The 248692-nt window shown below is 34.2% G+C and overlaps 27 protein-coding genes, 1 long non-coding RNA gene and 1 other non-coding gene across 44 annotated transcripts; 16 read left to right on the top strand and 13 right to left on the bottom strand.

The window, feature by feature from the left end:
* The first annotated feature begins 7734 nt into the window (after positions 1 to 7734).
* Positions 7735 to 11448, top strand: LOC123888642 (FT-interacting protein 3-like). Of its 3 annotated transcripts, XM_045937747.1 has the most exons (4): positions 7766 to 7982; positions 8322 to 8417; positions 8508 to 8576; positions 8773 to 11448. In XM_045937747.1, the coding sequence occupies exon 4, from the start codon at positions 8883 to 8885 to the stop codon at positions 11211 to 11213; it is 2331 nt and encodes a 776-aa protein (XP_045793703.1). In that variant the 5' UTR covers positions 7766 to 7982; positions 8322 to 8417; positions 8508 to 8576; positions 8773 to 8882; the 3' UTR covers positions 11214 to 11448. The 3 variants fall into 3 exon arrangements, with proteins under 3 accessions (XP_045793702.1, XP_045793703.1, XP_045793704.1); XM_045937746.1 differs by lacking the exon at positions 8322 to 8417 and having other exon boundaries at positions 7735 to 7982; XM_045937748.1 differs by lacking the exons at positions 8322 to 8417; positions 8508 to 8576.
* Positions 11449 to 30266: 18818 nt separating this feature from the next.
* Positions 30267 to 37920, top strand: LOC123892998 (bZIP transcription factor TGA10-like). 2 transcript variants are annotated; one of them, XM_045942910.1, is made up of 11 exons: positions 30267 to 30965; positions 31048 to 31154; positions 31664 to 31755; positions 31853 to 31978; positions 32166 to 32243; positions 32367 to 32426; positions 32538 to 32615; positions 32698 to 32773; positions 32877 to 33148; positions 34194 to 34433; positions 37527 to 37920. In XM_045942910.1, the coding sequence occupies exons 1-11, from the start codon at positions 30769 to 30771 to the stop codon at positions 37674 to 37676; spliced, it is 1476 nt and encodes a 491-aa protein (XP_045798866.1). In that variant the 5' UTR covers positions 30267 to 30768; the 3' UTR covers positions 37677 to 37920. The 2 variants fall into 2 exon arrangements, with proteins under 2 accessions (XP_045798866.1, XP_045798867.1); XM_045942911.1 differs by having other exon boundaries at positions 30269 to 30965; positions 31051 to 31154.
* A 3469-nt stretch (positions 37921 to 41389) lies between these two features.
* Positions 41390 to 42385, top strand: LOC123891831 (polygalacturonase inhibitor-like). The gene has a single exon (XM_045941714.1). The coding sequence runs from the start codon at positions 41393 to 41395 to the stop codon at positions 42383 to 42385; it is 993 nt and encodes a 330-aa protein (XP_045797670.1). The 5' UTR covers positions 41390 to 41392.
* Positions 42386 to 43118: 733 nt separating this feature from the next.
* Positions 43119 to 45018, bottom strand: LOC123891830. Its single transcript, XM_045941713.1, has 3 exons — positions 44439 to 45018; positions 43327 to 43964; positions 43119 to 43127 (listed from the first exon to the last, which is right to left on the bottom strand). Exons 1-3 carry the CDS (start codon positions 45016 to 45018, stop codon positions 43119 to 43121), a joined length of 1227 nt encoding a protein of 408 aa, XP_045797669.1.
* Positions 45019 to 57537: 12519 nt separating this feature from the next.
* LOC123892729 (polygalacturonase inhibitor-like) lies at positions 57538 to 58675 on the top strand. Its single transcript, XM_045942584.1, has one exon. It carries the CDS (start codon positions 57571 to 57573, stop codon positions 58555 to 58557), a length of 987 nt encoding a protein of 328 aa, XP_045798540.1. The 5' UTR covers positions 57538 to 57570; the 3' UTR covers positions 58558 to 58675.
* Positions 58676 to 60843: 2168 nt separating this feature from the next.
* Positions 60844 to 62082, top strand: LOC123890247 (polygalacturonase inhibitor-like; the record flags this gene model as incomplete). The annotated part of the gene is made up of 1 exon (XM_045939811.1): positions 60844 to 62082. A coding segment is annotated over one exon (1095 nt), but the record flags the coding sequence as incomplete, so codon positions are not given.
* A 4379-nt stretch (positions 62083 to 66461) lies between these two features.
* On the top strand, positions 66462 to 67884 carry LOC123891195 (polygalacturonase inhibitor-like). The gene has a single exon (XM_045941038.1). It carries the CDS (start codon positions 66519 to 66521, stop codon positions 67599 to 67601), a length of 1083 nt encoding a protein of 360 aa, XP_045796994.1. The 5' UTR covers positions 66462 to 66518; the 3' UTR covers positions 67602 to 67884.
* Positions 67885 to 71416: 3532 nt separating this feature from the next.
* Positions 71417 to 72659, top strand: LOC123893007 (polygalacturonase inhibitor-like). The gene has a single exon (XM_045942924.1). It carries the CDS (start codon positions 71494 to 71496, stop codon positions 72523 to 72525), a length of 1032 nt encoding a protein of 343 aa, XP_045798880.1. The 5' UTR covers positions 71417 to 71493; the 3' UTR covers positions 72526 to 72659.
* A 1783-nt stretch (positions 72660 to 74442) lies between these two features.
* On the top strand, positions 74443 to 81695 carry LOC123892457. The gene is made up of 3 exons (XR_006803198.1): positions 74443 to 74664; positions 76683 to 76736; positions 81347 to 81695. It is a non-coding gene; the product is annotated as an uncharacterized LOC123892457 (long non-coding RNA).
* On the bottom strand, positions 77375 to 78403 carry LOC123892456. The gene is made up of 4 exons (XM_045942237.1): positions 78263 to 78403; positions 78042 to 78166; positions 77898 to 77967; positions 77375 to 77818 (listed from the first exon to the last, which is right to left on the bottom strand). The coding sequence occupies exons 1-4, from the start codon at positions 78362 to 78364 to the stop codon at positions 77681 to 77683; spliced, it is 435 nt and encodes a 144-aa protein (XP_045798193.1). The 5' UTR covers positions 78365 to 78403; the 3' UTR covers positions 77375 to 77680.
* A 22060-nt stretch (positions 81696 to 103755) lies between the features above and the next one.
* LOC123890522 (polygalacturonase inhibitor-like) lies at positions 103756 to 105150 on the top strand. The gene has a single exon (XM_045940147.1). The coding sequence runs from the start codon at positions 103805 to 103807 to the stop codon at positions 104819 to 104821; it is 1017 nt and encodes a 338-aa protein (XP_045796103.1). The 5' UTR covers positions 103756 to 103804; the 3' UTR covers positions 104822 to 105150.
* Positions 105151 to 109576: 4426 nt separating this feature from the next.
* LOC123893074 (40S ribosomal protein S20-2-like) lies at positions 109577 to 111412 on the bottom strand. Its single transcript, XM_045942995.1, has 3 exons — positions 111230 to 111412; positions 111026 to 111139; positions 109577 to 109937 (listed from the first exon to the last, which is right to left on the bottom strand). Exons 1-3 carry the CDS (start codon positions 111333 to 111335, stop codon positions 109795 to 109797), a joined length of 363 nt encoding a protein of 120 aa, XP_045798951.1. The 5' UTR covers positions 111336 to 111412; the 3' UTR covers positions 109577 to 109794.
* A 1067-nt stretch (positions 111413 to 112479) lies between these two features.
* LOC123888397 lies at positions 112480 to 115070 on the top strand. Its single transcript, XM_045937451.1, has 5 exons — positions 112480 to 112596; positions 112714 to 112794; positions 112875 to 112931; positions 113037 to 113252; positions 114184 to 115070. The coding sequence occupies exons 1-5, from the start codon at positions 112522 to 112524 to the stop codon at positions 114805 to 114807; spliced, it is 1053 nt and encodes a 350-aa protein (XP_045793407.1). The 5' UTR covers positions 112480 to 112521; the 3' UTR covers positions 114808 to 115070.
* A 414-nt stretch (positions 115071 to 115484) lies between these two features.
* On the bottom strand, positions 115485 to 116628 carry LOC123888396 (PRA1 family protein F1-like). Its single transcript, XM_045937449.1, has 2 exons — positions 115918 to 116628; positions 115485 to 115854 (listed from the first exon to the last, which is right to left on the bottom strand). Exon 1 carries the CDS (start codon positions 116549 to 116551, stop codon positions 115949 to 115951), a length of 603 nt encoding a protein of 200 aa, XP_045793405.1. The 5' UTR covers positions 116552 to 116628; the 3' UTR covers positions 115485 to 115854; positions 115918 to 115948.
* Positions 116629 to 120302: 3674 nt separating this feature from the next.
* On the bottom strand, positions 120303 to 121401 carry LOC123888395. Its single transcript, XM_045937448.1, has one exon. The coding sequence runs from the start codon at positions 121040 to 121042 to the stop codon at positions 120440 to 120442; it is 603 nt and encodes a 200-aa protein (XP_045793404.1). The 5' UTR covers positions 121043 to 121401; the 3' UTR covers positions 120303 to 120439.
* Positions 121402 to 122078: 677 nt separating this feature from the next.
* On the bottom strand, positions 122079 to 125669 carry LOC123888394 (protein ABHD18). Its single transcript, XM_045937447.1, has 5 exons — positions 124916 to 125669; positions 123387 to 123471; positions 123116 to 123285; positions 122641 to 122915; positions 122079 to 122486 (listed from the first exon to the last, which is right to left on the bottom strand). The coding sequence occupies exons 1-5, from the start codon at positions 125289 to 125291 to the stop codon at positions 122310 to 122312; spliced, it is 1083 nt and encodes a 360-aa protein (XP_045793403.1). The 5' UTR covers positions 125292 to 125669; the 3' UTR covers positions 122079 to 122309.
* A 3662-nt stretch (positions 125670 to 129331) lies between these two features.
* On the bottom strand, positions 129332 to 131749 carry LOC123888392 (cytochrome P450 93A3-like). The gene is made up of 2 exons (XM_045937446.1): positions 130730 to 131749; positions 129332 to 130076 (listed from the first exon to the last, which is right to left on the bottom strand). The coding sequence occupies exons 1-2, from the start codon at positions 131639 to 131641 to the stop codon at positions 129462 to 129464; spliced, it is 1527 nt and encodes a 508-aa protein (XP_045793402.1). The 5' UTR covers positions 131642 to 131749; the 3' UTR covers positions 129332 to 129461.
* A 3502-nt stretch (positions 131750 to 135251) lies between these two features.
* On the bottom strand, positions 135252 to 138280 carry LOC123888391 (cytochrome P450 93A3-like). The gene is made up of 2 exons (XM_045937445.1): positions 137316 to 138280; positions 135252 to 136014 (listed from the first exon to the last, which is right to left on the bottom strand). Exons 1-2 carry the CDS (start codon positions 138210 to 138212, stop codon positions 135355 to 135357), a joined length of 1557 nt encoding a protein of 518 aa, XP_045793401.1. The 5' UTR covers positions 138213 to 138280; the 3' UTR covers positions 135252 to 135354.
* Positions 138281 to 152136: 13856 nt separating this feature from the next.
* On the bottom strand, positions 152137 to 154402 carry LOC123891829. The gene is made up of 2 exons (XM_045941712.1): positions 153466 to 154402; positions 152137 to 153362 (listed from the first exon to the last, which is right to left on the bottom strand). Exons 1-2 carry the CDS (start codon positions 154400 to 154402, stop codon positions 152320 to 152322), a joined length of 1980 nt encoding a protein of 659 aa, XP_045797668.1. The 3' UTR covers positions 152137 to 152319.
* Positions 154403 to 162275: 7873 nt separating this feature from the next.
* LOC123888390 (protein POLYCHOME-like) lies at positions 162276 to 164869 on the bottom strand. The gene is made up of 2 exons (XM_045937444.1): positions 164356 to 164869; positions 162276 to 163102 (listed from the first exon to the last, which is right to left on the bottom strand). The coding sequence occupies exons 1-2, from the start codon at positions 164656 to 164658 to the stop codon at positions 162716 to 162718; spliced, it is 690 nt and encodes a 229-aa protein (XP_045793400.1). The 5' UTR covers positions 164659 to 164869; the 3' UTR covers positions 162276 to 162715.
* Positions 164870 to 171567: 6698 nt separating this feature from the next.
* On the top strand, positions 171568 to 174230 carry LOC123888388 (pentatricopeptide repeat-containing protein At3g04760, chloroplastic). The gene has a single exon (XM_045937442.1). The coding sequence runs from the start codon at positions 171763 to 171765 to the stop codon at positions 174169 to 174171; it is 2409 nt and encodes an 802-aa protein (XP_045793398.1). The 5' UTR covers positions 171568 to 171762; the 3' UTR covers positions 174172 to 174230.
* A 2362-nt stretch (positions 174231 to 176592) lies between these two features.
* On the bottom strand, positions 176593 to 179270 carry LOC123888389 (transcription factor bHLH130-like). The gene is made up of 5 exons (XM_045937443.1): positions 178548 to 179270; positions 177513 to 177769; positions 177184 to 177420; positions 177022 to 177090; positions 176593 to 176908 (listed from the first exon to the last, which is right to left on the bottom strand). The coding sequence occupies exons 1-5, from the start codon at positions 178924 to 178926 to the stop codon at positions 176861 to 176863; spliced, it is 990 nt and encodes a 329-aa protein (XP_045793399.1). The 5' UTR covers positions 178927 to 179270; the 3' UTR covers positions 176593 to 176860.
* A 9902-nt stretch (positions 179271 to 189172) lies between these two features.
* LOC123888387 (protein cornichon homolog 1-like) lies at positions 189173 to 195805 on the top strand. Its single transcript, XM_045937441.1, has 5 exons — positions 189173 to 189444; positions 189567 to 189748; positions 191201 to 191323; positions 194994 to 195089; positions 195434 to 195805. The coding sequence occupies exons 1-4, from the start codon at positions 189367 to 189369 to the stop codon at positions 195037 to 195039; spliced, it is 429 nt and encodes a 142-aa protein (XP_045793397.1). The 5' UTR covers positions 189173 to 189366; the 3' UTR covers positions 195040 to 195089; positions 195434 to 195805.
* TRNAQ-UUG lies at positions 193482 to 193553 on the bottom strand. Its single transcript has one exon. It is a non-coding gene; the product is annotated as a tRNA-Gln (tRNA).
* A 12808-nt stretch (positions 195806 to 208613) lies between the features above and the next one.
* LOC123888386 (transcription factor bHLH48-like) lies at positions 208614 to 214601 on the top strand. Of its 2 annotated transcripts, XM_045937439.1 has the most exons (7): positions 208614 to 209416; positions 209513 to 209641; positions 209743 to 209808; positions 212082 to 212150; positions 212882 to 212953; positions 213591 to 213798; positions 214153 to 214601. In XM_045937439.1, the coding sequence occupies exons 1-7, from the start codon at positions 208916 to 208918 to the stop codon at positions 214188 to 214190; spliced, it is 1083 nt and encodes a 360-aa protein (XP_045793395.1). In that variant the 5' UTR covers positions 208614 to 208915; the 3' UTR covers positions 214191 to 214601. The 2 variants fall into 2 exon arrangements, with proteins under 2 accessions (XP_045793395.1, XP_045793396.1); XM_045937440.1 differs by lacking the exon at positions 212882 to 212953 and having other exon boundaries at positions 208693 to 209416.
* An 8775-nt stretch (positions 214602 to 223376) lies between these two features.
* On the top strand, positions 223377 to 225536 carry LOC123888385 (tRNA-splicing endonuclease subunit Sen2-1-like). Of its 2 annotated transcripts, none has more exons than XM_045937437.1 (2): positions 223377 to 223598; positions 224669 to 225536. In XM_045937437.1, exon 2 carries the CDS (start codon positions 224674 to 224676, stop codon positions 225406 to 225408), a length of 735 nt encoding a protein of 244 aa, XP_045793393.1. In that variant the 5' UTR covers positions 223377 to 223598; positions 224669 to 224673; the 3' UTR covers positions 225409 to 225536. The 2 variants fall into 2 exon arrangements, with proteins under 2 accessions (XP_045793393.1, XP_045793394.1); XM_045937438.1 differs by having other exon boundaries at positions 223845 to 225536.
* Positions 225537 to 228279: 2743 nt separating this feature from the next.
* Positions 228280 to 232803, top strand: LOC123888384 (exo-poly-alpha-D-galacturonosidase). Its single transcript, XM_045937436.1, has 4 exons — positions 228280 to 228319; positions 228734 to 229427; positions 231029 to 231360; positions 232108 to 232803. The coding sequence occupies exons 2-4, from the start codon at positions 228853 to 228855 to the stop codon at positions 232608 to 232610; spliced, it is 1410 nt and encodes a 469-aa protein (XP_045793392.1). The 5' UTR covers positions 228280 to 228319; positions 228734 to 228852; the 3' UTR covers positions 232611 to 232803.
* A 5097-nt stretch (positions 232804 to 237900) lies between these two features.
* On the top strand, positions 237901 to 243745 carry LOC123888382. 10 transcript variants are annotated; one of them, XM_045937434.1, is made up of 9 exons: positions 237901 to 238261; positions 239861 to 240001; positions 240274 to 241107; positions 241204 to 241495; positions 241687 to 241896; positions 241999 to 242172; positions 242474 to 242674; positions 242768 to 242881; positions 243153 to 243745. In XM_045937434.1, exons 3-9 carry the CDS (start codon positions 240296 to 240298, stop codon positions 243477 to 243479), a joined length of 2130 nt encoding a protein of 709 aa, XP_045793390.1. In that variant the 5' UTR covers positions 237901 to 238261; positions 239861 to 240001; positions 240274 to 240295; the 3' UTR covers positions 243480 to 243745. The 10 variants fall into 10 exon arrangements, with proteins under 10 accessions (XP_045793390.1, XP_045793386.1, XP_045793382.1 ...); XM_045937430.1 differs by having other exon boundaries at positions 238036 to 238536; XM_045937428.1 differs by lacking the exon at positions 237901 to 238261 and adding an exon at positions 238902 to 239114.
* Positions 243746 to 245058: 1313 nt separating this feature from the next.
* Positions 245059 to 248385, bottom strand: LOC123888381 (DNA-directed RNA polymerases II, IV and V subunit 6A-like). Of its 2 annotated transcripts, XM_045937425.1 has the most exons (6): positions 248186 to 248385; positions 248018 to 248051; positions 247761 to 247933; positions 246632 to 246683; positions 245538 to 245605; positions 245059 to 245446 (listed from the first exon to the last, which is right to left on the bottom strand). In XM_045937425.1, the coding sequence occupies exons 1-6, from the start codon at positions 248218 to 248220 to the stop codon at positions 245377 to 245379; spliced, it is 432 nt and encodes a 143-aa protein (XP_045793381.1). In that variant the 5' UTR covers positions 248221 to 248385; the 3' UTR covers positions 245059 to 245376. The 2 variants fall into 2 exon arrangements, with proteins under 2 accessions (XP_045793381.1, XP_045793380.1); XM_045937424.1 differs by having other exon boundaries at positions 247761 to 248051; positions 248186 to 248344.
* Between the last annotated feature and the right edge of the window lie 307 nt (positions 248386 to 248692).

The following is a 248692-nucleotide window of genomic DNA, read 5'->3' as shown; positions in this document are numbered from 1 at the left end:
ATTATTATTATTATTACCATTGTTAATTCATTTTAATTTTTTTTTCATTTTATTATTTTGTGTATTTAGTGTTTTTTGTTCAAAATAGTTAATGCTTTTGTTAATAATCTTTTGTCCAATCTTTGTGTATATAAAGAGTTGGTCAATTGTCACAACTATTTCCTAATGTTAGTAAAAAAAATTAGATGAAAAAAAAAAATACTAATGGTTGGTATGCCCTGCCTGATTTTTATCATATTCGATTTTGAGTTTGGGTTAAGTTGGATTATATTTGTTCCAATAAGTTTCAAATTAATACAAATGATAAATTCGATAATGAAGTAGTTTATCCCACTCAAAATCCTCCAATGAGATATATAATATAAAAAAACTTATGTTTCAACATCAATTGTTTTTCATGGTCCATTATATATATATGTTTTCATTTCCAAAGTTATTTTAAAAAATGTGTTAAAGATATTGCTAATCAATGTTAACGAAGAAGATACCAAATTAACTTCAAATGTGATGTATAAATAATTTTTTTAAATGTATAAACACATATTTAACATTTATATCACATTTAGATAACTTCTATTGTTACAATTATTTTGATAATACCTATTGTTTCAATTTTAAATTTACTACTTATACAAATAATTTTTTGACATTATAGTATAAAATAACGCATATGACCCGTGCATCGCACGGGTGTGGGACTAGTAAATGTCAAATCCTAGATAGTTGTGGAATTGTCTATCTAAACCCTAATCCACAAACCAATGAAAACTTTTCATTTAGCCATATCATCCACTTACATTCATTTAATGTGGGGTACTAATTATAATTATTATTATTATTATTATTATTATTATTATTATTATTATTATTATTATTTTGGGTTATTATTCATTTACATTTGTTTGTTCATTTTATTATTTTTTGTATTTTATTGTTTTTTTTTCAAAAAGGTTAATGTTTTTGCTAATAATCTTTTGTCCAATCTTTGTAAATATAAGGAGTTGGTCAATTGTCAGGACTACTTTCTAATGTTAGTAAAAAAAATAGATAAAATAAAGTTTACTAATGGTTGTTATGTCCTGTATGATTTTTATCATATTCGATATTTGAGTATGAGTTAAGTTAGTTTATTTTTGCTCCAATAAGTTTCAAATTAATATAAATGTCAAATTCGATAATACAGTAGTTTTTTTGTAAGAGATAATAAAGTAGTTTATCCAACTCAGAATCCTCCAATGAGATTTATAATATAAATAAAAACTTATGTTTCAACATCGATTGTTTTCCATGGTCAATTATATGTTGTCATTTCCATAGTTATTTTGAAGAATGAGTTAAAGATATTGCTAATCAATGTTAATGAAGAAGATACCAAAGTAACTTCAAATCTGATGTATAAATAAGTTTTTTAAATGTATAAGCATCGATATATATATAATTCCTAGATAGTTGTGCAACCACTAATCTAACCACAGTGTATGAGTATGACCATAAACCGTTTTCATAGTGACATGACAATTTATGGATTACCAACTTATTTTGGTAGATGCAATAGGATCCATTGTAATCTTTTCGAAATGTATAAACACATCTTTAATATTTATCTTATATTTACATCACTTTTTTAAGGAACATCACTTTATTATTATTATTATTATTATTATTATTATTATTATTATTATTATTATTATTATTATTTTGTTTTTATTGATGTTATTATTATAATTTTCATAATACTTATTGTTTCAATTTATACGAATGATTTTTCAACATTATAATATAAAATACCGCATAACACCCGTGCATCGCACGGGTGTGGGACTAGTATAGTTGAACAAGAATTACTTAAAAAGCTTATAAACTATACCAAATTTGTTGCACTTATTTGTTTCCACAAGTTTTGCACAAAGATTGGGAAGTCCTTTTAACTTTGCAAAATTTGAGTCAGATCGAACATCTCTTACTTTAAGGCCAAAGTTGATGTCGCACCACCACTTCCGGCACATCTACAAAATCATTTGGATAAAGCTCAACCATCCTCAATAATTTTTTGACATCAAAAGCTGCAAATGACGATAAGCGACTCAAACATGAAACACACTGTAAAAGCTTAGTATTCTCTTCATCAAATCTAACATTGAGCTCATACAACTGCAAATCTAAAACACAAAACAAACAATCATGCTTATAATGATGCAAATTAGAAACACTAGGAGTTGTGGATCGTTTAGTTTTCTTCTGCCGCACAAACGGTGCATCCATTATCAGGCACATCAATATCATGTTTATCGTAAATTTTCATAACCTTTGATATAATTTCTTCTCATCCCTCATTCCTCATTTCTTGTTATTCTTATTTAGTAGCATTGACAAGTGACAAAACATTAATAAGATATTGATCACGTTTTTGTAGTGCTACACTCAAATCATTCGTAAATCCTAAAATTTCAACCAACATACATAACATGAAAATAAAATCAAAGGAATGAAACAAATAATTATATTTTTATTTAAAAAAAAATTATTAAAAAAAAAAAAAAAAAACAATGTGGCCAAGGCCACACAAGGCCTTAACATATGCCCGCCCCTGCGGACACTCCTCAAAATACAAAGTGTAACCTTGCAAAGAAAAACTCATTGTTGCTAATTCATCTATATACTAATTTGTATATAAACGTGACACTTTAATCTCCCAATTTAAATTCACCAAACGCCGAATTTGCTTAACTAAAGAAAAATCCAAAGCACTATGCAGGGACGGATCAGGAGCTTAGTACATCGGGGGTCGAAAAATAGTAAAATAATAAAAATTAATATAGATATTTTTGTTATACTGTCCATGTAATTTTTTTTTATGTTATTGTATTATTTTTACGAAGTTCTTGTTTAATAGTGACTAATGACTAAATGTCTCCAGGGAATATGTGGGGCACAAAAAGTGAGTTCTTCCCCCTCAATCGAATTTTGTTCATGTGCAAGAGCTAAATATCAATCTTTTGATCACTTACTTAATAGACCCAAAATTCTTACCAATTGAAACAACTATTTTTTTAATTAAAATGCTATAATTTTAATAATTCAACACCTATAATTATTCGACAATATAAATATTTTTACACCATAAATACATATCAATTAAATTCTTATTTATATAATCTAAATGATAAATAATAGATATACTTACAAATTATAATATATTAATTGTATATGATATATTATGTATATTATGTATATGTATGTAGGTAATTAAGGGGGAGGGGGGCCTTAGCACTGCTTGCCCCCTCCAAATCCGTCCTGGCACTATGTGTCTCTCTTTCATTTAGCACCTGAACAACTTTCCGATCAATTTTTTCATAGATAAAAGCTAAAATTCTAACATGTGATTACTTATTTAAGATATCCCTTTTGATCACTTGTTTAAGATGGTGTAAATCCCTTACTAACCTAACCTCATGTTGATGATCTATAATACATAATATAATGGTCAGTATCAAATGACACAAACTAGCTTGACACCAAATGTTACACCTTTTAATAACGTTTTCACCGATATGAATTTTATAAAATCCACCGCTGGATTGAAAATTTATATCATATAGATCATTTATGTAAAACTTTCGGACAAATACAAAATCATTTGATATGCTATTGCGACACATAAAGATTAACGACATATAAAAAAAGACACAATCCGTTAATTTTGATGTATCTCAATAACATATCAAATGATTTTGGATTTGTCTGAAATTTTACATAAATAATCTATACGATATAAACTTTCAATATAATGGTGGATTTTATAAAATTCATATCGGTTAAAACATTATTACGAGATGTAACATTTAATGTCAAACTAGTTTGTGTGATTTCATTCTGAGTATAGTATAATAGTACTAATTAAAGTTGATTTCAATTTGACCACTTTGCTGAATCAGGTACACTTTCTACTTTGCACCATGTTTTATTTTAAATAATCAAAACCAATAACAAATCTGGAAAGAATGCATTTAAAATGTATGAGCAAACTACCCTTCTCATTTGAGTTTAATTGCAATTGCTTTCTATTATTAATTCAAAAGAAGTATAATTAGTGGGTCACACAAGTTGCCATGTTAGCTTTACTTAGTCAATATAAAAGATGAGAGCCCTTCCAAATTTGCCAGCAGATCAATAAATAATAGTCCAAAAAAGTGTGACGCTGAAATTCCATATTTGTCCTTACCAAAACTGCTTTGCAATTTCAGAGATGGTCTAGACTTTGCCATTTTCATCTTTATCTATTTACTTTTTCTTCAACAAATAATAGAGTTTTCTTTTAGATAATTAGATTCATAAAATATTCGTAGACATCTTTATCTCTTTTTTTAGTGTAATTAGACAATTTTATGTAAAATTGTAGAGATTGATTTCTCAAATTAAATATTAGTGTAATAAATGGTAAAAAAAAATTCTCACAAGTTTTTTTTTGTTGTGATAATTCTCACAAGTTTTAACATTATATTCTATGGTTAAACCGTTAACCTTAACCTCGATATATATTAAATGGAAAGAGATTTGAACTATTAATCTATTTTTTTTATAATGGAGTCAGATAGGATCGAATCTAGGACCTCATGCATACTACTAAAACCTCTTTCCACTAGACCAAACTTAGACCATCTCCAATGGTGTAGTACTTATTAGGTACTTATGGTACTTATTAGGTATTACCATTGGAGTACCACTCATTTGAGTACCTATTAGGTACTACTTCTAAAATAAAAATCATCTCTCTCCTCTTGGACCCACCTTATTTTTTATTAAAATATTATTTTCATGAGCCGACTTTATTTTATATATTCAATTTGAATTAATGGTACAAAAACACAATTTTTTTTTGTACATCACAAAAGCACAATTTTTGAATTGGCATGCCTCTAAAAAAGTTTAATGTCAACCATATAGACGTTGGTGCAATATTCGGTAAATAGAACCCAATATAATATGAGGTATTATTTAGCCGATGATATTTATCCACAATGGGCTACACTTGTCAAGACAATTCTAATGCCACAAGGAGATAAAAGAAAATTGTTTGCCCAACATCAAGAAGCAGCAAGAAAGAACGCGAAGCATGCATTTGGAGTGCTTCAATCTCGATTCGCAATTGTATGTAGCCCGGTGCGTAATTGCCATATGGATACAATTACATATATTATATGCATGCATTATATTGCATAGCATGATTGTGGAAGACGAACGACACATGTATGCTGGTCATTTTAATTATTCTTATGATCAGCCCCCCAACAATGATGTTTCAACAAGTGACATACATAATGGTCCTCATCCAAATCTCGCACCATACCTTCAAAGAAGAGCACAAATTCAAGATAGGCGAGCTCATCTTCAACTTTAACATGATCTTGTCGAGCATATTTGGCAACGTTTTGAGCATGATGATCAACCAAATTAATTGTTTTTAAAATTATGTAATGTTATTTTAAATTATTTTTTAATTATGTAATTCTTAAAATTTGGCAATATTATTTTAAATTAAATCTTAAATTTTAATTATCTTTCGAATTATAAAAAAAATAGTACATACTAATTTTGTAATTTTATCATTCAATCAATTTATATTATAAAATATATAATTAAATAATAAGTTATTGTAATGATGTGAAATTATTGATGAGACCCATTTTAAAACTTTTTAAGAAGTGCTCCATTGGAGGGGTTGAGTATCTATCAGGTACTATTATTAAAAATAATAATTAGTGATGTGTCCATGTGGGACCCATTTAAGTACTAAAAGTTGGAGTGATCTATTGTGGATGCTCTTAGTGGCTTACTATTAATCTATTATTATTGGCTAATCAATTTTATCCCATAAGTCCTAACTCAACTGACAAAAATTTCGAAATTGTTAGGTCGGACGTTGTAACCCGGATTCGAACTCGAGATTTCATAATTATGTGAGTTTATTTTTAGTGGATTATCACTTCATCTAAGAAAAAAAAATACTAAATTATTTCACTACAAAAAAGAAAGAAAAAAAAATGCCTCATTTGTTTAAATTGGTGTAATGCATAGTCAACAACACAAATTCAACGTGTTAAAGCTGAAAAGAATGAATTTATTTCTTAGGATTAACCATATAGTTCTCGTATAAAGAGAATCCAATGACTAAAAATTTAGCCGCGAGAGAAAGTAAAATTTTAAAAAAAAATTGTATTTATCAAAAATTAAATTCAGATTCTTTAAAACAATTTATTTTAGAAGAAGCTTATTAATCATTTGAGTTAAATTATTTAGAAACAAACTAACATTACCCACTCCGCTAGTGTTTTTGGATAAAAGTAAACGTAAATACCTTTATAAATATTCTTTGAAGACTTAAACTGTGACATTATAATTTTTTTTAACATTATCCATATTATAATACTCACTCCGTCCCATATTGTAAAAAAAAAATCACTTTTTCTTGTCCCAAATTATAAGCAAAAACAACTCACTTTTATCATTTTCAAGATTTACTTTTACTTATTCTCATGAAATTTAATGCAAATTAAATTTAATTCACTCTCTCTTCTTTTTCCCATAATCAATAATTAATAAATAAAAATTTACATCTTCCGTGAAACTTATTTTAAGGAAAAAACAAAAAAGTGATACTCAATTTATCATATTTTACTTTTTTTAATAAATGTGATTTATTTTTTTTTATATTTCTAATATGGAACGAAGGGAGTATAAAACATGAAAACATTCATTTATAATATTAACATTCAAGTCATCCATTGAATAAATAATAAATCAAAATTTATTTAACCATTCAAATCAAATGAATACCATAACAAAATAAAAAATAAACAACGAAGCACAAAGACAATACAAAAACGTCGAAAAAAACGTTATCACATAAAAGAAAAACTAAATCTATGTGAAAATGAGTTTAGGGTCCGTTTGTTTGAGTAGAAAGAAAAATGGAAAAAATAAAATTACGGAAATCAATGAATTCAACTACAAGAACTCTGAATCATTCTCTTGAAGCCAATCCTCTTCATCATAAATGATCTCTTATGGAATTTAAAGGTATCAAATACAAAATGATATTGTGAATCATAGACCAAGTATGGAAAGGTGTCTATACTTTCCCTCCATGACCGACCTTTTCATTATCATTTCTTTTTTTTTCTTCTTCATTTTACATTACCGAATCTCAATTTTTCATATAGGAATGTAACTAAAATATCTTCTTGAAAAAGTATCTCTCTATAATTGCCGTGAATGATTGCTCTTGGAGTCGCCAAATAAGGGCATTAATTTACCCACTAAAATATCGTCTGTTTCTAATTTTTTATTCAAAAATTAAATTATATAACATTTTTAAAGATCAGATAAGTCTTACAAGTTGGCAATTCCACCTAAAAGATAATGAGTTACTCCTCCTACAACACATCTCAACTCTGCTTTATTTGCCGGAATTAATCACTTCAATAGTCTTCAATGATTTTATAGGATTTATTAATTTCCATAATTTTCTTTTCTGCATTTTTTTTTTCCAACTCAACCAAACGGTCCATAAGTTTAATTTTGTTTTAAGAAATTTTACTTTACCTCCAACAAATCATGTAACAACAACAACATAGGGGCAAGGATATACTTAGAATAGGATAATGCAAAGACAGAAATCACACGTGTAAATACCGACCGATATATTTCACACGAGTAAAGTGGGGTCCACAGCCATTCCCCCATCCACACCACCCTGTACAGCAACAGAGGTCCAGTCCAGCCAGTAGCACTATTGCAAAAAAGCAAAATCATAAAGAGAGCTTCTTTTGTATATTTTCTACAGATTCATCAGATCCTAATCACCATCTCAAAAGCAAAATCACACTTTTCCTTTTTACACCCCCCCTTCCATCTCAATCCTCACCCCTCCATTGCTACTACTTCTTTTTCTTCTAACAAAACCACTCATCATTCTCTCTAAGGTACTACTTCTTCACATTTTAGTTTTTCTATCATAAAAATTCTTCCTTTATTTACTTTTTCTACCTACTTTTCATTTTCATGATTTGGGTTGTGATTACAATTTCCTAATTTCTATTTTTTTTTTAATTTTATAATTTATTTAAAGTACCCATTTGGTACAAAAAGATTTTTTTTATTTTTTTTTAGGTATAAAATGAGAAAAATATAAAATTTGTTACTAATTAGAGTTTGATTAAGCTTTGAAGAGAAAAAAATTTATGTGGGTGGGTTTTGTTTCATAGAAAGTGCTGAATCTCAAGTTTAAGGAAAGTACACTAAAAAGTAAATCAAACTTTAAGGTTTTAGAATGCAGAAAGAATGAAACTTGGAAGTGACACTATTCATCTCATGCTGCATTCTGTCGGCAACAACAACACTCAAACATTCTTTTCTAGGTTCAGATTATTGTTCTGTCCCTTTTATTAATGTTTTATGTTTTATTATTTTTTAATTTTGTTTTTTGATTTTCTGGTCTTATATTATAGAGTGAAAATCGGATCTAAAGTCATGGAGTAAAGAAAGCACTTGGATTATTAATTTATTAATTAATTAAGGTTAGTCTTGAATCTCCACATTCTCGATATTATGAGAGATCTATGTGTAAATCCAATATTTATGCATTAATTACAACTTTTGAGTTTCCTTATCTTCTTAGTTTGTGTATTTTAAAGTTATTTTTTTTCCGAATATTTAGGTGACTCGATTTGCTACACTGTAACGGCTATTTGACTGTGTTTTCCTCTTTTTTAGGCTCCTTGGAACCGTTGGTTTTATAATTCAAAACCATTTTTCAAGTTCCTTGTGTGAACAAACATTCAATATTTGAAATTCTTCTGCATCAGATTCTTTGAATTGCAAAGATGCAGAGGCCTCCACCAGAAGATTTTCTGTTGAAAGAAACCAAACCCCACCTTGGTGGTGGTAAGATTTCTGGAGACAAGCTTACTAGTACCTATGACCTCGTTGAGCAAATGCAGTATCTTTATGTGAGGGTTGTGAAGGCTAAGGAATTGCCTTCTAAAGATGTTACTGGAAGTTGTGACCCTTATGTTGAAGTCAAGCTTGGTAACTACAAAGGTACTACTAGGCATTTTGAGAAGAAGACTAATCCGGAGTGGAGTCAGGTTTTCGCTTTCTCGAAAGACCGGATTCAGGCTTCGATCCTTGAGGTTACTGTGAAAGATAAGGATGTTGTGAAGGATGATTTTATTGGGCGTGTTTGGTTTGATCTCAATGAGATCCCGAAGAGGGTTCCTCCGGATAGTCCTTTGGCGCCTCAGTGGTATAGGTTGGAGGACAGAAAGGGTGATAAGGCTAAGGGGGAGCTGATGCTTGCTGTTTGGATGGGTACGCAGGCTGATGAAGCGTTTCCTGAGGCATGGCACTCGGATGCGGCGACTGTTAGTGGGACTGATGCTCTTGCAAACATTAGGTCTAAGGTGTATTTATCTCCTAAGCTTTGGTATTTGAGGGTTAATGTGATAGAGGCACAAGACTTGCAGCCGTCTGACAAGGGAAGATTTCCGGAGGTTTACGTCAAGGCTATTCTTGGAAATCAGACATTGAGGACGAGAATCTCTCAGAGCAGGAGTATCAATCCGATGTGGAACGAGGATTTGATGTTTGTGGCTGCAGAACCGTTTGAGGAGCCGCTGATTTTGAGTGTGGAAGACAGGGTTGCGCCTAACAAAGAGGAACTGCTAGGGAAGTGTGTTATTCCTTTACATCTTATGGACAGAAGACTCGATCACAAACCTGTGAATACTAGGTGGTTCAATATTGAAAAGCATGTTGTTATAATGGAAGGGGACAAGAAGAAGGAAATCAAGTTTGCAAGCAGGATTCATATGAGGGTCTGTCTAGAAGGCGGTTATCATGTTTTGGATGAATCAACTCACTACAGTAGTGATCTTCGCCCAACGGCAAAACAACTTTGGAAGTCAAGTATTGGAGTTCTTGAAGTAGGTATATTGAATGCTTCAGGTTTGATGCCGATGAAAACAAGTAACGGGAGGGGGACAACAGATGCTTATTGTGTAGCTAAGTATGGTCAGAAGTGGGTGCGGACAAGAACCATCATCGATAGCTTTGCACCCCGGTGGAATGAGCAGTATACTTGGGAGGTGTTTGATCCATGCACTGTCATTACAATTGGTGTATTCGATAACTGTCATTTGCATGGTGGTGGTGATAAGCCTGGAGGACAAAGAGATTCGAAAATCGGCAAGGTACGAATCCGTCTTTCCACACTTGAGACTGATCGAGTCTATACTCATTCCTATCCACTTCTAGTTCTTCATCCAACCGGGGTGAAGAAAATGGGAGAAATTCAACTTGCCGTAAGGTTTACTTGCTCTTCTTTGCTTAACATGATGCACATGTATTCAAATCCATTGTTACCTAAGATGCATTACATTCATCCATTAACTGTAAGCCAGCTAGACAGTCTGAGGCATCAAGCCACTCAGATTGTCTCGATGAGACTGAGCCGTGCTGAGCCGCCGTTGAGAAAGGAGGTAGTGGAATATATGCTGGATGTTGGTTCCCACATGTGGAGCATGAGAAGAAGCAAAGCCAACTTTTTCAGAATCATGGGAGTTTTGAGTGGATTAATAGCTGTTGGAAAATGGTTTGACCAAATCTGCAATTGGAAAAACCCTATCACAACAGTTCTGATTCATATCTTATTTATAATACTTGTCATGTACCCTGAACTTATCTTACCAACAATTTTCCTTTACCTCTTTTTGATTGGAATTTGGTACTATAGATGGAGGCCGAGACACCCTCCTCACATGGACACACGTCTCTCACATGCAGATTCCGCACACCCTGACGAACTTGATGAAGAGTTCGACACATTTCCAACCACAAGACCTTCTGACATTGTGAGGATGCGATACGATCGTCTTAGAAGTATCGCCGGGAGAATACAAACTGTTGTCGGCGATTTGGCTACTCAAGGTGAGAGACTGCAGTCTTTACTGAGCTGGAGAGATCCAAGAGCTACTGCACTTTTCGTCATTTTCTGTTTGATTGCTGCTATTGTTCTTTATGTGACTCCATTTCAAGTTGTGGCTCTTCTCAGTGGAATTTACGTGTTGAGACATCCGAGGTTTCGTCACAAGCTTCCTTCGGTGCCGCTCAATTTCTTCAGGAGGTTGCCCGCAAGAACTGATTGTATGCTTTGAGTAAGACTTTTAATTAAGGCTTGGATTTGAATGTGCAGAAAAACACAAATGGTGCTTTTGGTTGTTTTGATTTCATTGTTCATCCACCAGATTTTGTGGATTTGTAGTTTCAATTATGTAATAGAATTTTATGTTTTGGAACTTATGGTACTATGGTAGTTCTTGTTAAAATTTGTAATTTTGTAGGGTGAGTTGAAATTAATTTATCTTTAATCAACTTGTTTAATTAGACGCAGTTAAGAACTTCTTTTATTCATTATAAAATCATTGTTCTTAGTATTTATATTCTCACCAAATACATCACTTTTTCAATGAATTAAAAAAGTTATTTTTGCTTACATATGAGGTCAAGAGGGAGTAAGCTTTTTTGAGATGCTATGTCTTTTGAAACCAGTGACAAGCCTATCACTACCTAGTTTTGTTTGCTTTTTGTTGTTGCTTTGCTTTGTTCTTGTGTTCTCTGCAAAAAAATTATATATATATATATATATATTTATGTACTTATCTGTAATATTTTGACAATATACTTATATATTGCAATCTCGTAATGTATCTAATATATCTTGTGTTCTTTTTTTCTATGATCTGACTGTGACTAGTTGCAATAAGTTAGCATAGCCATGGTCCAGTTAATCTACCGGATTTATTTAAGTTGTATAGTTTTATAGATGAATTTTTTATATATCCATGATAATAGTTGAATACTCTTATTCATAATGCAAATTGTGGAAACACTTAGGCTCTGTTTGGTAAAAAATAGTGGATGACTGATAACATAGCTTATAAAACTAATTCCAACTGAACAAATATGATATTTAGTATTGAGTTTATTTCCACTTACTTTGAATAAAATGAAGTGTTTAGTAACAATATTCATATTAAATTTTCTGAAAATTATGGGGATTGTTAGAAGAAATTGATTTGATTTAAAATAAAATTTATAAGAACTAATCAAATAATTTAACAAGTTGTAGCTTTATTCTTTGACAATTTTAAAAATTCCTTGTGCATTAACCCAACACACACAAAGAAAAAAGAAGAAGAGGAATTATGAAACCTGTTGGATTCGTTTCGGGAGACTATTCTTAGTCCACTGCCCACAATAATTTTTGGCTGCTAGCACCCAATTTAAGGGCTGTGATTGCTAGGTAAAAAACAATTAGGGTCGGTTTGAGAATTTTGTGTAGTTCATTTTTGTTGGGTTTTTGTATGATTGGCTACATTTTGCAAAAACATATTTTAGCCAAGTGTTGAGACAAGTGTGCTGACCCCAAGTGTTGTGACAAATGTTGTGACACTTTGGAACAACACCTGACTCTGTTCTGCGCGCGCCAGCTGGATGTTATTATTTTCTACTCAATCTTTTGAAGATCTGTTTGAAGAATTATGTCAAGGTTTCTTACAGAAGAAGGCGCACGTGTTTAATGTGTTTCATGAGGCAGCTAAACCCTAGTTTTATTTTCCAAAAGAATTATATTTTTGGAAAATATATTTTTGCGGTTTCAAAAATATAACTATTGTTTTCAAAAATATATCACTGCTGCCGCAATTCTAGAAGCCCTAATTTTGTCTTGAAGCCCAAGTCGTTCTACTACTATAAATACGAAGGCAAGCATATGGTTTCAAGCATCTAAAATCGTGTATTACAAAGCGTGTGTTTTTAGGGATTTTAGAGTGTTAATTGTGAGCCTTTCTTGTGTCTCATTGATGCAAGCTTAGGACCTGAGTGTTATTGAGTTGTAAGTGTGAACTTCTCCTAAGCTTTGAAGTACGGAGATTGTTCCATTGTGTTGTGTGGTTTACTCGCAAGCTTTTAAGCAAGAGTGAATCATAGTTTCTTAGGAGTGTGTCTCCACCTGTTGTGTTTGTGGAATTGAATAGCAGCGCTGTCTGTGTTGCTAAGGTAGGAATTGGGACGGGGTCTCATATCTAGGAGTTCCTAGGTAGAAGGATCATTGGGTAGTGATTAAGTGAGAAGTTGTAAACGGGTGAGTTTAGCTTCGAAGTAATACTGCTGATAGTGGACTTCATTCCTGGATTGGTATCCCCCAGAGTAGGCTTTAGGCTGAACTGGGTTAACAACTCTCGTGTGTTATTTACTTTACTGCTTGTGTTGTTTTATGTTATTTACTCTGTTTATAGACAAGTGTTGGCGCACCAGTGACAACATCTGTCTACAACAGACAAGTGTTGCTACACCTTGAGCAACACCTGTCCACTGTGTGCCAGGAATTTCAATTGGCATCAGAGCAGGCACCCTGTTCTGAATTTTAGGGTGAGCTCCAGGGAAATCGTTTCTGGCAAGGATGGACAAAGAAGGAGGTTTTGTTACCAGACCACCTCTCTTGGTTGGCGCTTCAAACTATGACTATTGGAAGTCCCGCATGATGGCCTTCCTAAAACAAATTGATAGCAAGACATGGAAGGCAATTCTGAGAGGATGGACTCCACCTGTGAAGATGGACAAAGATGGTAAACCAACTCTTGAGTTGAAATCTGCTGAAGAATGGTCCAAAGAAGAAGATGAGCTTGCTCTTGCAAACTCAAAAGCTTTATATGCGCTATATAATGGTGTTGACAAGCACATATTCAGACTCATCAAAAAGTGTGTTTGTGCTAAGGAAGCTTGGACAATTCTTGAGACTGTTCATGAAGGTACCTCTAAAGTGAAGCTATCTAAGCTACAACTCCTAACAACTAAGTTTGAGAATCTAAGAATGAATGATGATGAAACCATTCAAGATTTTCACATGACCATACTTGATTTTGACAATCAATTTGATGCCTTGGGTGAAAAGATACCTGAAGAAAAGCTGGTAAGAAAAATGCTCAGGTCTCTACCTAAGAAGTTTGACATGAAAGTCACAGCTATAGAAGAAGCAAAGGATATCACAGATATGAAGCTAGATGAACTGGTTGGTTCACTACAAACCTATGAGGTAGCCACAAATGAAAAGATGGATAAGAAAAACAAAAGTATTGCTTTTGTTTCAAATGCTGAAGAAGAAGATCAATTGAGTGACACAGAATCTGAACAAAGCATCTCTGATGCAATGGTTCTTTTGGGAAAACAATTCAATAAGGTGCTAAAGAGAATGGACAAACGCTCTAAGACAGGTGCAGCTGACATTGGTCGCAACACTTACAGGAATTTCAGAAAACCTGTGACAGATGAGAAATCAGCTCCAAATAAAGGTGTTCAATGCCATGAATGTGAGGGGTTTGGTCACATTAGAAGTGAATGTGGAACCTTTCTGAAGAAACAAAAGAAGGGGTTAACTGTAACTTGGTCAGATGAAGATTCTGAAGGAGAAGCCGATACTGCAAAAGCTATACATGTATTGACAAGTGTTTGCACATCTGACACTGAATCATGTGAAGAAGAACTAACTTTTGATGAACTTGCTGAATCATATAAAAAGCTGTGTCTGAAGAGTGCAGAAGTCTGCAAAGTCTCTGAAGAGCAAAAAGAAACAATCACTAAGTTGCAAACTGAGAGAGCTGCTAACTTGTCTAGAATCTCTGAATTTAGTACTAAATGGGAAGATAGTTTAAAGATCATTGAGGAACAGAAGGCAACTATCATCAACTTGGAAGCTGACAAGATCAAACAACTAACTGAGATAGCTCATCTGAATAAAGAGGTAACTGAATTAAACTCTCATCTTGAGAATTTAAAGAAGCATGTTCTTAGGCTATTCAAAGGTAGTGATCTAGATGAAATCCTGGAAACTTTGCCTGCTCCTAGTAGATCCAAAACAGGCATTGGGTATGAATACAAAAATGTTAATAGGATTATGGATTACAACAAAGAAGGGAAATACATACCTGAGATAAGTAAACAACCTTCTCCAAAAATGCATGACAGGATGTCGCCACACCTGGCTCCTAGACAGCAGAGACAAGTGTCACCACATGTGGCACCACATCAGCAAAGATGGCAGAGACCTAGATTTATACCTAGACCTAGAAGCAGGTATCACTCATGGAGATGTCACCACTGTGGAAGAAAGGGACACATAAGGCCTTACTGCTACAAATTGTATGGTTATCCAAGTGAAGTTCCTCAAGAGTCTGATCCATCCATTACTAAAACAAGGATGGAATGGAAGCAAAAAGATGATGCAATCAATACCAAGGAGTATACAGCTGAAAGCAGTGGGAAAGGTTTGATTGCCCATACGTCTCTCAGAGCCTCATCAAAAGAAGATTGGTACTTTGATAGTGGTTGTTCTAGACACATGACTGGTGTTGAAAAATATTTAAAGGAAGTAAAATCCTATGCCACAAGTTTTGTGACATTTGGAGATGGAGCAAAGGGGGAAATCAAAGGTATTGGAAGACTGATTGACCATGGTCTACCAAAACTTGAAAATGTTCTCCTTGTAAAAGGACTAACTGCCAATCTAATCAGTATAAGCCAACTATGTGATCAAGGCATGAAAGTCAACTTTACAAAAAATGAATGTCTGGTCAGCAATAATGAAGGAGACATCCTTATGAGGGGTGTTAGATCAAAAGACAACTGCTACTTGTGGATCCCTCTTGAAGAAGGTAATGTATCTACATGTCTCTTAACTAAAAATGAAGAGGTTAAGCTGTGGCATCAAAAATTAGGACACCTTAACCTAAAGAGTATGAAGAGAGTCATATCAGAAGAAGCTGTCAGAGGACTACCAATCTTACAGATACAGGAAGGCAATATCTGTGGTGAATGTCAGATTGGGAAGCAAACCAAAGTGTCGCACCAAAAGTTGCAACACTTGTCCACCTCTAGAGTTCTTGAGTTACTACATATGGATCTGATGGGGCCCATACAGGTTGAGAGTCTTGGAGGTAAGAAATATGTTCTTGTTATTGTTGATGACTTCTCTAGGTATACTTGGGTGAATTTCATTAGGGAAAAATCTGAGACTTTTGAAGAATTCAAAAACCTTTGTGTACAACTTCAAAAAGAGAAAGACTGTGGTATTGTAAGAATCAGAAGTGACCATGGTAAGGAATTTGAAAACTCTAAATTTGCTGATTTTTGTGCTGCTGAAGGAATAATTCATGAATTCTCTTCACCAATTACACCTCAACAAAATGGTGTGGTTGAAAGAAAGAATAGAACCTTACAGGAATCTGCTAGAGTAATGTTGCATGCCAAAAATGTTCCTTACAAGTTCTGGGCTGAAGCCATGAATACAGCATGTTACATTCACAATAGAGTAACATTAAGGAAAGGTACTGCTACAACATTGTATGAACTATGGAAGAATAGGAAGCCTACTGTGAAGTACTTCCATGTGTTTGAGTCAAAATGTTATATTTTAGCAGATAGAGAACCTAGGAGAAAATTGGATCCCAAAAGTGATGAGGGGATATTTTTAGGTTACTCAACCAACAGCAGAGCGTACAGGGTTTTTAACTCCAGAACAAGAACTATGATGGAATCAATTAATGTTGTTGTTGATGACAGTGATACAACAAGTGCAGATCCAGCTGAAGAGACAGATGTCATAACACCTGTCCCAACACCTGATGATGATCAAACTGAACCTGAACCTGATCAACATTCTGAGTCTACTACAGAGGTTCCTAGACCAAACAAGGGACCATCTACTAGAACACAGAAGAATCATCCTCTGGAACTTGTCATTGGAAATCCAAATCAAGGAATTGCAACAAGAAGATCAAAAGAAGCAATTTCCAATTCATGTTTCATATCAAAGATTGAACCAAAGAATGTTAAAGAAGCTTTGAGTGATGAATACTGGATCAATGCTATGCAGGAGGAACTAACTCAGTTCAAAAGAAGTGAGGTATGGGATCTAGTACCTAGACCAGATGGTATAAATGTTATTGGTACAAAGTGGGTGTACAAGAACAAAACTGATGAAAATGGTGATATTACTAGAAATAAAGCCAGACTTGTAGCACAAGGATACACCCAGATAGAAGGAGTAGATTTTGATGAGACTTTTGCTCCAGTTGCTCGCTTGGAGTCCATAAGATTACTTTTGGCTGTGGCATGCATTTTAAAATTCAAGCTATATCAAATGGATGTAAAAAGTGCATTCCTAAATGGCTACCTAAATGAAGAGGTATATGTTGAGCAACCAAAAGGGTTTGTAGATCCAAGCTTTCCTAACCATGTTTACAAACTAAAGAAAGCACTTTATGGATTGAAACAAGCCCCTAGAGCATGGTATGAAAGATTGACTGAATTTCTTGTCAGCCATGGATACAAGAAGGGTGGAAATGATAAAACCTTGTTTGTAAGAGAAGAGAAAGGGAAGCTAATGATAGCTCAGATATATGTGGATGATATTGTATTTGGTGGAATGTCGCGACAAATGGTGGAACACTTTGTGCATCAAATGCAATCTGAATTTGAAATAAGTCTTGTAGGTGAGCTAACTTATTTTTTAGGTCTTCAGGTCAAACAAATGGAAGACACCATATTTATCTCTCAAGAAAAATATGCAAGAAACATTGTAAAGAAATTTGGAATGGAAGGTGGTAGTCACAAAAGGACACCTGCACCTACACACTTGAAGCTTACCAAAGATGAGAAAGGGGTTGATGTGGATCAAAGTCTCTATAGAAGTATGATTGGGAGCTTACTATATCTCACAGCTAGCAGGCCTGATATCATGTTTGCAGTCGGAGTTTGTGCTAGATACCAATCAGAACCCAAGATGAGTCATCTGACTCAAGTAAAGAGGATCTTCAAATATGTCAATGGGACATGTGGCTATGGAATTCTATACTCTCATGGTAATGATTCTACCTTAATTGGATATTGTGATGCAGATTGGGCTGGAAGTGCTGATGATAGAAAGAGCACCTCTGGTGCATGTTTCTTCTTAGGAAACAATCTAGTATCTTGGTTTAGTAAGAAGCAAAATAGTGTGTCTCTATCAACAGCTGAGGCAGAATATATAGCAGCTGGAAGTAGTTGCTCACAATTGTTATGGATGAGACAAATGTTGAAAGAGTATAGTGTGGAGCAAGGTGTCATGACACTCTACTGTGACAATCTTAGTGCTATAAACATTTCTAAGAATCCTATTCAACATAGTAGGACTAAGCACATTGACATACGTCATCATTTTATAAGAGAGCTTGTAGAAGAAAAAATTGTTACACTTGAGCACATTGCATCGGAAGAACAATTAGCAGACATTTTTACTAAAGCGTTGGATGCAAGTCAATTTGAAAATTTAAGAGGCAAACTTGGAATTTGCCTTTTTGAAGACAAATAGCAGTTACAGCATGCAATGCGTGTAACCACCTCTCACCACTTTAAGTTACACGCTAATCAAGGTAGTTCTCATTCAACTTCCCACAACCTCCATCAACCACAATCATTACGTTTCATCTATTCTCTCTCTCACGCTCAAAGAAAACTCTCTATCTTCCTCATCAACATTTCTCAGACTTCTCCTCTTCTCAGAAAACTTCAATTCCAAATCATGTCTAACTCCGCCAAATCTTCACCAACAAAGTCAGATGCTACTCCATCACTACAAAAGATGGTAATCGATGCTGTTCCTCTCACCACCATACCTTCCATAAGTCCAACTATGAGGAGAAAATCAGTTGCGAAGAAGGAAAAATCATCACGAACGAGCATAAATCCTTCATCTCCCTCCTCTTCAATTAAGAAAACGAAGAAGAAGAGCAAGAAATCGCGAACTGAATCGAGAAGGTCTTTTACAATGTCTGAACTGCATGTTGATCCTCTGCCATCAAAAGATGTTCCTACTCCTGTCGTTGATACTACAGAGGACGATGTTGACACATCTGGTAAGAACTCACTTAATCAAAACTCTGATGTTCCAAATTCTGTTGAAAACCTAGGTTTAGAGAAACCTACTGTGTCTAGAAATTTGGGGAAAAATGTTCCTAACTCCCCTGTTGCTGTTGATGATAACATTGGTGCTTCTACTGAGACCAATAATGATGTTGCTGATGAGTCCACTAAGAAAACTGCTCCTGAGACTAATGTTGCACCAAGTGTTGCAACACATGGCGCTACGCCAAATGTGGTGCCAGATGTTACCACATCTTTGGCACAAGAAAACCTTGTGGACTATTCTGAGTCTGATGAGAGTCCCCCACCTAAGGATACTGATAAAGAAGCTGTTTCTGATAAAGTTGTTAAAACTCCTGAGGTTATCATTGTTAATGAAAATGAAACTACTGTTAGTGATAAGGCTATTCCTGCACATTCTGAAGCTAGTGTGGCTAGGAGGACTAGAAGTAGGGTTAATAAAGGTGTAGAGACTGCTAGTACACCTGTCCAAACACCCAAACCCTCTAAGGCTGGAAAGGCTACTGGTAAAAAGCCTGTGTATGGACCTCCAAAACCTGTCAGTAAAGTGGTCCCTAGGTCAGAGACCAAGAAAAGAAAAGCTCCTCCAACTAGTGATTCTGATTTTGAACCAGAGACAGATGTTGCTGCATCTGGCAGCACATCTAGGAAGAGTATAGGAAGGAAGAAGGTTCCTCAAACTGTTCCCTATGCTCCTTTAGATAATGTCTCATTCCATCTGGAGAATGGGTCTGCAAGGTGGAAGTTTGTGTATCATAGAAGGTTAGCTCTGGAAAGAAATTTGAAAGCTGATATTCTTGAATGTCCTAGTATTGTAGAAGCTCTCGAGTATGCAGGTCTGATGAAAACTGTGGTTGGTTTGGACAAGTGCTATGACAGGCTTGTCAAGGAATTTTTGATCAATGTGGCTGCAGACTGTAATGACCCAGCAAGTCCTGAATACAGGCAAGTGTTTGTTCGTGGAAAGTGTGTGAAATTCTCACCTATTGTGATAAACCAATATCTCCAAAGAAGTTCTGATGAAGTGGCTCCTCTAAAAGCCACAGATAATGAAATCTGCAAGGTCCTCACTGGTGGAAAAATTAAAGTGTGGCCAAGCAAGGCAAAGCTGTCTGCAACTTCCCTCTCACCATTCTATGCTGTTTTAAATAGGATTGCTGCCCATAATTGGGTACCAACTACTCACTCAGGTGATATTGCAAGAGGATTGGGCAAGTTCATTTATGCTGTGGGTACCAAGGCCAATTTTGACTATGGAGCTTATGTCTTTCAAGAAACTTTGAGTCATGCTTTAACATATGCTGTTGAGAAACCAGTTGCGTTTCCCACTCTGCTATGCAATATTATACTTGAACAACACCCAGATATTTTGAGAAGTTCTGATGTTCCTTGTAAAAGGAAAGGGGTGTTGATGATTGAGCAGAGGCTGCTGGATGGGACAAATGCTGCAGCAGGTGTTGGCACATCTGTCCAGGCTGGTGTATTCTCTAGGAAGCAGATGATTGCAGACTTGACTGAGACCAGCAGAGCTCTTGAGGCCAGGAAGCTGAAAATAGATCGTGTGATTGATGCACTCAAGGCTGAGGAAGCTGCTGATATGGCTGAGGGTGAGCTAGATGGACAAGAAGGAAAAGAGGCTAGTGAGTCTGAGGATGGTTCTGAGGATGTGATGGAGGACTCTGATGAAAGTTCTTCAATATAATTTCTGATGTTTTCCTTATATTTGTTTCTGATGTACTTTTGTTGTTCCTTTTTGGGCAAGGCCCTGAATTTCTAGCACCTGTGTGTGCTCTATGGTCTGTAATAACTGCACACTGATATTCTCTATGCTCTGGTACACTATGATTTCCTAGTCATGATGTTTGTCTAAATTGTGGCTAAAAAGGGGGAGTAGTGTGTGTAGTGTGTGTGTGTGTGACAAGTGTGTGGTCAGATGTTCTCACATCTGGTGACTGTTGACCGTTTTTGCATGTTTTGTTCGTATGCTCGTAATGAGGGGGAGTGTGAGTAATATGCATGTACTGAGGGGGAGTAGTGAATATTCTTTCTCTATCTGGTGTGTGTATGCATGAATTCAGGGGGAGTGTGAGTGATATTATCTCTTGATCGCCTGAATGTATTTGATGACAAATGTTGTGACAAATGATCGCCTGAATGTATGATTGGCTACATTTTGCAAAAACATATTTTAGCCAAGTGTTGAGACAAGTGTGCTGACCCCAAGTGTTGTGACAAATGTTGTGACACTTTGGAACAACACCTGACTCTGTTCTGCGCGCGCCAGCTGGATGTTATTATTTTCTACTCAATCTTTTGAAGATCTGTTTGAAGAATTATGTCAAGGTTTCTTACAGAAGAAGGCGCACGTGTTTAATGTGTTTCATGAGGCAGCTAAACCCTAGTTTTATTTTCCAAAAGAATTATATTTTTGGAAAATATATTTTTGCGGTTTCAAAAATATAACTATTGTTTTCAAAAATATATCACTGCTGCCGCAATTCTAGAAGCCCTAATTTTGTCTTGAAGCCCAAGTCGTTCTACTACTATAAATACGAAGGCAAGCATATGGTTTCAAGCATCTAAAATCGTGTATTACAAAGCGTGTGTTTTTAGGGATTTTAGAGTGTTAATTGTGAGCCTTTCTTGTGTCTCATTGATGCAAGCTTAGGACCTGAGTGTTATTGAGTTGTAAGTGTGAACTTCTCCTAAGCTTTGAAGTACGGAGATTGTTCCATTGTGTTGTGTGGTTTACTCGCAAGCTTTTAAGCAAGAGTGAATCCTAGTTTCTTAGGAGTGTGTCTCCACCTGTTGTGTTTGTGGAATTGAATAGCAGCGCTGTCTGTGTTGCTAAGGTAGGAATTGGGACGGGGTCTCATATCTAGGAGTTCCTAGGTAGAAGGATCATTGGGTAGTGATTAAGTGAGAAGTTGTAAACGGGTGAGTTTAGCTTCGAAGTAATACTGCTGATAGTGGACTTCATTCCTGGATTGGTATCCCCCAGAGTAGGCTTTAGGCTGAACTGGGTTAACAACTCTCGTGTGTTATTTACTTTACTGCTTGTGTTGTTTTATGTTATTTACTCTGTTTATAGACAAGTGTTGGCGCACCAGTGACAACATCTGTCTACAACAGACAAGTGTTGCTACACCTTGAGCAACACCTGTCCACTGTGTGCCAGGAATTTCAATTTTTTCTTTATGATATAAGAATTTTGTGTAGTTTATTAATGATGACTAATCTTCATCGGAGAACAATACAATAAATGAGTTCTCCTCACCCATTTGAATTTTAAAGACCCGTGCATTCGCATGAGTCCATTGACTTTTATTCGATATTTAAGTTAAATATCATTTGCTTATGGTGATCGAGTTCTTTCTAAGTTGGACCAACCATGCATTGGTACACAACTTGGAGAGAGGTTGGGGGTGCGTAGAGTAAGGGAGTATAATTTATCTCTACTTGGAAAGTGTTGTTGGAGGCTTTTGCAGGAATCTAAGGGTTTGTGGTATGCTGCCAGTAAAATATGGGATTAGGGACGGTCATCTGGATAGTGGGGGCAGTAGAGCCTCTAGTTGACAGAAAGATATTAATAACATTAGGAGTGAGAATGAAAGGGGGATCATGTAGTAGTTTGGTGATAATATTGTGAGAAGGAATACTTTATTTTGGAAGGATATTTGAGTGGATGAGATTATAGTTGAAGCTTAGTTTGGTAGATTGTTTGATTTGTGTTTAGATCAGGTAGGCTAGGTTGAGGTTTTAGAGGAAATGGGTGACGGTGGCATATGGGCTTGTTTGCGAGGGAGAAAGAGCCGTGGGGAGAGTGACGTTCACTGTAATCTCGTTTGAAATAAGTTTGTCCCATTGAATTTACAAAATAAATAGTCTTTCATCTCCATAACACCCGGGCACCAATCACAATTAGACGATTGTCCCATGCTCAAAATCCCCTTTTAAAGAGATTAAGATGAGCGGGAAGTTGAAGGAGGAATAATTTTCATGAGAAAACAATAAAGTTAGCTGAAATAACCGACAAGTCTCTTCGAATCGTGACATTCAAATTCTAGGGACCCTTTTAAAGAGATTAAGATGAGCGGGAAGTCGAAGGAGGAGTAATTTTCATGAGAAAACAATAAAGTTAGCTGAAATAACCGACAAGTCTCTTCGAATCGTGACATTCAAATTCTAGGGAGGAAGTAAGTTTCCACTTAAAACCAAATAGAAGGATAATTGAGAATTCATCTGACCGACCCCCACTTCCGGGTGATCTCTCCCAACTTGAACGGATGCATCACAAATAAGACTCCACAACTCCAAGAAAATATTCACTTCCCTAGATAAAATAATTAGTAGTAATAAAAGTAAATTGATTTTTGTACAAATTCACAAATCTTAAACTAAGATGTTTTAGATTTTAAATGCATCTAAGTGTAGGTTTAGACATATTCTAATGTTAAAAAAGGAGGAAGTTGTGATTACAATGGGGATTTAAAATTTGGCATTAAGGTATACTAGTATAAGGGATCATTGACCTTTGTATTGAAATAATCATCATATATTTTACGGCATGGAAAATTATGCAGACCATGCCTCTTTGGTTGACATTGTAATTTTGTATAATGATCAAATTTTATTGTAATTATATAAGAAGTCGTTAGTATTAAGTTATTGAATCCTATAGAGTCACTATTTTATAAACAATGGAAAATTTTTATTGAAAGTAGAGTGGAAGCCTTGCTCTAATTTTGTAATCTACTACCCAATTGCAAGCATACATTAAATTTTCCAGATAACACTATTAAAAAGTGTTAAAAAATGGATAGAGAAATTATGATAAGTGTTAAAAAGTTGATCTTCTTGCTACATCTCTATTACCTCACCATTTAGCCTGGTAGTGTTGTTTGGACTCATGTCTATCGAGAAGCTAATCAAGCTGTAGAAGACTTAACGATTTGAATTTGAATGCTAATCTCAAAATTTAAGAATTTTATCCTTCTTTTATTTCAAAAAAATGTCATGTTGACAAATGCTACTTTTCTTTTTTTTTTATAAAACAACAAGTTCATAGCATTTCATTAATCAATAAGTGTTCAATACAATTTGGTATTTCAACCAATATTTGGGGACTAGCTACACATGTGGCCGCCTTAGATAAACTATGAGCAACCTCATTTGTTTGTCTTCTAATAAACTCAACACTAGAGTTAACATAAAAAGAGTTGTAAAGTCTTTTACAATGTGAGATGATTTCTCCAAACTCGTTAACATCATGATTATTTGAATGGAAACCATCTATCACCAACTTCGAGTCAAGTTCAAAATCCACCGGTCCTAAATTTAATTCATGAACCCAAGATAGTGCTGACAAGAAGCCTAGAGCTTCGCCGACACGAACATCACAAATTGGTGAAAATTGATCAAGCTTCGCTACCACAAAAGCGCATTTCTCATCTCGAATACAAACACCTATCCCAACTCTATTGTTAAGCGATGAAAAAGATGCATCAATATTGCATTTCACACGCCCATTAGCCGACTTCTTCCATTTAATCTCAGTAGTCATACTCTGCCTCATCACACCAGGTCTAGCCTGCTGCACAGCACACCAATCATTAATCAAGGCAACAACTCGTGAAAAGAAAAAATTTTGTGCGTCAATCACATTGTTCCAAATACGGTTATTTCTTTGCTTCCAAATACTCCAAATAACACAAGCCACGAGTGAAGCATCCTCATTAGAGAGTTGTTGCAGCAAATCAAAGATCAAATCTAACACTGCATGATTATTATGCAATATTGCTATAATGTTATTTCCGAAACTGCACATGCTCCAAACATTTCTGCTACTCGGACAGTCAAAGAAAATATGGCGGTTGTCTTCATCATGATCATTGCAAAGAGAACATACAGTTGTGCAATTCACCCCTCTACTCCGAAGGTTTACATGAGTTGGAACACATCGACGACAAATACGCCATAACAGATTTCTAACTCGCGGTGGAGCTTTATCTTCCAGATCAAATTCCAAGTGCCATCCATCCTAAGATGAGATGTATCTAACAGTTCTTGCACACACAAATGATATGCACTTATATTTCCATTTTTAGGAGATTTTAATTTTTCTTTTGTTGGGGAATATAGCCCCTTTTGTTCATTACAACTATCCTGAGATTTCATATACACACTACCTGGACATGTTGACAAGTCCTGCAACTAGGGTTGGGAATATGTCAAACGGTCTACAAGTGCCTTTGGCTTGACCTGTTTAAGCCTGGTCTGGCCTGTTTATTAAAAATGCTAGGCTCGGGCTTTGAAAAGAGCCTATTTACATAAATAGGTCAGACTCAGGCTTTTAAAAAAGCCTACAAAGCATGATAGGCCGGCCTATTTATATTTAATAATAATTATTTATATAATATTATTATTTATATAATAATCGTATTATGACATACTTAATAGACTTTGTCGTAATCGTATTTATTATTTTATTAGCTTTTAATTCTTGTGTTAATCATTTTATTAGCTTTTTTTTAATATTGTAGAAATTATAAAAATTTAAATGTGAAATAGGTTTTAAGGTCTATTTACCTATTTAAAAAGACTATATAGAAACATTTATGTAACACAGACTTTTAAACAGACTGCAAGGCCAAGCCAGACAAAAAAAAATTGCATTTGATAGGCCATAGGCCAGACTTAAACTTAAAGAAAAATCGTAGGTCAAACTTATGTCTGTCAAAGTCTGATCTGGACTATTCCCAACCCTATCTGCCACATACACATACTAGTGTTCAACATATGGCTTACACAACATGGTTTTATAGTGTTTGGAATAAACAAGTCCGGTGGCATCACAATTTCAAGAGCCATTGACTTTGGTGAGGTAAGTTTAATTTTTAAAATCAATCTCAACAAATTAAATATAAATTAATTTTAACAAATCAAAACTAAATAAAAATATCAAATAATAAGATTTAATTATTTAAAACTTAAAGTTTATTTTTTTAATTACGGAGATCGACTATGATTTTCATTAGAGAAAAACTGACAGACATGTCAGTATATATTCAAATGTACATGTACATCTTTATGCTGGTACTAAAAAATTAATACTATTCTTTTTAAGCAAAATTTAGTATTATTTATGTAAAAAAAATGCTTAATTATCTCTGAAATATGCCAATAACCAAACTTGATGATATATCTTTCGCAACAAATGATTGCTAAAGTCAATGATTGCTCTCAATTTTCAATAGGATTTCAATTTAAAAAGTATAATTACCTGTCCTATTCTTTTAATTAATTAATATAAAAAATATTGACTTATAAAAATAATCAAGAGAGAGGATGATAATATTATTAAGAGAATAAATTTTTAGTATATGTCATCTTTCAACTAGAAAATTATGCTACATGGGTGATTTATCTTATCTTTTTTTCAGGGTGATTTATCTTATCATATACTAGTATCTACATTGTTTCTCATCAATCTTTGAAAAGTACTAAATTAACTACCATTTTTTTTGTTTGTTATGAGTTAATAATGTTAATATAACTACTGTATAAATAAATGAGTTTATAAATTTGACTATAGCTAGACGCCATCTTAATTTGAGTGTGAAGATATAGCTAGAAACTTGATTCCCTAAAATATTGTGTAAAGAGAATTGTCTATCTTATCAATAGTTATAGTTAGTTGATTTAGTGATGCTTAATGTTGAACTTGGTAAGGAGAAGATCACGATTTGATTTTCCGCAATTGCGTTCGAAATGAGACTAAAATTATTTAATACCAAAACTGATTACCGAACCAGATTAAATTGGTGGTGAAAAAAAAATTGTCAATATTTAGGGATTTTAAAGTCACAATTTTCCTTCCTATATTTATTCTCTTTCCAAAGTCAAATTGAACATGTTGAGAGTAACTCGAATACTAGTCTAGATTTTGTACTCATGTGTTTCCACCATCTACGTTAGAGATATATATCTAGTGTTGAAAGCATGCTTGACTATAGTTATTAAAATTATTCAAAAGATAGATTATTCAGTCTTGAAAATGATTTATGCGATTAAACCTTCAATAAATTCATTTTCAAATTTAAGGAATAAAATAGTCTAAGTCACGTGTACCAAACCCATTCGACCATAACAATAATTTATTAATATTTTGAGTACAACCACTTGTTTTTTATATTAATATAACTAATTTGATTTCCTCAACAAAAAAAATTAATAGAATTTTATATATAGGGTGATTATTTTTATTTTTTTGGTACAATATTGGGTGATTATTATATCTCGAAGATTGCACAAGTGGTTTTAGACATATATATTTTTTCAGATCATAATTGCATTGTCCTAATAATCATTTTTTGGTTATATTGTCCTATTAATTTGAAATTTGGCTTACATATAAAAAATAATTGAAAGAGATAGGACAGCGATGTAAATACAAAACCTTTATTTTGAATAGAAAAGAAGAAGAAATTTTAAGGATTAGTTAAGTGGTAAAAACATAAGTTTTGGATTTAAAAAGTTTGTAATGTCAAAATTTTGTGTATTAGGGACGAAAAACAAAACAACTTTTTTTTAGGAATAAAAATATGTGATTTTTTTTTATAGGAACGCAACTAAAAATTTGCTAATTTTAATTTATAGGACAAAAAAATTGTTTATAACCCAAAAATATACAAGATTTGGGCCGTGAGAGGGAAGTCTTACTAGATTGAATCAACACGTTGGACATTAAGCAACTATGGGTGCGTTTGATCCGCTAAAAAAATAAGGGATTAGACAGGACAATTTTTGTTGTACCATGTTTGATTTGAAACTGGTTATGGGACTGGACAAATTAGGCAGCAAGTGACAAGACAAAAACAAGATTTTTTGTCCTCACAGAACCATAAGACAACTTTTTGTCCATAGTTCAACTATAAAAAACACGAAAATACCCATTTTATTTTCGAATATAAAAATATTATCGCTTTATATCTCTCCGGTACAGTTTTGTCTTGTCATGTATTATCTTGTTCTGTCCTATACTGTTCTGTCCAGTTCTTGCTGTTTTACGAATCAAACGCACCCTATACAAGTGATTTTGACACACACCATACTTTCACCCAAAATCTTATGGCATTGAGGTTTTGAGTCCTCTCACTTATATGTTGTTCAATCCAAACTCTTCCGACCAATATGAGATTTTAACTCACACTTGATACATCTCATCATCTCATCTCAAGTGAGAGTCTCTCCGTGTCCACAATCCATCAACACTCACTTATTGCTCCCCAACAGGGCTCCGATACCTCTGTTGGACCGTGAGGGGGGAACCTCACTAGATTGGATCAACATATTGGATATTAAACAACCATACTTTCACTCAAAACCTTAATGCATTGAGTTTATGGGTCCTCTCATATGTTGCTCAATCTCAACTCTTCCACTAATGTGAGACTTAACTCACATTTGATACATCTCAACATTTACAACAAAAAAATTTTCTTCACAAAATTCGCATGACGCAAAACATAAACTCGCACACCAGTGAAAATCAAATGTTAAGCGGAATACATGGGTGGTAGGCGAAAAACACGGGTCAACGAATAATTACACAATAAAAGCATGTTGCGTGTATCGTCATGGATTCGTAAGCCTTTAATTGATGATAAATAGTGTTTTCGGTTATTAAATGAAAAGCATCGAGTTTGACTTTGTAAAGAAAATGCATCGTTGAATTAATTAATTGTTTGCGATGAAGTTTGAACTGGTTTTAGAACAAAAAATCATATGAGCTAAAAGTAAAAATACGAGTTTTTTGTTCGGTTTAGATGACTTGTTTAAAAAATTCAATCCAATTTGATCGAATTATACTGATATCAAAATTATAATTTTGTAAAAAAACTATTAATATATAAAAATATATGAAATAAAATACTAAAATCAACAATTAGAAATGTGACAATGATCGATTATATTTGAAACATATGAACTAATAAAAAAAATAGACTAAATTTAATAATATGTATCATTAAAAAAACAAATAATATATTAATGCAATACATCATACTAATGAAAAAATATTAATACATATGTATGAAATTTGGTTCGTTTTGAAAATAAAATATAAAATTCAATCAGATCCGATCCAGTGCTTTCCACTAAAGCACATTAAAAAACATTAAAAAAAAATAGGTTTTATGAGGTCTTCGATTTTTTTTTTATTGGTTTGATGTTTTATTTTAGATGAATTTAAATTATAGACCCTATAATTAATCTATCTATGTGTAATTTTGCATGAAATGAAATGCCAATAGGAGTTGAAATTAAGGATGGCATTTCGGTCAATACATTAGAAAAATACTCTGAGAAGGTTACACAAGCAAGTCTTTTTTTTTTTTACTATGATATATTGCTACGAAATTTTTATTATTACACTGATGATTAATTTTCATCAAGAAAATATGTGGGAATACTATGATACTTCACCTGTATTAAAATGTAAGTAATAAAATGTCAACAAAAATTAATGTATTTGGTGTAAAATTTAGATCAAATATATTAATTTTTTTAACTCATTTTTGTTTATATTTTAGAACACATAGGTGTGTTTGATTTGTTAAAGGGTAAGTACTGGACAGAACAATACAAGACAGAACAGCACAACACATGACAGAACAGCACAGAACAAACTTTTGGGATATTGAATATTTTTTTGTCTTATATGATATTTTGTTAATAAAATGGTATTTTGGCATTTTAGACAACTTGTACTGCGACAAAAAGTTGTGCTGTGGTTTAGTGAGGTACAAAAAATTCTGTTTTTGTCCTGTCCATTGCTTCCCAGTTTGTCCAGTTCCTGAAACAGTTTTACAATCAAACACAGTACAACTACAGTTGTCCTGTCCAGTCCCTTATTTTTAGCGAATCAAACGGACTCATAGAGTATATAATTACGAAGTTTTTTATTGTTGTTATTGACTTTAAGACCTGAAAGTGTGCTTCTTCTTTAAGATTTTAAGTTCGATTCTCTTTGATGTCAATTTGGATGAACTAATATAACTTCTTAAAAAAAAACTAATTTTTTTATATGTAAAAATCAATAATTGAATATCTAACCACGTACTTAAACCGTCAAAGGCTACTATTATTTACACCAATTTATTATTGGTAAGGAAGCTTTAATTATTAGGTGATTATTCAATCCTACAATTCAAACTAGTCTATATTTCTCCTTAAATAAAAAACACAACAAAGACATCTTCTTCTCTTCTTCTTCATCTATGATTTTTCCTGTTAAAGAGAAGATTTGAAGAGAAGAGAACCGCTTTATCATAAGAAAAAAAATTAAATTTTCACGTTTGCAGAAAATCACTTATATAATTTTAAGTGCCATATATATGAGAGAGAGAAAAATAAAAAAAGCAGAAGAGTAATAACAGGAAAAGAAATCTTGTCTTTTGCTTAGTTGCATTGAATTCATTCAACCCTCTTTCTATCTCTATCTCTTCTCTTTGTATCTATATAACCGACTCTCTCTCTTTCTAACTCTCTCTGCTTTTTCCATACAAAAAGGAAAATGATTTTAAGGCGGTTTCATAATCCATGAAACTTACGAAAGAGTAAACAAAAAACAATACTATTTCAAAAGAAAAAAAGAACAAGAACAAGAGACAAATATTTTAGGTTCTTTTTTTCTTTTCTTTTGTTATATATATATATATATATATATATAATATGGCTGCTTCAAGTGTTAAAAATCTCAACCAAACCACTACTCAATTAGAACCACTCCCACCACAACATCATCAAAATCATCACTTTCATCATCAACAACATCAACAACAACAACAACAACATCATCAAAATAATCAAATTTCTTTTGGAATGATGCAATCTTCTTCATCACTCTCTGTCCCAGGAAGCAGCTACATGTGAGTTCATTATAGTTAAATTATGTGCATAAGATGAAGCTTAATTGTGTAAAAGATTAATTTTTTATTTTGTTTATGTCAGCAGAAATAATAAAGATTCAGGAGCTTATGATTTGGGTGAATTGGATCAAGCACTTTTTTTGTATCTTAATGGACAAACTGACCCAACTAGTGTTCATGAACAAAAACGTAAGCTTTTTTTTAATCACATGAAAATTATGAAAAAAAATCTTTTTTTTTTTTGTTCTAAATTCAATCCCAAAAAAAGGGTCTCTTTTTTTTTGCACTTTTAGTTTGTTATGGAGAATCTTTTTTGGGTCACACCAAAACCATGTTCTGCAGAATCATATCTGCAGCAGAGTACTATTCCTTTGACCATATCCTTGCTGCAGAAAAGTAAAACAAACCAAAAGGGTGGAAGAAAATATCTCTCTCTCTCTCTCTCTCTCTCTCATTTTGAAAATACCATATATACTGAAAATTAAGATATAAAGGAGAGTATTGTATGAGGTAAAAATGCATCATAAATTTGTTACACCTATGTTGTGTTATTTTCATTTGTATTCTCTAGTAATAATTTTGTCCCTTAAAAAATAGACTTTTTTTTTATTGCTTATATTATTTCTCTTTGGATTATATTTATATATGTTACATATATTTAATGCTACTGAATTTGGTAAATGTTTGATTCTTTGCAGAGAATTCATCATCATCAGGAATGAGGCCTCCAACTCTTAACATTTTTCCTTCTCAACCTATGTACGTAGAGCCATCATCATCAAATTCTAAGGTATGATTAATTAATTATGATCTTAATGTCATCAATTTTGTAACACTTTTATTTTGTTACACTTAATATTAAACCGGTTTTCGACGTTTATTTATAGGCTAGCATGGAGTTAATTTCTTCGGAAACAAGTGGATCGAAGAGAGGATCAGAGGCGCCGTCTATGGAGTTAACCAATTCAAGAAAAGAAATTGCTTCTGGCTCTCAGCAACCCAAACCTGTTAAGGCACGTACACAAAATCATATATTAAACAAATATGTTAAGTTATAATCAGAGTTTGGTAGCATCTTTGAAGCATATAAGTTTCCGAGCTAATTAATTAAGCTACTCAATTATTGATATATATTAGTATTATTTTCTTAATCTAATTAATTAACATTTAACACCTACCTATGATTTTACTATACTATAGCAACGAGAGAGGAATAATCATGGCAAGGGTCCAACTTCAAGTTCTGAACATGAAGGACCTAAAACACCAGATCCTAAGGTTAAACTCTTTTAACATTTTTATTTTTACCAATTTTTATTACTTTTATTTATTTTTCTTTTAATTTTTAATTCTAGTAATTAACATTGTTATTTTAATTTTGATATAAAATGGTATGCACAGACACTGAGAAGACTTGCTCAGAATAGAGAAGCAGCTAGAAAAAGCAGGCTAAGAAAAAAGGTAAATAAATTCACAAGAAAATCATAAATTCCATATTTGTGTTATTTTTTTTACACTTCATGTCAATGGCTTCTACTATTTATGTAAAATTCAATTTGTCCTCTTTCTTAGGCATATATTCAACAACTAGAGTCAAGCAGAATCAAACTTAATCAGATGGAACAAGAGCTTCAGCGTGCTAGAAATCAAGTAAGAAAAGGAAAAAAAAATAGAATAAAATAAATCATTTTTTGGATATGTCATGATTAATTTAATACATGATTTATTTTAGGGCATGTTCTTTGGTGGAGGTGCAATTTTGGGTGGTGAACAAGGTCTTCCTATTTCAATGAATGGCATTAGCTCAGGTTAATTAACTTAATTTAATCTCTTAACTAATAGAAAATATAATTTTTAAGTGTGTCACATTATATAAATTTTTTAATTTTATATGAATATTGTACATTTCAGAGGCTGCAATGTTTGATGTGGAATATGCAAGGTGGTTAGAGGAGCACCACCGTTTAGTGTGTGAACTAAGAGCTGCAATTCAAGAGCACATTCATGAGAATGATCTAAGAATTTTTGTGGACAAATTCTTGCAACAAATTGATCAAGTATTGCATCTAAAAAGCTTAGTTGCAAAATCAGACATATTTCATCTTGTTTCTGGTATGTGGGTTACCCCAGCTGAACGTTGCTTCATGTGGATTGGTGGATTCAAACCTTCTGAACTCATTAAGGTAACATATAATATAACATTATATAATTCTAATTAACCAATGGTTTAATTTAGTCATGTCAATGTGTCATGACTCAACATTATGCAACAACTAGATGACAAAAAACTAGTAATTTTTTTATTGCAATATATTATATAGTTTAATATAATTTTGGTGAATTTTATGATGATTTTGATGCGGAGAACGGGGAGAGAAAATTTGTGTAACGTTATACACGCATTAATTCAAATGATGAATTTTATGTTGATTTTGATGCGGAGAATAGGGAGAGAAAATTTGTGTAACGTTATACGCATTCAAAAGTAGAAGTTGATGATGTTATAAATTCATGAATTTCATATTGTCGGTGTGACTATATACCAAAGAAATTAAAATCAAGAGTTTACTATGAATTTAATGTCATCAATGAAATGACGAAAGAAAACCATAATGTGCGGTAGAGTTAGACTTCACTCGTTTTCTTGCGTGGAAATGAAGAAGATCGAGTTAAGAAATTTAGTAAAGAAAAAGAAAGTGGCACAAAACAAGTCTTTTTACTCATTTTTTTCAAATTAAATTTGATCTTGTAGTTAATGAGATTATGGGAATATAGTCTTTGTTTCCATACTTATGTCTCTTTTGTAATGTAGTTAATCTTGATAAACAAACCCTCTCAAGTCACAAAGCATATAATTCTACGATTTGACAACCATACTTGCATGCCCCTTTAGTATATATTAGCATGTTGATATCAAATAACTTTATGATATGCCCATAATGTAAGGTTAAAACTATATTTAGTGTAAATAATTTTTTAGAAATATTATTTGATTTTATCTTTAAAATTGATTTTGACTTAATCAAGTTATGATCGTTTTTTTTTAAAATGGTAAATATCTTTATGATCGTACTTTCTACCTGCAAGTTATGCCCATGTATATTTCTTTTATGTTTTCGGACTCGTCTTGTGATGGCTTTTAGGTTTTTATATTATTAGCCGTTTAAAAAAAAAAAAAAACTTGAAATGTGATTTTTATGTCTTGATTTTATTTGATGTGTATTTTAGATTATTGTGAGTCAAATTGAGCCTGTGACTGAGCAACAAATAATGGGCATATATGGATTACAACAATCTACACAACAAGGAGAAGATGCTCTCTCTCAAGGACTTGAAGCTCTTAATCAATCTCTTTCAGAAACTATAACATCAGAATCATTGAGTTACCCTCCCAACATGAATAATTACATGGATCAAATGTCTAGGGCCATGAACAAACTCTCCACCCTTGAAAGTTTCGTAAGAGAGGTAACATACATATTATTCAATTACTTTGACTAAATTAACATGCTTGAAATTTTCTAAATACTTATATTTTTGTGGAGGCTACTTTTATTAACTAAGACTAAAAAAACATATTAAATAATAGTTTTTCTTTTGTCATTTTAAAAAAATAATATAACATGAAAACGATGTAGTATCTATTAATTAGGTATGTGAATTTCATATTCATATAGCTAGGTAATAATATTAAATTGTCAAATAGATAATAATATTAAATTGTTAATCATGAAAGTTGAATTTGGTTATTATATATTTTTATATAATTAGTACTAATAATATATTTGGGATGGCTATATCTTGGTTGATTAGTTTTGTGGTCCCCTATAATATAAGGGTCATGATGATGACTTGACAATTTTCATAACGAATATGTTGCTTGCTCCCCGGGTAGGGAAACCTGCCACAACTCCATATGAATTATGAACTACTCCTTCCATTCATTTCTCTCTTGAGTTAGTTAGATGGAATCTAAAATTAAACACATTAAAAATATTTGCAATTTATATGTTGTGTGGGTCAATGTTTATATATTGAAAATGACTTTAGTTCCTTTCGGGTTTGTTTGGTACATTTACTTGGATACATTCTAAATAAAAAGATATGTATCTCAATAGGGAAAATTACATGGACCATTTTGAAGGGGTGTGTGTAGTAAAGCTTAAAAAAGGTAGCAAAATTATTTCATGGTAATTGTACTTGCTACTATTTTCAAAACAAAAAAATAATGTAATTAATTAATAGTTATATTTGTTTTTTTGTGTGTGTATATATACTAGTACTAGTATATTTTTAAAAATGATTAGATAGAGTTTAGTACACATAGGAATAAAAAGCATTGCAAAGGTACCATAACAAGGTTTATTTATGAGGATGTTATTATAAATACAATGAACATTATATTGACATTGAATTCACAAGGTTAATTTCTACTAGTGTACTTGCTAGCTAGTGTGTATACTATTGATAGTATACATGTGATAAGTTAATTTTTGAGTGGTCCTACACCGATATACAATCCTAATTCAAAGATATTTTCTAGCCCCATATCTATGTGATGTCATGGTCATAACCGTTTGACTTGAAGACAGCACTTATAGACCCTTCCCCATAACATTTCCTTTTGAATTTTGACTACTAAAAGTACAAACAAACGAATAGTATTTGCTTGAGACTAATATTGTTTTTGGTGTTTACTTAGTGAACATTTGAGTATGACTAATGCAAGAACTTTTGAATGATGATCATATGTTTTCTTTTTTCTTGATAACAATATGAATTGATTTTGGAATTTTATTAGTTGAAGCTAGAATTGAAGTAAGTTGATAGGAATGGAAAAATGAATTAAATTTTTGGTGAAATTTATGTGTGCATGTGTTTGTTGTATTCATCTCACCAAAGTTGGTTCACCAACTTTTATCAATTTGTATAGATAAATTTAGGCGGTTTTGATTAAAAGTCATCTAATAATACATTTTTGTTTGAGTATGTTATAAGCAACCGATAAGAACAATGGGAAGCAAAAACTAGAGGAATATTTAGGTAGGCTATACTAATCATAATGATTAATGAACAATTAGCACAAGTAATTAACATTTCCCTTATTCATCATCTATATACCCATGCATCTAGTCTTAGTTTGACCAATTTGTAGTATTTGTTCTAGTTGGACTTTTTCAGTCACACTATATATATTGAACAATAATATAGTCACACACTATTTGAAAACAATACATATATGTTGAATAATAGTAGTCTTATTATAGTCTATATACTATTAGCAAGGTGTTTAATTTATGGTCCTTTGAAAACTCTTCTATATAGTAAGGAAACTTCTTTTGACGTCCTATGAGTTCCTTATGATATTATTCCCTACTTAAATAATGGATGATGTTTTTTAAACAAATTTCTCATTTTATAGCATCCACTACTTAATCAGCGGGATGAGTACAAATAGAGCGCGCGAGAAACTCACCAAAAGAACCTTTCCTACTCTAATACTATTATAGATGCCCCAAATTTTGGTTAACGTTTCAAATTTGACTATAGAAACCCAGTGGTTAAAGGTTCCAATTCTTGTTCTTGTTTCAAAGATAGATAGAGAAAATAAGGGCCCATTATTGTAGTTTCCTCTCCGACCTCTTTTTGTCTTTGTGTGAGAATTTGCAATTTCATTATTTATTTTCAGTTGAATCTACAAGCAAAAAGTTGGAATTTCCAAACACATCCATCCACACACACACATACATATAACATATACATTGTCAAAATACTTAAATTTAATATGAGTTTAATTTTCATGCATGTGTAAAAAGTTTTTGCACGGTCAACACATATTAGAATCAATTACAATCATCTATAGGTCATTTTATGTTTGGTTTTTTTTAAGTGTCTCGGTTACTTTTAACCACGATTTTTTATTAACATATTCAAAACAAATGTTAGCATATATATAAGATATTTTTCAATTTGTCTTGACGAATATTTTTAAAATATAAACTTTTTATAATTTTTATAATAAATAATTAAAATTGTACATTTACATGTGTGTAGTAGTCAAAAGTGACACTTAAAAAGACACGGATGAGTAGTTACAATAATAGTCAAATGACTTTTATATATAATTTGACGAATTGTGATTGATCGATGGTGTAAAAACTTTTTATTTTAAAAGTGCATATGAATTAAATTCATAAAGTATGACTTATCCTCTAGGATTTCCATCCCCTCAAGTCAAATTGCAGGATTTGGATTAATCTAATAGTCAAGAGTGTGAAATTCTAATGTGATAGGTGGGATTGTGCAGCAATAGAGGATATAGCCGCAAAAAATAGAGTTTATCAATATTATTTTATTTCACTCTAATTTTGACTATTCATTTAATATTTTAGAAGAATGTTCAAATATATATATGCATAATTAGAGGCTTTAGAGTTAGCTTAATCAGTGATTATAGTTAGAGAGTTAAAGCCAAGTGATAAAGAGATAGAAGATTCAATCATCACTATCAACATAACACTCTCAATGCTAACATGTTTAAGATTTGAATTGAACTTACAGGCGGATAATCTACGACACCAAACCATTCACCGTTTGAATCAGATCCTAACAACTCGTCAAGCAGCGAGGTGTTTTCTTGCCATGGCCGAGTACTTCCATCGCTTGCGAACCTTGAGTTCTCTGTGGTTGGCACGCCCTCGTCAAGAATAGCTAGCATGCAGTGGCACCCTCTAGCTCCCCCAACCTAAAAAGCTAACTATAGCTATATAAATATATGCATGGTCCTTATATTATAATTTGTAGCTTCTTAGTTTCTCTTTAAGATTATAAATTAAATTTAATGTTCTCTTCTCTCCCTTTGGTACCACCCTCCCCCCCTTTTAATCCTAAGCTCTGTACAAATAACTATATATAATATATATAGTAGAATTGAAATGAAATGAGATTTTAACAATCTTGGTTTCTTTTTCTTCATTTTGCAATTTTTTAAAATTGTTTGGAAATTAAATCACTTTTATTATAGTGGAAAAAAGAGGGAAGCTTGTATTGAACTCAATAGTCCATTTGGCCTTGAAAGGTTGCATGCATAGGCTGTTGAGTTACTGCACTTGATATGAACCATATACACGTTGGTTTGGATTTTAGTTTAGATTCTTAAATTTTAAATGATATTTATATATCTTACATTTCACACTATCCTACCTTATTTTAATTTTATGAATGTGAATGAGTAAATTAGGTGGTCCATTCTTACAAGGTTAGTTGTAACAGTCTATTTCACATGTCAGGAGGAAAAATCAATTCCAAGGAGGAATTTTAATACGAACGGCTATTTATTTAGTGTTCCTATATATACATATAACATATTGACCATGAAATGTATAAAAAAAATTCAAATGAGGCTTTTTTTTTTTACTTGAAAAATTAGAACAGACTTATCGAAAATGCAATGTATTGGGTTTTTGTATGTTGGCTTCATTTTGCAAAAATAATTTCTAGCCACATGTTGGACAACATGTTGTAGCATGTTTGTACAACATCATGTCTGCTGAAGTGCGTGTTAATTTTATATCATATATTTGAAGATTTATTTCATAAATAGGCTTGTGCCTATCCACGTATACCAGTCACGCCCTGTTCAACATGTTACTAAAGGCGGTCTTGCTCTGTTTGTTTCCTAAAACTAAGATGCTATATTTTAGGAACATATTATTTGTTTGAAGAATATATTTGAAGAATATGTTTTGAAGATTTGATTTAAGTATAAGCTTATGCCTATTCATCAAGCAAAGTCGCGCTTTGTTCCCTAAGTTTCTAAAGGCGGTTTGTGTATTTTATTTAATCCAAAAATATAACTTAATATATTTTTGAAGTGAATCAAATCTTTTATTTATTTGAAGAAAATCTTTGGGCTGACTGCATTTTTCCAGCTGTGTGTCTGAAGACCTAACTTGCGCAACAAGGCCATCTCAGGCTATAAATACATGAAGACTCAGACCTATTTTGAGCACCGAAACCGAATCATAAACGGATATCAAAGATGTAGTCTTTTAGGGTTTCGTGTCTTTGAGCCACTCTCTAGGAGAGTTGGTGTAAGTGAACCACTCGGGTTGTGAGATGGTCACTATGTCCTCACTCAGAAACCTGTAGGTAATGAGTTGAGTATTGTACTTGGAGGAAGCTTGTAAGTAACTCCAAATTGTGAACTTAGTCAAGGGTGTATTTTGTCATTGAAGTGTGTTTTCATCGTTGTCTAGTAGAGTGTCTCCATTCTGTTGTTATTGAAATCCTTACTGGTCGTAAGGTTGAGGAGAAGTGAGCAGATGTTCTCATATCTAGGAGTTCCTAGGTAGAAATTAGCACGGGTAGTAATTAGGCGCGAAGTCGTAAACCGGGGTGTTTGCTGAGGGCTTCAAACTAATATTATCATAGTGGATTTCCTTCCTGGATTGGTATCACCCAGATTATGTGACGTTGCACCGAACTGGGTTAACAAATAACCTGTGTTATTTATCTTCCTACACTTATCTATTGTGTTATGTACTGGTACGAGATGTTGTAGCATTTTTCGCAGCATCTTTCAACCAGCCTGCCAGAATTTCACCATGTATGCGACGAAACTGACAACAGTGGAGAGTGATTGCAGGTGTATAAGACATGCAAGGTCGGCCTTGTGTATGCGCCACAACATATAGTCAAAAAAATGGGGACTAAAAAAAGTGGATTGTATGTTAGTAAACGCGGGATACAATACATAAAAAATCCACAAAATTGATAATTATATTAATTAGAATTTGTATTTTATGTTAGTTATAAGGATTGCTAATTTTTATGTTATTGATATTATTTACAATTTAACTAGAAGATAATTCTTTCTAAAATTTGTGTGTTTTTTATTAGGGTCTAATTCTTATAATTCAATATGGCCTCCAATGTGATCCATGAAGACATAGATAATGAGCGACTCCTAAAAAAATTTAAGTTAAAAATGATACATGAATGAACCGAATTTTAAGTTAAAAAGTGTACTTAAGTAGTGCATGGATAAAAATTTCTTAATTTTTGGCCCGATTTAGATTTCACGCTCCCAAAAGCTCTGTGTGAAATTTTCATTTTTTTTTTCATCTATTACTTCGGTAGCGGACAACCATTTGACCGAAAAAACATCAAAATAATAATATTATAACAGACAAAAAATATTATATATAACATAAATATTATTACATTGCAATTCATTACATTCAATTAAACAATGAATATTATAACATAAATTAAAGAAAAATCGATTAGTCATAAAGATCAGTCTTGTTGAGATTGTTAACAGAGTTGGGTTTTAGGGATTGTTAACGGAGTTAGGTTTCACATAGGAGAAAAATGTTTTGTACAGTGATAGTCATAGTGCAATACATTTGGCAAAGAATTCATCATTTCATTCAATAAAAAACACATTGGCATTCGTTATCATTTCATCATATCTCTCCTTAAGGATGAATTGTTAACATTGAGCAAGATTCAAGGAAGTGATTGTTAACAATAGAGATATTCAAATACGAAAAGAGAAAGAGACGGTTATGTTAAAATATCATAACCTATTATTTTACTATCTAACACATACTCTCAGACTGTGAGAACCCATTAGACATGTTAACAAATGTGGTGACGGTTGCCAAATTGAAGTGTTGCTCAACTTCAGTTGACCTGTTAGAATAACAGGATGAGACTGATAAATAATGTTATTTGACCAAGGTGTGAAGAACGATTGAAATCAGTCTTCAAATGGGAGATGGTTGTTCAAAATAAAAAAGAGAGAAAGGGAGAGAAACAAGGAGAACAAAGGACAAAAATAGTAAAATGAAATAAGAAAGGTTGCTAGAATCTTAAGTAACGTTTAACCATTTATTTTTTCTTTCATTTGCTATAAAAACATGTTTCTCTCAACTCTTATAAGAGTGTCATAAACACTTTGTGAGAGAATAGTTGTCATAAACACTTTATACATTTCACTTTATATTAATTTTAGTGTGCTTCCGTGTTATTTTTCTCTTCCACAAATCTGACCGAAATTTTTTGGGTAGTTTACGAACAATTTAGACTTCATGTACAAACCTACTAGTACAATTAGATAAAATTGCATTCCCAGATAGATCCTACACAACAGCTATTGAATTAATTAGAAACCGTGACCAAATCATCCATGTATTTCTAATAAACAAAAACAATATTATAGGTAGTATGTGTTAATAATCTCAGTTATCCTTAAAATATCTTTTTCATGTTTTGACTTTTGATGCAAGCTACTAAAGTCCGCATCCAATATCATGCAAGAAAAATTGTTAAACAAATTGTAAAACTCTGATTTTGTGTCAAGCATGATGCAAGTTGGATCGTGATTATATATTTTTTTAGTGTGTAATCTTATTCAAAAAATGGCAACCACTATGCTACGGTTATCATTGCTTCTAATATTGCTTTCCAGTGTTGTATCAGATAAATGCAACCCCCAAGATAAGAAGGCGTTACTCCAAATCAAGAAAGACCTTAACAACCCTTACCTTCTAGCTTCATGGGATCCAAACACAGATTGTTGCGACTGGTACACGGTCAAGTGCGACCATGAAACACACCGTATTATCTCCCTTGCTATTATCGATTCCGGACCTTCAAATTTCTCGGCCCAAATACCTCCTTCCATGGGCGAGCTCCCATACCTTGAGACACTCGAGTTCCACAAACTTCCAAAACTCACGGGCCCACTACAGCCCGCTATTGCTAAACTAACCAACCTCAAGTACCTCCGTATTAGTAACACCAACTTGTCAGGCTCGGTTCCATCCTTTCTAGCGCAACTCACAAACCTCACAAATTTGGATCTCTCTTTCAATAATCTTACCGGTTCAATTCCCGATTCACTCTCTCAACTTTCAAACCTCGGCTCCCTCCGCTTGGACCATAACAACTTAACCGGTTCAATCCCTTCCTCGTTTGGTTCATTTAAATCCAATCCAGATATCATTCTCTCTCATAACAACCTGACCGGAACCATCCCACCCGCAATTGGAAACCTTAATTTCACCCATATCGATTTGTCACGGAACAAGCTCGAGGGAGATGCATCTTCAATTTTTGGCCCAAATAAAATGGTCCAAATTGTGGACCTATCAAGGAATAATCTAACGTTCAATCTATCAAATGTCGAATTTCCCACGAGCTTGACATCGTTGGTTATTAATCACAATAAGGTGTACGGTAACCTTCCCCAAGGGTTGACTGCTTTGAAGTTTCAATTCTTGAATGTGAGTTACAACAGGCTGTGCGGTCAGATTCCGGTTGGTGGAACATTGCAAAGTTTTGACATATATGAATATTTTCATAATAAGTGTTTGTGTGGTTCTCCTCTTCCGAAGTGTACCTCCAACTAGTTGCTGGCTTACTAGCTTCTATTGTAGCTCATGCTTATATATATGATCAATAATGTCCATAACAACGTTTCAGAAATGTAGCAAATAAAGAATTATGTGATGATTTTTCATAGTGTATATTTGCATAGTACCTTATATGCTTGTCGATCAACTTTATGTTTTATGCCTAAAAAGTATTTTCTATATGCCATATTTTTTAAGGCTTAATTAGTAAAATGTCCCTTAAAGACATTTTTTTTTTTTAGATTGGTCCCTTAAAAAAATCCGAATAGGTCCTTTAAAGAAAAAAAAAGTCTGAGTAGGTCCCTTAAAACATCTCCGTTAATCAGTTTGGTCCCTAAAAAAAGGTCTGAATATGACCAAACTGATTAACGGATGTGTCTTTAAGGGACCTATTTGGATTTTTTTTTCTTTAAGGGACCAATGTAAAACCAAAAATATCTTTAAAAAACCATTATACGTACTAATTAAGCCTATTTTTTAATATACCAATTTGATTTGACATGCACACAAAATAGTAGCGAAGTCGCAGCTAAAGTTTGGCTTTGGCCGTAACAATATAAAGGGTGTGGATAGAAGATATGTCTCATATTTGGAAGTTTTGTACTTGAGGGCTTTGTTGGGCCTTATTTATTTCTTTCTATATTGTTTAATAATGAAATATTTAGAAATGTTTTTTTAATTTACAAGATAATTTTTTTTGAACAAGCCAAAATAAGATATATTAACCAAATCAGTCTCCCTGGCACAAGACGTACCATGACAGACTACAAAAAGTTTACAAGAATAGTCAAAACAATCAAAAAAAACAAATACAACAATCATACAAAGCCCAAACAAGATCGAGGACTAGACCACCAGCTATGGTAGTTTAAAGCTAACGTAATATTCGTCGACTTCAACCACCTAAATGAAAATAGCTTGATCTTGTCCAACAAAACCTGTGGTAAATCTACTAATCCTCTAAACAGACGATGATTTCTCTCCGTCCATACGACCCAAACGCAAGCAAGCCAGATGAGCTGAAGGAAAGAACGGCGCGCTCGAGATCCACCTGCTGATGATGTGAACTGAATAAAGTGATCGCGCAGAGAAACAAAATCCACCAAAGGAATGTCAATCCATGACCGCACTAAATCCCAAAGAGAGCCGACATAATCACAAGATATGAATAAATGATGAGCCGACTCAGCCTCACCACACCCAAAAACACACGTATGAGCTGTAGGAGATAAAACCCGACGAGTAACCAGATTCACTCTCGTAGGCAATCTGTCACGCAATAAACGCCACGCAAGAATGGAAACCTTCAAAGGAACCTGAGGGTGCCAAATGAGATTATCCGCAGCATCCATAGTAACCAAATCATGAGATATCAGGAGCTGATAAGCCCCCCTAACAGTATAGCCTGTGTCAGGATCAGGCTGCCACTGCCACCTGTCCAAAGAAATAGCCTGCAAGGAAATGTTAGAAAGTAAAGTCTGACACTCCCCCAACATCTCATCCTCCCACGCCCTCAACTGCCTCCGCCACACCCACGCTCCACCATCTGCGCCCCACCCTAAAGCACCCATCTCAGCTACCGTACAATATTTGTTTGCCGTTAAGACAAACAGACACTCAAAACGCTCACACAGCGGAGTACCATCCACCCAGGGATCGGTCCAAAAATAAGTCTCTGACCCGTCCCCCACCCTCCTCACCACATGCTCCCCAAACCACCTACCACCTGGCTCACCGCCTCCCTCCCTAATGCGTACTATCTCCCTCCACCACAGGGACCCCCTCCGACCTCCATCCCGAATTCTGCCTCCCTCAACCCCATACCTAGCTGCCAACACTCTAAACCACAGTCCCCCGCTGTCTACCAACATCCTCCAACACCACTTGCCCAAAAGGGCCTGATTAAACTCCCGCAACCTCCTAACCCCCAAACCTCCACTCTCCTTAGGCAAGCTAACAGAGTTCCAACTCACCCAAGAAATTTTCCTAGAATCCTCACACCCCCCCCAGAAAAATTTAATGAAAAGAGATTCAATAGAGGAAATTATACCTGAAGGAGCTTTGAAGAAGGAAAGAGCATAGACAGGTAGAGAGGTCAAAACAGATCTCAACAGAACCAAACGACCACCAAAAGACAAGAAACGGCTCTTCCACCCAGATAATCTATTCTTTATTCGATGCATCACCGGGTCCCAAAAACTCAGACGCCTCGGATCACCCCCGATCTGAAGACCCAAATAGAGGAAAGGGATCTTTCCCACCTTACAGCGCAGAACAGACGCAGCTTCGCCCAACCAAGAATCTGAAATATTAACCCCAACCAACATGCTTTTACTAAAATTGACTTTCAGCCCCGACATAGTCTCAAAAAGCACAAGAACAGCTCGCAATGCCCGAACATTTGCCCAACTTTTAACCCCTAGCAGAAGAGTGTCATCCGCAAACTGAAGATGCGATACCGAAACCATACCCTGCTCACCAATGCTATACCCTGTAAACAAATTACGCGCTACCATAGCCTCCATTAACACATTAAGACCCTCAGCAGCCAAGAGAAATAGAAAAGGAGACAACGGGTCTCCTTGCCTAAGACCACGCCTAAGGGGGGAATTCATCAGTCGGACTACCATTAACTAAAACAGATGTCGTAGCCGTACAAACACACTCTCTAATCCACTTCCTCCATAGGGTAGGAAAAGACATTCTCCCCATGATGTCATCCAGATAGCCCCAATTTACAAGATAATTACACGTTAATAAAAGAAAAATGAGTAATAAATTGCGCCGCTAATTCTTTTTAAATGGAAAAACTATTTTTTTTTTATATAAGTTTTTATGTTTTAAAAAAATATATAAAAAGTTAAAAAAACTAATAGTTATATATTTACATTATTAAATTATTTTATACCATTAACTTATATGAAATTGAGCTCCCGTTATAAAAACGACTGCGTTTGTAACCAATTGGTAGCTAATTATTAAATCAACATACACGACTCGCATTGGCCTCTCGTTAAAAAACGATTGCGTTTGTAGCTAATTAGTAGCTAATTAGCTACCAATTAGTTACAAACGCAACCGGCAGGGACAAAAATCAACAAAATTTGCACATTCAAGGACGTTTTTTTATTTTAAAAAATGATATATGGACTAAAACCGAAAAAGCGCGTACATGCAAAGACAAATGTGATATTTAAGCCAAATTAAAATTAGATACGTAAAAATCCCAAAAATGCATTCTATTGCAATTCAACCATTACTAAATTAACCTTATTTAAGAGCCCTTAGATTCTTGCATACACTTATTTTTAGGATTAGAATAGAGAGCCTCCAAAATATTTAATTTGACCTTGTTTTGTATGTGTCAACTTTATTCAGCATTTCCCAAAAAAAAACACATTATTCAACATCTTTGATTTATGATGCATTTGATTTGCTAACAAATAATTCTAGTTGTATTGCGTTTTATTTTAAATCTTTTCTCCATACAAAAATTGGAGAGTAATGGACTGGACAAAAATGAAATTTTAGTCTTCCACTATATCACAAAATAAGTCTCAAGTACAAATTGTCTAAAATACCAAAATAATATTTTGTCCATCAAACACCGTATAAGACAAAAAAAATTCATACATTATGAGTGTATTTGGATATACTCTTAATGTATTGAACAACTTTGGATGGAATAATATTTTGAGGTAAAGTAGTTTTTTTTTAAGAAATTCAAATTCTTCTATATCCACCTTTATTTGGATGATTAATTTAAAGAATTTTTAAAATGATAAAAAACTATGAATTATTTTGTCTAAAAACAAAATTCGATATATTTATAGAGACCACACAATTAGAGGTGCTACAAGAAAAACAATTTTTTTTTTTAAATTACAAGAAGACCGAAATCAAAAGAAGAATAGGATCATAGGAAGCCAAATTTCAGTCATGCTTTGACACAGTTGTTGGTAAAAGTGTAGAAACTACTGATAATTATGCTCTAAGTGCTTCTTACGAGTACAACTTATTTATAATTGTTTAATGATAGTCCGGTGAATACTTTTATACCCTAAAGTTCAGTTGAATATCGATACTCCATAGGCAAAATTCATGTCATATTTTATAATAATTTATATTTTAAAATAATTTATAATAACTTATATTAAAATAAATTCAAAGTTTAAATAAATTTTGCCTATAAATAGAAGAATACCAAAAAAAATTACCTAATTGTATATCATTAAATTTTAATACTTTGTTGTAGGACTAGCAGTAGTTTTGAAAGGAAATCTGGCAAGGAATTTTCATATGAGAAACTTTATTTTAGTAAGTACAATTTTTTTTAATAAACAATGTTAGTGTGTGTTTGGTTTGACGGTAAAAAGAATTGATTCTGGCAGAATTAAGTTTAATAGAATTGATTTTGATAAAAAGTGAGTTGAGTGTTAATTGATTTGTATTTGGATATATTAACTTGAAAGTGATTCTCAACATTTGGTGTTGTTTGGATAATTTAAATTAAAAGTACTTTTAGATGTGAAATTACCAAGTTGTCCATCTCTCTTGAAATCTGGCACGCAGTGAACACAATGCTGCACAAGGTGCTATAGCATACGTTGCAGCAAGACAGTCGCAGAACACAGGAAATAAATAAATAAATTGCAGAATAATAAATAAGACAGATAGTTGTTAACCCAGTTCAGTGCAACGTCACCTACTCTGGGGGATACCAATCCAGGAATGAATCCACTATAATAGCTCTAGTTCAAAGCCCTCGACCAACACCCGGTACTTGACTTATCACCTAGACACTACCCGTGCAATCCTACCTAAGAACCTCTTAGATAATGAGACCCCGTCCCAAATTCCCTCTAACAACACATACCATGTTGCTGTCAATAATAATAATCAGGATGGAGACACTCTCCTAAAAACTAGACCACACTCTTGCTTAAAAGCTTATGAGTGAATCACACACACTAACTCCGTGCTTCAAAGCTTAGGAGTAGCTTACAATTAACAATCAAACACAGTCCTAAACTTGCATCAAAGTGACACAAGAAAGGCTGACAAAAGACACAAACTCTAAACCTTAAAAACTCACACTTTGTAAAAACACGGTTTAGAATACATGAAAATAATAGCTTGAGGCTTCACATATTTATAGTCTTCAATGTCTTGATGGGCAAGCTAGGGTTGCAGACAAAAATCCTTGCAACAGCTGCGGCCAAACCTAGATTAAAATTGAAAATATGTTTTATGTTGTACCAAACAAAAAAAAGCGAACAAAAATATAATATAATTATATTTTTGTTTTTAATAACTTTCCTTAGGCCGACTTGGACAAATCTTGTGCAGTAAGTCTCGTCTTGCATATACACACGTGCTGGAATTAATATTTGAAGCAAATCTTGAACGAGATTGACAGAAAAAATTCTGCACTTAAAACAGAGCATCAGGATGCTGTACGAGGATGCTGCAGCATCTTTGTCCAGCATCTGGCAAAGTTGGCTTTTACAAAATGTAGCCAAACACAAAACCCAACAATCTCCCCCTTTGGCAAATTTTGGCTAAAACAACTTTGGCCCAGTGCATGGAGAGATACTGTCTAGACTTTCCTTCGAGTCAACATAAACACACAACTAGGAAAGAAAGTAGAACAATGCTAGGCTATTTAAACTTTCCTTCAAGTCAACATGAGCACACAACTAGGAAAGAAAGTAAAATTTCATCAGATGAAAAGATAGCTAGCATGTAAGCATCAGAGGCATGCAACAGCGGAACATAACACATCTTAGCCTCAAAGTACAGATAGAGAGAAATAAACTCTCACATAGTGGATTCAAGATCGGAGAAATAAACTCCTTAAAATTTAAGCAACGCCACAAAGAATAGGAAAAATAAATTCCTATATAAGCATGCATATTAAAAGTAGTAGAAAAATAAATTCTACCTACTCCCCCTAACTCCTTAAAATTTAAGCAACGCCACAAAGAATAGGAAAAATAAATTCCTATATAAGCATGCATATTAAAAGTAGTAGAAAAATAAATTCTACCTACTCCCCCTCAATATATGCATAAATTTCACTCCCCCTCAAAACATGCATATCACATAAAACCAACAACATGCTATACTAGATGCTATTGCATTTTTCATCACAGATATTACTCCCCCTTTTTAGCCATAAATTCTGACAACTAAAGTCATTACCATAGAATAGGAGCAAAGTACAGACTTCCACAGAGTTATCAGAGCATAGAGAAACATAGAGTGCAGAGAGTATCAGAGCATAAGATATCATAAAGTGCATATTACAGACCATCATGGCAAAGAGAACCTGGAGTGTCGGAGCCAAAAGACATGGATTGTGCATGTTACAATCCAGAGAGCATCAGGGCGTAGCCCACAAATTAAAATCCAAAAGGACATGCAAATAAAGCATAAGCAGGTCACATAGAAGGACTTGCTTCAGAGTCCTCCTCCTCTACCTTAGTATCACCACCTGCATTATCATCAAGAACACCAGGATTGACATTGGAAAATACCTTGAGGTCAACAGTCATTTGCTTCCTAGGCAAAACATCAGTTTGACTGATTGACAGATGATGCAGCACAGTCTGCAGCATGTGTACCCTCAAACAGTCTAAAATCAAAAGACAAATCACAACCTCTCTTATTAGAAACACCGGCCTCAGTACAAATGCCAGGATGTTGAGCTAGAATAGTATCACACATCAGTGTAGGAAAGGCTATAGGCATATTCACAGTACATGACTTACCATGCAGAACAGTTTCATCAAGAATATAAAAGGCAAAAGGTGATCTGGTCCCTACAACATATATAAATCTAGCCAAACCTGTAGCCACAGTATTGGAATGAGTAGTTGGAGCCCAGTTGCAGTTTTCATCAATCCAGCTGCATTAATCAACTCAACAAGCTTTTGGCATTGTAAAAAATCTTCACTTAAATTCCTTTCCACAACATGCCTTCTTTTTATCAAAAATTTCCACCTGTCAATATTTTCAAAAACGATGAAAGGAAATGTTGTCAATGGGTACAGGGGATACATCTTGAGGGATCCTCTTTTTCTTCACAGACTTCTTTGAGGATACTGCAGGCGATGTAGTAGCATGTTGGTCTTCCTCAAACTCTGAATCACTAGAGGAAATAATCTTCCTCCTCAAAAGCTTCTTCTTTGGCTCAGAGGGCCTAGTAATCTTACTCCACTGTCTTTTAAGACCATAGATTTTCTTTTCCTTGGCAGTCTCGACAAGAACATTAGAAACAGCTACACCTTTACCAGCATTGCTCCTTAACCTCCTAGTACTGGAAGCAGGAGTCCTCTCAGTAAGGTTGAGATTGTCCACATAAGTAACATTTGAATCTCTTTCAGCAGATTCATCAACATTCAAAGGAACAGACATAGTTTTACCACTATCATCAACATAAGGGATCACATAGATATGATGAACAAAAACACTATCAGTAGTAGTTGCTTCAGAACCCTTTTCTTTGTTAGAAACAATAACATCATCTGGAGACTCGGGTATCACGATGTTATCCAAATTTTCCCGTGCTGCAGATGTTGTAGCATCATGTGCAGCATCTTTCTCAGGAACACTCTTCTTGACATGTTCCAACACAAAGTCATCTTTGACCTCAGTTGGAGCGCTAATATCATTACCAACAAGTGTTAAACACAACAGGGGAGAACACCACATAACTTTCTCTGACAAATACTTTCTCACACCAAGAAACATCCTTATCATCAACAAACACACAATTCTTACCAAATCTTCAGATGTTTCAACATTACCCATAACAGCGTGCATTACTAAATAAATTGAAGAGAAAACTGCACGCCACACTTGCAATAATTGCTATAACTCTTCAGATAGGCAAATTCCAAGTTTGCCTCGCAATTTTTCAAATTGGACCGCATCTAGAGCCTTGGTAGAAATATCAGCCAATTGTTCTTCAGTTGAAATATGCTCAAGAGTTACAATACCTTCTTCAACTAGATCTCTAATAAAATGGTGCCTAATATCAATATGCTTCGTCCTGCTATGTTGGATAGGATTCTTTGAAATATTGATGGCACTAAGATTGTCACAGTACAATGCCATAGCATCTTGTACCACATTGTACTCCAGCAACATTTGTTTCATCCATAATAGCTGAGAACAGCTACTACCAGCAGCTATGTACTCTGCTTCAGCTGTAGATAAGGATACACAATTCTGTTTCTTGCTGAACCAAGATATAAGATTGTTGCCCAAAAAGAAACAAGCTCCTGAGGTGCTTTTTCTATCATCTGCACAACCTGCCCAATCAGCATCACAATACCCTACTAGCATAGACTTGTTCTTGTAGACCCACTTGGTACCAATCACATTAGTATTTTCTGGTCTAGGAACTAAGTCCCAAACTTCATTCTTCTTGAACTGATTTAGCTCTTCTTGCATAGCATTTATCCAAAACTCATCAGTGAGGGCTTCCATCACATTTCTGGGTTCAAACTTAGAAACAAAACAAGCATTAGGAACTAAGTCAAGTGTCCTTCTAGTAGTAATTCCATGATTAGGATTACCAATAATCAGATCTGTAGGATGATTCTTTTGAGTACGAATGGATGACCCTTTCTTTGAAGTAGCAAAGATTGGTTCAGGTGTAGTAATCTCTGTATCATTCTTGAATTCCTCAATAGTTTCAGAATCTATACTACCTTGGATAGATGCTGTAGCATCTTCTGTATCATCTTTCACAACTTCACTTGAAATACCATCTATTACTACATTTATAGATTCCATCATGGTTTTGGTTATGTAGTTATATACTCTGTAGGCTCTGCTATTTGTTGAGTATCCCAAGAATATGCCTTCATCACTTTTAGGATCCATTTTAGTTCTTGGTTCTCTATCAGACAAGATATAACATTTACTTCCAAACACATGAAAGTACTTAATAGTAGGTTTTCTACCTTTCCACAATTCATACAGAGTAGATGTAGTTCTAGATCTCAAGGTGACACGATTATGAATATGACAAGCAGTGTTCATAGCTTCTTCCCAAAAACCATGAGAGAGTTTCTTTGCATGTAACATTACTCTTGCAGACTCTTGTATAATTCTATTCTTTCTTTCTACTACACCATTTTGTTGTGGTGTAATGAGAGATGAAAATTCATGGATGATGCCTTCAGAGGCACAAAAGTCAGAGAATCTAGAGTTTTCAAACTCCTTTCCATGATCACTTCTGATCCTTAACACAACATTGTTTTTCTTTCTTTGAAGTAGAATACATAGATCTTTGAATACGTCAAAGGTCTCTAATTTCTTTCCAATAAAATTTATCCAGGTATATCTAGAGAAATCATTTACAACAACATAGGCATACCTTTTTCCTCCTAAGCTTTCAGTTTGCATAGGTTCCATCAAATCCATGTGTAGAAGCTCAAGAACTCTGGTAGTGGTAAGATGCTGCAGCTTTGGATGTGGCTTCTTGGTTTGTTTTCCAATTTGACATTCACCACAAATGCTTCCTTCTTTGATCTTGAGATTTGGCAAGCCCTTGATGGCTTCTTCAGGTATAGCTTTCTTCATGCTTCTTAGGTTGAGATGACCAAGTTTTTGGTGCCACAATTTTATTTCATCTTCTTTCGTGATTAAGCATGTCGACACATTTGCCTCTTCTTGGGGAACCCATAAGTAGCAGTTGTCTTTTGATCTGACGCCCCTCATCAAAATTTCACCCTCATCATTTGTAACCAAACATTCAGACTTGGTGAAGTTTACCTTCATCCCTTGGTCGCATAATTGACTGATGCTTATTAAATTTGCAGTCAATCCTTTTACTAACAACACATTGCTTAGTTTAGGCAAGCTATTACTGTTGAGCTCCCCTATACCAACAATTTCTCCTTTAGTACCATTACCACAAGTTACAAAACTAGTTGAGTAAGACTTTAAATCAACAAGAAATTTTCCAATTCCGGTCATGTGTCTTGAACAACCACTATCGAAATACCAGTCTTCCCTTGATGAAGCTCTAAGTGATGTGTGAGCAACCAGAGCAGTAATCTTCTTCTCAAGTTGAGTACCATCATTGGTCTTCACATTCTTACCTTTAGGTTTCCATTCTTGTTGAGTGGAGGCAGTTGTGGAAACTGGTTTAGGCTGATGATGCCTGTTAGGGTATCCAAACAATTTGTAACAAAAAGGTCTTATATGCCCTTTTCTACCACAGTAGTGACATATCCAAGAGTGACGTTTTCTTTTGTTCTTTGACAAGGGATGCTGCTTATGATGTTGTAGCATCTGTTGAGGCATCTTTTGCTTATGAGTTTCTTTTGGATGCATGTACGTGAGATCTGAGCTGTAACCTTTGTGTTTGTTGACATTCTCATAACTAAGCCCAATATGTTTAGGCTTTAGAACATTTTTCTCTAAGATTTCTTCTAGTTGACCATCAGCTTTATGAAGTTTATCAAGATGATCATCATCTTTATACAACATGTCGGAGAATTTTCTCAAACGCCAAATGTCAGCATTTAATTTTTCAATGACTTCCTTAGCTTCATCAAGATCAGAGGATAGATAATTTACCTTCTTCTGGAGCTCATCCATCTTTGATATATTTTCAAATTTTTCTGCCTTTAATTGATTGATGGTTACCTTTTGTTTCTCAATGACTCTGCATATTTCTCCACTCTTGAGGCAGAGTTCTTTGTAAGAATCAGCAAGTTCTTCGTAGGTTACCTCTCCATCACAAGATTCTGTATCAGATGTAATAGTACCTGTTAAGACTGAGATATGTTTGGCAGTCACAGATGCTGTATCATCTTCTGAGTCATCATCGTCAGACCAACTGACAGTTAGTCCTTTCTTCGTTCTTTTCTGATATGTTGGACATTCAGGTCTGATGTGACCATATCCCTCGCATTCATGACATTGAATATTCTTGTTTAAGCTTGACTTTTCATCACTCTTAGGTTTTCCTTGATTCACAATGCTGCGCATAGTGCCTGGAGCATCATTCTTAGAATTTGGTCTGGGTCTTTTGTCCATTTGTTTTAGAACTTTGTTGAACTGTTTTCCCAGCAACTCCATAGCTTCAGAGATACTTTCATTAGATTCTTCATCCTCCTCCAGTTCTTCTTCATTATTTTTAGATGAGAAGGCAATGCTCTTATTTTTCTTTTCACTTCTTCCATTTGCAGCACTTTCATAAGTTTGGAGTGATCCAACCAGTTCATCCAGTTTCATCTGAGATATGTTTTTGGCTTCTTCCATAGCTGTGACTTTCATATCAAATTTCTTTGGAAGAGATCTGAGCATTTTTCTTACTAACTTTTCTTCGGGAATTTTCTCCCCCAAAGAATCAAATTGATTATCATAATCTAGAATAGTCATATGAAAATCTTGGATTGTTTCCTCATCCTTCATACGTAAATTTTCAAACTGAGTAGTAAGGATCTGTAATTTAGACATCTTTACCTGAGGAGTACCTTCATGAACAGTTTCAAGAATCTTCCAAGCTTCCTTTGCTGAGACACATTTTTTGATCAGCTTGAAGATGTGTTTGTCTACCCCATTGTATAATGCATATAATGCTTTTGAGTTTCCCAAAGCAAGCTCATCTTCTTCTTTAGACCAGTCCTCCTCAGCTTTTAGTTCAAGTGTTGGCTTTCCATCTTTGTCCATGACCACAGGTGGGTCCCATCCTTTCAGAACAGCTTTCCAAGTTTTGCTATCCATAGATTTTAGGAAAGCAATCATGCGTGATTTCCAATAATCATAGTTGGAGACACCAACGAGAAGCGGCGGTCTGCTTACAAGCCCTCCTTCTTTGTCCATGTTGCCAGACATTCTCCCTGGAGCTCACCCTATAACCAGAAAGGGTGCCTGCTCTGATACCAATTGAAATCTGGCACGCAGTGAACACAATGCTGCACAAGGTGCTATAGCATACGTTGCAGCAAGACAGTCGTAGAACACATGAAATAAATAAATAAATTGCAGAATAATAAATAAGACAGATAGTTGTTAACCCAGTTCAGTGCAACGTCACCTACTCTGGGGGATACCAATCCAGGAATGAATCCACTATAATAGCTCTAGTTCAAAGCCCTCGACCAACACCCGGTACTTGACTTATCACCTAGACACTACCCGTGCAATCCTACCTAAGAACCTCTTAGATAATGAGACCCCGTCCCAAATTCCCTCTAACAACACATACCATGTTGCTGTCAATAATAATAATCAGGATGGAGACACTCTCCTAAAAACTAGACCACACTCTTGCTTAAAAGCTTATGAGTGAATCACACACACTAACTCCGTGCTTCAAAGCTTAGGAGTAGCTTACAATTAACAATCAAACACAGTCCTAAACTTGCATCAAAGTGACACAAGAAAGGCTGACAAAAGACACAAACTCTAAACCTTAAAAACTCACACTTTGTAAAAACACGGTTTAGAATACATGAAAATAATAGCTTGAGGCTTCACATATTTATAGTCTTCAATGTCTTGATGGGCAAGCTAGGGTTGCAGACAAAAATCCTTGCAACAGCTGCGGCCAAACCTAGATTAAAATTGAAAATATGTTTTATGTTGTACCAAACAAAAAAAAGCGAACAAAAATATAATATAATTATATTTTTGTTTTTAATAACTTTCCTTAGGCCGACTTGGACAAATCTTGTGCAGTAAGTCTCGTCTTGCATATACACACGTGCTGGAATTAATATTTGAAGCAAATCTTGAACGAGATTGACAGAAAAAATTCTGCACTTAAAACAGAGCATCAGGATGCTGTACGAGGATGCTGCAGCATCTTTGTCCAGCATCTGGCAAAGTTGGCTTTTACAAAATGTAGCCAAACACAAAACCCAACATCTCTCATCAATTCGGTAAAAATAACATCTCTCCCAAAAATTAAACAAGAATTCTCTAAAACCCCTCATTTAATTAATTATAAAAAATATATAAAAAGGTAATTAAAGTCATTTCATGAAGAATGAAGAATACTCTAGACCCTTAACTATTCAATTTTCACGTTAGTAAGTAACTATTTTGATTTCTCTAATATGAAAATTGTTAAAGTTCAGAGAGAAACACAAAGTGACGGCTAGGGTTTCAATAATATTATAATAGCATTACTTAACAAAATAAGGATTACAAAATAATTTATAATAATTCCTAATGGACTACTAAACTACTAACATATAAAGCCCAATACTTAAAGCCCTAATAATATTATTATCTAACACTTCCCCTCAAACTCACGATGCATTATCAGATAATCATCGAGAGTTTGTCAAACAAAAAACGAAAATCAAACTACTCTAACTAAATATTTTATTTCTAATACTACCCCTCAAGCTAAAGCGTACTAAGCTTTGAGCTTGTTACAAATCAACCCGAAAATAAACTAAATTAACTAATAGCTTCAAATTCAACTTCTTCAGATTTCAGACTTCGAATTGTGAGTATTCCTTCACCGGATTCAATGTGAGTATTCCCTCACCGGATTCAATGTGAGTATTCCCTCACCGGATTCAAATTTCAAATTGTGAGTATTCCCTCACCGGATTCAATGTGAGTATTCCCTCACCGGATTCAAATTTCAGATTGCGAGCTTTCGCTCACCAGACAGACAGATTGCGAGCTTTCGCTCACCAGACATATTGTGAGTATTACCTTAACTCACCAGACAGAACCAGATAGAACTAGCCATAACAAAACAAAATAAACCGCAAGAAACTAAACTAAACATAACCAAATGAAACAGAACCGACCAACTGAAACGAAACAAACCACATTAAACCAAACCAAACCAAACAGACCAACAAAACTAAATTAAGAGAGGATCAATCAGACAGAACGAAACTAATCAAACCAAAACAGAATAAAATCAAATAGGATTCCACCAAAGAAAACCAAGCGAAAACAAACAAATTTCACGGTTCAAAGAATCATAACTAACCGAGTTGTTGTTGCAAAGAATTTGCATCATCAGTAAACAATGCCAAGAAAAAGCTACTAGTCCAACATAAACACGCACAACGTACAGCCCCCAAGAAACAAGCACGTCATGGCCACAAAGAATCCAAAGACACAACACACTCATCTCATAACACAAGCAAATATTTGCCTCAATGGAAAAATCACACCAAGAGAGACCAAAATCGCAGCTACAGGAACTCAAACAAATTCATTCTCATCAGATTTTCGACAACAAATATATTTCCAATTTTTGTTGGAAACTCGACAGCGGAAACGACAGATTGTTCAAGGTGGATCGAACCTTGCTCTAGATACCATGTTAAAGTTCAGAGAGAAACACAAAGTGACTGCTAGAATTTCAATAATATTATAATAGCATTACTTAACAAAATAAGGATTACAAAATAATTTATAATAATTCCTAATGGACTATTAAACTACTAACATATAAAGCCCAATACTTAAAGCCCTAATAATATTATTATCTAACAAAAATCACATATAATACTAAGATTTATGGAGTTAAGCCCGTCCCATTACTGATGGTCTAATAAGATAAGCATAGTTGACTTTATACTTCATCACCTCACTCAGTTACTACCGCAGAGCCTATTGTGAAATTCATACATTGAGTTTAGTCAAAATTGTATTCTTAGAGCCGACACAGATGGCAGCTGCTTCTGGATTATAAATCAAATGGTGACCAAATTATGCACGTTGTTGTCTAAACGCCGCATATATTATTATAAAAATAACATTACAGAAGTCATAATGAAAGATGATCTGATTATGTGTTTATAAGTTAGATCCAACTGTCAATTTTAAGATCATATCAGAATCTCTCCACAATCCGTTTAGCCGCATCTATTTATTAGGTTCATAATTTTATAAGCCGATTTTATAAGTTTGAGTTGTACTCAACTGTTAATTTTAAAAACAGGTATTATTATACACACTGATTTATATAATCAATCTCGTTGTCTTAGCGGTGTCATTTTAAAATATCTCTTTCGTGACTGGACTTTTGACGCAAGACTTAAGAGCCACCTTCATTAATGAAGACAAATTAAAAAACAATTTGTATTGTATAACTCTAATTCCATGTAATAGCTAAGTCTATATAAATTAGCAATATTTTTCAGTTTAATCACATCTCATTTCATCTCATTTATAAAATGGCAACCACTGTGCTTCGCTTTACTTTGCTTCTAATATTGCTATCCAGTGCACTATCAGATCTATGCAACCCACAAGACAAGAAAGTTTTGCTCCAAATCAAAAAAGACCTTAACAACCCTTACCTTCTAGCTTCATGGGATCCAAACACAGATTGTTGTGACTGGTACACTATCGAATGTGACCTTAAAACGCATCGTATCATCTCCCTCACTATTTTCGATTCCGCACCTTCAAATTTCTCGGCCCAAATTCCACCCTCCGTGGGCCAACTTCCATACCTTGAGACTCTCGAGTTCCACAAACTTCCAAAACTCACGGGCCCACTCCAGCCCGCTATTGCTAAACTAACCAACCTCAAGTCCCTCCGTATTAGTAACACCAACTTGTCAGGCTCAGTTCCTTCCTTTCTGGCCCAACTCACAAATCTCACTTTTTTGGATCTTTCTTTCAATAATCTAACCGGTTCAATCCCCGCTTCACTCTCTCAACTTCAAAACCTCATCTCCCTCCGCTTGGACCGTAACCATTTAACCGGTCCAATCCCTTCCTCGTTTGGTTTATTTAAATCCAATCCAGATATCATTCTCTCCCATAACAACCTGACCGGGACCATCCCACCCTCAATTGGAAACCTCAATTTCACCCATATCGATTTGTCACGAAACAAGCTCGAGGGAGATGCGTCTTCAATTTTTGGGCCAAATAAAACGGTCCAAATTGTGGACCTATCAAGAAATCAACTATCCTTCGATTTATCAAATGTGGAATTCTCCACAAGCTTGACATCGTTGGATATTAATCACAATAAGGTGTATGGTAACCTTCCCCAAGGGTTGACCGCATTGAATTTTCAATTCTTGAATGTGAGTTACAACAGGTTGTGTGGTCAGATTCCGGTAGGTGGAACATTGCAAAGTTTTGACATTTATGAATATTTTCATAATAAGTGTTTGTGTGGTTCTCCTCTTCCAAAGTGTACCTGATCTTTACTACCTCCAACTAGTTGTTGGCTTGCTAGCTTCTATAGTAGTAGCTCATGCTTATATTATATGAATAATGTCAATACAGCAAATAAAGACTTATATATATATATGGTGATTTGTAATATTGTACTATAATTTGCATTGTACCTTATATGTAGCTTATATCTTTCTCATTTTTCTTTCTAGTCACGATATGTAGTAAAACAAAGTCCAATATACTATATACTATAGTAATAAAATTATTAGCAGAGCCAAAAACAGGTTACAGCGCACACATTCTTCTTATTTTTACAATGTGCCACCAATAAGATGAGCTTAATTAATTAAGAAATGCACTTAGTTGGGTTACCACTAAAGAGTCAGCGAAGTTTAGACTTCGATACATTTAGTCAAAATTGGCAATCCAATTCCAAGAGCCGACACAGTCTCACAGATGGCAACAGGCAGCAGCTATTGAATTAGAAATCAAATCGCGATGAAATTAGGGGTGGGAGGGATAGATAGCTCAACTGATTAAGCTAGTTGAGCTAAGAGTTAAGGAACAAGAGGTCCAAGGACGAAATCATGCATGTTAGTGGCTTACCGCCTAAAGCACCAACATCTTCATTCATATATAAAAATTTCAAAAAAACTATTTTACACGGGGTTAATTATAACTCATATGTAAATTTTAACTATCATATAAAAGATAAATTATCGCTGATAAAAAATTCAAAATAATTATCATATGTGATACAAGTCACAAGTTCTTACTAATAAAAATTTCAAAAAACTATTTTATATGGGGTAAATTCTAACTGATATATAAATTTTAATTATCAGATATATATATATATATATATATATATATATATATATATATATATATATATATATATATATATATATATATATATATATATATATATATATATATATATATATATATACGGGATAAATTATCACTAATAAAAAATGCAAAATAATTATCATATGTGAGAGAAGTTCTTACAATTTACTAATAAAATTTTAAAAAAACTATTTTACACCGGATAAATTTTAACTAATATATAAATATGTTCTGTGTAATTGTTTTTTTCAATTTAAATATTTATAATTGCAACCAATTTTGATTATCAATCTATAACGTAAAAATAATATCGTCGTAACATTACAACTCGTACGATAGCACGAGTCTATTACTAGTTATTAAGTAAGAGTTTTAAACTGTATAAAAATTCATCTAATTAGTATCAAACATCTTACTAGATCTTTGATTGTAGTAACTAAAATATTAATTTATTTTAACATTATTTTGAAATAAGTAACTAAAATTGAGAGTTCATTATACTAAAGAGAACACACAAAAACAATTCACACAAACACAATCATTCCATTTCAGATTTCCCTTATCTTCTTTTGAGTTAAAATCTTTACCTTATCCTCAGTGGCGATTATGCCGTCTGGCAAGCCCGGCACATGCCTGGGCTGCCTTTTTTTTTTTTTGTAATAATAAGAAACAAGAAAAAATAAAAATAAAAGAAAGAAACGCATTTCGTAAAAGTACCGTACGAAACATATTTAGTCTCTAATGTTTATTTTAGGTTTTAATTTGGTCCCTTATTTTTTAAAAGTTTCAAGTTGGTTCCTTATGTTATTGATCTCAATATAAGTTGGTCGTTTTCGTTAAATTTTGAGTTAATTTTTTCTAACTTTTTGTTAAATTTTGAGTTAATTTTTTAAAACATTCACATAGTACTCTCCTAAGTGATCTATGTACACAAATTCATTAGAAAAGTCGACGATTTAAACTAAAATTTGAGGAAAATGACCAACTTGAAACTTTTAAAAAATAAGGGACCAAATTGAAACCTAAAATAAACATAACAGATTAAATATGCAATTAATTCTAATTTTTAACAACCTAAAACCTTCTCAATCTATAATCTTTGTTTGATGACTTGATGGTGTTTTGAATTTTAAAATTTGTTAAGTTGTTTTGATTGTATAAATAAGTAGTTTAATATAATTATATACGTCGATGTGAATTCAGTTTTCATTGTAGTCTCTTATTTAGTTGAGCCTTAATTATATTGGAAACATGACTATACTCTTGCATGTTATTTCTTGTTTAAAAATTTCTTCCAAAATTAAATATTGAAAAACAGAGTTTAAATATTTCTATATTCAAAATTTGGGTTGATAAAATTCCCTCCAAAAATTTGCCCAAACTCCCTGACAATCCTGGAGTCGCCACTGCTTATCCTTACACTTTGTTTTCATCTACAACGTGTAGCATGTGTCTAATTAAATTCTATAAAAACATCATACACCCCCACTTATACTATCATTCTACATTCTAATTCCAACAAAAAAATAGCAACCATGTTTTGTGGAGCTACAATAGCTCTCTCCCTCCTCTCCCTCTTGTTACTCTCCCCAGTTACATTATCAGATAAATGCAACCCACAAGACAAGAAAGTATTGCTCCAAATCAAAAAAGACTTCAACAACCCTTACCTTTTATCCTCATGGGATCCAAAAACAGGTTGTTGTGGCTGGTACAGCATTCAGTGTGATGAAAAAACCAACCGTGTCATCTCCCTCGATATTTCGGATAGCCCGGCATTCACCAATTTCTCGGGCCATATCCCTCCTTCGGTAGGTGACCTCCCTTACCTTGAATCTCTCACATTCCATAAACTACCTTATCTCACAGGCCCAATTCAGCCCGCAATCGCTAAACTAAAAAATCTCAAATATCTTTTTATCGAATATACCAATGTCTCAGGTTCAATACCGCCTTTCTTGGCCGAACTTAAAAACCTTCAACTTCTTCACCTTTCCACCAATAACCTCTCAGGCCCAATACCAAGCTCACTTTCCCAATTGCCTAAACTCGAGTCCTTGCACTTGGACCGAAACAAGCTCACGGGCCCAATTCCAGAATCATTTGGGTCATTCAAAAAGCCCGGCCCAGATCTCATCTTATCTCACAACCAGCTTTCTGGGCCTATTCCGGCTTCATTGGGCCAATTAGATCCTGATAGGATAGACTTGTCGAGAAACAAATTTGAAGGTGATGCTTCTGTGCTTTTCGGGAGCAAGAAAAAGACACAAATACTTGATGTTTCGAGGAATTTATTGTCATTTGATTTTTCAAAAGTTGATTTTCCGAAACAGAGTTTGATATGGTTAGATATTAATCATAATAAGATTTATGGGAAGATTCCGGTTGCATTGACGAAAGTCGAAAATTTGCAGCAGTTTAATGTGAGTTATAATAGATTGTGTGGTGCGATACCTCAGGGTGGAACTGGGAGATTGCAGGACAGGTTTGATGAGTATGCTTATCTTCATAACAAGTGTTTGTGTGGCAAACCACTTCCAAAATGCAAGTGATAAAAGAAAACTTGCTAAGTTGACAATAAATGAATCTCATGTTTTCAATGAGACATAAGAATGAGAGTTTGTATTTGAGTACGATATGATTTCCATGCAATTTGTTCAATGTTCAATTGCTAAGTTTTTTTTTCTTTTGACAAAGTTCAATTGCTAAGTTGAGCTGCCGTTATAGTTTCTTTTAATGTGATATTATTTTTTCGCTTCGCAAAACCTTAGCTTGTTAAAATTAAGAATGATAGCAACTGCAATCGAAAGAGGCTGAAATTATTTGATGCCAGAACTAACTCTCGAACCAGATTAAACTGGTGGTGAAATCCAAAAAAAAATTAAGAATTATAAATTAACCTCAGTGTTTTAAACTTGTGTGGTTTCAAAACGAAATTGTTAATTTATTTTTCAAAACTTTATAATAAAAACGACTCTGTTAAAATTAATGTGATATATTATTTTTTCCCTTCGCAAAACCTTGGTTAAAATTAAGAATTATTTTTCAAAGGTTAATTTGCGAGCCTGTTTTAATAAAGAAAATTGTGAATGAGACCAATCTTGTTTACGGCATCAGTAACCTAAATAGTGTCATGTGGCCAAAAGAAGTCTTCACCATGACCATAATTTTAGAGTAAAATTGATAAATTACATGTGAATGAGATGATAATACAATTGCAATTCGATGGACATCAACTCAAAATCATTCATTAGTAAAGACAATTGAATCACAACAGTGGATAGAACACAAATTATAGTTCTAAAAGAAAGATGATAAATTGAAATATTATAAATAAAATCTTATTAAGAATTGTTCTTCTCAAAAATTGAATTTGTGTTCTAGTGAATGATTCGTCCATAGAGGAAGTTTACTACTCCCTCCGTCCCAAATTGAGTGACACAGTTGATTGTTTCACGTATGCGATGCATAACTTTGACGATTGATATTTTTATTTATTAGTAGAAAAATATGGTCAAAATAATATGTGTGAATAGTGCAATATAGTCAATTGTGTCACTCAATTTGGGACGGATGGAGTAATAACTTAAGTTCAATCACTTGTTAGGAACAATGCTTTTTTTTTTTACAATAAAAATAGTGTTTTCACATTTTCATAATTTCTGAAATAATGCTAGAGATATCGAGTTTTAGAAACCGTAAAAAGAAATTGACAAGAAATAATATTTAATTTGAAATTAAAATTCAACAATAATTTAAGTGTTAATGCAATTTAAATATGTGGTTGATTAATGAATTTAAGAAAGTGTTGCAACTCATTAACTATCTATTTTACATAATTAACTATGATTTTCAAGTGCATATTTGAACTACAATGTCAAGTGTTTAATGAATATCATGGTGTGTTTTTTTTTGTGTGTGTAAAACTCTCGAGTTTCTAGAAGAAAGAGATCATGGTAATGCAAAGGAAAATGTTGGCCTTTACGAAGCTTTGTGGAGACGAAAAGCAAGAATGAATATGTGCCGCTGATTTAAACTATACACATACTAAAAATCTTGAGACGAGTAAGTAATGTCAGACAAAAATGATATCACTCAAAAATACCTACTTCGCACCTTTAATTTTATTTGTTCAAGTATACACATACAATTCTTGTCTTTCTTATGACACTCCTTCGTAAAATTTAGCAACTCCCTAATGCAAATTTGAGACACGTAAGTAATGTCAGACAAAAATGATATCACTCAAAAATCAAACTAAAGTTCTTTTCAACAATTTGTTCCTTAAATAATACTTATTAATCACTTGACTTCCATCATTTAATTTGTTAAATATCATATTATATATTCAAACATATCTAAATCATGTATACTTGAATAACTAGTGTCAATAAAAAATGTATACTTGATCAATAACTAAAAAACTTGTGGTTAATTAATGAAGTTCAAAACTGAAGGTAGCGTGCTCATTAACTGAAGGTACGTAGTGTATTCAATGATCTATTTTGGGAGGAAAGGAGTAAATCCACCATCATATAGTACTTCTTTGCGATACAGCATGCATGGCATAAAAGCATAGTGATAATAGGAAAATGGCACTGCTACAAGCAATAATTGAAGTTGAACAACCCACCATGTGACCTCTTATGAAAATTGAAGGACACAATCCCTGAAGCCCATGATGATTGATGAAGATGTTTTCTCTTTTAAGTCTTTCATGATTTTTTTTTTCCCTTCTGAATTTTATATTTTTACCCTTTAATAAAAACTTCAGTTGCTACGAACCGAATTTTTTTTGCCTTGAAATTTTTTTTCGATTTTTGTTAACCGAACTTTCCCCGAAGTTTTTAGCAAGGGCAAAATTGAAATATTTGAGGATATAAAAGATATATGGGAGGCCTAAAAAGAAAACATCATTGATGAAAGTGTAGACAAAATGAGTGAGTACAAATTTTGGTGGGACGAAAGCCACTTTATCTTTTTTTCTTGGTTACAACTTTGGGTCATGCTAACCGGTGTCCCCGGGGCACTGGTTAAGGAAACCAAAAAAAGAAAGTTTTGAAAAGAAAAGAATACTTTTTAAACTTTTGAGGAGTTGACTGCACAAACTTCAATGCCAAATTACTATTTTTGCATCCTTAAACAGTGCCCCGGGGGCACTGTTTATCATTTTCCTACAACTTTAACTCCTTTATCGGATTCTATTGTATAGTACCCGTACAGTAGTACTATCTCAAATCTAAAATTATGTGTAAAAAAAATATTTCTTTTTAACAAATCAAAATGACATATGCATATATAAAAAGTAATCTACTTAATATAAGGTGTGTCAAGAGAGATTATAAAGTTACAAGAGAGTTCAAAATACAAAAAATAAAATCATAAGGAAAATTATACAAGGTCCAAACAAAACATAGGACTAGACCATTAATTATGGCTGTTCAAAACTAAAGTACTACTCGTCGCTTTTAACCACCTATAAGAGAAAGACCTGATCTTGTCCAACATCTGATTACTGAATGTGTCGAGCCTCTAAACAATCAATGGTTTCGTTCAGTCCACACAACCCACACGCAAGCAAGTTATATGAGTTGCATGAATGAACGTCGTGCACAAGAAACCCCTACTGAAATAGTAAATTGAATAAAGTGATCCGAAATAGTCTGAGCAGTCACTAGAGATGAGTCAATCCACAAACTGACAAGAGGCCAAAGAGAACCAAAAGTTCTGCAAGATAAAAACACATGCTTTTTATTAAAAATATTTGAACACATCATCAACCAAAGACTTAGCTGATGAGGTATATATGACATCAACTAAAAAATTCACACATATTTAGAATTTGATAACATATAGTATTTTTACTTTTTTTCTATTTCGTTTATAATTTTTACTTTCTATACTTACATATGTTTCATAAAAAAAAATGATATTTGAATATGAAAAATTTGTTGTCATATTTTATTTTATATATTTTTAAAATATGTATAAAGTGAAAAGCATGAAAGAGAAACAATTTATTTTAACATTATGAATTACTAATTAAGTTAGAAATAAGTTGGACTGAGAATAATATTTACCGGGGGAAACAGTCATTTTAGTCCCTGAATGTGCAACTCGCTGTCATTCTGGTCCCTGATTGAAGAAAAAATACAAAATAGTCCCCGACTTTACAATCTGTTAGTCACTTTAGTCCCTGACATTAAAAATGACCGTTAAGTTTACAAAAAAGCTGATGTGGCATTTTTTGGGGACACGTGGCATGTTGACTAGACATTAGTTGAACAAGTGGTCTGATGATATAGCGAGGGACGAAAATGACAATATGAGGGACCAAAATGACAATTTTTTTTTTTCTTTTCATTTCTTCATTTTCTTCCTCTCACTCCTTGTTCATACATTCATCAATAAAATCCAGAATTTTAAACCCAATTTTTTTAAAATATCATCAATAAAAAAATTTGTAAAATTTTAACCAAATTTTCAAATAAAATCGCTGAAACCTCAAATGAAAATATTTTTGATACAATTTGGTTGTTCCAATTTTTCCAGAAGTTATGGTAAATAACAATCGATTTAAAGGAAGAAAAGATGAAGAAGAAAAAAATATTGTCATTTTGGTCCCTCGTATTGTCGTTTTGGTCCCTCGCCATATTATTAGGCCACATGTACCAACTAATGCCTAGTCAACATGCCATGTGTCCCCAAAAAAATGCCACATCAACTTTTTTTTGTAAGGTTAACAGTTATTTTAAACATTAGGGACTAAAGTGACTAACAGATTGTAAAGTCGAGAACTATTTTATATTTTTTCTTCAGTAAGGGACTATAATGACAGCGAGTTGTACATCCAGAAATTAAAATAAGTATTTCCCCTATTTACTGCTAGTATTTACCATAGAGAACACACAAAAATAATACACACAAACAAAAATACACAATCATTCCATTTTAGATTTTCCTTATCTTTTTGTCAGTAAAAATCTTTCCCTTATCCATACACTGTTTTTTTCCACAGCATAGTAATAAGTCACGTTTAGCATGTTTTTCTAATTAAATTCTATAAAAACACCAATTCTCCCACTTAATAGTATCATTCAACATTCTAATATTCCAACCAAAAATAGAAACCATGTTTTGTAGAGCTACAATAGCTCTCACTCTCACCCTCCTCTCCCTTTTGTCACTCTCTCCACTTGGATTTGGATCCTCTCCTCCACAATCCTCTCAATCTCTCTCTGTCATGCCAATTACACCAATTACACCAATAAAAGATTGCAACTCACAAGATAAGAAAGTGTTACTCCAAATCAAAAAAGACCTTAACAACCCTTACCTTCTAGCCTCATGGGATCCAAAAACACCTTGTTGTGGCTGGTACCTCATCCAATGTGATGAAATAACAGACCGTATAATATCCCTATCTATTAGAGATAGCCCTGTATTCACCAATCTTACGGGCCATATCCCGCCTTCTGTAGGTGACCTACCTTACCTCCAAAGTCTCTCATTCCATAGACTACCTTATCTCACAGGCCCAATTCCACCCACAATCGCTAAGCTCAAAAATTTAAAATATCTTTTTATCGAATATACCAATGTCTCAGGCCCAGTACCGCCTTTTTTGGCCCAACTTAAAAACCTCATACTTCTTCACCTTACTGGCAACTACCTCTCAGGCCCAATACCAAGCGCACTTTCTCAATTGCCTAAACTCACTTCCTTACGCTTGGACGGAAACAAGCTCACGGGCTCGATTCCAGAATCATTTGGTTCATTTAAAAAGCCCGGCCCGGATATTATTCTATCTCGCAACCAGCTTTCTGGAACTATTCCAACCTCATTGGGCCAAATTGACCCAGATACGATAGACTTGTCCAGGAACAAGCTCGTAGGTGATGCTTCCGTGCTTTTTGGGAGCAAGAAAAGGACACAAAAGATTGACATTTCGAGGAATTTATTGTCGTTTGATTTTTCAAAAGTGCAAATTCCGATTAAGAGTTTGATATGGTTGGATATTAATCATAATAACATTTATGGTAAGCTTCCGGTTGAATTGGCGAAAGTGGAATTGCAACAGTTTAATGTGAGTTATAATAAGTTGTGTGGTCAGATACCTCAAGGTGGGACGAAAAGATTGCAGGATAATTTTGATAAGTATGCTTATCTTCATAACAAGTGTTTGTGTGGAGCACCACTTTCAAAATGCAAGTGATTATGAAAACTTGCTAATAATACTAAGAATCTCATGTCTCAATGAAATTATAACTAAGAATAAGAATTTATGTTTAGTACTTTAGTTTATCTATGTACTCTTTTTGAATCTTTGATAAGGTTTTTAAAGAGACAGATAAATTTTTATATTTTCTTGTATCATTCTTAGTGACTTATTTGGGGTATTAAGTTGGAATGACTTAAATGTCATCTTTGTAACCTTTTTTAAGAAGAAAAAAATTACTAGTTTCTTATATAATCTAAGCATTTTTCCCTTCACGAAACCTTAGCTTGTTAAACTTACGAATGTCAAACCTCGTGTCGTATTTTAAACTTGAGTTTGTTTTAAAAATATTTGTTGATTGATTTTTCATAAGTTTATAATGAAAATGATTTTTTTTTTTGAGTAAATGAAAATGACTTTTATGATGTTTTGGGTAATTTTTTCCCCATGATGGAAAAAAGTTTAAATATGACATTGGTAAAATATTTGATTAATTGCTTGGATTGATGAATATGTACCTTTTGCACCTTTTGGTTCTGTTGCGAGTAAAAATGATTTTAAGTGAATTAATTTTTATTAAAATTGAATTGAAAGTAAAATAATTTATGTTTAAATATATTAATATAAAGTGAGTTTAACAATAAATTTAAGTATAAAAATTAATTTTAAAATGTGAAGCTACAATTACTTCTAGAGTCAAAAAGAGTAATGAACTACGATTGTCCCATTCCAAGTCTAGGAACCAACGAATTTTCTCAACAAGAGATCTCGCTTAAATGCTTCTAATTCCTTTAGAGGCGATAACCTTTCACGAGAGCAAGCAAGCGAGTCCACATGAAACTCAACCACTCAAAAATTAAGCTCCCTAATGAGGCCCTCTAGCACTAGCACCCCTAAAGCTCCACCACATAAGCATTTTCTTGACCAATAAATTTAATGAAACTTCTCAACTATTCATCAACACTCCCTCTTATGATGCCGCCGCAACCAATATAACACTGATAAAAAAATATTACATCATTTAATAATTTGAAAAGTAAATATTACTATATTTAATTATTTTTAAAAATACTTATTTTATTTTATGAGTATGACCAAATATAATATCTTTAATCAAATGACCATCTAAAAATATCTCCCACTATCCCAACACAAACCATTGGAAACCATTTGTGTTTAATAATGCACTCTCTCCATTCTAAAATAACACATTTTTATTAAAAAAAATTTGCCTCAAAACAATTGACATTTTCAACTTTCAATGCACCAATTATTTTGGTAGAAGGGTGACTGAGCTTCCATCTCGAAAACCCAATCATACGAGTTTATATAGCCGGGCTGGCTTCCAATACGCGGACATGTCATGGATGGTCGACATTCCAACGGTCATATTCCTGGCACTCTTGTAACGTCAAATTCCACCGGAATGATGATCATTAACTGCTCATCAAGGCTTTCCAGCCGTTTTCCGGCAGCCACTTGATGACCATTAATATCATCAAGGGTCTTGACCCTACGTTGGGGGGCTATATATACGGATCTCATGTCATTCACAATGTACATATCATCTAGCACAGAAAACATTCACTCCACACTTAAACTGACTTGAGCATCGGAGTGCCTGCAGGTACACAACCCCTCTCCACTTTAACAAGGGCAATCAAGAGCACAATGTCGGCACGATCGCATTTTCTAATCAGACACGTTCAGTACGTATACTTACTTCATTGCCATACAGCTCAGTGATAGGAAAATGGCACTGCTACACGCAATAATTGAATTTGAACAACCCCCACCTCGTGAGTCGTGATCTCTTATGAAAGGACAAAGCCCATAATCATAGTGTAGACAAATGAGTAAAGTAGAAGTACAGATTTTGGTTGGGCCAAAACCACTTTTAACTTGTAGTATGATATTTTCTCTTTGGGCGGGACCATGTATCTTTTATACCCTCCAATATTTTAATTTTGTTCTTGATAAAAACTTTGGTTCGCAGAAATCGAAGTTTTTTCTAGTTTAAATTCAGGAAAATTTCGGTTAACAGAAACCGAATTTTTTTTTCAAGGCAAAAAAAATTCGGTTCGTAAAAACCGAAGTTTTTATTGAAAGACAAAAAAGTAAAATTCAAAAGGTGAAAAAAAACCATAACAGGCCTAAAAAGAAAATGAGTTGTAGTATAGCACAGTAGTACTTCCTCAAATCAAAAGATGTGTATAAAAAAATAAGTGCCTACTAAGTAGTTTATGTTTTGACTATATTTATAATAAATAAATTATGGGTCAGGCTAAATAGTATATTCAGGACATTTATTTATTAAGCATATTAAAAATGAAAATTAAAGATAAAATTAAGGATAGAAAGATAATTTTTTTTTTTTTATATTTTTAAGATATTGAATTAATAAGTTTTAAAATAAAATTTTGGCAAAATTATGCTGCACATTTTTTTTTTAACACTTTGGTCTTTTAACTTTTCTATGTAACAATTTAATCATTTATCTTTTTTTTTTTTGTAACACTTTAATCCTTTATTTTTTTTTGTAACACACTTTAGTTTTTATCTTTTTTTATCCGTAACACTTTGGTCTTTTATCTTATTTATTTATAAAAAATAAAGGACCTATATGTTACAAATAAAAAAAATAAAGGACCAAAGTGTTATAAAAAAAGATAAAGGATCAAAGTGTTACAAAAGAAAAGATAAAGGACCAAAGTGTTACAAAAAAAATATAAAGGACCAAAGTGTTAAAAAAAAATAAGATAAAAGACATACAGTGTAATTTTGCCTAAAATTTCTTATTAATATGCCTAACTAGTGCCCAATTTAGCATTTTCCAAAAATTATCATAATCTCTAAAGTTTTAATTTTTCAGATTTCTTATATTTAGGCAAAACTCCAAGGTATTTTTATTTTACAACACGCATAAATACAATTAAATATACAATATTTTCGCTTTCCAAGTTAAATTTATTTTAGGAAAATCAAAGAGAATCCAAATATCTTCCTCCCTAACAAAATACACATAAAATTCATCCTTTTAAATTTACTTAATAGTTAATGTTTTGTTTTTTTTTCTTTCACCATAAGTTTAATCTGGTATCGAACAGTGGGACTTCCTACCAAGTTCAGCACCAATCACCATTGAATTAACTAACGATCGATGATAATTAATGTATTTGATCACATAGGGAGTAACATATAATCGAGGACAAAATATATGACAATATATTTCAAATATATTAATTAATCAATATACTTATACTCTCTCCGGTCCTAAATATAAGAGAAATTTTGCTTTTTAGATTCATTGAGAATCTAATACATCTAGTTCATAATATGGACTAGATACATTAGATTCTCAATGAATCTAAAAAATAAATTTCCTCTTATATTTAGGACCGGATGGAGTATTTGAGTAACATATATAATCTTGACATTGTAAAATTTTACATGAAAAATATTTATGATAGTTGTAACATTGTAAAATTATATTTATGATAGTTCATAAGGAGTTCTACCAAAATTATATTTATGATAGTTGTACCATTGTAAAATTTTACATGAAAAATATATCAATATATTGAGTTCAAGTGACTAATTAATTTCTTTTAATTTTTTTTTCCAATTCCTAAAAAAATAATATATTTTTAGACTTTATTTACTTGTTATAGAAGTACTATTTACACCTTTCACAATGTTACGATGAAGCATGCACAGAAAATTGACATTGACATAAACATATACTGTAATTCATTATTTTATTTTATTCCATGTAACTAACAAGTCATGTGTTTCTCATTATTATTAGGCTTATTCTATAAGTACCAATGTTCCATCAATTCTCTCCCACCCCACTGCCCTACCATTAAAGTTCAAATTACAACAAAAAATGAGAACCAAGTTTGGTGGAACTGCAATGATTCTAGCATTATGTCTCCTCTCACTACTACTACTGTCCCCAGTTGCATTATCTGAGAAATGTAACCCTCAAGACAAGAAGGTACTCCTCAGATTCAAGAAGGAACTCAACAACCCTTACTTTCTAGCCTCATGGAATCCACAAACGGACTGTTGTGATTGGTATTGCGTCAAGTGCGACATCAAAACGCATCGTATCACGGCCTTAATTATGAAATCTTCTGTGCCAGACACAAATCTCTCGGGCCACATACCCCCGTCCGTCGGTGACCTCCCAAATCTCGAAAACCTCGAATTCCATAAACTTTCCAGGCTCACAGGCCCAATTCAACCCACTATCGCCAAGCTCACAAAACTCAAGTACCTTTTTATCGAATATACCGGTGTCTCAGGCCCGATACCATCTTTCTTGGGCCAACTTAAAAATCTCCAGCTACTTTACCTTTCCGCCAACAACCTCTCAGGCCCAATACCAAGCTCACTTTCCCAGTTGCCTAACCTCGAGTCCTTACATTTGGACCGAAACAAGCTCACTGGCCCAATACCTAAATCATTTGGTTCATTCAAAAAGCCCGGCCCAAATATCGACTTGTCTCACAACCAACTTTCTGGGCCCATTCCAACTTCATTGGGCCAAATAGACCCAGAGAGCATAGACTTTTCGAGGAACAAACTCGAAGGTGATGCTTCCGTGCTTTTCGGGAGCAAGAAAAGGACACGGACACTTGACCTTTCAAGAAACTTATTGTCGTTTGATTTTTCGAAAGTTGATTTTCCAAAACAAAGTTTGATATGGTTGGATGTGAATCATAATAAGATTTATGGGAAGATTCCAGCTGCATTGACAAAAGTGGAAAATTTGCAACTATTTAATGTGAGTTATAATCAATTGTGTGGTGAGATTCCAAGAGGTGGGACTGGAATATTGCAGGACAAGTTTGATGAGTATGCTTACTTGCATAACAAGTGTTTGTGTGGCAAACCACTTTCAAAATGCAAGTGATAATGAGGTCTAGCTTAGTTAAAAATGCATTTCTAGTTTAAATAAGAAATAGAATTTGCATTTGGGTATCATTTGAATGTTATGTAATGTTTAATTGCTAATTAAGTTGAGCTGCTATTATAAGTTTCGTTTAATCTAAGCTTCTTTTTCTTTTCTGTTTATAATTCCACAAAATCTTAGCTTGTTAAAACTAAGAATTATAAACCTCTTCAAAATAATTGTTCTAATAAGACCATTTTAAGGCCAAATCAGTACTCCATAAATTGTTTTCAACAAGTAACTCGGTCTTTGTACGATTGTAACGTTCCAATGTGACGAAGTTGACAAAATCCACAGGATTTTAGAATCTTAAAGAACATCTACATGGTGTAAAGTTTAGGATCCTGCAGACTGCGTCAAAAATAAAGATGTAGTGATAAGAATGTGTATATGGACAATCTTGTTGTCTAGAAACTAGATGCAATTTGATTTTGCAAGAAAATAATACTCTCTTTGGTTCTATATATAAGAGAAAGTTTATTTTCTAGATTCATCGTAAAGTTGATGTATTTAGACCATAATGTTGTCTAGATACATCAACTTTACAATGAATCTAAAATGTAAATTTTTTCTTATATATAGCACCGAAAAGAGTATATTCCGTTGAAGAAATCAAAGTCAAAATTTAGGTAAAAATATTTTTTAAAAGTTGAAGTTCATGCGTCAATGGTAAATGTAAAAAATAGGAGTACTTTACCAAATACATTTTGGATTATTTTAAATTGGAAAAAACTAACATGTGTTTTTAAGGGCACATGACCTTGAGGGCACATGTTAAGAAACTCAATAAAGAAATAATAATATTAAAAGTTATGTATTTAACTTTTTCAAAATCAAAATAGTATTTTGTGTTCAATGCAAAACTTCGACTTTTAGGTTCTTTATCACGTGCCCACATGATAGGGGAAAAGATCACTTCCTGTGACATTTTCACGGGAGAGAGTCCAGTAGGCTCATCCACCCTTCATTCTTTGTCTTTTTAATTATAATGTTAGTTTTATTAATTTGAATGAACGACTTTTTCTAACATATGAACAAGTGGTTCATGTGGTGCACCATGCACAAGTCTCGAATAACATTATAACAAATATTGTGATTGCATCTCTTTAGCTCTATTGTAAACTCTTGTAGTCTACCTCGGTACGCCTTGTACTGGGGAGGCTGTTTGTGTTAATATATTTCATTTTAGTTTCTTCAAAAAAAAAACATTATAACGAATACGAATTTTACAAAATCGACCGTTGGATTGAAAGATTATATCATATAGATCATCCATAGAAATTTTTAGAAAAATTGAAAATCATTTGATATGTTATTGAGATCAATCAAAATTAACAGTTTATGAGTTTATGAGATTCTATTTTTCAAAACACCGGAATGTGAATGAAAAAAGATAGTTTTTTTTTTAAAAAAAAAAAGATAGATTTGAAACTACATTTTAGTCTATTTTGAAAAATAGATTCCAAAAAAATATAAATTTTGGAAAACATTTTCCAAAAATTATTTATGAGGGTAAAATTGGAATTTCAGAAAGGCCGAAAGAAACATGAGGGATGGAAAGAGAAAAATTCTTAAAAAACATTGTTTTTAGATTTATACCACTAACATAAATTTATGTATTATTGCGTAAGTACAATTTAATTTATAATTATATAAATATTGATATACATTGATTTGAATTTGAAATTCTACGCTTTTTTATATTTAAAATATGGCAAATTCTCCGGTGCAGGATGGGTTTTTTGCTGCACCGGTACGCACAAATGACAAATTGCCATGTGGATGTGTTGATTTTATGCCTTTCGACCCCACCAATGAGCCTTGGGTGGATTTTACCAAAACGCCCCCTTACTTACTTTGCAACTTCTGATTAACCTTCCCTCTAATTAATCACCTCCCCTTAAATTATCACCTTCCCTCTAATTTATTTACAAAAAAAAATAGGAGCTTGCTTCGTGGATCTGTTTCGACTTTGCTCATCTCCTTCACGACACAATCAGAAGTTCTTCAAATTCAAACCCAGCTTCGTGGATCTGCTTCTTCTTCAACCCCAGCATTTTCGAGCTCGGTTCCTCGGTTACGGATCTCTCGCTATTACAGGTTTGTTTTATTTGTTTCACTGTTACGGATCTATCTATAAGAGTAATTTCTGCAATATCTCTATATAATTTGTTAGTTTGGGTTTGATTTTCCGCACTTGTGCCGTTTTACTTTATCGTAATACTGGAGATATTTGGTGAGTTCAAATGAAAGATTACACTATGAATAGATTAAAAACGAATTATTTAAAAAGTCGCGTGTTTAAAAACAAAATTTTCTACATATAATTTTCCTGAATAATTTGTGGTCGGTTGTTGTTCAAATCCGATTAATATGGTTGAGTGGGGAATAAATATGCACCAAGACAATAAACGGTGCACTTGAGAGGTTAGTGTAAATTAAAAACCAGTTAGTGGGAACTTGAGTGGTTTAAGGGAAGTAAATCCAGATCCGTAAATACTAGTGGGAACTGGGAAGTGAAAAAAAATTAGTGGGAAGGAAATACTGGTCAGTGAGAAGTTATTGTTGACAAACTTTCAAATTCATTTCATGCGTATATAAAACCCACATACACTTAGGCTAATTTCACTCATTCTTGTTTACGCGAAAAAATCTTTCTTTCTTTTATTCTACTATATCCTACCTTACTCTCATTTTAATATCATGGGTTCTTCTTCTCATTCTTCTCCTTCTCATTCTTCTCCTTGTCCATGAAAAGTTTGCTAGTTGAAGAGGATTTCTTGTTTCTTCTAGAAACCCCAGGTATGACCGATCGCTTTCGCTCTTTAATTAGTGAAATTAAAGAGATTACTGATCTATCAACAGATCAAAAATCTTTCTTGCACATGGCAGAGATGTTTTATTCTCTGCTTGCTTCCGATAAACCCTTGTTTCTTGCTGTTTGGTCTGAAAATGATGAAATCCAAAACGAGTGGCTTATTTTGATCGACAAAACAAAGACTGCCCGGGAGAATGTCAAAGTGTGGAGTTCCACGTACAAAGTTTACCGCGAAGAGGAGCGGTCACTTGATAAAAATCTGAACAAATTTTGGAAAAGTTGTCCTCTCTTTGGAAAAGAAAGAGAGGAGAGGAATTTGGACAATGATATACGGGATGTGATGAATCAATTGCATCCTCTTAAGAAACGGATGGCAGAAGTCCAAGGGGCTATTGCAGATGCTTTGGTGAGACTTCAAGACCGAAGTTGCATCTTAGGCCGTTTTGAAGGGAAGATGGATGACCTGTAAGTTTACAAGCTTAAAATTAGTAAACTAGAAGAAATCATGCACCACAAGTACTTGTGATTACAGGAAGCGTGGGATAAGCTTAGGACTTTTGGCCACCTTATGTAATTTACAATAATTTATTATTAATCTTCAGTCTTATTTTTATGTTAATTTATTTTAAAGATTTATGTTAATTTATTTTAAATATTTCAATCTTATTTTTATCCCAACACACCTTCAATCTTATGTAATATTCTCTGTCAGTCAACCTAAAACCAAAGAACAAAGTGTCTCGTACAGGTTACATGAATTTTAAGGTCGTTAAGCCAATCCCTTAAAATCGCACTAAATTTGTACTAAATTTGTACAAGAATATTATGTTGGGGTCGTGGGCACTGGTAGCTTAATTCACTTTGATGTAAGGTGGTTAAGTTCACATTGGATTTAATATTTTAATTAAGTTCACTTTGACATGATTTGTGTATTACTCCCTCTTTTTGCAATCCCTTAAAACTGTTCTTTTTTATTTTCAATCTGCAGTTGTTGTCGTTCATTTTACCTGGTTTTTGTCGTTCATTCAGCCCGTTTTTGAAGGGTGTTGTTGACTTTACCTGGTTATGTTCACTTTGATGTAAGGTGGTTAAGTTCACATTGGATTTAATATTTTAATTAAGTTCACTTTGACATGATTTGTGTATTACTCCCTCTGTTTGCAATCCCTTAAAACTGTTCTTTTTATTTTCAATCGGCAGTTGCTGTCATTCATTTTACCTGGTTTTTTGGTTCCTTCTATATACTTATGCATACTGTGTGGTAGTTACCATCATGGCTTGTGTATATCTATTTTCACAGGTTGTGCCAGCGTAGAGCTTTAGAGAATGAGTAGGGCAATCGTCAAAATACCAGGTACATGTAGTTATTATTTTATAAGGCCATTTTAAAGTCTTAGCTAAAATGCAATTATAGGGTCTAGTTCTAATCATTGTAGTTGTTGAATAAGTTGTAATACACGCGAATATACATAGAAACATGCTGCCATGTACACCTGTTTATTTTTTATATATGCTAAGATGTGCTAATACATTAAGCAAGACTGAAAATAATTAGGAAGCTTTTCCAAATTGAATTCCAGATGCTTAATGAATAGGAGTTGATAATTGCGCTCAACCTGACTTTGTTTTGAAAACAATTTCACCGTTGCTTATCGGGGGATAAAGTAAAGGCCCAACTTGCATAAAGCACAGTAAGGGACAACATTATCCGCCTGCTACCCGGGCCCATGAAAACAAAAATCTTATAAAATTACACAATTAAGATACAATATAATACATTTTTAAATTTATAAATATTGGCGGAAAAAAAGAACCACACGCACGATCCCACCACTCCATTACCATAGAACGTGGAGAATAGGGACTTCAGAGGCAAAACTGTCACTCCCAGAGGCCTATATATATCGCATAGAAGCAAGTATACACTAGACACCACACATCAGTACCAGAACCCACAACTAACCAGCAAAATATAACATTCAAATTGTAACCATAAAATTAGAACATTCTAATTGTACCATAATACATAGAGATTCAAATTGTACCATAATAAATAATACAGCAGCAACATCAGTACCAAAACCCACAGCTAAGCCACTGCAACATCAGTACCATAAATTGTACCATAATACATAATCCGACCATTGTCCAAATCATACAAAACCCACAGCTAACCCACTGCAAAATCAGTACCATAAATTGTACCATAATACATACCAAAAAACATAACATTTCAAGTTGTCCCATAATACATAATCCGACCATTGTCCAAATCATACATTGTACAAATCATACAAATTACACCCCTTTACGCAATGATGATCTTTTCTTGCGCGCATTGAAATCTTCAGCATTCTGCATTACGATTGACTTGTGTTTATTATATGGCGCCAACACCAAATCAATCGCAATCTGCAGTCTGGATCCATTGTCCACCTATACAAACCGATAAAAACTTAAAACTCTACAATATACAAAACTCTAAATTCAGAATCTACTGTGTAATGTTTCATACCTCCACTTTGTATCCTTCCTCCTCCTTTGCAGATGTCATCCAAAGGATGACGAAGACTGCACAGTCATTCCTACAATATATCTTCGTATTTAGAGTCTTGAATGGATGTACTTTTATAAAAATGTAGTTTATATAACCGCTTACGAGTTAATGCCCTGTGAACCAGCGGCACTGGGGAAAGACATGTGAAAATGCGACACCAGTGGCCTAGGTGTGCTCGGATTGTCGTAAAATATGCCACTTTGCAGCATTCCCTCCATAAACAGCGCCTGGCCAAAATAATTTCTTATAACACTATTAATTTGTATAATTCGTATATTATCATAGTACTAATATACAGTTGGAGACAAGTGACCGAATTTCACCATAGTTTTTATGCTCCGCGTTATGTTGTGGGAAGACTTTGTCATGGGGAAAGAGTCAAGGTAGGTCAATTTCTCCTTCTCAAAATCAATGACTAACAGCATCCAGTGTGGGCCACACGTTGAGTCGTGGAAAGGTATGAAAACCTTTATAATAAATACAAAACATATTATAAAAAACAACGATGAATTGATGGGTATTATCCCATACAAATGCTCTTTGTAAGTTTGTGTGTTAGTGTATTACCTTTGACAGTTTGTCGGCCTTTCCCATGAATGCCTTAAAGTGCTTCTTGGCCACTGTTGTGTGGGAGCACTCCCAGGACAGAATATATTGCTGTGACGCATTACAGTTATTTTTTAAAATCAGCAAAAAAATTATTAAAAAGGGCATTAATGTACGAGTATAGAAAGACCACAATAGAAATACCAGGAAACATCCAGGCAATATAAAGTGGACAGCACCGATAAACTAACGCGAAAAGCAAAACAAAAGCTATATTTTGCTTTTAAAATCTAATTTATAAGTTTTACTGAGAATGTTAGTAGTATACCGAAAACGTTGTTGGGAGATACCAGCAATTTGCATTTGACATTGATTGTCTGGCCGTGTGCGTCATCATGCACGCTGCCAGACTGATGATCTGCAACATAATATTCTCGGTTAGAATCTGAACAAATAATAATAATAATAATAATAATAATAATAATATTCTCGGTAATGACATTTAGTTAATAATATTACCTCGTCATCAACCAGTTGCTTGGGGATCAAACAGTTCATCTTTTGCCTGGTTGCTTGACAGTACCCATTCTCGGGACTGATAAAAACATCATTCCTGTATAGCAAACTTATGTTATGTTACTAATGAATATGAAACAATAATTCGATCCCATTTAAATTAAATTCAAAATGAATATTTCCATTCGGTCGTTCAAAAACATCACTCACTCGCTAATGTGTTGGCTTTTTCTTCGGTGGAACATGTAGGTTGCTATTTGGGTCTCTTCCTCGGTCAGGTACATGTCGTTGGTCAGCTTAAATGTATTACCCAGCCACTGTATAAAAAACATTGGCACAATTAGTTACGCATTGTTGACTTACTATGAGCACAATAGTTTCAGCTACAAGTTGTTGACTTACTGGGGGCACATGGGTTTTCCCAAAAGAGATGACATTGCCATGCTTTTTTGACGGGTTTATGTTAAACCCAGTTCGCGTGCATGTTGCCTTTACGGGCCCTCTGTTTTTTTTGCAATTAGCTGGCGCTCCGAACAGTTTGCTTCCATTATTCCCTGCCTCTTCTTCTGGTTTCATTACCTCCTTAGCCTTCCTTTTCTTTTTTCCTGTTCCTGAGACTTCCTTTGCGTTGTTCTGCGCCGCGGTTTGGAGTATGGTTTCTTTCAGCTCCGCAAACGATTCTTTCATCGTTTCTTTCATACTTTCAAATCCATGCTCCAAAACATCTATCCTTCCCCTCAAATCCTGTTTAGATGTGTAATTGCACTTAAGGCATTAGCTAAATGGTTACATGTAATGAATTGTGATATTGTTTAAATTCATGTACAAAGTTCATCCAGAAATGTCATACATTGCTCTTTTTTGAATCTTTATTCTTTTCTATGAGAGCGCTCCAATCAACAGATTCCTTTTCATTAACCGGACACCTTGGATTCTGTTACGTGAATTTTAACTTATTAGATCAACAAAATGGTTGCCGGCAGTAACATAAGGATGAACAACAACATAGAACAGCATATGTAGAGTTCATCTGGAAATTTACCCCAACGCGTGTTTTTGTCTCTTTTATGCGTTTTCTGTGATTAATCCATATCGTGTCCCCTAGTCTTCGACCCTATTCATCGTGTCGTTTAACTTATAAGATAAGATTAACATAATTTTACTAGCAGAAACATTAATGGCACCAACATTAATTTCCTAAGATTCGTGTGCACAGTTCATCAAGAATATTCATACCTGGTATGTTGTTGCTTTGTTATCCTGTTCCGTGTCATTACTCTGGTCATCTGATGGCATCTCATCTTCCTGATATTTTAAACCCTGTTCACAGTGTCGTTTAACTTATAAAATTGTCAAAAATCGCTACAAAGATTCGTCAAACAAATCGTAAATTTCATACACAGTGTTTTTTGTCATCAGCCCATTTGTTGGCCACCGCCTCGCTATCTTTACTTGTACCCTGTTTTCCATGTCATTTAACTTGTAAGATTTTTAACTTATAATATAAGTTTGTCTAAAACGGCTACAAAAAATCGTTAGACAAAGGATCGTAAATTTCATACACAGTGTTTTCCGGATTCTTTCTTCTATTTTTTATCATCGGTCCATTTGCTGGCCACCGCCTCGCTATCTTTACTTGTACGCTGTTTTCCATGTCATTTAACTTGTAAGATTTTTAACTTATAATATAAGTTTGTCTAAAACGGCTACAAAAAATCGTTAGACAAAGGATCGTAAATTTCATACACGGTGTTTTCCGGATTCTTTCTTCTGTTTTTTATCATCGGTCCATTTGCTGGCCACCGCCTCGCTATCTTTACTTGTACCCTGTTTTCCATGACATTTACCTTGTAAGATTGATTAACTAAATGGTTGATAGGAAAAATAGTATAATATTGTTAAAATTGGTTTGCAAATTCATCCAGAAATTTACCCTATCCATGTTTAGGGTGTCATTTAAATTGTAAGATTGTCTAAAATGATTACAAAGTATATTAAATTTCATACATGTTTCTTGTATATTCTGGTGTGCAACCATTCCTCATCTTTTCCATGACATTCGTTGACTTGATTTAACTGTTTCTGTCCGCTGTGTATTCCATTTATATACATGTAAATAGTCAGTCTTGTAATGCAAGACAACCCTGAATGCACACTGGTTTTTTCCCTGTAGAAAGATAGGTAAGAACCTGTAAAACATATTAATATGATGTGTACCTGGATGATACGTTCACTGGATTTGTTGCTGTTCCAGCTTCTTGAAATGTAAATGATTTCTTTGCTTTTGGCGGAGTTGGGGTTGCGGCAACTGCCTCGTCGTCTGAGTCGTTAAATGTTTCATGTAGGTTTGATTTGCTTTGTGAAACTAGAGGATCATGGGGTGAGTATATCGTCTTATTTTGGAGGGGTGAAGTAGCTGATTGGCCATCCGAAGAATACATTGCAAGTTTGATCAAGGTGACTGTTACTTGGTAGGAGGATGTGATTTTAAGACAAGTATGGTCACTTGTGGGTGTGATTTATATATCATTTCATCTCACTTCAACCTTAGTTTATGCCTAATGGCTAACTGCAGTTAGTGCTCGGTTAGTGTATGTAAATAATGTAAATTGAGGTTGTAATGTAGTTATGTAATTTAGAGTAGCATAGTTAGATGGTACGTATTAGTTTAGTTGGATTATGGTACGTATTAGTTTAGTTGGATTATATGGCATTAGATGGTAATGTAATCAGTTTAATTGAAATGGTATTAGTTTGACTTGGTTTATTCTTATTTTAGTTTGATAGCATATGATAACACTTTACCAACTTTGCATTTAATGTAGACATGTTGCAAGACAGGATTTTGCTGGGCGCTGTCTTTTGCTGCATAAAAGGGGGATACATGTTGCTGCTTGTATTTAATGCAGAATAGTGAAACTATGGTTAGGGGAAGGGTTATGATTAGCTGCACTCCAGATTGCAGGGAGGTGCAGTCACTAACACTCATCTTGGAAAAAAATGTTCTGATATGTAAATTTTTTTCGGCAATGCTAAATGGCACGACTTGCACTGTCGTTGGATTTGCATGATGCGCTAGTTCCGTTATTATTTTTTCATATACTGTTGTATGAAAGTATTATATTATTATATAATACGTAGTAAGTGTTAACGTGATAAATTGATAATTGTTAGTTTACCATCAAATATTTCAAACAAAATATTCGTCCAAGTTAAATATACTTTTTAAAATAAAAAAATTGTCCCCGTGATTATAGTTACTTAGTTAGTAGAGATATTGCATGTAAAATGTAGGACCGAGGAGTAATAATGTATATGGTTATCAATGATAGGTCCAAACATTTCACGACAAACACTGTAGTGCAATTAAGCATTTTTCGTTTTTTTTTTTGTTACCGGAACACTTTGGAAAAAAATGTTCAGGTATATAAATTTTTTCTTTTTTTTTAAACACACTTTTCTAAACATCCCTACACACTTTTTTTCAAAGTGTTCAGGTAAAAAAAAATTATATATCAGAATGCTTTTTTCCAAAGTGTTCCGGTAACCAGGGACGGAGGCACTTGGAGGAGAATGGGGGCACCGGCCTGCACAAAGGTTTGGAAAAAAAATTTATAGTATATATGGCTAGATAGCCTAGATCACATTCATGTATCATCCATGAAAAAGTTGTTACATGAATCTAAAAGTTGTGTTCATTTCCATCCATTCACTACACACGTACTGAGTACATACTTTATATATTTTTTAGTCCATGTCATTAGTTTTAGTTAAAAAACTAATGGCAAATGCTAGTGCCCCGGACACTATTTAAGATCTTAAATAGTAAACATTAATATAATTTTTATAGAAATTTATAAAGTCGACGCATTGGAAAATCGTTAGCAAGACCAAAAACTAAAATGGTAAATAAGTAAATTGTATAATTAACTTTTTAAAATTAAAAAAAAAATAAAAAATACTTGTTTTTTCTAATGTGAAATTTACTTCTTTTTGGCTTGCTTAACATATTGTGTATCCATTGATATATTTACTTTTAAAGTTATATTTGATCGATATTACCCGTGACAACTGCAACAGTCGATATTACTCTTCGCTCTTTGTTATTCTTTCTTCTCCTTATTTTGCAGGAGAGTTTTTTAAGTAGTTGGATTATCATAAGAAGCTTTAACTACATCAAGATAAGATTCATTAGCAATGCCAAACTTCGAATTTGTCCGATCTCTTAACAATATTGTTAAACAGTTTTTTAAAAATACAAAGCTTTCGCTAATTTCTTTGAAATATTGATCTGGTCAAATTGCTACTGGGATATTGTTTTGGTACCCAGCTACCTTTGTTAGGTCAGCTTAGAGACAATTTTTTTCAAAGACAACATTGAGCATAATTTTTCAAGCAAATAAACTATGGTCACATTATGTTTGTCAACACATACCATAAACTATGGTAAAGTTCATGCAGACATAAGCATTGTACAGATTACAAATAACATTATGCATACAAAGATAACAAACTTCATGCGACTCTTGTTTGATTTGTACTCCCCATGGATCTCACTAGCCTACACATATAATAAAAAAAGAAGAACATCAGTAAATATACTATGAGAATAAATAAATATATAAATAAATAAATTGAATTGCTTTTGACGCAAAGTAGCCCAAATCGGTCATAAGGGCTCATAAGCATTAATGACACGTGGCACATGATTGATCTAAGGGCTCATAAGCATTGAAAGTCACCTACCTTTAATGGGCTAAAATTAGAGAATATATTGGTCCCGTTTTTGTTCAGTTTAGAAACGGTGCCACATGCACCGATAATGCTGCTCTTACTGTTACTGACGTTATGATGCTTTTGCACTATTCTAATACTGACGTTAGAATGATTGAACTGCGAAAGCAGTGCACAGTGACGGCAACTCAGTCAGAGCAATTGAAAGACTGGTAGACAGTAACCAGATACTGGAGAGAGAGAGAGAGAGGGGCACGTGAACAAGTAGGACAAGTGACTAACTACTTGGTCAAAGCGAAAGGGTTCTCTCCAGTGGGACACAAATACCATTACTTTTCCAATTTTTTACTTTTCCACTTGCATATAACTACTAGCTCTAACGGCTTGGTTTGTCTTCAAGCTGGAATAAACAGTGCACACCTATGTTGCATGGGTACTCCATTTTAGACCGAGTACCGGTACCGGATACATACCGGGTACCGGTACGCGTATGGTACTCCCCCGGTACGCACCGACGCCGTACCTATTTTTTTTGTTTTGTTTTTTGCAACGGGTACACGCGTGGTACACCTGTGGTACTCGCGTGGTACACCAATTCAAAAAAAACACGATTTTTTTTCTCCTTTTTCTTTTATTATTAGTTTTTTTATAGGAAGATTTACGTTTTTTATTTGTTTATAATATAAAGTAGCAATTATTGCTAAAAAACAATAAAAAAGTAGCCGCCGGAATTATTCACTCATTTTTTATTGGGGTTTAGCTTTTTTTAGGGTTACGGGTTTAGTTTTTTTTTCCTAACAACCACTACTACATTTTAAATAACTTGTGTAATTTATGGACTTACCTTGCCCTGGACAACACATAGAGGTGGTCTTGTAAAATTAGAATTTTTCAAAACAAATACTGATTATTAACTCAAAACACAAAAAGCATACATATTTATTATTTTTCAAAACACAAAAGCATTCTGATTTTGTTTAAAACAGATAAAACACTGTGAGATAATACCAACGCACGTTCCTCGCCGGCTTTGATCTTTCCAGTGTTTAGTAGAAACCTGGATATGGTTCCTCGCCCCACAGGCTCACGAACTCATTGTAGTACATGCGCTTTAGCCTTCGATGGGATTCCACATTAGCAATCAGTTCCGGATCGTTTTTTATTGGACCCATTATAAACTGATCGTCAAACATAATCACTATGCGATCCCTGGCATCCTTCAGAATCATTTCTTCAAGTGACTGGCGAGGAGGGGTTGCCTGGGTCCGTTTGTTGTTGTTGGATGACATTTTGTTGAAGGGTGGTGGAGTTTTACAATATTATTACTAGTGAGTAGTGACTGTTGTTATTCTCCCTTGTCTCTTGTAAAGGCGTGTGCGTTTTATACTAGTGAGTAGTGTTATTCTCCACATACACTCTTTTCAGTTGTTGTAATAATTGTGCACATTGTTTTTCAGCACCAATTAAATGACCCACGTTTGTTACTAGTTACTATCCATTTTATTCATAACTTTACATAGGAAGACCTCTATGGGTTAGGGGAAGGCCTGAAGATGTCGAGGATGGCTGAAATGTGAGAGGAAGACCTCTATGGGTTAGGGGAAGGCCTGAAGATGTCGAGGATGGCTGAAAGGTTTTTTCATTTCAACACAAACAACATGAAAACCATATACCTTGTTGTGAGGACAAATTGCTTCAATTGCATGGTATTCGTGAATAACCCAGTTGTTTTTTTCATGAAGAGAAGTATAGAAAAGAACAGTATTTTTTCTACAAATAACATTGTTAGTGTGTCTTTTTTATTGATTATACAGCCTTTGCCGCTAATCTTCCAATAACCACCCGTTGCTTTTCCATCACACCTTGTAATTTTGTTCATCTTCATAAAATCAAGACAAGTAAAGAAAAATCCTTCTTTCTCATCTGATTTCATCTTCAACTTTGCTGTAACATATCACATTTATATAAACACAAGAATGAGAAAAATAAAAGATAAAAAAACCACCATTTCATATATAACCCCATTAAACAAGAAAAAAAAATGTTGTAGAAAATTAATGACATATACGTGGTAATTCTGATGGTGCAAAGTTGAGAAGATGAATATGAGCTATGTTGTCGACCATAAAATCATCACAAAATTATTTGTGTTTCAAGTAGTAATTTACGAGTTCTTCATCACTTGGGTAAAATATATACCCTATTATAGATTTCGTTGCTGTCATTGAAGTTTTATAAGGTATGATTTGCAAATCTAAGGAAGATGAAGAATGGGTGGAACCAAAAGAAGAACAAACAAGATGAAGAAAAAATGAGGAAAGGTGAGAGGAAGACCTATATGGGTTATGGGAAGGCCTGAAGATGTCGAGGATGGCTGAAAGGTGAGAGGAAGACCTCTATGGGTTAGGGGAAGGCCTGAAGATGTCGAGGATGGCTGAAAGGTGAGAGGAAGACCTATATGGGTTATGGGAAGGCCTGAAGATGTCGAGGATGGCTGAAAGGTGATAGGAAGACCTCTATGGGTTAGGGGAAGGCCTGAAGATGTCGAGGATGGCTGAAATGTGAGAGGAAGACCTCTATGGGTTATGGGAAGGCCTGAAGATGTCGAGGATGGCTGAAAGGTGAGAGGAAGACCTATATGGGTTATGGGAAGGCCTGAAGATGTCGAGGATGGCTGAAAGGTGATAGGAAGACCTCTATGGGTTAGGGGAAGGCCTGAAGATGTCGAGGATGGCTGAAATGTGAGAGGAAGACCTCTATGGGTTATGGGAAGGCCTGAAGATGTCGAGGATGGCTGAAAGGTGAGAGGAAGACCTCTATGGGTTAGGGGAAGGCCTGAAGATGTCGAGGATGGCTGAAAGGTTTTTTCATTTCAACACAAACAACATGAAAACCATATACCTTGTTGTGAGGACAAATTGCTTCAATTGCATGGTATTCGTGAATAACCCAGTTGTTTTTTTCATGAAGAGAAGTATAGAAAAGAACAGTATTTTTTCTACAAATAACATTGTTAGTGTGTCTTTTTTATTGATTATACAACCTTTGCCGCTAATCTTCCAATAACCACCCGTTGCTTTTCCATCACACCTTGTAATTTTGTTCATCTTCATCAAATCAAGACAAGTAAAGAAAAATCCTTCTTTCTCATCTGATTTCATCTTCAACTTTGCTGTAACATATCACATTTATATAAACACAAGAATGAGAAAAATAAAAGATAAAAAAACCACCATTTCATATATAACCCCATTAAACAAGAAAAAAAAAATGTTGTAGAAAATTAATGACATATACGTGGTAATTCTGATGGTGCAAAGTTGAGAAGATGAATATGAGCTATGTTGTCGACCATAAAATCATCACAAAATTATTTGTGTTTCAAGTAGTAATTTACGAGTTCTTCATCACTTGGGTAAAATATATACCCTATTATAGATTTCGTTGCTGTCATTGAAGTTTTATAAGGTATGATTTGCAAATCTAAGGAAGATGAAGAATGGGTGGAACCAAAAGAAGAACAAACAAGATGAAGAAAAAATGAGGAAAGGTGAGAGGAAGACCTATATGGGTTATGGGAAGGCCTGAAGATGTCGAGGATGGCTGAAAGGTGAGAGGAAGACCTCTATGGGTTAGGGGAAGGCCTGAAGATGTCGAGGATGGCTGAAAGGTGAGAGGAAGACCTATATGGGTTATGGGAAGGCCTGAAGATGTCGAGGATGGCTGAAAGGTGATAGGAAGACCTCTATGGGTTAGGGGAAGGCCTGAAGATGTCGAGGATGGCTGAAATGTGAGAGGAAGACCTCTATGGGTTATGGGAAGGCCTGAAGATGTCGAGGATGGCTGAAAGGTGAGAGGAAGACCTATATGGGTTATGGGAAGGCCTGAAGATGTCGAGGATGGCTGAAAGGTGATAGGAAGACCTCTATGGGTTAGGGGAAGGCCTGAAGATGTCGAGGATGGCTGAAATGTGAGAGGAAGACCTCTATGGGTTATGGGAAGGCCTGAAGATGTCGAGGATGGCTGAAAGGTGAGAGGAAGACCTCTATGGGTTAGGGGAAGGCCTGAAGATGTCGAGGATGGCTGAAAGGTTTTTTCATTTCAACACAAACAACATGAAAACCATATACCTTGTTGTGAGGACAAATTGCTTCAATTGCATGGTATTCGTGAATAACCCAGTTGTTTTTTTCATGAAGAGAAGTATAGAAAAGAACAGTATTTTTTCTACAAATAACATTGTTAGTGTGTCTTTTTTATTGATTATACAACCTTTGCCGCTAATCTTCCAATAACCACCCGTTGCTTTTCCATCACACCTTGTAATTTTGTTCATCTTCATCAAATCAAGACAAGTAAAGAAAAATCCTTCTTTCTCATCTGATTTCATCTTCAACTTTGCTGTAACATATCACATTTATATAAACACAAGAATGAGAAAAATAAAAGATAAAAAAACCACCATTTCATATATAACCCCATTAAACAAGAAAAAAAATGTTGTAGAAAATTAATGACATATACGTGGTAATTCTGATGGTGCAAAGTTGAGAAGATGAATATGAGCTATGTTGTCGACCATAAAATCATCACAAAATTATTTGTGTTTCAAGTAGTAATTTACGAGTTCTTCATCACTTGGGTAAAATATATACCCTATTATAGATTTCGTTGCTGTCATTGAAGTTTTATAAGGTATGATTTGCAAATCTAAGGAAGATGAAGAATGGGTGGAACCAAAAGAAGAACAAACAAGATGAAGAAAAAATGAGAAAAATTATTTTGAAATCAGGTTGTAGACTTATATGTTGAATAATTATTAGATACACTCTAGATATATCAATCTACCAATGTATCTAAAAAATAATTTTTATTAGACTCCTCATGTTTAGCATTATTATTAATTAATAATTTTTTAATAAAAAATGATGCAAATATAAGGTTAAAATATCAGCAGCGGCCCAGTTATATACCCGGCCCAGTTACATACCCGGCCCAGTTATTATGTGACATATCTTTTAAAGTCAAAACCCTAAATTTATTCCACTTCTTCAGACCCTCTCCCTTTTAATCGTCTTCTTCCTCTAATTTTTTCTCTCCGCTCTCCTCATAAAAGCTTTCGTGCTCCAGAATTTGTGACTTATGGAAGGTAATCGAATCAACAATCGAAGATGCGGCGGTAGCAGAAACGAAAGCAATAATTCCCAATCTCATTCTTCCATGTCTGTACCTTCGTCGTCAGTTTCTCGCCGGGGAAGATTGTGTCGTTGCGGCTTTCATACTATACTTTTGACTGCAAAAAAGGGTATTCATGCAGGGAGACAGTTCTGGAGGTGTCCATTTTGGATGGTAGTAATTTACAATTAAATTAACTTTTGTGCGATTTTTTATTTTAATTTTTTCTCAATACTTTTATGTTATGGATTATTGTTGCTAGATGCCAACCACATGTAATATGTTTATTTGGGTTGATGAAGAAGATGAGATCTTTGATGTTGATGAAGTTGACGATGGCAGAATTGATGCACTGTCAAAGTTTTTTTTAGGGGTTATTGAAGATGGAAGGAAGAAAACTGAAGAAGTTGAAAAGAAATTTAATGATCAGAGGATGACGGTCAAAATTGTAGTGACTTTATTGGTGTTGTCTATGTTAATGAATGTTGTGTTTCTAATGAACTGCTACTGCTAGTATTAAGTGTTTTAGTCATTGTAATTGCCAGTTTATGTGAACTGTTATAAGTGTTTGTAATTGTGTACTTAGTGTTTGTAATTGTGTATTTGTGTAAGTGTTTGTAACTGTGTTTGTAAGTGTTTGGACTTAGTGTTAAGTGTGTATTTGTTAAGTGTTTGTAATTGTTCTCCTAATCTCATTATCTCATTAATTAATTACTGTTTTTTTCTTTTTCAGAATGGTTAATTAAGTTAAATAAACATTCGAAGGCTTAATTAACTAAAAGTAATACTATTTTTTGACAAAAAATGTTTTTTTTATTTTAAAAAAGGTTTGGTCTCCCCCGCACACACTTCAATTGTTATGGACCATTGGATCAATTGTGTGGTTCAACCAGCACCATGTTTCCATTTTTATTTTAATTTTAAATTTTAAAAAAGAAATAAAAAGGATATGTGACATGATATCAATGGTTGGATTAATCGGATGGACTGAAACAATTGAAAGGCAGGTGCAGTCCCGCAATAAAGTTAGAGGACAGCAGTCAGGCAAACCATCCACTTCCTATGCACATTTTCCTATGCACATTTACGAAGTAGGTGAAAGGTTAAGGAAGTTTGGGGTGGGACCCATCACCAAAAACGATTTCACTTTCACACAAACTGGTGGTACAGGTCACAGGTACTGCACACCAGTTACTTTTGGAACTAGAAAGTACTTGTACTTTAAAATGGACTTGTTACTATTTGTCACAATATGCACTAGTACAATTTGACTTGTTAGACACAAGTCATAATTCTCACCACTTTAAAGGCCAAACACTAGATATGCCCTACTTTATAAGGGTATAAAAGCTATAATAGCGGCTCCTATTTATATCAAAATTAGTGTCCGAACCCGGTACGGGTAGTCGGGCTTTCAGTCCGGGCCGATTTATTTTATTCTTATTTATATTTTTATTTTTTTTTATTTCTAATGCTCAAATTGAACCAGGTAAAAAACATTAATAATTCTTGCGCGTCATATTTTTTACTCATCCGCTATATTAATGCTCAAGCCGTATTTTTACTCATCCACTACCTACGAGTTTCTCGCGCGTCATATTTTTACTCACCCGCTACCTACGAATTTCTCGCGCGCACTATTATTACTCATCCCGCTACGTACGAGTTTCTCGTGCGCCCTATTTTTATTCATCCACTACGTACGAGTTTCTCGCGCGCCCTATTTTTACTCATCCGCTACCTACGAGTTTCTCGCGCCCTATTTTTACTCATCCGCTACCTACGAGTTTCTCGTGCCCTATTTTTACGCATCCGCTACTTACGAGTTTTTCGTGTGTCATATTTTTACTCATCCGCTACCTACGAGTTTCTCGCGCCCTATTTTTACTCATCCGCTACCTACGAGTTTCTCGCGCCCTATTTTTACGCATCCGCTACCTATTTTTAACAATATTTTTAAAATATTAGGCCTATCCGTTTGTCTTTCGGTAAAGATTTTATGTAGTTTAAAAACATAATTTTTGCGCTTTAATTGACCACGACTGTTCATGTGAAATTCGGCAATGTAGATTGAACTCGAATTTTTGTCGGTATAACGATAGTTGCAGATGGTCTAAATCCGACGGATCAAACCATACCCACACTATAATGTAGCAACGAATTGCCACATGATTGATCGAACGGACAAGAATGGATCAAAGTCACCTTGACTTTCCCACGTGACAGTCATGTATAGCCACATGATTGATCGAACGGACAAGAATGGATCAAAGTCACCTTGACTTTCCCAGGTGACAGTCATGTAATCCCCTCCCACAAATATTATCGGTTATGGTGACACAAACAAAACAAGTCTCTTACTACTGTGCTATACTAGTATTTGGTTACCATAATTGAAAGGAGTAAGGCGCTCCTCCCTAGTCACACGCCATTCCCCACCAATGAATCACTCTCTGAAGATTTGAAAAGACACCACCAAAACACATTATCCAACACAAGTGCACAGAAACCCCTTCAAGTTCAACCTACTGCACATAGCAACAGAACCAGAAGACAAACGTGCACTTTCCTGGTTTGCCCTACTCCAACTCGCCACCTCTACTGTACGACGCTGCTCTCAGCAGTGACCGAAGATGGTTTTCCAGTTCAGAACTTTCTGTATACATCTTGACCCGGAGAAGGTAACGCTGTTGAATCTGATATTGTTTGTGGGTTTTTTTTATTTTTATTTTTATTTTATATTTTGTTTGAACGGCATTGTTTGTGAGTGATGGCTTGGATCTGTTTTTTTTTTGTTCTTCTCTTCTCTGAGTTAAGGCTTTCACCCGATCTTTACATACTAGATGTGTATATACGTATATTTTTTTGTTTTTGTTTTGAACAGATGTATATACCTTGAACCTGTTGCTTTGTTTGACTGCGTATTGTTGGGAAACATTGATTGTATAAGTATTGTTTGCTATTGCATGCATATTCACATGATCGCAACAAAAGGGCTTATTAATTTTGAGATGATTTTTTTGTTGTTGCTTGCATTTAGTGTTTTTTCGCATATAACTGTTTCCACTGTTAATTTCAACTTCACAGGATCAGTAGTATTTTTTTGGTTTTTCCTTATTTTATTTTTCTTGTAGTTGTTGCTTTTATCATTTGTTGGGAATTTTGTTTGTTTGTTTTTGTTGGTAAGGTTAATCTTGGTTGTACATATGCCTCCAAGTTATTTGTTCCACACAGCACGATACCAGATCCCGAAATTGCTTTTTTCACTACAGGGGGAGCAGTGAACCACCCTACCATTGATTATATTGATTATTTGTTAAATCAAATCTTTCAATCTAAGGCCCGTTTGTTTATATGGAAATAAGTGCCGATACTTCAATCACCGTAATAACTAGGACTGTTTGCCGAATTGGCCACAACTATATTCATACTCACATAACCATTCACACGAATACAACAAAACTGCACATCTTCAATGCTTATATTTATTTTTATTGATTTTTGACGAATTCAATGTTTGTATTTGGTGTAGCTTGTATTGTTGTTTGTTTTATGGTCTTGTTTTAGATGGTTAAAATACACAGACGTGTCAGTTATTATGTTTGTTTACAACGCGGGACTTGTGTTTCAAGCAATCCGTTCTACGTTGGCTGTAATGACACATATTCGATCATGGCTCCAATCATTGCTGTTTGATTATTCCAATGGTTGTCAATAATATTGTTACCAATCTGCAGGACATTGCACGTCTTCCAGACTACTTTTACAACCGGTTCAAGGGCGAACTTACCGAAAGGGTATTTCTGGAAGATGCAATAGGATCAAAGTTTGAGATACTGCTAAGTAAATCAACAACATATGGTTACATCTACCGATTATACAAACTCTTTATTCACTATGGTCAACCGTTGGGGCTTTGGGTCCACCTCCACTACGAGGGTAACAATAGATTTATAATGGCTGTCCGAGACATTGACATGAACGACATTGTATATCCACCGACAGTGGAACATCTCCTTCCACGTGGTCCGTTAACTTTAATAGAAACCTTGAATGCTGCTGGTACCCCCCCGGTTCATCCCTCTACTTTCCTGGAAACTACTCCCCTCCCCGTGCTGCTGATGGCCCTCCCCCCACCCAAGTTCCTGAAAATGGTTCCCCTTCCGGTGTTGCTGCTATCCCTCCCCCCGGATACGTTCCCGAAAATGGTTCCCCTTCCGGTGTTGCTGCTATCCCTCCCCCCGGATACGTTCCCGAAAATGATTACCCTCCGCCCGTCAACGTTCCCGAGAATGATCCCCCTACCCTCGCTGCTGCTGCCCCTCCCTCTGTCAATGTTCCTGAAATTGACCCCCATCCCCCACAAGATGTTGCTGCCCCCGATGCCGTCCATCCCCAGGCTGTCATATATAATAGGGTAAGCTGTGATGTATGGCTTTCCGAAACGCAGGCGACGCTCAACAATATGGTAATATTTACTTCAGTTTTTTAAAGTTATTAATTGTTATGAAACATGGTTGTAAGTAGAGTTAGATACTTCAGTTTTTTTCTTCTTTCAATTGCACACACAATCGACAGTTGACACGTGCTACAAATGGTAGAATCATGGTGTTATTTAGTTATTTATTTACAGCTGACATTTAGTTATATTTTGATTGATTATGCAGAATCTGCCAACGGCGTTTGTCCGTCGGGGACTGTTAAGGAACGACACTTTCCCCTCGAAAGTGATTATAACGGATCAAAATGAGCGTCTTTATTACTGTCGTATCAGGTGGTCTTACTCAAGCAATCGGCCGCATGCCTATATAGTAGGGAAATGGAGGCAGTTTTGCTCAGATAACAATCTAAGGCGGGGGAGTCTGGTTAGGCTGGAAGTTGACCCGGATATGCCAGCCTCCATCTATGCAACAGTTATGCAGCAGTGAGTTGAATCTATGCAACAGTTATGCAGCAGTGAGTTGATCATGGACCAAATTTATGATGTCTACTTTGTATATTTTCCTAGCTGGTTTGTGTATTTTGGAAATCCTCTATGTTAACAACACAATGGGCTCTCTATGCCCTTTTTGAAAGACCTGGACAACCCTGGACAAGTGTAATGATCCATGCATGTTTGCTATTGCATGTCATTGCTATTTTGTATATTTTCCTAGCTAGTTTGTATTTTGGAAATCCTCTATGATGTTAACAACACAATGGGCTCTCTATGCCCTTTTTGTAAGACTTGGACAACCTTTAATGATCATGCATGTTTGCTATTGCATGTCATTGTTATTTTTTATTTATCTCTACTGTCTGATGCATAGGAAAGTAAAATGTTACACACACACACACACACACACACACACACACACTCACAGTATATATATGTTTCATCAAGGGGTTAGTTTGCAGTAGGGTACATAATGAAGAAAACGTAACTCTTATTTACACATACATACACATTTAAAGATAATGTCATATAGCACGAAGCTAAGTACACGTATTTGTGATGCGAAGAGTTGATGAATGTTTATGTGGACGGAGCTACGATTGTCAAGAGAGAGACACTGCCCCAAATTTATTTTTTGTACATGACAATGCTCCAAATTTGTCGATCCGTCCATGAAGTTTCTCATTTATTTTTTGCAAATTGCTAGTGCAAGAATTAACAATACAATTTGTTAAAACTTAAAACCATATAGTAATTGAAAAATTTGTATTTATTTTACAAATATACAGTTAAAACGTAAGACATAAGGAATTCGGGCTAGCCCATTTTGACTAGAGCTGTCAAAACGGGCGGGCCGGTCAGGCTTTGGGCTTCGTTGGGCTAGGCTAAAAAGTCCGGATAAAAAATGGGCTACCAAAATTAGTGCCCGAGCCTGGCCCGGTACGTGTAGTCGGGCTTTCGGGCCGGCCCGGTTAATTTTTTTTAATATTTTTTTTACTTATAGTGCTCAAACTCAACGATGTCAATAGCATTAATAATTCTAGCACGTCCTATTTTTTACTCATCCGCTATATATATATATATATATATATATATATATATATATATATATATATATATATATATATATTCGCGCGCGTCATATTTTTACTCATCCGCTACCTACGACTTTCTCGCGCGCCCTATTTTTACTCATCCCGCTACGTACGAGTTTCTCGCTCGCCCTATTTTTACTCATTCGCTACGTACGAGTTTTTCGCGCGCCCTATTTTTATTCATCCACTACCTACGAGTTTCTCGCGCCCTTTTTTTAAGCATCTGCTACCTACGACTTTCTCGCGCACCATATTTTAACTCATGTGAAATTGTACGAGTTTCTCGAGCACCCTATTTTTATTCATCCGCTACGTACGATTTTCTTGCGCGTCATATTTTTACTCATCCGCTACCTACGAGTTTCTTGGGTGCTCTGTTTTTACTCATCTGCTACTTAAGTAGCAGACGGTGTTTTATAATTTATACTACAAACTAATTTCAAATAATCCAAAACAAATTATTTAAATTTATATTTTATTTTATTTTTTCAATTTTAATTTTTTCGGGCTAGCCCATTTTCACAACTCTAATTTTGAGTTTTTGACATCTCTGTGAAACACACCACTTGCTTTATTTTTATTTTTTTACAAAGAAACACAACACTTACTAGTACAGTAGTACATTGCAACGTGTTCCCCCTATGCCCTAAGCCCCTAACTAACCAAAGGAAAATCAAAGGGTGCAATGGTTGGATTTCAAATTGACAGTGTAGAAGCTCACGTCAACCACTCCCAAGTCCCAACACACCCGGTCACACCACACTATGCAACACTTCACCCGTTGTGAATAAATACAAGCAAAGCCACCGCAATCACACTCCAGGCGTGTATTCCGATCGAGTTCCAGGCGTGTATTCCGGTCTAGTTTGCTTTGCACACCAACAATGGCGTTTCATTACAAACTGTTCAGTTTGCTGCTTCTACCCGATGTGGTAAACAATATTGTTCTTTCTTCACACATCTTCCTTGTATTGTGTCGTTTTGTTTTCTTTTCCGTTGAAATCTTATACGATCTGTTGTGGTATGCAAGTAGTGGTTTTTAATCTGTCTCTTTGTGCATTACAACCTTATTCTATACAAAGAGACAACAATAAGAGTCTCTTCACTTGTCTAGTTTATGGCTATTTTGTTGTCTCTCTCACTATGGATTTAATGGATTTAATTTTTAGCACAATATATTTTGCTTGAAAACCCAAAAAACGCTAATCCATCCGTTGGCTGTTGTTATGTTGATTTTATTTTAGACATTTAGGTTTTTTTTTTTTGGTCAACAGACATGTAGGTTTTTATCCTCTACACACTATATTTTTGCAGGGTATTGGAGAATTGCCACCATACTTTTTTGAACGATTTAAAGATGAATTGACAGATAAGGTGTGGTTACAAGATCAAAATGGGACAAGATTCGGGGTACACCTGTTCAAGTGCAAAAAACACGGTTTTATCCACAGAGGTGTAGAGAATATGTTTGAACACTACCATCAACCGGAGGGGATTTGGGTCTCATTCACTTACTTAGGTGACAGCACGTTTCACATTGGAGTCTACAACATTGATATGCAGCCCATCACATACCCTCCCGCTTCAATTTATCCTCATCTCGACCGTCTGTTTACCCCCAGAGAGTACTTGAACGTTGTGAGTGGCATGATAAATCCAAGCAGCATGATCACCGGCAAACACCCTGACTCTCCCCCTGAAGAATTCCCTCCCTGGCATTGTGATTACGATCCCCCCTTTGTCAAAGCCACTGGCTCTGAAGGTGCAGGACCATCTGCCATCTCCCTTGTCCCTCATGCTGCTGCCGCAGGCATTGACCATGGAGAACACGCAGAAATGGTCGACTGCGACATAGAACTTTCACAATATAAAGCATCGAGCAACAATCTGGTAATGTTTACATAACTTTCATGTCATCGATGTGTTACCAACAAGTAACAGTTAATTATTTTTTATTTTTTGAAACAAGTAACAGTTAATTAATTGATCACGTTGTTTGTGTAGAATATTCCGGCGAAGTTTGTTCGAGAAGGCCGGCTGTCTAAAAGTATGACTGACATTATATTACAAGATGAGGAGGGTGATGTATTTGAGTGTCAACTCAGATGGTCGAGCGGAAAGAACACTACGGAGACTTTCTTAGTAGGAAGATGGAAGGAATTTGTCAAGGAACACGGACTAAAGAGTGGAAGTAGGGTCAGGCTTTCGGTTGATCCCAACTGTCCTTCCAAAATTTACGCTGCAATCTTGAATGTTTAAAAATAATGCTATGTTTCTTTTGAAGTAGGGTCATGATTGTTATATCAAGGATGCAAATTAACCTGTGTTGGGTGGTATTATGTTATGTTTCTTTTTTGGTATTTTGTATTTAAACCTGCAAGGATGCTATACTTGTGCTACCATATATGCCTGTGATTTATGCCATATAAGTATAGTTTGCATGAATGTTTGTTCTAGTTTTATTGGTCCAAAATTTATAATAATTTACATTTGCTTGTTCAAAATATAAAAAAAAATTGATTTTATGTTACGAGCAATCGAGGAAACAACAGTCAGTCCGATAGCTGCTTCAGCAGCTGCAATAACTATAACAAAGTTTGAAAAAAGTTTTCCTTTTTATTGTCGATTATGAAAAGATTGAAAAAACATTTCCCTGCATATAAGTATTACCTTTGCCGTTAATCCCAACACACACACAGACACACACACATATATTTCATATAAACTCATAATTTTCAAATCATATATATTGATTTTACCAAGAGTATGGGGAGGTACTCAAAAGGAGAATTGAAAAATACAACATACAATCTGCAATATACAACAGGAAAACAAAGGACAACCATATTAAATATTTTTACAAAGGCCGTTTATGACGCTCGACTGCAAGTGTGTAATTCATTGAATCACAAGTCAATTTTCCGGTCGTTCTTTCTTCATTTTTGCTTTCAGCTCCACGTCCCCCAAGGTTTGCAAGAACTGCCAAAAACAACAAAGGACGACAATTATAACATGTCCGGCCTTCTAACATAAGGATTGTTAAGAATTTTGTTTACACTAACCGATGAACGAGAAGGAACATTATGAGATCCACCCGGCATATAACTGTTCGTTGGTGGCGCATGCGGTGCACAGTTAGCCATATTACTGTTCATTGGTGGCGCATGCGGTGCACAGTTAGCCGATGGTGGAAAGTTTGGAAACAACCCCACACTTTGATTTACTCTAAACTGTGATGGAAAGTGCGGGTATCCGTGCCCTACATTGTAGCTGGATGATGAGGACTGTGTTGGTACTTCAGTGGTTGTACTTGTAGTAGTTTGTTTCTTCCTTCGCTTACCACCATTACTCCTGTCACCGGGTACGCGGTCGTTTCTGCCTTCAGTAAGCGAATCTGATACCTGTACATTAACATAGTAAAATTTTTAAAAAACGACAGATAGTAACTTTCGCTGAAGAATAAAAACCCCAAAACACTCAAAACTGCATACATCCATATCAATCGATTCATTTTCAGTCTGCACAGTGTCGTCGAATTCTAAATCGCTGCCCGGATGTAGTACCGGACAACCAGATTTGTCGTGGCCAACCATCTGACAATGGCCACACTTTGTATTCTTCTTCTTCTTGTGTTTATTGTATTTGCGAGGAGCGCCTTTGGCGTTCGACTTCTTTGGGTCGCGAATCGGGGTTTCATTTGTATTTTTTCCTCTGTTCCCAGCATCAGCTTTCTTGAACTTGTTAATAAGACCGTACATTGCACTGATACCCTGCTTATAACCGGAATCATTTTTACAACAAACCTCCAACAATGTATTGAACGCAGCAGTCAATGAACTTCGACGATACATTTCCAACTTATCAGCATCCTGTTTATCCACCGTACACGTCAAGACATTATTTTTCGCCATTTTAGTCCACCTTTTGCAAACCAGGTTGTCCGGGAGGTAATCCATGTGTCTCTGCTTGATGGCACAAAAGACGTGACAACATGGAATCCCACTGCGCTCAAAGTGTTGGCATTCACATTTAAAAATGGGACCAACCAAATCAATGCAAACTGTCACCGTTGAACCGGGAACGCCAAATCTATCCATTTTAATCACCACTGTATTCCCCAACGAAACTTGTTCACCAATAACCAGCGAGGCTGAATTTGTTATCTGTTCTCTAACCTTCATAAACATGGCTCTGGTGAAGATCTCAGAAACTTTTTGCTCAAGACCTGGCATATGTGTTAACATCACAGGTTTATAGTAAGTTGAAACAAAATCAGACGTCATTTCCTGGTTTCTGTACTCTGCTAAAGCTCTATGAAAATCCCTTACAAAATCAACTAGAGTGCTTCTTTTCTGCACAAAATTTTTAACAAATGAATTTAGACCTTCACACATTGAAGTCGTTCTCATTCCATAGAACATATCCGACCGCATAAACGCAGCTGCCCAACTTTTCCTTGTCTCATAAACCTTTCGAGTCCACGGATTCCCTGATAGACCATGCTCATCTATAATCCTCTGCCACTCACTTTCAAACCTCGCAGGGCTACAAGTAGAATAAACCAACGAAGAGAACTCTTGGCAAAAAATTTTATTCTTCACATTTTCAAGTGCATTCTGGTGGATATGCCAAGAACAAAGGCGGTGACTTGCATTCGGAAATACACATTTAATTGCTTCTCTCATAGCATTGTCTCCATCAGTCACCACCCGAAGCGGATGCTTTTGATACATCGCATCTAAGAATGTCTCTAACAACCACTTGTATGTCTCAGTTTTTTCGTTGACAATTAAGGCACAGGAAAAAACTGTAGTTTCCTTGTGGTGATTGTAACCACAAAAAACAACGAGTGGCCTGTCGTATTTGTTCTTCTTATAAGTCGCATCGAAGGCAATCACTTCCCCGAAACAGCTGTAGTCAACGCGACTAGCTCCGTCGCACCAAAACAAATTATTTAGATGCCCCATATCATCGAGTGTAAACTTACAATAAAAAAGGTGGTCATTTTCTGTTCTTGTCTGGATATCACACAAAGCAGAATACGCGTCGCCAACATCCTCCATTTTTGCCTTCCCACTCCTGGTGATGTAGTTATAAAGGTCTTTTTTGCAAAAACCAAGCCCTGCATGACCACCTTTTTGACCCATCAAATATCCCAGAATATGACAAGATCTAACCCCGTACGAATGCAACCCATCTACGAAATTCTTATCGGCTTCATTCAATCCACGATACTTGGGGATCAGGTGAACATGTGTGGATGGAGTTAAAGGATGGTTGTGAACGGGCATAAAGCAGACAACACCATAAGTACCACTACTGTTATTAAGGTGAAATCGAATCATAGCTACACAAGATGTTCGTGACAATCCCCTGGGTTGTCTCGAACGTTCAGTGCGCTCAATATTTTTTTTAGCTCTCTCACCCTGCCTAGAACAAACCATCTGACGTGTATGTACAACACCTTCAGCGGTGACTCGCCTTACATCTTTTCTAGCGGAAAACCCAAGACACCTTGCATATTCTACATAAAATTCCTCTGCTTTTTCTATAGATTCAAATTCCATATTTTGTATTTCTTCTGCTGTCAAGTCTTTCATGTTTACTTCGACATCGAAACCCGACAAACCATCCGCAGACATCTCTCTAAGTAAACTACAAAAATTACAATTCATGAAATGATAAGAGTTGGTGGTATTGTGGAGGTGGTAATTGACACTAACACGCTAAATGATAAGAGTAGTAATATGATAAACCATTCTATTGTTGCATAATTCAGCACACTAATCAACTAATACACATGAGTATTTTTGTTATTCCATTTGCAACTCATACAAATGACATTATGATAATTTCCACTAACATGAAATCAACACATTAATCAACATAAATCAAAATAACAGCAGAAATCAAAATAACAGCAGAAACAAAAATTAAGTCATGAAATCCTAGACTAAATAATTAGGGCGCCAATAATTAGATGCAACAGCAGCAATAAAGATAAGAGACTGTCATCCTTACATCGACGAAGATCTGCAACAGCAGCAACAAAGATAAGAGACTTATACTTGGGGATCAGACGAAGATAATGAGAAGTGATGAACAGTGATCTCCTTTGGTAAACGATAAACAGTGATCTCCTTTGGTAATATAGGTGCGCTTATAATTTAAAGCTACTAATCTTGTACCAATTAAAGAAAAACAATTAAGTTGCTAATCAGGATTTTGAAATATTAATAAAAGGGTATTTATGTAAACAGACATATCAATACAAGGGTATTTATGTAAACAGACGCATCACGTGGTGATTAACTCAGTTTTTAAAATTTTCGTGCCAGGCAACCATTTCGTAACGAATTTGCAGGCGTGGCATCCGCCTATTGGCTTCGTGCATACTGCACCGGTGCAGCGCAAATTTCTGCTGCACGGAAGTGCTCGCCTTAAAATATACATATTTTACTTTGTTGTTAGAAATATTATATTATACATATAAAATCGAAATTTAAAATCCTGAATACTTTTCAGAAAATTATAACTAAGTAACTAGTGCATATATACAGCTAAGAGATAGGAAAGTGTGCATAAAAGGAATCATTTAGCAAGAAAAATATTAATACTTTATCTATAATAATATTAGTTCCATTAAAATAAACATAAAAATTGGACAGAGATCTGCTGCCTGGCGTGCCCGCTACTTTACTTAAGCACACGTAGTACCATACTATGATACAGTACTATGCTAGTCCCATGTTTCTCATTAAATTCTATAAATATCAATGAAAAAAACTTCATTCTATAAATATAAATATTCTTGAAAGAGACCATTAATCAAATCTTTTCATCTTCATTGTTATACATTTGTGGTTAAAAATTAATAAAAAAGACCATTATATTTCACTAGGAGTTTTTTTAGGTGGTTTATTAGGATGCCAATTTAATTAAAATGTCTTAGATGTTATATATCTTTATACTTTTGTGGCCTTTATTAATAAGAGAGAGTAATTTAGCCTTTATTTCATTTTTATAAAGAAGCAACAAGTTGAATCCGTCTTTTTTATACTATATATTATTTAACGCATTCTAATCATGGGAAGAAAAAGAAATGACTAAATAATGCACATTCTTATTAGATGAAACATACACTATTTTTTTTTTTTTTATAAGCAAAATATATATAAATTATAAGGAGTACAAGATGTACTCAACCCTTACGATTCGATAATAATCTCCTTAGATGTTTTGGTAACAAACTAAAGGGTCATTACACCATTCAGAAAAAGATACATTAATATTACCCCTTATCCTGTCTATAAATCAAAACCAAGAAATGTAAACAATTTGGTCCACCAAGGAAGACACATTTGCAAAACCTCATCTAAATACAATGTTGTTGCGCATTCTCCAAATACACCACGTTGTCGCAAGCCAAATAAGGTGACTGAACTTAGTTCTATGTTTTCCTTTTGCTATTGAACCAAACATATTAAAATGATACCATTCTGCTTCAAATTGTATGAAGTTGATACCAACCACCTATAAATACCATTCCAAATTTCTACCCAAAACGGACATTGAAAAAAGACATGTTGAATATCTTCTTCCTCCATAAAACACAGAACACAACACCTTTCATGAGGATTTGTAAGAATTCCTTTACCATATAACGCATTTCTAGTTGGCAGTTTTTCAAGCAATAATCTCCAACCAAAGATATTAATTTTCGACGGAACATCATTCAACCAAAGATGTTTCAACGCCCTTTCCGTGTTTACGATAAGCTTCGAATCAAACATATTCTGTAGATAATTATAGCAAGAATGAACCGGAAAAAAACCAGCTGGGTGTGCGATCCATTTACGTCTATCCGGCAGCCCCCTGCGCAATGTAATCTCTGCCAACAATTGTTGCAACTCGGCCGCTGCTACAACACCTTCTGCAGGCAGCATTGCTGTCCAAGATAGCTGCTACGTCCAGTTATTATTTTCCCAATATCCCATGTTCGCGGTGCTTGCATCTTGCTGAGTTGAAAGAGAAAACAATGATGGAAATAACTCGCGAAGTGGTTCCGAACCAAACCATTTTTCATTCCAAAATCCAACTATTTTCCCATAATGTTACTAACATTAATTTTAAACCAATCCTCTTCCGATGTATTTCCGATCCTCGAAATGTCATGCCACCAAAGTGAAGAATTTTTTAATTCTACCACCCCATCCCCACAAAGAAAATTAGCGGCGAAAGAACCATAACGAAAATTCAAAAGTTCATTCCAAGGTGTTAATGTCTCATTCAAGCATCTCCACTTCCATTTACATAAAAACGAAGAATTAAACAACTCTAGATTTTTAATTCCCAACCCTCCTTTATTTTTTGGTTGACAAATTCTTTCCCAAGTAACCCAACACAATTTCATACACTACTTTTTAATAATTTGAAGTTATTTATCCAATAAATAATGAAAACAATTCATATAAATAAATTTTGTATATAATTTCTACAACTAATTTTTAATTAATTTTTACTTTACAAGTAATTTGTTCTCATTAAAAAAACATCTCAAATATCAATATAGAAAAGATCTTCTCCTTAAAAAAATATATAAATTGGATAGAGATCTACCTGCTGTCGTTAGACGTTAGCATGTGGTAGTATGCCCATACTACCATTTATTTTATTTTTTCGAATTATACTAGTACCATGTTTTTCATCGTTACATTTATAAATAAATAAATAAATAAATATCAATACTTTTCTTCCACCAACTTATCAATCTCTTAACTCATTACTACAATATTGTATAAATAGACATCAATACTCTCCCATCAACTTACAAATAAGTAAACATTTAACGTTGAATAGCAACCATGTTTAGTGTATCTAATACTATTGTTTTGTGCTTCCTCTCGATACTCTTACTCTCTTCAGTTGCAATATCTCAAAAATGCAACCCACAAGATAAGAAAGTGTTGCTCCAAATAAAGAAGGAGCTCAACAACTCTTCCCTTCTAGCCTCATGGAACCCACACACAGATTGTTGTCACTGGGATTGGATCGATTGCCTCGGCACGACCAACCGTGTCATGTGGCTTGTTTTCCAAGCCCCTGACGTCCCAGACACCAGAGCCATAGGCCATATACCCCCTTCTATTGGCGACCTTCCTTTTCTTGAGCGTTTCGAGTTCCAAAACTTTCCCAAAATCATAGGTCCAATCCCATCCACTTTTGCCAAGCTCAAAAATCTCAAGTATCTTACAATTACTAAGACCAATGTGTATGGCCCAATACCATCTTTCTTGAGCCAACTAAAAAACCTCGAGACTGTTGACCTTTCCTCCAACAAGCTCACGGGCCAAATACCAAGCTCACTTTCCCATTTGCCTAACATTAAACTCTTACACTTGGGAGATAATAAGCTCACTGGCCCGATTCCAGACTCATTCGGATCGTTCAAGAAACCCAGCCCAGAGATCTATCTATATAGCAATAAGCTTTCTGGGCCCATTCCGACTTCATTTGGCCAATTAGATCCAGAGAGGTTAGACTTATCTAGAAACAGGCTTGTCGGTGATGCTTCGATACTTTTCGGAAGCAAGAAAAGGTTGGTGTATCTTGACCTTTCGAGAAACTTGTTGTCGTTTGATTTTTCGAAAGTGGATTTTCCAAAAAAGAGTTTGGCAATATTGAATCTAAATCATAATAATATTTATGGAAAGATTCCAGCAATAGTAACCAAAGTGGAAGATTTTCGAGAGTTTAATTTGAGTTATAATTTGTTGTGTGGTCAAATACCTCAAGGTGGATATTTGCACACAAGGTTTGACGTATTTTCTTTCTATCACAACAAGTGTTTGTGTGGATCACCACTTCCAAAATGCAAGTGATAATGGAAGAGACTAGCCAAGTGAAAAATGAATCTCTTCTTTTAATAAGAACTTTTATTTCGGGTGCCATTGGATTCTCATGTCCAATATTGAATCGCCAAGATGAATTGCTATTCCACTTTTTTGTCCAATGTGTAAGTATTGGAATGAAATTAGCATGATAGTAACTAACTACTCATATTTATATGATTTATGTAATTTTGTTATGTTATGTTTAATTTTGTTTTGAGTATTTAAATTTGTGAGGAAATTTTATGTTGTTGTTTGTTTATTTAAAGTAATGTCATTTGCTGCCAATTAATTTAAAATTTAAAAAGTTCCTTTATCATTGTTAATTTTGATGAATGTTAAATTTTTTTCCGTCACTACAAGAAAACATGCATTTTCTCGGTGGTTTGGATTCTATTTAGCGGGGATTTCCAACCTCTGCAGTGTGTTTAGCGGCAGTTTTTGAAACTCCACCTAATCGAAGTTGAGTGATGAACCATAATCTCCTATTTCAAGTCTAGTACTCGAGCAAGAGATCTCCCTTAAATGCAATTACTTAATTACGCCACTTATAATTAACAAACTTATAATTAACAATTTTCCACTTTACGTTTATGATAATAATAATTATAAAATGCTAATAGTAATTTAAGGACAAAACTTACGTGCATTATTTTAGATGCAATTTTTGCTGTTCTACTTACAAAAATGTTATTTTTTAAATTAAAAAACAGTTTTCTTTTATTTTTTTCAAAATTAAAAAACACAAAAAACCACTTTTTTGTGAATGGAACAACAAAAATTACACCCAAAACAATGCATGTAAATATTTTCCAGAATTTAGTTATAAAAATTATAACTAATATATTTCAATGTATAGTTAGTCAATTTTTAATTAATCAAATTTCTTGTTTTTATGAATTCTTCTATTTTTTGTGTGATATTTTTTTTTTACTAAATAGCGGTGCTATATATTTTTTTTTATGTATGATATATACACATATCAATTTTGTTGAACCTGTTTGATTTTAAACTGATTATGGTACTGAACAAATTAGGTAGCAAGGGATAGGACAAAAACAAGAATTTTTGTTCCTCATTGAACCACATGACAACTTTTTGTCCATGGTACAACTATAAAAAATACGAAGACACTATTTTATTTTCGAATATAAAAATATTATCATCATATCTCTCTCTAGTATAATTTTGTCATGCCATGTATTGTCTTATTCTGTCATATAGTATTATGTTCGGTCCTTGTTGTTTTACGAATAAACGCACCTAAGAAAATAAGTTTGGAAAAATAAACTTACAGCTAGTTACAATGGTAGTGTTGAAAGTGGGCTTCAACACCCAAATCCAGTCCAATGGGATGTTGAATGAAGTGTTGAAGATGAGTTGGATGTGAGAGAAGATGAAAATCTTCAACACAGTTGAGACTGACACGCAGGGACACGCGGCAGCCTTTCTTTGGCTTGCAGCAGGCGCGTGTACACCACGCGCGGGGGGGGGGGGGGGGGGGGGGGGGGGGGAGAGTGGGTTCCTTTCACACGCGGAGAGAGTAGAAAGTTGATAAGATCCAGCCACGTGGCTGGCTGCTATTGGCTGGATGGATTTTTATCCATTTAATACTTTGAACTCAATTATTTCATTGCAAATTAATTTTTTATTTTTTTTACCAAAATTCATGATTTTTTTTGTCTATAAATAGATACTTGGTTTATTTGATTTGGACACAGAAAAAAAATTGATTTTTTCACTATATTAATCTTATTATTATCTTTCTATTAGTGTTAATCTTGAAGTATTAGTTTTTTTTTGGTGAAATTGATTCCAATAACCATTTCAACAGCCAAAATTCTTCTAATTATCCCAACAATTATCAAAATCCCAACAATTACCAAAATCCCAACAATTTTCAAAATCCAAATCAATTTTCCAACCAACATCCTCAAAACATACCTAATTTTGGTTTTTGCACCAAATTTTAAGTTAAGATGATTTGTATCGTATGAATTATTTAAATAAATTTTGTTTTTATTACAAAAAACTAAAAAATAAATCGTTAAGTGTTAATTATTTTAATTTAATTTTAATCGATAATTGTAATTTTATGTAATCATAAAAACAAAAATTTAAATTTAAATAAGAATATGAAATAAAAAGTGGTGGGGTAGAGTGTTGAATGAAAAAACTATTGGAGAGGGTAAAAGTTGAATGAGTAGGTGAAAGAAAGAGAAGATGATGTGGAGTGAAAAAGGTGGTGTTGAGTGTTGAGACCATTGTGGATGGACTAAGAGATAGGAAGTTTGCATGAAGGGAATCATTTAACAAGAAAATTAACAAGAAACAGGGGCGGCCCTGAGGGGTGCAGGGTGCCCTAACGCGCCAGACCTCCGATTAACCAACTTTTCTTCATTTTCATCAAATTAAAAAATTCTCTCATTTCATTTGTCAAAAATAAATAAATAAATCTCTCATTTCATATGTTAAAATTCTAGATCTAACACATTATTTTCTCCAACTTACTTTTTTAGTTGAGAGGATTTTAATCCTATTTAAGTACTTCCGTTACATATGAAAAAAAAAAAAACAAAGTGGTCTGGTTAACTATTAAAGGGAGGTAGCTATTTAAGTACTCCCTCTGAATTTTAGTGAAAAAAAAAATCTCAATAATTTTAAGTTTGGCTGCATATAAAAAATTATTCCACCTAAAAAAAATTACTCAATATTAAATTGAACGTAATATCTTAATTTTATACAAACTCTCATTGAATTTACCTTAATTTTATGAATCTCACTTAATAAATTTGTATTAAAATAAATTAGTGTTAATTGTTAAAAATATTGATTCAAAATTATTACTACATTGAGATATTAATGTAGTAAAATGGAAAACGAAATATTAATGTACAACAGTGAAGATCCCACTAAAAAACTCACAAGGGATGGCAAAAAAACTCAAACCCGAGAGACCCACCCGAATCCAAACACAAGTCAACGGGCGAAACCTGATTTGACTGGGTTTTGGTTTGTGTTCGGGTGACACCCGATAATATGGGTGTGAGTTTGGTATCAGTCAAACCCACACCCGAAACCCATACACCCACCCGAAATATTTTATAATTACATAATTACCCCCATAGTCTCCCTCAATTTCCTTGGAAGACCTTAAATTTTAGTTGTAATTTAATTTCTTGAAAGTATATGTTGTAATTTCTTGAAAGTCTATGTTTGAATTTCTTTGGAAGACCTTAATTTTAGTTGTAATTTAATTCAAAGTTTATGTTGGAATTTAATTTCTTAAATTTGCAAATTATTTTTAAATGTGTTGTGGGTTTGGGTTTGGGTGGAAAAAATCCGAACTCAATGGGTGTGGACGTGGGTGTTGTTTTGCCACCCGAACAGTCTTTGGGTTTGAGTTTGGGTTTGGGTGATGATTTCAGGTGTGAGTTTGGTAAGTGTCAAACCCACACCCATGGGCGCCCATTGCCATCCCTACTTCACAAACGAAGAAATCACCATTCTTGAGTACGAAAGGAATCATTTAAGCAAGAAAAATATTACTACTTTATCTAAAGTGGTAACTAAAGAAAATCTAAAATATTTCTAGTAGTATAAATATTTGTAGAGATTTGCCCAATGCCACTGCCACTGCCGTTACTTCTTTTTTGTTGTCAAGTCCGTTAATATAGTTTCAGCACTTACGTATACTAGTAGTAGTATATACTATACTTCTGCACGTACTACTTGCACAACCATCTGTTTGTTGGTCAATTGTCTATAGCCCTTATCATCAATCTTAGAAGGCTTCACATTAACCATAGAAGTGATTGGTTAATAACTAAAACAATTCAAGTAAAAAACGCATTCAATTTTCAGTTTCAATAACAAAGTGATCCGTTACTTGCGTAGCAGAATTAATCTGTTATTTAAGTAGCGCAATGAACCAGTGTACAATACAAATGACATGATTTCAACAAAATCAAAACAAAATTGAATGAGGGAAGTTTTAGATAATTACATTACCTTTGCAATGTCTTTAGATCATTGATTGTGTGTTGGAAACACAAATTTCATGCAAAATGGAGTTTTTTTTTAGGGTTTATAAAAGTTAGTCAAGAAGAAATGTTTGTGACCGAAGATCATATGCTAATAAAAACCCACTTGAAAATTAGGTGTATTTTAGTAACATACACCTTTTTAGTTGGACAAAATACTCCACTTTCCATTTCTTAAAACAGGCAAAACTTTGGGGGCAATTATGGTAATTTAAATTTTATTTATTATGAATTCAAATTCCTAGTAAAAAAGTCATCGTCTTCTCCGCTCTCCATCGTTAGCATGAGCTGGGTGTTTGTGGCAACTTTGTTCCATGCGCAACCAACATCTACGAAAAAACTGTGATGAATGAATATGTACGCTGTGTATAAAACAATATAGTACTTCAAATAACCCTCAACCTGTTATTCCCAGTTAGTTTTCAATTTTTGGTAAAATTTAGGGTGAACTTTATTTGGAAACTTTGCAAAAGAAAACATAACGAGTTTCAAAATAGAATTGAGGCAGAAAATTTTACATTGAAACCCAAGTGAACACTTTGGAAATTGTAAGAACAATGAGCAAAACCTTCATAGAAAACAATCTTTATTCTTTTTTTATTTTTTTTAGATCAGCAAAATCATATGGTTTTATAAAATCATGTGTTATTGTTCAAACTTCAATTATAAAAACCAAACATTATACAAATGGTTAGTATTAAGCTGAGCACAAAAAATAATATGTTTTGATATAGTATCAAAATAAATAATTCAACAATAATCTAAAACATATTAAGCATGACGTTTTCTCAAGGTACTCATTAATGTTCAGAACCATAAAAGAAAAGAAAACAAGCCAACTTTGTCCCGATACCAATACTATCAAAATACAGGCGGCAAAAAAGAAATAGTACACATAACGAGTTAAATTTGGGATCACAATCAGGCATCTGCAATGGTCACCTCAACCTCGACACCAGGTTCAATGGTGATAGAGGTAATCTGCTTAACAACATCCGGGGAACTGTAGAGGTCAATGACTCTCTTGTGCACCCGAAGTTCAAATCTGTCCCAGGTGTTGGTACCTGAAACAAAAAGTAATGTCATGAACACAAGACAAAGTATCATTAAGTAAGAAAATTCAGAGAATCATACACTTGAAACAAAAAATGTCATGAACAAAACACTATTACTACATAAGAAATATATTGCACTTCCAGAGAAGTAAAATTACGAGGCCATGACTGAATAAAAACAGAAAATAACAAATTTAAGCAATCAGCAACAAGGTTTGGCCTACACGAATACATTACACATGCGCACGAATAAAATCAATTGCATAATAACAAAATGCAAAAGAGAAAACCATGCAACATATATCCATAGAAGAGAATCAATCATGAGATAAATAACAACACAACATTTCAAGATTAATGAATGTCACAACCCATACTGAGTTGTTCATAATTTGGTGATGAACATTCTGATTTAAGTAATCACATACATAAGTTAAAAGTGATTTAGAAAATTTGCTGTCATTAAAACAAAGTTTGAAAAAAGGAACCAATTTTTTATTCTTACACTTATGCAACAAAAGTTACAGGATAACAGACATCCAAAACATAGAACACATGTTATAGAACAAACATTCTCATCAAACAAACCAAGAGACCAAGATTACAACTGACAACTGATATCAAAATTCACAGACATGTTGTAATAAATTACAATTCAATTTAGCATCTTTAGCAAATTAGGTTCAGCACTCATTTGGGTATACATTTACTTAATTTGTTAGCCATTTGGGTATCATAAATTAGTAAAATGTATCACTAATATAAATTTTGTTCTATGTACCAAAAAAAAAAAATAAATAAATAAATAAATTTTGTTCTGATGTTATAAAACTAATCCAATTCAACCGTAAGTAAGTACAACTTAGTTGGTAGTTGGAGGGACACTAAAATGCAGTGACCCGGGTTCGAACCTAAGATTACACACTTCTTCACATTTTATCTAGGCCACATGCTACTAGACCCAAAAAAACAAAACTCTTTCAATAATTTAGCCAATGACTACCTTTCATCAAAATCATCATGAAATCTCTATAAATTAATGAGAAAAAAAAAACCAAAATCAAATTACAAAAGATATATGAAATGAAATGGAATACCTTCACCACAAGGGGTCTTCCTAGTAGTGATATTAAGAACCTTAGTTGGAATCCTAACTGGTCCCTTCACTCTAAGATGCTTATCCTTAGCACCACGAACCAAATCAGCACAAACTAAAAACAACAAGTGAAAAACCAAACATCAGCATAGTATTGAGAGAAACAAAAACATAGTGAAGAAGAAGAACGATGAAAAAAAAGTACCCTTTTCGAGATTTTTGACGTGCTTGGAGGAAAGGGTGATCCTAATTTTGTGGATCTGTTCTTGTGATTCCTCCAAACCGGGTTTCGTGGGTTTCGCGTACGCCATGGTTCGTTCTTCAGAGTAGAAACAGAGTGAACAGAGGACGCCGCTGGTAAAATGAAAATGAAAGAGAAGAATGAAGGAAGGAAGGTTTAACAAAAAGAGATAGAGAGAGAGCTGGGTATGGGTATGGGTAGTGGTTTTAGGTTAAACAATAGGCCCAACCTACCACGGTTTTTTATAAGCCCAACCCAATTCTATGCAAAATACCCAGTTAATTAATTAATATAGATAGATAGATTATCAAGTATTTTTTATAAGCTTTTTTTTTATAATAATTATAAACTTTTAAAATAATTCTTTTTTATAAACTAAAATGATATTTTTACTTTAAAAATCTAAAGATTATAAACAATAGTATTTTGTAAAAAACAAATCCTTTATTTGAATGCGTCAGAATAAATTGTGTGATTGGTATATGTATCTTTTTTGGACTGGGTTAAGATTTAATATATGTGGTCTAAGCGCTCCAGGATTAAGCTAAAACAATTACTTCATGGTGGCTTCTCATGCAAGCCAATAATAACAGACACAATAACTATTGTACACCTCCTGCAGCGGATACGATTCTTTACACTCTCATGGAGCTGTTAGACTCATCTCAACGGCCATCATCGCCTTTAAATGATAGTTGTTGTCGGCTGACATAAATAGTTATAATTGTCTCCTCTTATATGAAGACAAACTTTGGCGCCAAGGTACACAATTCAATAAATTGTCTCCCCCTATATGAAGACAAACTTTGGCGCCAAGGTACACAATTCAATAAATTTTCACTTTTACTCCTCCTTGATCAGATACTTGAGCGCCAAGTGTTAACGTGTCTTGCAGTTGCATGTACCTTCCCCATCGTGAAACACTGTACTTGAAGCTTATCACTACCGTAACCATTCCAAATCCCACCATCGGAATCATCTAGGTCTTTGTTGAGCATAATAATATCAATAGTAGATTTGAGTGATAATCCGTTGTTATGAAACAAAATTTTTTTTTGAATGATAATCTACCAAAAGTGACCCTTAACAACTTAAAAAAAAATAAAACTTTCACATGGTCAATTGATGATTTTGACAAACGCGGTGTCTGAAATTTCTACACAATTTCTTCATAGAACACCTACTTAAATTGGTTAGCGTGAAGTAATATACTATACACTCTTAATTTCATCTTAATTAGATCCTCTAATTTGATCATGGATTATATTTCAGCTTTAGAACAAGACATAGAGAACAATGTAAACAATAAGCAATTTCTTCCAAGAAAGCCTGTAAGTACTAAGTTATTCCCCTTGCTTTTTCTCACAGTAGAATCTTCTCAATTGATACTTATTTTGTAACTGTTAGAAGCTGTATTGAATTTTATTTCTCTAACCTTCTTAACAAAGGCTAGACAACCAAATCAAGTCGTAAAGAGAAAATTGCGTCGAGGATCAGCCGCAGCTAGAATTCCTGGAAAGCAAACTGAGGCAAGATCATGTTAATTTCTTCCTCTCTTATTTCTTTCTCTAACATACATACATGTCTTTCGTGTTGATCACATTAACAGCTATACACAAATAAGGAGCTATTGAGAACTATTGCTTTCTTGGCAAATGCTACACAGGTATTTATTTATTTTTTTGTGTGGCTCTTCCGTGTTTATTACTAATTAATCTTTCATAAAGTAGTACTATTTTGTTTACATATTCATATTATTTTGCCTCTGCAGCCTGAGAAAGCATTGACTTACAATAAGGCCTATGTCAATGATGAGAACGAAGAGTGGATCACACATAGTGGGGATGAGAGTGATTCTTTGGTTCATGATGAAAAGGGAAAACAAGAACCTCATATGTCAATACAAAAATCTAGCAGCAACATTAACAACAACAACAACTACTACTACATCAATAATCGTAAAAAGAAAACCAGCCAAATTGACAGGGTAAGTACTATGTAGTCATCTAGATTTGCTTACTGCTATGAAATCTGTATGTGAATTTAAAGTAGAGTGGATTGTCTCCAGTGAGTATCCCTCCAGTGAGATTCTGACCCTCCAATAAAATAATTAAAAAATATAAAAAGAAGAGAGAGGAAAATTGAATGGTCTTGATTGAAACTGGAGAAAATCCGGTGAATAATACACCGGAGACAATCCACTCCCGAATTTAAAGTGTTGAAAGCAATCAGAGATAGGACTTGATAGAATCGACTTATTTGAGTTTATCTAAAGTTTTGTGAAAGTATTTGGGAGAATTTATAAAAACAGTTTATGACATTTTTCATAGGCATGTTTCAGCTTATATTCATAAGTTCTCCAAGATAGCTTATGAAAATAGCTTATAACATCTACAAAAACAATTTAATTTTATATTTTGCTAGATTTTTTTTAAACAGCCAACGTTAGTAGTTAGTAATTAGTATCATTAGTTTTTTGCTGATCGTGGAAATCAAACCTCCGACCTCTTCATCTCCACTCCCTAACACATCCACCCTCAGCCATCAAGTCATCCTTATAACGATATAAAATGATAAGCAATTATGTAAGCTTATACATAGTGCTTATCATAATACAAATAGGACCTGTTGGAAAATTGACTTATTTGAACTTATCTACTAGCATACGTTTTGCAAGACAATTTGAGAGAAATTATGAAAACAACTTATGACATTTTTTATAATCTTTTTCCAGCTTATGAAAATAGCTAATAACATATAAAATAAATTATTTAACTTTATTTTATAGTTTGCTATAGAAAAAGCTTATGTAATGTAAGTTTATATGTAAGCGCTTATCATGATAAACACTTGCACTATAAGCTTCAAATGAGCTACAAGGTCTTAGAGTAATTGAGCTGATCTTTTAAAATGGACAGACAAAGGCAAACAAGGAATGTGATGGTGTTACTCGTTCCTCCTCCCACGTGATATACGTGAAAGACACGATTCAAACATTAGATTGCAATCAAGAACAACGATTAACAGAAAAACTTCACACCTCTTGCAAAGGATTTATACAGTTCTGTTCAGCACAGATAATTTGTCCACAAGAAGATCGTTCTGCATTGGCAATAAAGCTATATGGAATTCAAGCAGCACTATTATCAGCTTTGGGAAATCCATTTGAAAATCTATCTCAATCAAGTTCAAAAAACAGTTCACAAATACTTGTAGTAAGTTTAGGGAAAGCATTTACTGGATTCTTACCAGCAATGATTTGGACTGGAATGATCACAGTGAGTTTTTTGTACACAATGATGGTAGTTTGGTCTTTGAATTTTCGGGTTCCGATTATTGCAATGCTTTGTCTTTCTCTTTTATATTGTTTGTCTGTGTTGGTGGCTGCAGCTTCAGGGTTTAATGTCATATGGGGTACATTTAGAATTAATGGTATCTTATTTGCTTCTTTAGGAGTTCTTAGTTTTGTTTTGATCCTTTTTGTTTTGGTCATGTTTGTGCTTTTTGCTTGCTGGCAACGCACAAATGAAGATGAAAGATAAAAGTTACTACTTGGTGTTTGTTTTAACACCATTCTAGGCCTATGTTTCGTTTGGTATCACGCTCGGTATGACAGAATCACGAGGATCCACCGTGATTTTTCACAAGCTATACTCTGAAGCTTCTGCAACACCATAGTGGATCGTCGTAATTTTAACATACTCACCGTGATACAAAACTTCCACTAGTATTAATATCTTTTTATTCCATTGTATTTGTATAAAAATAAAAATAGTCCACATATGTACAAAATACATTCTCATGATTTTCAAATTTGAGAGCAATATAGACCCTGTTTGTTATAGATTTTTTTAAAATAAATTCTTATAGATTTTTTTAAAATAGATTCATACATATTCCATAAACATAGCGGTCGTGATTTTGACAAACCTATGATTTTATGATAGAATAGAATATTTTGATATAATTAGTCTCTTGTAATTATGTTGTTTCGTAAATATTATAGTTGATTAAACCTTAAGCATTGATGTATATATATTTTATTCACATGAATGAGAAAGGCAAGCATTCCATAACAGATTTTATAAGGACTATACTTTTCAAATGGGAATTAACACGCAATTACACTAACAGATCAATATGCAATGGAAATATTCCCTAAACTTGTAAGAATATATGAGGATCAACAACATATATGACAGTAAATAGAACAAAATAAAGGCACAAGAAAACGCCGATATTTTAACATGAAAAACCCTTCAATGTTCATTTTGAGATTAAAATTCAGGGGTCGTCACTCAAGACTAAAGAAATCCGTTATGATCAAATGAGATTACAGTGGAGTTTCAAAATAGTGCACAAATAGTGACAACGTGCCAAAACAACAAAGCACAAAAATTTACAATTCGAGAATGATAAATAAAAACTCTAAAAACAAAATCTGGTAGAGTGCTAACAAGATATCTCTCTGTCTATTTGTTTCGACAATTTGAACGATAAAAGTGAAGCACCATGTCTCACGAACCTTCTATAATGAAGTTTATGCCATATTGTACATTATTTCCTTGCAAAGTTCTATAAAAGATAAGGAAAAGGACTTATTCTATAAAAATTTAAATCAAACAACATCTTAAATTTTTATTTTACTAAAAGACTTGTAACACAAGGACTTCTCAGGAACATTCAAACCGCATCCGAGTTCTGAGCTTCAATATCATTATGTCCGCCAGTAATAGGAGCCAATTCTTCTTTACCGGTACCTTCCAGAGTCTCATAGGCATCATATTCATAACTACCGATCCATAAAACAGCATGAAGCAAAACTACAGGCACACTAGAGGTCAAAGTAATTGCAAACTGAATGCCTGCATCAGTCAAAATCATCTGAACCGCAGTTGCAATAAATAACAAACTCAAGACAATCCTTTTATCCATGATTTTGTGAAGCACAACTGAATTAGGAAATGACCTTAGTATTAAACAATAAAGGGTTGTCACATAAGTCATGCTAACCAACAGAATCAAAGACACTTTTCGATCCGGTATGAGGTATATGAAGAGTATGATCCAAACCAAAAGTGTGTAGTATAGTCCAAAATTCCCAAAGTTTCTTATGATGCGTGATGCTGCAGCTTCTGATGTTAAGGGAATGTTAATTGGACAATAGAATTTGAAATCAGCAAATGATTTTTCATGTTGTTCTTTTGGTTCATGTTTGTCAGTTGTTGGGGATGGTTTTGAGGAAGTTGGTATTCTTTGTGTAGTTCCAACTCCAAGATTTGCCATGAAGAAGTTGAAATTGGAAAAATCAGAGAATGGATTAACTGAGAAAGTGCTTGTGATGAACAAGAAATGATATGAGAAATTTGTAGCAAATGTTATACTTATACACAATATAATATAGAATGAAGTTGAAAGAGGGGACATCAAATTTAGTCAATTACTATTATATTAGAAAAATAGTTTTCTATACTTTGCAACCTTGCGGTTCTCGTTAACCGGCCGGCCGCATCGGCCTGGTAACCTTCGTTACCAAAAAAAAGTAATTATCATTTATCATCATTCATCAGCATATTGACAGAATACTCTTCAAAATTACAATTTCTTGGAGTTTTTAATTAATGTTAAATTTATAATTAATATTAACTTCATTGTTTCAAAGATTGTTTATGCTTTCAGTCAATTTCTTGGCACCAGGTCACTGTAAGTCTGTAAACAAAAAACAGGCACTAACTGTTATATAGTGATTTTTTTAATACTAAAATACATCTTTTTTTTACAATTTGATCTTAACAAAGTATATAAACCGATGTACTGATGTACAAGTACTCATAAATTTCTGCAAATCCAGCCTATATTACTCTGACGGATAGTAGAAAAATCATATTATACTAAGCGCCCGTTTGGATTGACTTATTTTTGAACTTATGCGAAACAGTTTATGCAAATAAATAAGCTTTTATGTATTATTATAAGCTTTTCAAGATAGTTTATAAGAAAACAACTTATAAAGTGCAGCACATAACATAAGCAAGTCAAAATATAAAAGGACTAAAAAAATTAGTTCAACTAATGAATATCATAAACTTCAAAGTGAGATCAAGACAGGTGAATTCCAATCCAATTTTATCAGGTTATTTAAAAACACATTCCCTCTTAATGTACATTTTCTTGATAATAATGTACAACACATTCCCTCTTCATTTGGGGAAGGAGTTCAGGAATCAACTAAGCATGTTACACAGTTTATATATAAAATAAATATTTTCTTCAAATGCAATAACTCTATTATCACAATGGAGATTCTTATGTTCAATTGATTGGTGCATCGAATAGTGCCTAAATTCACCATGCGGCACACTGACCAAGATCGCCTCGGACGGGAATTAGGACCGGTTTTTTTAGGTTGTTGCATAGCTCAGGTCGGAGCAACGTGCCATCGTACGTTCAAGAGGCAGTCGCACGGGAAAGTCTTCTTTGTAGACTCGCACCGCTCACTTAAGGTTTTATACAGAGGTTGTATTGATTCCCTGCTGAGTCGAGAACTGTAAGATCAGTCAGGCAGGCTAGTCAAGTACTCTTGTAAGCCGGAGAGGTAATATCTGGAATGACGATGTTTGATACTATGCAATTTGTAGAAGCAGAAGTACAGACAGTATGCGTAGGATTAGCCGCTTCAATGCTTTCCATGGTAATCTATTAAGACCATCAACAATGTCCCTTCGAAACTCACCGTTATGGAGAAAGAACGATGAGACATGACCGCCTGTGACCCATCCTACAGAACAATGCTAACAAAACTAAGATCATCACAAAGATCTAAACAGCCATCGAAATGGAAATAATTTAAATTGCATTATATTTTGATTCAATACAATTTTTTTTTAAAATGCCAAAATTATGTTGGATGGAGGATATGTTATATCTTTCTTTCCTGTCCACACAATTGATGATTTTTGACAAAATGTAAGATTTGAAATTTCTATACATAACAAATAAATAACAAGAAGCGAAGATGTACGAATTATGTCTCAGAATATTTCCTTTATCTTTCTAACTCTTGGAGAATATAAAACAGTTCAGACTTGATTTTCATTCAACCTAACTATAATGAATTCATATTATATAGTGAGGATGTATATATCTTCTGTTTGTAGAATTGAATGTATCATACTCATAACTGTACCGAATTTTATAATGACTATACTTTTCAAATGGGAAGAGACACACAATTACAATAACTGATGACTTTGTGCCACTACATGTTATCTTAGCCATTTCAAGTCACATTTAGGGATCCATGAGTAACGGAGAGGATGATTACCCAAGAGATTGGGATTCATCATCATCACTATGTTAATCCATCATAACACTAAGGAAGTTATTCGTTTAAATGTAATTGATTACCAAGTTTCTTAGGGATAAAGGAATTGCCAAGGTCCAATCTACCTTCACTTGTTTGAAAATCACAAATTGAATTTTCTATTTTTGAATCATATTTTGAAAGCAAATCCCCCAATTATGTCTTTAATTTCTTACTTAAGTAATGATTTCATTTGCGTTGTTTAGAGTTAATACAATCCCTGAGGATCGATCATTTTATTACTTGACGGCTAAGGAGCTCACTTGCTATAAAAAGCTATCATAAACAAAATAAAAGCACAAGAAAACACCAATGTTTTGTTGGATATTTTGGATATTTCAAAAGTAAAATATTTTGCATTTTATTGTGATTCAATTAATTAATTTTTATTTGAGGAACTCTATTTTAAATGATTAAAAATTAATGGGGCAATGCAACTTATTTTCACATGTTTTTCTTTTATTGCTATTTTAACCCAAATTAATTGTACCTATTTACTTGCTATTGGACGGTTACATAATCCTAATTATTAGCATTCGTGGTTTTGCAACGTTAAATCCTTTTAGTTAATTGCTTATAAGAAAGGAAACAACATCAGAATGAAAGGGTGTTTTTTCATGTGTGATATATTCAATATTATATTGATCGTGAAAACAAAAGGTTTTGAGAAAAATATTGTATATTATTATAAGTTTCAATATTTAGCCTTTTTCATTATGTGAAGTGTCTGAGTTACCAACCTTGTTGATATTCTCGTGTCTTGATAGCCTCGGCATGTTTATCGTCGAGAAGAACCGGTTGTATTCTGGGGGAGTTGCGCAATATTTGCGGATAATTCCTTAGTTCAGTGATTACACGCCTCCGGTTAATTGATTTTCAGCCATCCGCGACAACATGTTTTGACATGGAAATATGTGAGAGTAAAATTCACGGGTCGTTTAGACTAAAGAAATAACTTCACTATGATCAAATGAGGTTACAATAGAGTTTCAAAATAGTACACAAATAGTGTCAACAACCGGCAAAAACAACAAAGTACAAAAGCTTACAATTTGAGAATGAGAAGATGAAAAACTCTCAAAAAAACCAAGTAGAGTGCGAACGGGATATCTCCCTGCTTAGACCTTGTTTTGACTATCCGAAGATGAAAGTGAAACACTATGTCTCATGAACCTAAAATCAGCCCAATCTAACTGTTAACAAATCCGCAATAGCTATTTTTATGGAACTGGTTTGAGAAAAATGAGAATGGATTTCACTCTTCTTTTTTCTCTTTGAAGGTTGTTCTTCTCACCAAAATACATTATGACCCTAATATGACATCTCTCCACTTATATAAATTTAACATAATAGACTAATAAATTTAGGTCTTTCTCCACATAGGAAGAGAGCCCAATTTCGATATTACATAAAGGTATTCTTTTCGCTGTACTCAATGGATCAACCAACCATTTCTTCCAATATGAAGTAATTGAAAAATGAAAAGATAACCAAAGACCTGAGCCTAAATTCTTAACTCTACCTTGGAACCATTTCACTACCCAAAGACCTGTAATTTTCCTCATAAGCTAATGTAAAAAATATGAAGTAATTGAGAAATGAAAAGATAACCAAAGACCTGTAATTTTCCTCATAAGCTAATGTAAAAAATAAAAATAGATCAGACAATTGTTCTTCAAGTTTTATTCAATATAATTGTAAAGATATACTTTACACATGTATTCATGCTCATATAAAAGGACATATAAATCAAACAACATCTTAATTCTTAAAATTTTACAAACGAGTTGCAACACGAGGACTTCTCAAAATCAAACAGCGTCCGAGTTCTGAGTTTGACTATCATTATGGCTAGTAAGAGGAGCCAATTCTTCTTTACCGGTACCTTCCTGAGTCTCATAGGCATCATATTCATAACTAGTGATCCATAAAACAGCATGAAGCAAAACTACAGGCACACTAGAGGTCAAAGTAATTGCAAAATGAATACCTGCACCAGTCAAAATCAGCTGAATCGCAGTTGCAATAAATAACAAACTCAATACAATCCTTTTATCTAGAATTCTATGAAGCACAAATGAATTGGGAAATGACCTTAGGATTAAACAATAAAGGGTTGTCACATAAGTCATGATAACCAACAGAATCAATGATACTTTACGTGCCGGTATGAGGGTTATGAAGAGTATGATCCAAATAAAAAGTGTGTAGTATAACCCAAGATTTCCTAAATTTTTGATTATGCGAAATGCTGCAGCTTCTGCTGTTAAGGGAATGTTAATTGGACAATAGAATTTGAAATCAGCAAATGGTTTTTCATGTTGTTCTTTTGGTTCATGTGTGTCAGTTGTTGGGGATGAAGGTTTTGAGGAAGTTGGTATTCTTTGTGTAGTTCCAACTCCAAGATTTGCCATGAAGAAATTGAAATTGGAAAATCAGAGAATGGATTAATTGAGAAAGTGCTTATGATGAACAACAAATGTTATGAGAAATTTGTAGCAAATGTTTTACACAATATAATATAGAATGAAGTTGAAAGAGGGGACATCAAATTTATTCAGACAGGTTGAAGACTTAAAAAATTAAATACAAAGACCAAGTCAATTACTATTATCTTAGACTAATTTGCGCGTTAAATTTTGTCTGTTATATTATATACCAAATAAATAGCAAGTATTCACGGTGAATATGTCAGAATCACGATGATCTACCGTGATTTTCCAAAAGCTATACTTTGTAGCTGCCGTAAAATCACAGTGAATCACCGTAATTCTGACATATCCGCCAGATACCACACATAAGTATAGTCTTTATGCTAAAAGCTACTTGGTTGACTGACCCATACACAGTCATGGAAGACCCAGCAAGCATCAAAGAAATTTCATATAGAAAAGTCAAATATCAATAAGGAATCTTCATTGTTTCAAATATCATTGCTTATGCTTTCAGTCAATTTCTTGGCACCATGTCACTGTAATGCCTCTTTCAACAAAAAACAGGTCACTAACTGTTATATAGTGATTTTTTTAATACTAAAAATACATATTTTTTTTACAATTTAATACTAACAAAGTATATAAACGATGTTCTGATGTACAAGTACTAATAAATCTCTGCAAATCCAGCCTATATTCCTCCGGCGGATAGTAGAAAATTCATATCATATTAAGGCTCCGTTTGAATTGACTTATTTTTGAGCTTATGTGAAACAATTTATGCAAATAAATAAGCTTTTATGTATTATTATAAACTTTTCAAGATAGTTTATAAAAAAACAACTTATAAAGATACAATTTTTGTTGGTGAAAACTTATGAATTAACATAAGTTTATTTATATGCATAAGCTATTTTCATAAACTCAAAAATAAGCCAAATCCAAATGGGCTCTAAGTGCTGCGCATAACATAAGCATGCCAAAACATAAAAAGGACTAAAAAAATCAGTTCATCTAATGAATAATTGAATATCATAAACTTCAAACTGAGATCAAGACAGGTGAATTCCAATCCAAGTTTATCAGGTTATTTAAAAACACATTCCCTCTTAATGTACATGTTCTTGATAATAATGTACAACACATTCCCTCTTCATTTGGGGAAGGAGTTAAGGAATCAACTAAGCATGTTACACAGTTATACAATATAAAATAAATATTTTCCTCAATTGCGATAACTCTATTCTCACAATGGAGATTCTTTCCATGGTAATCTATCTAGACCATCGACAATGGCCCTTCGAAATTCGCCGTTATGGAGAAGGAACGATGAGACATGACCGCCCGTGACCCATCTCACCTCAGAACCTGGCCAAGCTTTCTGCAGTTCTAGGACCGAGTGTTTCGGAATGTATCCATCATCCTACAGAACAATGCTAACAATGATTAGGTGAAGGAGCAATACAACGGCAACTGCAGTCATCTAATAAAACAAGATCATCACAAAGATCTAAACGGTCGTGGAAATGGAAAAGCAATTCATAAAAATGGTGATGATGATGAGATAAGGAACTTACAGTAGCAGCAACGAGGATTACAGCATCAGGTTTTTTGGGAAGTGGAAAGCGTGTCACATCAGTGAGTGATAGCACATTTCTCATCCGTTCTCTCACCTCCTCGAGAGTCATTGCAACTTTATCGGCTGCAAGGTCATCTCTCAGTGCTTCCCAGGCAGTGCCGTGCTTTAAAATCCCCTCACAGAATGCCACAACGGCAGAATGTGGTGAGAGAAAAGGGAGTGTAGCAACAGGTGTAGGGTGAAGTGATCCAACCATTGCAGCATGCACTCCTCCTACAGCAAATAAAAAATATTGCCAAAATTATATAAAAGAAAAGGCTAAGAGACTCTAAAAGTTCAACTTGTTGGATTTGCAATTCACGAAACAAACAATATTGGTTCAAGCAATACATTAGCATAACTAAAAGATAAATAGGACTGAACATAAAAATGGTGCTAGCTTTTTAGTATGGGAAGTTCTAGACGAGTCTTACCCATACTAAGACCGCAAACACCCATCTTGCCGAAACCTGCCTCAGAGTCCAACCAGTGTAAGAGACTGCGTGCCTCTTCGATGGTTGCTCTTCCTAATAGAAGCAAGTCGCTGACACACAAAAGTTTTGCACCCCGCTGTAGCACAGGACGTCTTTGTCCATAGAATGGACTGCAATTGCATATTTCAGTAATTCAGAACAGCTATCAAATAACTAGGTAAATGAAATTTTCGTTAAGTTTCAAAGTAAGATCATAAAAAGTGACCCTGACCTCTCAAGCACCATGGTTGCAATGTTTTCCTTAACCAACGGACCACCAAGACGCAGTCTTCTTTCAAACGTATGGTCCCCAGTTCCTGCATGGAGACAAACACGTGCAACATTTAAATAAAACACGAAGGTCTATAGAAAACATAATCAAAGCTTGAAAGAAGACTAATCTTCTAGGTTTTTGTGCAACATAGTTAGTCTCAATTCCAATTGTGCATTTCATGCAAAGAATCAATTCAATTCTATAGAAGAAAAAGGTAAAATTAACATAAAATCGTTCATCCATGGTTTTCAAAAGTATGATCATTAGTAATGATTCATTACTTGTTACTATTCTCTCAGTTCAATTTCTTAACTCTTTCACAATGTGAAACACCAGAGAGATAATAATAAAAAAAAAATCATGAGCATAATCTCTGACCAAATCTGTCATATGTAATGTGCATTGAGTTGGATCCACTAAGCAACTAAGTTAAATACCCTAAACAGACACTATTATTCTTTTACATGTAAACAAACAATTCATCCAGAATAACAGTCAATGTATTGAGCTGACCTTAAACAATGTCCTAAAGTTGGGCTTTGCATGGAGTGTGATAGGAAGGAACAAATGATAGAAGTATACAAATAAATGGCTCAACTCAATGTCAATTAGTATGTCAAGAGAGCAGCAAACAAAAGGACTTGAGCCCTGTTTGGATAAACAACTTAATTAAGCACTTATATTATAAATGCTTAGCATATAAGTATAGTCTATTTCTATAACAAAAGATAAAATAAATTCAAACTATTTTCATATAATCTATAAGTTACTTTCATAAGCAATCATTGAGAGCTTATGGAAACAAGCTAGAAACAACTCATGTCAAAAGTTGTTTCCATAAGCTCTTTAAAACAGTCTCACAAGTACTTATTTCAGTAGATATACTCAAATAATTCAATTGAAACAGGTCCTTAAACACAACAGGTAATCTCATTCTTCTTCCATCCGTTACCAAATGGTCAAAATGAATCAACTCAGATTGAAATTGAACTATTCTGACACTACATTTGTCCCCAAACTGTTTCCAACATATTGGTTGTATTTTCTATATATTTTGATTGTGATCAGAGTATCCAAGCAAAAACAAATTTCTTTCCGGTCGAATTTTCCTAATACTTTGTCTACCTAATTACAAACTGTGTATGATCAAATCAAAATATTTCATCTCCCATATATATCTCTTTGCAATCAGGACTATGAAACACGGACACTCCTTGGATTAGGTGTGTCATTTGTCAAATTATTATCTGTGTTGACGTGTCAGTGTTCCTATTGTGTCCGGTGTGTGTCTATGCTTCATAGGAGGGACTACCTATGTCTGGTCTAAAAATGCAATTTTAACAAAGTAACAACAGATTAAATATTAACTAATCCAATAAAAACTCCAACCAATCAAATAAACACATACATACTTGAGAATCAAATGAACACATCATATCATAGCAAAAATTTCAAAATTGATCAAATTAAAATCAAACAAGCAATACCTGCAAGATGAACAACACAAGCCATATGCTGAGGGGGAACAGACTTAGGCATAAGAAAAGCAACCCTAGCAATGTGACTCTCAGGAGGCAATGCACCAAGAAGTTGATCCTCACAAGGTGTTCTAAAAACCCCTTCTCTCAAACAAGCAGTTCTAGTCTCCCAAACAGTTTTCCAAACAGGTTGAATCATAGTTGGAGGCCAATTTTGTCTACCCAAATCAGGGAACAATTGATTGATCATCTTTTCAAGCATGTCTAGTTTTGTACCACCCCATCCTCTTGAGAAAAATGGAGTGCTGATTCTAGTTCTATGCATGAATGCTCCATAAACATGGTCTAATACATAATGAAGCATTCCCAGATTCACCGTCACCATTATTAATTAAAGAATGAAACTTGGGAATGACCCAATAAAAAATAGCGAAAATATTATTAAACCCAATTCAGAAAAATGAAAAGGGTTATGAATGGTATAAGTTAGAGTTTGAAAGAGAAAAGAATGAAAAAATCATAGATTTGAACGAAAAAACATGATAGAAGACATAAACCTAACAACGTAAGACGAGGAGAGAAGAGAGGAAGATTGTGACGTTAAGGATTAGATTGGAATTGGATAGGATTGTGATTTGTGGGGAGATCCAACGAGGAAAGAGGGAAAACCGGTGTTATATATACTGTGGGCGGAGAAAGACATGACACGGTGGATTAGGGACACCCCTCGGCTCTCACCCACCACTTAGCTTGCAATTTATGCTGTTTGTTCTTCTTCTTTTTTTTGACACAAAAAGAAAATTTTAGTTTAGTTAGACTCGTTTGACCCAGCTTTTTTTAAAGCTTATACGATCGACGGTTGAGATTATTTTATATTTTTTTATATTTAATTTGAACCATCTGATTTGTAATCAACGGATGAGATCTGCTATTGCAATATATTCAAATCCATTTAGATCCACTTAGAGATACAAAATTATTTGTGACAAAAAAAGATACAAAATTATTCAATTTAAAGATAATGGTAAATTATAGTTAAATTATTTGGGAGAGAATGAAAGATACCAAAAATTATAAATAATCAATCAAATTAATAAAAGAGTTAAATTGAATCACAAAAGAAATACTAAAACAAGCTGATTTTGACTTCATGCAATAAAAGTTGTGTGCAGTCATGCAGTTAAAGAATATCTGATCGTCTGATTAAGATTCGACGGTCCAGACAATCTAAATCCAAAACAAACATAATAAATGTTCAGTACTAACCCCCATACCCTGCTTAGCTAGTTTATATTCCCCTAGATTTCTTTACATTTTCATACTCATACTCTTCTTCCAACTCATTGGTTTTAGCCTCTAACTCTTCACTTTCTTGTTTGATTCGTTGGAGGCATAACATTGAATATCACTCTATACTCTTCTACCTCTAAGACTCTTAGAGAGTTTCTCAATCTCTACTTATATCATTTCAGTAGTTATTTTTTGTCTTCAATAAGTTGACGTAACTTTATTAGTTTAAGTTCTTCTAGAAATTTTTTCCGATTTCCAAAGAGTAACTCTTTCAACTTTCCACCCATTAGTATGAAATCATATAAAATTAAAAATTAGTAGAAGTATAATGGCTTAGACAATTATAAGGTTATCTAATAATTTAATCTAAAGATAGTCAATTTGTGGGTTTATAATCGTATGAATTACCATTGAAATCTGTATTAGTTATCGGTTACTCATGTAACAATTTTTTGGATAAATATCATTCATATAAGAAAATGAATATTTGTACGGACTTAAGAGCAAGGTTGTCAGAACCGGACCGGTCATCGAACCGGCGAGCTCACCGGTTCAAGGTTCAATTGGTCGGACCGGGTTCAATCGGGGTCGAACCGTTTTTAATTAAATATATATTTTAATTAATATATAAATAAATATATATGAATAATTGTTGAATATTTCATAATTTCACCCATTAAAAAGATAAAATGTCACAAGTCAAAATAAAATAAAATTTATAATTCAAACCAAATGAAAAAATAGATGAAAAACAAAAACATTTCCTATTCCTACAACGTCGTTGTTTTGTTTCAGATTTTTTTTAAAAAAAAAAATTAAAACGACGTCGTTTTGTCCTTTTTTTTAAAATAAAAAATAAAAAATCTGCAAAACCGCTTGAACCGCCCGGCCGGTTCGCCGGTTCGACCCCGGTTCACGCGTTTTTTTGCCGGTCGGTTTCCTATCCGTTTTTTGCTCAAAACTGAACCGTTTTCATGACCGGTTCACGGTCCGACCGGCCCGACCGGCCGGTCCGGTCCGGTTTTGATAACCTTGCTTAAGAGACATTCGGGAAGAAATAAAATTCAAAGAACTATAATAAAAAATGTTTAATAAGTTGAAACGATTCTGGAAGACATTATGTGTTTTTAATAGATTTAAAACACATTTAAGTCAAGTGAAATTAAAATAAACGTTGATAATAAAAAAACACCCCATCATCTATTTTAATGATTTTTATTTTTTAAAAATTAATTAGGTGTAATCTTTTATATATGTGTCACCAATGATGAAATTATTACTCTCTCTCCAGCCATAATTATAAGCAAATGTCACTTTTGGATACATTGAATAATTAATGTATTTAGTCTAAAAAACTGGACTAGATACATTAGTTATTCAATGTATCTAAAAAGTAATATTTGCTTATAATTAAGGCCGCAGGGAATACTTTTTTTACGAGGGGATCAATTTTTTCTTATACCGAGGGTAAATTAAAACTCGATTAAATTGTAGGTGTATTCACTATTTAATTTAACCTTATGTATATATTACTAATTCTTATATTTTTATTGTTTTTTACAGTAAAAAAACTATAAAATTAACTATAATAAAATATGATAATAATACATTATATATAATGCATGAGTTTTATATGATTTAATTAGTTCAGGGATCTATTTACAAAATGAAAATTAATTTTGGAACTTATTTATATAAAGTAATATGTCACGTCGGCATTTACTAACCATTGACTAACAGTCATTTTAACGGAAGGACTTAAATCCAATTTCTTTTTTAAAAAAGTAGTTTCAAGACTTATTTAAAAATTCTCAAATAGTTCAAGGACATACATATTAATTAAACCTAGATAAAAACAAAAATTTATATTATTTTTTATAAAATAATAGAATTTTTAAAAATACTATGCAATTAATTAAATATAATATTGGGTTGAAATTATATGCGATTAATATGGGTTGAAATTTTATGCAATTAATGGGGGTTTGAATGTTATGTGATTAATAGGGGTTTAAGTTTACAATCACATTGTATTTCAATCTTATATAATATTCATTCTCACATGAAATGCATGACTTCAAAAGTCACATTTAATATTTGAATGAGAGAGATATATATGTATGTTTTACAATTGGTGGGTATCCTTTGTATATAGTTTGTTGGGCTAATGCTACGGTGAACCACCTTCACAAGTGGTCCACCGTGGACAAGTGATCTACCGAATATAAATTTTACGAAATTCACCGTTGGATTGAAAATTTATATCGTATAGATCATCCATAAATTTTTTAACATTTTTTGAAAATCATTTGATATGTTATTGAGACCCATCAAGATTTACGTTATTTAATAAACCGTTAATCTTGATGTGTCTCAATAACATATCAAATGATTTTCAATTTTTCTAAATTTTTTTATAGATGATCTATATGATATAAGCTTTCAATCCAACAATAGATTTTGTAAAAATCGTATTCGTTATAATGTTATTCATGATTGGTCCACCATGGACCATTTGATGAAGTAGTCCATATTAGAATTTACCTAGTTTGTTGGTATTATTTGTGATTGAAGCGCATAACTCTAATCAGATTCATGAAAATGATATAAAATCAATTATGTGTGATTAATCTAATATTGAAAATTGTTTTTTATAGTTTAGAATTAATAATATATTTATATATATATATTCTTAAATTAATAAATGTAACACTTAAATTTCTAAATTAAAGGTAAAATTCTCAATTTCAGATTAAGTTAAAAATTAATATTAATATAAGAAAATCGCGCTAAATACAAATTTTATAAGAAAGATTAATATTATTGAATGGCAATGATTAATTATGTTTGAAACATATGAAATGGTAAAATTAATATGTTAAATTAAATTATTGATATTATTGAATAAAATTAAAACCAATAAATAACATAATAATTCAATAGGATTAGAAGGGAAAAAAAATAATATATGTATATAAGTGTGTGTTTGTGGGCGCGCCTGTGATTTGGTACAATTTTAAAAAAGAAATTCAAAAATTAATCTAAACCGAACAATTTTTACATAAGGACATTCAATAATATCAATTGAATTTAGAGGAGGTGAATAAAAAATAAATTATAGTCTAATGATAGGTTTTTAAGAGAAATACTTAGATAGAAACAAACAAGTCCTAAATACCACAAAGAAACAAGAGAACCAAAAATATAAATTTTCAATGTGAAGTTGCATTTTTCTTTCTCTCCCAACCTTAACCAGTGATCAAAATCACATGGAAGGAAAAGGATTAAGCCTAGGAACAGGAACACAAATTAAAGGATGTGCCCTTGAAAGAGTCAAACCAGGTTTCTCTTCCATATCAACACTCCCATTAACCTTCCATTCAAAACATTGAATCATAGCAGCAAGATTTGTTTGCACAACATGCAAAGCCAATGATGTTCCAGGACATCCTCTTCTTCCACTTCCAAATGGAATCAAATGAAAATGTTGTCCCCTAACATCTAAATTTCCAACTTCACTAGTAAACCTCTCTGGCTTAAACTCAAGTGGATTATCCCAATAATTAGGGTCTCTTCCAATAGACCATATATTGATAAATAATTGTGTCTTAGCTGGAATCTCATAGCCTTGGATTGTGCATTTTTCAGATGATTCTCTAACAATTAATGGACCTGTAGGATGAATCCTTAGTGTTTCTTTGACTATTGCTTGTAGGTAAGGAAGGTTAACAATGTCTTGTTCTTCTACAATTCTATTGTTTCCAACTACATCATTAATCTCTTGTCTTGCTTTGTCCATTATATGTGGATTGTTAATTAGCTCTGCCAAAGCCCATTCAATTGTTAGGGCTGAAGTGTCTGTTCCAGCAATAAATATGTCCTGTAAAATCATTAAAAAAATTAGATTAGAAGACGAGCACAACACTCTAAGCATGATTTATTGATATTTGTTTTTGTTTTAATCTTCAGGCTCTAAGGAGAAACGGGCACCGGTAATCCAGAATTTGGTTGATTCGAGTAGTCATTTACTTAGTACTTTGCAAGGCGTGGGAAACCGGGAACTACCATTCTAACACTTATTGGGGGATCCGCACTCAAACACAAAGTTTATGGCTAATCAATAATGACACATCATCATTTAGCAATTGCAATTCTTTTTCGTAAAGTCTCGTCAATAATTTTTCCTTTTTTTTTTTTTTGACGAATCAAAAAAAGATCTATTGACACTATTGTCATATTTACTTGTAAAATTAATGCAACAATTATAGTATAGCTAGTATATTTTTTTCTTCAAGTTTGGCATTGTTGAAGTGAATAAAAGGACAATGCAATATTGGTCATAGACTCAAATCTTGTTATTTAAGCCAATCAAAGATCTTGGCGGCAGTTAGATCAAAATGACATTTCATATTTCAACTTCACCGATTTTATTTTAAACACATTCAAAATATATGTCATCTGATCTTAATCGGACGATCAAAATGAGCTGACTAAAGGGTATTTCAACCGAATATAATTCAAATACGAACTTACCAAGATAAAGGCTTTTATGTTCTCCATTTTCAATTTGATTTCAGAACTCTCATTTTCAAGAATATCCAATAAAATATCAAGGAGATCCTTAATTTGACCATCTCCTCCACCAACTTCCTTTCTCCTTCTCCTTACTTCTTGATGCTCCTTGATAATCCTCTCCATCATAGAATCAAACCTATCCCTAATTCCCTTTAAACTTTTACTAAACCCTTGAACATCCCAGTTCTTAAAAATCCAAATAAAATCAGAAACATTAAACTTCCCAGTAAGATGAGCAGTATCTTGCACCAACTTCCTAACCTCATCAGCCTCACCATCATTTTCACTACAACTTTGACTCATAATCATCCTCGACACAACGTTATTCGACAACCTCAAAAGCTCTTTTGCAACATCAACAACCTCATTTTCCTTCCCTTTCTTGAGCAAAAATCTAACAAACTTTATAGTCTCTTCTTTCCTCACAGGAAAAAGTTGAGTCAATGTGCCACCACCAAGAAGCTCAGACATACATATTTTCTTGATGAATTTCCAATATGGTCCATAAGGAGCAAAAGAAAAATCTTGTGAACCATATGTTAGATAATCAACAGCTGAACTATGAGGTCGGTTCGAAAAATAGGTTTCGTGTGTCTTAAGAAACTCTTTAGCTGATTCTGGTGTTGAAGCTACAACACAAGGAACAGAACCAAGGAAAAGATGGATTATTGGTCCATATTTTGTTGAGAGTTTGTGAAGTCCTTGGTGTGGTATTGAACCAAGAAGATGAAGGTGTCCTATGATTGGTAAGGAAAATGGACTTGGAGGTAAATTAGATTTCTTGTATTTTCTTGTGAGTATGGTTTTTACTAAAATTGTTGATATTAGCCATATGATGAAATATAAGATGTAACCTTGATAATCAGCCATATTATTGTAACCTTTTTTTTTTGTAATAAGGTAGTGAAAATGTGTTGGTTATGTTTGTTGAATTGAATTGTATATAAAAGGGAAAGGACTATAGAATATTTTGTTGAAATTATTATAGTTTGTGTTTGATAATTGTTATGTGTTTTGGAAAAGGACGATTATGTGATGCTCTTAAATCTTAGGAAGGCCAAGGCCGGCATAATGTTAACTTTAAATATAGACATTGGTTAGCGGTGACCGAATCAAAACTATGGAGGAATGAATTTTTTTTTAGTATTAATCGCCCGGTTCTCCGGAGAAAGGATCCGGGTAATCTGAACAAGAATTGTTCTCATCAGAAATCCAATTTGGTTCTCTCAAATGATTTGTTCTAGAAAACTCATTAACCACTCGATCTCAATGTTTTGGTTGTTAAAGAAATTTGTTTGTGTTTGCAAGAAAAGGCTTGCTTGTCGATCGGGTTCAACAAGTCTAATTCAATAGTATGTATTTGACATATTATAGATATTAATGTGATGAGAACGTAATCCAAATTTGGATGTAAATGTGTGCAGTTATATGTAAACGGTGATAAAATATAGAATAGTATATAAACGGTGATAGAATATTGATTTCATATTTTCAATATCGTTTGTATATTTAATATGGTTTATTCTCCATAGGTCATAGGTGCATCCTGTTTTGTTCTGTTGAAAAGTGAAAACACAGGAGAAACAAGGAGGGAAAGCTAAGAGAGTAGTGTTCAATGAAAATATATGGTTGTTTTGTAAACAAAAAATTGAAAAAGAAAAGGATATATAATGTTAACTTGGAGTTAAGAATCTGATAAGCTTAGCTCAGTTGGTAGGGATATCGCATTATATGTGCAGGAGTTCGAGTTCGAATCCGGGACACTCCACTTATTCACATTTAAAGTGGATTTTTTAGCCACTACACTAGTGAAAGTTATATTTTATAAGCTATTTTATCATAAACTAGCTTGACAAACTTATAATAATTACATGAATACAAAAAAAACTAAATAATAAAACATCATTAATTATACTTTGATTTCTTAATAGAACCAAAGTTTTGGGACAAAATTAAAAAGCTAAACTAGATCAAAGATTTAAGACATAGGAAGTATATAAATATCACAGCCTCGTAGAGTTAGTTGAAAATAGTATTGTCTCTTTACTTTCTAACAACTAGAACTTTGACCCATGCGGTGCATAGGTCTAATTAGGTGTAATATGTAACAATAAAAAATAAAATACAAAAATTCTAAGAGCATTTTCAATAAGAGTAGTATAGGGAATTTCATGGACTAATTATTCTATATTTGTTTATGTGCTTATTTTATATTTTATATATTTTTTAAATAATTTTTGAACCCCATCGTTTTGTTTACTTATTAAAAAAAATTGCTGATAACTAAAGGTTAAAAAATTGATGATAATTAAAGGTTAAAAAAAATAAATTAAAGATGTAATCAAGAACATAAACTTAAGTAGACATCCATAAATAAATAAATATTGTGATTAATTCCGCCGTTCAAATTTATTGAAAAACAGGGTTAACATATTAGGATTCATAAATTCTTTCATAATTGAAGCACATGTTTTAGCGGTTGAAAGGTTTTATTGTAAGTAAGAGATGCAGGTTCGATGACAAATCTGTATATTTTTAATATAAAGCTGCAATAAAAAGAAAGAGAAAATGAGGGGAAAAAAATTTGGTTTAGGGTTAGCTTATGTTAGCAAGCTTATAATATAAGAGATTATCGGTTTTTAATTGTTTAAATTGTGCAATGAAAATTGATGGTGCTTAATTGTCGTATGAAATCTTTCCTATGAAAGTTGATGGAGCTTAACACTTTGTGGACATAATTTAAATCACAATTGGTCTGCTAGTGCATATTATATCAATTGATCATCGGTTAATATTAAATCTGCAATATTAAAAACAAAATAATGAATGTGATTAGTGACATGACTATGGTTGTGTTTGGTTGTATTGCAAAAAAAATTGATTTAGTAGAATTGAGTTTTATAATAACTTTCCAAATTACACGTGATAATAACTTTCCAAATCTCACATGATAATTATTCTCTAAATTTATGATCCGGTAGAAAAAAAATCATTGATCAGGAAAGACATAAAAATATTTCGTGATGAATAATATAGTCAACAATAATTTTGATATGATATACTTTTAAAATTGATGGTGCTTATCAATTATTGCACATAATTTTAATCACAATTGGTATACTTGCCATAATGGTTGGAAATATTGGCTTGCATTGAAGGGTTGCGGGTTCGAATCCTAGTCAAGACAAAATTGTATTATTTTTTAATAAAAATTGCAAGATAAAATGGAGGGAAAACAGGGAAAACAAATTAGGGTTTAGAGTTTGCTTGTGTATACAAGCTTATAATATAAAAGATGGTATACTTGCCATAATGGTTGGAAATATTGGCTTGCATTGAAGGGTTGCGGGTTCGAATCCTAGTCAAGACAAAATTGTATTATTTTTTAATAAAAATTGCAAGATAAAATGGAGGGAAAACAGGGAAAACAAATTAGGGTTTAGAGTTTGCTTGTGTATACAAGCTTATAATATAAAAGATGGTATACTTGCCATAATGGTTGGAAATATTGGCTTGCATTGAAGGGTTGCGGGTTCGAATCCTAGTCAAGACAAAATTGTATTATTTTTTAATAAAAATTGCAAGATAAAATGGAGGGAAAACAGGGAAAACAAATTAGGGTTTAGAGTTTGCTTGTGTATACAAGCTTATAATATAAAAGATGGTATACTTGCCATAATGGTTGGAAATATTGGCTTGCATTGAAGGGTTGCGGGTTCGAATCCTAGTCAAGACAAAATTATATTATTTTTTAATAAAAATTGCAAGATAAAATGGAGGGAAAACAAATTAGGGTTTAGAGTTTGCTTGTGTATACAAGCTTATAATATAAAAGATAATGTTTTTTTTTTTCAAGCAACTTAGGGGATAGAAATTTCATATTTAAGTTTGAACTTCAGTCCTATATTTATAATATAATATCTCTATCAATTGAATTAAGACTACGATGACTACTTGTATAACATTTTTTTACTATCTTATATTTTTTGAAATATTACATCAACTAAAGTTTCAAATATTACATTTTTTATTGAAAACTATGTACTATGAAAGCATATGATATTAAAAAGAGTTTAAGATTACTCTTTTTTATTGAGAATTATGTACTATGAAAGCATACGATATTAAAAAGAGTTTAAAGTTTGATACATCAATGCATCATTTGGACAGGGTTTGGACATATTTTTTGGTTAGGTGCATCCTAGGAAAGCTTGGTATTAAAAAGAGTTTAAAAATTGATACATCATACATTATTATTGGGAAGTCTCTTGTTCTCTTATGATTTGTTATAGTTTCGGAAAATCATAATAAGAACGATCAAAACATTGGGCTCAAGTTGTTAATAAGTTTCTTTTAGAACGAATTATTTAGGAGAATTCAAGTTTAATTTCTGATGAAAATAATTTTTGACTAAATTTTACTTACCTCACGGCCGAACTCTGAATTACTATACTATTTCCCATGAAAACCAAAGGGATAATTAAAAAAAAACATAACAAGGATAGGAACCATCTAATATACTTCAATAATACAATTTAGTATCCTTACAAAAACAACATTATCTTATATAGAAAATGCTCTAATCACAAACAATTTTCAAAAGGATTAAAACAAGTAACAGGGTAACAAACTAACGGTTTAGCCAATCCTACAGAAAATGATGACCCTTCTTCCATATTAACCTTATCACCACCGTTAATTTTCCACTCAAAACATTGAATCAACGCACCAATTGTCACATGTATAACCCTTAATGCAAGTGATGAACCAGGACAACCCCTCCTACCAAACCCAAATGGAATATACCTAAAATCATCACCACCGTCCATTTTATTCACATCTTCATAATCATCTCCACCGTTGATCTCATCACCACTTACTAAAAATCTCTCAGGTATATACTCCTCAGGGTTGACCCATGATTTTGGGTCCCTCATGATTGCATACACATTGATTAGTGTCCTTGTATGAGCCTTTACATCGTAGCCGTTGATTTTGCAATCTTGATCTGATGATTGTCTAAGAGCAAAGGGTGCAGGTGGATGGAGTCTTAACACTTCTTTTACACAAGCTTGTAAGTAAGGCATTTTTGGAACGTCTGATTCTCTAATTAATCTAGTTGGTCCAACTACAGATTCAATCTCAGCCCTTAACTTATTTAATATTATTGGGTTGTTTATAATCTCTGCCATAGCCCATTGCATTGCCACTGAGGATGTGTCTGTTCCGGCAAGTAAAATGTCCTTTGCATTTGCACATATAAGCCAAAATAATCACATTAGCAAAAATTAATTTTGCATAATCAAGTTTATTTAAAATCACTTTAATCAAATGCTAACCCACATATTAGTATACAAATACATACTTTCTTGATAGAATTATAACAGCTAAATATATTTTAAACTCAGGTAAATTATTGTCTAATTGGCACTTACAAAATATTTCTTCGATATTTACTTCGCAAAAGTCTGAAATCGCCAATTTTAGTTCAACTATCATCTAACACCACAAACAGTTTATATATCTAATAAAATGTCATGTAGTTAATAAATGATTGTACAGATTTACATCGACCATGTGAATGTATCTAGTCATGTAAGAAATTCAATTTTTCTAATAAAACTGGCAAAAGATGGTGAGACTCGTCAAGTTGACCTATTTAACCGACCTCTTGTAGTGACGCTAGTTGAAATATGCATCAACCAACCTATTTTAATCTAAGTTGGTGATTTTGTCTATGTTTCTCTCTTAATTTTTTCACTCATCAAAATAATTTATTTTAATTATTAATCTTACATTAAAATTGAGAAATATTAAAGATAGAGAATTCGAGTTGGGATTCTCGCCCTTTTGTATTTTTTTTCTTTCATTTCTTCCATTATTATATAGTTTTGAAAATATAAATGTAAAAGTGTGACATTAAATGAATCGAAATCTCTTTTATACCCTCCAAAATATTAAAAACTTTTGTAATAGAACCAATGAAAATCATAGAAAATGGAAAGGATCCTTAGTCAATGAATAGAAAGACATTATAGAAAAATAGAAGGCAGAATAAAATGATCGAAACTGAGAATTCGTTCCCTTTTGATCCGCATCATAAACTTATTAAAAAAACTTGGAAGAGCATGTTGACATTTAAGTTGTTTTTTATGTGAGTTGAGATGTCAACCTACCTAATGATAAACATCTTTCATTTGTTTTTCTGGTTGGTGTGGCTAACTAAGGAATCTTTAACTCATTTCTCCAATTCAACATGCCCTTTATTTATAGGCAGGTTGATGGTATGGTGAAACTTATTGTAGGTTTTCTTGTTTTGTCACTTCTATCCAATAATATTTGTGACAGTCATATTTGTGTGACTCTATAAAATTTAATATCCAATAAATCCTATTTATCTACTCAATATAAGTGACTCTATAGAGGGATTCACACCAAAGGAAAAAAAACTTAAGAAATTTTTGTCATAGAAAATACTTATAATAAAGACCAAAACAAAAAGAAATGAGATAGTAAAAAATAATAGAAAAGAAAAACAACTTACTAGAAAAAAGGCCTTGATATCATTTCTTGTTAACCTAACTTCAGCATTTGGATTTCTATAAACTTCTAATAAGATATCCATCATGTCTCCTTCACGATCCTCATTATTTATTCTCTCTTCATGTTCCTTCAAAAAACTTTCCAAAATTTTGTCAAATTCACCAACTATTTTCCTAAGCTTTTTTCCATAACCAAACAAGTCCAATTTTCCCAAAGGCCCAAACACTTCACCCATACTCAATTTAGCTCCTACATGCATAAACTCCCTAACCAAACATCTAATAATATCTTTGTCAAATATAGTTGTTCCCATAGTCATAAGACACAAAATATTATTAGTATAAGTAGTCAAATCCAAACACAAATCCGTTGACTTATTTTCATTAGAAAAAATCACAAGATATTTCAAGAGATTCTCTAACTCTTGTTCTCTAATATGCATGAAACGACTAAGTTGTGAGCTAGAGAGTAATTTAGTAACACATAATTTTTTCATGAATCTCCAATAAGGACCATATGGGGCAGTAATGAAATAAGACCCTTTATATAAAAAATCATTAGAGGAACCAAATTGGGGTCGGTAACAAAAATTAAGGTCATGTGTTTTCATGACTTCTTTGGCTACTTGTGCATTGGAGACAATTATTGAAGTTGAGGCACCTAGATTGAGTTGAATTAGTGGACCATATTGGTTAGAAATTTTTTGGAATGATTTTGGTATGATTGAGCCTATAAGGTGAAGGTGGCCTATGATTGGTAATGATCTTGGGGTTGGTGGGGGTCTAAATTTGGAGGTGCAATTTGTGGTTTGTTTGTTTTTGATAATTAAAGTGAAAATTAGTAAAGCTAGAAAGGAGAATATGTAGAAGTGAACACTAAAAGCAGCATCAAAAGACATAGATTAATTTAGGGTTAGATGATTTGGTTCTTTCACTTTGAGAGTTGAGTTGAAAGCTTACAAGATGCAAAACATCTATTATATGATGTCTTACTTATATTGAATCAGCTGTTTTATTTTTAATTAAAAAAATTATAAACTGCTTAATCAAAAAATCATCCATGAAAAAATAGTTATTAGTATTGATGTGATGTGTCATTGTTATTAATTATATTTTTTCTTTCTTAAAGACTTCAAACAAACATGTCTTGTAAAATACATGTATAATTGTACTACAAATTTTCAATATGGACGATTATAAATATAAAATTTCTTGATGTGGATTTGATGAGACATATGGTTTTTCTTTTTGTTTTTCTTAGCCAGAGTTTTGCTTGTTCTACGTAGTACACTAGAGTATATTATTGTTTTATATTTTTTTTTTGTTTAGTTATTGTTTTATATTTGGAAACCACCATTTTGGTTCTTCAATATTCCTTGTTGTCATAGTAGCTTCTGATTCGTATAAAAATATAAAATAGTTTTTAACTCTTCAATCCGTTAGGTATATTAATTCTCGATGTTTATTTTTTATGTTAAGTTTACGAAAAAAGCCGATGTGTTAGTTTTTTGGGACAAATAATCATCATCTTGATTCTTAGATGGGAGAAAAGTGGAGATGGAAAGGGTGGGTGAGAGTAAGTAGTAGAGGTTTGATGAGTTTTAGCATTAGGATTGGGGGAGAGTTTTAAATTTTTTGGATTTTTTATTAAGATTCATGAATTTTAATGGTGATGATGAAAATTGATGAACAAAAGGATTGAAGATGATGATTCATTTTGGTTCTTGGTGTCACATTAGCAAGTTATTTGTCCTAAAGCAAGTTATTTGTCCTAAAAAATGACATATAAACTTTTTTTTTTGTGAGGTTAATGTCAAAAATAAATGTCGATGACTATATATTAACGAATTGAAGAGTCATAGACTATTTTGTATTATCATTATTATGTGAGTTAAGAACTACTATGGTAATGATATGCATATCCAAAAACTAAAACGGTTGTTTCTCCATTTTATAATCATGACAAAAATGCTAAGCTAAATGAGCCGGATCAAATAAAAATCAAAAACTCAGGATAACAAATATCCAGGGGCGGCTTGCACACATGTGCAAGGTGTGCGACGGCATCGGGCCTCAAAATTTTGAGGGCCTCAGCTCAAAATTTTGAGGTCCTATAATATTATTTATATATTATTTATACCTATAAAATATCAGATATTTATTAATAGATTAATTTTTAGGCCCTAAACTAATAGTTATATACTGTTAATGTTCATATAATATCATATGAGTATCAATAGATTAATTATCTATACCCGTAAATATAGTTTTAGTCCATTTTAATTTTTCCATAAAATTTAAACTTAGATTATGAGGTTCCTTTTTGACGTTATATACAAAGATAATTATTTTGTATTTCTTATCTCATTTGATTTGATGCAATTGATTTAATATTGATAATCTATATGTTTACAAGAATAAAAATGATTTTTTTTATATTATACGCAATTTAAATCGACAGTTTTTTTTATAAAAAAAATTAAATTTTTTATGTTAAAGGACCACTTTTATATTTTGCACAGGGCCTCCTAAAACCCGGAGACGCCCCTGCAAATATCAACATGCATAAGTGTTATAAAATCGAAAAGTGGCCATCATTTGATATTGAAATAATAAACTAAACATGCATAAGTGTTGGTAGTTTACTAATATTTTGTATTCTCTCCAATCATAAGCAACAAAAAAAATATTTTACATCATTTTAAAGTAGTTGATTTGTTAATTTTTCCAAAATAATTACAAAAGTAATTGTATTTTTAAATTGTCGACCTTTATGAGAATTTGTTCAATGAAAAAATCACTTGCAACTCTATTATAATTAAAGTTATAAAACATAAATTTATTAAATAAATATATTGAAGTTATTAATGTAAAAAAAAAATACTAGCTAGTAAGAAGAAGAAGAAGAAGAAGAAGAAGAAGAAGAAGAAGAAGAAGAAGAAGAAGAAGAAGAAGAAGAAGAAGAAGAAGAAGAAGAAGAAGAAGAAGAAGAAGAAGAAGAAGAAGAAGAGAGGAGGGGGTAGGGTGCAACAACATTCGATTTTTCTTCGCCGCAGCGCAACACCGGCACTTGGATGCAGCCTCACAATCCTGTTTTCACAGTTTATGCTGCTCTCATTTCGTTCACCGCTACTACGAGAATCACTTTTGCTTTCTTTTTTCTCTGGCTACTAAGATGAGGGGGAAGAGAAAAATGAAACAATATATTTAATATGCTTCCATTAGTATTATAAAAAATAAATTATTATGCTTCCATTAGTTTAACATTATTGGCTAAAAATAGTAGTATTAGGCATGGTCACTAACTAGTATTCACTGTTCTTTCAAAAAAACGTATTCACTATTACTCCAAAATAAATTATCACCACGTGGAGGAAGCACCTCACTAATAAATTCACTATTAAGCACAAGTTGAGTATGTAATAATTAATAATTTAGAGATCGATATATTATATGAAATTAGAACACACTTACTTGATAATCATAATCACAAACCATCGTTACCGGAAGCGCACCAATATCGAAAACATCGATATACTAGACAAGGTCTTCCTCTGCCTGATCACATGCTCCAGTCTTTGAGGTCTTTGATGGGGAAGACAACAAATGAGTTTACTGTGTTTGTACGTGACGGCAAAGGGGACCTAGCCAATCTTATATAAGATCACAACCCTAGTACCACCCATCATGGACTCTAGAGTTGGGCCTACACTTTGTTTCTACACAAATCAGAATTAGTGTTCAAGCCTATTATTATTGATCACAATTATCGGGCTTAAGCATCATCAAATGGATCACAACAACATCAACCCGTTTTTATTAAAACCAAAACTCACAATTGATTGCAGCCCACATAATATTGGAAAATATTCTAACATTCTCCCACTTGGGCAAAATCAATTGTATATTTTTAATTTGAGAAAACATTTTGAAAACAACTCTTGGGTTGATAACATATTTTAACGTGGCCACAATGATCCCAAGATGCAACATCTAATTAAGACTCCATCCAACAAAAGTTAAATGATATCGAATCATAGCGGTAATTATATCATTATCAATACAACACCTTCCATGGTTACAAATACCACCAAACTTCGTCGACTAGTCATTTATGTAGAGTGTAGCGAGAAAATGATATGTTTGTGATCTCAACCATACTATCATTTTCTTCGTCAGTCCTCAATTTCTCTCAAATGCATTAAAGCCAGAGAAATTCAATGGTCCATAAGATACCACAAGTCCAAGCTCCCAAATGATGTTGACTACTGCAGTATAATGATCTAATCAACATCGAGCTCCAATATTTTAGACATAATTTCTCTCAAATGCATCAAAGCCAGAGAAATTACATGGTTCTTAAGATACCATAATGCCTCAGCTCCAAAATAGTGTTGATCACCGGCTAAGTGATCCCAACAACACTGAGCTTAATTGATTTATTTATGTTTACACATAATGCCTCAGCTCCAAAATAGTGTTGATCACCGGCATAGTGATCCCAACAACACTGAGCTATAATATTTATTTATATAATGCCTCAGCTCCAAAATAGTGTTGATCACCGGCATAGTGATCCCAACAACACTGAGCTCAAATATTTTTATATTTCAAATTTATAAAAGGAGTTAATATAAAATTCAAACTCCCACTAATCAAGCATATCAAAAGAATATAAGTTATCTCCCACTAATCAAGTGGTATATTAAAACTCCCACTTATCCAAACGTTCCTTCACAACTTTTAAAGAAAACTCCAATACTTGCTTCCATTTCTTATAATTTTTAAGATGTTCAACATTTCAATGGAAACATTTATGAGTGGAGAAATCCATTTTGTAGTATTATCATAAGAGGCCAATATAATAGTACAATCACCTTTGGGCAGAATGTACAAACTAAGGTCAAATCCTCAATCAAAACCTCAGATGAGTTAATCAATGAGTATGTATTGAACTTTGAAAGTTGTCACCTTTGGGCTGGCAAATTCCTCCGTTCAATGCATTCTCCAATAACTTCATCTCAAATTAATTTTTTATTCGTAACATATAATAATCACCTTTGGGCAGAAAATTACATGTTATAATTAAAACCATTCCTCAAACTACAAAGAAAATTCCATCAATTGATATAAGCGGTCCCACTTTGATGGTAACGGCCTATACCAATGCACGAAATCTCTTGCATAGGAATCAATAATTAAAAGTTTTCACATATAATTATATGTCTTTAGTTGGGGAGAGAGATCATTACTATGAAACAGTCAACTCATAAGAGATCATTACTGTGAAACAGTCAACTCAATATAATAAATACATAATTTATGCAGCGGAAAAATTAGAGACTTCAATTTTAAATCAATTGAGGATATAAAACAAATAGTCCCGAACTTTAATAAATATCATAGGACATGAAAATTCTCAATGTAAGTCTCTATAAATATTTATAAATAGTTGACATGTAGAACTCTCCCACTTGATAGAGAATTATAGTTGAATTACCAATCCAAAAGTGTTAAAATATTTAAACAAATATTCAACTATTTTCTCTATCACACAATTGACATGTCAAATAATTTCACACAAATTTATATTTTTTTCAGAATAGAACTCTCAAAATATTAAACTTGAAATACTCCCACTCAATAGAGTAAAATTTAAAAATTTGAGTATACAAAGTGAAATCAATTAATCGTTATATAAAGAGTTTCTAATTTAGAATATTCTGAAAAAACAATAAAACTTTAGTATATAATTGCACATTTATTATTTCAAAAGAATTCGATAATATCTTAAAAGAATTTCTCCTAATGTGCAATTATATAATAAGTCACAACATGAAAAATAATTGCACAACTAACCTTCAAGAGTGTGACTTACATCCTTGCAAATAGAGTCAATGAACTTTGATGATTCAAGAGTACCATGAAGTCTTTTACGGTGTCATCTCAAACAGTTCACAAATCAACAATAAATTGTTATATCATAATAAAAGACTCTAATAATAATTGGCACAAGTTATCTAAACAAGAAAGTGCAAGGATGATGGTTTTCAATTGCCTTAATAATTGTTCAAAATTATTATCAGACAATTTAATACAAAAGTATTAATACTTAATAGGCACATGATCAAACAAAACATTAAGGTATAGGGAGACTTTTGTTTGTCACTAACAAGTTCCAGGAAGCACTGGATACTACATATATAACATGATGAAGCTTGAAATCTGATCTCTAAAATCTAAAGAAATCATGAATCAAATAGCTAGCTCTATCTCAAGTTGTATATCATAGAAGGTCAAGTCCATTCACAAATAAAGATCATATCAGGATGAAATTATGCAATATAAATAGTTAAACACAGAATGCATATATCATCACACATAACAACCGAAAAATTAGAATTTGAATGCAAGTATCATCGCATAAAAGTCACCTCCTATGAAACAGAACAAGCCATAATGGAAGTATTCATGTGCTGTAATTTTCAATCCATTAAATCCACAAGAGTACGAGAAGAATACTTTCTTTCAATTTGAAGATGGAGGAAAACATAACAAACTCACCCCATCAATGGATCAAATTCAAATCAAGTAAAACAAAATTCAAAGTTCTTATTTTCATATCTTGTTATAATTATGAATCCACATTATCAGTAAAACTTTATTTCCACATAAGGAACTTATATAAGTGACCAAGTTCAAATAAAATAGTAATAACCACCGACAAAATATGGATCCTACCTGTGATTTATAAAAGAAATTTGTACCGGTCATGAAATAAGGAAACAATTACTAATTTGTCAAAATCAAAATAAGTAATCGACCGATATAATCTCAAGGAACAAATCAAACAAACATGTATCAAAGAAAATTATTTGCAGAGAGAACAATCTCAAGGAAAAAATGTGAGATACTTCAATCCAAGTTGAGAAATTTAAAATAGAAAGTTTCTGGTTCAAAAGGTGTGGGATGCTATACTGTTATTTACAGAGAATAATCTCAAATAAAATATATGAGATACTAATATTGAAGAACAAAATCCTCAACAAGAATAAAATTGTAGCAATAGCCAAAATCAATTTGAATTTGAGCCAGAAAATCCCACTGCTGGAAAATTGTTAACATGACAGATCAATTGCATAAAAGCATCGACAGTATATCATGACATAGCAAAACATATAGTCAGATTTCAAAGCAGTATATCAATGAACACATTACAATCATAATTCACGTCAATATGGATATGTTTTCAACAACTTGTATCAATTTAGTCTAGCAAAAACTTGATTATCGATAAAGTGCATATAATGGCACTGCCACATGTGCATACCAGACAATGGAAAATCGTAGCATAAAAAGGAAAAATAAATCATATTAAGTTTTCATGTATGAAAAACCGAAGACCATCAATAAGGAGTGTATCTATTATGAGTGAATTATTGAATTTCAATTCACATAGGAAAACTTGGCTTTAAAAATCAACCAAATAAAATTCAATTGAATTTCAATCCATGAACGGCTGTTCAAAAATAAAGACAGTTCGCAATATTGCGATTCATCAAAATAAATTAATAAACCCTTATAGATGGCCAAAACCTTGAATTAAATTAATCCCAAACTTATTGATTGATGAATTTTAATAACGGTAGTGTTCTGGACTGGGCCAAGAGCTGGCCCAATCACTTATGCCCGACATTTGGGGCATGGCCCAATAAGGGGATACTTCCCCGACACGTCAGCCAATGACGTGTCTTGCTCGATATAACGGATTAGCTCCACGCTAATCACGTGCTCGGCTATCCGTGCACGCCGACTCATTCAGCCTTAGCTTAACAGCTAAGCAGCACGTTTAACACGTGCTCCATCGACCAACCGTATCCGTCACGGAGTCATCCATTACCCGCCAATAGCGGAACGACTCCAAACCAGGATAGAGGCAAATAACTGCCTTCCCCTACGATACAGGGACTATCCTGGCAGTTGGGCCTATTGGGCCGGTTATCCAAGCCCAATAGACCAACCTTTGGCCCAGCGCTGGGGGCACTATATAAGCTCTCCTAGACAGGAGAGCCAGGTATTCTAAACCATTCTACACTTTCTTTCTCTCTCTTCTTTTGTATCTCTCTGTTCACTTTGCTGACTTAGGCATCGGAGCACCTGCAGGTACAAACCCCCCCTTCGGTGTGGACGCTCGCTCAACGGACCGGCCATCAATCTATTCTGATCACCAGGTACGATCAGTGGCGCCGTCTGTGGGGACTGAGTTCCTCCCCTTCTTTAATCTTTCCTAAAGAAACAAAGATCAAAACCGATTCCATTCTTCAACAACTTTCATCATGGCTAGTTCATCACAGCAACTCAACACCGACGCCGGCGACGACAACGTGCTCAACGTTCCATCCTCTCCGCCGCCGCAGCATAACACCGTCCTATCACCGGTGCGTGACGATACCACCGTGACACGCGGCCCAGAAACCGACTCCCGCGACGGACGGGAGGCCTCACTCTCTTCCGATGAAGAAGACGTCGAGATCCTAACCGATCGTCGAATGGGCAAACGCCCACAATTGAAACAAGAAGCTCCGGCAAACAACGCCGAACAGCCCGCCGTCTTGGCCAACTCTGAGGTCGCAGCCTTGATCGCTGCCCTCAAACAAACAACGGAGGCCATGCAGGCTCAAAATCGTCGACTAGACGAGCAGAGCGAAAGAATCGCCGCGCTGGAGAAAAGCCGGCGTCGCAGAAAGACCAACTCTCCCCCGCGGAGACACCAGGCTACTCCTTCCCCTCCTCGACCGGCGGCCGTCAAACATCGACGCCCCGAATTAGAGAGGGTCGAAGTTACTCCTCGGAAGAGGGACCGTACTCCTCCACATCGCGAGGGTAGGCTCTCCCCGGGCAAGAAAGGAAAACACGAAGCCCCGCGCCGCCATTCACCTCAAGGGTTGGCGAACATGGCCAAGCATGGCGCGACGGGCAGCTACCGTCCTCGCAAATCTCGCAGTCCAACGCCCATGCCCGGCGACTATTCTCCCCGGTCTTCCGAGGACCATTCTCCCAACGGGAGCGACGAGGGCGATCCCCGATGCCCTCTTTCCAGAGACATCTTAAAGAAACATATTCCAAAGGGTTTCGAGAGACCTCCTACGCTCCCCGCGTATGATGGATTGACCGACCCTGACGATCACATAGCCAATGTCAACGCGAACCTGGATTTCAGGAACATTAGCGGTGCCATTAGGTGCAGACTGTTCCCAACCACGCTGAGAAAGGGAGCAATGGCACGGTACCAAAGCCTGCCCCCTCAATCCATCCATTCATGGAGGGATCTTACTGAACAGTTTTCCAGACACTTCACTGCTTCCCGCAAGCACCCAAAGACTGTGCATGCCTTGGAGGCCATATACCAAGCTGAAGACGAAACTCTCCGCAACTTCGTCGAGAGATTCAACAAAGAGGCTGTGCAGGTCGAAACGACCGACGACATGAAGAAATACTTGCTGCAGAGGGGCCTTCGCCCGGGCAGCGATTTTGCCAAAGCTGTGGGCATAGAAAAGCCACCCACCTGGGACGACCTCCTCCTAAAAGCTCAAAAGTACATCGACTACGAGGAGGTCCAGGCAGCTGATGTCGCTCGCCTTGCCCGACCTGGAAGCAGCCACCCTGCCCGCGAGTCCACCCACAGGAACGATGACAGGGGAAGCGACCGGGGACATGATAGAGGCGGCGATCGGGGCGGCGAGAGGGGCAGAGACAGAAGACGGGGCGACAGGCGCGAATCTCGTGGCCCTCCAAGCACATTCGCCACATACACCCCCCTCATCAAGTCACGGGGAGAAATATTTGCTGAAGTTCACATCTCTGAGTTTAACAGAGCGAATGTAAAACAACCTAAACCGACTCCCCTGAAGCCCGGCCAAGACAAGAATAGGTATTGCAGATACCACAAGAGTTACGGTCACAGGACCGACGATTGCATCCAGCTGAAGGATGCTATCGAAATATTAATAAGAAACGGACAGTTACGAGAGTTCGTGAAGAGAAACAATGACCCTCGACCAGAGGCCGCGGAGACTCGCGCCGTCGAGGAGGTAGTTCCCCCACCAGCCGGGCAGAGTGGCACCAAACAAATTGCCATGAGCATCTCCCGGCCAGAAGACTTTGCTATCCCCAGCGGTTTTGGGGACACCCATACTAGTCCTACGCTTACCACGGGGGACTACTTCACAGACTCACTCATCATATCCGGCGGTCACATGGACAAGCACACCGTCGGATCAATAAAAAGAAAATTCGAGGATCTCATCAACACGTCCTCGAATATGAACGCCACGCTGGACAAGGCGAAGGGGCGATCAATGCCTTTAGCCTTCTATCGAGAAGAGCTGCCCGGTGGAACAGCCAACTTCCAAATTCCCCTCCTCGTCCGGGCAGACATGGCCAACATGGACGTTCGTCGGGTCCTCATCGATCCGGGGAGCTCTTGCGACATCATGTACGCCAGTTTGTTCAGGACCTTACAGCTAGACGAGACACACCTCACCCCATACATGGGCTCAGACCTCACAGGATTCAATGGAGCAACTACTAGGCCTTGGGGTTATGTCGACCTGATCGTCACCTTTGGCTCCGAAGAGACTGCTAAGTCGATCAGGGTGAAATTCTTGGTCGTGGACTGCCCCTGCCTCTACCAGTGCATCATCGGCAGGACGGCCATAGCAGACCTGATGGCTGTCCCCTCCACCGCCCACCTGAAAATGAAATATTACACTCATAAGGGGCAGGTTGCTACTTTGCACGGGGACATCGAAGCCGCGAGGAGGTGCTTTGACGCAGCATCCAAAGGCAACAACTTCATTGGCAAAGCTCCTGAAGCAAAGAAGCCAAAGCCTTCCTCGGAAACACCACCAAAGCCATCCCCGGAAGCACCACCAAGTCTGCCCGGTCCAAGTGTGAGCTCTGTTGATCTTGACAGCCGCACCTCCAAGAAAGAGCATAAGGAGGAGAAAAAGCTGAGGAAGGAGGAGAAGGAGGACGACGAGGCGAGCAAAGAGCATTATCGCCCCATTCCAGATGGAGACTTCGAGATAGTCCAGTTTGGCGAGGATCCAGAAAAAGGAGTCAAGATTGGGACAGGGCTCCCCGAATTGGCGAGGAAGCAGCTGAAAGCCTGCCTTAGAGAAAATGCTGATTTATTCGCATGGCACGCTGCCGACATGCCCGGGCTGGATCCAAACATCGCTTGTCATCAACTTACTGTCGACCCACTTGCTAGTGCTGTAGTGCAACGTAGGCGTAGGCAGTCTCCCGAAAAAGCGGAGGCTGCTGAAAAAGCTGTAAAAGACCTCCTAGAGGCAAATTTTATTTCTGAAGCCAGATACACTACCTGGTTGTCAAACGTTGTACTAGTTAAAAAATCTAATGGAAAATGGCGCATGTGTGTTGACTATACCGATCTCAATAGGGCTTGCCCTAAAGATTCCTATCCTTTACCTTGCATTGATAAATTGGTCGATAATTCTTCTGGCTTTAAATTATTGTCTTTTATGGATGCATATTCAGGATACAACCAAATCCCAATGGCTGTGGCCGACAGGGGAAAAACAGCTTTCATGACCGAGTCGGGCAACTATTACTACAACGTAATGCCCTTCGGTCTAAAAAACGCTGGTGCTACATACCAGCGGATGATGAACAAAGTATTCCGGGCAGAAATTGGCGACATGCTCGAAGTCTACATGGACGACATGATCGTAAAATCCCACGAGGAAATCGACCATACCGCCCACCTACGTAAGGTCTTCGAGCAGGCCAGAAAACACAACATGCGATTCAACCCAGAAAAGTGCACCTTCGGGGTACGAGCAGGAAAGTTCCTCGGATTCTACCTAACAGAACGAGGAATCGAAGCCAACCCCGACAAATGTCGTGCCTTTACGGAGCTCCCAACTCCGAGCAACAAAAAATCCATACAAACCTTGAACGGAATGCTGACCTCATTGTCTCGCTTCGTAGCAAAATCTGCTCAACACGCATTACCACTTTTCAAATTACTAAGGAAAGAAGCTGTGTTCGAATGGACGGACGAGTGCGAGCAGGCCCTCCAACACCTTAAGAAGGCCCTGTCCGAACCCCCAGTCCTCTCGCGCCCGGATGTCGAGGAAGTGTTATACATCTACCTCTCCGTCGCATCCGAGGCCGTCAGCGCAGCCCTTGTCCGCGAAACAACGGAAGGACAAAAACCAGTGTACTTCACGAGCAAGGCTCTACAGGGGCCCGAACTCAGATATACACAAATCGAAAAGGTGGCCCTCGCCTTGATCAACGCAGCAAGAAGACTACGTCACTACTTCCTAGCACACACAATCATAGTACGAACCGACCAACCCATCAAATCATTGCTTGGTCGACCAGACATGGCGGGCAGGATGCTCAAATGGTCCCTCGAGCTTTCCGAATTCGACATTCGTTATGAAAGCAGGAAAGCGCTAAAATCACAAGTCCTAGCAGACTTTGTGGCCGAAATGACGAGTCCAGACTCCTCGACAAGCGAGGCAGACAAATGGACAATATTCGTCGACGGAGCGTCAAGCTCCACGGGAGCAGGAGCAGGAATTATCCTGGAAAACGAAAATGGGATCATCATCGAAGTTTCCCTGGCACTATCCTTCCCGACATCAAATAACCAAGCAGAATACGAAGCCTTCCTAGCAGGGCTACGGTTGGCCGAGGACATGGAGGCAAAAGAAGTAAAAATTTTCACAGATTCACAACTTGTCGCCTCACAAGTATTGGGAGAATATCAAGCCAAAAATGATAATCTCTTTGAATATCTAGCATTAGTGAAGGAAAAAATCACTAAGTTCGAATCCGTGGAGGTGCAACACGTTCCGCGCGAGCACAACAAACGGGCAGATATCCTGTCCAAACTGGCGAGCACAAAAAAGAAAGGCGGAAACAAATCCGTCATTCAGGAAGTACTCCCCCGACCAAGCATCGAGAAGGCGAGCAACGTCCTCGACATAAATGTCATTGGCGACCAAAACTGCTGGATGACCCCCGTATACAATTTCCTCGCAAACGGAACCCTCCCCGACGATCAGAAAGAAGCTGCAATAATAAGACGTCGAGCATGCGCATACGTCATCCTCGACGGAAAGTTATACAGACGAGGGTTCTCAATCCCGCTCTTAAAATGTGTCGACGAGGAAACAGTCGACTACATCCTGCGCGAGGTACACGAGGGGATCAACGCCCAGCACCTGGGAGGAAGATCGCTGGCCAGGAAAGCTCTTCGAGCAGGATACTACTGGCCCACCATGCAGCAAGACGCAAAGGACCATGTGAAAAAATGTGACAAATGTCAACGACACGGGGACATGCACCTAGCTCCTCCCCACGAACTCAAATCTTTGTCGTCACCATGGCCCTTCGCTTGGTGGGGCATGGACATACTTGGCCCCTTCACAAAGGGACTCCACCAAAATAAATTTTTAATAGTCGCCGTGGACTATTTCACCAAGTGGGTAGAGGCAGAACCCCTCTCCGACATAACGTCGTTCAGGATACTCCGTTTCTTCAAACGCGACGTACTCTGCCGATTTGGAATACCACAAGCCGTCGTCACAGACAACGGGACACAATTCACGGACAAAGGATTCCAAGACTTCCTCACTGCTCTGGGGACCAAGCAACATTTCACTTCAGTGGAACATCCCCAAACTAACGGGCAAGCCGAGGCCGCCAACAGAGTAATCCTGCGCGGCCTACGACGAAGATTGGATCAAAACAAAAAGAAATGGGTCGAGGAGCTCGAAAGCGTCCTTTGGGCCTATCGCACAACACCACACTCCACAACCGGGGAGACTCCATTTAGAATGGTATATGGAACAGAAGCAGTCATCCCCGTGGAGGTGGGCGAGCCATCTCGCCGAACCGAGCAGCCGCTCGAAGAAGAAATGAACGACGAAGCTCTCCGTGAAGAGCTAGATCTCGTCGAAGAAATTCGTACGGGGGCATCCCTTCGGGAAGCCACCCTTAAACAAAAAATAGCTGCCCGACATGACGTCAAAGTCATCAAAAGAGAATTTGAAGTGGGCAGCCTCGTCCTAAGACGAAATGCTAAGGACTCCCAAGATGGTAAACTGGCGGCCAACTGGGAAGGACCATATCGCGTCATTGACAAAACAGGAAATGGCGCATACTATCTCGAGGATCTTCGAGGAAAGAAACTTCCTCGACCTTGGAACGCCCAAAAATTAAAACAGTATTATAGCTAAGTTATTGCCAAACTAAAAACACTTTTAAAAGGCTGCTCGGATCCTCTAGCAACGAGCCCGACACCTCGACAACGGAGAGCACGCGGGCACACGTGCTCGATCCAAACAATCGAAAAGGAGATACCCTGGCTCAGGAAGGGCAGGGCGTCCCCCTGACGAGGATGACCTTTGAGACAAGCTCCTCGTCTTCGTGCCAAGGCTTAACGCCCAGCTCGCGATGGGAAGTTCAAGCCGCGGGGGCGGGCACAACAACGTGTCGGCGTCCGTATTAGCCTCAGAAAACAACTCTAGGCGCTTAGTTAGTTCCCTAAACTTTCTAAGTTAAACCCGAGGACGACCTCCTCGACGAAACGCGCTCGCAACAAAAAAACTTGCAAATAGAAAAAATGGTTTTGTCGAGCAGGCATACAACAATGTCGAGCAAATACACAAACACCAAAACCAAAAATTTGTTAAGTTAAAAACGAGCAAGCATAAAGACATGCATATTACGAACAGGCATCACTTAGCAAAAAACAAAGAGCAATAACTTAAACATACATACGAGGAGATAAAATAGACGAGCAGGATGAATAAAACGATCATTGTTATAAATACCGGGCATAAAAACCCATTTGTTCAGGTGTTACAAAAACCGAGCACGCAGGCCCCCAAAAATAAATTGTTCAAAAACAAAGAAAATTACAAGTTAACGGCGCGCAGGCCCAAATAAAACAGTCGAGGAGGATCAGGTGCTCTCATCATGGCCCTCTGGGTTATCCTCCGGTGCCTGGTCCTCCCCGACAGCCTCCTCTTCGGCTTCCTCATCCTCCTCGCCCTCATCATCAACTGCCTCCTCATCCAACTTCTCCTCCTCAAGGGCCATTTTCTTATACTCTTCAGGAATAACAATCTGCCCGTTCTCAACCCGTTTGAGCTTATGAATGCCGTCAGTAATCAAGCCATGCTCGGCATTCACAACCCTGAGTTGGGCGATCGCATTCTTCCACCCATGCACCATGCTCGCCAACATCAAGCCCCCTTGTCTTTTGATTTCCTTCACCAAGTCTGCCCGACTCACCAGCCTGGAAGTTTCAACGGCCTCGTCGGCAGCTGGAGCAAGCTTGGACTGCAGGTCAGCTATCACCGCCTCCAAGTTCTTTTTCTCCTCGGCTCCCCTGGACTCCACCTCCTCGAGCCTTTTCTTAGCAAGCTCCAGCTCATCCCTGCTTTCCCTAACATCTTCCAGCAGCTGGCCATAATTCTCTTGCTTCCCCCTCAGATCGATCAGCTCACCCTCCATCAATACAATTTTTCCCTCCAACTTGGCATTCCGGGCAGCCAGCTTTTCCACCTCACGAGATGGCCCCCCTTCATTTAACACTAAGGCTGTCTCCGCCAACCGGATGACAGCAGCAATATCCTGGGTGAGCTGGTTTTGTCGAGCAGCCGCGGAAACCCCCAGAACATAGTCCCTCTCCGAGACGGGCACCTGAGGAGGGTTGTTGTTAAAAAAATCCTTGTTGCTCAAACAAGCAGGGAGAACAAATCCCCCATCACCCTCAGACAAGTCGACGATGGTCTTCATCGGCTCCTCCCTCTGCCTCTTCACCCGACATCCCGGGGTACCTGCTGAGCTTCCCACCGGCGAAGATTGGCTGACGCTCCCCGAAGCAGCCTGTTCAGCAACCAAAACATTAGGCTTGGATTTCCTCGCCTTTTTCTTTGATTTCTCTCCCTTATGCTCAGCAGCTATCCTCAACAGCTCAGAAGCAAGATCAGCCATTCTACCTGCAAAGATGGAAACATGGTCAGAAACACGGGGAGAAACCCAAAACATCAAAAGTGCTGAATATAATACAAGTAAAAAACGGGCAGGAGTTAAAAGAGATACCCAGCAGAGTGTCCTCGGCTGAAACAGTCTTGCACGACAATAACAACCTAGTGTTAACAAAACGAGGCTCGATCCTCGGTCTACCGTGCTTATCCAAAGCAACCTCCCCCAAACTAGTCACGACCTTACACGGCTTAAAACCGTCCACGTAGGCCTTAAGCTTTTCAAAGCCTGCCATCTCCGCCGGGGTCAGGTCCTCGACAGGCGTCAGATACTCGTCGGTTCGCAGTACAAAATGTTCCGACGACCACGACAGTGGGAATCGAAGAACCCACTCCACTACTTGCTCCCCTTCCTCGTCCAACTGTGGAGACCCATCCTCGAGGAACACGGGCCTCTCCATGTGCAGAGAATCAAAAGCAAACTCCGTCACCGGCTTCACCACATAATACCTCTCCTTGAAGCCCCGAGCAGACTCAACGAACATCCTAAATATCTTGCTCGACTGGTGCTTCAAGGAAATCCAACCCTGCCGATCCCCGACTTTCTGACGTTGGATTTGGAAGATATAAAAGAATAGGGCAACAGTAGCCTCCACCTCCAGATACCGACAAAGGATCTGGTAGGCCCGGATAAACGCTAGTGAATTCGGATGAAGCTGTGAAGGAGCCACTCTTAGCCGGCCAAAAATTCCGGCTTCGAGATCGTTGAAGGGCAGCCGAAATCCCAACTCCTTGAACGCCATCTCGTACATAGTGAAGCTGCATCCCGTGTACGACGAGCAAACCCGCTCCCCCTCAGCAGGCGTACGAACCTCCCAGTTCTCCGAACCAGCCTCCTCGACGATGGTAAAAAGCCGCGGATCCTGCGCGGTAATCGTCGAAGCAATCCCCCGGGGCTCGGGCGCAACCCAAGCCAGCTCTGGGTCAGTAATAGTGTCGACCAACTTGTGTTTCGACGTAGCTTGGCTCCCCGTTACTTCCTCCACGTCGGACATTTTGAGTACCTGAAAAGCAGCGAAAATAAAGTGAATTCGACAGTAATCAAATCCACCCTTTCACCGCAAATCAAGTGAAAGGGCGTAAATTAGGACGAGGACGCTGTCCCCGACCAAAAGCCCTTATCAAAATGGCAAACAAAACAGAGGAAACGAGGAGAAAGCCCAAAAACGAGGAGAAGTTCCCCGACACAAGCTAACAATATTGCTCGACGCTCAGAAGTAAACTCTAATTTGGATAAAATCCCAAGTTAAAAACGGGGAGAAGCTCCCCGACATAGAGTTTTTACAAACTCATTTATCCACAAATTTCCCAGCGAAATAACGGGGAGAAGGTCCCCGACAGTTAAAACATTCGCGAAAGCGAAAACGGGGAGAAGGTCCCCGACACAGAGTTTTTACAAACTCATTTTTCTAAACGAAAATGACGGGGAGACGGTCCCCGACATAAAGTTCAACTAAATTTTTACTACAATAAACGGGGAGAGGAAACACCATTCTCCTCCCCGACACAAAACACATAGATTTCCAGAAATCTATGAGTGTTCGTCGAAGAACCCAGAAAATTCATCATCTTCATCACATGTTCATAGCTTTTCCCAGATAAGCATCAAAGTTCATCAAATCTCTATGTTTTTTCCAGAAAACGGGGAAAATAAGGGCAAAACCCAGAATTACGAGACACTACAATACCCAAAAACAGCGTTTGATGGTAACAATACCACCACCAAACACTAATACTTCACTAAAAAACAGTGATTTAAACCATCAACAAAATGGGTATGAAAGGGAGGGCTATACGACACAAAAAACATTAAGCCTCACCAAAACCAAAGATTTACAACTATCAAGCACAAAACAAACAGACCCAAAACAACAAACAAAATGGGTATAACGCAGAATCTAGCATAAACACAAATGTATCTCGAAGCAAATGGGTAAGTAGAGAAATTACCTTGAGATTAAAAGAAGCTTGGAGCTTTAAGCAAAGATGGGTGCAAAAACCTTGAGTTCAACAGCCTTGAACTTGGGAAAATAAGAGTAGCAGTAGCAGCAACAAACGCAGGAGAATAGGAGAATGCAAAGAGGAAAAGTTACAAATGATCCCTCCATCTCCTATTTATAGATCTCCCAAGAGCCGCGCCTGCATCACAAGACGATGCACTCCACTTCACCACCGCCGTTGATCAATATCCAACGGCCCGGATTAAACCCATCAAACGACTCTGATGAAATCTCTCAGAAAACCAAAGGACGCGTTGATCCAACGGTCCACGCGCCTCCTCGAAAAATGACGCAATAAAGAGCCATTTCCCTAGGCAATTATTACGTCTCTTCATAGCCCACACACGTGGCTTGAAAAGACGAAACGCTTGTCTTTTCAGGTCACTTCAAACTGACGATGCGTTCCTCAAGGAACTCATCGCTATCACCAACGTAATTATCTCCCCGACTTTGCGGACAAGCGCGAATTACGGGCAGACAAAACAAACATAAATAAACATGCCCGTAAAAACAGGCAGCATCAACAAGATGCAATTAACACAACACTTCCTCGACAAACCGTCGAGGAACGTAAAAGCAAATGACTTTTAAAGGCAAAATCCCTTCCCCGTAATTTCCTCCACGAACATCCTGGCACGCGTCACGAGCAAAAGGAAACCTCTCCCTTTTGATAACTCTCCTCGTCGTGCCAAGGAGGAATTTACGGGCAACATACAATTGCGCTCCTCGCGCAAACAAGCAACAAGCATAATCAATGTATTATGAACTCCTCCTAGGATTGACGAGGAAAACAACTCCTCGACATACGGGCATGGACCTTAAGTCATTACTCCTATACCTAGGAGCAACGACTTGGGGGGCTCCTGTTCTGGACTGGGCCAAGAGCTGGCCCAATCACTTATGCCCGACATTTGGGGCATGGCCCAATAAGGGGATACTTCCCCGACACGTCAGCCAATGACGTGTCTTGCTCGATATAACGGATTAGCTCCACGCTAATCACGTGCTCGGCTATCCGTGCACGCCGACTCATTCAGCCTTAGCTTAACAGCTAAGCAGCACGTTTAACACGTGCTCCATCGACCAACCGTATCCGTCACGGAGTCATCCATTACCCGCCAATAGCGGAACGACTCCAAACCAGGATAGAGGCAAATAACTGCCTTCCCCTACGATACAGGGACTATCCTGGCAGTTGGGCCTATTGGGCCGGTTATCCAAGCCCAATAGACCAACCTTTGGCCCAGCGCTGGGGGCACTATATAAGCTCTCCTAGACAGGAGAGCCAGGTATTCTAAACCATTCTACACTTTCTTTCTCTCTCTTCTTTTGTATCTCTCTGTTCACTTTGCTGACTTAGGCATCGGAGCACCTGCAGGTACAAACCCCCCCTTCGGTGTGGACGCTCGCTCAACGGACCGGCCATCAATCTATTCTGATCACCAGGTACGATCAGGTAGTTTCAAAACAAGTATTAGGTTCAATTTATCAAAATTAGGGTTCTAAATCATATAATAAGGCTCTGATACCACATGTAATAATAAACAACTTAGAGATCAATATATTATATGAAATTAGAACACACTTACTTGATAATCATAATCACAAACCATCGTTACCGGAAGCGCACCAATATCGAAAACATCGATATACTAGACAAGGTCTTCCTCTGCCTGATCACATGCTCCAGTCTTTGAGGTCTTTGATGGGGAAGACAACAAATGAGTTTACTGTGTTTGTACGTGACGGCAAAGGGGACCTAGCCAATCTTATATAAGATCACAACCCTAGTACCACCCATCATGGACTCTAGAGTTGGGCCTACACTTTGTTTCTACACAAATCAGAATTAGTGTTCAAGCCTATTATTATTGATCACAATTATCGGGCTTAAGCATCATCAAATGGATCACAACAACATCAACCCGTTTTTATTAAAACCAAAACTCACAATTGATTGCAGCCCACATAATATTGGAAAATATTCTAACAGAGTATATAAATACAAAGTTAGGATGTTTTCTCTCTAGGACTCCCGTGTATCTTTTCTATCTCCAAATATTCCAATTTTGCCCTTGATAAAAACTTCGGTTCGCAGAAACCGAAGTTTTTTCTAGTTCAAATTTAAGGAAAAAGTTAACAGAAACCGAAAAAAAATTCAAGGCAAAAAAAAATCGATTCGTAGCAACCGAAATTTTTATTGAAGGACAAAAAAGTAAAATCTAGGAGGGGAAAAAGAATCATGGGGGCCTAAAGAGAAAAAATGTAGTAGGGTTGGGCCTAAAGTGGTCCATTTTGAAATAATTTCATTTTAAGATCCTCGCGTTCCACGCATATAATAAAAAATTGTAAAACATTAGCAAAACAATGCACGTTACATGTAATTTACAAAGCACTATAAAAGAAACACATCTTAATACATAGATTTGTATGCCTTCAGCTCCAAAAAATGGCAACCTCAATTGGTTGCATATATTACTATCTTTTGTTCCTTCTTTGGTTTCTCTCTTGTATCACTTTTTTTGTACATAGTCATGTTGTGCTTCTACGTTGGAAATTATTCATTTTAGGTAACATTCATCAGTACCTTGGTACTATGAATAGATCAATGTCTACATCATTTGCACAATGTTGGGATCAACTAATTAGTCCCATAATGATAATACCTATAGGTTTATATACAAATTTACCTACAACTCATGTGCTTTCATTTGCTTTTCATTCTTAGATATTTGTTGTTTTTGGTAGGAAAAAAAAAAGAAGGATTGTTTCTTCTCAAATTGTTATGAAGCACTTTATAGTTAATCTCTGTTTGGATTTCTATTACTTTTATTTGGTAAAGTGTGTAATTTAATTTAGTTTTTATTCCTAGTTGAATGGCATACCAATTGTAACAATAATACTGGGATGTGTAAATGTTAAATCTCAAGATGAATTTTTTTTTATTTATATGAAACAATTATTTTCTTTTTCTTTCATAATTATCTTATTTTGCTTCGTGTGCTATATGGTGCACTTTATTATACCAAAGTGATATAGGAGGGTTTCTTTAGTAATTTATTATTTTAGCTAGATTTAGTTTTATTATATTTTAGGTAGATTTCTTATTTTGTATTTCACCTAGATTAGTTATTTTTATATTTTAGGTAGATTTGTTATTTTTATTTAGTTAGGTTTGTTATTTTCTTTTACAATCTTTTAGGAAATTTGTTATTTTTATTTTCACTACTATTCAAGCTAAATTATTGTAGCCTTGAAGAAAAACTTTTTGATTCAATAAAATTATAGAGAATTTTCTCAAATTGGGTGGATTCCACATTATTCTTTCTGGTGGATTCCGAAAATCTAGTGGACTCCGGAACTTTTATTTATAGGATTAGCGTTTGTTTTTCCTTCACGCTTCCGTACTGCGTCACAATGGATTATGATTAATAACTTCCTTGTTATTTACATTTAAAGATCTCAAGAGACATTTCAATAGTAGTTAGAAAATATTTGTTTTACAGAAACGATTTGAGTTTCAGGATCTGGGATGTCAATCGGACAAGGGCGGAGAGTACTCACCTGCTTAAAATATAAATACCACCAAAATAATTAGAAAATGGGTCATGTTAACTTGTGTCATAAGGGCACATGTTAAACTACCTAAAAATATAAACATAATATTTAATGATACAAAAAATTGAATGTTCACAGAATTAAATACACCACAAGTTCAATAAATGCTTTTCATATTTATCTTCTTAACATGTGCCTTTAAGGGCAGATGTTAACATTCTCCTTAGAAAATAAAGTTCTAGGATCTATTTTTGTCTGCAAAAATTCCAACTTCCAGTTATAAATTGATTGACATATCTATTTAAAAATGTCATGGTAAGATGTGATTTTGAGAATGACATAACATAAGCAAATAGACACTAAATATTAATAAGAGTAAGAAATTTGAGATGACCAACCTTTTTTTATTTTTAAGACTCTTGATTTAAAATGTGATTTAGGTTTTTTTTCCAAAAGGCATATGGATAAAAGACCTTATTAGTTGAAAGATTTAAAATAATATTAACGAACGTTTTATAATTTTCGGAGAGATTTGAACTCTGCTCTCTAACATTATAGAGTCGCATTCTTACTATTGAGTTGATAACTCGTGTGAGTCATGTCTTTGGAAAAATATGATTGAGATTTGAAAGAGTAAGGGTTGTTTATTTGCTTGGGGTGTTTTGGAGGGGAGGGGTGATGAGGTCCGTTAGAGGATATTTTAAAAGAAATATGTTTGGTTCAATTTTTATTTTTATTTTATAATAAAGAGAGCCTAAATTCGGAGAGAAAAATTACACTGGAATAAACCTATGGGTCGCTATCCATCCCTAATACATGAGTCGATATCACATTATGAAACTCTCGAGGACATGATTCATAAAAAATCATGTGATTATCTATATTACAATCAATATTTGTAAGCATATCTGCACATTTATTCGCCTCACGGTATGAGTGTTTCACTACAACTTCCCACTCTAAATCCAATAGTTGACGGATTCGACTAATTAAAGCTCCTCCTTGAGGACTGCCTCTCCCTTTCATGCGAAGAACAGATTCCACCACCATAGAGTCAACATTCACTTCAATCTTATTGTATCCCTTCTGCTATCTCGCATATCTCAAACATTCCAATATTCCCCATAACTCCGCAACATAGGCACTACACAAGCCAAGATTCTTGACAAAACCTCCACGCCAAACCCCATTGCTATCCCGAATCACACCACCACATCCGGCTACACTCCCTTCTTTATAAGCTTCATCCGTATTGAGTTTAACCCAACCTTCCATAAGTGGCTTCCACTTAATCATTACTTCAGTTCTCTCGTTATTATTTAGGCAAAATTACATTGCAGGTCATTTATCTTATTTTTTTATAACACTTTGGTCCTTTACCTTTTTTTGTAACATTTTGATCATTTATCTTTTATTTGTAACACTTTGGTCTTTATATTTCTTATTTGTAACACTTTAGTCTTTTTTTTGTAACACTTTGGTCCTTATCTTATTTATTTATAAAAAATAAAGGACTTAAATGTTACAAATAAAAAATAATAAAGGACCATAATGTTACAAATAAAAAGATAAAAGACCAAAATGTTAAAAAAATAAGATAAAGAACAGTAATTTTACTTATTATTTACTACGGAATTCACTAATATTGCCTGCTAGTACTGCTCTACTCGCCTAGCAATTATCATGGCAATTCCAGACACAGTGACAAGAGGTTGCCCAAAATTCTTTCCAATCATTCTTAGCATTCCACTTTGTTGAGCTACACAAATTAAAAGAAATCCAAGACTTGAAATCCACGTGAACAAATATCTCCCTCATGCTTCCTTAAACCACATTCAACCAAAGCGGGGTAACCAACGAACAATCGTAAAAAAGATGTGCTCTCTTTATCCCAAAATATAAGCAATAGTTGGTCAACAAAAATAAATATATTTTGTCCAAATTTTTAACCAAATATAAGTTTTTTTGACTTATTTTTGCTTATATTTTGGGACAGAGGGAATAACTCAGTCTCAATATTATTTCCACAAAAATTACACATAGCATGCCCATTTTACTTTTTCTAAAATTTGTTAGCAAGCGTTCATGAGTCATTAACCACACAAATAAAAACAAATAAACGACAATATGAAACATGGTGCTTTCCAAGTGTAATCGCAAGAATGTCCCAGATCCAGCGTGAGTAACGTGCTGAAACCTGAATAATGATCCCATAAATTTATTTATTTTTACGGGCTTTGTCTAACATGCACCACTTGATTAAGTGGTGCATGGTGCACAAGTGTTTGATATTTTTACAACGAATACGAATTTTACAAAATTCACCGTTGGATAGAAAGTTTATATTGTTTAGATCATCCATAAATTTTTTTAATTTTTTTGAAAATCATTTGATATGTTATTGAGACCCATCAAGATTAACGGTATTGAATAAAAATCCATAAACCGTTAATTTTGACGGATCTCAACAACATATCAAATGATTTTTAATTTTTTTTAAAAAATTTATGGATGATCTATACGATATAAACTTTCTATCTGACGGTGAATTTTGTAAAATTCGTATTCGTTATAGTGTTTTCGATAACTTGTGCATGGTGCACAACTTAACTCACTTGTGCACCTTAGACTTTGCCATTTTTACATTTTACTATAATAAATCATCCAAAATTATTTGTACCAAAGATGTCATCTAAATAATTAAATACTAGTACTTTAATTTCTTGAACGTTGTATAAATTGGGCCATATAAGCTCCAACAACATATTTTAATTTCTTACTCGAAACTTGGTCAAACAAGTAAGCATTAAAAGAGAAAGAAAACATGCCCCTCTAAATCAGACATGGAATCTTCTACACTATAGGTTCTTAGCTAATGCCGTTGCCCCATTCATATTGGAGAACAAAGTCACTGTCACACCAATGTTACAATACCTCATCGTCTATTATACTAAATCGTGATTGTTTCGAAAAACTCCAACTTCTTTCTAATTCTACTAAGGATAATAACTGCAAATAGAAGAAATTCTTCTTGGGAGAAAATTCTTCACTGCAAAGATGGTTAACACTTATTGTTTATTTGAATAAATCATTTAAGAAAGTCTTAATGTAGAAAAGAATTTGATTTTGAAGAAATTATTGGTTAAAATACTTGATAGTTGTGTTTTAAAAATGAGTATAGAAGTATAATAAAGAACTTCATTATAAAATTTTTGCAGAACTTCAAAACTTCCTAACATGACTTCATTTTTATTTGCAAAACTTTTGAATAATAAAGAACCATATACCATAAAAGAAGCATCACCATGAATTGCAAAACCAGTAAATTCGATAAATGGAGAAATCAGTATAGAAATTTGATGGAAAATTCTTCTCATACATTGTAATTGTAAGAAAGAGTACAAAACCAATCTGGTAAGGTACTCTAACACAAAACATAGGAAGAATTGAAATATGTACAATGGATTGAAGCAAAACTTACACCTACAATGCAGCATTAAAACCATCAAAGAATGATGTAATGAGAAAAACATGTATCTATCTATAATCTTCGAGCCGAAGATGTCGATAAAGCAAACTGGGAAAGTTACCAAATCCTCTGCTGAATCTGCTGAATCAATTGGAACTGAAAATATCATCAGAAGATGATTTCACCCAAATTTCCTTTCTACTTCAACTCTAAATCACTGCTCTAAGTCAGATGAAAACGCTTCTTTAACGCTTTGCTTCAAGAATTTTCTGATTACTTCTTCACCTCATAGACATCAATGTGCGAACTCTTTTTTCTCTTTCTGCTTTCTTAGCACTTGGTGTCCTTTTGAGTTTCATCAATTCTTGGGCAAGAGCCTTCTCAACTGTGTCAATTGAATTCAGAAGCTTTTTCTCCGGAGTAAGAAACTCCGATTCTGGATCTTCTTGTGGAAGATTTGCAAAGTCGATTACGATTTTCGGAACCTTACTACCTTGAGGTGTTTTCAGTTTGATGCAGGATTTTGGAGAATTCTTATAGGCACGTGAACCTGAAGCAGAAAATGAAGCTGGATTTGAAAAAACTGTCAACTGATTCCCAGAAATTGGTGTCCCAGTTTGCTGCTGAATTTCCTCTTCTCCCAATCTACTTCTCCTTCTCTCAATCGCCTAAACACAATTAACAACAAAAAATTAGATCCAAATCAAAATTAACAACAAAAAATTAGATCCAAATCAAAATTAACTAACCATACAGAATATTCAGCATCACATAAGAAACAAATTAAATCCAATTCAAAGTTAACTAAAAATACAGAATATTCAGCATCATACAAACAAAATAAATCCAATTCAAAGTTAACTAAACAAAAAACTTAGATCCAAATCAAAATTAGTTAACTAAACATACAGAATATTCAGCATCACATAAGAAACAAATTAAATCCAATTCAAAGTTAACTAAGAATACAGAATATTCAGCATCACATAACAAACGAATTAAATCAAGTTCAAAATTAACTAAACATACAGATTATTCAGCATCACATTTCACATAACAAACAAATTTATTACAATTCAAAATTAACTCAACTTACAGAATATTCAGCATCAAATAACAAACGAATGAAATCAAGTTCAAAGTTAACTAAACATACAGAATATTCAGCATCATATAACAAACAAATTTAACAACAGAATATTATAAAAGGAAAAATAAATCGAATTCAAAACAAAACCAAAAGAACGTTCAAAGTTAAACCGTTTTTCAGATTCGAATCAAATTCTAGATCAAATTCTCTCATAAGAACCGCAAAATTTCACTCAATTGCGTAAACAGAGTATAACAACAAAGTAAAACTAGATCAAATTCAAATTAAACTAATCAAAGAGCATATTCAGCATTGATTAATAAAGATAAACAACTATTGTAAAAGAATATTAAAAAGTAAAATTAAATCAAATCAAATTCAAAATTCAAAATTCAGATAAACATAAAAGAACTTTCTAGATTATAGATAAACCGTTTCTGAAATCCAAATTCAAAACAAATTCTAGATGAATTCTCGGAAAAGGACGTTACAGATTAAAGATAAGCCGTTCAAAAGTAAATTTCACGCAATTTCCTAAACAGATTGCAACAAAGCAAAATTAAATTAGATTGAAATCAAACTAAATATACCGAATATTCAGCATCACATCACATAAGAAACAAATTAAATAACAGAATAAAGTGAAATTAGATCAAAATCCAAACAAATTCAAACTAAACGATAGCATATCGTAACGGAATATTATAAAAGTAAAATTAATTAAAATTCAAAAAAAAAAAAAAACTAATTAATCATTTTCAACTTGATAGAGAGAGAAATTCAAGAAGAAGAAAAAACTAGAGAGAGAGAGAGAGAGAGAGAGAGATTTACTCGAGTAACAGCAGTGATATCACGAAGCGGAGTCCTCGGGTACCAAGACGGAAGAATACTCCGATTAGCACCAGCACGAGTTCTTCCACGACGAGCTAACACCGGTGGAGTATTTTCGTTACCAGGAGCGTGAAGACCACGCGGACGAGTAATTCCGCGTCCAAAAGGAGTTCGTTGAGCAACGAACCGATCTGAACCGGCGGGAAGTAGGTCGGAGTCTTGGTAAACGGTGAAAGGACGGCGGTTAGTGAAAAGTGCGTCGATGTCGAGAGGTATGACGCGGCGGTCTCTTGCTTCTGGCATAGTTAGTTAGAAGCGAAGAGAGAGAAAGTTGTTATGGAAGATGAAAGAAGAGAATGAGGAAATTCTGAAGAGGGTTTGAAATGAATGAGATTGGTTTGTATTTGTAGTGAGTGAGGTTTGGTTAGTGGTTAGGGTTTTTGGTTTGGTTGTGATTTAGGTTCGGATCGAAGGGGAAGAAGAGAAAGCATAGGATTGGGAAATGAACAAGACTTATATGGAAAAATAAATTTGAAATTATAAAATGGCGCTTTTATATTATTTAAGTTTATTTATGAGTCTAGTCTATTTCTCCGAATAAAATGGGGATTTATTTGAATTTTAATTATCATTTTCTTCAACTTTTCACACGTGTGTGTGTCATTCTTATCCGTGCCGAAAATTAAACGGTATATTTGAAATTTCAAATTCTCCTGTGGGCGGGATTTTTGTATCGTTCAGTTTAGGTTTTCATTTTGTTATCTTACGATTTTTTTTTTCTTTTGTATTTATTAAATTATTATTTGTATTTTATCATGTGAGCATAGTTTGGTAACTAGGGATATTAAAATATGTATGGATGGTCCCGTGAACTCGCATCAGTTGGCAATGACATTGAATTATATATATAGGGAGATCGTTGATCAAACACCGATCATCTCACTTATTCACATTAAGGATAAATTTCTAATCATTAGACTACTTGACAAAAAATAAATAAATATATGTATAGATTGAGCTTTAAATCCATGATCCTTAACTTATGAAAATATAATTATTGTTAGTGATAACTTATGAATTAGCGGTATTTTTTTTTTGACATAATGCGTCTGCCTGTGTCTAACTTATTTCCAAAAAAAATATATGTCTTATGTTACGATGAGTTTGTTAATAAAAAAATTTTGCTACTAAAAAAAATGTGTTTTATGTCATGGCGAGTTTGTTAATAAAATATTTTTGTTGCTACAAAAAAAAATCAAGGGTATTGTTGGTATTATGAAAAGTTCACACCAAAACTCATGTATTCTCTTTATATATAGTGTAGAATAGAATAGATATAGAATATAGTATAGATATAAAAGTATAGATAAGGTCAAAAATAAATCAATTCAAACGGGTTCATAGTATATAGAAACATTTTTTTTTTTTACAAAATAGTTTAGAAAACTTTTTAAGAAGTGTTTTAATTTTTTATCATTTTTTTTTAGCAAAATGTAAATACGCCTTATATGTCAAACGTATAAAAGTATACAAATTTTAGTTGGTTTAGTGGACTCTAGTGATGATTGACGCTAGACTTAGTGATTGACACATGTTTAGAACATTATAAAAAGTTTTTCGAAAAAAAAAAAACTAAAAATTTGATTTCTTAGTTGATATTTTTCGTTACTTTTATCTCTTAAAATTTATAAAAAAAAAAAAAAAAATTATAGTATTCTAAACATGCCTGAAAAAAAAAATCTAAAAATTTAAAAGTTTAAGGACAATTAAACAATTTTTTAAATTTGAAAAAGATTACATGCATAAAAATGGTGTGAGAATAAAAAAATGCCACTTTTTTATAGGAACAAATAATATAATTTTATAAGGACTAAAAACATATTTAACATTGAATAAAATCATGTCATTTGATTGTACAAAAAAAAAATCATGTCATTTGAGGTTTATTTTTTTTGGTAAGCCATTTGAGGTTTATGCGCATGAATTAAAAAAACCTACAGTATTTGATTACTTAATTGATTACTTATTTTGGGGTTAATTTTAGAAGTGACAAGAATTCTTCGGTTGATGCTATTTTAGATGTTGCTGGGAGAGGTGGGGGCCATGAAGAGAAATTGAGGGGTGGGGGAGGTGGGGTGAGGGTTGTCTCTCCGGTGTATTTTTTATTAGATATCCTCAAGTGTCTCATCTACCCATTGATTCAATTTTTTAGTAATTAAAATTATAAGTGGTGAAAGAAAAAAAAAAACTAAAGGGCGGAGATTTCAATGAGAAAAAAATTTCACAAGACAGAATCACTTTCCGGGAAAGGTGAGGGTATTTAGGGGGTGTGATTCCGTTAGGTGTGAGGTGTTGTGTGGTAGTGATGAAGATTATTAGCTATAATATTATAGGGTTGAGGACTTTGGTGAATAGCAGGGATATTTTTAGTATTATTAACGAAAAGAAGTCTATATTGTTTATATCTAAGAAACAAAGATGGAGGTGGTGGAGGTGACCGGAAATTTGTACGGAGATTCCAAATCCAAATTATAAGGAGTTTATGCTTGAGGAAGTGGGGATCTATTAATATTTATGGTTGGAAACAAGGTTATCAAAACCGGACCGGTCGGTCGGACCGTGAACCGGTCATGAAAATGTTCGGTTTTGAGCAAAAAACGGATAGGAAACCGATCGGCAAAAAAACGCGTGAACCGTGGTCGGATCGGGTCGAACCGGCGAACCGGCCGGGCGGTTTTGCAGTTTTTTTTTTTTATAAAAAAAAGGGCAAAACGACTTCGTTTTAATTTTTTTAAAAAAAAAAAATCTGAAACAAAACAACGACGTCGTAGGAATAGGAAAGGTTTTTGTTTTTCATCTATTTTTCGTTTGGTTTGAATTATAAATTTTATTTTATTTTGACTTGTGATATTTTATCTTTTTATTGTGTGAAATTATGAAATATTCAGCAATTATTCATATATATTTATTTATATATTAATTAAAATATATATTTAATTAAAAACGGTTCGACCCTAATTGAACCCGGTTCGACCAATTGAACCTTGAACCGGTGAACTCGCCGGTTCGATGACCGGTCCGGTTCTGAATACCTTGGTTGGAAGATATGTGTTGAAAGGGAAGCTTGAGTCAATAAAAGGGTGTCCGAAGGAGTGACATTTGAATCATGATAAAAATATTGAAGGGTGAATTTGAGAGGTTAAGGAGAAAAGTAGTGAAGGGAGTATCCGATGATGCCTTTTCAGTCATTCTCTTTATCCAGGTTTTTTTCTCTCAAAAGGTATCCTAACTGGATGTTTAGATCGACAGAGTGAAGATCGTAAGATTTTTTTTTTTTTTAACGTTATGGATATGGTAGTTTAATCTTTTGTTTTGCATAATGATGAAAATTGGCTTATGTTTTTAGTTTTATTTTGATTTGTGTTTTTGTTTGTAAACTTAAGTTGTCAAATATTCATATGATCATTACTTCGTAAGAATTTGGTTTCCTTTGTTTACTTCACTATGAAAAACATACTACTTCACTAAGTTGGATAATGATTTTTTTATATAGAAATCTGTAGAGTTGTTAAAAATTAGGCTTAATTAGTATTTTGGTCCCTTAAAGATATTTTTGGTTTCATATTGGTCCCTTAAAGGAAAAAAAGTCCCGCTTTAGTCCCTTAAAGACATCTCTGTTAGCCAAATTGGTCCCTTCCGTTAATTTATAAAAAAAACGTTAACTTTTGCACATGTGGCAATTGGAAGAGATCCTCTACTTTTTTCAGGAACTGCATCCTACCTTTCAACTGTTTTGATCCGTCAGATTAATCCAACCACACATATTACGACATGTGTCTCACCTTTTAATTAAAAATAAAACAAAAAAAACTTTCTTGCCTTATCTATGTTGTTGTTGTTGAAAGCTTGGTTGCAGCCCTTTTTTTTCTTCTCAAGATTCAGTTAACAAAGAAAGCTTGATGGCAGGCTCCGTATGTGTTGTTGTTGTTGAAAACATACAATGATTTGTACCCAAAAAATGAAACATGAAATAATTTATTTCTGCTTCAAAAGATAACACTAAACGGATTTGGAACTCTAAAACCTTTACACTCTTTCTTTCCTAACAATTTGTAGATGATTGATTTTATAAATATGTTAGATATGAGTTTTAGATCTTCAATTTTAAACCAAAAAATAAAGAAAATGGTGGTGGTGAGGCTGAATTTAAAGAGGGAGGTGTTGTTGGAAGAAAAAAGGGAAAGAAGGGCATGGAAGAAGAAGAAAGAGGGAGGGGTTGTAGGAAGAAGAATGAGGCTTTGAGAGTAACAAGAAAAAATTATGATTTTACAAGTTTTGAAGAAAAAATTCTGGGTGTCTGAAGAAGATGAAGAAGGAGAAGGGAAGAAGATGAAGAAAAGTAAACTAAATCAAATGCTGGTGGTTCATTATTAGTTATCATAGGTTTACAAGATCTAAGGGTATAGATTTTAAGTAAAAGATTCAATGGTTATAATTAAAAAATTTAATGAGGTCTATGATGGATCATTTACAGTGTTGTTCCACCATATATATTTGGGGTTAAAATTTAACAGAAATGACCTTTTTAGCTAACAGATATGTCTTTAAGGCTTTGTTTGGATTGGTGGTATGTGATGGAATGGAATGGAATAGAATGGTAAGTAATTAAGTTCCATTGTTTGGATGTGTAAATAATGGATGGAGTGGAATGGAACATAATGGAACACATTCCATCCCTTACCATCCAATCTTTCAATTTTCTATTCCTCCCAATTTGGGGTGTATCCAATGGAATGAAATTTTATAATTAAAATTTTACATTTATATCCCTGTTTACCAGCTACCTCTTCCTTCTATATACATTTTCTTCTGCTCGTCGTTCATTGTTCATTGCTTGTTGCTTCCTCATGGTCAATAAATTCTCTTTCGTTTCTTCATTGCCAGCATGAGTCTTGCTATGGCGTGTGCTATTGTCAGCATGTTTCTTGCTATCGTCAATAATTTTTATTCCATGTTGTGAAACTTTTGCTTATGTTTATATATGTATAATCTTCAATTTAATTTTTGCTAATGTATATACAACTGAGCTATAATAACAAACTGAGAGGTTGGCCTATATATACTGTTTTTTAATAGAGTTTTGAAATAACAGTTTGGTAAAAAATTGATTGCCATCGTAAATCAAATTAAGTGGCTTTATATATAATAATAGTTTTTGACTAAGGGTAAAACTGGAATAAAAAAATTATAACTTGTTCCGTCCCGTCTGTTTCCAAACAATGGAGTGGAAACGTTATTCCGTTGCATCATAAAATACCCAAACAATGGAATGAAATTTATATTTCATTCCGCTCAATTCCACTCCATTCCATTATGTTTCATTCCATTCTGCTCCATTATGTTCCATCAATCCAAACATAGCCTATGTTTGGATTGATGGTACATAACGGAATGGAGCGGAATGGAATAAGATGGAATGGAGCGGAGCGGGATGGAATGGAGCATAAAATGTATTCCATTGTTTGGACATTTTGTATTCCATCCCATACACCCCAAATTGGAGGGGAAGAAAAATAAGAGAAAATGATGGAATGGGATGGAATCCATACCATCACATACCACTCCATTCCGTTCATTTTTAAAGAATCCAAACAATGGAACTTCACTTCATACCACCACATACCACTCCATTCCATCTCATACCACCAATCCAAACAAAGCCTAAGGGACCAAAGTGAAACTTTTTTTCTTTAAGGGACTAATGTAAAACCAAAAATATCTTTAAGGGACCAAAATACTAATTAAGCCTAAAAATTAAAATATCTAACTTTTTAAATAAATAATTTTGGGAGAAACAAAATCCTTTAATTTTTTTTTTTTTGAAATCCTTTAATTTTTTTATAAATCATGTGAATTTTCTTTTACGCCAAAATTGTGTGTAAACAAAATCATGTCAACTTATCCAAATGTAGTACTCTATTTTGCAAAAGAACAAAATAATGTGAGTAATTTAACTCTACTATCTGTTAACAAACAATTATAATTTATCCAACTTTTTAAATAAATCTCTATAAACTAAAATTAACTAAAAAAAATGATTTTTTAATTAAAAATACAAGTGTGACATTAGATAAGAAGTGTTAGACTAACTAGTACCCTATAATACTAATAAAATAAAATAAAAACTTTTGACTTTTTTTTTTTTTTTTTATACAAGAGGGCAATAGCCCAAAAAAAGAAAGAAAAACTAAACAACAATCAATATAGGGGTAGTAATCCCCAATTCATCAGTTACTAAGATGTCCCTAATGTCCTCCGGATAGTCTTCATAATAAATCACTGCACGTTCCAAATTGCATCAAATATTTGTCAATGCTTAAGCACACTTGTTGCCTCGCGGTACTCATGATCAATTTTCACATTCCAATCCATCTTCAAAAGTCGGCGTATTTTTTTAACTATGACAAAACCTTCAGACCCATTATTCTTCTCTATTGAAATAACATGCACAACAACCTTCGAGTCAATGCTTAACTCCACCCTATCAAACCTCAACCTCTGCGCATGGCTCAAACCTTCCAAAACTCCCTAAAGCTCAGCAACAAAAGCATTACAATAACCTACACCTTTAGCAAAACCAGCTAACCATTAACCTTGATTTCCTCTAATAACACCACCACATCCCACTTTTTTCCCTTCATTACAAGTCCCACCACCAGTGTTGAGCTTCACATAATTACCCGCCGGAGGTTTCCATTTAATGTAAGACAAAATTATATCTTGTTGACCAACTACTACCATATCACGCATGGCCTTTCTATAATCTTCACCAATCTTTATAATGTGTGAAACTTTTGACTTTGTTGCTATGAATATCATATTATATTCGTAGGATATGATTAATACAAAATTTAATTTATCAAAAAATGCACCAAATAAGAGATTTAAGTAAAATATGATTGTTTCATCATATGTGTCTCTTTGCGCACCAAATGGAGGTCTGTTTGGTTGAGCGAAATGAAAGAGGGATGAAAGAAAATTATGGAAACCAATGAAAATTCACGTCAAGGGTACATTCTTTATAAAAAGTCCAAATTCATTCATCGATTTTCGTAATTTTTTTTCCTCCCTATTTTTTTTCACTCAACCAAATGGACCCTTAACTCGAATTTTTAGAAAAGAAAAAAAAATGTATAAAAAAAATCATTTTATTACATTTTAAAATATTGCTTGTACACACTAGTATGAACCCAATTTTGAAGAAACCATCGTTTTTCGGTTACCCACTTCAAGCTTCGAGGTAAATTCGAAACTTTAACGAATTCGTAACTATTGTTGATGAAATTGAGATGTGGCTATCATTGATTTACCTGTAAGTAACACAAAAATATACTTTTTTTTTTGTTGATGACAATTCTGAGGTTGAATCATTATCTATTGGGAAAAGCATTAGCCTCCCATTTTTGTGTTAACAATTTGTCATGTATTGCTTTGAATCTTTATTCTGTTTCGGGTTCTTATTCAACAACTAGTTTTGAAGCTCAAAATAAGGGTAAATTCAATGACAATTTCAACGAAGGTTTTGGGAAAGTGGGTTATGGGTTTTCTGGTGAATTAGGTTTTGCTGCAAGTGTAAATGATAATGTAGAAGAAGAAGAAGAAGATGAAGATGATGATGAAGTGGGAGGTGAAGGTGAAGAAAAAGAAAGTAGTGATATTGATGAGAGTCTTGAGTTTATTAGTTCATTTCATGGTAATGATAATAAGAACAAACAGAGAGAAAATATTGCAAGATTTGAGATTGATGAGAGTGAATTTAGACATCCATTGGTTAGGGAAGTTTGTAGGTTAATTACACTTAGGTCAACTTGGAACCCTAAATTTGAAGGAAATTTGAGGCATTTATTAAGGAGTCTTAAACCTCGACTTGTTTGTGCTGTTTTGCGGTCTCAAGATGATGAAAGGGTTGCTTTGAATTTTTTTTACTGGGCGGATCAACAATGGCGTTATAGACATGACACTATTGTATACTATACAATGCTAGATATTCTTAGCAAGACTAAGTTGTGTCAAGGTGCAAGGAGGGTACTTCGGCTTATGAGGCGCCGAGGAATTGAATGTTCGCCTGAGGCTTTTGGTTATGTGATGGTGTCTTACAGCCGTGCAGGGAAGTTGAGAAATGCTTTGCGAGTTCTGACCTTGATGCAGAAAGCTGGAGTTGAACCTGATTTGTCTATATGTAACACTGCTATCTATGTTTTGGTGAAGGGTACTAAATTGAAAAAGGCGTTGAGATTCTTGGAACGAATGCAGGTGGTTGGAATTGAACCCGATGCTGTCACTTATAACTGCTTGATCAAAGGTTACTGTGATTTACATCGGATCGATGATGCATTGGAGCTTATTGCAGAAATGCCAGCTAAGGGGTGTCCTCCAGATAAAGTTAGTTACTATACTGTGATGGCTCACCTCTGTAAGGATAGAAAAGTTGAAGAAGTGAAGCGTTTATTGGAGAGTATGGTTCAGAATAGTAATTTAATACCGGATCAGGTTACATATAATACAATAATCCACACACTTTCTAAGCATGGACACGCAGATGATGCTCTTGCTTTCTTAAGGGTAGCAGAAGACAAGGGTTTCCACATTGATAAGGTTGGGTATAGTGCAGTAGTCGACTCGTTCTGTAAAAAGAGGAGGATAGACAAAGCAAAGAGTTTAGTGATTGATATGTACTCAAAAGGCTGTAATCCTGATGTAGTGACATATACTGCTATTATCGATGGATTTTGTCGCATAGGGAAAATAGATGAGGCGAAAAAGATGCTGCAGCAGATGTACAAACACGGGTGCAAACCAAATACTGTAACATATACAGCATTGTTGAATGGCCTCTGTCACAATGGAAAATCATTAGAGGCTAGGGATTTGATAAATGTAAGTGAGGAGCATTGGTGGACCCCAAATGCCATCACTTATAGCGCTGTGATGCATGGACTCCGTAGGGAGGGAAAATTGTCCGAGGCATGTGATTTGATAAGGGAAATGATTGAAAAAGGTTTTCTCCCAAACCCAGTCGAAATTAACCTGCTAATACAATCACTCTGTCGAAATCAGAATGTAGTAGAAGCTAAAAAATACTTAGAGGAATGTCTGCATAAGGGCTGTGCCGTAAATGTTGTAAACTTTACTACTGTAATTTATGGTTTCTGTCAGATTGGTGACTTAGATGCAGCTCTATCAGTGCTAGATGACATGTATTTGAGCAATAAACATCCTGATGCTATCACATACACAACATTGTTTGACGCATTGGGGAAGATAGGTAGGTTAGATGAGGCTGCTGAGTTAATAGTGAAGATGCTCGGCAAGGGTCTGGACCCTACTCCAGTAACTTACAGGTCAGTCATCCACCGTTTTTGTCAATGGGGAAGAGTAGACGATATGATGAAATTATTGGAAAAAATGCTTGCTAGGAAGCCATTTAAAACAGTATACAATCAAGTTATTGAGAAGCTTTGTGATTTCGGGAACCTTGAAGAGGCTGAGGAACTACTAGGGAAGGTTTTGAGAACAGCATCAAAACTTGATGCTAAAACATGCCATGTTCTAATGGAAAGCTATTTGACTAAAGGGATGGCTATATCAGCATATAAAGTGGCTTGTCAAATGTTTAGACGAAATTTGATACCTGATTTAAAGTTGTGCGAGAAAGTGAGCAAGAAACTGGTGTTAGATGGTATGTCAGTGGAGGCTGATATCCTTATGTTAAGATTTGTTGAGCGTGGATTACAACAAAATGAGATGCATCTGTGAAGTTGGATGCTATTGTAAAACTTGAATGTTATAGCAATGGTTCTATTTTCAATTCTATTCATCATTTTCCTTTGTTGGTATTTCATCTTGTTGTGTTCAATGTGTTTGAGACATTTATTTTCTTCTTTTTTTACGAACAATTATTATATTCAAAAAAACAATTTTTCTAAAACTGATATTTAGAAACAATTTGTATAAATGAGAAATGTAAGAATACAAAATTGAGGTATAAATCATAATTCTGTTTTTAAATCCCAATATTCGCACTGCCTCCCATTGAATTTTTTAAAAATCTCATGCGAACAGTTAACGTTCAGTTTTCCCATGATTGCTTGTTCTGATTGACAGCAATTGCAATCTAGAAACATATTCACCATTGCTGTCAACGATTCTGAAAGAAGCATATAATAAAACTCCAAAGAGAATTAATTAGTGATTCTCTGTTCTTTGCTTTTGGAAGTGTTAAGAAGGCAGGTGGCAGTGCAGTTCATATCATGCAATGATGCAAATTTCAAAGATGAAATTCTGAGGAAATTTGGAAGTTTTAAGCAATTCGATAATGTTAGTGACACTTCACACCCTGTCTTTGTTTGTAAAAAATTCTCATTGAAGGAGGTAACATTTTAAATTTTGAAACCTTTAAAGCCATGTTTTTGTTTACAACGAACCTATGTCCTTAACAGCATCCAAAGAGTGAAAGATTTTGGAGAACAATTTGGCAGGTGAGTTTGTTCGCTATTCCTTTTATAAAATAGCTTGTAATATTTGCATTTAGTATTTAATTTCTCTTTTCAAGTTGATGAACTTGTATCACATAGGTTGTATCCAATCATTGTTATTTTTTTAATATAGAAATCCAACCATTGCTATTGAAATGGTAGGTTTGGTTCCTGTCATATCCAATCATTGTTATTTTAAATTTAACAAAAGGTATATTTTTCATGGCAGGAAGTCTACTTCCACAAGTAATGTGCTTCTTCTAAGTTGAATCCAAATTTGGAATCTTGTGGTTCTTTATGCCGTAGTCTACTTAACACTTGGGGTGGCAGCAAGAATGAGCGTTAGCATCCACGCGTTTCAACAATTCTACAGGTTCCAGTCTTCATACAAGGTCTAGTATTGACTGCCAAAACTTTCCTTTATCAATCTAGTGCCTTTGTTAGTGGATCAGAACCAGGCAAAAATATGTCCCGGTCTTATAACGAGAAGGCATGCATTCATTGATTCGCATGTGATTAGAAGACCTCTAAAGGTTTGATTCTATTCTTGGTTCATTTTTTTTAATATATCTCTAGCGAGTTTGTTTTGCCATGCTCATTTGTAGTGCTTTGGTGTTTTAGAAACCATTAGTATGCTGCACACCTCATGTGTATTAGAAATTAGAAATAATTATAAATGGCAATCAACAGAGGCTTGACAGCTGTTAGATAAAACACTTTCCAAGCAAACAATAATTAAATCACTCCAAATTGCTTGCATTTGCATCATGGTACATAGTTATTGAAACATCTGCAACACAAAAAAACAGTTCCAGATAAAGTAGGCACACCATAATTAATATACCAAAACCATCCCTCAAAAAACCGAAGAGCGTAATGAAATTATATTCTGCCAAAGAGTGATACTTGTAACCTTCTGACCTAAATACTTCAAGCAAGCATAACAATGAAGGAACAAAGTTGTGTATGATTCATGATTGAAATTATATTCTGCCAAAGAGTGATACTTGTAACCTTCTGACCTAAATACTTCAAGCAAGCATAACAATGAAGGAACAAAGTTGTGTATGATTCATGATTTTTATAATGTTCAGGTGGATTCAGTTGTGCTCATTGATAGTCTAAATAGGAAAGAGTACAAGAAGTTCCAAAGGGAAAGATTTGGTTGAATACATCTTTAGTACCTCGTATAGATTTATGGAATACTTCTCTTTTAAAAAAATGTTTTTGCCTTAACTTTTTAAACAATGTTATTGCCTTAAACTTGTGTTTATTCCTTTAATTTTATGAGGTTTAAAATTTAACTCTGTTCTAGTCTCAATATGAATACTAGTTTTTTGTTACCGTTCATATATTTTAATTTTAATACACCACACCAGTTCGTTTTTGGCTTTTCTTTTTCTTGCATTGATGCTTCCAAAGCAGCTCCATCTACGTCTTAGCCTCTCCGATCCCAGTTGGATATCTCTGAGGACTTAATCTAAGGGATTGGTTACTGAACGTCCCATATTTGACCTATTGCTCCATTCAATGAATCACCCCCTTACATTTCTTTATCTTTCTAGAGGTAAGAGGAATCAACCCAAAATGCGTGAACCGTGTCCTTTTCTATATACATGCATAATTCAAAGAGAAGCAATATACCTCATTCAAATTCTATGAAAATTTTCATATCTGTAGGGAAAAGTAACATAACACAATGTAAAAACTAAATGAATACATTAGAATTTTTGTATATAAAATTACAAATTAACCATTTGTTTTATCGTTTGTGTGATTGAAAGCCCGGTTAAACTAATTGAAGAACTTCGATGTTGAGATTAAGAGCTAGAAGCTGTCTTTCTGTGTTACTGTTACATTAGCATTTTATATCAGCTCATTTTCTTCTTATTTTTCAGCACATGAAGATTCAGTCTAATACATTTTTGTTCTCCTTCATTACCTGTACAAAAGAAACTTAACAATTTGATTCATTTCTGATTTCTGCATCTGCATTTAGCTCTTTTTGCAGTCATAATCTGCATTGAGTAGTTAAAAATAATAATTAGTGAAGGCATGAACTAGTCATGACTAATTGCATGGCAATGAATAAGAGAATCTAATTATCTAAACTAACTTCTACTTTAAGTACCTTCAATTGTTTTTGAAGATCATTAATGTAATCTACAGCCAATTCCAACATGTCTGATGTGCAAATTTGCTGCCAATAATTAAACAAATGTTTAAGTATTTCCAAACACAAAACATAAATGTCCCAAAAGGGAAAATAAAAATTTGTAATGATGAATCTGACCTTGTCGATGTTTGGAACAAGCTCTTGCAACTTTCTCATTCGTTCACTTATCCGAGTTCTTCTTACCCTTTCGGCAACACTTCTAGGATGTGTTGCAAAGCCTCTCTTAGCTCTGATACTACTTGGAACAGAATCTGGGAACTGAAGCAAATTCTCCACAACAAACATCTCTGATGATTTTCTTGGCAAACTCAAGTGATGTGATAGTGTATTAACTTGATTTCCTGCCTCAATATTCTGAGTATAAAAGTAAAATCGTGAATCAACAAAAATAGAGACCAAATGCACATTTAAGCCTACTCAAAAATAATCGAGCATGTAGTATATACCTGATCATTAGAATCATAAAGAAATTTATGACCATAATATTCTGTGTCATCGTTGCCATCTTGTCTTCCATCATCATGGCGAGTTGTCCCAATGCCGACGCTCCTCGTTTTCGAGTTGTGTGATAACCTTCCCAAAGAAGAATGACTTTTTGGTGAGAAGCCAATTTGATTTTTTAATATGTTCATGGATAGAGTAAGTTCACCATCACTGTCATTCACCCCATCATAGTTTTCAACACCTTTCATAGTATCATACCCTGCAATTTACATTTACATACATAAATTATGTGTAAAATTTTGATCATCTAGTTTGATACATGTTGCTATGTACTGTATATAAAACTTTGTCATAAATACAGAGAATGAATTCACATATGCTTGCTTAGCATTTGTAGAACTAAGTTCTATTCACTCATGAATTGAATCAGCAAATTCTAACAACTATAAATTGGACAGAAATACAGAAATTACTTATACTTTTGTATTTATTGAATGGCTGAACATGCATATAATTGCAAATTTGCAATTAAATTTGTCTAGCTCCTACTTCTATTTTAGGAGAAGCATCATGTCTTTCCCTACTGAAAAGACTTATGTTCTAGAAGTGGTAATGTGAATGTTTCTCTTGCAAGAACTAAGATCGTACTTTATTATATATTGTAGGGACTAGTATTGTATCTTTCCCTAGATCTAAGTATCTAACCCCCTTGGTAGCTTAGCTCCTATTGCTATGGCATGTTTATATTGAGACTTAGTTTGACAAAATTACGATGAATCGCCCCAATTTTAGTAAAAGTTACACTTTAAAGTTTCAATAAAATATCAGAGTCACCCTATGGGAATAAACATACTATATGACTATTGACTAAAAATTTGTATTTCTTGAGCACAAATTATATACTATTTCAAAAATGCTATTTTAGGAAAATGTAGGGACAGCCAAGAGAAACATTGGAAGTGGCCTAAAAAGTTGTTAAAAGAAACAAAAAGTAAAAAAAAACCTTAGAAAAAGCAAAAATAAAACAAGTACAATACCATTTGCAAAGGAGATGATGTTGTTGTTGGAGAAATGGCCAGCAGGGGAAGTAGTCCTATTAGTTTGATCCATTCCCATAGAAGAACCAACCATCATGCTTGAACTTGCACTAGAACTACTATGATTAGAAGGATTACGATCCATGAATTGTCGAAAGCTAGATGAAGAAGCTTCACCAGAATTGTTGAATCTCAAAACTAACCTCTCTGCAGTTTCATTATTATCGGTGGCAGTGGAAGCACTGCCACCACAACCTTCACCACCTTGTTTGAAATTTGATCGAATATGATCTGAACTAGTCGCAGAGCGAAAACGAAGCAACCTCGAATTTGGTTGGTTTTGTTGGAGTTGATGTTGATAACTCGAATTCAAATCCATTAATATACTCCGTCTCTGGTCAGATACTCTAATATAATATAAAAGATACTAAATATATTTTCGTATATTCTAACCGTCACCGAAATGAGTAATGGTTATTGAGCTTAGTTGCTATTCCTAAGCCCTAAGGAGGTGTTTGTTTATGAGAAAGGAAGCAAGAGCAAGGAAGATAGATAGATAGATAGATAGATAGATAGATAGATAGATAGATAGAGAGAGAGAGGAGTTGTGGAAGTGGAAGGTAGAAGAAGGACAAGATGGGAATATATTAATGTTTTGTTGTGACGTCAACCGGCGTTGCATGGCCCAATACAATTTGTTTCTTATATTGGATTGCTTTTACTATGATTCCTAACAAGGAAACTATGTTATTTAATTGCCAATTTGCCAACATGAATTTTTTTATAGTACTACCAACTTACCCAACTTGTACAATACTAACATGACTTTATTAATTATTACTAGTATAAAATTAATTTATTTTATAGTCAATATCATATACTATAAAAAAAACTCAATTTGAAATTTTATTTCTTCCCTCAAAAATGATTTTTGACGTAAAAATTGAGTTTAATAGACATAAGCAGACAGAATAAAAAAACTTTACACACTCAACCAATAAGAATGTTTCAACTTTCCTTGCCATATCAATAAAGTGGGGTTAAGTGGAGTGACATGACGGAAAACATGGTTGTGATTGGTTGAGTGTGTAAAGTGTTATATCCATTAAACTCGTAAAATTTTTAATACAGTATGAATTATTGTGCTGTTATAATTTTACATAGTCAATCCTATCAATGACGGTTGGATGAAGATTTTGATTAGAGTTGTATTCTCTAAATTTTGTTTTTAAAATAACAAAAAATATTGAACTTAAAATTAGACCTTCTAATCTTGATTCAACGACTACTATGTAATCATGAGATTGTGACTCATTCAAACTTAATTAAATTCAAATCTTTTTATGTTAAAATTTTAATTGTGTGTATTTTTTTAAATGTGTGTAAGTTGTAAGGTAAGTAATTAGAGCAACGCTAGAGATAGTTTTTACATACTAGTTTGCCATAGTAACACAATTTCAACTTTTTCACAGGTTTATTGATCGGAATTTGCCAACTCCTACATACTTGTTGCTTCAACAAGCAACGTTTGTAAGACAAAGACTCTTACACAACTTTCTTGAGTTAAAATTGGGTCGTAGTATACTAGTTTGCCATAGTAACACAATTTCAACTTTTTCACAGGTTCATTGATCGGAATTTGCCAACTCGTACATACTTGTTGCTTCAACAAGCAACGTTTGTAAGACAAAACTCTTACAATTGGGTTGAAGTATAAGTTTTTAAGAATTAGACTATTGAAAGTACTCTTAAATATACATATAGTATCACATGATTTATAAGATTCTTTATGGTAAAAATTTAACTTAATACTTTTAAAAAACAAAACTTAATTTTGAAAACGCTGGTAAAAAAAAACAACTACATATATAGTCACTATAGTTATAATAATAATTTATTTAATTTCTTCCCTTTTTTTATAAATAATATATGGTATTACGGAGCTTTGGAGCTTGTATTTTATGTTCAAAGAATACTTTTTTAATATGTAGACATTTTGTAATAATGATACAGTAATATACTTTGAATAAAACAATATAGTATATCATATACCTTTTCTAAAAAGACGACATTATAGTTAAAAAGAATTATTTAACCTATTTAATTCAATGATAAACAATTATTTTTTGATATATTAGATTTGTATTTCAAAACACATAGGCTCATCAACAATAAGATTAGCACACAAATAAGATCATTGTCGTAGTTTCTTTTCTTTGACCAAATCATTGCCGTTACACCACTTGAACAATAGTACTACTCTTTTTTGTTAATTACTTCAATTAGTAGTTCTACTTAGCTCTTAATGGGTATGATTAAAATATAAATACTAGGCAGCCAAATTGCCAATGGATAGATGCCGGTTTCTACAACACCCTTCTTTTTTCTTTTTTTTACAAAACAACACCCCTTTTTTTTTCCTCTTATTATTTAATTTTTTTTGTTCTTATTATTTAATATAGTGTGTATACACACACCATGATATGGTGAACCAATATTCAAATTTTTTGATGAAATGAAATAGTACTATTTTTAGTTCATTAAATAACTAATATATCTAGTCTATATTATAGATCAAATACATTAAATATTTAATAAACCTAAAAAGTTAATTAGTTGTTTTTAATAAAAAAAAGAACCGTGGAAGTATCTAACAAGCCTTAAATACCATTATATTAGTGTAAACTAGATTTTTGACTCGTGTTATCCCATCCAACAAAACTTTTTTTTTTTTTTTGACCGAAGGAAACTCATGACATTTCATTAGCAATAATAGAATCGATACAAGAGGGTACATCAATGAAAATATGGAAACTAGCTAGAGATGAGGCCACATTTGCTAATATATGAGCGACCTCATTGGCTTGTCTCCTAACAAACTCAACCCGAGAGTTTCTAAAATGAGAGTTATGAATATATTGACAATCTTTAATGACATCTCCTAACCCAGAAATATCTCTTGCTTTGCTATGAAACTTTGCAACAACATTCTTAGAGTCAAGTTCAAAGTCTACATTCTCCAATTGCAACTCTTGGATCCACTTCAAAGCATGGAGCAAACCTACCGCTTCTCCGGTGTCGACATTGAGAATGGGGGAAAACCATTCAGTTTTTGCAAGGACAAAACTCCCTTGATCGTCTCGGATACAAATACCAATCCCTGTCCTATTGCGCCTTGTAGAGAAAGAAGCATCAACATTACACTTATATCTTCCTACAGGTGGTTTTGACCATACCGAGTCAACATGTTGTTGCGGAACGGTTCGTCGTTGTTGTTGTTGTTCCTGTGCTACATTCCACTCCATGATTAAGTTTCTTGCTCGGTCACACACCACATGTAGTGTTTCACTATGATTCTTCCATATTTTATTATTCCGTTGCTGCCATATACTCCATAACAACGCTGCAAAGAGAGAGCGTTCAGCTGTTCCAAGAACCTGCAACACAGAAAAAATTGTACCAGTAATTTCGGCATTATTATTAATGTGTTGTTGTATCATGTTCCACCAGCCCACATTCCGCCACAGAGATTCACTATTTCTGCACAAAAAGAAAACATGGTGACTGTCTTCTAAGCCATCATCACATAGCACACAAGAATTTGGACAATTAACCCCTTTTGCGTTAAGGCGAACTCTAGTTGGAACACAGTTACGACATAACCTCCAAAGAAAATTCCTTAATTTAGGTGGAGATTTTATCGTCCAGATTAAATTCCAGTGTCCCGGAACTTGTAGGTGAGAAGTATCAATAGCATCCACAATGCAGTAACGATAAGCACTTTTAACAGAATAAATACCATTCTTCTCATATCTCCAAATAATCCGATCATTCTGAACCGACGCAAGAAGAGGAGTTTTGAGAATTTTTGTTGCAGTATTGTCATCTACAAGGTCTTGAATTAAAGGGGCATTCCACCTTTTTTCATTGCCTATAAAGATGTCAGATATAGTCATATTTGCTAGTTCCTCATGCAAATTTGGTGGTGTTGGAATGATTGACCCATCTGAAATCCACCTATGATTCCATATAGGAATGTCATGCCCAGACCCAACCACCCATTGGTAACCATTTCTCACTACAAACTTTGCACTCCAAATGCTACGCCAAACGTAACTTGGGTTGTGACCAATGCTTGAACTAAGAAAATCACTTTGAGGAAAATATTTAGCTTTGAAAATTCTAGTGATTAAACTACCTGGATTGGTTAATAAGTTCCAGGCCTGCTTACCAAGCATTGCATAATTAAAAGCGGTAATGCTCTTAAAACCCAAGCCACCAACATTTTTGTGCATCGCTAACCGTTCCCATGATAACCAATGAATACCTTTAGCCTGCTCCTGATTGTGGCCCCACCAGAACGAATTCATCATCTTCTCAATTTCATCACTAAGAGAGTGTGGAATTAAGAAAATACTCATAATGTAAGATGGAATAGATTGCAGAACTGACTTGATCATAACCTCCCTGCCTGCTTGAGAGAGACAACGGCTGCTCCAAGAATTAATCTTTTTCCAAATTCTATCCTTAATGAACTTGAAAGTGGCCTTTTTACTTCGACCTACTATAGAAGGTAGTCCGATCATCCAACAAAACTTGTAACATTGAAGATTTAAATGTTATGTTTGAAATTAAATTATAAAAAATAGTTTTATTTTTTTGATAGACTTATAAAAAATAGTTAGTACTTAGTTGTAACAAAAAAATTGTATGAAAAACGTTTACAAATTTCATGCATTTCAACAAATAAAAGTACAATTAATTATTTCACATTTTGAAATACTTATGTGTAAACTACATTTGGAAAGTTACATTGATTTGATAGTGTTAATTACTCAAGGTTAGTAGCATATTTTTGGAGACACACCTTTAAATAATATATATGTCTTGCCTTTTATTGGTTGTCATATTTGTCAATATAAATTAACTTTACCTAACTTTATCTCTAATCTCTAATTAATATATATGTTAAATTAAACATTAGACCACAGAAACACGCAGGTTTTTTTACTAAACAACACAAGTGGTATTTTGAAGCAAATATTCCATTTTTTGGCATACAACTTGCATTAAATATTCAGTTATAATACTTCACCTAATAAAGAGAAAGAGTATTTCATTTCCGGCAAGAAATAAAGTCACTGCATAATTATCCATGTGAATTTAATTCGGTTGATAAAAATATCTACATTATATATAGAGAGATCGAAGTTCAAATTTCATACACTTCAATTGTTCATCTCAAAAATGAAATTCTACCCATATATATACTATTTTTAAAAAATACTGTATCATTATACAACTTGCATGTATTATATAATTTTATTGAAGTTGGCACATTTCTTAGACTTTCTAAATTTGTCGTGTATATTAAATAATTAATAATAATTATTGAAGTTTGCCACATTTTTTCTTTGACTTTAAAATTAACCGTACTACTAGTAGTACTACTAGAAAGCAAAACAGCGTGCAATTATACTTGATTTTCACGTGTTTAAATATATTTTTTATTTTGTCATGTTTTTTATAATATATGGATTTTTTACAATATACTTAAAATATAAAAATCGATAAATAATTCTTTAATTCATAAAAATAATTGTAATATATTGATTTACTACTAGAAAGCAAATGTTGTTACCAAATTTTTTCTTATAAAAAAAATGTTTTTGTTTTTATTTTTATTGACTCTCCAATTTTATTTTATTTTTTATAATTAACTCTTTAATTTTGGGCGAAGACCCATTAATAATACTGAATTCGACCACAAATTAAGTAAAATCTATTTTAAAATTATGAAAAAGGAGATTATAAATTCGTCATTTTGAAAGGATGGCCAGTTAGGGGGACCCCTTAGGGCAAGATTTGGGCTTTTTGCTTTATCTGAGCATAAGGAGGTGTCGTTAGCAGAGATAAGGAGATTGGATTGGAGAGTGATATTGGGTTGGGGAGTGGGAGGGGTTGGATGGAGTTGGCGTCGGCGCCTCTTTGCTTGGGAGGAGACTTTGGTGGTGAAGTGTTGCCTTTTGTTGGTGGATGTTGTTTTACAGGTTAACGTGACTGACAAATGACGTTGGAATTCGGATCCCTCTAACAGTTACACGGTTAGTGGGGTCTATCATTGGCTGACTTATCAAAATCGTGTAGAATCAACGACTAGCAAGGAGGTGATTTGGAACAAGTTGATTCATATTAAAGTTTCTCTTTTCGCATGGCGGAGTAATCGTTTGCCGACAAAAGATAATTTATTGAGAAGTAAGGTTCTAAATGAGCATACAGTTTTGTGTATATGTGGCTGCGGTAAAATTGAAACTGTCAATCACTTGTTTTTTTAATGTGATTCTTTTTGTGCTATTTGGTACAATACAAGGTGCTTCGTTGGTTTTGAATTTCTTTGGTTCTTCCCATTGGAGTTGTTCCTCATGCAACTCAATTTGGTGGCTCTTACAGTCTTACTTGTTTGGGAAGGACGTTGGCTTGGTTTCTGATCTTGTTTGGATTGCATGTTGTTGCTCCATCTGGGAAGTGCGTAATAACCGTTTATTCAAGAATAAGGTGGTTTCTCTTGCGACTTTGATCGGTAAGATTTTAATTTATTTTTTTAAGAAAAACTTGTCCTTTGATCGGTAAGATTAAAATTTTGTTTTGGTGGTAGTTGAAAGCCAAGAAAAAAGACCGGATGTTTGATCTAATCATTGGTGGATCAATCTTTTAGCGTGTTTAAGATCTTTTATGTACGCTATTTTTTAACTCTTTTCGAATTTTCTTGTATTTGATACTCTTTAACGCATCTTGTGCATTTTAATATAATTTTCTTTAGCCTCTTAAAAAAATTAATAAAAAATTATTTCTCACCTTAAATTAAACTCATCATAGAGAAGAAAACTCTAATAAATAAAATGTGATTAACAAGCCACTAAGTTTTATCTAGTGAGAGATTTGGGTAGTATGTTACGCGTCCTGGGTTTAATCCTCAGTTCGTTGTAAAAATAAAAAAAAATAAAATGTGATTAACAATTATTTTCAGAAATTCCTTCAAAAAAAAAATATTTTCAGAAATTAATCCCCGAGGATCCATTAACAATTTCAACCTATATCGAGAGCCGGGTATACGGACCAAGGTCCACGGGCCGACCCGTTTAACCCGTAGCCCGTACAAACTTAAGACCAAATTTTTTTGACCTGTTTACATTTTTGCCTGGGTTGGACCATTAAAACCGCGAGTTATGTGGGTTAAATCCGCGGGTTCGCGGGTTAGCCCATGGCCGCATTCTTTTTTTTTATATAATTAATTACAAAATTTATCAGATATAAATAATTTGGTCCATGTCCAAATTCAACTTTTTTAACCACAAAAAAAAAAGACTTAGTCTAAACGCTAATTATAAAAAGCAAAAACACACTCCAATTTTAATCAAGTAGACAACAACACAAAATATCAGGATTCATGCATGTTCTTTTACTTATAATCTTTTGTTCTTTTTCACTATTTTTTATTTTGTCTTAGTTGTTGTTGACACCAAAATTATAAAGTTTCTGGTATTGAGAAAGATTTGGTGTTTATTTGTCGAAATTAGCCATATTAAGTGGAATTTGACTAAACTATTTTGTGACATTCGACTAACATATGAAGAAGTCATTCAAAGAGTCGAATATTGACATGGTGCGTCGATCAAGTAAACAACTCCTACAAAGAAGTTATCGGAAGTTATTCAAAGGGACAAGTGACAATCTTAGATACTAGAAGTTATTAAAAAGACACTTGTCAAAATCTTAGATGTAAGAAGTTATTTTCTATTCTCTATAAATATTTGTAACTTCTATGTATTAACGGTTGTTGAATCTCATTTTATGAAAGTCTTGCAACACCCACGCCGCGGTGGCAAACGGGTTCAGGGGCGGACATAGATGGATTCCACCCACCATTTACATTTCATGCAATTTAATATATTGTTTTGTTATTGCTTTATTTTCCTTTTTCTTTTGCAATTATGCATTCCTTTTCATCTTCTTTATTTTTCTTTCTTTTCAATACTCACTTGAGTATTTTTTCTATTATGTTGTCATGAGAGAACTTGTTATTAAAAGTTGTTGGATGCGATTCTAACACTAAAAAGAACAATGATTTTGTTCTTAAAGACGCATGAAGTGATATCATAAACCGCGAGACTTGAACGAATACTGTAAAAGGACTTCTATCCGGTCCCAAAGTATTTATGGATAGCAGTTGTTTACACTACCAAAAATCGGTGTAAACAAATTGGTGAACCTGACGTGAAATTTCAAGTTTAGCGTTGATTCCACACTTTATGTGCATAAAAAAGATTGGTTTCAAAGAAACAGAAACCATACATTAAATGGTTTTTAAGCCATATAAAAAAAAATTGTCGAAACCATTAAAGGAAGACACCAATTGAATTGGAGAATCTTATCAAAATGGTTTTGAAAAGTTTTACAAAGATTAAAACTGAAAAGTTTTTGCTTTTCAGAAGCCTCTAATGATTGATCATTGTGATTTAATTTGCATGTCAATGCAAAGTGTGTTTCAAGAGGCAAATTATACATTTGCAATTTGATGCCTTTCAATTTTTGTCAACGACATTTAAAGTGTGTTTGACAATTAGTTTAATTGGTCGAAACTTGGCTTAAATAAATAATGGTTGCTTTCGACTATGATTTTTTAAGGATTAAAGGCCAATAATGTTTCGATTTGTTTCTTGGGTGATATCAAATTATCATTTCAACAAAAAAAAAAATATAGAAGAAAATGGCAAGTTGCTGTTGATGCCATTATAATATGTCGAAAGATGAGAATGTGACAAGCATGCCACCTTGAAATGTTCTAATAGCAATGAAGTTATTGGACATTGATCATGGTAGTAATACTAACCTAATATTTCGACCAGATTTTAGTATATAATGAAATTAATTTTTCCAACCAAATATTTGGTTAAGTCTTGTCCATTTTTTCGATATAAAATGAACATGGAGTCGAAACCATCTTCTCCAAAATTTTGCTAAGTTTTTAAAAGAGGCTTTTTAGGTGTTTTCTGTGAATTTATGACATGATTAAAAATGTTAATCCTCTCCCTTCCTTCGAGAATCAACATTTTCGGGGGCCTCTGTTGACACCAAAATTATAAAGTTTCTGGTATTGAGAAAGATTTGGTGTTTATTTGTCGAAATTAGCCATATTAAGTGGAATTCGACTAAACTATTTTGTGACATTCGACTAACATATGAAGAAGTCATTCAAAGAGTCGAATATTGACATGGTGCGTCGATCAAGTAAACAACTCTTACAAAGAAGTTATCGGAAGTTATTCAAAGGGACAAGTGGCAATCTTAGATACTAGAAGTTATTAAAAAGACACTTGTCAAAATCTTAGATGTAGGAAGTTATTTTCTATTCTCTATAAATATTTGTAACTTCTATGTATTAAAGGTTGTTGAATCCCATTTTATGAAAGCCTTGCAACACCCACGCCGCGGTGGCAAACGGGTTCAGGGGCGGACATAGATGGATTTCAACCACCATTTACATTTCATGCAATTTAATATATTGCTTTGTTCTTGCTTTATTTTCCTTTTTCTTTTGCAATTATGCATTCCTTTTCATCTTCTTTATTTTTCTTTCTTTTCAATACTCACTTGAGTATTTTTTCTATTATGTTGTCGTGAGACAACTTGTTATTAAAAGTTGTTGGATGCGATTCTAACACTAAAAAGAACAATGATTTTGTTCTTGAAGACGCATGAAGTGATATCATAAACCGCGAGACTTGAACGAATACTGTAAAAGGACTTCTATCCGGTCCCAAAGTATTTATGGATAGCGGTTGTTTACATTACCAAAAATCGGTGTAAACAGCTGTATATACATTTGCTAGTATTTAAAAGATGACAAATGCTAAATAGTGCTCCCGGAGCACTCTTTAAGCCCTTAAATAGTAAGTTTTTTTTAGAATTTTTATAGAAATGCATAAAGTCAACGAATTGGAAATTGGAGTGTTTAATTTTTTGAATAAAAAATTTCTTTTAATGAAATGCTTAAAGAGTGCCCCAGGGGCACTCGTTAGCAAGACCCTTAAAAGATACATGTTCAAATGGGTAGTTATTTTTCTTGGGGGTATTTTCCGCTATTATGTTTTGAATAATTTGGTTACCTTGATGTGGTTTAGTTAAGTTGAATATGTTAATCTTTTTATGCTTTTTTGGGTACGTGTAGAAAGTTTTTCTCACTAAAATGGACGGTACAAAAATGACGATTAGAATCAGTTGAATTTGATTTTAGTTGCATTACTTACAAAGAGAAGATAGATAAACTCAATGATATCACAAACTTTATTTATTTTTATTGGTTAGTTACAATTTATATGTTTTTTTTTTTTTTAAGAAAGTTACAATTTATATGTTATAACATAAAATTATTAATAGTATATTTTTTTAAGTTTTCATTATATCAATATTTTACTAATTTAGTTTATTTATTTGAAAAAAGTGATTTTTTTATTTTTTATGTAACAGTTCGCGGATTAACTGTTTAACCCGCGGGCTTATGCGGACCGGACTCGGACTTAATATTATAACTCTTTATATTTGCCAACGGTCTTGAGTACGTTTATATGCGGGTTTATGAGGGGCGGGCTAGCCCGAATAACCAGCTATCCAATAGCCTGTTTCACCAACTCACATCCATGTCCAAAGTCCAAACGAACTCACTCAGTCAACGATCGTCAACTTTTCATCTCTCCCAAATTTCCCACTTCTCAATTTCACCTTAATCACTCAACCCTACTCTCTTCTTCTTGCTTAATCAATGGCTTTCGATTTGTTCTTTTGGCTTCTCATTTGTTTCCCTTTCAATATTGCTTTTTTGGCCTCAGCTTTCTACCAGGTTTTACCCAACTTCTTTTTTTCTTATATTTCATTCTAATTAATTATAAAGATAAGATTTTTTGCATACCCATGTTTAGTTTCAATCTAAAATTCGTTTTTTTTTTTGTTGGGTTTTTGAAGGTTTTATTGTTGTCTGACTTAGAATCTGACTATGTAAACCCATATGATGCTTCATCAAAAATCAATTACTTTGTGGTTCCTGAGTTTATTGGTCAAGGGTTATTGTGTGCTCTTTTTCTCTTCACTGGTCATTGGTTCATGTTTCTTTTGATGCTTCCTCTTGCTTGCTATCATGTCAGGCTGTAAGTACATTTTTCAACACAAACTCAACAATGTGTTATTCAATTTATATAATGTTTATTTCTGCATTGCTTCTTCTGCCTTATATTTATTTGCTGAAGTGAAGTTTTGTTTTTGCGGAGGGGAAAGTAAAGGAGATTTATGATTTATGACTTTAGTCAAGTATGCATTAGCTTCTAAAATTGTCGGTCAAAATAAGTCGCAAAAGTAGTTATAACTTAGGCACATATGTGTTTATGGAGGCTGCAAAGATTGAGATGTAGAATCTAATTGTAACTTATGCAATAAACTATTGTTTGTAAAAACTTATGGCTGTTGCTCTTCGCTCCACCTAAATTGATCAGAATCCCCCATGTCCCCCTCTCCCCCATCTACCTGGAAATATCTCCTGGCAGTGCAAATCTTACCCGGAGGTATCTCCCGGTAGTGCAAATCTTACCGGGAGATATCTCTCCTCTCCCAGTAGTGTGTTTTCTAGTATGAGCAATTCAGGGAGGGCGAAGAGAAAGCATCAAAACTTATTAGTTTTTGTGACGTTCATGTAATATCATTTTCACAAGTATTTGTATAGAAGTTTATCCGAATTAGCTCTAGTCTGGTGCGAGAAAAGGAAAGGGTGGCTAAGAGTGTAGATAAAGCACCTCAAGAGATTCAATTTAAGGTATTTGGCAAATTGAAAAATCGCCGTATTGCTGCACATTCCACAAACTCTCAAGTACTAAATTCTATATATTGATGGTCAAATTGCTTGGGGACGCAAGAAATGCCAATGCAACCGTGTATCCAAGCACATGCTAAGTAGTCTCCCAACTCCAAAGAATCTTGCAGTTGGTGCTACTTGAGCTAAAGCTCATTGGCTACTAGGGCAAGCTTTTGCTTTTAAAATTGTAAATGTGAACCTAACAAGTTTTTGAGATTTATTTGTTTTTTAACTTGCACAAATTACAAGCCGAAATCTACTTTGTTTTATCTTCTCTTTATTTCCAGCAGGATCTGGATATTTTGATTGAAATTTCATTCGTGCAGATGATACGGTTTCTTTTTTCTTCTTTTAGACTGTTGGATTATTTATGCTAACAAGTTACATGAAATTCTATAAACTCTTTGTTTGGCTATACCGGAGTTTCTCTCTCAATTATTTGGTGTTACTAATTTGTGCTTTTGAGCTTTTCATTTGTTATATACTTATACTTATATCATGCATATTGTTTGTGCCAACAAAATAACTTATAGGTGTATTTCTGATTTTCTGATTGAATATTTTATGATTTATGTTGTGTATCTATACTAATACATTTTAGGGCAATATAAAATTGAAAGTAAAATATAATGACAAGAAAAACAGTTACTTAAATGGACTACAGAGCACATATTTGGTTCAGTACTTCCTTACATGGTGTAAGTTATGAAATTTTATCTAGTCAGTTCCTTATTGTTCCATTTCAATGATTCAGGTATGTTAAGCGGCAGCACCTCCTTGATGTTACTGAAGTGTTTAGGGTACTCAATGCTGAGAAGACATTTCGGATAGCCAAACTTGCTTTTTACCTAACAATGATTATTATAAATATCTTCAGGTTTGTCACACTTATAATAGCATACACTTATCTACTGTATTTTAGGTTGCATTATTACTGCTTAGCTTTATGTCTATTTCTTCTTCTAATGTAGGCAAAACATTAGGATTCATGCTGCAGGAAGCATATTATTTTATAATTCTAAGTTTGAATAATTAGATATTTGGGACATTATTCTAGGTTACAAATTAAAAAAATTTAACGACTTTTTGTTATAGTATTATGCAGAATTACTTTTGGGTGAAAGATTACTGATATACATGATAGTTAGAATCATGTTTTTAAAGGGAACCCTTACTTCTCTGCATCTAGAATCTATACTTCTCTTCGTTCATTTCATCTCCTTCTCCCTCTCTCTCGTGACTTGTTCGTCTCTCTCCAGTTCTCCGTCATCTGTTTCGTCCTTATTCTTCTTGCGACCAATCCTCTTATCTGCACAAGTTCTCTGTTTTTGTTAACTAAATGGCTTCAAATTCAAATGCTGCCTCTGGTGGGGAATCTGTTACTACCTTACCTGTCCCTAGTTTTAGAAACAAGCCTAAAACTATTTTCAGTTGATGGAAATCCTTTAAAACTGAAGTGTAAAACAACTAATTAAGATATGATAGCTTAGAACTTACTGGAAAAAGGAAAATCAGCGATGTGGAGAGGGTTAACTGCTCCAAAAGTATTTTTAAAAAGAAGGGATTTAGCTCACAAGCCACCATTAGTAACATGTTGAAGAAGGAATTACGAACCTGAAAACCCTTCTGCAAATTCTTTTTCTTGGCCTTAGACACCACATTGGTGAAAGGTTCTTCCGTAGCAACTTTACGGTTCTTCAAAAAATTGATTGCTGCCACTCTCTCTTCATCATCGGTATAAACCCTCTGTCCAATGCCACTGCCATCGTTTTCCTTCCAATAATGTTGTAAAATTGCCAAATCACAAGCAACATTGGGATCTAAAACCTCATCAGTAACAATGACTTGGGAAGAACTCATACCACACCCAGATGGGGTTGGGATCTCAGATAGATCAGTGGTACGAACTTCTTCAGCCTGTGCTACAAGCACAAGATCTGCTCCAACAGAAATGCTGGGAGATAGCTCTTCCTCAACGTTTAAAACATCTCTTACGAGCACACCGGTTGATACCTCTTTAGACCTTATTATATCAATAAGAAGAGGGTCTTCATCTACTACAGCTTTAGCTTTAGTACAATCTGGCACTATATCCACATGCTTTTTAGAGACAAAAACCTGTTTAATTTTCTTGGTAGGATCATTCTTAGTGGCAACCATTTCTCGAGAAATTATATTGGCATAATCTTTTCTACAATTGTCCGAAGAATGGCCAATAGAATTGCAAGTGAAACTAAAGTAAGGAGGATTTTCATATTCAATCTCAATGTCAAAAGCAAATTTTTCTCTTTCAACCCATAGAGAATCGGGAAGGATACCGGCCATATTGATATCTACTAGCACACGCGCATAATGACCGAATGAATGATTTCTAGTGTTCTCATCAATTGAAATGGGCGTACCAATAGCCCCAGCAATCTCAAATAAGATTCTAGGTTGCCAATATTCTAGAGGAAGATAATGAAAACGCACCCATAGCTGACTATGAGTTTGCTTCTGGTTAAATGGATTAAAGTCCAGTGTCCAACGAGATAAACGGAAGAGAAACGGAATTCAAAGAATCCCCGACCCAAAGGGACCATCTTCCAACCATCGTTAAGTTTCCATAACTGCAAGAGTTTTTCACGCAAGTCTTTAGAGGATAAAGGTTGATCCCCTCCAGACAAAACCAATCTTCCATGGAGATAATTGTTGCAGTTAGCTAGACCAAATTGGTAAACTTCTTCCGAAATTTTGATTGAGAGAGAGTTACCTTTCAAACAAGGTTTTGGGAGTTCAGTCAAAGAGACATCGACTTTGTTGAGGAGAGCCTGCGCAAAGCTGCGATTTGAAACCACATGAGGAGGAGCCACAGAAGGCTTCGACGGAGCGGAGGCCAAGCAAGCCCAAGGACAGACAAACGGCACAACAGGAGAACTCATGTCTTGCAGCAAAGAAATTGACACAAACAGGCCTACCAATTTGCCGAGAAATCTGTTGAACAAACGAACCCAGAAATAGAAATTGCAAACAGAGAAAATTAATAAAATAAATAAAGGTCCTACCGGGAGTCGAACCCAGGTCGCTGGATTCAAAGTCCAGAGTGCTAACCACTACACCATAGAACCCTTTTTAAAATAATTCTGTGATAAAAGTATTGATTGTTTTACATAAAACATTCTTTTTTTAGTCATACATACTTTAGGGACAAAAACATGTTTATTTCCCTTTCTGATTCTGCGTAAAATCTCGACTTTAACTACCTTGCTGATATAATGTAAATTAATGCATTTTATTTGGTGTATTACTGTATATATTATTTAATATTTTATAACTTAACCATGACAATTTTTTAATTTTACGAAAATACATTTTTGAAGATTATAGGATTGCGATAATTTGTAACTTATGCCCAAACTGCATTTTAGGATATTTTTTGACAGAACTGCATTGTAGGATTAGTAATGGTTACTAGATTTCGAGTCAGTACAGTTTTAGTAATATCTTGTAATCTATAAGGGAATTTTATCCATGATTAAATAAAAAGTTGGCTGGTATGCGGATCTCATGAATGCCAGTAACTGCTTGAAGTAATGCCATTGAAAATTGCTGTTAATGTTTGTTAACCCTCCCTGATTATTTAGAATTTTCTCTTTTGTATCTGATTATTTCATCGACAAGAGATATGAGTATGACCACTCTAGAGCTAGCTTTTGGTAAGCTTAGAATCCAAATTTTAGGAGTATCAAACCATAATCACAATTCGATGTCTTAATTCTTTCTCTTTCCTCATCTATAACTTTATAACTTAAACATCTTGATTTGGAGGGAGTTAAATATGTTCTTGTGAATTACTTTTGTTCATACACCGAGTTTAGACTTTGTGATGTCAAGTAATTTGTCCCGTGCAGTACTGTTGGAAAAAAGGAAAAAAAAAACTGTGACGAGCAGTTCACGAACTGAGTTTGTGAACTATCTGTCATAGGTCGGTTTAACAATTCATATCGTGTTTTACTTTTTTTTAACCGTCTTAATATTCAGTTTGGTTTATGGGTTTTTTTTACAGTCCTAATATCAGTTAATACTTAATAATAGCAATATGGTACAAATCGGTTCACAAAGAATTAGTTTGATTCGAAAAGGCACAATTCAATTTTTTGCAAAGGTAGTTGCGGTTCGGTTCAGAAACACAACACCGGTGCACCAAAACTTTATACCAGTTCGGGACGAACCATTAACAGTTCAGTTTTACCAAACTATTATTTGGTTCAGTGCGGTTCGGTTTTCCTTTTTGAACTGAATCATGAACTGTCCTAGTCACGTGTGTACCAACTATTAGTAAGAACCCTCTAAGTAGATACAGTGCACGGCCAAATAGTGCATAATAAATTTTCCATTATTAAGAGTTTGAAATGGGATTTGTCATGTTGCTTTCAGAAATTTGATTAGTATTAAGATTTTCTTCCCTTTTTATCTTATGGTACTGTACATTTTTTTTCATAACTTGCTATTTATCATTCTCTCAAGGGGCCTGAAGGTCAATTTCTCAACCAACTTTCCATTTGCAGGCTTGTATTAATCGTCGTCTTCTATTTCGATATGGATGATGAATGACACGGAGAACCTTTGAATACCTGCCACATGTGCAGTATGACAACCTATGTGTAAGTTACTCAATTTTGTAGGAATCTGTGATTTGATCGGTAGTTCTATACGAATCCCAGCTCACACAGACAGTGAGATCTGTCACTAACATGAATGAATATGTTGTTTGACATCTATTAAGTATTTTTCCTTGAAGTAGTTTGTCAATTATCAAAAGAAATTTAAATTTAGATATTGTATGAACTAAAGTAATTTATGTTTCATAAAGTGTTATAATTTGTCGGAAAGAAGAACCACCTTGTGTACGTTTTAGAATGAACTCTAGTATAAAAAGAGAAGCTTCTAACTATTTATTATTACAATGCATTCACTTCCATTCAAGATGGTTGTTTTCTTTTTTCAGTGTAAAGAACTAATCTTTCATATCTAGCGCGACCATAGAAGCGTACCTGTTTCAAGTTAAATGGTGTGAGCTCTGCGTGTTGTTTTGGTTGCAAGGCGAGTTCTAGAATTTGTGTGAGGAGTTTTAAGTGTCGCGGAATAGGGATTCATCTTCATGATCATGCAGTTCCTGAAGAAACTTATTGGCACTTAAGCTATTACATGTTTATTTGGATTTTATTTTTAATCCACGATGTTTATCTGGACTTATTGATTAAACAACGTACTAGATTGGTTGTATTAAAGGATAGAAACAAATTATGGCCAAAACAAGAACAAGAGCCTTTATCGTTTTTTTGGTTTACAATGAGAATCGAACTAAGAACCTTAGGTATACGTGGCTTACAACACAAGAACATTTATCTTGTAATAGAAATGGAATCGTTATAAATTAATTTATAGCGAGCTTCTTTTCGGTCCCCAACACTCACTTCGTAAGTTTACTTCTGAAAAATCCTTTTTTTTTTTTGCTGGAACTATACTCCAGCAAGAAACAGTTTTTTTTTTTTGGTTTAAAAGTATATTTGCGTTTTGGATAACACGGGTGGGAGTTGCTATTTGCACCCCTGTTAATATATCCCTCCATGTCGTTTTTCAAAGTAAACATTCACACTGCATCAATATTCAGTTATATCCATATCTAAAACAGTGAGATAATTTTTGGTATGTGTATTTTTCTATGTGAACAGTGCGGTGATGGGGAGAGCAATCACTTAATTTGGAGCAACTGCACCAAGTAAATTAATTTCAATTTTATGCACCTTAATATATTCTAAGCCCTCGATATTTTTTAAAAATTTAAGGGATCTTAGAGCATATTAAGAAACTTAAAGAGAATCCCTCTAAATGGAAGGATGTAAGTGACAAGCTCTAATTCTACACACTCTCACGATTCATTTCAATTTTGTTTGTATATTTCCCTTTTTTTTTATTTATTTTGGTTAAATGGTTTAGTTAGTGGGCTCACACACCTTCGTGGAGAGAAGTTGGTACTCTCCAATTTAGACCCTGCAAATCAGCATCCATGTAGCTATTAATAGGGGTGATAATAAGTTAGGTCGAGCTAGACTTTGCTATGTGTGAGTATGATTTGTTAAAAAATTTAATGTTTAAGTTTGACTTTTTGAAAGTTTGATACGACATTTTAGTCTGTCTAAAAGTATATTTTATATGAACACATTTATTCAAAAAATCATATCTATGTTTAAAAAACTAATGAACTAATAGACCAATGAGATTGAATTCTTTTTTGATATTTAACATGTATCACATATTTATTTTTAAGTTTATAATATTACAATTAAATATGTAGGTACATTAATATAGATTAATAAATTTAAATTATTAAAAAAGTTAATAGAATATAAATTAATCGAAAGTACAAAATTTAACATAACATTAATAATAAAAAATATTATTCATATTTATTTAAATAGACCGACCTGATAGACTTAAAAAAGTTTTTTGTGTGGCCTATAGTCTGAAAAAGCTAATCTTCTCTATTTTTTTTTTAATAAAAAAAGTCTAAGTTGGTCTAAGCCTGAATAGACTAAGCCGTAGACCCTCTTGTCTATTTCCAACCTAGCTACTAACTAAGTTCTATATTTTTCTCAGTTACAAAATTATTTTAGGCATTTTAGTGAAATTTTTTGACCAAGTTATATTTACTTTACGGACGAACTCAGAATTACTAGCCCATTTTCCAACAAATTCAAAGTTAACGTGAAAAAAAATAAAATTATTAGACTAATTTGTACTGCAGAAACTACTTTACTGTGTAAGTAACAATAGATTTATTATAAGGTGATTCATCTAATACCTCTAGCTAGAATGGAAGGGCGGATTCTAAGGTGGGATAGCAACTGATATCTCCCACCAGTGAAGAGTCACTTACAACCATTGGATGTATTGAAAAAACAATAAACGGTATGGATAAAGTATAGGTAAACTGTTGCTACATATACCGGTAGTTTTTTTTTTTGAATTCTTTTTTGTCAACTTTTATCAATGATTTGACTCAAAAATTAATTAATACTAGTTTTTATCAAAATGAAAACCTGCATATGTTTCTATACTTATTTTTTTGACTGATACATATGTTTTTTATTGTTCCACAAAATACATGATTTTTTTTTACAGTAAAATACATAAATTTGTTAAAAAAACAATTTTTTGATCTTTTTTTTACCCTCTCAACAAACACCACCACCAGGTCGTTCCTTTTCTTCTTCTTTCTTGGGTTAACTTTTTTTTTTTGGGAATTTTTTTTAAAACCTTTTTATTTTCTTTTTAATCTCTACAACAATATCCACTAATAAATTGACATTTTCTCGAAAAAAAAACAAAAATTGATGGTGGCCAGTGATTTCATTTGAGAATTGGGATCGAAGGAGAATGTGGCGGCTGACTCAATGTTGTTTATATGTTTCTGGGCTGTCATGAAAAACTCCAGATCTTCAACCAAGTTTCAAACAAACCCAAAAAAAAACCCAAAAATCGACAATTTTTTTGTGCAAGAATCTGCGGCGATCTGGGTAAAAGATTTAGTCATGATCATGGATCACTTTCTCTATTTCAATGGATGAAGATTTGCCTTTGTATTTACCATCAGCATCAAACCCCTTTCACTCGTCTTGCTTGTGATTGCCAATCTCAAATCTCTCTGTTTTCCTTTCTCTTTTTTTTTCCCCTTAAATTTGATTTTAACATTGTTAAAAGAGATGACAGCGTAATGTAGCAGCACCACCTCAAAGGAGCAAGAAGACGAGAAGAGAGAATTTTTTTTGGAAAATATTACAGTAGCTTTATTTTTTGATGTTGAAGACAGGTACTGAAAAGAAAAACATGTGAATTTTTTATTTTTAGTTTTGAAATAACTTTGTCAAGTACTATTAATAACTAAGTAAAAAAAATATATTATTTTCTTTTACCTGCTATACCTGCTATAACCGGTAAATTGCCTTTCTCACAGGTGAGGGATTTGTTTCACACACTCACGCTAGAATCCGCCAGGAAAATAACCCTTATTACATTATTTATTTAATTTTGTTTGGGTGCATAAAGAGGACAATGTGGTAAGATTTTCCAAGTACAAAGATAAAAATGGTTTTAACGGAAAGATATATTTGGGCCCCAAAGTGAAAGAGAAGAAGGGGTGGGTGATCCATGAAAATGACTGGAAGCATATAAGCATCTTGCCAGCCATACCCAACATCTTGTTGGCAGCTTCGAAACAGTATCCCTTTCTTTCTGCAACTTTTTCATTTATCCTTTCAACTTTCATTCACAATTTCTGAGAGATAATAATTTCACATAAATTTTTTTGTTTTCACCGTCAGTTTAATCTGATTCGAGAGTCAGTTCTAGTATCAAGTGGTTTCAGTCCTCTCTCAATCGCAGTTGTGGGGATCATTTCACATCAAAATTTTGATGTCAAATATAATGTCATTTTTCGTCAAAAAAAATGTCATTCGACTTTTATATTTGTAAAAGATAAAATATAAAAATAATAATAATAAATATATATGATATTGCATATTATGTCTATTTTTTTCTTAAAAAAAAAAATTCTATATTTACTTTCTCTGATCCTTAATATAAGGGGAAATTCACTTTTTAAATACATTGAAATATTAATGTATCTAGATTATATCATGGACTAGATACATTAACATTTCAGTGTATCTAGAAAATGAACTTTCTCTAATAAGGAAGCATATTTTAATGTTGAAATAACACATTATGAATCGAAAGACACTAGTTGGGCCCATTTGAAAGGAACGATGAGTAACCATTTTCACTATTTCCACCCACCCTATTTTACCCATATGTCCTAGTTGATCCTTTTCTGATGGGAAGTTTTTAACCAGTGGATGTGTTGACCCTACACTACACAATTGGTCCATGATATGACGTTAAGCAAAATGTTGTGTCATTATCATTTCCTGCCTGTTTTTTTTTGTGGGTCCAATGCCTTTAGGTCTATTTTGGGCTGCTGCAATCTGCTAGTAGTCATATCATATTCATGCTCGACTAACTATTTATCATTTTATTTTATTTTTTAATCTGCTATTTATTACGGTATTCTTGACGATTGAAGTTTTAGGGCTGTGAAAATTCACTCCAAGAAGAAGCTTCCATTTGGAATTTTTTAAATAAAACAGTGTCAAGAGTTGAGATTTCAGTTTGCAGAATGTTTCTAAATTTTAATTTTTAAAAGTTTAACAGTGTAAGTTGTTGTCCGTCTAACTTTTAATCGTATATAATTATTTTAAATATACTATATATATATATATATATATATATATATATATATATATATATAAAACTTTCAAGTGCTCCAAGAAGAAGGGGAAAATACTAGTATTACTTTACAGTTTATGTAGAAGATAAATATGATGATTTTTAATGTTTATATTAACTCTCATGTGTCATTATTTGAAATATTAGATTTGGTCTAATAGTAAGAAATTTGGATAGTATGCTAGAGGTCAAATGTTCGATACTAATTTCATTGTAAACTAAAAAAAAATAAAATAAACATGCATTTATTTTAACGAACTTGGATTCCCTGCGGTCAAGAAACATTGCATTCACCCAATTAGTGTATTACAAACCTTTTGAATGAAATTAGATGATACAAAATAACACAGAAAAACAGATAAAAAATTACTATCAAAATCGGATAGCTGAAATTCACCTATATTCAAAACAGAGGAGTAAGCACTAAAAATAGTTTATAAATTTTTGTGACCAATGAGATTTTGGAACTGCTATTTCAAAGAGGAAAGGAAGGGACCAAAATAAAAACACTCTTAGAAGGATCAAATTCCCAACTATTTTTCTTAAAATGGAAGGATAAATGGATGTACCATGTTCCATTTGGTTTGGTATGAGATGGGTAATGCCTCTCAATGAAGTACTACCTAGTTTATCAAAACATTCTATGGGAGAACAAATGAATAAAAATTAAAATCAACTTGCATAAGCATTATTGTCAACATATGCCAAATGATACATCACAAAACAAAATTTAGAAATTGGATTTACTTTGAATGAAATTGAAGTGCTTTAATTTTATTTAAATATATAACCAAACTTATCAATTATCATGATAAATATATGATGTTTTCTCTCCCAACCTCCCTTAATTCTTTTCTACTCTCTGAATTTCCGTTTTTATTCTTGGGGGTACTGCGGTTTATACGAACCGAAATAAGCTGACATGCTGATAAATTTCGGTAACCACTTACCGAAATTTGGGACATTTCGGTTCGCAGGTACCGAAACAATTATTTCGGTAAACTTCTACCGAAAATGGCCTAATTCCAGCGACCAACGTACCGAAATCTAGGACATTTCGGTTCGCAGATACCGAACAAGCTGACGTTTGTGTATGGTACCGAAAACGCTAATGTTCGGTTTGCAGTTACCGAAATGGTCTAATATTTGGCTTCGATGAATACGAACCGAAGTTTTTTGGCAAAAATGTTTGAAACCGCAAGGGCAAAATTGGATTTTTGGGGGTAGAAAAGAAATGAGGGGGGTCGGGAGAGAAAACATCTAAATATATTGGTATTGTGAATAGACTAGTGGGCTTAGAATTAAAGAGTGGAAAATGAGAACACCCTTAATATCAATGCGTCGCTTTACACAGTTGAAATGCCATAAATAAATAGATGTACCCTTCTTATTGTCATTTCATTTCACTACTATTGGTAATGATTCCAACCACAACAAAGAAGTACAGTGTAAATGTCAATGTGTCAAACCCCTCTCCATCTCTCTGATTACACAAGAGCCAAAGGAATCTCCATCACTAATTGGAAAGAGAGATCAATCATAGACAAAAAGTATGGGTCCACAATGAGGTAGGCCTTTTGCTAGCTAACATTAAAATAAATAATGATTTAATTTGTCTATGGGAAGTAAAAAAATTAAAAATATAGAAATCGTTCGGTCGTAATTAACGCTTAATTTGATAGGAAAAATTACGGTACGATTTCCCGCAATTGCGATCAGAATGAGCTGAAACCACTTAAGGATTAAGCCTTTTGCAGTAAAATAAATAATGATTTAATTTGCATCCGCGAACATAACTCCGATAGTAAAAAGACATTACATTGAAAATATAGAAGTCGAAATTTAAACTGATTTCCATCTTATTATAAAGTATAAAAAAAAAAATCAGGAGCCTTTAGTTTTTGTGAAGATTAACTAAAAGTACACATATTTTGCATTAAAAATATCAGTAACAATAGAGTTAGATGGGTAAGATATTTAAGCCAATTAAAATCTAATGGGCTTATCCGGGCCCTGGCTTTGCCCTACCACAAACAGGCCCAATTAGAGTTGTCAGTACGTGTTTGGTTACTACCAAACCAAACCAGCTCATGTGTTTGATAATCTACCAAACCTCGTTTACATTTCCATTCATGCACGCACCTATCGATCGAGGAACAATCAAAGCACTTTCTTTGTTCCCTTGAGGATTGGGGGTGACAATAAGATATCTCGAGTTAGGTTTTGTTAAATTAACATTGATTTGTTAAAAAATTGAAGGTTTGAGTCTCACATGTAGTTAGTCATAAGCTTATTTTTTAGACTTGAGTCTGATCTTTTGAAAATTCGATATAACATGTTCAGAACATTGCATTATATATTCAGGGATCTGAGTTCGAACTCCGGTCATCTACTTATTTCTAACCACTAGACTACTTGACAAAAAAAAGGTGAATAAACGGTTAAAATTACTACAACACGACCAACATAAAAAATTAGAGATTATCCAAATCCCTCCATCGTTAACATTTCTGTTGAATAAAGTTACTCAATTACTTTTGTATATTATCAAAAAGAAAATAGTTTTGAAATAATTTAGGTGGAATCGGTTTTTCCGTTGTTGGTTTTGTCCAAAAGTCTTAATTCAACTTGCAAAAATTTTGAAATTATTAGGCAGAACTTCATGACCAAAATTCGAACCCAAGCTCTCTCACTTTTTGTTTGTGAGATTATAATAGTTTTACCATTTCGTCGATTTTTTTCTAAAAAAAAAAGTTAACTTTAGATAATAAAACATGAATTTGTTTGTATATCTCTTTTCTACTTTGAATGGGTCTCGACTTACAGTGGAGCTCATTCTATTTAGTGGGATTTTTTTTCATCACCAATATCCGGTCTACTGGACCGTTTAATATGATTTGGAAGTTAGTTTTGAAATCAAGTGGTTTCAGCCCCCTCCCGATCATAGTTGTGGGGAATCGAACCGTGATTATTTCTTGGGATTTAGATCATGTAGAATTCAAACCGAACCATTAAATATTAATAATGTTTGGCTAGTCAAACGATATATTCCCTCTCTTCTTTTTTGTAAGAAACAAATCAATTGTTAGTTGGTTCAGTGATGATTGACGCTGAACTTGGTAGGGAGGATCGCAGTTCGATCCTCCGCATTTGCGATCGGGAGGGGGCTGGAACAACTTGATGCCAGAACTGACATCCGAACTAGATTAAACTGGTGGTGAAAAAAAAAAGTGAAAATATTTTTTGTTCTTTTTATAAAATAACTTTGACTAATTTTAAAATGTATTAGATGTTTAATTTCATTTATGTTCTTATTTATTATGAGAGAGTATTAAAAAATTAGTTACTGAAACCAATAGTAGTTAAATAGGGGTATTCATAGAATATATTTAAATTTATAAGAGTAAATGAAAATAACTATTTACGATGTATTTTCTTAATCTAGTAATTAGGGACGGAGGCAGGCAGGGAGTTATGTGGGCACATGCCTGCACAAATTTTTTGAGAAATTTTTTTTATATACTACTCCCCCACATTCGCCCATCACTAATTAGTAGTAATTTTTAGTGTTGGTATTTTAACTAGTCTCCCATATTCACCCATCATCAATTGAAAAATAATTAGGTTCAATTCAACTCATCACACACAACACACACATTACATATAAAAGACATTGATAATACAAATAAGCTAACTTATAATTTAGAGTTCGTTTGAAATGGTTATTTTTGAGCTTATGTAAAATAATTTATACAAATAAATAATTTATTAGTTCTCACTAACGTGAAAATTGTATATTATAAGCTATTTTTCACAAACTAACAACCTTGTAATAATATCCACTTGAGTTGGTCTAGTGGTGTTGGGACCTTGGTGTTCTTGAGTCGGATATTGAGTTTTTTTAAAAAAAAACTTATAATAAGACATAAAATCTTATTTATTTGAATAAGTTATTTTGCATAAGCTCAAAAAAAAGTTATTCCAAACGGGACCATAAGCTTGTTTGATAAAATAAAATTGTGTTTGGCAAAAACACTTTGCTTTCGAGCTTATAATTTTTCCACATATGTTATTTCAAGTAGCGTTTGAGTTTATAGTTTATACCTTTATCTTTTATTCCAATTTTAATCTTTTCTTTTGACAAATTTCAATTTTTACCTTAAGCACTTGATGAATGTGAGTATAAAATTGGATTTATCTACAAAAGATTGATTTTTTAATTATATATTTAATGTTACAAATTCATATATTTGGTGCCCCATTATTGAAAAATCATGGCTCCGTCACTGCTAGTAATTCATATATTTTGTTTCTTATAAAAAGAAATGAAAAGCGTAATAGTTAGTATGCTCCTATGTGATTAAGTTCAAATCTATAATAGAGATTGAACCCGCGACTACATGGAGATACTGTTATGTGGTCATGTGACCAAATAATTTCGATTTGATCACACTCATAAAACAATATAAAATCATTTAATAATTTAAAAATAAAATATTATTTAATTATATTTTAAAATACTTATTTTGCTTTTGTGAGTGTGACCAAATCCAAATTATTTGATCACGTGACCACACAATAATATCTCTAAGTACATGATATCTCTTAAATTCATAATGGATATTGGATACTACACTACACTATTCTTCAAAGTTCAAACTTCTTGTGACATAAATGTTTCATTATTCTATGTTCCTTGCTTTCCAAAAGGATTAGGTTAACTTTTTAGTTCTTATTGCCTCTCTTGTTCTCTATTGTTTTATCTTGTGAGGGTGTAAAATTTGGGTTAATCCTTTTAAACTCTAGTGTATTTGATTTGTTGTCACCGTTGGGTGGGTGGGGTAGCTCAGTTGGCACTTGCTGACTGAGCGGGTGTAGGCTGTTGGTCAGGGGTTCGATCCTTGGCAGCAGCAATTGTAGTATTTTCTTTGTAAATAAGTTGGTGGTACTTATAAACCATCAACTTTTTTTTAAAAAAAAAAAAAAAAAAATTTGTTGTCACCGTTGACTTTTATATTAGAATCTTATCTCTTTCGACAAAAAAAACCTTTAACATGAATTAACTTTGCAATCTTATATATTCTAAAAATTCAGTCACATTTTAATACAATGAAATAATTTCTTAATGTGTAAAAAATTTTGAACCTTATACTTATGAAATATTGGGATTAGTTTTTGTTTTTTAAGGTATGATTTGTAAAAATTAATTTCTCTAAGGAACTAGTAAATTTTTATATGTATGAGTTAGAAACAGAACTACTTAATAGTATATTAGTAAATAGTAAATATGTGACCTTGTGAGTTTAGTTCAGTCGAAAGAAACATTATATTTTATGTATAGAAGTCGGAGTTTGAACTCTAAATACTCTATTTATTTACCTTATAAAAGTAAAATTTTAGCCGCAGAACTCCCGGAAAAAAGCATAGTAAATGTGTAACCTACTTCTCCCATTCAATAATCAATATATACTAACTCTCTTAATAAAATTAGTCATGTTGTTCAAATTTTAAGGCTTTGGACCACATATTATAACCGATTGAGTCCCATGTTATTATATATGAATGATATTGAGCTACGTAACCTTATAGTGTCTAGAGCCACACAAATTCAACATTCATTAGTTCATTTTTTGCTAATAGCTTAATACAGAGACACAAAGTTAGTATATATAATGAGACAACCATCAAAATTAATTTACTCTCTCTTGATGCATTAATTTTCTCCATTTTTTTTGTTGACATTAATGACGAAACCTATAGTTTGAACTATATATCGTCTTTACATTCTCCATACAAAATATCAGTAGATAGATATAGTTAGTATCCTACAGGTTGCAATATATAAGAGACTGAAATAAAATGTTTAACATATTGTACTACTTTAATTATGGTTTGAATTATTTGCATAGTCTTGACTCACGGTTTATAGGAATACATGCATAAGAATAAAGAAAAATGTTAAGAATAAATTATTAAAAAGCATGCAAGACTTTGACTAATTAGTGTACCGCCGTGGGTAATAATATGGTCACAAATACACATTCATTAATTAATATTTTCGAGGTTAAATACATTTTACGTTATTATAAAATTAGCGAATTTTAATTTCATTCTTATAAAATAAAATTATATATTTTCATTTTCCAAAAAAAATTGTTTTGTTTTTAGTCCTAAATAACCAATTTATGTTCATTTTAATGTCAATATTATGACATTTTTATGTTCAAGACATGTTTATATACACTATGTCTATATATATATATATATATATATATATATATATATATATATATATATATATATATATATATATATATATATTTTAAGGATCATTATGTCTATATATTTAAACTTATATAAGTCCGTATTATATTAAAAAAAAAGTCATAAACATGTCAAAATTTTGTCAATTAGGTACTAAAAACAAAACAATTTTTTTAAGGATGAAAACATATGAAATTTATTTTATAGGGATAAAATCAAAATTCGTTAATTTTATAAGGATGAAAAACATATTTAACCTTATTTACAAATTACAATAATACCAGTAATAAATAGATTTTATTTTTTCTTTCTATCTTTCTCCCATTGTGTGTGCCTAAACTATTTAAATTTGGGTTAAAAAAAAACTATTTAAATTTGTGGTTGTGATCACAAGCCTTGCTTGAGTAATAAAACAAAAAATCCCTGGATCATCATAATATTTATATTGATACGAACACCATCAAATAAATATTATTTTTAATGTACCATTTCTTATTATTTTTATTCAAGCTTTTGGTTGGTGATCTTACATTAGGATACATTTAGCATTTGTTTGATTTGTAAAGGGTAAATATTGGACACATGACAAATATAATGTATAAAGAATTCCATTGAATATAACTTTAGAAACTACTAGTAATTCTTGACAAAAAAAAAACTAGTAATTAATATTGACATTGTTAGAGCTCTCGATTCTATGACATAGATCAATGGAACAACAATGCCGTTCTATTTATTTAAAATTTGAAAATAAGTTGAAGGTGTTGCACCACTAATGCCTTAGATCTTTTAAAAATTTTAGTTTTGTTTGGCAAGACCATATTTTGAGCTTGTAATTTATAGGCTCATATGACCGAATAGAGCTTTTTTACATGTGCTGCTATACTATCGTCAAATATGTTTCTTTTATATAAAAAACTAAAGACAAAATTAAAACTTTTGATCGGACACTAAGTATTAGAATCAAGTCTATTTTTTTTCTTTATCAACAACTCTATGCCCATGCCAAACTATTGGGGGATCGGGAAAACTCGGAAGAAACATCAAACCAATGCTCCATGATTACGAGAGAAACGCCACATTTTGACCTGGGTTGAGATGGATTTAAGAGTCTTTGTGCGAGCCGTATGTGGTGAGAGTCACACACGTACGGTAACGAAGGGGGTTCGCGTCTATACGTGTTGTTTGGGGGTTGGGCCTACCCACCCTATTTGTTCAATGATCTATGCAGGGGCGGAGCCCTTCATGGGCTGGACAGGGCCATGGCCCGCCCCAGAATTATTAATTTTTTTTTTATCGGTATACTATTTAGCGGCGGTTGCAAACCCCCGCTAAATAGTCTGTATAGTTTGTTATATTTTGTTTTGCGGGGGTTTCAAACCATAAAATCCAGCATTCTATAACAGGTTTGAATTTTGCGGGGGTTTCAAACCCCCGCTATTTGTACGTCCCAGAATTTAAATGATTCAAATATACTTTTTAATTTATTTTTTTAAGCATCCCTTCTAATGTTTTTTATTGTTTAATAATTTATAGATGTCTTAAAATGTGTAATTTATTTTTTCGAAGTATTCAAGTATATTTTTTTGGAGAAAAAAGTACTCAAATTTTTATTTAAAATAGAGTTTGTGCATAAAAATTCATGTTTGATCAATCTTTTGTTAAAAAAATTTAAATTTTTGTTAGAGAGATGCATATAATATTATAAACAGAAATTCAAAAACTAATTAAAAAGTATGAATTTACACATTTGACATAAAATATATTTCATAATATATTTTTAAAATTTATTTAATAAACATGTTAATGGTCCATCTTTTGACTATTTTTGAGATATCCATACTAGGCAGACTCTCAATATGATATGTCTTTTTTTTAGTAATTTCTTTTGCATATTCGATTTATATTTGTAGCGGCCCGCCCCAATTTTTCGGGCTAACTCCGCCACTGGATCTATGGGTCTACCGGAACAAACCCACTTCAATCAATTAACCAAGATTTTGACCAGATACGAAATTATTGGTGCTCGATCTAGTGGTATTTTATGGGAATTCTATCTATCGTTGTAGGATCCCTATTCAAGATCACTGCAGTTCTTTTTCAGACGGCTATAAAACGAACGACCGCCCACACATTAGATTCATGAGTCATCTCTCTTATATATCCAATATTTTTTTTATTCATAATCGATATAAAACTTAACCATTAACATTTAAAATTCAACACAAACACAAATTATATGTAAATAATAGTAATAATTTATTGAGAGAACAAGATTGGTCAATGAGATCATGAACGAATTATAAGTGCCGCTCAAGGACCTAAACATAGTAGCTTCATGAACAAAAGTGTAGATGGATTACAATTACACTAAAATTTAACTATAAAATACCAGCAACCAGCAAAACTTTTGAGTGTACCAGTACATCACAGAAACATTTTTTATCAAAAAATCCGAATATGAGAGTGGACCCTTAGGATGTGGTCCCTAATTTTGTTTTTACTGTCTGAGAAGGAAACTGTATGAAACCGTACTCGTATAACTCAACACAGTACTGTACTCCGTAGCATAGTAACCGTAGAGTCGTAGACGCAGTAACGTTACTTTCGCAGTACTTCAAATCCCTCTCAAGCAATCTCATCTCATCTCATCTCATCTCATCTCATTCACACACAAACCAAACACTTCAATTCACCGCCATTACATTAAAACCCACTCTCCAATTTCTTTTCTTATAATAAAAATAAAAAATCACTCTCTTCAATAATTCTTTCCCTCCACAATTTCCCTCCCTCTCCAATTTTCCACCCATTTTCCATCCAATTTCAAAACTCCTCAAATTCAACACAATTTCATTTTCTTTTCTTTCTTTCGACAATGGAACAACAACCTACTGGAACCATTCACGCACTCGATTCCGTTCAATTTAACGAAGAAATCCAAGGAATTATGATTCCAGCACCGGCACCGGAAAACGCAAGCTCATTCACAGCACTACTTGAGCTTCCACCGACTCAGGCCGTAGAGCTACTTCATTTACCGGATTGCGACGGAACTGATTCCGGAAGATTATCTTGTTGCCACGTCAGCGTGAATCAGAAACCCTATCTTCAGAATTCTTCCAACGGTAATTTGACTTTTCCTACTAACGCTGCGTTAATTGAACGCGCTGCGAAATTCTCAGTGTTTGCTGGAGAGAATACTTCACCGGGAGAGGTGCGGTTGTTTCCGGCGGTGTCTGGACTGAATTTAGAAAGTGTGAAGAATGAGCCACAAGAGACAGATTCGAATCCTTGTTCGACTCAAGAGTGTGTTTCGGATCCTGCTGTTGAGAATAAGAATCAGAGAAACGTGAAGAGAAAAGAGCGGGAGAAGAAGGTAACAACTAACAGAAATTAGGGTTTCTACTTTTTTTTTCCTCCAGTAAATTGAATTCTCTAAACATAAAATAATCAACGATTTTGTGAAATTAAGGCTAAACCGTCGTCAAAGAAGAGCAAAAGCGTCGCCGATGAAACCTCCGGCGACGGTGAGAAGCTTCCGTACGTCCATGTTCGCGTTCGACGGGGTCAAGCTACTGATAGTCATAGCTTAGCAGAACGAGTAATCTCCTCACTAATCACTAATCACTAATTAATTTGCTTAATTTGTGGTCACTATTACTAATTTTTTTTATTAAAATTAATTGCTTTTGTGTGTTGTAGGCTAGGAGAGAGAAGATTAATGCTCGTATGAAGCTTTTACAAGAGCTGGTCCCAGGCTGCGACAAGGTTGGTTTTTCTCTTATCTTCTTTTCTAATTTGCTTGTAAGTAATCATTGAATTAAACCTTAATTACTAGAATAATTAATTGTGCTTTATTCCTTAGTCTATCATTTTCTGTCTAATTTGTCCCCTTAAAGTGCAAATAAATATCTTAAGCACGCTTTAACAACGGTTTTGACCCCCCCGCAAAAAGTAGTTGCTTTCACGTCAATAGTAGTGGTGGGTGCCAAACTTGGCATCTGTGTCATTTCACCTTCTCTTTGGTTTCACTTTATGTGGATTTAGTTCTGGTTAGAAATCTTTTTTTGAAGGTTAGTTTTGTCCAAATTTTTAACATTTTTGCTCTTTTCTGACCTTGACCTTCTCTACACAGGTTTTTTGGATGCTCTAAAATAGTAAAATTTAAAACTTTAGAATAATACTAATACGTGTATTTTATTATTCTCTATTTACTTATCCTTATTTTAATTTATGTATATATTTTACCAAATTGGTCCCTTGGGGAAATAAGGTATCTGGAATAGTCTTGATTCTTTTATTCAATTTTTGGGTCTTTCTTGTTAAATCTTGTTCCAAATTTTTTTTATTCACTATAGTATATAAATTGATTTATGTATGTGAATGGTTGAACTTGAAGGGACCTTATACTACTACCATCTTTTCTTTGACACAACACAGATACTTAACTCTGTTCATGATTGGATAATTCAGAAAAATGTTAGTATATGAAACCTCGTATAAGGCGTAACCTTTTGACTTGACCAAATCATTGATAGTATTTTATTATGAATGAATCACATGGAATTTGCTTTCACCAAGTGTTATCAGGCGTAAGTCCCACGAAGTGTTATTTCGAGACATTTTATATGTGCTGAGGAGTGAGGAGCACTTCAATTTTGACCATGACCATTATTTGTGTTGCACAGTTATTTGTGTTGGATTTTGTTCAAACTAAACGTGGAAGCACTGTTTCTATAGTTTTCCTGAAGCATAATTTTCAACTTCCACCAAAAGTGCATTGAAACACAATGAAATCTAAACCAAACATGGTAACATCAAAAGGGATCTAAAATTAAAAATACTCCAATTTGTTAAATTGGTTCAATGTCATAGTTTGGTAAAAAGAAACCCACCCACTAATGGTAACTTGGTCTATCCTATCCTCATAACATTTTCCTGCAATGTTAGTTTTAGACGTTCTGGCTTTGCTTTAATATCTATTGCAAATCTTAAATGTTTATTCCAACTTTCCTTAACTAATTTTTATTTTCGTAGATGTTTTGGTTATAATTTGGCTTTAAGAAATGCCCAAAAAAGTGAACACTTATAGAATCCACACGAGAAATAGTAGTATAATGTAAAATAAAGGAGTAATTTTTGGTGTTGTAATGATTGTTTGATTTGAGAGTCATGTTAATACTTAATAGTTCAATGATTAAATTGCAGCCCCTAGAAAGAAGTAAAATGAAACTTAATGTGTGTATCATTGTTTGTACACGAAGCTTAAAGTATCTTTCTTCAGTGTTCTGGCTTATTGTGGGAGCTGAATGGTGAGCATGGGGGTGGGGGTAGAGCTACTTACCTATGCTGTCTAATGCCTCAAGGGTCCCCTTTGTAAGTGAAGTATTAATCCATCATATGATGCTATGGTACCATTATCTCTACAGGTTTGGTAATAGTATCCATCAACATAGGATGACGAAAGAGTGCATACTTTCGGAGTGCTTCTACCAAACCAAGAGACCTAACTAACATGGATCATTTGTATTGATCGCGCTAATCGTAACACTTAATGTCTAATATTAAAAAGGTAAATGCTAACAAGTGCATTTTCTAAGAAATCAAAAGAGATAATAACTTTAAAAGAGATAATAACTTTAGATAGAAAATTATGTATTTGTTACTTTTTCAATTTTTGACTTATATTTTCAAGACAAGAATCTTTTATAGATTCCTTAAACAATGCCCTTAGATTAGGGCACTTAAGAATCACGATGATGATGATGATGATGATGATAGCAGGACTAGTAGCGTTAAACTGTAATAAACTAATAAAAAGACAAACCTTATAACTATAGTCAATAGTAATAACAATAGTCAATAGTAAAAGACTTTGCTCTTAAGTCATAAATGAGCCCTTGTTTTTGCTTGACATAGAAGCCTTAATTACACTGTCAATATGATTCTGTATTGCATTTGGTGGATTTTGTTACATTTTCTCAAAATAGCTAATATCTGTCGAATATAGCTGACGTCTGACATGACATGATTTATTACAGATATCTGGAACAGCATTGGTTCTGGATGAAATCATCAACCATGTTCAAACTCTACAACGTCAAGTGGAGGTTAGACTCTTCACACTGCAAACACTTTACATGAATCTATATATTTTCACAATCAAAGGCTATACATGTTTATTATTTTCTATTTGGTTCTCAATTGATAATAGATTATGCATAGATACTTTTGAAAAAAAAGTTGGGTTTTCTTCCCAAATTATTTCCTTCTTCAATATTGATATTTAATCCTCTAGAGCTAGTACTTGAATATTTTTGAGGGGGAGTACATAAAGCATTTCTTACCTGTAAGCAAGCAGTAAGTGTTGTAAATCAAACATTAAGCTGTCATGGTCCCGTTATTTTGGACTATTTTGGTCCCATTTCTTACCTGTTAAGGTTTTGGATAAAGATGTGGTATCAATTCTCTTTGTGTGGCTGCTCTTGGTCTAATGTGATGATCTGCGATCTGCGGGGCACCCCTCATGACCCAACATATTTGACTTAGAATCTACTTTAAAAAATTCTGTTCTCAACGAGTCTACGGTCTACCTATTATCCCCCACTCATATTGTAGATTTTTCGCATGTTTATTGGGTTGTATAGTATAACTGTGTATGCTCAAAAGTTGTAATACTCTTGTAATATTTTTTTAAAAATGAACGGTGAGTCTAATCAGAGAAAATATCTCATGATTTACAAGGCTGTGGGGGCATTTGTATTGGAAGAAGAAACAGTTATCTTTGAGTTAACTTTCATCAAAATGGTTTTATTCTCATTGATTTACGCACTAATTGCAGATCTTATCAATGAAACTGGCAGCAGTTAACCCAAGAATTGATTTCAACTTAGACAGGTTATTGGCCTCTGATGTAAGTATTATAAGTTAATCTAACTCAATTTTATCTTATGTTGAAAAAACATAATTCATCTATTTATTTTCTGGGCTGTGGAACGATCTGAGTAAAATATATGGCTTCTGCTTATAAAGCACTTCTGTTCTTCCTTAATTGGTTCCATGAACACTTTATATATAGTGTACTTATGTTTGCTTAATGCGTATTGGTCCAATAGCTGAAATGGTATATGGGGGACACTGAAAGGTGATTGTAGCTATTTACTGTCATTCATGCCATAACAACTAAGCAACACTAAAAATTCATGCCATAACAACTAAGCAATACTAAAAATAATACACAAAGTAGCAATGTGAGTGTCGGCAGGACAATAAGGGCTTAGGTTTGCACTTGATTGCCTAAACTTATCCTATTCGTTAATTATGAATCCTCGGGCATATTGCAGTTAAAACCATTGCATTTCAATCCTTGAATCAAGGTCAGGAGTTGCTGGCTTGGTTTATGGAATTGAAAATGAGTGTTTGAATGTCTTCAACTAGGTTTGGAGTTGGGGTTGTGTGATTTTGACGAAGTAAAGTGATTTATATTTGCAAGTTCGGCCTTTTCAATTAATGTTTAGAACCGGTGATAAAATCTCCTTGGTAATTTACAGGGGTCATCTTTAATGGACAGTAATTTACCTAGCATGGTTACGCCTCTCATGTGGCCAGAAATCCCACTCAACATTAACAGACCGCATTATCAACAGCAATGGCAATTAGATGCATTCCATCAACCACTTTGGGGAAGGGAAGAAGACAACCATCATTTCATGACTCCGGAAAACTCACTTTTGAGTTATGACTCCCCGGCTAATTCAGGTAGATTATAGTTTAGCTTATATTGTGCATTTCTCCTCTCAAAAAACATGTTTAATATAATTTTTTGATTTCATGGTATGATGATTCCTACTGCCACTCGTCTTCATAAATAGATAATTATTTAAACTATTTTTTCTTCGAAGGGATAATTTGATAATGAAAATCATAAACGGATCTTAGAAAGATCCTCATAATTAATTCATGGAGCATTCCAATCACTTTATTAACGTTGAAGATTTTTTGAAGGGAATTAATTCAAACATGAAATACAAAAATACAGAAACTTATTTAACTTTTTTATTACCTGACAACAAAATTTTGGACCTACTTAAGTTCAATTAAATTGTCATACAGCATCTTTGCACTCAAATCAATTGAAGATGGAGCTCTGAAAGCTTACAGAAGTTGTCGTACCGGTAGCTATTAGCCTAGAGTGTACATATCAAATATATTATCGCAGTTAGCAATGTTTTGAGTTGAGCGGTATCAACATTCAGCAGGTTTTCAATGTCTTCTATTTGCAAGAGTCATTTGGAAACCTGGAGTTTCTTCGGCCAAAAAGGAAGAAGATTTGGTATGCTATTCTTATATAGTATTATTATCACTATGTATACTAACTATAGGGGTCATTCAATCTATAATGTGATTGAATCAAGATTGTAAAATCATATAACATACTATGAACTATCATGGGAGTGAGTTGCTTGTTCATTGAATGCTACTTAGATGATTGACTCGTTATTAGGGGTTCCCTTAGCAAACTACTTTAATTTTGGAATTGAATGCAGTATTTCTTTCTTTTCTTTCCTCATTGCCATCACAAAGCATAAAGTTGTTTATTGAATTATTGTTGATCCAAGCATAGTGCTTATTTTTCATTGCTTATTTTTTAAGACTAAAGTGACCTTTAATTGTAAAATAGAGAGTTAGTGCAACATTGAGGGTGCAATGGAAATTGAAATTCCAGTTAGAAACACACTTGCAGTGAATAGCACTTGCTTTGAAAATGCATATCATATTAAACTCCCAACGCCATACTGAAGTATCAATGTATCAGGAACTAGTCTTGTACCTATATGAAACTGAAATGTCAGAACTTGCATCTCAAAATTTATGACACTCAAGAATTTAGCTCTACTATATTGAGAATATAATCTTCCAAATATTGCGAAAATGTTATCTGCCTATTCTAAGCCATTGAGCAACAGGAGAATCATTGATTGTAGCATATTGGTATAAAGGTAACATATTGGTAGCAATGCAAAGATAGAGTCAGCACAATAGTTTGTGTTGATAAAAAATCAGGTTGAAAGAATTATCGCACCACACACTCTTGAACACATTTTGAAAATGAACTGTTCCTCTCAGCTGAAACACCGCCTCCAGGTTCCGGCAAGCTAGTCAATTCAATTCCAGATGACCGGAAAAATCTAGCAATCCTGGCTTGTGATTTCAATGGCGATGGAGTCCCGTCAACAACAAACACGGGAAATGCTCCAAACTACAAAATGAAAACATTATATCATCATCAAACATCACTTTCATCCTTGGTTAGATTTTTCAATACCAACTCAACACAAACGGACCGAAGTCTAAAAGGAAAAAAGGAACAATAACTTAGATTGCCACCATCAAACTCCAATCCATTCAAATACTACCAACAATAAATACTTCAATTTGAATTCATTAAGCTTCAATTGATGTTGAATCATACTCAAACATAACCAAAAAGGCAATAACACATTTTACAGCAATCACATAATTAAACTAACCCAAAACCAAACAATATCTTCACTTTTCTCTTATATAATCAAAAGGGTCCCAAAAAAATCAACTCTTATCTACAAAGAAGCTAAAATCATCAACATTTGAATTCAATAAGCCCCAATTGCTGTTGAACCATACTCAAACACAACAAAAAAGGTAACAACACATTTTCTAACAATCACATAATTAAACTAACCCAAACACAAACAATCACTTAACATTTTTTCTAAAATAATCAAAAAGTAAAAAAAAAATCAATTCTTTCCACAAAGAAGCTAAAACAATCAACAATTTCATCACATTATCTACCATGCAACAAAAGGTAATCAATGGAATAAGAGAGAACCTTAGAAAACAGATTAATCGTACGGAAGAAAGTGAGTCTGAGGTGACGTTTGTTGACATGGGTTTTGATAGCATTGTTATGCTGAACAATTCAAAACGATAAGTCAATAGCAACTCGCTTGTTTCTCAAGAAATCAAAACCTTCATTGCGTGCATAGTACATACATAAAGAAGGGATATGGACTACACACAACTGCAGGTAATCCAGATCCATGGACTACACACAATAACTATATCTAACAGTAACTGCGTCAAGGATTTACGACTCCTAATTATTCGATCTGCAATTTGAACCATTCAATTTAAAATCAACAATCGAGAAGAATGCTTTTACCGCCATCATTCCTAGTCCATAAAGAAGAATGTCCAACATCAATTAGAAAAGTAGTAGGATTATTATTGTTGGAAAATATTTAGTTTCCTAGTTTGTTATTTCTAGGAGATTCTAAGCTTATCTATTATTTCCTTTTATGTTTGTACTCTTCCTATTTAAACCAGCCTTGAGCTGAGGAATAATACAGAACAGTATTCACTTATTATTTTCTACATGGTATCAGAGCTCCCGATTTTGGGGGTTTCGCTTCCGCAAAACCCTAGCCGCCGTCGTGTTCACAATCTGACCACGACGACTGATTTTGTGTGCGGCACTGTTCACCCGTGGTACTGTTCACGCGCCACTGTTCATTCGAAAATACTGTTTATCGGAGGCACTGTTCATACGCACTGTTCACGTGATTACTGTTCACGAGTACTGTTCACCGGCGTTACTTTTCTTTGCTGCTTCCGGTACTCCTTGGCTAAGATTATTAATTATGACGTTTTTTTATTCTCGACGACGATCATCCACTTTCAAATACCGTCGTGAATGCAAATATTGTCATCGTTTGGGACATACTATTTTTCAATGTTGGAAATTACATGGTCTTCCGCGACCTTCAAATCAGAAGAACAAAGGTGGAGGTGAGGGTCATACATTCCAAGCCAGTAATTCTGATCAAGAGCATCAGTCTTCTTCAATTCAGCTTTCATTCACGATGGAACAACTAGACAGACTGTACAAAATTCTTGAATCTAACACTCTTTCTGGCTCTGTTGCCCCCAAAGGTACTTCTGCCCTTTTTAGTGTCAGTCCCAGTCGTGCTTGGATAGTAGATTCGGGTGCAAGTGATCACATGACTGGTGATTCTACTCTGTTTTCTTCTTATAGTCCATGTGCAGGTAACCATAAAATAAAAATTGCGGATGGATCCTTTTCAGCCATTGCGGGTAAAGGTTCGGTTGTGTTGTCTCCAAGTCTAACCCTTAAAGATGTTCTTCATGTCCCAAATCTATCTTGTAGTCTCATGTCTGTCAGTAAATTAGCCCAAGATAGAAATTGTCAAACTAATTTTTTCCGTACTCATTGTGTTTTTCAGGATTTGAACTCGGGGAAGATGATTGGTAGTGCTAAGGAGAGTGGAGGACTCTACTACTTCGACATTGAACCTGAATCACAACTACCTTCCAAACCAATAAGTTCATGCTTTGAATCTTTTTTAGTTCTGAATAATAATAATGATGATGTTATGTTATGGCATTCACGATTAGGTCATCCTAGTTTTCCTTATTTAAAACACTTATTTCCTGAGTTATTTCGTAATAAGGATTTATCTTTTTTTAAATGTGAAGCATGTGAATTTGCAAAACATCATCGTTCTCATTTTCCATTACATCCCTACAAACCATCAAAACCTTTTTCTGTTATTCACAGTGATGTTTGGGGCCCTAACCGAACGAGTACACTTTCTCATAAAAAATGGTTTATCACATTTATAGATGATCACTCAAGAGTTAGTTGGGTGTACTTGTTAAAGGGGAAATCTGACGTTTGTCAGGCCGTAAAAGATTTTGTTAAAATGGTGCAAAATCAATTTCAAACAAATATTCAAGTATTTAGAAGTGATAACGGCAAAGAATATTTTAACACAATGTTGAGTGATTTTTTTCGTGAAAATGGAATTGTGCATCAAAGTTCATGTCCTAACACTCCCCAACAAAATGGAGTTGCAGAAAGAAAAAATAGGCACTTGTTGGAGGTGGCTAGAGCTTTACTTTTCGCAAGTAAAGTACCAAATTATTTGTGGGGTGAAGCAGTTTTAACTGCTACATACTTAATTAACAGAGTACCCTCCAAAGTTCTTAATTTTAAAACTCCAATTCATATTTTCAAAGAATGTTTTCCTAATGATCGTGTTTCAAACGATTTGACCTTAAAAATCTTTGGTTGCACTGCATTTGTTCATGAACATAAGAATATTAGCAAACTCGAACCGCGTGCTATAAAATGTGTTTTTGTTGGGTATTCTCCAACCCAGAAGGGATATAAATGTTTTGATCCAAAAAACCAGAAAATGTTTGTCACCATGGATGTTACATTCTTTGAAAACAAACCTTTTTTTGACACACATTTTCAGGGGGGAAATTTAAATGAAGATCCGTCTCAAACTGAGGACATGAGTTTTTTTAACTCGTTTCAAACTGAGGACATGAGTTTTTTTAATAATTTATCTTTGCCGGTATCACAAAGTTCTAAGACTTATACTTCTGCACCAACGAAAAATGGCCATGATTTTTTATCTAATCCTACTCCTGTTATGAGTAGTGAGCTTGGTGAATCCGAGCCTACATTTTCTCATGAAGAAAACAATGAGAATCTTGAAAACAATGATAATGATGATCTAATTGAAATGCCACAAAATAATGAGTCATATAAAGATAATAGGTTTGAAACAGGAAACAAGACTTGGAAAGGAAAGGTTTTTGTGAGAAAGAATCACAAAGAAAGTGATGAGTCCACATCTCAACACTGTCATGAATCTGAACTGGGGGATGATCAACTACCTAAAAAAAGAAAAGGTAAGTCTATCTCTGTTTCTGAGAGTCGTATTTTGTATCCTGATATCGATGATCCTGTGGCTGTTAGAAAACCTGTTAGATCTTGCACTAAATACCCATTGTCCAATTTTATATCATATTCAAATTTGTCTTCATCTTTTTCTGCCTTTACCTCAAAATTGTCTAGTGTAGAGATTCCAAAAAATGTACAGGTTGCTCTAGAAGTTCCAAAGTGGAGGGAAGCTGTACTTGAGGAGATGAAAGCTCTTGAAAAGAACAAAACCTGGAGTGTTATGACACTACCGGATGACAAGAAGACGGTTGGATGCAAATGGGTGTTTACTGTGAAGTATAATTCAGATGGGTCAATCGAAAGGTACAAGGCTCGATTGGTGGCTAAGGGTTTTACTCAAACCTATGGTATAGACTACTCAGAGACTTTTGCTCCTGTTGCAAAATTGAACACTGTCAGAATTCTCTTGTCTCTTGCTGCTAACTTAGATTGGCCCCTACATCAGTTGGATGTTAAGAATGCTTTTCTCAATGGTGATTTAGAAGAAGAAGTATATATGGACATTCCTCCTGGCTTTGAAGACAAGTTTGGATCAAATGTATGCAAGCTAAATAAGTCTTTGTATGGATTAAAGCAGTCTCCTAGAGCTTGGTTTGAAAAGTTCACTTATTCCATGAAGAAACAAGGATACATTCAAGGACAAGCTGACCACACCTTGTTCACAAAGTTCTCCCAAGATGGAAAAATTGCTGTCCTAATTGTTTATGTTGATGATATCGTCCTTACTGGAGATGATATAGTTGAAATGGCAAGAGTAAAAGAGAAATTAGCATTAGACTTTGAAATCAAGGACTTGGGATCCATGAGATATTTTCTTGGTATGGAGGTTGCTCGATCAAAAGATGGTATTGTAGTTTCCCAGCAAAAATACATTCTAGATTTATTGAAAGAAACGGGAATGAGTGGATGTCGACCAGCAGATACTCCCATGGATCCTAATGCAAAACTTTGGGAAGAAGGTAGTGTTCCTGTTGATACTGGAAGGTACCAGAGATTGGTTGGGAAACTGATTTATTTGTCACACACTAGACCTGACATTGCTTTCTCGGTTAGTGTAGTAAGTCAGTTTATGCATTCTCCTTTTGAGGAACATCTTGAGGCAGTCTATAGGATACTGCGATATTTGAAAGCAAATCCTGGAAAGGGATTATTTTTTAAGAAGACTAATGAAAGAAATGTGTCTATCTTTACCGATGCTGATTGGGCAGGTTCAGTCACTGACAGAAGATCAACCTCCGGATATTGTACCTATGTTTGGGGTAATCTTGTGACATGGAGGAGCAAGAAACAAGGAGTTGTAGCAAGAAGTAGTGCAGAAGCTGAGTTTAGAGCTATGGCTCAAGGTATTTGTGAAGGATTATGGATCCACAGAGTCCTAGAAGAGCTTAAGATGAAAATTGAGCTTCCATTGAAATTATACTCTGACAGTAAAGCCGCTATTAGCATAGCTCATAACCCAGTTCAACATGACAGAACCAAGCATATTGAGATCGATCGACATTTCATAAAAGAGAAGTTAGATGCCGGAATCATATGTCTACCTTTTGTAACTTCGAGTCAGCAAACTGCAGATATCTTGACCAAAAGCTTAGCAAGACCCACCTTTGAGCATTTGATCGGCAAGTTGGGCATGATAGATATCTATGCACCAACTTGAGGGGGGGTGTTGGAAAATATTTAGTTTCCTAGTTTGTTATTTCTAGGAGATTCTAAGCTTATCTATTATTTCCTTTTATGTTTGTACTCTTCCTATTTAAACCAGCCTTGAGCTGAGGAATAATACAGAACAGTATTCACTTATTATTTTCTACAATTATATTCCCAAATATCATGCATGCCTCAGTTTTCCCAGAACTGATCAACACAGTCCTTCTACTCAACACCAACACATTATCATGCCACCACCTTTGTACAGAGAATTTCTTACAAAAAAAACATAGAACACAGACACGGAAAAATTATGGTAGCAAAAATTATGCAGAAAAAGTCTCAAAACTTATCTAGCCTTATATTGACTCTGAATGATTCTTTTGCTCTCCAACCCTTCTCAAAGAACCAGGGGCATGATAACATTTGATTTGGTAACTTCATAATGTATTGTTAAAGATTTGAAGTAAACATTATGAAATTCTTGCAGTTCAAAGCATAAATTTCAACAAACATAGTGATGACTTGGCATAACAACCAAGTCCTATTTGTGATCTTAGAAATTCTAACCTCAAACCATCTAAAGTAATGCATGGTTGTGAACTATATAAAATGAAAACCTCAAACAAATAAATAAATGAAAATAACTAATTAATTCCTCAAGCTGCACATTCAAATTATCATTAATTCATAGTGATTCATGAGGTAACCAATAATCAGAAGAACAAGTGCAAAATAAATATCATAAACATAAATTAACCATATGGGTTTTATTTAAATCTAATGCTCAAGTGACATAGCACCACATCTACATCCTGGTGTTAAAAACAAGGTGATATCAAGCTCTCAATGCAGACTTCTGGAGTGTTTTCGAACTCAATAAACTTTGAAGTGTTATTTTTATGATTGTAAGAAATATACTCCCATCCCTTATCCCCTTTATACGTCAGCAGCAGTACTTGTTCATCCTCAAAAACACATATTCCCAGAATATTGGGATAACATAATGTAGAAGGAGGTTTTGATTTGGGGAATGAGTCTTATCAGGAGGTAGATGACCCAATTAACAACCATATTTTACCTCTATAGGCCTCTGTACGTGTAAGTAAGTAAGTAAGTAACTAGCACTGAATACTGATGGCGGCAATTCCGTGAGAACCAAGAAAGAGAGAAAAACTAGTGATACTATTACTAGGGTGATTAAGAAGCATGGCTTTGGATTTTATTATAAGAAGAAAAAAAAATTAGTAGTGATTTTCTTTTGACAAAAACTATCTTTTCTTCTTTTATTTCATGTAAATTTTGTTTTTGTAAAAGCCAAAAAATTATATGTAACAAAAAAAAGCCAAAAAATTATAGATGACTACTCCCACACTCCAATATTGTACTAATGCAAAATCTAAATTAATAATTTGACGTGTAACATTTTTTATTAATTTCATATTATTCTATTCATTTTAAAAATAAGTTTAATGAGTGTTTTGCATAAAAGGCTTAATTAGTCTATTAGTCCCTTAAAGACATTTTAGGTTTTACAATGGTCCCTTAAAGAAAAAAATGTCCGGATTGGTCCTTTAAAGAAAAAAAGACCCGGATTGGTCCCTTAAAGACATATATGTTTGCCATATTAGTCATTTCCGTTAAATTTTAACTCCAAATATAACAAAAAATTTCAATTGTTAAAATTTTAAAAATTAATAAGGTTTTTGGTGGACCACTTAGACTTAACGACATCCATAATTCAGTCAACTAAAACTAACGTTTTTTGTGAAAAATTGACGGAAAGGACTAATGTGAGAAACAGATGTGTCTTTAAGGGACCAATCCAGACCTTTTTTTCTTTAAGGTACCATTATGAAACCTAAAATGTCTTTAAGGGACCAATAGACTAATTAAGTCTAGTTAAAATTAGAGATAAATTCGTCAATCAAAGTAATTTTTTTATTTGTTCAATTATTTTATATTTATTTAAGCCATTAGGTTTGGTCTAGTGGTGAAGGATTTTAGTAGTATACATGACGTCCTAGGTTTGATCCTCATTGCGAACATTGTAAACCAAAAAAAAAATTATATTTATTGTTTGAAAGTATAATGTTTTATGAATTTATTTCCACCTATTAGTAGTGGCTAGAAATTTCACCTTAAATGTGAATAAGTCGAGTGTCTGAGGTTCGAAGTATGACTCCTGTATAATATATGTGATGTCCATACTAACTGAATTAAGCTCACAGAGACTCCACTCCACCTATTTATTTATTCACTTCTATGATTTTTTTTTTGACTGGCTACCAACTAAAGACAACTTGGTGGCACGTAACATTATTTCTTATGACGCTCGTTTTTGTGTGAATGGTTGTGGTGCATCGAAAACCGCTGACCACTTGTTTCTTTCCTGCCCCGTTTTTGCACCCTTGTGGAATATGGTTCGTTCTTGGATAGGTGTGGTCTCAGCTGACCTAGAGTCGCTGCACTTGCTCAGTTCATTTATTGTTTAGGTGGGTTACGAGCTCGACGCTCATTTCTACAACTTGTTTGGTTGTGTTGCATTTCAGTTATATGACATGAGCGGAAATTCAACAAATGTTTGACAAAGTAAAATTGTATTCATTTTGGTGACCGAAAGCCCACAATGTTCATCTAGGTATAAATATCCATATGTGGTGGTCGAGCCCGTTTGTCTGTTTGGGTATTGATTGAACTTTTAGTTTCAATGTGTATTTAAAGATTGTAAAATTTTGTGGCTCTTTCTGACACACCTTGCGCTAGGCAGAGCTGTCTTTTGGTCTATTTTTGCTTGTCAAAAAAACTTATATGATTTTTTTTGTCTAATTACATTTAAATATTATTTAAAACACATTTTCTTTTCTGAACTATGACAACAAAAAAATTAATCAACATAACTGCACCTCTTCTATCTTCTGAACCTTTTACCACTGTCGTAGCTGGCTGCTCCAACGTAGCTCCCATCCTCCGGACTCCAGCCAATGTTGTTGTTACAGCAATTCGACGGAGCCGTATTCTGAGGAAGCGAATTTGGGTCAGCAATAGAGCTTTTGTACTCTTGGAGCAGCTTTCGTTATAGCCTATTCAACAGGTATGTGTTTCATTAAGAACCAATTCATTAGTTGCTATTTCTTCTCTCACTCGATTCCTTGGGTCACCCTTTTGTTCTGCTTTCCTGTATTTTATATTAGATGCCTGTTAGTTTTGCACGCAAAGTGTTTGATAAAAGTTCTGACTCAATGTCTGAAAAATTAGTGAAGACTTATCTTCAAGTGAGTATAATTCTTTTTGAGAATGCTGGTAATAAACTTGAATCATCTCATTGCACCTTATGCAGAACAGGCTGCAAATTTGCAGTATCTGACAGACATTCTAACTGGGGTTAAATTGCAAAAATATGTAGAAAATAGTTGAGTTGGTGCTGGCTTCCTAATAAAGTGGAAGGGTTTTCGGTTCGCTCATGATATATACATGGAGTATCAGATGCTGCAGATGGTGAAAATGGTTTGGAAGTTTTATGTTCCCTCAAAAGTGGGAGTATTCGGATGGAGGTTGCTTCAACAATGGTTTCCAACTAGAGAGGCACTGCTAAATATAGAGGCATTCTTAAAGACCCACATAGCCTTTGCTGTGTTTTTTGCTTTAGAGAGTTGGAAACATACTTTCATTTATTTGCAAGTTGTCAGTGGGTCTTAGAATTGTGGAATTAGATCCACAATTGGTTGGGAAATGGGAATCACTACTGTGGCTGAAAGTGATGTGGTGTTATGTTTTGAAGACTTTAAACTAGTAGATAGCAGGGGAGTGCTTAGTTGTGTAGTTGTCTTCATGTAATAGACCACTCCTGTAAGGTTTTGTGATTTTGATTTTGTGAGCTGCTTTCTAGCACTGATTTGGTGAGAGCTTTGCAACCTTTCACAGAAGGTGTTCTTATGGGGAATTTGTGTCTTGTAATTTACTCGATGGTTGCATAGGTTATACTGAATATACTGAATTTTGATCATTTTATTAGAGCTTGTTACTAAGGCAAAGTACAAACAAATGACATGGACCTTTCTCCCATGATTTTTTTTCTTTCTGTCTTCTGTCATTACCTCTTTGATTGAGCTTTACTAGATCAACATGCACTTCGAATTGAACATCGTTTTACTTTTTTTTAAGGTCAAATGGCACCAAGATGGAAAGGAAAAGATGCAAAATCAAAAAAGGATGCAGAAGCCGAGGCACTTAGAGAACCCATGTCAATGATTATATCACAACTTCAGTCTTCTTTAGTTCAATCAAATACTTGTGGATTTCTCTCTGATAATTGTGTACACTTAGCAGTGCAAGCAGAACAACTTGACCTGCTTGATAAATCATGCTTTGGTCGACCTGTGAGAACAGTTGAAAAGGACATGTACTGGTTTCAATTAACCTTGGAGGAAGCATTCTACCTATGTTATTTCTTGAAATGCCTCAAGATTAATGGTGGTGCTGACACTGGTCCCTCAAATGATGAACAACTGTGGCGTTACTTCAAGTCCAAGAAAGAAGCATTCCCTTGCTTTTACAAGGCTTATTCTCACCTTCGAATGAAAAATTGGGTAGTGAGGTCAGGGGCTCAGTATGGTGTAGACTTCATTGTCTATCGCCATCATCCGGCACGGGTGCATTCTGAGTACGGTGTACTTGTTCTATCACATGACAATGATGATGATCCAAATGGAAGATTAAGAGTATGGTCTGATGTTCATTGCTCAACTCGACTTCTAGGAAGTGTTGCAAAAACCTTATTAGTTTTGTACATTAATAAAAATGGTCACAGTGATGAGTCTCCATTATGTTTGGCAAACTATACCATTGAAGAACGTACAATCTCCAGATGGAGTCCAGAACAATGCCGTGAAAGATCCATATAGACATTTCATATTCTTAATATTATTATCCCCTTGGGCATAATTTAATTACTGTTTCTTTTTGTTCTAGGATCTCTAAACACAACAGAAAATTCTCAATTCGCCCATAATTAAATTTGAAGGTTAGTCTTTGATATTGTATCCAGCTCTCGTTTATTTTTGTTTGCTTTCAGTTTTAACCTTCTGTTGAGTGGTTGGTGGAATCACTTCATTTATTTTAAATTTTTCATACTTTGGTTTGTTTGTGGCTTTGATACATCATACGTTCTTCACAATGAAGCCTAATTGAATGGGTTTGGTCTGGTGAAGAACCAAATATGTGGTTTATGGTATTGGTAGGTTGTGATAGTAATAATAGTTACAATTAGTATGTAACTAATCAATAGCTAAATACAGTAACTCATAATTAATCCATTGCAATTTTATAGCTAATCAATGACTAACCCTTTATGCATGTCAAGGCTCAGTATGGAATAAATGTAGAGTTGGGCCAACCATGTAGCACTCAAAACCTTTTAAGTTTTAGAATAACTTTTGGCTTGCCCGTAAGTGGGCATGCGCTGAGTGAAAATGCTTATTCATTCAAAAGCAAATTTCAACGAGTAAATACACAACACAATCGAGCTCTAATAATGCACACTATTTTCATAGTTTTGGCATACTGTAAAGTGTTGTAATTAATTCAAATTTAGTGCTGATAGTTGTGTTAATCACAAGTTGTTACGATCGTAACTAACTATTGTTAGTTGGATAGTTTTTTTTAAGGAAATTGTTAGTTGGATAGTTAGTTGTGGATTGTATGATATGTTTATTGGGCCTAATTGGTATATTAGCTCAAGTCCATAACATGTGGAAGATTGCTTTTTTCACCCCCATGTTCCTCTTAAACCCCCCAAAAATCCCAAAATAACCTTGAATTTGGGGGGTTCAGGATGATATGGATTCTAGAATCCGAAATACATTAGATGTGGATCGTGGGATCCGAAACAAGCCAAATATAGATGGGAACATGGTTTTTGCAAGGAAAAATTGTGTGTGGATGTTGGTTTGGATCCTGCGAACCGAAATGGTCACGAAAATTACAGGTTTGGATCCTGCGAACCGAAATGGACAAGCAAATTACAAGTTTGGATTGTAGAGTCCAAAATCATGTTTTCTGCAGGAAATTTTTACAGGTTAAAGATCAACATTATGCAGGTTCGGAATATGCTCTTTTGCACTAAATTAAAAGTTAAAAATATCTACTGTCCTTACATACGATAACTTCAAACATAATCAAATAAATTACAACTTTAAACTCTAAAACGTAAATTACAACTTCAAACTTAAAAACAATACAAGCGAACCTATAAGAAAATTACAACTTATGACGGGTTCAACTACATTAGGTTGTGCAATGTTGGGTTCATCGATGTTCGGTTTCATTTCAAACGGAGGTTCGGCCATCCCAAACCCTACCTATAACAACAAATTACAAAATTTTAAAAAACTACACAGTTTGACATGTAGGATCCGAAATGGTTTCGGATTGTGTGATCCAAAGGCGACTGTGATCATAAAACCACGAAAATTGAAAAAATTAACGGTTTAAAGCGCATATTACCTCTTGTATGACTCTGATTGAGCATTGCGACCCTCTTTGAGTGAATAAACGTTGTTTTCAAGCCTCTGATACGCCAAAAAACCGCCCTAGTGTCCAAGTGGTTATGAAAGTACAACTTCTGTCACATAGGCTATATAGACTGTATTCGGATCCTACAAACTGAATGTCAGCGTTTCTGGTTGGTACAATCCGAAACAATGCAAAAATTAAAAAAGCAAGGCATTTCGGATTGTACAATCCAAACCCATGTTTTCCTGGGCAAAACATATCGTACAAGCCAGCCATAGCCAACCAATTTCTTGTTTAAACTGGTTTCGGATTCTAGAATCCAAACACATGAAAAACAAGGAATTTCGGATTGTACAGTTCAAACCCATGTTTTCCTAGGCAAAACATCACGTACAAGCCAGCCATAGCCAGTCAATTGTTTGTTTAAACTGATTTCGGATTGTATGGTCCATAACAAACAAGTTTTGAATTCTAGAATCCAAACGTATTTAAAGAGCCAAAATGGTCACATTGGGGGGCCTTAGAGGAAACTATAGGGGCCAAAAAAGCAATCTTCTAACATGTGCACGAGTGTATAAGTATAACTAATCATTTTCTCAATCCTATTCTTTCTCCAATTGTATGCACGTTCATCCTTTTAAGGGCAAATGCACATGTTAAGAAACTTATAAATAGAAGTTTTGTCTTAAAAGTTGTGTATTTTAGTTTGTTAAAAGTATAAAAATTGTTTGTTTCAACATAATTTTTTTTTTTTTTTAAGTTCTTTAACCTATGCTTTTAGAGCACCCACATCCATTACATCCACTCGAATTCTTTAAGTGGATTCCATTTAATTTTTTATATTATTTTATACTTTTAAATATCCATAGAACTTATGAAAAACTCTAAAATGGGTCCATTGAACTTACAATATATCCACATTTATAAAGAAAGTGTACATGTTCGATTATACGTTAATTACACATTTGGTCCTTTATGTTTATTTTAGGTTTTAATTTGGTCTCTTACGTTTCTACCGTTTGTATTAGTTAGTTCTTTCTGTTAGTTTTGTCACATGTAGCAGACAATTTACATACATGGATAGACATGTGGACGCTTGGACACATGTATAGTTCTAACCGTGACTCGGAGCCCTATTATAGAATAAAAGAAAGTAATATCAATTTAAAAACAATGACTTTTAGAATTTTAAAATAGTGATTATTTCAATATAAATCATTATATAACATTTCTGACAAATTTTAGAATATTTCAACAAATGATAAATTAAAAATGATATCTTAATCTATTTAAGCTCTCAAAGTAGGCTTTGGCTAACATGGAAGACTTCAGTAAGTCTTCCATGGTGCACAAGTTTCGAATATTATTATAACGAATACAAATTTTATAAAATCTACCGTTGGATTGAAAGTTTATATCATATAGATCATCCATAAATTTTTAAATAAATAATAAAAATTATTTAATATGTTATTGAGACTCATCAAGATTAACGGTATTCAATTAAAATTCATAAACCGTTAATTTTGATGGGTCACAATAACATATCAAATAATTTTTCGATTTTTTTTTAAAAAAATTATGGACGATCTATATGATATAAACTTTCAATCCAACGGTAGATTTTATAAAATTCGTATTCGTTATAATAATAGGAGCAACTTGTGCATGGTTCACAATTTGTGCTACTTGTGCACATTAGAAGTAGCCCTCAAAGTATGAAGTGTATATCCACAGCAATAATTTAGTCAAAATTAATTAGTCAATAGCAGTGTGTTTGATTGAAAAATTGCACCTATAAAAAAAGATAAGAGCTGCCAAGTTAAAATCCAGAAATGGAAAAACCGTCGCCACTCTTCATCTTTCAAATCATCTTAATATTTCTTCTCACCCAATCACTTCCTGCCACGTCATCAAACTCTCCAAAACCCGTTACATTTTCCGTCACCGAATTCGGAGCAACCGGCGACGGCGTCCACTACGACACCGTTTCAATCCAGTCAGCCATCGACTCATGTCCATACTCCATCCCCTGCCGCGTCACCTTCCCGGCGCCGGGTAAGTACCTGACAGCAACCGTATTCCTTAGATCCGGCGTGGTGCTGAACGTGGAAACCGGTGCCACCATCTTCGGCGGTCCGAAACTTGAAGATTATCCGAAGGAATCATCGAGGTGGTATGTGGTGTTGGCGGAGAACGCGACGGATGTTGGAATTGAAGGCGGCGGTGTGGTGGATGGACAGGCGGAGAAATTTGTAGTTAGATATAATGAGAGGAAGAATGTAATGGTGAGCTGGAATGAGACTGGGAGTTGTTTGGGTGATGAATGTAGACCTAGATTAATCGGTTTTCTTGGATGCAAGAATGTTAGAATCTTCAATATTACACTCAATCAACCTGCTTATTGGTGGTACGTTTATTCATATCTTCTATTATAGTTCTATATCATCACTTAAGAGGTTTAGCAATTAGCATAAACTATTTAGCCTATATTACGGTAGATACGCCGAATCACGGTGATCCCACCGTGATTTTATAGAAATTACACTCATGTAACTTTTGAAAAATCACGCTGGATCACCGTGATTCTGGCATATCTACTGAGAATCGGAGATAACAAACATATGCTTAATATAGCATAGTACAAATTTCGTCAAAAAAAGATTTACCATAATAGCTTACTAGTTACTAGAATTAGTAGTATATAGCTAGAAACTTCTCAATATTTGTTTTTAATTTTAAAATGGAAATTATAGGTAAATAATTATTGTATTAATAGTAACTTACATTTCATAAATTATCAAGGTCTCGCTCAAATCTATTGTTAGGTTGGATATTTTAATCTAGATTGAGTTGGAACCCAAAACATCACACCAATCAATGTATGACTTTTCAGTGATGTTTGTCACTACGTCTGCAAAACAAAAACTTACATTCCATGAGTTATCTTGAAATGGTTAAATAAGCTAAAAATGAACTATATATTTTATAAAAAATCAAACCCACTATAATCACAACATAGATTATTTTATTATTATTTTATTATTTTTTTTAAAAAATGAAACTCTTGGACGAGAATTTATACGTCGAGACAAGTCTAAATAAGCTAAGAGTTAAATGTGTTTTCAATCTCAATAAATTTATAGTACTTTTTATTTTTAGTCGTTGTAGTCGCTTACAAAGATGTAGACACTTTTCAGCCGCTATAAGTTACAAAATAACATGTTTTTAGTCTATAGAATGCAATTCTTGTAGCAGTTAAAATGTTGATACATGGACCAAAAACAAAATTTAAGATAATTATACGGATTAAAAACTCATTTAATAATAAATTTAATATTAGTTATTCTTCTCTGGCTTGGTTAGACTATTATTGAAGATTTTAAACTGATGAACTAAATTTAAATGACTAGGAACACTCTTTGACTAAATTTTACTAGGCTAATGGGTACGAGAGAAAAAGGTTTCGGTCAAACTCTAAATTATCATGGTCCGATTTCCTAAAAATCGGAGGGTTAAGACAAGAAAAATAAGGCTAGTAAATATAAGAATTTGATTATTTTGTTGGGGGGTAGAAATGTAGGAATGTGATTGGGTTAGGATGGAATGAAAAGGATATAATTGTGTAGTATGAGACATTTTCTGTGTATATTATGACTTGTTGTGGTGGGCTCAGTTGTTTTGGAACTTGGATTTATCTGCACGCAAAGGCAACATCATTAGTTTCGGATAAACATAAACAGAAGATAGGGTCCCATGACAAATACTGCTGCTATTCTTTCTCTAGCCAAGTACTAGTATTTGTTTGAGCTGCATGAATCATTGACCATAACTAATGTTTTATAATAAAATTATATATCACCTACTAACAAGTTATGTAATTCCCTTCACATCAAAAGCTTTTCAAAGGAAAGTTTGTGTGTGACATTATACTTTGTAAAATTTATTCTGCAAAATCTCTAATAAACTGCATTATGCACTCTAACAAACATACTTTATATTAACTTGCAGCTTACACTTGGTACGAAGTGAAAACATATCAATTCATGATATTGCAATTTATGGAGACTTGAATATACCAAACAACGATGGAATTGACATTGAGGACTCGAATAACACAGTAATCACTCGATGCCACATTGATACAGGTGATGATGCAATCTGTCCAAAATCATCCACTGGCCCTCTTTACAACTTAACTGTCACCGATTGTTGGATTCGATCCAAATCTTCTGCAATCAAATTTGGCAGTGCTAGTTGGTTTGAATTTAAGCATTTTGTCTTTGACAATATCACTATTTTTGATTCTCATAGAGGGCTTGCGTTCCAGATCCGTGATGGAGGTAATTTCTTTATAAATCTTTTACATCAATATTATTGTTTGATTCTGTAAATGTTTCTCCTAGCCTCCAATTGTTGAATGCAAAATAAGTATATGAAGTACCAGTGGTTTTGAAAGAGCTTGTTTATCTTACAATATAGACGCCTATGTAAGTGTTTGATAGATATCATGAATTTAGTTTATGACATGTTTATAAGTTGTTTTCGGCTTATTTTATCAATCTCTCTAGAATAGTTTTTGAAAATAATTTACAACTTAAATAATCATTTATCAAACTAGCACTTAATTGAGCTGTTTCTCAAATGCAGCTCATTGTAACAATAATTTTTCTTCTTGTTTTATGAGATTGACATAGATATCTTTTCCTACATATATTCTTAATATGTGATTGAGCATTTTTGGAGCTTAAGGGAGCTTGACATTTTAAGCCTCCATTTTACTGAACCTTGATTAACATCAGTCCACTTAATATCGGATTTGAGTTTGTGTGCAATCACAATCTCGTGACTGCACGCAGTCAGTCTCAGTCGGACAATCTAGATTTGAAATTCAGTATTTTAGATTTAAAAAAATTAAATATGCATTGAAATATGGAGCATTTGATGTTGATCAGATTGTCCATATGTAGCTGATTGCATGCTTTCACACTGCACACAATCCAAATCCCTATATCATCCTCACTTGTGTGAATGAAAATTTAGCCTTAAACATAGGTCTAAAATGAAATGCATTAAACTTCCTTGTACAGGAAATGTAAGTGACATTGTCTTCTCAAACATAAACATAAGCACAAGATACTATGATCCATTATGGTGGGGAAGAGCCGAGCCTATCTATGTCACAACTTGCCCAAGAGACAAAACCTCAAAAGAGGCTTCAATCTCAAATGTTCGCTTCATCAACATCACCGCAAATTCTGAAAATGGAATCTTCCTCTCTGGTTCAAAGAGAGGATTGTTGAGAAATTTGAGTTTCATCAACATGAATATCACTTATAGAAGGTTCACCAGTTATGCCGGTGGATTGTTTGACTATAGGCCAGGATGCCAAGAATTGGTTAAACATAAGACTGCTGGGATTATGATGGAACACATTGAAGGTCTTGAGGTTAGAAATGTAGAAATGAGATGGGAAAATAATGAGCTAGAGCAGTGGAATAATCCTATGGAGTTCAAAACGAATACTGTGAATAACATCCATTTTTCTAATTTTAATTCTGTTTTGTATTCAAATAGCATATCAAGTTCATAACTTTTTGGTCTGCATAGGAAAAAGGTTTACATTGGTCGTTCAAAAGAGGGGAGAAGCATTTGCTTTGTGCATCCAGAAAAAAATATTGGGGATCATATACTGTTTCATTATATTATCTGATTGCATTTTACCATTCAAAGATTTGTGACTGTAAGGCCTTCAAATTGTTTATAACAATTTCTTGGTTATGATAGAATAAATGGTATAAGTAGGATATTATTTTTTTCTACAGAAAATTCAATTCTGAATACTCATTTGAAATCCATAATTTTAGTATCTAGAGCATATGGAGAAAAAATGACCCAAATAGGTTCCACCGGGAGTCTTTCTTTGGCCGCTCTACTTACTTCTCGTGCGCCCTACGTGTTTCCATTTTTAACCTTCCACTACTTAAGTAGCGAATGTTATAAAAATGAGAAATTTTATAAATGTCTGACCAATAGTTGTTTTCGCTATAAATTGAATTCGAGTTTTTCCGAATAATTTGTCTTAAGGGAGTTCATTAACCACTCAAGTCCAATTACTTAGTTGAAGCTAACTATTTTTGTCAAGGTAAAGAGACTTCCATTATAATAAATACAAGCATTGCAAGCATGTTTAATGAAGGCATCATATCTTTCATCGCTCTTATCTGGTTTATCCTTTTAGCCGTTATACCTTTTACATCAATGCTCAATGAGTATTAAAAATAAAATAAAACTTTTCCAGGTACACTCTTCCCCCATATTTCCAGCTTCCATAAATGCTCAATGAGTAAAATTTTACCTAGTGAAGAAGTGTTAGAACTTCTAAAAAGGAAATATTTAAAATTGCATCATTTTATGTACATTTATATCTCTTGTTCTGGACTAGGTCAAAGTCTAATTCTATTTGAACTCCTCGCACATCTCTACTACACACTCACTCCATGAATCACAGTAATTTTGCGCCTATAATTTCTGCAATATATAATATCTCTCAACTATCAATAGTCACCAATGGTCACCATCTCACTTCTTGAAACCTATTGTTTGTAGCGGCTATCTCCATGGTACTGTAAATAATCCTCTTCATCACAAGCAAGATACACAATTCTAATCACAAAAAATATCTCATTTTTTGCTATTTTATTAACTTGAGCGTCAAAGTGTTGAGCGTCAAAGTGTTTTGTAGGTATCTCTTCCACTATTACCTTGATGAACATTGTTTAAGTTCGATTCTTCATTCTCGATCATGTAATGTACCTCATGTATTTAAATTTGGTTATAAAATGTGACTTATAAAACTGTCTAATAAAGAATATAAAGTTGTCACGTCCTTTAAAAAAAGGCTATATATAAATAAAGTTGTCACATACTCCGTACTGTATGATTCAAGTAAAATATTAAAAAGGCAATGAGTGGTTTTTTCTGATTTTCGTCGGTGCTTGCTAAGGTAATGTTTGGAGTTGAGACTTACACCAATGCTTTTGATTCCAAAAATGCACAAAATCGATTATAATATACAGTACTAGATGAGATCTAAACGCGCGTTACCACATGTTTATGCCAACCCTTATCCCAACACAAAAGATATCTTTATATTCACTCATGATTTGTGTTTCCTATTTTTTTTTTTTTTAATATAATTTAATGACTAAAATTTCATTATTAAAATTATTAAAATGAATATATAGAGTGTCTGAATTCAACTTTAAATCTCTCCATTTTATAGAATGAGATGTCTTTATCAACCGAGTTAAACTAATAATTTGTGTCCTTTATTCTTTACTATAATTTCAATATAGAATATATTATGTGCATGTTAGTGGCACTTACCTCTCAATCCCATCCTTTTGCAGCTTGCGGATCTTGTCCACCGCTCCATGCTCCCACCATACCCTGCATATACTTCTAAGTTTATTATTCATATCAATTTACAAGCTTGTTATAAAATAGTTATTGCTGTTTTCTCTAAGAGAAAAGTGTCTTCATAACAAGTTTAATAAGAACTATCATTGAGCAAGCTTTGATTTATTTTTAACAATTGCCAAAATACTCGTGATTTGTTATAGATATTGTTTTTTGACGGAATTGTTATAGATATTGTTGTTACATTAAGTATTAGCAAATTTGATTAATTAATTAAAGAAATATAACATAAAATTTAATTAATTAATGCAATTGGATTTTGTTTTGACAAACTAATGCCATTGAATTTAAACAACATAAATATTTTGTCAAAAAAAAAACATAAATATTAAATAGTAGAATACATGTTTTTCATCGAACGGTTAGATATTTTCAATTTAATTGAATGAAAGGATAATGATTATCTTTTAAAAAATCAAACTCAAGTCATGTGAAAGAAATTACATTTTTCGAATTCGAATAAAATAGTTACATTGAAAACATACAATTAAATTTTGCAATTTCATGGTTAACAGGCTTTTTCTAACACGAACCACTTCATATGGTGCATCATGCACAAATCTCGAATAACATTATAATGAATACGAATTTTACAAAATCGACCGTTAGATTGTAAGATTATAACATATAGATCATCCATAGAAATTTTTAGAAAAATTGAAAAATTATTTTATACGTTATTGAAATCCATCAAAATTAACGGTTTATGAGTTTTCCGTCTCGTGGAGGGTTTTGCTCTGTCACGTCAAAGCCTCATCAATGGTGGTGTTAGTTACTCAGATATGTGGGTGGTTTGGTGTTGCTTGTGTGGCTGTTGTCATGGTTGTTGGCGTTGTTTGGATCTTTTTAAATCTGATTTTGGATCCGAGGTTGTATTTGGTGTGTATTGGGTTGTCTAGCATTTGATTTAATCTTGTATAGTTTGTTTCTATACCACTTTTGTGTAGTGTGTTTACGGTTGTATTATCCTTTAGGGTTGACTTCTACACTTTTGTGTGGTTGCTAGGTTAGATTTGACCCTCTCAACGGTTTGTTAGTGCTAGCAACGCACTCTTTAACAAACACACTCTAATACACTTTTTTCTATTGGTTAAAATTTATATGGGTCCCATAAAAGTTATATGGATCCACATTTTTTTATGGGACCCATGTGAATTTCAACCAATAAAAAAGAGTGTGTTGGAGTGTGTTTGTTAAAGAGTGTGTTGCTAGCATTATTCTTATTGTTTTAATATATTTTTCTTTGCTTAAAAAAATAATTTTAATTAATTTAGTCAAACTCCACTAACTTGCTATTTATATTTTCTCTCTTATATTTTTTAGTGAGAAGGAGCTGCTTTTGTCAACAATAGAGTTTAATTGATATTTAGTATTGATATAAAAATTATTTACAGTTGCATCATATAATATCTTTGAAAATTGATAATTATGAGAAATTAATGTATCAAAAAAATGACATAAAAAAATATTGAATAAACAAGAAAAAAAAATGAAATGGGTCGGGCTGGCCCATTAGCCCTCATGGACCGAGCCGAGCTTGATAATGTGTAGCCCATAATAATTGGACCGGGCCGGCTGACCTATTTATTTTGTCTGACTCACCGAATTGGCCAGTCCATTTTTTTTATAAGTACGTGCCAGTCCATTTGACGACTCTAGATATTACCACACAACATGACCAACATATTTTTATTTTATTATGAAGAGGATCAAAATCTCAAAAAAACCATTTTCATATTTTAGTAGCTAGAATTTTTTAAATTGAGTGAGTATTATCTTTTTGTAATACTTAGGTAGGCACAAGCCTACATGATACCCCCTCCGTTCCAAAATATAAACAAAAATGAGTTAAAAAAATTTGATGTATGTGGTTCAAAATTAGGACTAAATACATTAATCTTTGTTGACCAATTTTTTCTTATATTTTGGGACAGAGGAGTAAATATTTAAGCACATTCACACAATTTAAAAAAATTAAAAATAAAACAATTGAATGATGTGATTAATTTATTTTTCTTTTAAATTTTTTTCGAAGTGTGTGCTCAAATACTCCATCTGTCTCAATATATAAGACATACTTTGACTAAGTGTATTATTCATTTATCTTGTTTTGACATATTTTTTTAATAACATATAGATGTAAATATAGCATACGAGATCTTGTTTGATTTGTTTTGATGAGTATTTTCAAAATATTAAGTTTTTATAATTTTTACAAATAGACAATTAAAAATATTAGTGATCAAAGTTGTCCATTGACGTACGTGCAGTGATCAACTAAGTCTTATATTTTGGGACGGAGAGAGTATTTATCATTTAAGTTTGTGCCTATCTAAGTGATCCCTTATCTTTCTTTCTTTTTTTATCTGATAGCTTAGCAGTGAGAAATTTCACTTTTAAAATAGATAAATAATATTTTAAATGTTCAAATACTGATCTCAACATATAAAATGCCATGTGAGTGTGACAACCATCTAATTTAATTAGACGAAATATTATCTTTGTGGTGACAACAAATGAGACGAAATATGTATGAAAGTGGTGTAGTTTTAGGAAACTCATTGGTACACCAAATAAACAAGTAGCAATAGTTAGGAGGGGTGATCGTATCCGAACCAATCCAAAAGTAAAACCGCAAATCGAACCAAACCAAACCGAAAACCGCAAAAACCGCATTTGGTTTGGATGTATTTGGATGACTTTCTTACTGAACCGCAAACCGCAAAACCGCAAACCGCAAAAACCACAAAAACCGCGGATAACCGCAAAAACCGCATTAAGTTACTATTATATATTTATATTCCAATATCGTAAAAGAAAATATATTTATATTCCAATATACATGCCCAATTACCAAGTCAGTCGACCAAATTAATCGAACTTCAAGTTGTTTTTATTTTTTGTACTGAAATTTTATTTTGGTGTTGTAATGTTATTTTAAATAAATAAATTTTATCGGTACCGTGATGTTATTTTGAAAATTCAATTTTTTTATATATTTAAAATTGTAAGTTACTATAATGTTATTTTGGATAAATAATTTTTGTTGGTACTACAATATTATTTTGGAACTTCAATTTTTTATTTTTTTTTATGCTTAAAATTGTTCGGTACAATCGTTATGTTTTAAACCGCACCAACCGAACCGATCCAAACCGCATTGGTTTGGTTTGATTTGGTTTGGATGACTTTTTAAAAATCAACCGAACCAAACCGAACCGCATGCATTTTTATCTCGCGGTTAGGATGACTTTTATGCTCAAAACCGAACCAAACCGCACCGCGATCACCCCTAATAGTTAGCATGTCCCAAAGAGAAAGGGAAAGGGAAAGAGAAAGCAGGGTGTGGGGTTACGAATTAGGGGCCCCATAAAGATCACATCACATCACACCCAATTACTAAAAGAACAAAAAGTGAAGAAAGGTTGACCTGATAACATCACCACCATAACCTACCATACCCGGTAACACTCCTACACCGACACCAATCTCCGGTTACCACTTACCACCACGCTTTTCTTTTTCCTTTTTAAAATAAAAAATGCCACCACGTTCCCGCATTCTCTTCCTTCTTTCTTTCTAGTACTTCACTTCTTCTAAACACAAAACACAAACACAGTTACACACTTACACACAACACAACCAACCAGAGAGAGACATCACTATTGTGTTGTGTTGTGTTGTGTTGTTGTTGTAACCGTTGCTAATCCCGAGGGAGGATTAATCTCTGCAACACTGTCCCATCATCATCATCATTTTAACGTACGATTTACTTCACTCTCTCAAACTCATCATCTCCCTCCCTCTCCCCGTGTTTCTTATCGTAACTTCCAACGTTTCTAACTCTTCTCTTCCCATCTACTATTATTTATTATTAACGGTTACAAAAAAACACACACTTTTTCTCTGTTCTGTTCTGTTCTGTTCTATGCTTTGTCCTTTTTCTTTCCGTTTCACGTGATCGTTCGTTCTCACACGAACTCGCCCACTTTGCTTTCTACAATCACTCTCTCTATCTCTAGATCTTCTCCTTCTCTGTATGTTTGTACTTGTTTTTTCTGTTTCAAATGTTGCTTTCTCATTTGTCTTTTTTTTTCTTTAGTTTGTTTTGATATATATTTTGTTATGTTATTTTGGATTGAAAGAAATTGTGAAAATGTAGTAGTTGAATTGATTACATAGGACTAGTCCTAGATCTTAGTTTACACTTTCCTTGTTGATTTAGTCAAACTTAATTAATGGTAGTAATTGGTAGTATTAAGTAAAAACAAAAATTGAGAATAGTTTTATTTATTATACTACAGGTTAGAGACAGTTGTTAAATTCGATTTTCAAAATTATTGATTGGAATAAATCCAGCTAGCAAGCATATTTTGATTGATGATGGTGGTAGTGATGTGGGGTATCAAATTTCTTCACACTCTACTTCTAGGTCTATGCTTGGTTAAGTGGTTTATTATCCCTACTCCACCAGGAGTTTTTTTTTTATATTATATTATTCATTTTGTTGTTTTGTTTTGCTCAGAAATTAGTGGTATCTCTATATATCTATTTTGGAAATGGTGTCGTCGTCACGCAGTGAGTGTATTGTAGACCATTGGATTGAAATTGAATGGTACAAATTTCACACTAGTAACTATTTGCAGTCACTATTTGACTACTGGGAATCTAATTCTAATTCCATCTAGGACATTGGTCCTTGGTTGAAAGATGCATTATAGTTGGTCCTACAAAGAGTAAATCAAACTAGTGATGATATGCTATGAATCATGCCATTCATGGCACATGCAGTTACATTTAATTATTCCATTTTTTTCAAATTATTATTGGTGTCGATTTGTTAGTGTGGTGTACTATGTGTATGTGTTAATGCTTCATAGATAGATGATGTATTTGCTTAATTTTAGGAACTTAGTTCAATTTCACTAATTTGGATTAGATCTTAATTGAACCAGAATCATGTGTCAATTGGCTCCAACTACTACTTGCATTTTTGTGCCATTTGTTCATGTTCTATTTATTTTATGACCATGTGTTCACATTTTCTATATCTGATCCTGCTTACCCTACACAATTCTTACTTTCTAAATAAGGTCTTGATAATTTGGTGCAATTATTTTATGAAAATTTATATTAGCATGAATTCATCCTCATGTCTTAAAATTGGGTGCTTTGTGAACTTTCTGCACTTGTCTTCTTTATGGTTTTTTCATTTTGGTATACTGTTTTGTGATGAATGATTCAAATGGCTTCTTCATCCTCTCTCTGGAATTTTATTGGTTTCCATGGTTTTCTTGATTTATTTTTTCTATTTTTTTTTTTTATAGAATTTAGTTACTTATCTCATCACTACTTTTGCAGGTAGTAGAACATTGTTGTTTTGAGTCTCTGAAAAACAGCTGCACAAGAGATTGTGCATTCACTTTTATGGTGGTGGAAGCCAAAACACTATCCTGCGAAGTGGTTATTGTTGGAGGTTACAGACTTTAGAAGCTTGCTAAGGTTAGTTAATGCTATCATTTTCTCCTTTCACAATCTTTTTCATTTGATTGGTATTCAAGTGAATTTGAAAACATGAAAGAAATTGACACGAGAAAAGGTTCAAAGAATATTCAAACTAAGAGTTCAAAAAGAACCGAAAGGAGAGAAAAGAAATTGCATCAAGATAATTCATCTAAAACATTGATTGAAAAAGGAAATGAATTTAAGACGGCCTCGGTGAATTCAGAAACTTATGAAAATCTAGTTATACATTATGTGGATGATGTCAACAGGTCTGAGGAGGCGCTTGTCGAGATGAAAGTTAATGAAGTGGTTGATAATCGTTCCACTGATTTGGAGAAAGAGCAAAAAGAAGGGTTTGAAGACGTATCAGATACTGACACAACAAAGGATTCAGTATCATCTCAAGGTGATTCTGTCACAAATGAAGATGAGAAAGTTGAGAAAGTTTCAAAAGAACCGAAAAGTAAGGTTAGAGTGAATTCTTTAGAAAACAATCGTGGAGCAAAGGAGAGATCTGATAGGAAAGGAAATAAACTGCAGTCAAAGGTATCAGGCAGCAATCAAAAGAAACCTACAAACTCAAATAAAACTCCTTCGAAAGTTACAAACAAAAATATGTCAACCAATTCCAAGACTGCAAAAGTTCCTGTTAAAGTTTCGTTGGAGTCATCTGAAGGAGTTGAAGTTGATGAAAAACCTGTTATAGAGGTCAAGGAAATTGAAATCTTGGATGGATCCTCCAATGGTGCTCACAGCATAGGAAGTGAAGATGAAAATCGTGAAACCGTTAATGCTGAAGAGAACAGTGAACGTGAGAAAGCAGTGGCGGCGGCATTGGAATTGAAAATTAAAGAAATGGAATCACGAATTGAAAATCTCGAAGAGGAACTGAGAGAAGTTGCTGCTCTTGAAGTGTCACTTTATTCTATTGTACCAGAGCATGGAAGCTCGGCACACAAGGTGCACACACCTGCTCGGCGCCTTTCTAGGCTCTATATACATGCTTGCAAGCATTGGACCACGAAAACAAAAGCAACGATAGCCAAGAATACTGTTTCTGGTCTTATTTTGGTTGCTAAATCTTGTGGTAACGATGTTTCAAGGTATGTACATGAATCTAACATAATTTTGGCATGTACAGATTTTTAATTTTAGTTTAATACAAACAACGAATATTCTGATCTTGACTTGCGGTTCAGGTTAACTTTCTGGTTGTCAAACACCATTGTGCTGAGAGAGATAATTGCACAAGCATTTGGGAATGCATGTCAAGTTAGTCCCATTATGAGGTTGTCTGGGTCAAATGGATCTACCAAGAGGAATGATGGAAAGTCTGCATCACGGAAATGGAATGGTATCTCAAATGGTAAATCAGGAAATGGTTTTATGCAGAGTGGTGAAGATTGGCAGGAGACAGGAACCTTTGTATTTGCCTTAGAAAGAGTAGAATCATGGATCTTTTCTCGGCTAGTAGAGTCGGTATGGTGGCAGGTATAAATCTCTCTTTTTTCAGTTAAAAAGTTTTTATAAGAAAAATTGCGGAAGGGAAAGTTAAATTTTTAAAAAGGAAGGGAAAATTATTATTATATGAAAGAACTAATTACTATTTTATAACCGTCCCTGAGCCCTGAGGGGATTTAAACTCCGTCCCTTGAGGTTACATGTGTGATTAATTGTTTCAGGCTTTGACTCCTTATATGCAATCTTCGGTTGGGGACTCGTGTTCAAATAAATCCATTGGGAGGCTTCTAGGACCTGCTCTTGGTGATCACAATCAAGGAAATTTTTCCATCAATCTTTGGCGAAATGCTTTCCAAGATGCTTTTCAACGACTCTGTCCTGTTCGAGCAGGAGGGCACGAGTGTGGTTGTTTGCCTGTGATGGCAAGAATGGTATGTTTTTACCAATCTCCTTCCTTTCGCGAAGATGTTTATATTTTTTCCCTTTCTTTTGCTCCAAGGCTCAAAGGATTGAGTAGATTATTCATTCACCAGGTCATGGAACAGTGCATAGATAGACTCGATGTTGCAATGTTCAATGCAATTCTTCGGGAATCAGCTCTTGAGATACCAACTGATCCTATATCAGATCCGATTGTGGATTCAAAGGTTTTGCCAATTCCAGCAGGAAACTTAAGCTTTGGATCTGGTGCACAGCTAAAAAATTCCGTATGTATTTTTATTTTTATATTGTTTGGTATTCTCCCATATTGTCTAAAAATTGAGTTTGAAAATTTGAATTTCTAATTTGGCAGTTGAAAACTTTGCTCTTTCATAGCATATCTTAGAGGGACAACAGTCAATTCTTTTAATGTATCTTATGAAAAAAAAATTCAAAAACTTAATATAGCAAAATTTGTGGTTTAGTCACAAAGTTGATCTGAGTCATGTGACTCATGCAGTATCAAGGTTTCATTATGTTCGAAAGTTAAGCTTACAAGTGTTTATGCTTATGAAACTTGAACTGCAGGTTGGAAATTGGTCTAGATTGCTCACTGATATGTTTGGCATTGATGCTGAAGATTGTCCGGAAGAATACCAGGAGAACGGTGAGAATGACGAAAGACAGGGTGGAGGTGGCGAACCTAAACCATTTGTTCTCCTTAACGACTTGAGTGACCTTCTAATGCTCCCAAAAGACATGCTTATGGATAGACAAGTCAGACAGGAGGTTGATTTCATGAATTAGATACTTCTGTGGCATACCACTTTCACTTTCTTGTCATGTTGTCTTTGTGTGTTTATTTTTTTTATTATTATGCAGGTATGTCCTTCAATCAGTCTTTCATTGATTATACGCGTTCTCTGTAACTTCACTCCGGATGAGTTCTGTCCGGATGCTGTTCCAGGAGCCGTCTTGGAGGCCTTGAATGAAGAGGTATACTCATCTCTCTCGTTTTTAATCTTTTATGAAGGCTGCATAACATTGTTGCTAGTTTTCACAACTAATATGAATGTTGTGTAGAACTTATGCTAGATGGTATAGTATAGTCCAATTTTGCATTAGCAAAGGAAGAAAAAACAAATTATTCTGATTCCGAAATGGGTTATGCCTTTCATGCAATTTTAATTTCAATCGATGCACATTTTGATAAGTTCGGTTTTCTGAGGTAAAACTAGTTTATTAACTAAAACTTTTTCATCTTTAGACTATTGTGGACCGAAGATTGGCAGCAGAGTCCATAAGAAGCTTCCCTTATGCCGCGGCTCCAGTTGTGTATACACCTAGTTCGTCAGCCAATGTAGCCGAGAAAGTTGCAGAGGCAGGAGGAAAGTGTCACCTGACCAGAAATGTATCGGCTGTACAAAGGAGAGGATATACAAGTGATGAAGAGCTTGAAGAACTTGAATCGCCGCTTACATCTATCATTGATAAGCTTCCTTCATCTCCAACAGTTACTACTAATGGAAAGCAAGGGAGTCACGCCACCACAAATGCGAGATATCAACTACTTCGCGAAGTTTGGTCCATGTGATGTGAACCTTGTGATGAAATCCACACATGTATACTCTTTACCAAAGTAAAAATGAATATGTCAGAGATTTAAGTGGAAGGAATAGTGAAAGAGAAAAAGGAAAAAAGAATAAAGATATCTAATATATGTTGAGAACCTTTGTTAATAGGGCAATTTAAGCCCTTGTTTCCTTTTTTGGTTTGCTTTTTTTTTGGTGTATATACAATACATATTAAGTCTTTTAGAGTAGCATACAGCATTAAAGAATTCTTCCTGTTCAATGTTTACCACTTCATGTTTAATAACTAGCATCTAAGTAATATTTGTAATATCAATATTTTGTTATTAAGAGAGTATACAAACTTCTTTTACAAGGCATCCACATTAGAATTTAAAATACGACTTCGAACGTTGAAGAGTGTTGGCAACACAAGCATTTAACCTCACTCTTTACTATTGGTTAAAGTTTGCACGAGTCCTAAAAATTTATATGTGGCACACATAATTTGGAGAATGATAGGATCCATACGAATTTTAGACAATAGAAGATAGTGTGTGTGTGTGTGTGTGTGTGTTATTTGAGCATCAAAATACAAACATTTTATGTGTTACTCTAATTTTAACCAATAGAAATGTTAAAAATACACAAATTAAAATAACACATTTGATATTGAAACAAACTGATGTGAAAAAATAATTTTAAAGACTTCTTTCTCTAAAAACATGTATACATGTCTTTTGTATAAGATTAAATAAGATTAAATGATACACAAAGCCGCATGATATAGCAAATTAAGGAGTTGTGAGTGTACACCGACAGTGCACATCTCTTAATCTCTCTTTAAACCTATGAATGAACAATAAGCACATTTATAGGCAGAGGCATATGTTACCAAGCGTTTTTGGTATTGCACACTGGCATATGCAGTATATTGTCGGTTCAAGTAATAAAGTCGAAATGAATAGCTAGCTATCTTTTATGATGAGATCGTACCTTACTTTAATTATCATAAACCTCCAAATAAATATTAAATGACTTGGGTAGAAGGGGCTCATCAATTATTTTTCCGACAAATAGATACATTATTGAACCACATACATAACTGAGTTCCATCCAGCCCCTTCGATAATTTTTTGTACATAAAATTTATGTTTATACGCAATTTTTTCAAATTATTAATGAATCTTATAGCTACTTAACATAGAACATATTGATTGATTCACGCTGATCGAGTGTTCAACCTTTCACAGTGGCAGGTAATGTATTGGTTGTGCACCTCACATGTTCAATTTTACGTGACAAAGGTTACGTAATTTTATAAATATTTCAATTCGCAAAATATATGCTCAATAATCAATATCACTTATCTTAGAAATGCCTTCGGTTGAAAGATTCAAACACAAATTTTACAAACGTGCTTGTTTTATTTATAGATAGATTTCAATTTTACTGTCGTATGCTGCCTTATACACGCGCTTCCGCATGAATTGGTTGATTATATTCGCCAAAAATGTCAGCATTTATAGTTAACTTTCTCGTGTCATCATTTCTTAAGAAAGGTAGAACTGATATTTCCATAATGTAGTAGAAAGTAGAAAATCATTAACAAGTTCAAAATCCGATAAGTATCACTTCAATGTTCATATTTCCCAATGCATCGTGACATCTGATTTAACAAAGACCGGCAAATACTATTAAAAGCCTAGAGATTCATCATCTTACAAGCAGAAACTAAAATGATACTAGGTTAAAGTAAAAGGAACAAGACATGCACAGATACACAACCAAAACTAATAGGGTACTATTAAGTTAATTTTATGGTAGGATCATAGATCAGTGCCCACTTCATACAAATCCAAGATAAAAACATTTCTTAGTGTCTTTTACTCATTCCCACACCTTTGTCAGTTCAAACCATCAATCACCACCCACTTGTCTCTTCCAAGAGTCTTCCACAATCAGTTCATCAACTCCCCAATCTTCATAACTGGATAATTTGCCAAAAATGGTATCAGCCTAAATCCTTCTATACAAGAAAAAGAAGTATCCAACTTACTAAACGGAGAGTATTTAATTACCTTCCATCAGGCAAGTAGCGACGGATGGTAAAAGGAATTTTCCGCTCTCGTAGCTCCTTCATGGCAATCTGAAGGGTTGGGAGAATAAAATATCAGACATTACAACACATAAAATACATAGCATTGCTATTACAGAACTGATGCATAAACAAAATGAAAGTATTTGAAACCATGGCAGAGCTAACACCTTGCCTTTGCAAAAAACGAAGAAAAAAAAAACACAACCAACACCTCCTAACAAACAGAACAAGGATATTCATGAATCAAATACAGAAAACGTCTAAAACAAAGTGCACAGTATAATTCCTAGTATCGAGTGGAGAGTGTTAATTTACAAATCTTAAGAGCTTGAGAATCAGATAACATATAGAAATAACAAATCACTCTACATAAAAGAAAGTACTACCCATCGAGGAGATTATTTAAATCCTAAATTAACATGTGGTCTGATTCAACATTGGAAGACAAGAATTTCATCAAACTTATCAGTCAAGCAAAGTAATCATGACAATCTTATCTTACAAAGTTTTAAAAAGTTTCATCAACGGAACATTTAAAAGAGCACAGGACTATCAAACTGAATAACAACCCAATTTATGCTAGAAACTTCAAAGCTATGAACAATGGTGGGAAAACCGATCTACAAGCTGAACATACAAGCTATAATAGGAAACTATTAGACATAATATAAAAATAAGCCTATTTCTGATGAACATTGATCTTCTCATCTTAAAAATATAGGTTAGTTGAAAATGAATACATGAGAAGATAAATCCCTTATGATATACATGTATGTCTGCATATATTAGTACAATTGTATAGTTGACCATACAACAAATATCAAAGCATACAAGGCCAACATAGGTGGTATGCACGTCATGGTACAACACTTAATGAAGGAGATCAATAAAGTAGTAAAAGTTAGGAAGCTTCATAATATAACATTCTCTATATTTCAAATGAAGCGCACATGAAAGCACTGACATTTTCGAAAAATTGACAACCATATACTCATAATGAGTAATCAAATGCAGTAGTAGTATGACAAGAATTAAAAAGTATGGAATTGTAAAGAGAACAAAAGGTTAAATTACCTCAAGTGGGTCAGTTTCCCCCTCCAACTCAACCATGACAGGTGCATTCATACTGCACAACAAGTTATAGCATGTTAGATATACAGTATGATTGTTTTAGATTTTAAAGGCTAAAAAAAGTTCTTTCAAAGGAAGAAAGAAGTAACTTTTGTCAAAACTGCCTTGGTAAATGGCAAGTGTTTTCCTCCCTTAGTAGTTAGTAGTGAGGTGTGTCTAAACCAAGTCATTATTGTTTTTCACAGGCATACTGGTTTATTATATAATGAGTTTGGTATTCATTGTTGCACTAGCTGCAAGCTCTCTGCTCAGAGCATTACTTCTCTTACTAGAAGCTTGTCAGCTAGGTTAGTTCACAGATATAGACACTTTTAACTGTAACCGAAATCCAGTTACAATTACAAATAAAGAACTCACTTTTATAAATAGAACCTCTTGCACTATACAGTGATAAAATGAAACAACCACAAGATACAGCTGTTGGACATTTCCTTCCCCTCACCTTCACTTCCAGTCCAACAACCACCTACAATTCTTTTGGGCTATGACTCCACTCATATCCTATGATCACTTACTGTAAAATCTCAAAATATGGTGCAAACTCTACGGAAGATCCTACTCTATTGATAAGTTGTAGGGGGCATTACACTGTGGAACCCTTATAGGCCTAAAACCTATTCTGTTGTTAAGAAAGCTTGTCAATTTATGTAACATCCATTGAAGGAGCACTGGAAAGATGTAAAAAGGATACTCGGGTATCTAGCAGGCACTATCACTAATGGCTCACTCCTATTGAAGGTAAACCTAGCCAAACCAGCATATATTCTAGGTTTCTGTGACGCAGACTGGCTAAGTGGGCATCTGACCCCAGACATCAGCAAGTCCACATACGGTGGTTGGTCCGAGAAACAAATTCAGAGTCTAATCCAGGACAGAGGTGGAATAAAGAAGCATGGCTTACAGAGAAGCTTAAATCCTATGGCTGTAGTCTATGCTAAGATAACTTCATATTCCTTTCTGCACTCCTGAAATTTTGTGACAACTAAAGCACATTCTCCCCGTCTGGCAATGCAACCTTGCATAACATTCTTCAATTTTCAAACATATCATCACAAATAATGAATAATCAAACCTGATTTGAAGAGCACGGGTGCCGAGAATCCTAGCACGCTCATACTTAGTCATATATTTAGAAGTCCTTCTGGGACGCTCAACTGGTTGATCAGCTTCCTTATCTTCAGTTTCAATCGGTTCAGCATCCAAGTCATCATTTTGTTTATCGGGATCTTCCTCCTCTGCACCTTCCTGCACACCAATAATTTGATTAAACCCATCAATAAATCCATTAAATTCCAAAAAATAAAAATTCCAAAAAAAAAAAAAATGAACCTCAATCTCAGGCTCTGGTGGCTCCTCCTCGTACCTGCATGGTTATAATGATGCGAAATATTTGATTAGTAATAATAATTTATACAAACTGCGAAGAAATTGAAGTGGAAAAAACCCTAATTAATTATGCTATGCGAGTGAGAGTGAGATGGGAAAGAGAAAGAGAACCCCATGTCGATATCCTCATAGTCATCGTCGGCCATGGTGAGTGGAAGAGAGTTGAAGAAGACTGCTGCGACCTAAACCCCAAATCCGATGAAAACCCTCCTTTTCCTTCAACGTAATGTGGACTTTCTTAGATCCTCTCTTATATATATATATATATACTCGCGCTTTGTGCCTAAAAAATCTTTATTTTTTCATATTTCAATTTAGGGTTTATTTAGAAAAGAAACAATAAATGTATCTAATCTAATCTAATGATAATAATAAGGGTGTGTTTGGATTAACTTATTTTTTACCTTTTGCAAAACAACTTTACGTAAATAAATAAAATTTTATGTATTATTCATAAGTTTGTCAAGATAGTTTGTAAAAAAAAGCTTATGAAGATACAATTTTCATTAGTGAAAACTTATGAATTAACATAAAAACATATTTATATGCATAAGCTATTTTTCATACGCTAAAAAATGAGTCAATCCAAATGGACATTTAGTTGAAAATTGGTTTATA

The sequence above is a fragment of the Trifolium pratense genome, linkage group LG6 (assembly GCF_020283565.1).
Source record: "Trifolium pratense cultivar HEN17-A07 linkage group LG6, ARS_RC_1.1, whole genome shotgun sequence".
NCBI lineage: Eukaryota > Viridiplantae > Streptophyta > Magnoliopsida > Fabales > Fabaceae > Trifolium > Trifolium pratense.
This window is presented reverse-complemented; position numbering and strand designations above follow the sequence as displayed.

Coding starts and splice junctions, on each gene's coding strand:
- LOC123888642 (XM_045937746.1), top strand. CDS start 8,883: ATGCAGAGGCCTCCACCAGAAGATTTTCTGTTGAAAGAAACCAAACCC.
- LOC123892998 (XM_045942910.1), top strand. CDS start 30,769: ATGGCTGCTTCAAGTGTTAAAAATCTCAACCAAACCACTACTCAATTA. Junction 31,756..31,852: donor CATCATCATCAAATTCTAAG/GTATGATTAATT, acceptor GTTTATTTATAG/GCTAGCATGGAGTTAATTTC. Junction 34,434..37,526: donor TTGAAAGTTTCGTAAGAGAG/GTAACATACATA, acceptor TTGAACTTACAG/GCGGATAATCTACGACACCA.
- LOC123891831 (XM_045941714.1), top strand. CDS start 41,393: ATGGCAACCACTATGCTACGGTTATCATTGCTTCTAATATTGCTTTCC.
- LOC123891830 (XM_045941713.1), bottom strand. CDS start 45,018: ATGGTAGTCCGACTGATGAATTCCCCCCTTAGGCGTGGTCTTAGGCAA. Junction 43,965..44,438: donor CTTCTTCAAAGCTCCTTCAG/GTATAATTTCCT, acceptor ATTGTACGGTAG/CTGAGATGGGTGCTTTAGGG.
- LOC123892729 (XM_045942584.1), top strand. CDS start 57,571: ATGGCAACCACTGTGCTTCGCTTTACTTTGCTTCTAATATTGCTATCC.
- LOC123891195 (XM_045941038.1), top strand. CDS start 66,519: ATGTTTTGTAGAGCTACAATAGCTCTCACTCTCACCCTCCTCTCCCTT.
- LOC123893007 (XM_045942924.1), top strand. CDS start 71,494: ATGAGAACCAAGTTTGGTGGAACTGCAATGATTCTAGCATTATGTCTC.
- LOC123892456 (XM_045942237.1), bottom strand. CDS start 78,364: ATGCTGTTAGTCATTGATTTTGAGAAGGAGAAATTGACCTACCTTGAC. Junction 78,167..78,262: donor CGCGGAGCATAAAAACTATG/GTGAAATTCGGT, acceptor TATTTTGGCCAG/GCGCTGTTTATGGAGGGAAT. Junction 77,968..78,041: donor GGTTCACAGGGCATTAACTC/GTAAGCGGTTAT, acceptor GATATATTGTAG/GAATGACTGTGCAGTCTTCG.
- LOC123890522 (XM_045940147.1), top strand. CDS start 103,805: ATGTTTAGTGTATCTAATACTATTGTTTTGTGCTTCCTCTCGATACTC.
- LOC123893074 (XM_045942995.1), bottom strand. CDS start 111,335: ATGGCGTACGCGAAACCCACGAAACCCGGTTTGGAGGAATCACAAGAA. Junction 111,140..111,229: donor CGTCAAAAATCTCGAAAAGG/GTACTTTTTTTT, acceptor TGTTGTTTTTAG/TTTGTGCTGATTTGGTTCGT. Junction 109,938..111,025: donor GAAGACCCCTTGTGGTGAAG/GTATTCCATTTC, acceptor TTTTTGTTTCAG/GTACCAACACCTGGGACAGA.
- LOC123888397 (XM_045937451.1), top strand. CDS start 112,522: ATGGATTATATTTCAGCTTTAGAACAAGACATAGAGAACAATGTAAAC. Junction 112,597..112,713: donor AATTTCTTCCAAGAAAGCCT/GTAAGTACTAAG, acceptor TTCTTAACAAAG/GCTAGACAACCAAATCAAGT. Junction 113,253..114,183: donor AAACCAGCCAAATTGACAGG/GTAAGTACTATG, acceptor TAAAATGGACAG/ACAAAGGCAAACAAGGAATG.
- LOC123888396 (XM_045937449.1), bottom strand. CDS start 116,551: ATGGCAAATCTTGGAGTTGGAACTACACAAAGAATACCAACTTCCTCA.
- LOC123888395 (XM_045937448.1), bottom strand. CDS start 121,042: ATGGCAAATCTTGGAGTTGGAACTACACAAAGAATACCAACTTCCTCA.
- LOC123888394 (XM_045937447.1), bottom strand. CDS start 125,291: ATGGTGACGGTGAATCTGGGAATGCTTCATTATGTATTAGACCATGTT. Junction 123,472..124,915: donor TTGTGTTGTTCATCTTGCAG/GTATTGCTTGTT, acceptor GTCTCCATGCAG/GAACTGGGGACCATACGTTT. Junction 123,286..123,386: donor GCAACCATGGTGCTTGAGAG/GTCAGGGTCACT, acceptor ATGCAATTGCAG/TCCATTCTATGGACAAAGAC.
- LOC123888392 (XM_045937446.1), bottom strand. CDS start 131,641: ATGGCTGATTATCAAGGTTACATCTTATATTTCATCATATGGCTAATA. Junction 130,077..130,729: donor ACATAAAAGCCTTTATCTTG/GTAAGTTCGTAT, acceptor ATGATTTTACAG/GACATATTTATTGCTGGAAC.
- LOC123888391 (XM_045937445.1), bottom strand. CDS start 138,212: ATGTCTTTTGATGCTGCTTTTAGTGTTCACTTCTACATATTCTCCTTT. Junction 136,015..137,315: donor ATATCAAGGCCTTTTTTCTA/GTAAGTTGTTTT, acceptor GCAAATGCAAAG/GACATTTTACTTGCCGGAAC.
- LOC123891829 (XM_045941712.1), bottom strand. CDS start 154,402: ATGTCCGACGTGGAGGAAGTAACGGGGAGCCAAGCTACGTCGAAACAC. Junction 153,363..153,465: donor AGCCGAGGACACTCTGCTGG/GTATCTCTTTTA, acceptor CCATCTTTGCAG/GTAGAATGGCTGATCTTGCT.
- LOC123888390 (XM_045937444.1), bottom strand. CDS start 164,658: ATGCCAGAAGCAAGAGACCGCCGCGTCATACCTCTCGACATCGACGCA. Junction 163,103..164,355: donor ATATCACTGCTGTTACTCGA/GTAAATCTCTCT, acceptor AATTGTGTTTAG/GCGATTGAGAGAAGGAGAAG.
- LOC123888388 (XM_045937442.1), top strand. CDS start 171,763: ATGACAATTCTGAGGTTGAATCATTATCTATTGGGAAAAGCATTAGCC.
- LOC123888389 (XM_045937443.1), bottom strand. CDS start 178,926: ATGGATTTGAATTCGAGTTATCAACATCAACTCCAACAAAACCAACCA. Junction 177,770..178,547: donor CATCATCTCCTTTGCAAATG/GTATTGTACTTG, acceptor TGTAAATTGCAG/GGTATGATACTATGAAAGGT. Junction 177,421..177,512: donor TTTATGATTCTAATGATCAG/GTATATACTACA, acceptor TTTTATACTCAG/AATATTGAGGCAGGAAATCA.
- LOC123888387 (XM_045937441.1), top strand. CDS start 189,367: ATGGCTTTCGATTTGTTCTTTTGGCTTCTCATTTGTTTCCCTTTCAAT. Junction 189,749..191,200: donor GCTTGCTATCATGTCAGGCT/GTAAGTACATTT, acceptor TCAATGATTCAG/GTATGTTAAGCGGCAGCACC. Junction 191,324..194,993: donor ATTATTATAAATATCTTCAG/GTTTGTCACACT, acceptor TTCCATTTGCAG/GCTTGTATTAATCGTCGTCT.
- LOC123888386 (XM_045937439.1), top strand. CDS start 208,916: ATGGAACAACAACCTACTGGAACCATTCACGCACTCGATTCCGTTCAA. Junction 209,417..209,512: donor GAAAAGAGCGGGAGAAGAAG/GTAACAACTAAC, acceptor TGTGAAATTAAG/GCTAAACCGTCGTCAAAGAA. Junction 212,151..212,881: donor CTCTACAACGTCAAGTGGAG/GTTAGACTCTTC, acceptor CACTAATTGCAG/ATCTTATCAATGAAACTGGC.
- LOC123888385 (XM_045937437.1), top strand. CDS start 224,674: ATGGCACCAAGATGGAAAGGAAAAGATGCAAAATCAAAAAAGGATGCA.
- LOC123888384 (XM_045937436.1), top strand. CDS start 228,853: ATGGAAAAACCGTCGCCACTCTTCATCTTTCAAATCATCTTAATATTT. Junction 229,428..231,028: donor AATCAACCTGCTTATTGGTG/GTACGTTTATTC, acceptor ATTAACTTGCAG/CTTACACTTGGTACGAAGTG. Junction 231,361..232,107: donor GTTCCAGATCCGTGATGGAG/GTAATTTCTTTA, acceptor TTCCTTGTACAG/GAAATGTAAGTGACATTGTC.
- LOC123888382 (XM_045937426.1), top strand. CDS start 240,074: ATGAAAGAAATTGACACGAGAAAAGGTTCAAAGAATATTCAAACTAAG. Junction 241,108..241,203: donor TGTGGTAACGATGTTTCAAG/GTATGTACATGA, acceptor CTTGCGGTTCAG/GTTAACTTTCTGGTTGTCAA. Junction 242,173..242,473: donor GTGCACAGCTAAAAAATTCC/GTATGTATTTTT, acceptor CTTGAACTGCAG/GTTGGAAATTGGTCTAGATT.
- LOC123888381 (XM_045937424.1), bottom strand. CDS start 248,220: ATGGCCGACGATGACTATGAGGATATCGACATGGG. Junction 248,052..248,185: donor TATGAGGATATCGACATGGG/GTTCTCTTTCTC, acceptor ATAACCATGCAG/GTACGAGGAGGAGCCACCAG. Junction 245,447..245,537: donor CGCTACTTGCCTGATGGAAG/GTAATTAAATAC, acceptor CAAATTATCCAG/TTATGAAGATTGGGGAGTTG.